This window comes from Anopheles marshallii, chromosome 3, assembly GCF_943734725.1.
Source record: "Anopheles marshallii chromosome 3, idAnoMarsDA_429_01, whole genome shotgun sequence".
Taxonomy (NCBI): Eukaryota; Metazoa; Arthropoda; class Insecta; order Diptera; family Culicidae; genus Anopheles; species Anopheles marshallii.
The window spans coordinates 61,042,418-61,330,775 of NC_071327.1; the positions used below are offsets into that span (position 1 = coordinate 61,042,418).

Genomic DNA, 288,358 nt, shown 5'->3' on the forward strand with positions numbered 1-288,358 from the left:
ATACGTTCAGCAAGTGCTGGTGTAAATAGGCAGTGACAGAACAAAATGGTGATATAAAACAAAAAGCAGGAATAAATCGAACACCAAAAAGGTTGCTAGCGTGCAGCGAAAGAATAGTGATTTGTTATACAATTTAGTGCATCAATCAGACGGTAATCCGTGCTTTCAACGTTTAGCTATTTTAAAGAGTTCGACTAACTTTTGCTATGATTAACCGTCCATATTTTTTTTTTTGCTTCCTTCGTACCCACAGCGGCAAACCTTCGGGGCAAACCGGGCATGGAAAGTAAATGCTCGTGGGTCTGGGTACGATTTATGAAATTAGATTAATTAGTGGCGGCTTCAGTAAGCGCCGGACGGTTGGAGCGCGTGCTTGACAAGTATCCGTCCGCGGAACAGCCAGCGTGAAAGTTTAGCCCACGTACCCGGTGTTGCTGTGTTTTTTTTTTTGTTTTGTAGTACATTGCGGTCTTGCTTTCATTAATTTCCTCCCCATCGCTTCGACGTTTGTGAAAATGAGTGCGTGACCGGTTTGTGATGGTGGTGCGGCACACCGGCACATGGTTGATGAGAAATGAAGTACGGTAGAGCAACAAAAAGAAGAAAACATTCCATCCCCATTCCAACCGACCGTATGATAAACGTGGAACCGACCGTGTGTGCAATGCGATAGAATGTTCCGCTGTGCGTCGATCGTGGTGTAGCGTGAAGGAAAGTTATTTTTAATGCGGAAAGAAGAATATTTAGTACAGTGCAACGGAAACAGTGTAGTGCAGTAGTGGGCGAAATGTTTTCACGCTTGTGCAAAAACACAATCTTCCCCACGGGACTATCACAATCGTCAACGGCACCGGCTGCAGCAGCAAACAACGGCACAGACAGATCGGGTAAGTTGTCCACAGCCCCCTCGGGGCGAAATTGAATGAATTTTAAAGTACATGCGATAAAGTCGAAACCATTTCAGGGTTTTTATTCAAGTTGAACTAGATTGGGTTGAGGTAGATAGGGAATCCGTCCTGTTTTCTGGAACTGGAAAGCTCATTTGAAAAAATGGCCAGCGAAAACGCTCGTAAAAACTTTGACCAGAATCAGTATCAGACTGCAATAGTTCCAGCAGTTTGGAAGGATTCCAGTTCTAAGTAGAAACAGTCTAGTTCAACTTCAAAATAGAATTCAAAAATAGCTCCGACTTTGCAACTTGATCTTGAAAACTTTGTTACTACCACTAAGCTAGAAGAAGCCATAAACTTATGTGGAAAGTAGTTTTACTACTGTTATTAAGTATTTCGTTGCTTTCTCTCTCTCTCTTATTCTGGTTTATGCTATGGGTAGAAGCACCCTTCTAGCTTGACGTAATTTTGATGCTATTTTGTGATGGACACCTATTATCTTGCCGCCCATTTTCGAACAACTCACAGCCATTTATCAGCGATTTTTGAGATGATCGTATCGCCGCTTGGTTTAGAATCAACCAGGCTGGTGTGGTGGGACCCCGTGGAAAGCGTTCTAAGCTATTAACTGCCAGCAGAACCTCTAGAGCCACTCTAGACGGTATTGCATTTTTCGCCGAGCGTCACAAGTTTCCGAGCGTACCTATCATAACATCAGTCATCTGGTGTGCTCGGGCCGTTTCGGTGCAGCCGTACATCAGCGCAGCCTCAGCAGCTGGTTGGCGTCTGCATTTGTCTCCTCTTTTCCCGCGAGATTCTACGTTAGTCGGCAGATAGGCCGATCGGGTGGGTAGATGAGAAATGGCGGGCAGGGCGGCTCTTAACGATGAAATCGTGATTGATTTTTGTCGGAATGAAGTAAAAGCGGCTGCCGTACCCACGTTCTACCACTGGCCGATCAACCGGTGGGATATTAAGCAGGATCGAGAGGGCTATGGTTAAGGATTGCTGTAGGTTTTGTTGGGAACAGAACACTAGCCCTTAGAACGTAACGTGATCGGTCCCGCTGGAGATGGACTACTATTTTGGGCATAAATCTCTTCCCGTGCGCTTCGCTGAAGGAGCGAACATTAACAATCATGACGATGATGATGGCGATGACGGTGGTTTGGCCGTCTCACCGTATCCAGTTCCTCTCACAGCCGGGTGATGATGCTAACAATGATGGCGAGTCGTGAGCTCGCGTGGATTCCGCTGCGAAATACGGTTCCAGGCAAATATCCTCGCCAGCGGTACGCTCGCAATACCCCTTTGCTGCGGTCCGATCGTCGTCGAGAAACCACTTCCTAAACGAGGAAACGAAAGGCACCAGAACAGAACCGTAATCGGAACGGGCCATGAAATGGGGCACGGTTTGTGGTGAAATTATAACATAATCGTACACTCGCGATCATAACGCGAACTGGGGATGAAGAACAAAACAAAAAAAAACACGCGCGCGTTGACTAGGAATTTTACCCGCCGATCACCGGAGGGAGCATAAATTTTTATGCGAATTGCACACACACACACACACACATTCCTCTCCCGGAGCACATTCCCATTCGGTTCGGCATTAGAACCCAACAGGAACGCATGGATGCGACTGGATTTACGAGCCCGGGGTCTCGCGGATACCGGCCGTACGCTGATGGTCGAGGGCTCCGGAAAGGATGGCATAAATCGTGGGAGTGCTACAGAGCGCTGCCAGCAGTTGGCGATGGTCATGGGCCAGGACCGTTGGGCCAACACGCTTGTGGCCGTGTGTGAGCAGACGGGCCCGTCCAGTTTCATTACCTTATTTCCCGCCTGTTATTCAAGTTTTCCGCAAGAAATCGCTAGCGGCAGGGTTGTCGATCATCGTTCGCGGTCGGTTCGCGCTAATAAGCGTTCTCCCTTTTGGTGGTTGAAATGCATCTCACCAGGGCCAATGCCTGGTGCACTAGACGCTTCACCGGTACTACGGAGCCCGTGCGCTTCCGAGTGCAACTAGAACAAGATTAATTGTTTCCTACTCGTCGTCACACCGCATACGGCAGTGCAGTTAGTGGGCAACCTTTGTTAAATTGAGCGCTCCGGAGGACAAATGTATCTGACGCTCCGTAACAAATCGTTCGGGGTCATACGGAATGCGTTTATCGTGCCGCTAGTTAACCCAGATTTGAAATAAATCTACAAAGTATGCGTGACGATTTTTTAAACCTTCGATTTTCTGTGGAAAAAGAAAAGCGTTGCATGTACAAAGTGTGCCATTTCTAGCCAAGGTGTGTGATGAGTGGACAAGAAAGACCCCTTTTGTAGTGTTCTGTGGACAATTTCCTCAAATATTGAATTAGAGGTGTTTTTGTACATCATATTATTAAATACTTTGACTATTAAACAAAAAGAATTTGAATCTGAGAAAGGAAAGGACAAGGAAGACACCTTTGTAGTGTTCTGTGGACAATTTCCTCCAATATTGAATTAGTGGTACTTTTGTACTTCAGATTATTAAATACTTTGACTATTAAACAAAAAGAATTTAAAACAATTAAATGTAATGTAAATGTAATGTAAACATAATGTAAACGCGTATGTACATTGAACAATTTCGTTTTTGCGTGGGGATGGGTCGATGCTTTTTGGGCTGTAATTACATTAATCGCCGATTTATTGGTTCATATTCGATATCAGATATTCTTGCAATCTTACAAATGGTCCAGACCTCAAGAAAGTGCAAAAAAAAAAAATTATTGAAAGAGCTGACCGTATGTTTCCGCTTAAAAGCAACTAGAATTTCAACGAAAGCACTGAAACCGCTTCTTACCTGCCGTAAACGTCAGACCAAGACACCGGTAAATATTTACCATTACCCTTCGGTAGATTGTTGACCTCAATCAATGCGAAGCAACTATCTTCTTAAACGTTGAGTGAAATATTTTCATTAGCGAGCTCGCTCGTGCGCTCGGGCGTGGGGTTAAAAATTTGACATTTAACTAACAACATCATCATAATCTCGTAATTGCTACCGCAATTATTCGTTAACAGTCCGTTCGCATTTCCTTCGCTCGGCTGCGACGATCCACCTTGCCGTTTGCAAACGGACCGCAGCAGGACCGGACCGAACCCATAACGAACCGCAACGGATAATTGCGTTCGGGGTTGAGGGAGGGGGCGGGTGAAATTATGGTTGGTAGCAAACAAACCACGAAAGGAAAACGAATAGAAATTAAACTACCCAACCGACAGATCGATCTATTGCGTGCGTGTTGGACAGCGTGTACCGGGCCAGTGCCCCCCCGATACCACAGGTGCATACCGGTGGGCCGTTGCGCTCGCGATCGCTGGTGCATTTGTTTGTTCTCGCGTGCCTTCGTGTAACAGCCCGTTGTTGTTGTTGTTGTTATGGTTTACTTCTATTTTCTTCTTCACCCACTGATAGCGAGTTTATAGGTGGTACGAGTTGGATGAAGATCTCAGCGTGTACGAAGAAACAAGACCCCCCTGTCTCAGCGGGCAGTGCCTTCCTGTCGTGCAGAAGCTCGCAACTGAGCCTCCGCAGCCAACCCCAATGGCTAGAATTACGTTTTTGCTACGGGTGGTTGAGTAAATTGAAGATTGCGGAGAGTTTAAATTAAGGCGATACTGCATCCGTACCGCACCGAACTCCGAAGCTTTGATGCTTGTTATGAGAATAAAAGCTTGCATTTACGGTAATCCAATCTGATGGCAAATGGCAATTCTTGAAAGGGGAGGTTACGATAAAGAGAACCCATTTGACTCTTGCTTACAAATTTATTTGAGATGTTTTGTTGGAGACAGGATATCGGATAATAAGGATATAAAGGCCAAATTTAGGACAATTCTTAATAGCAACTTAAACATACTTGGCATGCTTTATTAGTATAACCCTTGTGTATCGGTGGCCTCTAATTAATTCCAAAGCATCTTAAATCTCACACTTTTTCTCCATTTTGTCAAGATCGCTGATCCCACACGGGGTCAATGCTGTATGCTGTAAGCTGGAAGCGATGCTACAGAACGACACCAAAATAACGATGCAAAGGGGTGCATTATGGTACGGCACAGTCCAGTACCGATGCGCGGCCATGTGTGTATGCACGCCGGACATGGAATAACATATAATCATAATTCACCATTGCGGCCCATCATCATCATCGTCGTTGTGGGGGCCGGCCATGCAAAGCAAAAAAAAACATTATGGAAACATGTGGAATGTGCACGGGCAGCCCCGAAAGGTGGGGGGAAAGTTAAGAAGGAAGAAGCAAAAAATCTCGCCCCACAAAAAAGCGAGCTTTTTGGCGGTGGATTAAGAGGTGGAATTTTGCCGCCAAACCGCCTTCTTCTCCCTTGGATACATTTAATTTTGCCAATGCATCATCGCGTCCGGATTCGGCCTGGTGGCTAGAATGTGCAATGGTTTTGTGCGGAGAGTGTGCTTCTTTTTGTTGTTGTTGTGGTTGTTATTAATGTGAATCGAGACCCCCTCCTACCATTACAACCCCCCCAAAAGGGTCGAGAGCTGGAAACGCAAGGATACGTTTAGCTTCCCCCGAAAAAGGCGTTCAACATATACGGGAGGGCAATAATAATTACACGATGTTGAAAATTGGTACGGAAAGAATGTGCAATGTGCCGAGCAACTAAAGCAAGAAAAAGGGGGTCAGAACCAATTGAGGCGGGAAAAGGATTGCTGCACTCCGTTGTGCATGTGGATCGGGTATGGCTCATCGTGCCATAATGTACCGCCGCGTCCAGGAAAAATCTTAACAAAAAAAACGCCGCTCTCGGTTCGGCAGTCCCGTCGCTCACTAACATTCTCAATAGCATAAATGTTACTCAACGGGGGAAAAAAATGAGCTGTGTAATGGCAATGCTAGCGGGTGTTTAAGACATTTAGGACCATCGATCTCATTTTTCCCATCCTTCGGCCTGATGATCACCGGCAAATTTGCAGCTCGGCGACCGTATTTCGCTTCGTTCCGTTTCGGGGGGGTTGGTTCTTTTTCTTAGTTCCCCGGTGAAGTTTTTTCAAAGTTCTGGCCACAATTTTTAAGGCGCAAAGGTAAAGATTTGATCGAAGCGCATTATCGTTTCGAAGCGAAACAACGCGAAGACAACCAACCGACTGGGTGTTGTTTCCTTTATTTTTTTGTCGGTACATTCTCCAGCCACCCGGGTGTACTACGCCAAAAAGGCGCGGGTTTTTCATCTCGCGATCCTGTGTGTTGGGCGAAAGCCATAAATAATCTCTTTTCGGGGGTTTTGTTTTTTTTTTGCTGTTGTTCTACTCGGTACGATTACCCCGGACACTTAACAGGCCAGAGCAATGGGGGATGAATAAATGAGGAAAACGGAATTGCAGCTGGCCGGGCCAGTGTGGGAGTTGTGTGGCACACCAACGGGGTAATTGCAAGTATGGCCGTTTAATTTTATTTCGCTTCATTTTAATTTTCACCTTTACCCCATCAACGGTTCGGTTGATAGAGGATCGGAATGGAACAGTGCATCGCATCGGATAAAGGTACAAAAGGGAAACCCCACTGCCACAGTGTAATGCATCAAAGCGGAGGATCAACGCATCGAACGAGCTGTTCACGATCGATCCGATCCGATTTCGATGGGTCAATTTGTGCAGCTAGGCGTCTGTTTTTTTTTGGTGCGAAACATCTTTTTGAAAAATGGGCCACAAGAAAGAAAAAAAAAACAACTACGAAACACATATGTTAGCGGTGACGAAAGACGTTGGCCGAGAGTAGAATCAGCAGAGTGCAGAGGATTGCATCAATCGGGGAAGCGTTGTCGATTTTTTGTTTTCGGCAAATAACCTCAGAATTATTGGAAAGGCATCGTCGGAAAAAGGATCGATCAAGCGCACATCCGCCGATGGTCGCGATCGCGAGGTTCGCGAGCCAGTTCGAAGGTCATGCCCGGTTTTAAATTCCGACCCTTTGCCGTAATGCGTAGGTGATCGCAAATCACCATCTTCGATCGGGCGGGATCGCGAGTCGCAAGATCGATTAGAGTGGGACCGAACAGAAAGGATCGGCAAAACCGGACCGTCGGACGACGGAACGCAACGCGAAGATCGTAATGATCCGGTAATTTACGTGCAAAGCAGACGGTTGGTATGGTTTGTTTCCTATCCCGCAGCACCCTTATCACGGTTGACGGGTGCATTTCCGTGACGTGATGTGATACATCCAGGTCGACGAAAAGCATTACACCCTTCTTTTTTTTTTAAATAAAGACGATGCTCAGCCGTGCAGGAACGCGTACCGAATTTTATTGCACTTTCGAAGAGATACACAAGCGTATCACATAAAGAAAACCACCAAAAATCGCATCGTAACAGAGAAAGGAACCATAAAATGCATCATCCTTGCCGGTTTGGCCACCAGATGGCAGATTGATCGGGCCGGGGGATGAAGCTCGTGTGGCTTTCCAACCCTTCTCGGCGACGAGAAGGGGTGGCAAATATGCATGCAATTCTTCACGTTTACCTTTTTTGCCTTGCTCTTCGTGGCGTTGTTGCTGCAGGTAATGAGATTAAAATAAAACCATAATCCGATCCGGGACCTCCTTTCGTTTGCGTTGACGCTACACGGTTGCGCAGTAGGAAAACAATGCGCACCAGCACCAAACCCCCGCAAACGGCTAACGGTGCGGTGCATGCAGCGCTAGTTGCAACCAGTCGCGTCACTTCTGAATTTAATTTAAATTTATTTTTATTATTCATTTACCACTTTATCGCTTTCTGCTTCCGTCACGGACGAATAGGGGGTATGTTTGTGATGCTGCACTCGTCAGTTGCCGGCTGTCGCTTGTTGTGTGCGGAATATTTCCACAGTCACGCGCGGTATCGCGCGAGAAAGGATTGATGCGCGATAAACCAAAAGGAAAGCACAAAAAAAAAAACCGAGCATTTAAGCAACATTTTGTCGAGAAGTGTTTAAATTTATCTTTCTTGTTGTTTGGGCGGGCATAAAACTTGAAGCTTTGCCAGTTGGGTCCGGTTTTTTGTTTTGTTTTGTTTGGGCGATATGGGTAGACCGGGTACCGATTATCAACCGATATCGGAGACGATTTCTCCCCTTGCAACGATGAATCCGTGCATTCGATTGCTTTTATGTGGCAATTAAAAAGTGATCAAAAATGGTCGAAAAACACAACGAAAAAAAAAACCGAGCGAAAAACATGCCACAACGCACCCCGTAACGTGAGGGTGGTATTGGTAGCTTTGTTGATTCCTCTTGATTCCTTGTGTAGTTTTGCTGCTGCTGTTGTTTGTCCACAACACCGTGCGAGGGTGTGGAGTTTTGTGGTTTTGCGAATGCTGAATGGCGCATCCCCCGTGACAGCCTGGGACGATATCAATTTATTGGTGATTTGGTTTATTGCCATTCATAAACATAAACCTGAATCGGTGTGGCGAGGTGAAAAAATTGAAGCTTTCAGCTGAAAGAAACGTATAAAAGGAAGGTAAAACACATATCGGATTTTGGGACATTTTAGTGCGACACTTACAAATGAGATCCATGTCGGAGAGGATGCATGGAATCGCATAATTTATTGGATGATAGTTATTCAACTGTTGGCGGATACAACAAAATGTTTCAATGTTTCATCAGCAATGTTCAAGTAAATAGATTACTTACCTCTTGCGATGGGCTCTCGGTATTTTGATCATTGAACGATCAGTTCAAAGAGCAGTTACAGGGTGCACTAGAGGCCTCTAGCTACTGTCACTTAGGATTGCAGAAACCCGTAAGGTCATCCGTCATCACCAACGGAATGGTAGCGGAACAGATCTAAAATGGATGTGCAGTACTAGAACATGTAAATTTATCGAAATTTTACTGAGGTATCGACTAGATAATCGATGTCTTGTGAATGAAATTTGAACATCATCTACTCCATATACAAGAGGGCGATAATCAAGAGTGCAGCAAGTACAGGAGAATTACGATGTGGAATACCGCCTACCAGATATTCTCCTTTATGTTACAAGATCATCTTATTCCAATTGTAGAAGAGATAGTTGAAAATTATCCAAATTATCCATTCTGACTCGAAAAATCAACCATTGATCAGATCTTGGAGAAGATAGCGGAACCACAGCTATACTCTTTTGAATTCTTCATTAACTTCATGGCCGCAGACGGAATGAACTCCTTTAGAATCCCGCTCAAATTTACCAGGCTCTCTCTTTCTTCTTGATGTCCTTATTCATTAGTCCTTGCTACGGAGGATTGGACCGGATCGGATTTTGGACCGGTCCTGTCGTGTGAAGACCGGCGTCGCTACCAATACACCACCAGCCGTCCCTGAATTTATCAGACTAGTACGAAAGGCAATGATCAACGTCCAAGACCAAGGAGATGGACTAGTTTGTCTACTCTTCAACCTAGCGCTAGAGATGACCATCCGCTACTCGATGGTAGAAACTTCGGGGACTATTTTTAGTTAGTCACCCCAGATCCTGACATGCACTGACGCTCGCAAAAGGCTCTGAGATCTCTGAGATTCTCCAAGACTGACAATATCCTCTTTACCGCGTTCGAGAGGAAGTTACTCAGAACGATGACGAACTTTTCGACTAGTACGTTGAACTTTCTGTCGTACAGTGAATTAGATTCACCAGATTCCGGTGGGCTGGTAACGTCATGAGAATGGCACCGGACAATAAAGCCTGCAAAGCCCTTTTAGGTCGGCCACATGGACAGAAGAGGCGTGGTAGGGCGAAATTGAGATGGAGTGATGGCGTTGTTGCGTCTCGCATCTGAAAGGCCGATATAAAGGATTGACAGACGACGGTGCTCAACCGTGACCGGTTTAAAGGACTCGTGCAACAGGTCAAGATCGTCAAGATGTTGAGGATAAATTGTACTGGCTTTTTCTATACCATAGCATGAGTTTTTGATGTTAAAGGATGTTAAATCAGGATTAATCCTGAACCTTCAACCAGTACGCACTATCCTAAATCGTGGCAAAGAAAGAAGAATTATACAACATTTCTAATGTTTTTGTACTGCATAACTGAGCAATGAGCTATGATGCTCGTCGCTCTATTCACAACAGCAATGTGCAACAAATTACTCGCTGCCCTTCTTACACATCTGCTACAATGTAAAGTAAAAACCCCTTGGATAGCTTTAGTTTGGCAAGATCATCAAGCTGTAATTTGCCTGCCAACATCGTTTATCCGGCACCGTATTGCTTGCGGTTGCCGCGAATTACCGGGGTTACCTTCGATCGTGGCACATTTCGGGTAGAAGCGTTTGAGAGATGCGGCTAGGAAACAAAAGGAAAATAGGAAAGAAAATCGGTTTGCAAGCGCTCAACAAGGTAACAGATAGCAAAATGCCGCTAGTACGCCACAGCCCGGAACTGGAACTGCAGAGGAACGTGCAACAAAAAAGGTACATTTTTGTTTGGCAACGCCGAACAGTTCGAGCCGCTGTGTTTGGCGTGTTTGGATTGGTGACGTGCTTTGTGCGATCAATCTTTTTGCCGAGTGCATTATTAAGCGGGCAAATGATAACACGTTGTTCGGTTGACGCACCGTTTCCGTGTGGCTACCAGTATTACTGTGCCGAAATCTTTAGGATCTGGCAAAAGAGTTGATTACATGTGTGTCGGGATGGGAGTTCTCCGATTGCCGGTTGTGTGTGTGTTTTTTTTATTGTTTTCTTTTCCCTCCTTTAGCTACCGTTGGTTGCGGTGGAGGTTAGCCGCTTGGTTGGGCGTTGAAATCCATTGCCACCGTGCTGGCGACGGATCGGTTCTCGGAGCATCATTATCATCCCCGGCACGTCTTCCGTGCCGCCCATCGTCGCCGTTTATTCCTCCACCCCTCTCGATCCTCGTCCACGCCCTCCACACCCGTTTCAAACGTAGGTTCCCTTTTTCGGACGGTTCGGAAATTATGCAAAACGGTTGCAAACGAGCGTACCGTTGTTTTTCTCCCTCGGATGCTGCCTGGAAACGTTGGCTGAAACTGTCACGAACGACGGCTGCCGAAGAGGATACAAACGGAACCAAAAACAAAAAAAAAACAGACATGGATAGACTGACGTGTCGGTACGACGAAGACGACGCCTCGCAAAACCACATTCGCCGCCACGGACCACGACCTTTTGCCGTCTTGCTCTGTCTGGTGCGTGCCTACAATGTCTGCAAAAAAGGGAATCACCCCTGTTTGGATTGGGGAGGGGTATCGGCCACAGGGGGATGGAGCGTTTGGAGGTAAAGAACCACGAGCGTGCACGATGTTATGCGGGTGAACCATCGCGCCAACGCTCCGTTGGGCTTTTAGGAAGGTTGAGGACACGATGGAACGCAAGGGCCTGTGATTGCCCTTCCCCGGTTTACCGGTATATCATTGCGGGGGCCCCATTCGTAAGTGCCATTTGCAGATATGTGGTGCGGATTCAGATCATCATTACCGCGCGGACGGCGCGTCAAAACCGGTGGAAAGGGGAAGATGGCGCAGTAGAATACAAAACAAGAACAACAACAACAAAAAAAGCCTCCCCAGAAGGTCGTGCGGTCAATTCGTGTTATCTTCCGGGCGGCGGGAATTGCTTGTCTCAGGAGTGGGCCTAATTTTTTCCCGTGGACCAACGTTGCGAATGCTGCAATCCTTCAGCCGGCCGGTCGGCCGGTGGGAAGCTGGTAGGTTGTTGCAGTTCCAGATTTGTTGCAGCAGCCGTGCTTCCCTTCTAAAGCGCATGTTGTGCGCCATCCTGTACACGACTGTGGCAGATCGTTGACGTTTTGAGCTTTACGGTTGTGCGGGATCCGGTATGGTATTGGTGCCCGGCAGTGTCCTGTCTTGCACCGGCAGTCGGAGCACCGAGCGAGCGGAGAAGCACGGGACGCGGGCAGCGCTGACGAACAGGATGCCTTTCTTTGCGCGCCGTCAGATTACTGTGCTGATGCTGCTGCTGATGATGATGACCGGCTGCCACGGCCAAAGTCACGCATATCACGATCGAGCTATTAAATTCGATAGAGTGTATAATATTTTCCCGGTTCTGTTCTGGCGCGATGGGTTCGCTGTTTCCCGTTCGTAATCTCGCTATCGCTATCGCCTCGGTGCCGGGTGGTGGACATTCTCCGCACCGCACGCACCACCACCGCCTGCGTCAGCTGGGCAGCTCGGCAGATTTCGTGTGCCGCGTTTGCATGCGGGACTCCGGGGGCTGTGAGAGGGGTGTGGCGAGATGGTGCGATCGCTTGACCACCCCACGGGAGTGTGCCCCCCCGTGCTCGATGGATGGGAGCGATGATCACAGTTGGCAAACATGCATCGAAATCATAAAGATCGTTTGGATCGGATGATGCACGGAACTGACAAAACAGGAGAAGCTATTGGGTCCGGGCGGTGTACCGAAAAGTGCATTGACTGCAGCGAGCATGTAAGCACATAAGCGTGCATTTCCAACCAAAAAGCTCTAAACCAGCTTAAAAACAGATTTAATATCTTTTAATCACTTTTCTTCATGAAGATTCCACTCATTCCATCGTGCCAGCGTACAAGAAGCGATTCTAACCGATCGGTTATGAGCGTTTTCGCCCGTTTTAAACAGACAGTTTGGCCGTACTGCCGGTGAACGATCGTAAAGAAAACCGCCGCAAGCCTTAACGCCCTCGGGGATTTATGAAGGCTCATGGGAAACGAACGCGATTCCGGTCGGTTTGCAATGTGGAATACCCGAAATGTTGGAATGTGAAGAACTCGTCGGATGCACGATGCGTTAAAGCCTTTTTTCCGCTGCTGTTGTGAAAATGTTCTGAATTAGTGTAATGAGACACATTTAGAACGAACCGTGGGAACGAAAAGTATTGAGAGAGTGTTTTTTTTTAAAGAAGCTGTACAACTTTGATTTCTTTAAGTAATCCAACTTCCACTGCTGATGCACACGATATCACGTGCAAGGTTCAGGAGGGTATCACGAACGTGTATGACTCACGACAATAATTCTATCTGCGAGCCGCGCTCGTTAATCGTCGGCTATTCGCGAGGCGTAGATAAATAATCATAAAATCAACCGAACGCTCATGTGCGATAAATGGCCGGTAAAGGAATTTAATTTTATTGATTTAATTATAGCGTGGACAGGCGAGACAGTGGTGCGCCACGGCAAGGAAACGGCAAAACATCAGCGAAAATGTTTAATTTGTGTGTGGTTGTTCGGTTGGTTCGCTTCCACGTCACTTTCGCAGCAGCGCATTTATTGTGCGCGGAGTTGTAAAGGTCGTAAACTAATAAAACACAAATATGTTTCCATCGTACGGTAGCAAACTACTCGAGAAACCAACATTACCCAATATACAGAAGCAAAAACAAAAAAAGGTAACAGTCCGGCGAGTCATCGTACCGGATATCATAATCGCTGGATTTCTAGCAACGGCCATTTTTTTGGGGAAGCAAATGAAACGTGTAGATTGGTGTGGCCACTTCCCTGCCCGGCCGGCCGACACGTATCGATGGCACGGTCCTAATGGTTGATTAAATTATTATGATTATTGTGATAATCCGTTTCCCGTACGCAATACTGGAAGCGTTTAGCCAGAAACGATCAAATCTTGCTGATGTTTCATCAAATCTTCGCCTAGTGTGTGTGTGTGTGTGTGTGTATTGGTCTTGTAATTCAAGTTGGGAACAAAGATTTTTTCGTCACATTCCTAGAGCAGCGGGCGGTTTTTACTTTCGAGCGATAGCACTGCACTGAACTCCGCTGGACAAAGGGATGGCCAAGGGTCGGTTGGCATTCCTCCCCGGGCGAGTGAACCGAGGGGGATTTGGGGGGTAGAAAAGAGAAAAAGAATTTGCCCTGTCATGGACGGTCATCAATCGATCGAAACGATCGAAAACGGTTTGTAACCGATCGAGCGAACATTAGTGGCGTCGGGTTTTTTTGGGGATAAGAAAATTAAGAACAAATGGACACGATAGCGCGATAGCGAAACGGGGAAGTTAATTTTCAGGTGATCCACAAGGCGACAAGCCACAAGGATTAGCCCCCCCCCCCCCCCCCCTCACTCTCTTGACACACACACACACACGCGAACGAAATAAAAAGTAACCGCGACACAAAACGCGGTGAAATGATGGCGCGAAACGAAACGATTGGTTTATGACGCAATCGAGTAGCGCAATCGAAACTCGCACGGTTGTGGCATACGACCAAAACGCGAGAACTGGCCGGTGGACGAAGGGGGCAGAAGCAGGGTTGGGCACGGGTAAGGATTACTTTGCGAAGCGGATTAAAGTCAACGGCTGGAGGAACACGGTCCGGATGCCGGTCGATCCAGTGTCAAAGGCCTCGAAGAGGGTTTTATTTACGTGCGGCGTGAAAAGCCGTCTGAAAGTGACAGTGGTAAAGCCTGTTGAGGAAGAGGAAGAGACATTTGTAATGGTGCGTTTTGTGTTTCTGGAATGCGTAAAGTCGCCTGTGGGAGACAGTTAAAAATAGATTCATTAAATACGTAAAGACTTTTAGCAGTAGATCGGTTTCTTAATGAACAAATTCTTTGTCAAAAGTGAGTTTGAGAAATATCTTCACATTCACCCTGCATTGTCCCCGGGGCGGCATTAAGTATGTGTGAATGATTGTTTTGCCAGCTGGAAAGAAAACAATTCCCAGGTGTCAATCATTACAAGCAAGCGATACGATCGGTAGCACCACCGATATCGATCTCTGTGCACTCTGGTTTTTGCTTGCAGGTTTTTTTGTTGTTGTTGCGCCAGCATCGGAATGTCCACCGGGTGATGTAATGCTAGTGTGCGTAATGCGTACGGTGCGCACCATCCAGCCGAAGCGTTGCTTCCAACTTCTGCAACGGTAGTCGCGCGATCTTATGCTACAATTAATTACGTTTAAATTAAGCAACGAATAAATTAATTGACGACGACTCACACCGGCGACGGCAGGCACACGCGTGTGCCGAACGACAGCACGCACCGCGGGTCTTACGCTGGCAAACCAGGGATGGGTACGGGGGAAAGGGAAAATCACCAAGCCGCTGCCAGAAATGGGCAAATGAAGCCTTCTTCGCCGACGCAACGCGCCCTTGGCATCTCGTTTGTTGCCATGTTTCTGTCATGCGCTCCATTTTAACCATTGCGGCCGCGGTGCGGTAGCGTTGAAAGGCGGAAAACATGTGTCAAACGACAATGGTCAATGGTAGCGGTTGCGCGAACCGGCGATCGCGCGTATGAACGGGCGAACCAACAGGCCAACATGATTTAGTTTATCGTCCGCCCGGAATCTCGACACTTGGCTGCAGTTGCATCTTCAGGTGGTTGGAACCATTTTTTTTTTGTTGCTCTCCACCTTAAGATTTGTTTCCTCGCTTCCTGTTTGTCCCATACAAAACACCTTACAGCATAATAAAAAAAAAACATAGGAAAACATCTTCTAAACAGATACATCATTTCACGTACGTCCGCGAACCCCGAAGACGTCAAGGCTGGCCGTCGTTCCAGCAAAGACGCGACCGATTGATATAATTTATGGAGTTTATTTGAACAAGGCAGAAAAATGTCAGAAATGTTGTTGATCTGCACCCATTCATGGTAGCGGACCGATCGATCAAACGGTTGCACATGAATGCAGGCAACGGCGAGCGCTTTACGCTGGCGTGTAAATTATAACGACGTTGTACGCGATATGTGGATACGGGCAATCGAAAGACTTGACCAGCAAGTGACGAACCCGCGCGATCGTGCATCGGCGTAAACGGTACAGATAAATTACAACTCACCGACGGGTTGAATCGACGGGAGCGAGGGGAGCGTTTGGGAGGGATAGTGCTGAGATATTGCTTCTCATTTTCTTTCCCTACCACAAGCGCAAAATAGAATAACACTAATGAGGAACGGGGGACACGCAGAGGAAAAGGGAGAGTATTCTCCAAAGAAGCAATGAAGGGTGCTGAAAGGGTGTAAAACAAATCAACATTCGTCACTTGAAATGCCCTCGAGTCTCATACGCTCGCGATGGTTCTATCTTAATCATCCCGGCATTAAGACCCACTCCAAACAAAACAAATGGGCACGTGTTATCTTCGGTGGTGCCAACCCCATAACGCTGTGGTGTATTGTGCGTACCATATGTACGCGCATGGAAATGGAAGCTAATCGAAATAAATTCACCACTGTAACCAGCGTGTAAGTTGGCGCATTACCCACATATTCATTCGCTTCTATCGTTCAGAGAGCGTTTATTGTCAGGTCAGGAGACGAGACGGTTTCGATCGGAACACGATCGCAGTACGCTGATATGTGAAGGTTCTGGGTTTTTTTTTTTCTCTTGCAGCCAAAGATTTATCAGCCTGCTTTTGGATCGCACCTGTGCGAAGTGGTGAAAACATCTCCACACAACAAGCAAACTGGTTAAAGGAAAACCAAAAAAAAAAACAACTGAAGGCCACGGAGAAATATTCGTGGCTCGCGGAATGAAGCGCGGAACCGAAGGAATAAGAGCCCGAAGAAGCGGCAGTGGAGAACGAAAATCTAATCTCATCAGAATTGGATGAGCAAGCACAAAAAAAATGGGCAACCCAAACGAAGCGAAAGAGCACACTCCCATCGAAAGAAGGGAGTGTGGAGCTTTGGGGAGGCTTAGCGTGGAGATTGTTTTGAGTTTTGTTGTTTCGATTTCGATTTTCTAGTAGCTCGGGCAGGTTTCGAAGACGGGGAGAGAATCTTTTGCTTTGTTTTGTTTTTCTTACTCGGGGGGGAAAGGTTTGTAGCTGACTGCTTTCTTTGCCCACGGAATACACGCTGCAGACGATCGGTGAACGATCGCCGGATTAAGCAAGGGCCAACCAGGGCGCGGAGGGTCGGGGTTAATCTTTTGTTTTACCCATCGGTGCCATCGCTCGCCATCGCGCACTAGCGTTCCGCGTGGTAATGTTGCTGCCTACGAGCTTTTTTTGCTTTTCAATCTTTTTATGCTGTACCGGTGTTGACATGAAATGCGACAGATCGACTGACGTAGATACTGCTCGCATTGCTTTTGTTACGCAGTGCGTCTATGTTCAGTTGGGATTTGTTTTGGGATTTTTTTTTTTGTTGTGTTCTGTGAGATGGTTCATTTTGGGTAACAGGTGGATTCGGGCTGGTAACGGCAAATATACTAACGGGCAATATGTGTGTTTTTTTATGCGAGATAAAGGACAGAATTCGTACCCCTGTTTTGTTTGCCACAGTGCACAGCACGCAGTTTGTGCAAAGCGTACAACCATTAGCTGTCGACTATGTTGTTCCTTCCATTCGCTGGTTTGTTTGAAACGAGTGCGAATCGAGTGTTTTTTCCCCCCTTCGCTCGTGTACCTGTTGCTGCCTGCTGTTATGTTGACAGCATAACGCCGATATGCTCTTGAAAATCTCTCCTGGCGTTCGTACGCTCGACTCGACTAATCAACCGTTTGCTCGGCCGATACTACGGTGCGGTACCAATATGTATACGTCGGTACCTGCTCGTGCAACACCAAACGCGGCAAGAGAATGGAGAGCAAGCGCATCTGGGTTTCTCTCGTGCCGCTACAGCATCAGCCGGGCGAAGATAGTATGCGAAGCATAAAAACCGCTCGCCCGACGAGAGCCCGTTGAGATGCCGGAGAGATGAAAATGGAACGAAATAAAAAACTCCATGTAATCGGATACATCCAAAGGCGGACAGCCCGGAACGCGCGACCTGTGTATGCTGCGCGACGGTCGTCATCGTCAATCGGTGCGATCCGCTGTGCGTCGGGCAGATCAGTGGAAAGAAGCCCAACCCGAAGTCAGTTTGTAGCAAAGCGCTGTTGCGGGTGGATTGGCGTACGGCATCGGCATCCAGCTGTCGCGTTACCAGTGCTCCCGTCGGGGACGAAAAACACACTACAAAAAGTTGCATACGAACGGTAGTGCTTGTGTGATATCGTGTCCGTGCTTAACGCAAATCGATAGTGCGATCGATTACCATTATCGAGTTCGTGTCTTATACAGTCGCGCAAGTCTTTTGAAGAGTTGCTTTAAGAAAAGTTGTTTTATCGGCCTGATGACGTGAAGCAACAAGACTTGTTCTACGAGATCGAAAGTTTGTGCGGCAAAGGAACGGTGAAGCAATTGTTTGAATAATTTCCACTAAAGCAACAGGCACAAAGCAGACAGACACATTTATTTTCAAATACATCCCCGCTGACCGTTTCGTTTAGCACACGAAAGGAAAAAAAAAAACAGGGATATTACAAATTCTTTTCCCTCCCCAAACGCGAGTGTGTGTGTGTGTGTGTGTGTGGCTCTTTTGTGTGCCAAACAAAATACGCGGGCAAACGGAGCATTCTTAGAAGACCTTGACGCTCGAAAGGCTCGAGGCTAGGAAGCCTTACGTCGAAAGCCTTCGGAAAGGAATTTCTGCCCGGTTGCGAGGATCGCAGCCGGCTCGTATCTCGTCGCCAATTGGTTCGTAACCACCACCATCCGTGAAGGCACTGATTTTTGACGGTGGGATGTGCTAGCCCGGACCGTTTCGTCCACCATCCCTCCGCCTCCCTGTTCGGTGTAGTGGCTGCGGTTAGGTTGAAGAGAAAAAAAAAACCCACCACAACATTAGACGGAATAGAATAGGCGGCCACCGGACCCGGGATCCCGAGAACGGTTTTCTTGCCGTCGCGCACAAGTCACCCAGTGCAGTGTGGATGGTAAACCCGAATGGTGGCACTGGGTGCGGTAGAACATTCTTCATCTGTAAACGACGCGGACCAGCGGGTCGGGTCGGTTCGTTCGTCGAATTGGTCAAGCTCGGGGTGTATGTGAGCGCGCGCGCGCGCGCACACTCAAAAATCCAATCGGATCAATCGGATTGATTGAGAGCATAATGGAGGAGTGAAAATTAAAAGTCTCCCGAAAACCCGTCGCCGTAAGTGTGGATATAGCAAATAGCGCAGAAGGAAAGGCGGGAGCGAGAAAAAAAAAACAAAACAATAGGGAAACTAAAGGTTACAATGGCAAGTGGCAAGAGTGGTCCCAAACCCAGCTGGGTGAAAAATAAAACCAATCAAATGCACTGCGCAAAAGAAGCGTAAAATCCGTGAAATTGAAAATTAAACTCAAACGCTGATCCTGATGTGATCGTTATCGAGCGTCGACAGCAAAAAAAAAAAAAAAAAACAGAACATCACAAGCGAAAACAAGCGAGCAAAGCGAAAATCTTTTTTACGAACGTTTCAACTGGAACTGGCAACTGGGGTGTACGAAAACGCATAACACAAACAAAAGGCAAGCCAGAACACCCGGAAAATGACAAAAGTGTCGCGCGCGCGAATGCTCGGAATGAATGAAATCGTAAGAGTGGATGCCTGAGGGCACTCGTGCCGCTAGTGCCGTCATGGTTGAGATTGTTCTTTCGAATTGGGTTTTTGCGCTGACGTTCGGTTCTGCTGCGTACACACTTTGTGGCTGATTGCACTGGACAGGTGAAGAAGATATTGCCCGGGTGCCGTCCGGGTCTGGTGATGTGTGATCAGATGTGTCGTGATCGATAATTGAAGTATGTCGTTAGCGGTCATTTTTGTGGTTGTGTGGTGATGCGGCCGTGAACTGTACGGAGTGAAGCGAGGCAAACAATTTTTCTGGAAGTTTTTTTTTGCTTCACCATCTGTTTTGAAGGACGCCCGGTTTGGGTTGGGTCATTTCCCACAAGGATTCATACACGGGTAAGGAGACAGTGTTGAGGTTTTTGTAGATTTGTGATGAAATTGGGTTTAAGTTTGTCCATGCTCCGATTACGATTGAATGTCTTCGAATGGACTAATGAGTCAATTAAAGTAGAACAAAAACGGAACGCTGTAAAAGCTGCTCCGTTCTGAGATTAGCCAATAAATTATCTTGTCACATTTAATTCGAACCGTTTATCGCAACAAAGCCATTACCTCGAGAAGGTCACAAGGAGACAAAAAAAAAAAAAAAGACACTAGACAGATAAATCAAACCCACGCTTTTGGAGGTTGTTGTGTACGCGCTAACGAGCTACGATGGAAAACAATGCTAATCATTCCATTTCACTCCAAAAAGCTCCTATTGAGCCGCTCCGATTGCAAAGTAGAACTGTAACGGCTTGTCGATTGATACACATTTTGGCGATCATTTCTTGTGACGGATAATGGGAGCAGCAATCGAGTGGCAGAATTTTTTAGCAAAAATCATAAATAAGAACATAATGGCCTCTAATAAGCGACCCCTGCGAACGATTGTCAGAATATGCTACACGCAATATTTGAAGTTGTTGGAAAAATTAATGGAAATGAGAGTCGCTGTCCAACAGGCTGTCTGCAGAACGTTAAACAAGACATTTGGTCTCATCAGGTGGAGATGGCAAAATTAAAAACGGTCAAAATAAACAATAACACTGTTTCGCCGGTTGCACAACTCTCCACCATTCGATGGTGAAATGGAGATTTACGGAATTAAAAGTGAATTGGCTTAACCTTTTTCCCTGCTGGGTTGGTGAAATTGAAACGGCTCTCTGCGTCCAGCAACAGGTCGTTCATATTTCATGAGGAATGGCCGCACTCGTGGGTCGGTGGCAGTGAACCGAAGCCGACCTCACCTCTCCTTTGGACATTCCACTTCTCGTTGGCTTTTCCGGATCGAATGGTGCGTCAACCGTTGCGACTCTCGTACGTCTAAATGGTGTCGGAGAAGGTGGACTCTTCAACGTGAAGAAAGATGCTGCTATTTTCGTACTGTAATAACATAAAAGCTCGATTGCGAGAGCTCACGATGGAAGGGAAGGGTGATTGTGTAATGCCGGCTGATCGGAGTGACCATCAGTCAGGATGGTGCGGGTCGAGTGATAGAACTGGATGGAGAACTAACAGGTGTGGAGAATGGTAAAAATAGGCGTATCGATGCTGAAGGAAGGTAGAAAAGATCGCGATCGATCTTGAGGTAGATCTCAATGTGGACCGCTCAAAGACGAGCAAAAGAAATGAAGATCGCTGATCCTGCTGGAAGACAATTAAAGTACCTTTATGAAAGTGACTTTTTTTTGGCCAAATAATTTAATTGATAACTTTTACTTTTTTATCGCCACGATAGCTGTACGACAAGCACTAAGTATAACCACTCCAAACGGTACAGCAATTAATGAAGAGCAGCGAAAACGCCACATAAAGCTTTTCAGATGAACATCGCGCGTAGTTGCGCGGCAACAGTTTCCCATCAGCTTCATCGTCCGTGCGATAAGCCAATGGTTTGATGGTTTGCTAAGCAGCAAAAAAAAAAACGCTTAAATCAACGCTCGTCGTCCCAAGCAGTGTGACTCTTTCACAAATTAGCTGTGCAGTTAATTAGCTCCAAAACGCGGGAATTTACGACGAATTGTCAACCAGCGAAAAGGGAAACTTGTTTTTTTTTTTGGGGAGGGGTATGGTATGAGGGTTTAAAAGGAATAAAAACTAAACACACACACACACAAACACAATACTTCCACAAAGGCATGCTGGAGTGTTTTCCCAACTGGGGCCAGATGGGACCCAATGTTGCTTTCGCTTTTATTTACAAATCATTCACTCTGCTGGGTCCTTGCATGCGCTCCCTCAAGAGCCCCAAGCCAAGGGTTCGATCGATGCTGGCCGAGATGCGGACGGCAATGGAGGAATGTGTGTGTGTGAGTGGTCCATTAGTGGTCGGCAGAAACAAGGCAGATGAAAATGCGCGCGCTCATCGAAACGAAGCGCAGGGCCAGAATTCGACGCACCGACGCCTTCGACAGATCCAAACGCCCAAAAAAACGCAATCGAAAGAGCGCAGAATTACAGGCACTGGGGGAAGAAAAGATCGTTTCCGACGATATGCGGACGATACGTACGAGCAATGTGGCCCGTTCCGCCTTCCCGCATAGGGAAGAAATATTTAAAAGCGGCACGCGAATTTCACATATTTCTTCGGCCGGCCGAAGAGAAGCGTCTGGACCGTAACGGGCTGGGCGTAACCGGGCACCGGGATGGCCTCCGGGATGGGGGGGGGGGGGGGGGATTCCTGGTTCCAGCGTTTGCGAAACATCACCGTACGGGTGCTTCCCAACCAGAGAAGCACCCTCGCCGAGTGGGTTGGGGTGGTAAATATTTAGATTCGCATAAACACACGAGACGGTCACACGAGGTGGGGGACGGCGCGTGGTGTCGCTAATCCGAGCATCTCTTCTCGCCCGAGGCCATCTTTGCGCGATATGCGCTTGTGAGCGGATGTTTTAGGCGAATTCATTTCGTTTGTCGGGGTTGTGCTGGGTGGTGTCCTCGCGTATTATCTAATTCCTTGTTGCGAATACCCGCCGCCGTGGGGGGAATGTGGGATGTTTTATTTGTGCGACGGCTGTTCGTACGCCACACCGTACACGGGTCACCAGGAGCAACAGTAACGTGTCGTCTCCGGCGTGTACGGTTTTTATAAATTTTGCGAAAGGTTTGCCCGTGTTCGACGATGCATTCAACACGGAACGCGACGCGATCGTTGGATTGTGCCTGGTGAAGGTTGTGATGCAACGTGGTTTTTGGTGTTTGCTTTGTTTGATATTTTTAAGGTTACGTTTTGCGATGAAGTAACATATTGTGTCCCGAGTGTACCGTGATAACAGGGGAGGAACACAATGCAGGTTATGTATTGGTGAAATAAAATTCTTTAGGGAGAGATAGGCAGCCAGTACGTTCGAATTCAATCGAATATATCTTTATTATATATTTTCAAAGCTTGAGGATTTGCTTTGTGGTGGACATTTCAAGCCCACAGTCCAGCGAGTAAATTCACCCGCTTGCGAAGATGTTCCTAGTTTAAACATAAAACGGTGCCCGAAAATTCTTGAAGATTGGTTGGTTCGAAGGGATCATCTAGGGCAGGGGTCGGCACACCTTTTACGGATAGGGCCAGATAGTAAAAACAATTCTGAAACTGCGTGCCATACACTCCAAACGAGAGTTTAGACTAATGACATAGACAACGTCGTAAGTCCTTTGTTAACATTTTCTTATAAATCTTCCATGCGTGTTGGTTCTGCTAAGGTACTCGTAGGGTTTCTTTTAGAACTATGGTTGCAAATTGTCCGCAGTGTATTTTAGCTGCTTGTGGTTTATGCTTTTTTTCAATACCATTTTTGCTTGCCAATATTACTTGGCGGAATATCTGCGGAATGTACAAAACAACGTTGCTGATCAATTGGATTATGGAATCATTGGCCAAACTCTACCATTTCCAAGCGCTGCTACATGGTACGGATAATCGTTTATTTAAGACATTAGGTTTTCCGGTTTGTGTGTGGAACAACTCGTAAACAAAATGGTCTCCACTACCGCGTGCGTTCTGCACTTCACAGCAACGCAGCACTTCACAGCACTTAGCAACTTTAGTAAGCTGTCAGATCAGGTCGAGAATTCATTGGTCGACATACAGCGTGACTGACGACCGAATAAATTTTGTAGAAAAAGGTGGACAAATGACCCATTTGATGACGATGATGTTTATGATGTTCAATATTTTTTTTACTTTTTTTTACAATGTGTGAATAAAGTATCTTAACTTCGTCATTCTTGATCCTATGCAGAGGTGGTGGTGAGTCCATCATGGCGCTGATGTTTCATAGATATGTTTTGTTAATATCGTGGTGGCAAGATCTTATGATGTTTGTCAGGTCTTTCAAATTTTCTCTCTTGACAGAAAACATCTTTAGCCGGGCCGCACTTTGCCGACCCCTGACCGAGGGTTATGTACGCCACTGACTAGTACTTTTGAAGAGCAAGTACTTCGGCTCTACAAGTACTACGTTGAAACATTTTCTTGAATAATTAAATGTCAGAATGCTAGTGCTAATTCGTATTCGGAATTCTTATACGTTGAAATCTTGTGAATTTTAATAATATCTGTAATATAAAGTTTTGAATATGTAAACTTTCACATGGTAATACTGCCTACTTAATAGAAGCGGTTTTTTTTCGTTTAAAAATTTTTCAAAAATGCCTTTTTTGAGCTTGGTGTATATCTGCCTTGTGTATATCTCCCTTTAACAGCTTGAAAAAGCTTATAAGTTCGCCAGGCAAAAAGAAGGATACCTAACCGTTCCTCGAAATGCACAAAAAAACCTAATCGACTACATTCTACGCTTTGCCACTGCCGCAACAAATCCATTTTAAGCGAAATAACAGCAGGCAAATGTACATGGGCATGTCACCATTCCGAAACGATACCGTGGTAATTATGCGTGAAACCCCACGCTCAGCATCACTACGCGAGAGCACCCCATCATTAGAACAAACCCGACCCACCCAACACACACACACTCCACTTCCATGCGTTCCCGTGACCGATGAAACTTAATTTCCTTTTGCGGTTGATCACATCAACGCGGTGCAATTGAGCGCGAAAATATTCCCGTCCTCCTCCTTGCGTCCAGAATGACCACGGCACTGGAACGCACATTACGCTGCAAAACATCGCGCACGGCAGACAGCACGGCAGCGAATGGACATGTGCGTCGTGTAGTGTCTTGCGACAAGCCAGAAGAAGCGCAAACTAAGTACAAAAAGTGGGAGATATTAAAACGCAACGCAACCCCCAGCAACGGGAACCGGTTGCACGGTGCCGATCGTTCGTTGAATGGGTTTGCTGCAGCCAGGACGTGTTCGCTTTTTGTTTCTTCGTTCTGCGATCCTGTGATCCTACGAAAACCGCGTGATAACATTCCACCCTGGCCGAATCGGGACCGTGCGTGCACTATCGGTGTGTTAATGGGCGGAATTAATACGAGCTCGTCTCGCGGCACAACGGGAGCAAAAGCACCCGCGTGGATGAGCGATACTTTGTTGAGGGGGGAAAAAAAGGGATGCCTTTCTGGTTCGATCTCAGGGCGATCGGAGCTTTTTTTCCCTCTCCTCTAGCCGCTCCAGGCTCGCTCTCGTAACGCCCCAAAGACACGAGCGTTGGTCCGCACGCGGAGCTCGGGTTTCATAATGTTCGATTTTCCATAAATTAACATGCACATTAGATACGGCATTTTATGATTGGTCGGTCTCGTTGTCGGTGCGATTTATTGTGCTAGGTGGCCTGCACTGTCGGCAGTGTTACGGTGTTTGCACACGGTCCTCCTCCGTGTGGTTTCTCGCCGGCCACCATACCGGGTTCCTTCTCATCTAGCCGTTCCGAAAACTAGCTGGCGGAATCGAGCCTGAAAGCAGATGGTTTGCTGCTGCCGTTCAGCATTTCCTCTACGGTTGCGCACCTCTGAACTTTGCCGCGAATCTGCCGACAACCTGCCTTACCGGTGGCTTGCTGTGGAATGTGAAGACGGGCTTTTCTCTTCGTACTAGCCCCGATGGCAAAAGGGCATAAATGGTGTGCGGAAAAAAGGCGACCTGGGAAATGAAAGGTTTTCCCAGGAGAAAAACTGTTCCTTTTTCCTGACTCGCCCCGTCGGATGGAGCTGCGAAATGGTATAAAGATGGCTGAAGTCGTGGATGATACGATAAAAATATTAACTGCAAAAACACACTGGACGTATATGATCCGTCCTATCAATGACTGTGAATTATGTTTTATGTTTTAAAAAATTTAAAAAAAATAAAAATTTAACGATGGAAAATTACATTCTCCGCCTGAGATGAAATTGTGGTGGTAAATCAAGTCTTTAGTGTTAATGCTTTTTTATGCTACGCTGAATAGTTAAAACTCTTGCAGATGGCAAATGGTTCAAATGGGATTTGGCACCGTGCCTGTCGTGTTGAAGATCGACGCTGACATCACTAGGCCATTTGACAAGCCCAGCATCATGGCTTACTAGATACGTTTTATCCGTTGGCAGATCAAATCCGTTGACGTTTGATAGTCAGTCAGGACTATCTGCTAGAAGATGGTCCTAATGACAATAACGATATTGGTTATATTGGTTATAATATATCGTATTGTAAGAAATTAAAACCTACAAAAATATCTTTAATTGAATTATGCTGAGGATAATACAGAGGTTAGTGGTTCATCTATTCTACAGTTGTCTAATAGCTCTTTATCGATAGTAAAACAGATAGACGTTTTGATCCATATTTGTATAACGTTGTCTATTGTCAAAAATGATTTTAAAAGTGTTGTTTTTTTAAAGTTTTTTATATTGTTTGAAGTGCTGGTGCTATTTAAGTTATCTAAGTTATTTAAGAAAAATTAACACAAGCATATGTGATATTTTTAAATATCACAATATTTCCAATTTTGTGATATTGGAACAATATCCAAGTTTTTTGAAGGAATTGATAAAGAGAACAGTAATTCGAATTATATATTTTTCCCCAGATACCACAAGGTCTAGTAGATTTTTTCAATTAAGTCTTTCAGAACCAATGGTTTGTGGATTAATATGATTGTTGAATATCTACTCTTAATGACAGTGTAAACTAATGTGTACTGTTTGATGTTTGGAGTCGTATTGTTTAAGTGTTTTAATCCAATTAATATAGCTAAGTTCAAGATTGTGTTGTAATTTATCCAATACTAAACGGTCTTTTCAAATTGTTTCCACCGTAAAAGAAGATGTACTTTTATCAACAGGTTTGCTGCCGAGTACAATATTTACCCTTTTAGCTTAATTGAATTGTCCCTAATGAAAATCATTCCCTAACAAACGGCATCGAGTAATTGCACACACGAAAATGAGTGTGGAATTGTTTCTACACCGGTGTCACAAATTGTTTACAACTGTGCATGTGAAACTGTGCCGATCTTTGTACCATACGTGCCGTATCCAATTGAGCGATAATGAGACGTGGAGCAAGACAATTAATGCAACCCGACCGATTGCGAAAGTTGTTCCACTTGTCCACAAACGAACACCGCACACGGCGAATGTTAATCAAACCCTGCTCAAGCGTTTGCAAGCTCTTTGGGGTCGGGGCCTGCCTAGCGTCTAGACGGCATATCGCCCTAGCAAAAACGGAGTGCATAAGACACTTTTGACGAGCTTAACCAGTCGGTGCACTATCCTCGCGTAGCAGATGTTCTTTCCTGTGCTGGCGATATCATGAGAGAGAAAAAGAGAGGACGCCCGCTATCTGATGGACACATTAATGAGCGTATGTTCCATGGGCTCGAGTGGCGGAAGATTGCCAAGTGAAGATGTCTACGATGTGGTACGACAGGTGAAAATCACGTCCCACTCGGCTGCATCAATTTGCATCCATTGGCCGTAAGTACACGGGTGTACCGGGAGCAAGATCACTGATATCCATCCATACCCCCGTACCCATAAGCCACCGCGCCGATGGTGAGGCGAAAACGTGATTGTCCGATGTCCCGACCCGGTCGGTACAGACACGACGGTCGGTTCGCCGTTGCCAGGATGATGTTAAATTCAAATTTACCAAGTTCATTGGATTTGCCAACACACACCGACACACACACACACAGAGAGTGGCACAGGTATGGCATGTTTTTGGCACCGAAGCTTCTCGGGAAAAAGCTGGTGCATCAGGAGATGGAAATTCTTCCACCACGGCTACCACGTCCGTTCCCCACCCAACCCAAGACCCGTTAATCGTCGGCCTTCCTCTCCTTCGTCTGCTTTACCGATTCGTTCGGGGCTCGATAATGGAATTCAATTAAACACTATTGGTAAATGCTGCATCAAAATACGTTCCGGTGCTAGGCATTTTGCCGTGTGGCAATGCAATGAAGTTGCACACCTGACGCAGGCATGCGAAACAGAGCGGTCCGGCTTGACTGACCGACCGCCCGGATGACCAACTGGAGCTGGAGAAGGTGCACGACCTTTGACACCGATCAGAGAAGTTCCAGCCGAAAGACCGCTCGGACGATGATCCTGCCAATGCTGGGCTCGTCTTAACGCAGACCTTATGCCTTATTTTTATTACCGCCAGTGGAAAAGGTGATGTCGGGCGAACTCTCGCACAAACGCCGGTCTGGTCCTGGGACTGTCCAGCTGCACGTTAGGCAGATGAAATTATCGACCCCTGCGGGCTATCGCAGCCGTATCATGGCGGAAGCATGCTAGCATCGTTGTAGTTTTCAGGTTAATTAGTTATTGTACGATTTATGCATAATTGAACATTGGCACGCACCCGATAGAAGATTATGGCGACGGTAATGACGATGCTAAAAAGGTACGCTCGGTGCAATTTTCCGAAGCATTTGGACGCAACAAAAAAGCGCAAAACCGTAACGCAGCAGGCAATGGAATGAAATTTCCACTAACCGAACCCTTCAATCGGATGCAAGAAGTGGAGGGGGTGGAAAATGAAAACTGCATCCCCCTATCGGTCGGTGGGAAAAGGTCAGCTTTTGTCTCTCGCAGCTTGCGTACGGGCGTTATTGTTATTGTGTGCGTTCGGTATGCCACTTTCGGGCTTGACGGGTGAAAAATGAAAGCTATGCGAACAATTGTTGTCGTTTGCATTGCCTGGTGCTTCCGCATTTCCCGGTGCATCCCTCCCATCTAACAGCTGTCGACTCGGCCCCAAGTAGAACATGGGAAATAGGTGGGTCTGAAGGGTGCCAAAGAAGAGTAAAACCGCAATTACATTGCCAGACGAGACGGTGCTACCAGTCAACACTTTCTGTTTACGAGTGCAATTTTATTAGTTTGAGACAAATCACAAGGCAATTTAAAATATTTGAGTTGATGGCATTCATGGTAATGATGATGGTTGCGGCAGGTGCTTTAACATTTTTTTCCTTTCTGTAACCGAAGCTGAACTGGCTCTGCTGCGTAGCGGCAGATGACCAAAGGATTAAGCAGGCGGTGGAAAATCTCGGGTTGGAGATGCTTCTTTATCGGGCACAACAACCTCAAGAGGGCAAGGTCTGTCATTTCTGTCTTGCTTTGACTTTATTTACCCGTAGTAGGATAGTCAAGTCCTGCGTACGGAGGTTTGGTCCGGATGAGATTTTGGTCCAGGAGGTGGAAAAAATCTCAGGTTGGAGATGCTTCTTTATTGGGCACAACAACCTCAAGAGGGGAAGGTCAGCCATTTCTGGCTTACTAGACTTATTTTATCACGTGTTTATTGGTCCGGATGAGATTTTACTCCCGTCCTGCCGTGTGAAGATCGACGCCGGTACCAATAAACCACCGGCACGCCCGGGGGTTTGGAGATAAACGAGGCAAAAAACAAGTTGATGGTAGCACCAACACAAGTTGACCTGCTAGCATATCCTAACTCACGCAGGGGACGTACGATAGGTGAGCGCACCTTTGAAGTCGTCCAAAATGTCTCCTATCTTGGGTCAAAAGTCAACACCGACAGTAACATTGATGTTGAGATACGTGCAGCCTACCGGTCCTTCTACAGCCTGAGTAATCTTCTCTACTCAAAATACCTGTCGCGACGAACGAAGTTGGGACTCTATAGAACTGATGTAGTTCTAGTGCTCACATACACCTCTGAAACATGGACTTTGGTCCAAAACTGATGTGTGGAATGACAATGGAGGAGTCGCTAAAATGACGTGCTCTTCGAGCTATACGACAAACTTACTATCGTACATTTGACTGTCCAGGCTCCGGTGGGCTGGGCACGTCATGAGAATGACACCGGATGACTCACCCCGTAAAGTGCTTTTAGGTCGTCCACATGGAGATATAGGAGGCGTGGTGGGCCCAATTTGAGATTGAGTGATGGTGTTGATACGTCCGCTAGAAAGACCGGGATAATGTCGACCGTGAGCGGTTTAGACTACTTCTGCTGCAGGCCTAGACCGGTGAAGCGGTTGTAGCGCCTGATAAGCAAGTGAGTAAGTAACTGAAGCTGATCATAATAATGTGACCGTTTTGATGAATTTATGGAGATGTCAATCTACGATCGCTGTTGAACATCACTATCACCATCACAACGAGTTGAAGCAAGGTACTTCAGTACTTCTTCAGTACATTTATGGATGAATAGCCTGCACTTGTGAGCCATTTGCGCCACGCGTCTACAGTGGCGTTCCCTTTCGATGGGGTTATTCGCTCTGATGGACGAGAAATGTAAACCAGCTCTCCGGACATAGATAAACTAACGCCCCTATCATGGTGCGATAATGAGCGATCACAACTTCAACTGCGGTTGAGTGATCATGTTCCACCGGTAATGGACACTGATTGGGTACGGAGGAACAAATGGGATGGATGGCTTCCATATCAAGCCACACGAGCATGCGTATGACAACTTTCTAAATGTAAGGGGAAACTGGGGCCGAATGAAGGGTTATTAAGGTGTATAATCGTGCGCATAATTACTGCCAACTGTGTGGCGATGAGTGGCATCGTGGCATGTGCCTGCACTCGACGATCGCCTCCCCCCTTTAAGATCGGGAGTCGTGGAGTCGCTGGAAGCTGTGAGACATCTTGCCAGCATTTATCCGCACGATCGGCGTGAATCATGCACTTTACTGTCACGCTTTTCCGTACCATCCACCATCAGGCCGTGTGCGATATTTGAGAGGCTGTTGTTTATCATCACACAGGTTTGTGACGACATTGGTAAAGGGTGCTCAGGAAAGACATCTCCGCGTTTGGTGGATTCCTTTCAAGCGAACGAGAACGATCGATCGGCAAAATCGAATGTTTCATCATTTGAGTGGTGTGAATTACGGTATGGCATTTAGCGGTTTTTTTTTCTTGCACACCTTTTGCAAGTAATACACCACCGAACGAAAGTTATCGGAAGAATGAGCTTTCGATCTTCGATTCCAACGGATCGCCGCACTGGCAGCAATAACTTGCGACAAGTTATGGTGCATGTGCACCAGGTACCGGTTCGGATACCCGTTGTACGCCCTGGGTGAGCCGTCGCGATGGCCGGTGCAGCTATTTGTGCAAACTCTGCGATTATTATCTTAGCGTAAAGGGCACCCGGGCGCGGATGTGGAGGATCACCCGCCCGTAGTTGATTATTTTGTTTGGCAAAACGAACGACGGTTGGACTAACTGGTGAATCTTTCTTCGTTTCCCTCTGTTCGGTTCCGTTCAGCAGCTTCAACGCCGACTGGTGCTGGCACATCGCGCACGTCCCAACCGACGGCTGGAACGAGTGAGACCGCACCGAGCGCCTCGATAGCAGCACCGTCCGGTGGTTCGGTGGCGGTTGTCGCGGCGGCCATCGCAGCCGATCGACGTCGACGGCGTCAGCAGCAGCTGGGCGGACGTAATCTACCATCGCTGCCGGTCCTGCCACCGAGATCTCGCGGTCCGATAAGGGCACCGGAACCGCCGCCACCGTACTGGGCGCACTACGCACACCGACCGGTTCCAGCGCAACCGGCGGCGGGCCCAACTGGCGAGAGGATTGGTAGTGCAGCCTCGTCTGCTGCCGGTCGTGGTGCTGGTGCTGCTGCAGGCAGGCACAACACAGCCACGACCACCGACGACAGTGACACCAGCAATGACAGGCCCCGAGCTCATCGCGGCAGATCAACGTCCGGTGATAGCTCATCGACTGGTGCCGGTGGCCAGGCAGCAAGAGGCCCCGAACGAACCGACCCCGCCGTACGGCAACGCTACAACGTACCGAACCAGCAGAGACAGCGCATTAAGGAACATTTGCTAAGTAAGTAGCGGGCAAGTCTCACGGGGCGTGTGTCTCCCCGGAGAAATTCCTACGGCAGTTGGAATTTATTGTCTCCTCAATTTCCTGTCTACCTTCAGGTCAGGATGCATTTTGTCCAGATTTGGTGCGAAACTGTAAGAATATTGCTACCGATTCACCCGAACGTCCGTCATCGTCCGCGCCGGTAGAGTACGCCGAGATTGGGGAACTAGGCCGTAACCTTGCAGCGGTTGCCATCAACGACGGTGCATCTACATCGTCGGGTCCGTCACAGGCAGGACCCGCACCCGAATCCACTACCGCCGCGCTGCCCGGTCAGCCATCTTCCGTTGCTGGCACGGGTGTCAGTGCTGCGTCGGCAGCTACTATGGGTCAAAACTTGAGTATTCGTAGACCAAAGATTTCACTCACCTGGGTACTTCGGGAGCAATCACGCGAAGGAACGTCACTGGCAGGGAATGGGTCGAGCCACCAACAACCACAGCCAGCACCGCAACAGTCGACGGTGGGGCCGGGTGTTGGCAAGAGCTCTGCGATCGGATCTCCGCTGGACAGAACGAGCCAAAGTGTGTCGGGCAACAATGGAACAGGAATGTCGGCGGCACTGCACAATGCATCCGGACAAACCTTAGTTCCAGGTGTGGATACGGGCGCATCTGTAGCGCAAACGAATGGACAAGCTATCAGTGGTGTCACAGCTGTTGGTCACAATCATCACCATCATCATGTGATCGTACGGAAGAAATCTCGAACGCGCAGTAAGGAACGGCTGTTTAGCGAAAAATACGTAAGCGACAACAACCTGTCGGAGTACCACAGTGAGAAGCTGCGCAGCGTAGCGCATGCGAACGAGTACACGATTGCGCCAACGGCCGCCGCATCGGGCGCTGGGTCTAATCTGTACCGGAAAAGCAACCGAAAGAACAGTGATCGGTTGAAGAAGAAGGATCGCCTGTTGCTCTACTCGAACGGGACCACGGTAGATGCTAGCGTGCATCATAATAACAATAATCAACATGCGGTTAATCTCAACAAGGAACCAGCGTACGGTGAGTCCGGTCTGAAGGACAAGATGGCGGTTGCGTTGAAGAATACCTATTCGGAGCCGTCGCTGTACACGACGGTATCGGAACCGTCGGCATCTACCAAACATCGACATCACAGTAGGCATCACCACCGGCGACGACGGGAGCGTTACCGTTCGCAGCGCTTCGGGTACGAAATTCACAACGTCGACGAGTTCCTGTCCAAGTGTTCCCTATCCTCGCCCGGTAACATTCCGGTAGTATTATCGTCCGCTGCGACACTGTACCAGACGCGTCCCGGCAGCTACCAGATTGAGATACCGCTACCGCTAGGAATGGTAGTGAACGCGGTCTTCAAGAACCAGAACTGGCTGTACGTGCAGACGCCCCACGCTGAGGAGGGCTATGTGGCGTACGATACCTGCCTGCCGTTGGGTATATTGCCATCAAACCAAAGGTAAGTGGAAACGGGGGTTTTGGTCTGGCATAACACTCCGCTACGATTATTCTCGTTGTTTTCTGGCCATTTCTTGTGCAGATCTTCATCCAGCTCGAAACCTACGCCCTGCTGGGAGTCGAACAAGGACATCTTCCCGAAGCCGTGCGGAAATTTGACTGACAGCGAGAAGGAGATACAGCAGCTGCGTGGTGGAACCCGCTCGGAAGGTCGTCGTACGCCGCGGTTGAAACGAAGCAGTGCCAACAGCCGCAGTGCGGTCTCGATCACCGCGTGCAACAGCGAACGGGACCTCGATTCGCTCTATCTGCGCACGGTGGCCTCGAACCAGCCGAAGGTGGCGGATGGTCAAACGCAGTACGCCCAGCTAAAGCTAACCACCAAGGTGCTCAACACGGTGGCACCCTCGGTGAAGTCGGAAAAGGCGCTAGCGATCGAGCAGCTGGAAAAGTTGATCTGCTCCGGCAGCGGCGACTATGTGCATCTGCTGAAGCAGCAGCAACAACAGTTGCTAGCGAAACAGCAACAGTACATTGTGCAGCTGCGCCAGCAGCAGCAACGCGGCAAAGCTGAATCCCCCACGATCGGGAAGCAGCTGTCCGGTAGCACCGTACCGGGAACCAAAGTCATCAATGGTAGCAACCACCTGCGCATCTCACTCAGCGGCATAACGACTAATGGGCCATCGTCTGTGGCGGGTAGCGGTCCGGTGAACGTTTGTTCGCCGGGAGCCGCTGTCCGGCAAACATTGCTTGCGATCACGGAGAACTACTGCTCGGAGGCGGTTTCCGTCCACAAGGGTGATGTGGTTACGCTACTCGCCTGCAAGGAGTACCAGGAGAAGGGTTTGAAGAACTACAAGCAGTGGTTCTTCGTACGGACGCGGGATGGCCATGAAGGGTATATACCAGCCGAGGCGGCAGGACATGGGTTTCTTTAAAACGAGACCGCCCTGAGACTGTGTCTTAGATATTCAACTTTCGTAGTACGTTCTTTGTGGTAGTCGTCTGTAAATAGCTTAAGCGTTACTGTTTAACCAAATGATATTTAAAAATCGGTAAATTCAACACAAAAACTGCATCGAACGAATAAATAATTGTCATAAATTGTGGTAAACAATTTTCTATCGGACATTCTTATGTGGAACTTGTAGTTGTTTTACCTACCTAAGGAATGTTCTAGAATGTTGGAGAAAGAAATTACTTCCAGTGGAACCCCCTGGTTCAAACATATTACGCGGGTGTATCTCATAGCAACTCTGCAGCAACAGAAAACACGTTTCCATGGATATGCTTGGTGTACGTGGATATAAAGCAGGATCGAGTATAAACAGTTCAAACAGTTTGTCGAAGCATTCTCGTTAAGAGCTATCTAGAATTGATTCCTGATGACCGAACCAGTACGTAGAGAATTGCGGATTTCACATCCTCCCTTAGAACCCATAGTTCGGGATGGAAAGATGTAAGTAGTTTTTCACATTTGTGTAAGCAAATACGACACCAACAAGCAAACGATTCCTCTACACAGCCGCGAACAAATCGAGCTGGAAAGCAAGGGCCGCCGGGAGTATTTGAAAAAGTGGGGCTACATAACGCAACCCGAAACGACCGAGTACTACGACCTGAAACGCAACAACCAGAAGCTGCGTGAGATACAGCAGGCCCGGCAGCAAAATGTCAACCTGCGCGAATACGACGGCCACGGGGAGTCGTTTTTCGTCTCGAAGCAGATGTTTAAAACGCTGCTCGATACGTGCCGGTGTGGCCGGAAGCGTACCAACACGCACGCACTGAAGTGTTTGCAAAAGCCGAAAAATACCTACGAAAAGACGGACGACGAGGAGGAGGACGAGGAGATGGAAAAGCAGCGCAAGAAACGCGAGGGAAAACGTGGAATGGGCGGCGGTTCGGCGGGTGGCGGTCGGCGGGAACAGGACAGTGTGGTTGATGCGGGAGAGCCAACCGTAAGCAGCTACATACCGAAGGTGCCTACGTTGAGTTCAGGTATTTTGCGGTATTTGCGTACGTTCTTGGGTTTGGGAGACCATTTTCGGGGGGAGGGAAACTGTTGCCTCGGTTGTTTTGCAGTAAGAAGTATGGGTGGAGACCAGAGGCGAAATGGAATTTTTTGGACAGGATTGTGGGGGGAGTGTGGGGTGCTCTAGTATGTGTACATTGTTTTGGCCTTCGGGCAAGTTGAACAAGCAAGCTTGGGATTGATTCCGGAAGTAGCGGAATAGCTGTTTCTATAACAGACCAATTTCAAAATCCTGCTTTTTCCCGTTGAAGACTTTAAGAAAACCTGGAAATTCAGGTACCTTGGAGTACAGGTTCTAAAGACCGAAAGATGTCTGAAAAGCAATGTTACATACGAAGATTAAACATATGTCGAGGTTAGAAACAAAGTAAACAAAAGCTTTAAAATAGTTGTTTTATCCTGTATCAATTAGGTATGTACGGATGGCCCCACAATCGTTTTGTGGCGATGGAAAAGACTACGTACTACGTTTCGCCCCGGTACACTATGCCTGGTCACCCGATCGTCGACAGTCACCCGTACAACAACATTATCCTCGGATAGGTGTTTTCAGAATAATGCTTACATATAGCATTCCACATATACAACTAAAGCTGCACATCCTAATTTCATCGCATTTCACATTCCATAAACTTTTGTGTAAAGAAACCACGATTACGATTTAAATGATAGCATCGTTTTATTACGCAATAAACAAACATCCAATCAATGTGTAGCTAGTGGCAGAGTGTTGTTTTCCCGTAACTTTTCACTTGATGACTTTTCCCTAACCCTGTACCAACTGCGTCATGCCTTCGCTGATAATCTTTAGCGTCTTTATATCCTTGTGTATCGTGTCAATCAAAAACGAGACGGCTTTCTGTTGCATTGTAAGGAACGATTGCATCTCCTGCGTTGCATCCTTGTCCAACGTGTACTCGTTCAGGAAGTTTCCGTGCGCCCATTGGTTGCGCTGCATCCGCATCTGGGAGAGTAGCTCGCTGAGCCTGCCACGGAACTGTGTAGGGGTGGATACGAGCGCATGCATGTTTTCCAGCTTCGTCCGGATCGCTTCCTCTTCGGGCGATAGGGCGAGACCTAGCTTGCGTGTGCTTTCCTGCTTCACGATCACCCGCAGTATGCGGTGGCTCAGCTCGGCAAAGTTACGCCGATGTTCGGCTATCTTGGCGGTCGTGTTCATGTGACGCTGCTTCAGCTCGGCGATCTCTTTCTCCACCTTGGCGAGATACGAGGCGTGGATTTCGGTTTCATTTTCCTGACACTTTATGCGCCACTTAAGCTGTGGAAGAAAGGCCAGGAAGGTACGATTAGACAATATTTGTTGATATGGATCTTACTAACTCCAACTCACATCCTGAAAGCCGATCATCGGCACCGGAATGAATCGCTTCGGGTCGGGATTATCGATCTTTGCCTGTTCCCACATGCGCGGATCGATGCCTTTGGGTGGATTGTCGAGATACTCCTTCAGTTGGTCTTCCTCGGGCAGCACCAATGCAACGACCGATTCAATACCGAGCTGCGTAAGCTGTTGCTTGGGCATCGGTTGATTCAGATAGCTGGCCACTTCCGTTGCCAGTACGCGCTTTATTTCGTTCGAGATGGTCGACTTTTCCTCGATGTAGATTATTACCTGTACCTTCGAGTCGTTGATCGATTTTACGTTTTCCACCACGATTGTAATGTTCGGTTTGTTGCCAAAGATTTGGTTCATGCTGTTGATGAACTGTTGTTGCTGTTCCCTGAAGATAGGAAACAAAAGACACTTTAGAGATCAAGCTTAGCTTAACGATAGAGTTGCTTCATTTACTTTATTTGTGCCACCGTTTTGTTGATGGTTAGGCCCACCAGTCCAGTTTTGTTGTCCTTCCCGGGCAATTTACTGTAGCCCATTGTCTTGAATCGGCACAGAAAGTTCGACGGGGTGATGTCCACCGGTGGTGCATTGTGCGAGTAGAACGATTTGCCCGTGCCGAGCATTGCTTGCAGGTAGTTCCATTTGGAAATAACTGTGTCCCGCTCGTCGCCAAAGATGGACACATTGAAAACGGACTGGACAAAGGCTTCCTCGGGCGAGAGGGTTGGAACGAGCTGTTGTTGCTGTTGCTGCGGCTGACCGAAGACCGATTGTCCAAAGTTCAAACCACCGGTTGCAGCACCCGGTTGACCGAAAGTCGTACCACCGAAGGTACTACCGGTCCCGAAACCACCGAAACCGGTGTTTGCTTGGGGTTGTGTGGCTCCAAGCCCACCGAAGAAAGATGGCGCAGAAGTGGTCGCGATCGATGACCCGAAGGGTTGTGTGGCCGTACCGAAGCCACCGAATGCTGGAGCACTGGTGCTGGTGGCTGTGGTGGCACCAAATCCACCGAAGCCGGTCGCAGCAGTAGAGGTCGCTGTTCCGAACCCACCAAACGCAGGTGTTGCCGCTGTAGCCGTGTTGGTGCCAAATCCGAAGGACGGTGCGGAACTGGTCGGTGCGACACCGAACGCTGTGGTTCCACCGGTGGACGCCCCGAAACCTAGCGTTCCGAACGCACTCGTACCAGTGGTTGCCGGCGTCGCACCGAAAGCGGGAGCTGCCGTTGCACCGAAAGCCGACGTGGCTGTAGCTTGACCAAATGCTGGAGCTGCACCAGTAACAGCAGTAGCTCCGAATGCTGGCGTTGACGTTTGTCCCCCGAATGAGAAATTGCCAAAAGCCGCTGTTTAGAAGACAGGAAAGAACATGCAAACCGTTAATGAGATTATATATGTCTTGGTACCGTTCCGTGGTGCATGGCGTGTACATTCGCCCCATGCAGCACACGTGTATGGCATGCTGGGGGCAGCCGATAGGTCTCGTATGTCCACGCGATTTCAACCATGTGTTTCCGGCATGTGCAACCCTTTTCTCGAGTCGTGCCGCTCGTGATTGTTAAATTGGTTCCATGTCGGACACTGTCCAGATTATTTTGCTCGACTCATGAATTAAAACCATTCAAAATGTCCCCATATCAATGTCCTTCCCGTGCACATTGTAAATCAATAATATTACTCAAACAAACACCCAAGACGGTCAGCCGTGCCTTTCTTGGAACTTTGTAAGTAGAATCGGAACTTCCGATCGCATTAGACCGTACTAAACCGCTCCATTTGCTTCATTACTGTCTTTTTGTACGCACAGAAAGAACATTTTGGTTTCCCCGCACCAGATTGTTGCCACCTATTCAACGGCAGTAAATCGGTCAACCAGCAGTGCTTTACAACAACCTAATTGGATTGCGCTTGGTTGTTTATCGAGCACGACATAAGCATCCCTGGTCAGGTGGCCCACAAGTCAGTAGACATTGCGATCGAACACACAACGGAGTGAAGAATTGTGTCTGGTTGCATTGGATCTAGACGACCATGTCGGATGGTTTGTACCACGACCGCCTATCAGTGGGTTCAGTTGGTGATAGTGTTCGGAAGCGGAAACATTACGGGTTTCATTAGTGCTTTCTAATAAGTGTCACTGGCTCGCTTCATTTCCCGTTAGTATGTGTGTTTCTCTTCCACGAAGAGAGTACTTTACGCCGTAAATTGGACAATATATGAAAAGGAAAAAAGTATTAATTGATAATACAATAAGTGCGTTCAATTGCCGCGTGTAATGAGATGCAACTGGTTGGTAACAGAGTGTCACTAGTGAGCTGCAGAACAAAACGAGTGTGAAACGTTAAACGATTCATTACCATGTACATCAAATCTGGCCACCGATTTCTCAGCGATAAAGGCCAAATAATCTTTCCCGGACCACCGACACGTTCGCCAGCGTTGTACTATCAGACGACCCCATCGACGACAACTACCACCAGCACGACCACGATGGCTTCCCTGCCGGAATCGGGAGTTAGTGATGAAAATGGAAACTATATAGGTGATATATCCCGAATACTTGTTTCACCTAAACAGGCATAAGTGTTGTTATTTGTTTCGCTTCCAGTGCCAGATATGTGGCAGAGTAAATCAAGCTCCGGTTCGGACATGCTGTCCGATAAAATACAGATGTTTTACATCTACATCACCGTCACAATAACGTCCGTCTTCATTATAGTCGTGCTGGGCATTTTTGGATACATGTGCTACAAGAGGTAATAAGGGTAATCATGCATAAAATACAGAGCGTATGAATTCAAACATATCACCTACATCGCAGGAAAGGATTTCAGAATATCGATGGTCCTCAAGCACCTATCGAAACTACGAGGCGAAGAAGCAGCACTCACAGATCCACTCGTAGGTATTCGCGAAACATTTCGAAAGAACGTGAAGCCGCAGCATCTGCAGCAGTCGCTGAAGACAATCCCGGACAAACGTTGCTTCGGTGAACCATGGTTACTGGTACAGGGACATCGGTTTCATTCTAAGGCTATCATCGCTATTTTATGATCCTTACAAACGTATCGCATTTTTAACTTTTGAAGTGGTTTTATACTAAGTACAATTAACAGCGAGGGACAACATATACTATCTATACGATTCAATAAATTAGTGGTATTTTACGCAACGCATTCTTGTTGGAGCCTCATAACCCGAGAAAGAAATTTCGCTCGCTTGTCGCCCATACACTTACGCTTGTTCGGTGTGCTCGTAGAACCGAGCGCTGATGTGTTTCCAAAATTGAACGACATGGTTGAAGGATGCGACCGAACTTCGAACTTAAACAAAGCGAAAGCTTATCGATTTCTGCACAATCACTACCGGCACCCAGCGATTGGCGCGTTTAATTTAATTAGTTTTGTACTGCACCGACTGATTCCGCGCCGCGTTTCGTTGTGGTACGATGTGTTTACAATTTTGACTAACGGCGTTACTGGTTTGACGTGCGTGCGTAACGGTTTGACGTTTGCTGAGTAGAAACTTATCGCGTGTGTTTTTCAATCAAGCAAACATAAATGGAAGGGAAACAAGCAATGCGTGAGTGTAGTTGTACATATTCCGCTGGTCATATATGATAAGACTAAAACCGATCACTTTATTTGCTCATTTGGATTGCACCGAAGCCAGAAATGTTTGTTGAAAAAAGTTTATCATTCCACACCCTGTGTTTGGTGGAATAGTGTGAAAGCGCTGAGTTATGGGCTGTAAACGCTGGGCTGACAGCAGAACTGTCAACATCAATGTGGCGGTTTAGCAAAACAAATCGTGTGTGTGGAAAAGTAAATCATTATCCTATCAAAAACTTGCCTGAAACGCGTGTAATGAGGTGTTTGACGTCGTTGGATGAATAATTATGGTTTTATCGTTCAAAATCGTGTGTTAGCGTTGATTGCTGGGCGATAGAAATCACGATTCTCGGTTCGGTGCTTCACCTTCGACAACCACGTTGAAAAGAAGAAGAAGAAGACAATATTACGTGATAACACACATTTGGCAGCTAGCGAAAAGAAACTTGTACCGTGCAGGCGGCCTCCGGAAACGCTTCTCAGGACATCTAACGCAGCGAGTGCATAGCGGGCTGGAACTTCGGTGACCGTGTTCCAGATCCTCCTGCCTGGGGAACATTGTTAGGCGGATCGGTGAGAACGCAACATTACGACCGCTTTGGCCGCGGTACAATCGGTCCATCCGCAGGTATATTCATCATCCATCATCTAATCTTTCTGATCTTGTTTTCCGTTCCCTCTGCGGTGCGTTCGGTACCTCGAATTGAGGCACGAATCGTAGATTTCGTTTCATTTTAGGCAACAATATCACCGCACGCAGATCGACGGCTCGGTAGCAGATGGGAAAGTAGCAGAGTAAATCATTATTCCATATCCCTTCAGGCGGCTATTAGCTGCAAATGCATGGGAGTAGTCGCAGATTCCACGAAACTGATGAAGTATTTTTTTTCGGAACAGAAACATCCCTTTCGTACACGGTGGTGTTTGCTTCGATTCCGTCCTACCATACATGCTTTGTATGGCATTCCAATTCCTGTGGAACTGTGCAGCCAGGAAAAACTTTCTGACTTGTCGTTTGCGCAAGTGGTGTCATAGCGGGTTGCGGTCAATTGAAGCATAACGTTGTGTCTCCGCCGGATTCCGTACGTGGTTTGCTTGCATGTGTACGTGTTTTTGTTGGTGCGTGCGTGAACGAGCGTGATGCTTACGCGAGCTAAACAGCTAAAACCTGACCCGGTCGGGTTGTGTGTGTGTGTGTCTGTAAGTTTGGCTCGCAAAAGGGGGTAAACGTGAAACCAGCTCCGGCTGTGGCTGCTTCAGTGCGTGCAAGAAAGTGAACGGAAAATCATCAGCCTCTGTGTGTATCGCTTTAACGGCAGCGAGTTTGTGGCACAGACCGAAGTTGAGGCGATTGTCGTAAGAATGTTTCAGCCAAGCGTCTTCGTCGTCGTCGTCACTGTCATCGACAAATCGGTGGTAAAATCTAATGCCACGATGGGAGACGATTATGCAAAAGGCATTCGCAGGGGCTGTTCGCAATGGTCGCGCTGTGTACCGCTCGTCGGTGTCAGGTGCTGGTGGTACACATTTCATGCTCGCTGCACGTAAAACTTTCTCGAAGAAATGAGGCAGCCGTGGCCCAGCTAGTAGTAGCTACAAGTGGTGTGGAAGCGTTTATTTTTAATGATCCCGTACTGTCCGATCGCTTGCAACAGCATGCGAGTGAGCGGTGCGTGTGAGTGTGCAATGTGTGTGGTGCTGGATGATCTTGCCCTTCTGTCGGTGCTTGTTTTCGTCCCAGCTTGCTACGGTTGCGCCGAAGCAAAAGCTGTCAAAAATTGCGCAATGCCCGAGCAAAACATAGAGTAGAATAAAATTGTTGTCGGTGGCAACTTTGCACTCAGCACAGCTGATGATTTTCTGTTATTTTCTGGCAATTTACAGTTTACATTCGTATGCACATGTGTAGGTGCTGTAAGTTGGCATTGGTACAAATACCTTATGGATGGGAGTGGGTTATACGGTATTGGCAGCTATCGTTTGAGTAGTGCGCTAGCCGGCAATGAATATCCAGGCAAGACGCACTAGATATTCGGTAAAAGTATCGATAAACGAATCAGTTAGTTTTTATTGTTCCAACCCTGCTTCGCGAGGAACTGGAAATTAAAGTATCATCTTGCAGCCTTGAACGGTTTGCCCACCGAACGCGACTCAAGCTGCCGAGATAGCGATGGCAATGATTGCGCACAGTTGAGCTCTAGTGCAGAGTACTGTGCAAGCGCCATATCAGCGCCGGCCATACTTGCCCTGGAATGAAAACGAGCGGGCGTTTTATTTGTTCGTGAGGAATAAAAAGTAAATCATCTTGGGATTCACCGCGTTGCGAGTAGAGCTGTGTTTGTACACTGCACTATCTGGGCCGTGCTGCGGTTCTGTCCAAGACAAACGTACATACACGTTGCGAAACAAACAGCTTCAATTGCTGAACGATATCGCATCTCAGTAGGCTGAGTTGTTTGTAACGTGCGCTCGGTTATGGAAGCAACACACAGACACACACAAACGACGTGGACCGTGTAAATAGTGTTTTATCCGTGACAAAATCATTCGTGTACACGGCATCACCTCGAAAGTGATCGTGCAAATTCCATTCTGGCAAGTAAACTCTGACGAGTACAGTTTACATCTTTTCTTTTAGAATGATTCAACGCAAAAGAATCGCCGAACGGTGAAACCGGCTAGCTGACAATATGGCAAACAAATTCCTTCGGATCGTAGAGAACAGTTGGTAGCAAACGGTGTTGGCAACGGGCAACTGGCTAGTAATCAGTAAATTTCGTCCTTCAACTGTTGTTACTGACCCGCGTAAAATCAATAATGGAAGTGGACCTTGCTTTGCAATGGAAGCTACACCAGTCAGTGGGTCTTTTACATTCGTACTACCTTTTCGAATGTTAAACAAAAGGTTAACGTTTAGCTTAACGATTCAACGGTATTTAGTTTGGGATGGTACCAAAAGCCGCTTCGATTGGTTATAAACAGAAAATTCCCTTTCTGCTACCTCCAATATGCTTTGCAAATAGCTAGCGACCCCCGTGTGCGGTGTTCTTGCTTACATGCCATCCAAAAACCCGGCATCGTGGGCAAAAGCGTTCAAACCGGTTCCACGTGAATGCAGCTGCCTGTTCTCGATCGTTGCAAAACCGATGGTCAAGAAAAGAAAGCGAAAAGAACAATTTTATTGCTGATTTGAGAGCGTAATGCCGGTTTTTTTTTATTGCGAACACGAAACCACACTTCTGGGGATGTTTTCTTAAACCCCGGGACCTCGTGTAGGTAGTGGAGCGCAAAATAAAATTAAGAAATAATTAAACAATGACGAATAGATAATGCTACTCTACTTCTAATCTACGTTTCTGGGAGGTCAAATATTTCTTTCTTGATAAAATAGGGAATTTGTTTGTGGAATGAACAATGTTCGTTTTTTCGCGAGATTATTTATTTTACAAACTGGAATTGCACCATCGGGAAAACACAGACTCGTTTGTCAAGAGACCTTTGAAGGTCATTAACCATGTTTGGGAACTAATTAAACTAAACAGTCAATCAACTGGCGATAATCAAATGGACAAACCTGAAAACCAAGCTTGGTTTTGCATGCGATAGCCATCGTTTACCGCAGCTGCATTACTACAACAAAACTAATATTGTTATGAGCTGAAGTGGTTTCCGGTTGGAAGCTATTTATCATTTACTATATTTCAGGAAAGAATTATATTCCCTGACCAGCAAACGCGTTTGTTTGTAAGAAGAGTTACCAGTCTAGAGTTGAGGAAATATCAGCACATCAGAATGTCCACATGTAGCAAATTTTGTTACGATGCGTGGTCATTTGAAAATAAAATGAGAAATCGCTATCGCCAGGTTAACGTTACATGTTCCTGTGGAACGATATGGTACGATTCGTATGAAACTCTTTGTTTTTGTTTTTGAACTTCATTAACCGCACGGGCGTAACTGTATGGCGTGAATAATGAGGGTACAGTTGAAACCAAATTACAAATTCCACAATTTCATGAATCTGCAAAAAAATACAGTTTTCAGAGCACAACACTAGAGCATGCACTTTTATCTAAATAGAAAACGATAACATTTATTTATAACTTTACCTTTTTTTTTGTTTACTTTAATTTCAGTATTTCCACAACCATCTCGCCGTTATCAAGTTGCTGAGCGCAGTACGTTTGCGGGACAATTATCGATCGATGACGTGTATTACATAAACAACTGACGGTTCCTAAAGATCACAATCAGCCAACTGTTTTTGGGATAAGGAGTGTGGTGTACGATCGACGGTGGCGCGGTAGTGGATGCTTCGGTTGCATTCTAGAACTGGCGAAAAGAATAGCGCTGTTGTTTCTGTCGACAAAGAGCGGTTTAAAGACGGTAAGCAATTTTATTCTGTATTTTGGTATTATTTTATCAGATAAACAGATAATCGTTTATATTTTTGCTTTGATAACGGTGAGATGGTTGTGGAATTTTCTTACATTACAAGAAGGAGCTTTATCTGTTTTTAGACATTAAAGTTGCCCCTTTTCAATGCAAATAATATTACATTTGAATACACGCAACTCACAACGAGATACTAAGAAGATTTTGTCCGCCTCTAAGTAAAGTTAACGTTAACGTTAAAGTTAACTGTCACGGCACAGGTTGTCGTTGATGGTTATGAAAGCGTACCGAGAGCAAGATATTCAATTTCTGAATGCTATCCTTACGCTTTGCCTGGTTTTATTGATTTTTGCTGTCTATCAAAATGTAGATGTAGAACACATGCGAATGTGTTCATTGCACCAATACTTGTGTGGGGCATTCGCTGCTGTCGTCGTCGTCGTCCTAACGGTGCGTCGGGACTAGGAGCGTACTACATGAGATGGCTGCGGTATGACAGTCGCGTGGGTCGATGAAAAAGTAATAAACTCTTCATATTTTGTTATGTTTTCACATGCGTCACTCGATTTAATATGCCTGAATACAAATGTGTGAGACAAGTGAAAAGGAAAAACCCGCAGGCTAGACATCGATACGGAGAAGTGAACCCCTAAAATAGACAAATAGATAGAAAAAGTAACTTGATTTAGTGCCGTTAGCTACATAGACCTAGCAGTTTTCTGCGTTGTCTGATCTACGGCCGCCTGTAGTCGGGGCACTAAAAATCACAAACCATTTGTGACGAGACCTAGCACCGGTCTCGCCTAGCTACGGCTTATTCTTACCGAAAAGGAACTTTCTCTTCCGTTCGCAGGTGTGCCCAGCATAATGTAAGAATGTTTCTAGCGCTTTTGGTGAATGAACCTTGGAATCGCTGTTGCGCTGAACTTGTCGAGCACCCTAACCTTGGGTGCTATGGTGAATGGGTTGGGTCCTCTAAACACCGTTTTGGGGTACGAAAAGTTAATCGATAATATACCGCGAAACCTGGTCTTGCAAATGTTTTGATTGTGGTGTAACATTCCAGCTAGTCAGTTCCATTGACGGGGTTTTCCCTCGGGATGCATGCAGATGAAGTGGTACATTTTTCTGTTGCTCCTCTGGCACTGATGCAAATGAGGTCAGATTCGTCAGAAGACCCCGGCATATAAGTAGTGCCAGTGTTCGCCGACTAAGCTGACGCGCGTCGACGATGACGATGCAAATTTCAAGGTCAGCTCGTCGGCGGTACGGTTCCACACTGTGGATGCCGCGCGGGTCCGCGATTCGGTTTTATCGCCACACTACCTACTACGCGCGTGTGAGTAGAGCCAGAAATTCTTCACATTTGCAGGAATTGCAGAATAGGAAGTCAAAACTGTAGAAGTAAATACATTGAGCTTCACACATGGATAGCTAATGTGTTTTCGTTTTATTTGTGAATTGAATAAAATTGTTTAATCAGCTGATGAAGTGCTTTACTAGGAAGCATACGCCGGGGAATTTGATGGAAGAGTTACTGTGCGATGTATGCAACGATCTTGTGCCAGCTTGAACAGTGCTGTTTAATATTCTAATCAGTGCTCTTCTCAAGGTTATTGGGATAGTCCATTGTAGAAAGGAGAATTTGTTGTAACCAATCACCTATATGTTAGGTTGATGGATGTAATGCAATGTATTTAATATGAATTTAATTAATTATATGTTTTTTTTCTTGTTCCATCATCCCCTTTACGATCAGTAGCGCACGTAACTAGCGCGAAACGAATTTTGCACACGCGACAATGTGCACGAAGGTTTTTTTTTTTTTTGCAAATCCCGCGAGACTCGGTGCACGAACCCCTGAAAGATGTCGGTTTCAGACTACGTGGTCCGATGAACGGATGCAAAACTCTGTGCGACGATGCTGCGGACGTGTTTGAGCGAATGTAGCTGCACTCGATCGTGGAACGATCACGTTCCCCTAACCCGTGTACTTAGTTTCCGTTCCGATATTCCTAACGTTGGAGCGTGGAGTGGTTTTTGCTAGTATCTTGGCTATCTTACGCTGTAGGCAGCGGTGAAGGAACTAGAAATATGTCTGAATTAACTGATATGACTTTTGGAACAGGTTAACCCACATAACTTTAGGTCGAAAAACATAGAAGCCGATAAGCGCAAGGGGGAAAACTGTGCTACAATTCATTTTTGCTACGCTGAGTTGATGCATGTGATGAACGCTAAAAATAAGCTCTACGGTGGTCTGGCGATCGTGTGCATCTATTTCTTTGCAGTGCAATTGGTCGTTGAGTGCAATTTAAAATGGTTGCCTTGTTTGCAACGCACTGTCCCGAGAAAGTGTTGGTCAAAATTACGATGTAATGCTCTTTGCCCAAAATGAATCATATTTAAATCTATTTGTTAAACTTGTTTTTAAACGTGCTTTTGGACGGTGTTGGTAGATGGGCAGTGATACTGTATCTGTGTTCTATGTGACAAGATATAGCGCACTAGTGTGGAGCTGTAATCGATTGGAAACAGTTTTTTTAGCACTGAAATTGTCTTACACAGCAGTAACACTGCTATTTGACTTGCAATTGTGCGGTAAAAAATAAAAACGTGATCACCATGACGCATCGTTATACTGGCATGTCAATTGACAGAGTGACACTGTCCCTATGAAACGATGCATCTCCCCGCACATGGCAGCAAATTGCACCGGCGCAAACCGGATGACTGGTGTGTTTGACTCAACTGATAACGAGAACCGTCTAGGAATGGTTTGGTAAACCGGCTCGCCGCTGCCATCGTGGTGTTTCGCAAGTGGTTTGTTTTGGTTTTGTACCCCGGTAATCCACGACCCCGACCTCCCCTCGTATCTGGACTCTCTCTCAAGCACTTTCGTCAACTATCCTGTTTTTTACGACGCAAGGTCGACCGGGAATAATCCTAGGGGTAGTGGCGTCCCGTTGCAATCAATTGCACTTTTTTTTTCCTCTTCACCGCCTTGCAGGCGTTTATCCGGTAGTATGTTATGGAAATAAACGATTATCTGCGGGAGACAAAACACCTGTCGGGTGTATCTTATCAGCTGGTTGCGGCCGGTGGATAATATACCACACACTTTACGCTTTTTTTTGTCATCGATGCGTCTCGGCACATTACGTCATTGTGATTGATGCTTTCAGATGAAATGTTCTCCGCTCCCGAGCGATAAGCCGTTTACCGGCTTCAAGAATCTCGTGCGAGCGTGTTTGTGAGAGAGAATCGGCAAGCACCGGGGCAAGTAAGGCAGCTGGTTCATGCAACCGCGGAACCATCCAAACGCTGCCGCTGAAAGAAGATAACCGGGGACCGCACATAGGTGGGGGTAATTTTTTATTGTAAATAAATGATACCGTACTTGACCAACGTCTCGGCATTTGCTTTGAGGCAGGAGCATCGACAACAGCTTCCGTTTGTGGAAACCACACCCGACCCGCGGCAGGTGTGTGGGGTACGTTGTACGGTCTTCGGTCGATTATACAATCCCTTGTAGCGATAGTGCGGAACGTTAAGGGGTGCGAGCAGCTCGGGTGATAGTCTTTGGTTTTATGCGTTATTTGTGCGTTGACCCATGGTTGAACAGAAGCTAAATATGTCTTTTTTTATCGCAATGATAGCAATCAGTGTGGCGATAATGCTAACATCGGTGTTGATCGTGCATTAATCTTTGCGTCTAACAGCAAACCATCACATATCGCGGTGGGAAGTTATGCCTTTCCATAGTGTGTTTGGTTTAGTAGTAGCACACGCACGTCAGTATCTGCGTGGAAACCGTGAAGATGGTGAACTTACCGCCGTTTCATCGTTTCAACGTGCGCGATAAGGGCTGGTTTGATAAACGCGGTATAGGAGTAGTCCGTATAGGAGCGGTTCGATAAGAGAAGTGCTGATGCTGCTGCTGGGGTTCGTTAATGTGGAGCTATTGTGCATCCAATTTGAGCAATAATTTCGATGTTGCCAATTTCCTCACATGCGTTAGGTGATAGTGATGGTCTGGCCAGCCTTACCGAATGTTCTGAACTGTGTTGAGGTGAAACACCAGCTAGACGCTTTACGCTGACTTGCGCTTCTTTCACCGAATCATGTGATGGGTGCATTTTGTGGGTGCCTAATTATCACCTACGAAACGACCTGTTGCAATCGGTTTTCGAGCTTGCCGGTACAGAGACGGTAACGATAGTCGTTTGTGCATTAAGGTGGTGACCTGAACGCTGTGAACTTTTGGTTGTGCAATTTGGTTCGATTGATGTTGGTCTTTTTTGTTTGATTACGGTGTGAATGGTTAATGAGCACAGCTCTATGTTTGGGAAATGTAAAGGTATATGGGAATGAGTGCTTCTCAGATTGCTCGAGGACAAAACATGAACTAATCTTAATGCTTTTATCTTCCCCTTGCTAACGCTTTGTTTGTTTTCTGTAGTTTCAGATTAAGCCGGAAGGGATCAGCTTTGTGGTATGATGTTGACCATCTAACGATAAGAAAGATACATCTTTACGCCACATGGGCACATCTCGCGAGTGCCACATTTAAATTGGATACAGTACCGTGCAACCGAACCTTGCTTTGAGAGGCGTTCAACGCGGAAGGCGTGAAGCACAGCAACGATCTAGCGCACATACGGACAAACCATCAAGTATATGTCATGAATTCGGACGAATATGAACAGCTGCCGACGTCGAGTGTGCCGGCCATCATGACGGCCGGTGCGATAGCGGGCGTGATGGAGCACTGCGTCATGTACCCGCTGGACTCGGTAAAAACCCGCATGCAATCGCTCACACACATGAAGGCTCACGACACAATCACGTCGACGCTGCGCGACATGATTAAGAACGAGGGCTTGATGCGTCCGTTTCGGGGCGTGATGGCGGTGGTCGCCGGTGCTGGACCGGCCCACGCACTCTACTTCGGTGCGTACGAGTGCTCGAAGGAAATGATCGCAACAATTTCGGATCGGGATCATCTGAACTATATGCTATCGGCAACCGCGGCAACACTTGTGCACGATGCCGTCTCCAACCCGGCGGATGTGGTGAAGCAACGGCTACAAATGTACAACTCACCGTACAGATCGATCCTGCACTGCGCCACCCAGGTATACCGGACGGAGGGTTTGCGGGCGTTCTACCGGTCCTACTCGACGCAGCTCGTCATGAACATACCCTACTCGGCGATCCAGTTCCCGACGTACGAGTTCTTCCAGAAGCTGCTCAATAAAGACAATAAATACAACCCCCCTGTACATATGGTGGCGGGTGGGGCGGCCGGAGCAGCCGCATCCGCCCTTACCACCCCGCTCGATGTTTGCAAGACGCTGCTGAACACGCAGGAGGATGGTGCCGGTAAAACGCGGGGGCTCGTAGAGGCGGCGAAGAAAATTTATCACACGGCCGGCATGATGGGCTTCTTCAAGGGGATGCAAGCGCGCGTACTGTACCAGATGCCGGCCACCGCGATCTGCTGGTCCACGTACGAATTCTTCAAGTACATCCTTTCGCGCGTGAAGAAACCGATTGCCGCTGGATCGACGGGCGGCGGAAGCACACGGGCGTTAGCTGTCGCGGACGACGATAAAACGCCAACGATAACCGATCTGCGGTACATGATACCGGCGAGCGCTTCCGTTAGTGCTGAAGCGTCCTCGACCGGGTGCAGCGGTGTGAACAGTGCCAGCTTGCTGATCCGAAGTCAGGAGCGCGACGGTGCGGGTGGTTCGGTGGGCAGCGATAATAAGGGTGGTGGCAGCCCGGCCGGATTGATCCCGCGCGGTGGCCCCGAACTGCCGGCCATGTCGGGCGCCGGTATCTACGGAGCGATGAGCTACAACACGATGCACTCGAATGATACAAACCACCTAACCGACGTCCGAAGGACGAACTAGAGCCTGAAGAAGGGAGAACAGCAGACAACGGTTCCCTCCCCGAAACAGCAACCGACGACCGGCACTCGAAGTGCGGACACGGTGTGTTGATAAGTTAATAATATTGTTGGTTTAGCGTTTTTAGAAGAAGCATAAAAACAAAAAAGAAGGAGGAAAAAGAAAACAGCAAAGCGACGATCAGCGCAGCGTCTATAGAAAGCGGAGGGTGGAATTGTAAACCCGTGTGCTTACCGTTTTGCGGAAGTGCTAGAACCGATAGCGTTTAGATAGAGCGGTAAAGGTAAGCGTGGTTGAAAGGAGCGCAAGGATGGCGAGTGTGAGGTGTATCGTGTGGACATGCGTGAGCCCGCGCGCATTGAGAGATCGGCTTCGAAGAACCACCTGTCCCTGGGCGCAGTCAGTATGCATTAACGCACCTTACAAAGTACAGCGTTTTGTTAAGTTTACATTATCCCTGGCGGAGATGGGTAGGAGATGGTAGAGCCCAACAAACACGAAAGCAGACAGAACGGGGAACGAGTTGAGGGCAGGCGAATGAGTGAAACAGTGAATGTTACTGTTGTTACCGTTTGTGATTTTCGGGGCATGGAGGCGCACGGTCGCTCGATTGACTCCGCAGCCGTTTACGACAACGTGTGGAACAAAGGCCCGTAGTCGTTTGCTGCTAACCTTCTGCCATAGGGCACTATATAGCACACGGAGCGCATGTCTCGAAGACATCGTTTTAGTGTGCCGTTTTGTGTGCTAAACCAGTGCATTACGTTCCTGCTACATTGTCCTGCAAACACTATAACCATTTGTTGTGTCTATGTGCCGAGTGTCGGGGTCCTTTCAATGTACCGGTACAATATATCCACATTGCATATGTCGTTCCGTGTTTATGAATTTGAACGTGCAGCAGACTGCCACATATTTCATTCAAATTATTAGTGATCGCACAGATATAGGAACGATCTTCATATTGTCAAGCGAAAGAAGAGGGTAAGCAAGCGCAAAGGATAAGATCATCCCCAATTGTACCGGGGAGACGGAAAGGAAAACACAAGTGTATTATGCGCAAACTGTTCTAGCAATCTAGCAAACGCAATCTAGCACCATCTAGCCGGGAAGGTTTCCTTCGGGTGCGATTTTTTGGCGTACTTTTATATTCATTACGATTTTGTATTGTTTTAGACATGCCATGTAATTGCACAAATGTGGAACTACCCTGCTGCGTTGTGCTTTTTGTGGTGACCGCGTTTTGTTTCTCTTGAGATTACTGTATTAAACGTTTTCCTTCGAAGTTTCATATTTTGCTTGTGCTAATACTTGGATTTTTGCCACAAGTGTTATTGGTTTTTATAGTTATCGGACCCAAGAAACGGTCCGGGCCAATGGAGGGAGAAAAACATCTGGGATAAAAACAAAGAAATCAAATTAACATGTTATAAAGTAATAATGTTCGCGCACAGAGGATCACAGTTTACGATCGACCAGACGAGCCTAGTGGAAAATAAATTTCGAAGAGTCAATTAAACGGCGAAACACGTATCAATGCGGCATAGGCAAGGGAGAGATAACAATTGCTTACAAATTTATACCTCAGTTTCTTTCCAAGTGTGTTTCTCACATCCTCACTTTCAGTTTTGTTGATTCAGGAGTTCATTGAGATATCCCATAAGGCAAATGTAAATTTTTGTCGATATTGTTTTCTTATTGGCCAATGAGTATGACCAGTAAACCACAGGTGAACCAGGAAAGACACAGGACACAGGGTCGTGGTACGGTGTTTCTTCGCAACTAGAGATGACACGCTGCACCCCCGGTACAAAGTGCAGAATGCTGTAAGCACGAACACAAAATGGCAACACGGACAACAGTCACAAACACGTACACACTCTCGTCCACAGAGATTCGAAAGAATAAAAAAGTACTATTTCAACAACCTGTATATGCATTGAAACAGTTGAACAGTATGTGGAACATGTGCACTACCGGAAGGATTCATTATGCAATGTGCATCCGAAGATGGAACGAGAAAAGAAGACAATACGAAAGAAAAGAAATAGAAGAAGAAAACGCGTACACATTTGATCCATTTGTAAGAATTTCATAATTGTTGCTATTACTTTAGTTTGAGCTGATAATGTTACACGCGTGAGTGATTTGAATGAACCCGCATCGTTGCCTTAGTGCAGGTTGCAGTTGCGAACTTTAACGCTCTTCCACCAATTATCGGGGTAGTGGTACTTTTGCAGCTCGATACCACCCATCGGTACGGTGTAGTGGAATCGTCCGAGTGGTCGTTTGGGCAGCGTACCCTGCAGCAGATTGACGGGAAAACATTCCAAGGACGGTGTCCAGTCACAATGCGGTGGTAACACCCGTCTCTTCCAACCGATACGTTTGTACATTCCTTGCTGTGTAAAAATTCCGCAAAAATGATCAATTGATTAATGTGTTATTGTTTTATAATTTCAGCGCATCCTGTTCAGACTATTTGAATTAGAAAGATGAATCATCTTACCGTTTCGTCCAGCTGGAATACGACCAACTCCACGTATGGTGCGGCATGCGGTGCAGTGGGCTCCTTGGCGAATATCCTGTAGATGCCCTCCGAGTGCAGATAGTGGATCTGTAGCTCGCTGGCATAGAAATTACGTATGAAGCGTGCCTCTTCGTGGCGCATCAGTTCTTCATTTAGCACACAGAATTCCGCCTTTTCCCGCCAGGGTAACATCTTTGCCATGTGTATCTGGCCCCAAAGCGTACCGTAGCAGAGGAAGTGTGTTAGCCCGTGCTGTACCAGCAGCCGGTGCACTCTGGAAAACAAAATGGATAAAACTGCCTCTAAAACAGTGGTTTGAAGCAGTTTGGAGTTTGCAAAACCTTTCGAACAGCTGTTCCAGCTCGTGCCGATACAGTTCGGTCATATTGCAGGTATGCTGAAAGTGGCGACTGTCGGATTCTCCCCGACCAAACAGGATTTGGCACCAGCGAGTCGCCGTGTAGATAATGGTTGCCACACACAATAGCACCACCAAACGATACAGTGAAAACCGAAGCATTACTTCAATGCGGACCGAACCGAACCTTAATGTTTGCAACTAATTTTGTGGAAGACGCGCGCGAAATATGTAAGTTAGCTATCACAGATTTGCTATACCGCTACAGTATCACAGATAGTTATCGTTATCGTTTCAGAATACGGTGAAAGCGAAGGATGAAACGTCGGTCCGTCGTTAAGTCTACTGACCGGGAGGCAAATTTTCAACAGCTGACACACTACAGCTGCCAAGCAAAATCGTGGCTCATGCGCATTGGCCGTGTTTATCTGTGTATAACATCAGAAACGAAACAAACGGGGGTGCCAATCGTGTGAGTACCGTACACTAAGTGGGTGGAATGTGGACGTTTGTTTAACATAGCTGCATTGTGATAGTATCTTTGAGCAAAGAAACCGTAGACAGCGACAAAAAGAGGTTTTTTTTATTTAAATTTGTTTATTTTCTGTCTTTTTTTCTTCGTTTAAAGTTATGACGAAACGATACATATGTGTCACGCATTCCTCTGTACCACTTGTCTCTTCTATTTTCTCATTTTCTATTCCTTCTCTGTGTGTAAGTGTGTTTAGTGGATTGTGTTTATATTTTTGTTTTGTATCTGTGTAATGTTTGTGCGTTTATTTCTGATTTTCCCTTTCTAATGTGTGCTAATGTTTCGTTACTTTTATCGTGTTTTTTTTTCTTCGCTTCCTTTTCGCTCCCCCCTGTTCATCATCATATTAAAATGTCCTAACATAATACACAAAATGGTTTGAAAAATTATTCTCCTTCGCTTTCGCTATTGCTAAACGAAACAAACGCACTGGAACCATAAATATGTTTGTCTTTGCTATACTTTTGTTTTGTTACAGCGGAAAGCTTTGTTCGCTTTATTTCGTTTTGTTTGCTTCATTAGTACATACTGCTTTCTTCGAAATGCCTTTTACTACTGTATCGTGGTTTTGTGTTCACCTTTTCTTTTTGCTATTTTTATCTTTTGTGGCGCTTGCTGCTTGCTTGTCTTATTTGTTAGTGAGTTTTCTTTTTCTCCGACCCGACGGATGACGCTACAAGTTTACGTTCGTTATTCACGCACATTCGCTCGCATTGGACATTGCTTCTAGGATTTCGATATTCTTCGGTCATTATAGTTAGATCATTCGGTGTTCGGTGCATACAACTCACAGACGTTTTCCAGCTCTAGCTTTCTGTTACCAGGGGAATAGTGTTTGTCCTTTTCCGGTGAGATAGTGACTTACGGAGCTGTTCGCAAAGATTGGTTACTGTGGCGTGTTCCGAAGATCTATCGGTTCGGCTGTCGACTGTGAGTATTTATTATAATATAAATATACTTTAACTAGTGGCATTCTGATGGCTATGGCCCTGGTATGGATAAAAGTTTTTTTTTTTTATAACCATTTGTAACGGTGATGGACCGACGGAAAATACCAGCTTAAGGCTTATGTTTTTTTGTTTTTGTTGTTATTATGTGTTCTTTCTTTTTATTGTGTAGATGCTGTGTGTTTGATTTTGCGTGTTTTTGTTGTTGTTGTTGTATTGTTTCGCTACTTACGTTGAGTGGGGTCGGTGTTTAGTAAGAGTTTGTAATAAAAACTGGAATATGTATGCAATTTGATTTATTTGTTTCTCTACCGCATTTTCCACTATGCTGGTTATAATCTTCGCGTAAAAACTGTCGCGTCCTACTGTCATTGAGCGTTAACGTGATAACAAAGGTAGCTTGCCGCTTTGACCATTAGCTTTATCTCATCTTCCATACTTCCATTTTCCCACTTTTAAGTGTGTGTGTGTGTGTGTGGAAAGCTTTGAGCATATACCTTATGCGTACTCCCTGTGCCCTTAGCAGCATCAGGCACCGCCGCTGATGTGTTCGCATGTTCGCCCTGTATGTGCATTTACTTGCTTCGAAGAGTACCTACTTTACACAGTCGGCAATTATGTGCGTTTTTGGTATAATGGTTTGGTTTGAATGCTCCTGAACTCGACCGTTTTATCATCAACTGGCATCCGATATATACGCGCATTGTAACAGTGTGTGAGTTTCGTGACGCTACAGTACGCTGGGGGTCGTGTGTCTGAGTGGTTTTCTGCTCAAAAACTTAAAATATATACAAACGCTAGTTCCGAACGGTTATCGCTGCTGTGTTTATGTTGTGAAAGTAATTGTTTCTTAACCGTGCGCATATTTACCACTTTTTTGTTCGCTCCCAACTCATGTTTCCACATGTTTTCACAGCACTGCGCAAACAGAAACAATGCTGCTTTTGTTTTTTTTGTGTTTGTTTTCCCGTTTCACCACTGCGTACTGTTTTTGTTTTGTAAGATATTACATTCCTATATAAAAAATTTATATTTATTTAGAATTTTTCTTGTGTTTTTTTTCTTTTCTGTTTCTGCTTTTCATATATATATATGTTTTGTATATATATATAATATTTTCTCGTACATTTTTGCCCTTCCCTCTCATAGTTTCATATGTATATAATTATTTTTTCTCTGAATTTCCTTTGTTGTTGAATGTTTCGTGTTACGACACGGCTACGTCAGAAACATTTCAGTGCTACAGTTCGCTTTTGCTGCTGTGTGTTTAGCATTCTACTATATATATGTGTGTATATATATATATATTCCATTCGCTTATCGGTTTATTTTCCCTTTTCTTTTTGAAGTGTTGTCTGTTTTTTGCTTTTGTTTTCTTTTACTAATATTAGAGTACAGTGAGTATTTAACACATACTTACACATTGTTTTTGCTTTTATCCATGTTCACTACAGTTGTGTTTTTTTGCTGTTTTGTTAGTTTTGGTTTTGCATATTTTTTTTTCTTGTTTGCACTTCTATACAACATTCAACTTATGCTTTCGCTATCTGTTTTTTCTTTTTCGTTTTTTTTCTTAAGTTGCCCTACCAGTTCCGAGATCACTTCTGTCAAGTCTCTGAGATATCTGTTTCCTTTTTTTCATGCATGTTGCGCTGCATTGCGTTCCTACACAGATCAATCACATTGTGGGTTGTTTTTTAGTTTTTGCTTGCTTTTGATTTGTAGTTATTTATTTTGCGCCTTTTTTTGTCTGAGGGGGATGGTTTGGGGGGAGTTTTTAAAGTGTGAAAAGGGTCAAGTGTGTGTTTGCTAGCTAGTAGGTTGCATAGGGGTTGTATTTTAATGAGGGAAGGATCATATAACTGGATCAAAATCACAACGAAACAAAAACTAGTGGAGTAACCAATAAAAAAAAACAAAAAAACAATTTAACATAATATAGTGCTCTAGTGTATTCTGAGTGTAGGATAACATTTATAAGAAAAGAAAAGAAAACAAAACAAAAAGATAAAGAAACTCCTTAGTAAGCGTAAGTTACACATTTTTTCAGTGCAGTTAGCGATTACGTTGTGTTTGCTGTTCGCCCGTTCGCCATTTTCCTCTATTTGTAGATAGGTTAGATTATTAATTTTGGAAGAACCGAAATCTACTCTATGCAAGAACATTGCTGGTTGTATGTTTAAATATTGCCACTGGTAGGAATCATCCGCGCTTGTTTTATATGTCGGTAAAATGGCAAACGGCCATTGCTTAATTGTTTGACTTCCGCTAGCAGCAAGTAGAAGTACCTTCGCTCGGTTTTTTCTTCTCTTGTTGCATTTGGAGTTTTTGGAGATGGTCCAGTAAGCTTTCCGCAGTGCGCGGGCCACGTTGCTTTCTCTATTTTTGGTTTTTAGTTTGTCAAAAAACAGATCGAACCTTTTTTCGTTTTTCTTTGTTTGGACTACTACATGTATTCGATTTTTTTTTTCATAAGTGCGCTCACGTTTTGTGTGATTAGTTATTTTTTAGTGTTTTTTTTTGTTGTTATATTTATTTAGCTTTTTTTGGTTGGGTTTTATGTTTTTGAGTTCCACTTTTTTGTTACTGTTTCGGTACTAGTACAATCAAGTACAGTGCTTATCGTAATATCGTAAGTTTTGGTTTGTTCTTCCCTTTGCTATCGATGATAATAAGGGCGAAGAGTAACTTCCTTAACCGTTCGCCTTGTTATTATATTATTTCTGCTTGTCTCCTTAGTACAGCTTGGTAATCACTTACTTTTTTCGATTTGTGTGCGAAAACACTGATCGCGCCTGTTTGGTAGCATTTACACGTCCGTAACGTAATGTCTGATACAATTGCGATCGTACAAATGACTAGTACAAACCTCGTATTAATGCGCTCGCCGGTAGCAGTGTCGGATCACGTTCTGTTTAAAATGTTTTTACCGCGTTTAGGGTCTACTACGTGAAGGGAGTAATGGTACGCTAAGAAGGTGCAGGGCCGGTTTTTTGTTCAGTGTGTTATGTGATCGTGTTCGTGTTTGTGTGTGGGAGGGGGTTAGATTCTTCCTTTTTGTCTAGCTTATACGGTGTGTGGATACCGCGAGGAAAAGTTTGCTACATATGTTTTGTTACTAACCACAAACCATCCGTAACATAGTTGTGTTTTTTTTGTCATAAATTTTACTACTTGTTTCGCGCCTTTCTTACGTACAGGAATGAAGACATTTATATTCCCCATTTTATGTTTGTAACATAATGCCCGTACCTTATTCTTACCAGACATCGCCACATACGCTAATGTAATTGAGCAGTTCTTTCAGGGTTTCCGGTTTGAAAAGTATTCATCCCATACGAACCCCACCGTGTGAAAAAGACACATAATCTACAGATATTTGACGAGTAAACATCCCGTTCACCTAGTTATGTTTGTTTGTTTTTTGTTGTTGTTTACGGTAATACGTTATTTTCTTCCACTGCTTACACTGCTACTGCACGTCGTTTACCCCGTGACGTGCTTTGTTTTGTTGCTTCAATTAATAAGTCCTATTTGTTTCCATTTATAGTTTGCCCATTTGTTTCGCGCGGCATTGCGCTGAATTGAATGCAGTTTTGGGTTGTGCAACTACAGTAAAGGGCCCCCTACATACAAGCCGGCAGACAAGAGCCCGAATGTTGTTTAGTGTTTAAGTCCTGACCACCTCGACATCTTGGCGGATAAATAAAAAAAAAATACGACAAATAACCGTACGGTAGAAGTGTGTGCAGTGTGCAAACACAAAGTGTTCATTGGGCAAAGGCGTCAGTAGTTAGCGAACGTCTACGCATTTTACAGGTTCAGTAACCGAACGTACCGGCGAATGTTTTACAACACGTTTCAACATTTTTTTCTACGGAGAAATAGTAACTGGGTTTTTTGGTTGTTTTGCTTGCTTAAGTGTTTTATGTTCACTACGCTTTAACTTGGGGGGCGGCTGTGTTTTTGTTTTCCTTCTGTACCTTCCCTCTCATGTTTTGTGATGCCTCAACATTACGCGTTTTGTTATAATATAAATTTAGAATTTTAAATACTCGTTCGAGTGCGTCGTATTATTCGCCCGTATGTCTTTCCTTCTGTGTGTCCGGCTAAACGTAAGGTGTGTCGCGTGTGCGTATCGAAGTGTTTCACTGTTTGGAAGTGTCGATTCTGCTAAGAGAAATTGCATTGAATTCTACCAATGATTTTAGTGCTTTGCAGAACATACCTATGCTTATCTTACCCCTTCTCGAGGAGGAGGCTTTAGTGTAGTTCAATGTTCCTTTCCTCGTTTTATTTTGCTTGTTTTGTTGGAACTTTACGCCTTCATGCCTTCTTTTCGTGGAGTGGAAGTTCTGGAACATAGTTTGTTTTTTTTTTTGTTTTTATCGATAAGATATCATTAAATTTACTCATGCCTACTCACATTCGCACATATCACCCCCCACCCGTACCGTATTTATTCATCTAAACGTCTAGAGTTACGGGTTTCTTATGCCTACTTTAATTTGCACATTGTCTTGTTCATTGCATTGGGTTGGGGTGTCGGGCTTACGCTTACGAAGTGGGAGAAAAGTTGGCGGTGCAATTTTGCTTGGCATTACGTTTGTTCTTTGTGTGCGCCACACCTGTGTGCTTCCGTCGTGTTGTGTTGCGGTGCAAAAATAGTGGCCCAACTAATGTGTGTTTGTGTGCGATGGTGGTGCTGGTGGCTAGGGATGATATTATGGGGGGGAAAAAAGTTTATCACCCTGGGATGCTGTGCAATGTGTATAGGATAGAGCGTTATTAAAGTCGAGTGACGGTGCCGAGCGTCTTGGGGAACCGAGAACGGGTGTAATTGTGTGCGCATTATAATAACAAACCAAAGCAAAAGATACAATAACAGAACATGAAAAACCTCCAACAGGCCCTGGAAATTACTCTCCCTGTACAAGGTGATATATGTATATAAGGTTAAACACCCCATCCCCAAAGTGGTGCTGTGAAAGCAACAAAACGCCAAAGCGCTACCTTCATTTTGGGCGGTATTGTTCTCTCAAACCCTCCGCACACAATGCGCCATTTTGTTTTTTTTTCAGATGATCAGTGAAAACAACGAACAACGGAATGATTTAGCTTTAGTATGAAAAAAACAATCTATTTTCCTTTTCCAATCAATCTGACAGTTTTTTTTTGTTGCAGTTACGTTTTTTTTTGTTTGTTTGTTTGCTTGTTTGTTTGACTTTCTTGTTTTGTTTACTTTGCAATACTTTGGTTACAACGAGTTTTCTTACTAATGTGTGTATAAATGTGTATCATTTTTTTGCGCATTTTGGTTTCCGTCTGTATGTGTGTGTGTGTTTTGTGTTTGTTTGTTTGTTTGTTTATTTTGTTTTGTTTCTTTTGTTATCATCTACGCATTCAAGAGCAAGTAATGTAGTAATGCGTGGCATGCGATTAGTAAATTTCGTGTCCCGCTATCGCTCTCAATCAGGCCAAAACCAAAGCACTAGTAATACATTTCCTCTGTGTGTGTGTTTGTATATGGAAGGAGTGTGTTAGTGTATGTGTTTTTCTTCGCGTGCGTGTACGTGTAAGATTCCATGTTTTCCGGGTTTTCCTTTGCGCGCGCAAAACCTTTCCAAAATATCCTTTCCTCCCATTTTGTTTTGTTGTTGAACGGTTAAGTGAATTGGTATCGGTGCCGAATAGTCAATGTCTACGTATGTATTTAATTAGTTAATTAGAGTTTTTCATTTTCCCTTCGTTTTTTCTTCGCATGTTTGTTTGTTTGTTTTTTTTTGGTTGCTCTTCTTGCTTTTGTGTTTTTTTGTTGTTTTATTTCGCATTCTTGCGTACGTTTTCGCTCTAACAAACCCCTATAGGAGATAGAATAACTATAAAATTTCGGAAACAACAACTTTTGTAATCACGAGTTTTCCTTTTTTTGCTTGCTCTTAACCATGTTTTTGTATGTATGTGTGTGTGTGTGTTTGATTTTGAACTCTACTTGTCGTTTTGTTGTGTTGTATGCATGGAAAGAGAGAGAGAGAGAGATAGGAGGGTCGATGATGTCGATCGGCGTATGTGTGTATGGCTAGGTGTGTGTGTGCCGCAGTAATGAGTGATTCCCGTATGCTTCCGCTAGTGTACTGATGCTCTCGCTTGCGCTATCGAAACAACTTATCCTATATAAACCGACAACCCGACCACTCACTATCGATCATGATGGTCGAGGATCTTCACATGATCTAGCGATGGTGAAAAAAGAAAACGGGTAGCTCTGAACTAAACATGCCGTAGATGTCGTAGCCAGCATAAGGGTGGTTTTTTCCGTGGCTGGAAAGCCAGTCAAGAACGCTGGGGTTGGGGGGAGGGTGGAGGGGTGTTGGTTTAATGGTACACTTAAGAGGCGTTATCGCAAGGTCGATTTAACTGCTAGCTGGTCACATAATTTGGCATAAAGATTCGCATGGTTCACGTGCTGGTTCATCGGTTTCGGTTCCGTTGTGTACTCGTGCGGATATTTTTTAAACCTTCAAATAAATCTCCCCTTTCTTCGTGTGAGATTCTTTTACTCTGGAAGCATTACTCGGTCCCCGTTCGGGGACAGTGGGACACACGATCGTCCGTGTTCCAACAGATGTGGGATTTTGTGTGTGCGTTTTTATGTGTGTCAGAGTATTGTTGTACGGAACAGTAGCAACTCGGACGATCCTTTGAACACCTTCAGGGGGAGAATGTGGGAGGGTGCGGGGTGAGCAAAAATGGCACATTTTAACGAAAAAGGTGCATATACCTTTGACAGTTAATAGCGTCAATATCTACCCGATGTTTGCGATTACTCACCGTGCTCTTGTCATATGTCTATCACCTACGTGCACACATCCAAAAGTCAAACACAAATCAGAGCCTTTCGACCCACCGTGTCTGGCCACCCCAAGGGATGAGGGGGTGGAAAATTAATCGCGAAAACATAACAAAGTCCATCAAACAAAGTTAACGAAGGAGTTGAAAACCTTTGTTTTCCAAAACCCATGTTGAGCACCGATAATAAAATGGTGATTGCAATGACGGGTGATGGGAGTAGTAGTAGTTAGTTTGGTTTTCGTAGCGGTAGTAGTTAGTATTACTAGTAGTAATTAGTAGTAGTAATTAGTAGTGTTAAGTAAGTGCATTTAAAAATGGGGAGGGGCGCACCGTGGCGTGAGCAAATTCACCCGTGTACCCGTGCGTTCGCTGTTCATTTGCTCTGGACAAAATGGTGGGGTAACTAGTGATGGTGCCGTGTGTTTTGCGGGAGGTGCTGTGTCGGGAGTGGGTTGAGGCGGTTGTGCACAAGATAATCCATCTCCAACCAACACGTGAGGTCGAGAAGTGAGGTGATGTGTGTGTGTGTGTGTGTGTGTGGGTGTGCAAGAACCAGACAGATAGAAGGAGTGTGTTGGCAGATATTTGCTTTCCAAGATGGGTTCGATAGGAAAAAAATACCTCCGGGAACTTCGGAATCCGAAAGTGTCGGTGATACTAGGAAACCAAGATGTGTCCAGAGGGAGAGAGTAAGAGACGGGAAGATAAATTGGAATACTTGTTGGACAGGGACAACTGTATCTCCTACGCTTGCTGTTAAGATTGCTGATCTGATCAACTGATCACCCTTTACTAACCATCGCTGTCGCGGAACTTGCATTGGAATAGCCGAGCTTTCGCTCCAGTGAGAGACTACTAAGACACGAAGTCTTCCGGTTTTTCGACTATCCTTCGCCTGGCGCTGTTTTTTGTTGATTTTTCTTTGGGAGAGCTTTTTTGCTTTACCGCGTGCAAGATGTCTTCCATAATTGAGTGTCGATGCTTCGCGCTTGTCTCTCATTTTAGGGGAGGTTGAGTGTGTGTTCGTGTGTGTTCGTGTGTGTGTGTTTGTGTATTTGTTAGATAAGTTTTGCATTTCGCTAGTTTACGGTGTGGTATTCGTTAGCCATTCAATGTGGACTTGGTATCTCTCTAGTTGAACGATAAAATCTAGGGTTTGTGTTTAGCTTTGCTTCTCTTCTGGCCCATTTAATTAATACTTGTGTTGCGCCTCTAACGCGCTGAACCCCCGCATCCGGGGCCGGGGCTTCCTTAGCGCTATTTAATGCATTAAACTTTTGCCCTTCGAGTGTCCGACTCCACGCGATTTTGATACATTTCGAACCTTCTCCACTGTTATAATGTGTTTGTATGTGTGTGTGTGTGTGTGTGTGTGTGGGTGTGTGTTTGTATATTTATCAAATCCTGTCGCCCCGCAGCTGGTGTACGTCCACACGTGTGGCCTGACGTGTGTGTTAGCTGTCAATTCATCGCTGGCACTGCCTGTTTCTTGGTGACTACGGTTTAATTTCACGACGCGTTTTTTTTTTGTTGCTTTGTTTTTTAATTAATGTTTAATTCTTCCGTTTCCATCTCCATTGGTGTATAAGTATAAAAATCGAACCAAAGCAGTAAATAGGTACAAATGGGCAGGCGGATGTGTCTAACGGGGGAATGTGGGAAGTCCTTGACAGGAATTCGTCCGGAATGTGCAGGTGAGGAGCAACCGGGACCAGGGGAGGGGGAAGGGGGTGGGGGGGGGGGGGGATGAGAGTTGGGAATCGAATGAGCTGTGTGTTTTTTCTAATTTACTTTCTCTATATCTCTCTCTTTCTCTCACTGTCTATCTGTGTGACGGGTGTGGTACGTCGGCCCTTTCCTATCCACATCCTGCCTAACCTATGATGCCCTGCCCTATGCATGATCATTGTGGCGATATTACGATCGCCACACGTGGATCGTTTCGTGGTAAAAGGTTAGGAGCGTTTGGATGCGTCGCTGGCGCCGGTACCGAGTGCTGCGTCGTTCCCCTTCCAACAAAACCTGTGGGCTGGGTGTCCTGCGGTCCTGCTGGAAGGCGGCACTGGTGTCGCTGTATCACGGAACGGATTTATTTCTCCTCGCCCAGCAGCACCAGATCGTCGGCCACGACGTCGCTGACATGCAGGTAGATGATCCAGTACATGAGATTGAAGCAGACGAAGCACACCGGGAACACGATGCGCGAGTACTTGTCGATGTCTGACGGCGTGATGCCGAGCAGCTTGTTGATATCCTGTGCGAGAAAGACACAGACATCCGGTATGAATTTGGGAAGTTTTGGTACGGGCGTCGCATGCATCCGCTACACTTACCTTGCCGGGGTGTATCAGATGCTGGGGTGCTGCCGATTCCTCATCCGGTCCGCCACCACCACCGCCCGGTGGCCCACCGGGTGGACCACCGCCACCGCCCCCACCGGGCTGTCCCCCACCGCGGCCACCATTGATCGTGTTCTCGAGCGTGCCACCTTTCGAGTGGGCTTTCGGGTCGTGCACCTTGAACCGTACCTCCTGGAACAGTGGACCGACGATGGAGCAGCCGCGCGAACCCATGTTCGGTGGCACATTCTGCATCGTGCCGCTCCGGCTACCCATCTGCTGCTTTGGCGTGTGCTGATGCGTGTGGCTGTGGCCGTGACCATGGCCATGGCTGTGATCGCTCGCCACCGGTGGCGGTGGCGGTGGATGGTTGGCGTCCGCCGCCTGCTGCTTCTTCTGTTCCGCTATTTTCTGTATTGCCATGAAGCGCTGCTTGCGCATCTGTATCCGCTTAGCCATGTAACCGACCGTGGCGTATTCTGGGGCACGAATGGAACGGTGATGGAGGAACCGCGCCGGACGCGCAGTTTGTTGGGAAGAAAGAGAAGCGATATCAGTACGCAAGACAGTGGAGCAGTGGTGCAGCTCGACTATACAGCTCTAGACATTAACATTGTCACGACGAAAAGTACGAAAAGCATCACAAGTGTTTAGAAGTATTGAGCAACTGAAGGCAAATATTCGACCACAAACAAACAGAAAACAAATCAAAAACAGAAAAAAAAAACACACAAACAAAACACAAAGAGAAACGGAAGAAAGAAAAAAACGATGTACAAACAAACAGTAACGAACGGAAAGGCAGAAATTGTGAACTGAAAGATTCTATACTTGACAACACGAGTAACAGCATTTAAAAAGGCCAGTTAAGTTTTGCTGGAAGAGACGCGGAGATGTACACGTGAGACTGTGTTTTGTTGCACACTGGAAAACCATTTGCTGTGTTGAAAGGCAGAGCACACAAAAAACTCTCTCTACACACACACACACACACAGACACGCGCGTGCACATGGGAAAGTTAGAGATCGCGTAGCACGCGGTGTGATGTATGTACGGCAGCTTTGTCGCAGCGGCGGGAAAATCCTTCAATCCGACGCGCCGTGTCCCCGCCCCCCACAATCGTGTGAGGACGGTAGCTAGTGTTTGTACGTGGGGTGGAGAGCTAGAACTAGCCGGAAATTAACAAACGAAAGAAAAAATAGACACATCAACAACACGAAAAAAAAAACACGGTGATCCAATCACGTCCCTACGTGAGATATGAGTGGTGAGGAAGCGACGAACCTGAACCCGCTATTAGTGAGGTACAGTTCAAGAACGACACGAGACGTGAGGGGTGAGATGGGATGAGATGATCAAGGTGAGGAAACGCTCACTCTCACGGCAATGGTGCATGCTTAGGTTTGGCTTCTCCTACGGGGGTGGTTGGAGATTTCCTATCTCTTTTTATTTAGAGCGAGAAATAAGAGCAACCCTATGCATGCTCTACGCCTTGAAAGCTTTCCCTTTACATATAGTTTTTTTGCTAATGAGTGCGAAAGGTTTTTTTGATTTTAATTTTCTGTTGATTTTCACACTATATAAAGTGTGTGCCTGTGTGTGGTGATGTGCGAATCGTGGAGTTGGGAATAATGAGCCGCGATGCATGAGATGAGAACGGGTGAGAAAATTCGATAAATTCATCAAATTAACTAAAAGTAACGCTATTTGTCACCACCACGTGCCATTATGTTACATTTGAGGTATTTTTTTTTTGCTGTTGTTTCGAAGGCTCTTTACACACTCTTCGCTACGATATTGGTCTTGTGCACAGGATTGGCCGGAGAGAGCGATCTCCGTTTCGAGTCTGCTATCGTGGATTGTGTGGAATTTTGCTGCTAGTTTGATTTGGCTTGCTTCGGGAAAAGCGTAAGTTGTAAGCGCCAGAATGGTATGTTTCGTTCCGTGGCAACGGGTAGATCCGGATTTGCCAAGGGTTGGTGTGTGCGTGTGTGAGTGAAAAACGGACAAAACATGTTTGTTTCCGTGAGGATGACCGCGGATAGCAATTGAGGAATGAGTCAATGGGTGCAAATTAGGGAGCCATTGGTTTGGTGCTGGCACGCCACTTCGATGTCCTTCTGTTTCTGTGTGAGCGTAGTAGCAACACAGGGAGGGACAATATGTGCAGGGCCGTACCGTATATTGCCACCCTCTTGCTGCTGGCAGTAGCTTTGATTGTATTCAATAAATTCATCCGATTACAATAGGTTAATTAATTTCAGTACCCGAACATTGAACCATACTGGTGCAAGTCCACGGGACTCGACTCGCTGTGAAGCATGCGCGCATTTGTTAAGCAAATTGATTGAGGTGAGCGAATGTGAATGGAAATGTTACTTGATAGCAAAAACTTAACTATTTGACGGGTGCTCGCACTTTTGGCATGAACCCCGGCCGACAAACCCGTTCCGTTTAGTTGTCGATCACCATGTCGTTTGACGGGTTCACTTGTTTTAAAGAGATGAATTTATCGAATTTAGTTGTCTGAGGCGCATGGGAAACTCAAAAGCTTTTACAATTGTTTCACCACGGTACACAACACAACACCCATCTCAACGTGTTTTGAGGTGAGATTGGAAGGTGCGGTGTTGCGTGACTGCGATAGCGTTATAACACGTGTGCGACAGAACAAAGGGTGAAGGCAATGCGACAAAAGCTTTTGCACTTGTAGTTTGTAAGTTGGTAAAAAAATTCGTAGAGATAGGCAGAGGGACAGTTGGAAAGAACGTGACGGGGGGTGCTAGCTCACGCAATCGTCATGAGCTGGCTTGAGATCATCATGTAAAACAGTCATCCATTCAGATGACATCAGAGATCCTTTAGAACAGTCATCCTTATTGTCTGCTTACTGCTGTAGACAATCGCTTTTTCAAAATGTTTCTATCTGTATTACACTACCAATGAGTGAAAATCAACAAATGGTGAATTTTCTAAACACTTTTTTTACAAACATTCAAATCGTTTCTGTCTGGCAGTGTACAGCAGACCCAAAAAAACCCGCGCCTTCGACCAGACAAACTGTCAGCAAACGGAAAATGGATGCTCTCTTTACAGAAATACATGTACACAATGCTAAGTGTTTCCCTACAGCTCACGTGTGCTCCGCAGGGTGAGTAGAATTTTTCACTTTTCATCTCCCGTTTCGAGGGGCAGTAGCCGGTTGCTTCCGCTTGCCTTTTGGGCGGTTTGTTCATTCCCTACATAAAAGCTCTCGTACGGCGCTGATACTGGTGGTGGATGTAGACTTTCGATCCGGCGCATTCGCACGATCGGTCAGGGAGGTGACCCATGGGGGTCACCGATCCAACCACTATCAGAGTCGTGTGCAGCTTTGATGAAAAGTGAAAATTTCTCTTCCCACTGGTTTGTTTTGGGGTTGATTGGTATTCAGTGCGACGCGCATTAACGCGCCAGTTAATCGAGAGCAGTCGATGCTGGGTTCGGTATAAGAGTGTGCGTTTACAAACATGGCGCAGTGTGTTGTAGTGTGAGGGTAGTGAAAAAAAGAGAGATAGAATTGGAAGGTAGTGGGACACAATTAAAGAAAATAATGGAAACAAACAATAAATAAAATAAAATAAATAAAGCAATAATTATAACTGAAACCAAACTGAGCAAAGTAAGATAAAAGAACAAACCAAAGAGTGAGAAATGTAAAACAAATACTTATAAATCGGCTACAGTATTTTAAAACTAAAGTTAAAACAATACTATAGAAAAGAAAACAAAGAAAAAAACTTGTTTCAAACAAACACACCAATACATAGTACAAAATGAACATTAAAAAAAAGTGTTCTGTTTAGAACGTTTCCATAAACAGACATTCGATAAAAGCGATAGCGATAAGTTAGTGACAGAAGGGTTCTGTAAAAAGACATGGTAGAGTGGGAAGTAGGTGTCGGTAGAAGATAATAAAGGTACAGAAAAACCAAAGCACAAAAAAAGAAAAACGGTAAACAGAATCCGTAGTAACGCACGTAGTAACGGAACAAACAACGAAACTAACAGTTAAACAAACAGTGACAACGGATTACTTAGAGCATAATATGTATACAAAAAGGTTAAGAAAAAGTAGTTTTATATACCCAGCAGACTGGCAAATACCATGACGAAGCATGTGCCTAAATATACGTCAATCGATTTTACATAAGATATTTTCGGTAAGGCAGCATTCGTTGACGACATCAGTGTTGTCATTGTCAAGACAGTAGTTACACCTAATGCAACACGTGCTGGTGTAGCATTTCTATTTAGCCAAAATGATACCCACGATATGATTACAATTAATCCGGATGGTATATAAATTTGAATGAGATAATAACCCATCGAACGTACAAACTGTATTTCACATGCTAAACGTGAATAATTTCCTATAATTAAAAAAAAAACAGAAAAGAAGAAGGTATTTGGTTACAGACAATGTTTCGATTAGTATTTTTGCTTTGATTCTTTGCTTAAAGAGTAGGTAAGAATTATTTAGTTGTTTTTATTCATATATAGTTGGTGAGAAGGTGCACGAATGGTGGTTTGGGTGAAGATGATGGTTGATGATGGTTTGATAGATGATTATAAACGCACAATGGGTAAATGATGATGGTAGAACATGTAGATGATGATGATGATGATGATAGGATGATGAGGTTTGAGAAATAATAAAGCCAAGTTATTAGTCGACATTCAGAGAGAAAAAGAGAGAATCATTTGTTAAGTATCAAACCACGTAACAAAACACACAAAAAAATAGTAACTGCATTGAAGGGCTGATCAGTAAGTGTATATCATAAGTGTATGAATTAGATAGGAGAAAAATGTAAGAAATGAAAAAAGTATCAAACAAAGTTAGCAAAACAGCAAAGTCTAGAAGCTATCAAATCGTAACGAAGCGTAACAGTAATGTACGAGACAAGGTGAAGTGTAAATAGAGCATACAAAGTGATAGCTAAAGTTGTTATGAAAGATGCTATGCAAGACAGCATTCTATAATCGCAAAACGGGTTAAACGGAGAGAAAAAAAAATCAGTGATTTTACTTAAAAGCCATTCTTTACAAGAGATTTTTATTGGTGTTAAACAAAAAATAATAACTAACAGACAAGCAACGTAGCTTGTAGATGTGGAAAGAAGAACTATGGTAGTGGTAGTAGTAGTAGTAGTAGTAGTAGTAGTAGTAGTAGTGAACGAATCTCGGCAATCGAACGAAAACAGTTAACAGATGTACCAAAACGTCAGTATAGTTATGAGTAACGCAAAACTTGCTGTCTAGAATATGGTGAAGAAAAACGATTGATTTAGACGAACTCGAGTTCGTAATTTTGTTGAAAGCTGCTGAAGAGAGAAGGAAAATAAAAGCCAGCAAAATAATTGTACCATTGGGTCACTAGGAACTACATGATGATGCTACTAGTACCAAACGAGTTGTTTTATACGGAACATTTGGATAGTTTATTGTGCCTAACATTTTCATAATTTAAAAACAAGAAACAAAATAGAACAATTTAAGAGACGACTTAAGAACAAAAACAACACTTCGCAACTGCATTTACAGTGAAAACTAAATCAAGTATATGCTGAAAGTTGACTGTTCAAGTAAAAACCAGCCAACAAATTAAGCTGATTTAATTTATGTATTACAAAAATGAGGCAAATCGTCTCAGTATGATAAAAACGAACAAAAAAAAATTGTTGCAAAGTGGTTTGTTTTACTCAAAACAAAAACAAAAATCGTTTCAATCGGCTTGGAATGTGTACAAACAGAGGACTGCCTACTGCCTTTGCAAAACGTTCCATATTCTGCCAAGTGAAACAAACAATGAAGCTTTAATAAAACCAGCCAAAATGTGTGTTTGTAGTGTGTAGGTACTTAAATAAAACGTTTTCCCGCTAAGGCCTAAATGCGACATGCAGTATTATTTTGCTAGTGTTTTTTGGGTGGTTGGACGATCGTGATCCTATTGCGAACCTAGACAATTTTTAATTGGGAGTTTTTCTTTGCTGATCTTTGACAGTTGGGGAATTTCGTCTCATAAATAAACAATTTATACGCGAACAATATCGGCATTAAAAATAATGGAAAATCTAGTTGTCTGAGTATCAAGTAATTTTTCTCATGATCAAGTAATTGGAAACAAATCCTAAAAGGGCTAAAAGGTAAATAAGTATAACAAATACTGAAAAAGAAAAGCTAAGTGCATTTTGAATGTTTGCTGTCTAATATTCAAATTCTATTTAATCTATTTAAGAGAGTTTTTATAAAACAAAATATATATATCTTAAAACAACGGAATCAACATTTTGGGACGTAAAAATAGCGACATTTCTGTGCCTTATGATTGGGCATTGCTTAACTAAAACGAAACTATTCCTTTTTTACTTTGCACGCTTTTAGTACCGGGGAGAAGAAAAACAAAACAAACGATGGTAACGTACTGATGTGTGTATAACTATAGAAGTATGATTAGCGAATCTGCTGTATCGAAAAACCCATGCAAAGGGAGATGCAGCTTAAAGAGTTAATGGAACAAGATGTAAGAATAAAACACGCATTGGCATAAGGTATTATAGCAAAACGTTACTGAAACCGCATCTACGCTCCTACGCGCGCCAAAGCAAAAGGATAGGCCACTAAGACTAATAATCCGTTAATATGGTTGCGGTTTTGTATTGTTTCTTTGCACGGCTACGTGGAGAGGAAGAGAAAACCCCTACCCCCCCTCCACGGTTGGAAATTTTAACCGTGTGTCGGAGAAATGTGTTGAACGTGATCCGATGGAGGAAATGGGAACCAAGGTTGGCAGGACACGATGGGGTACAAAAAAATGAAGAAACCATCCCTCCCGTTTTTTATGATCCTCTTAGCGTTTTATGTCATTTTATGAGCATGTTTTTTTTCGGTCATAGTCGGACATTTTAATGCCAAAAGGGTGTGACCAAAAGGGAAACTGTAGCGAATCGGAATGATGATGGTTTTTTTGCTTTCGGCTCTCCAATCTATCTCACGTGAGCTATTCCTTTTTCTATGTACACCGAAAAAGCCCGTATCTAGTGAAAGTGTGTGTTTTGTGGGGAGTTGTTTTGATAGATGGTTGGTGGAGTGACCGCACCGTTTGCGTGTGGTTTTTTGGAACGAATTAAAACGATCATTAAAAACAAGCCCTTAACCTTAACGAACTGTTGGGTTGATGGTATGGGATGGCAGATTTTGAAGCGAGTGGATAAAGTAACCCCCCTTACCCCACAAAAAAACAGTTTCCCCCCGGGATTGCGGGAAACCCCAAACTACAATTAAACAGATGCTAATGATGATCCTGACGCGAGTGATGCCTTTTTCACGCAATAATACAGCAAGCGTTATAGCTAAACCACTAGTGTCAGCGCCTGTATAGAAGATGTTGAAAGATATCGGGAAATATGTATGGCCAAACTATAGACTATATGCGGAAAACGAAAACCAAAACAGGATCAGAAAACAGAACCGGCAGCGAGTTTCGATATGCTTAACGGGGATGCAATCAAGCAAATGTGTAGAATGATTCGAACCGTTTCACTATTCTAGTGAGAGGAAAATGAAACGAAACAAACGAATAACGATGGGGGTAATGGGGTTGTTGTTTTTTTTGGTGGTTATATTCTGCACTGATATGCTGGGATGTAATGTGTAGCGTATTTACTATTCATTCTGCAAACTTCCATTTGCAGTAGTTTGCAGTGTTTTACAATAATCAAATCCGAAACATTGTCCTGTAGATGCTTTGGAGATGAGCTTTGCTAAAGCGAACTGAGCGCTATTTAGGGGGAGCGGTTCGGAGTGGATTAAAAAGGGGCGTCAAAGGGGATGGTGGGAGGCTGGGGAGGGGGAGGGGGGGGGGTTTAGGTGTATAGAATACAGTGTCCAGCGGGGGTTTGGTTTTGAATACAACTTCCTCACATGTACTACCGGGGTCGAAAGGGTGGACCCTGTGGACGAGTGACCACTACCAAAACGAGGAAAAAAAAAAAATAACCCAACGCCAGTTCCTATCTATTGCCAATCAAATTGAATTGCCAAACTAGCAGGGCAGGTGGTGAAACACACGGTGAACACATACATATATACGAGTGTCGAGTGAAACACAACTTTTCCTGAACCGAGCGCGGGTGGGTTTGGTTTGATTTGTTTTCCAGTTCGTTCACAGATTCGGTGCCCGGTGGGAGCACACTGAGAGTGAAGATTAAATCCTTGGTGCTGGCGTGCACATCCTGCCCTAATCCATCCGCTCCGCTCGTTATTCCTGGCACCGCTGGGGACCCGGTACAACGGACCGTCTGCCTGGATGGGGCAGGATGTGCACTGGAAGCCAAACCATTGTCTTATCGCACACTGTTCGTCTCGATCCCCTTGGATGACCGGTTTTGATGCAACCCCGGTTTTCGGGTGTCCACTCCAAGGGAACTTTTAATTTAGCTTCCAGCCGGCAGGTTGCGGTCCTTGCCTGTTACGGATCTGCTCGTTTATCAGGACGGGCAGAGGTCAATGAAGAAGTAACTCGAGTCGAACGGGTGTGCTGATTTTTATACTTCCAACCCTTGCCAATCGGAAACATTCGATTCGATAGCCGGGGGAAAAGAAAAACAAACGGGACATGCATTTCGAGGGCGAGTAGCCAAAATTTAATATGAGAATTTAGCACCTTTCGATTAGACACTGTATTGCATAGTTGTTCTAGGGCAAGCTAGAACGCTGGCAGGTAGGGAATAGTTTGTGTGTTCAAAATGGTGTGTGTGTGTGGTTGTTTATTTATTTTTTTTCGTTCCTTTCCTTTGGGTTATTCTCATCGATACGCACCCTGGCATTGAGATCATTGTTCGCGGCTATCCGTCGTCTTTGGCTAGGCTGTGATTACTACGCAGGTGAGAATTGGGTCCTCATGAGCCAATGATTTGCGTTCCCCAAAGCCCCGAGGAATCTCGTGGCATGGTTGGTTGGGGTAAAATCCACAGAAAACAGAACTCCCACTCCCATGGTTGTTGCTTTAATCATTCGCGAAGGAATGAAGCACCACAGGGTGGAAACGCACCCAGAGCAGCACATTACAGTGCATTTTCCTTCCCCGTATAGTGTAATTGTACATTGGATGGAATACTTAACTCCTTTAGAATAAATATTGTATGTCACTTCCCAAAGGTGGACGAAGAATATAGCTTTACGAGCGACGAGCGATCGTCGTGCTGATATTGGTACGATCAATAGAACGTGAGTGAAATAAACCTGGGCCCGTTTGGACGAGACTCGACGGGCCAAGACCGAAATTGGGAAAAAGAATGATTGATGGTTCGCCCGTTTGACGGTGATTATAGATCTGCCAACATGCAAACCTTCTATTGGGCTATTCTTGGTGTCACGGGATCGTGGCTATGCGGAACCATCTGTGTGATCTGCACACTCCATTGCTGACTTGGCTAGAGCTGCGTACACAGAACCACAGTGGAAGAACTCTTTGCCCGTCCAGCTTAAGGTTTCAGGTGGCGTAATATCAGCATACTATACCGCAATCGGTTAGGGATTTCGGTGGTGTTACGGATTTACACGAGCAAAAACAAAAGGAAAAGAGAAGGATAATCAAACCGGGCACTTACCTGGTGGCTGGTGACGGTGCTATACATATGGATGTGATCTTGCAAGCGTCCCTGCAAAACTGAATGTGCACACGTGAAATGGAAACGCGACCCCCCTCCCCCCACTGCTCCCTCCTTCTGGAAAGCTTACTGACATAAAGTGTGAACCGTGTGGCAAACTCAGGGAATAAGAAAGGGACAAGAACGCGACTTTCGAACTGCTAGAAATGGGACACCATGGGGCGGACACCAAGTTCCCTTTTGTGAGTGATAATTAATATTTTCCCTCTCCGTTTCTGTGGACAATGGACATCGGAGATTAATAATTGCCTGTCACGCATCACCTTAAGCTATGTTTTTATTTGTGTATATCGGGGGAGTGGTCCCCACCCGGAACCGGAAGAGCGCGAGCGCAAGGGTGCCAGCTAAATATCCTGGCTGGGGCTTTTAGTATTATTTATTTGAGAAAACTGTGGTAACGACAACGACAAAAAAAAAAAGCTTCTCAATCGCATACGGACATCGCACACGAATGGAATGGTTGCAATAGCTGAAATAGCATTGTAATGATTTCCTCCCGGAACACTGTGTGGAAACGATCGCTGTTTTGAAACACGTGCCACAGAGTATTTGTAATGTTCACGTAATGCTTGCGTGACTACATGGAAGCAGCGCGGAGCCGGGACAGAGAGAGAGAGAGACCCCAAATTAATACCCAGCGACTGGACTGGACCCACCGAACAAAAACCCGCGAGTTCAGAAGGTTAAAAGCATACAATCAAACGAGTCTAAACCGGGGTGGAGCGTTGCAAAACCCGGTTTGCCGCAGGCCAAAGGGTGCAGGGCGAGCTTTATATTTAAATAATTTTGCACCCAAATGGGACCTCAATCAGGAGGACCACTATAGGAGTGGGGGGAAAAAAAACAACTAAACGCTCGAACCACCGTTCGGATTGGTTCGTTAGCGGTGCGTGAGTAGATGGTTTTGCGCTGTCCTTGTTGTTTTATATACCATTCCGATCGACCACACACACAGAGGTCAGAAGTGTAATTATGATGAGAAGATACGGTGAGGAGGCGGTGGAGAATGGAGGAGCAACCAGGGGCGGTGCGAGGAAGGAAAGAAAAGCACACATTTTCCACCCTGGATTTTTTTTCGGGGCGAGCTGTCAAACGGTGCGTCATCTGGCGGTAACGATCGGTGGCGCGGTTTTGCTGTTTCGCAAATAAAAAAAAAGAAAAGGTGTCACCTAGGATGACAGTTCAAGGTGGGCGTAATTTCGTGAACCACCTGCTGTTCCCTGTCCCGTGCCCGATGAATGGTGGAAGAAAATGGCACAACCGAACTCAGGCGCAAAAAAAAAACCCCCCCGACGCTGTTCCAATCCATTATGCGTAATGAAGGTTATCTGCTGGTTTTGTATGTGTTGTCGCTACGCTGTTTGTCGCTTGAAGTATCGTTTCATTTTCCACCGTTATAAGCCACCACCCAGTGCAAACCGCACCACCGGGAGCAATGGGTGCGATAAATTGGATGTAAAGGCCCGGGATACGCGGTCCAACTAATTCCCGGGGTCCGGCATTGTCGGGGCGACCGTTCGGTGGTAATGAGATTTCCAATTATTTGCACACCCCGCTGTGTGTAAAATGGATTACGGCGTTGTACGGGACGCGCCTAAGGGTGCGCTTGGTGTGCGTAGCTGTAACACGCATGGGATAAGCGGAAAAGCTCATCTCAGAATCGGTCGTTTGTGGCGCCACAAACCGAATTTCCCGGGGTCGCTCGGTATAGAGTTTGTCCAGCGATTGGTGGGGTCAGTTTTTAGCTCCCTTTTTATTATATTGTTTATCGACGACAGTCACATAATGTGTCCGTTTCTGTCTTTCCCTCAGATTAATACGCATCCAAGCACCAGAATGTATTGTGCAAGGGGGCAAGATTTAGTGAAAGGGAAATTGCATGTAATACGATATACTGTTATTCGTACATAAAAAATGACCATTTCTAATCAGCTCCCAAAGAGATTGGCACAAATCGGTGGTACAGTTTTATAGCCCTTCAAGCCCTGCAGGTGGGCTAGTTTTGTCTGTTTTTTTTTTGTCCCCGATAAGAATTGGTACCATTTGCGGGGTTTTATGTTTTGGGCTTGAAACGCTTCGTATCACGCATGCCTCGATGCGGATGTTCCAGCGCAGCGGCCCCTCCACTGATCGGCCCGTGCCATCAGCAGTCATCAAATACGCTAATCCCAGATTAGTCATGGCGCAGGAATACAGGCGGGATGGCAAACCAGTTGTGCTTTTATCGCAAAAACCGAACGATCGAAAATCGTGCACTATAAAATACGCCGGCCTTCCGAACGATGTGTTCGATCGGCATTTAATGGGCAATCGCGATAGTTTGCGGTTAGTAAGCGGGGCCAAGCGGTGTGTTTCAAAACCGTTTGGTGGCCGATGGTGCTGATGCTGTTAACAGCAACAGCCCCGTTAATCGTGGAACCCGGTTTTACGACGCGGTCTGTTCGGTAGGGCATTTATATAAATCGCTCCATTTTCGGTAACGGTAGCCCGAGATGAAGATGTGTGGGTGTGTGTGTTTGGGGGGGGATTAGTGGGTCAAACAGAAGGCCACACATGTCACACTGGTACACCGGTAAAGTCTCATTTCAAAGAAGGATAAAAGTGGTACTAATATGAAGATTAATTTAAGTTACACACCAAGTTACACAAGAATGTCACAAAACATTTGCCCTCGATTACCCTGAATCGTGGCTTAAAACTCTTCTTTACCGTGTTCCCGCTCAGCTCGAAGCTCGGCTCACGGTGAATCCACGGTGAAGAAGACCACAACTATCGACCCACACACAGTGGTGCGCCACAAAACCCGTCAAAGTAAAGCTTTTTCCGCATCGAGTGACGCATGATGACGTTCCGCCACCAATGGGGTACGTTTTCCCACCCTCAAACAGGGCGGGGGGGACGATGATGATGATGATGATGATGATGGTTTTCCATTTTCCATCCAAACACCGTTGGCTTACGATAACTTTTCATCAAAGTTAAACATCCGCCGTTCGGGTGCGCTGCTGCTGGGATTTTCTTTTGCTTCTTTTTCATTTTTCAACACCCTCCCCCTCCCCCACCCCCTTCATACCCTCTGCCTGGTCCATCTTTTCCTCTCACGCCCGTATCTTGCCGGTTTGGCCTGCTCGATTTAAGGCTGACCGTGGACCGTGGATTTTTTTAATGAACCTGTCAATCCGATCGAAGCGAGCGAGCTTCCGCCCAGAGCCCTTGTCATGTTTGCTCATATAAGCCAATCTGTACCGATTGGCACGTGAGCTTGTGTGTGGGTGTGCATTGGGGGGAGAGGGGGGTTTCTCTTCACTTCATCACGTGGGCGCACAGGGCAGACGGAGATTTGTATGCATCGAAGTCAGTAATATACAAGGCTAACGTACACGTAAGAAGTCCTGACGTTTGAACTGGGAAAAACGAAAGCCCAACAGTAAAAAAAAAATAGCATGTTCCACGGAAATATACATCACCCACTCGACCCGTGTGTGTAACGGGTGTGTTTATACCCTTTCCTGCTTCATATCGATGTCCTTAAGCGTAGGAAAATTAATCTCACTTTGTCCCGGGCTACGAACTGTGGTACGCCGTGGTAGAGGAAGCCAACGAAACAAAAACACCATCAAAATCTTCGCTAATCGTACCGGCCTGATCCAGGTGGAGTTTGGTGGCTCCAAAATGGCGTATCCAAAATCCAAACTCGCTTGGAACCGTGGTTGTGGTTAGGGAAATATCGTAATCGAAAGGTTTGACGCAGGGATATGATGACGTTTCACATGGAAGGTAAGGGATTAGGATCATTGTTCAACTTCCCCGGTTCCCGGTTATGCTTGGCGTGCCAAAACTTCACCACGTGAAGTTCGCTGTGTTTCAACAGTGTGATGTGGGGTGTTTGTATGTATCTATAAAAGCGGAAGGAACGAGCTTGATGATGTGAACGATCGTAAAGCATTCACGAGCGGATGAGGAATGCTTGCCTTTCGGGTGAATGAATGAATGAACTACCGGATGAACACCGCACAAAAAAAAAGAAACGCCCAAACAGAAACGGTACGTTTTCCAGGGCAGGGCTTTTGCTTTTGCAGCTCGGTAAAAGCTGACACGATAACAAAAAAAAAAAACATTACTTAGAGCGTAGAAACTAAGATAGAAACCGAAGGCACTCAATAACACTGAACAGCTGGATGACAATAGAATCCTGGATCCGCAATAAAAGAAAACCAATGCAACGTGGGATGCAAAACACAAAGGGCACAAATGTATTGGATGGTATTGCGAGTACTGAGTTGTTTAGAAAGAAGATGGCAGAGCAAGACAACAAATTACAAATGGATGTAACAGCGATAAATCAAAACGTTATACGTATATAAATATACAGAAATATCACTCGGAGCGAGTTGAGCAAAAACAAAACAAAAACCAACAGTTCGTTCAACAGATAAAATAGTTAATGGAAAAACAACATATCAACAACTATACGACTTAGTTGAGTTTGGATCTTGAGCAATAGAATCATGTTTGCTGTTCAAAATGGACAAAACAGAGATGGGAGAGAGAAAGAGCGAGAGGGAGAATGTTTTTTTTTTTGGTTCGGTCGGTGATATTTGATTGATACATTTAACTATGATTGTTGCACAGTGTGTACTGTGAAACGTTAATGGGCAAAGAAAGTAGGCATTGAATTTGGTTTCGTTTTGTTTGTTTGATTTCGAGAAGGTTGTTTTTTTGTTGTTTTGTTTTGTTATTTTGCGGGCGGGTGTGAGATGGGGGGGTTTTGATAATAAAAGCGATCAACAGAAGAATAAAACTGGTCATGGTAGTAATGGTAACAAACGGGCAGGTTGAATGAAAACGGGTTAATGAAGTAAGTTATTTAACAAAGAAGATCGGTGACCGTCTACAGGTACCTGTTGTGAGACTGATTTCCATAGCACGTTGACGGTGTCCCAAAACCTTAAACTGAGGCAAAGATACTTCGCTCGAGACTCCGACAGAGTTGGGGCCTTCATTCCATTTGTATCGGATATCTCGCATCGTGTAGCCGACTACCAGCGGGATATTGGGGACGTCGGAAGTGTTTTTTGGTTTGTTATTTGGTCGCGGATTTTTTTTGTGTCCCCCCCCACCCCCGCACATTCAGTCAACGTCAACGAATGTGGGTGTTTTTTTTTTTTTGGTTGTTGTTTGTTGATTTGGGGGGGAAAGTTGAATTGGAGGGACGTTAGCGAATTCGTTACAATTCGTTATTCGTTTAGTGATCGAACGTTGCCGACGCCAACACCAACGAAATCCGTTTCGGGTTGTTGGGGTGGGTTTTGTTTTTTGTACGACGAGGTATTGGATTGCGGGGTTTTGTGAGCGCAATTATTCGAAACGTATTGTTTAATTAGTGCCGCAAAAGAGTTCCCGAGTTGATCCCGGGGTGGCAGGCACATGCAAAAGGATTATTACACGTGTGTGTATGTGTGTTGGGGTGGTCATAGTTGATTATCGGTAATTCAAACAAACGATGAAGTTACGGTAGCAGCAGATTGTTTGTTAATTTAGGTCCAACCCGAGCAAGAATCACACACATACACACACATACAATCAATATCAACACATTAGTGTGGTTTTGGAGTTGGTTTTTTGTATCGATTAGTGAACAAAAATGGCGGGACATTGTCGGTTGGTTGAGATAAAAAAGAAAGAAGAGAGAAAGATTTATGCATTAGAAACGATCGCTTGTACGACATATTTACCATTAGCGTTTAGATTAGGAGATTCATTGTTTGTAGTTAGTTTGTATTAGTTTCTCTACCTCCTTAGACAGAGTGATGATGCTAAACTGTGTACTGTGTTGTATATCGCTAGTGTTTGTGTGAACTTATGCGGCGTTGGGTGGTGAAGAAGGTATTGGCAGTGTCTTACGGACATCTTGCACTATTGGGTATGCGCTCACCTTATCTTATTGCATGAAAGGATGCAGAAAAAAAAAACACACACAAAAATGGCACCTCTAGGACACACAGTGTGATGAGGAAATGTTCGCAATACAACGCCACACATAGGTGTGCGACTTGCTACCTGGTGGCTATTGTACAAATTTTTACAGTGTTTAATAGTTTAGTTCATCAAGGACGCCATTTTGCTTCTATTCCAGCACTGCCGGGCAGGGAAAAGAATTAAAAACTAGTTCATTATCATTATGCTGGCCAAGGTTAAGTAGGTACTGTGCCACTGTGCGTCTGGAACGGTGTTCGCCCGGATGTCGCCGTACAAATACAGCAGGGTGACAACTGGGACGACTAATTGGCATAAGAGAATGTGTCCCCATTTGGTGAAGATTTTTAGGGGGTGAGCGCCGGCTGACACAATTGTACAGTTTTATCATATTCTTATGCTGTTTGGCGTGTATTACCTTTCTCTTCCACCACGCCTGTCGGTTGTTTTACTAAACTGTAACTGTGTGTAGCGTTGCAAGATACTTAGAATGGAGTTAAGTGGTTGGTAGTGAACCGAGTGCCAAGAGAGCGAAAGGAGGGGCGAGAGAGAGAGAGCGAGCGAGAAAGTTCGAGAGAGTTGTGGTACGTCTCCTTTCGGTACGGAAGCAAATGTGTCAAGTGTCACTTGTAGTTGACATTTTGTAGCTGACGCAGGCTGAACTGAAGCACAAATACAGAAGCACACCAACGGACGGACGGATTAACAGAGCATACGGGAAGGGACGATTTCCATCTTGCTGCTTGCGTTTACCCGATGCCGCTCGGTACGTTTGTTGGCACCAGGAAGATGCTGCATTTGTGTTTGGTTTCGTTTAGTTGTTGCTTGTTTTTAGTTTGTAAAATGGTGACAAGTGAAGAACAAAAACAAAAATTAAATTGTTCCAGCAGATATACAGCGGATGGTCGCGTGTGGTGTATAACCGCTTTCGAAGTAGCTTCGTGCATGCCATCTGCTAGATGTGAACGATCCCTACAGAACACATTCACATTGCAATGGGCCGGTATCACGGATAACAACGAATGAAGTGGGACAACAATGGAAATAAAAAAACAGGTTTCAACTAAAGGGTAAAACACACTGGCAATCGCATTCGCTAGGGGCGGAAGAACAGATTTACGAGGTGGTTGCGATTGGGTATCTGTAGTTTTGGTAATCTCGTTAACCATTCGTAATGGAAATCTATGAAACATTTGAAGAAATGGATTAAAAATATGACAACAATAATATAACTACTATCACAACCTTAAGATAACGCACTCATGTTTTGCGCTCTCCTGTTAAACATGTTCCATTGTACAAAACGTCAACCGTCGCTAACAGTTAGTGTAAAAAAAACAATGCCATTTAGAGTAAAAATATTTGAAAGGAAGAAAAAATAAGAGATGAAAAAAAAAAACGAAAGCCAAAACTCAATTTCTAACAAAACATGATGCTGGCTTGTGCTGAACCAGGGTCAGCATAATAATAAACGCAATGTACGTGATGATTGGCGAGGCTAATTGTAAGTTTTGCGTTCCTGCTACATTTGGCCCTTTACTTTGGCGCGTTTCGTCACTGTCCAGATCGAAGCGAAACGCCAATTTGGAAAGTCGGATGGAGCACCATGGACTGCATGACACTAGGCAAAAAAGGGGCAAAGTCCTGTAAAAAGCGGTAGCACTACGATGAAGGATTTCGCCGTGTGCGGACAAAACTAGTTTGCCCCGTACAGGGGCACTAAACGCCGGCAATACTAGGGCGCCGGCCCTTTACAGAGCGGGTTTTGTTCGGAGGAGGTTCAGTATACAAATGAAAAGAACGATCCTGGAATAATATTCGTCGCATAGCTGCGGATGTACGGCGTGGAAATAAAGGAAGTGTGCTGGAAAAGAATGTTCTTACAGCTTTCTTCACCATATTCATCGATCGAAAGGAAAGAAAGGAAAGTAATTAAAGTCTTGCAGAGTTCGTTTGATATTTGGATGGAACTCTCGCACCAGTAAACTTTGGTGGTCGGAACCAAAAAGAAAAAAAAAGGAAGGTATTTTCCGTTCATTTTGCACCATGTTCCTTTTTGCTCGTGGTGGGTAATAAAACATGTACAACTGCTACAGTGAGGGTGAGCAATATAAAACCATAAATAAAACAATATGTAACGTGTACGACAAACACACACCACATTACTGTCGGGTAGGGGCGGCGCAGATACGTACGTGAGTTTCGTTTCACGTTTGGTAACGTTATTTGGTGAAATTTTTATTTTGTTTAATGTAAATTGCAGCATAACCGGTTAAATGGTCGAACGAAAGATTTATTTTGCTTAAGTTGTGCAGTTGTGTTTCGTTCTGCAGCATATGTTAAAGTGTCGCGGCTGTGTTATGTAGGAATGGAAATCAAACGTATCACGTTGCTTGTACTAATGCGATATCAAAATGCGCTATATTATTTGGTGGTTGGTGTGGAGAAAAAAAAAGATATTGCTGTAGGTTTGTATAAATTTTTTTTCGTGTGAAAAAAAAAACACCTCTACACGCTTTTGGGAAATTAAAAGGCGGCCAAAAAACTTGGTATAAATAAACTATTGCCCAAACGACAGTTTGGTGAGCCGTTCGGTGAGTTGCTGCTTGTCGCCTAAAGCATACAACCCGTTCATTTTGTTGGTGTGTTGGTCAACTCGAAAACAAAAAGGGAACAAACAATTGTGCGTGTTGTTTTAACTGTTTAATTGGCCGTTTAATGGTGCACATGCACACATGTGTACCCGTGCCAGGTCGGCCACCTGGGTATAACGAACAAAAGAAGCAAATTGATTCGTTCACTTTGGACAAAGTCGTTTTGGGTTTGGAAGTTTCATAAATAATAATGTGTGTGTTTAAGTGTAAGTTTGTGCTTACGGTGATGGACAGTTTTGTGTGTGTGTTTAGTAATTAATAAGTGTTCTAGACAAGAAAACACAAAAACGAAAAAAAAACAACATAAAACTATACACGGACGAACAACAAAAGTCAGTAAACTGTTGCTTATCTCTTTTCATTTGCTTAACTTTAAACGAAAGTAACACCAGAGAAGGAAATATGAATCGTTATGAATGTATTGGTAATTTGGTTGGCTGATTGGTTTGGGTTGGATGAGAATGAGGGTGATGAGTATGAGAGCCGTTAATGAAAAACGGAAAGACACAGAGAGAAGGGTTTCTGTTTCGTGGAAAGACAGAAGGAATAGAAAGAATAGAGGTGATGCAACACAGATGGGGAAGTGTGCACTATAATAAAAATAAGGATAAAAAAGAAGAAACAAACAGACGGGGCATGATATTAATGAAATAAATCGAACTAATAAACAGAATTTGTCCAAGACAACAACTGCACAAGACGATACTAGCTAAACTGGGGTGGAAATAGAGTTGGTAGGAGATAGAGAAAGCGTACGAGAGAAGAACTGAACAACGGAAACAGAAACACAGATAGGAGTAAACGGACAGATAGACAGACAGATAGGGAGGGAATGAAATGCACAACGACAATATGTGAATGGAAGAAGGTACTGTTTTTTTAAATATAATGCGGATGATGAATTAGGTGTGATTTTACTTCTTTTTTGCTGTTTGTTGTAACTGTTTATGATAGGGTACCTGTGGTTAGGTTAATTTCGGTCGCCCTCTGCCTGTGACCCAGTACTCTAAATTGTGGTAGCTCTACTTCGCTGCTCATTCCGACACTACTTAGGCCGTCTTTCCAGAAGTACCGGATATCTCGCATCGTATAACCGACTCCAGGGTTTTATTATATATTGGTTTGTTGAAAAAAAGTGGGTGTTTAGCACGGGGTTTGTTTTGTTTTTTTTTTTTTGTTTTTGATTTAGCAGAAGGTGTGTTGTGTGTCGGGCCGTATTTCGAACGTTTGGTGTGGGGTTGCGTGTAGTTTTTATTTTATTTTTTTTGGGCCAAAGATTAGTCGACCATTCACAGCGAAATACGATTTCGATAGATATCGCAGTAGCCATCCATATCGAGTCCGGGTGAATTGCCACGAGAGATGACATGTGTGTGTGTGGGTGTGTATTTTAGAATCGTTCGATGTCACGCACATGTGCGAAGTGAGTTGGCATTTGGTTGAGAATTGTTGTTCAGGTTGACATTTCGATTAGTGATTAAACACATTAAACATCATAATTTTCGTACATTGTTCAGGCAAAGGAAAGAAGTAAAAGAAAAAACATAAGCTTATTAATAACATCGTACGGTGATGACGTTCCTGCTGGGAATGGCACGATTCAGTATCGTCCGAGGTGTTCAACTGCGTATGGATGGCGTTTCGACAATGTGTATGTGTTTAAGATTCGGTGTACCATTTCGTATTGGAGTTGTAGCAGTTAACTTAGGAGTGTGAGATACTTTAGCGACACAAGATTAGGCGTAATGTCCAGGATAAAACATAGTTCTAGGTCCAGTAGCAGCGCTTAGCAGCAGAAAGTAGATTGATCGGTGGTACGAGATAGTAGCTCAAGGTGGATATGTATGAGGAATTAAATGACACAACAGTAGATAAAGATACGCGAGCGGTTGAAAAAAAATGTGTTAGCATCATTTACATCGCTAAAAAGCATTCTACTAATACGACTTGTGTAACGGAAAGACATGGGAAGAAGGGCTTTGCTAAATCTACGTTAATCGTTCTGGTTTTGAACATCTCCTCGTATTGTTAAGGAAAATAGTACAATGGTTTTGAAGAAAATTAAACGTGTTGACACACTCCAAGTTCCACTAAAGCAGCAACGATCGAGATGCACTATACAGTTTCAAACGGATAATAGATTGGTAAAGTAAAATTTCAAATGAAAGAAGATTGCGCTAACGGATGGTGGAAGTTTAGCTTCTGGGAAGGGAATGTTATGAGCGGGAATAAAGTGGCAAGTACTATGAGTTTAGCACATGTTGAACAAATTGCTGCAATTTGTAACAGTTGCTAGTACGGTATAAAATTTAAACATTCAAAAAGTATGCTATAATGTATGTTTTTTTTTTTATAAAATAGAACCGCAAATGTTGTGTGTAATACATTAAGTAGTGTTTTGCCTGTCAAACAAAATAGCGAAATAATTAGTGGAAACATATTCGGAAAAAGAAGTTTTATGCTTTGAAAACAATACTTCGACAAATTGCGCTTTTTATCACACTTTGATAATGTTTCGTACAGCGCTATCCAAAACGTGATTTGTGAACTTTGGCAAATTAATCGAAAACGCTAAAGAAAAGAAAACATAGTGTCTTTTAAAAGTCTCACTTGATTTACATTTCCCGTTTTCTAACGAGAAGAACGGAACGAGGAAAAGGAAGTACCAAACAGCAGTTAATTAAATCGCTCAATGAAGTTCATTGATAAATGATTCAAAAGAACGCAATCGCGTGACAAAAACAAAAAGAAAACCCAACGAAGGGTGAAGAAAAAAAATCAAACACGTTAAACTCCGGTAAAAGTCGCCGAAGTTTTGGGTGAATCATTCGATAGATTTGCAAAAATAGTACCAAAGCAAAGGTGGCACAAAAAGTTGTTAAAAGCGAACAGAAAACGAATGTAGAGCAAACAACAAAAAAAAAGACAATCCCCGAAAAGGAAACCGATAGTGACGATGCTAAATGATAAATTAAACATTGGTAGCCGAAACAGCAAAACCGATACAAAACAGGCATAAGAAATGTTCAGAGCAATGCAAACAAAACCAAATAAGAAACAAAAAAACAAAAGCACATAAAAAGGTACCCTGACAAAGTATCGCTTGGGAGATAGCGGAAAAGTTTCATTTTCTTTTGCGTCCGACCCGTGGGTTTAATTTCGAGCGAATGGATGCAAAACTGGGGTGAAAGTGGGGCGAAAAAGTTTCCACCGAAGTAAAAACAAACGAATTAAACGTAACCGAAAAAATGGTCAAAGGATACGCATACGCTTGTGATTGGCAGCAGCTGCTGGAGCAGAGTAGTTGCGCTCCCGTCGCTATCGAACGCAATCATTAAATAATAATAATGTGAACCAATCGTAAACCAAAACTGGTGACATTACTTTCCGTTTTATAGAGAGTAGATTTATGCAGACCCAGAAACAAAGGCGGATTAGATGATACATTTCTTTGGGTTGTACTCTGTTGGGAGAGACAAGCGGAGCGTTTCTCAAGCAAGTGGTTCACTTTTTCGGGGGCAAAAGCTTGGGATTGTATAAGAAAAGCAATAGTTCAAGCTACAAGAATGTACTTTAAATAGGACAGCTGTTTTTTTTTTGCATAACCCATGCACAGTTTCACTCTCCTGGCTGCAGAATAAATATAAATTGAAGTAGTAAAGAAATAAGGAAAACGTAAATTACAAGGCACAAAAACTCTACCGTCTCGCTGTGTTTAGCAAAGTATAATAATGAGGTGAACCAACATAAAAGCTTCAAAATGCTGGTGCTAGTTGTAACGAAGATTCAATTTTTAATTGCGAAGTTGAGCTGATGAGATATAAAAAAAAAGATACAGTAGCAATGGTGGACGAAGGTCGAGAAGGTCTGGTAGTATTGATTATCTCTTTCATACTGTAGTTTGGATTGCAATTACCGGTGTCAGTAATTGCAATTAGGCAGAAAACCCAATACTAACGATTTTGTGTTTTATTTTGTTATGAACAGTACTTGTGGTTTGTGTGCTAACGAGCACCTCAAGCGTCAAGAATTATTTCGAAGCTTCATTTTAATTAAAAAAAAAATCCTTGGTCGCCATCCACCTTTTATCTATCAAACTTTAGACTTTTTTATATCTTTGCAGTCTAGGAGCTCGTAGAAATTGACCAAAAAGCTTTCAGTTCATACATTGCCACGTTGAACGCATGGGAAAGATAAGGTGACATAATCCATTTGGCTAACATTTGCAGAAAGAATGCTTCACGATTTGCTCGTATAAAACCCAACTCTTTGAGCAGAATAGAGGTAAGGTAGAGAGAGTATTGGACAAAGCTTCGGTTGATGGTTGGTATTTTTCTTCAGACGCTTCCGCTCCTCGATGCCTAAGCAGCCCCATCGTCCTTTCTGGACACGTGCGAGGAAGTTCGTTTTCCTCGAATCAATTGTTTGCAGTTGTGTCCCCGACGAAGATGACACCAGCCACTGGTAATATAATACCGATGGAGGTGGAAACTTTCAAAAAACGACAGTCCACTACCGAACCGTGCGGCAATGAGTGAGTGGACCAGCGATTGTGCAGGAGCAGCACTTGCAAGGTTGAGTCATTTGATGCCGTGAATAGTGTTGCGATATAATACATCTTCACACCGAGCATCCACAAGCTTTGGTGGACCGGGGGCTCTCCTCTCGGAGGCAAGGGCCAAGCAAGAACGAGCGGGGGAAGAAACGATATCGTATGACCGTACATCTTGCAAGATGAGTTTGTTTAAGTTCGATCAGAAGCCTGCCCTGAATAGTTGATGTCCATTCGATGCAGACCAGCTTGGAGGAAGGAAGGAAGAGAGAAAGAGAGAGAGATGGTGTGTGAAACTACTCACACACAGCCTGTGGACCTGGTTCCGTAGGAAAACTTGAGCCCCACATTTCCGTCTTGTACACCAAGCGCAAAGCATCGTGCATGCAGGCGGTGAATGTAAAATTGGCTGTCTGCGGGGGTAGGAAATTGCTTCGGTCCGGAGAAGAAACAAAACAAGAAGAACGAAAAAGAGATAACAAATAGAAAAGAAAATGGAACAAACTTTAACTGTAGGTACTACAACCAAACCAGCAAGGTTGGCCAGAACTCCCGTACATCGACAGTGTGGCTTTTCTCTTTTCAAGCCAGCATCATCGTCACCAGCATTGGGACACGGTGGGATGAGCCCAAAGGAAGAAATAGAGAATTGGGCGGCAAGAATAGGTTGGGTGGGGCACCATCTCACCGGGCACTTCCGGTTGGGTGCTGGGTACCATGCTTTTGTACGTAACGATGGGACGCTCGAAAACTCTGCCGCATAATGGAGCAGGCGTCAGAAATGTGTCTTTCGCCGGGGATGAAATTGATCCAATGCGAGCTACCGTTGAAAGGCATGATGATGAGGCCCTTCTGCTGGAGCTGGGGCTGTTACGTGGCAAGATGGAAGCACTGCTCACACCCACACATACTCGAGTTGTCCACAATACGGTGGGGACGGCAATGGTTGAAACGCTGACGACGAAGACGAATGTGGCAGCGAATGTGTATTATGTAGGACATATTTGATCAGTCAATTATCTGCACCCTCGGCCACCCGCCATGCGCCACCAATGCGGTTCAATAGACGGCGCACCGGGGTTTGGCAGGGTGTGGGAAAGAACACCGAGCGCTGGAAGACGAAGTTGGAAAATGCTTCCATTTGTGTTTCCTTCCGTGTCCCAGATAGTGTCTTGCTTTAATGCTTTCAATTTTCTCAAACAATTCATTGCTCATCCTTTTGCTGCATTGAAGGCTTTGGAAGGATGTTGGGCAAGGGTGGCACTACCGATGGTGGCACCTCCGTTCGTCCTGCTTTTCCCGTGTGCTTGTACATGTGTTTTTCTCCGTGTAGGGACGCACACTGTATAAATGGCTATTCTTCTCGCGCCTAGACGGTGTCATGTGTCTACGTAATTCTTTTCGTCAGGCAAAACTTTCACCACACTTTGATGAGTACGACCGTCCGTCACTGTCGGCATGTGACGAGTTGCACCAAAAAAAAAAAAATAATGTCATTCGATCGTTCGAGGTGCTGATGCTGTTACGATAGAAAGTTTTCGGTGGGCTGCGAAATTCCAGCGAGAAGAAAGGGGAAGTTTTCGTACGTGTAAGCATGACATTCTGCTCCTGATGTCGCTACCTTCCATCTTCCCATTTAAGGATGGTTTAAAAATTTGGCTACAGCCTGACACGTTATCATTCGAGACGATCGTCAGTAATGTTTCGATTCTGGCGAAAGAAGGAAAATGGGCAACAACAACAAAAAAAAAAGGAAACTTAAATGGAAAGTTGAAATTTTCACTCCTTTCCAGCCCACCATACGGTTCTGGCGATCGTTCTTTGTGCAGCCAGGGACAACACCCAAAGCACGGGCAACGGCATTCTCGTCTGATGGCTCGAACTAATCCTCCATAAAACACAGACGTGTTTTCTCTGCCAAAAGAAAGAAAGAAGGAACGGAAGAAAAAAAACCCTACCGCAAGTAATGGCTCACGTGCTTTGGATATGTGTTAGATTGGTTTTCTGTTCTTTTTGGCCCGCTGAAAGGGGCACGGTACGCGATAAAAGCCATAATAAACGGCATCGATCTCTCCCGGGGAACGGGGGAGGGTTTTTTAGGTGGTGGCTTCCGCCATTTGCAAAAAAAAAAAAAAAAACCGTAACACAGTGTCCAAAAACGCGCGTCGCTTTTTTGGGGCGAACGCTCCGAGTGCTGATTTATCGTGGTTGGGCAGGACGCGGATTTGGTTTTTCGCTACCGGAAGTGTTCGATTTTTTCACATCCTGGGCGGATGCCGTCGGCCGGGCGTCTTCAAGCAACCACAAAAGCCACAAAGCCCGGACTGCTGGTAAGAAGATTTACTGAAGGGTTCGGTAAAGAACAATTTTGAAGCTTTTTTTTTTGTCTCTGTTGCAAGAGTGGTGTGAGCTGGGTTGGGGTGCAAGTGAAGGCAAACGGAAGCTAACAAAGATGATCGACCGCCACAAACAGAGAGAGAAAAAAGGGTCGCTATCGCACGAAGCTACCGAGCGCGGCACCAGATAAGACAAGGCTGCACAGCAGCTTTTCACCGAGCTGCCGGAAAAGTATGGCCAGCCAAAAAGGATTGCCTGAGTGTGTGCGTGTGTGAGTGTTTTTCACTTTCCAAGCCACTTGTGCTATCAGGTGTAGCAGGTGCAATAAACCGCAAAGTGTTTCCGGTCGTTAAGTAGGATGTTTCGTGGTTGGTTTTCGGTGTTTTTTTGCGTTTGTTACGTGTGCTGTCTCCTCACTGTTAAGCAGTTTTGGATATTGAGTTTTTTTTTTCCTGCCACACCAATCCGGGTGTGGCATCGTGTGGTGTAGATAAAGTTAAACGGTTCAATTGATGGTAGGAGCTGTGGTGGAGCTTGCTCGCTAGTTTGTGGTGGATGACGTTCAAGGATGGAGCTTTCGAGATGAGATTCCAGAAGGATTTACTAGTTTGATCCTGCCAAGAATTTGTAATCGTTAGCTTTTTTCAGCTCAGGCGTGACTTGAGACGTGTGTTAAGTGATGGATGTTAACATTCGAAAGCAATTCGAAATAATAACATCAATTTTAAAGTTATCACCAATAGGTTTAGTGATTTTCGAAACATGTATCCATCTCCGAAAGACCGAAACGGTGTACGGCTTTTTGACGTTCCATGCTTTGACGTATTTCGTAAGCATTCCGATGAGTTGCATATTAAACACGCTTGTGGTAAAAGCTTGAAAAATCATTTCGATGATTCGATCATTCATGTTGCTAACGATAATGCCGCATAATGGTATGCAAGCTGGCACCGTGCAGAATCGTTTACAGCAGCCATGCCGGCCCAGCAGTTGAACGATTTTCCACTTTCATCCATCTTTCGCACCCGGCCCGTAGGCAACTGCGTGCAAACTGCGTGACAATGTGTAATTGCGTGCGTTGATATCTCTGTCCCGTAAGATTTGGTAGGCCGATGAAAGCTGCTGTCATTACTTGGATTTTTACATTAGCAGCCAATACCCATCTGAAGCGGCTTTCTACGGCAGTAAGCTCCAAAAAAGGCATTAAAGCAATCTTATCCCACGTAATGTGTGTTTTTTGGGGGGGTGGTTGAGTGGTTGTGGCTTGTGTTTTTTTTTTGTCAGCCGAAGATTGATGACTTAAATTGATCGCTCCTGGGGAAAATGCAATCTCAATGGTTAGCATGGTTTCGCTTTCTGGGAAGACCCAGAAACCTTTTTGTCGGTTGGGGCTTATGGGGCATCTTGCGATACATTGCGAAAGGAAAAAGTAAGACACTGTTTGAAGATAATCTGAATCGCAAATAAGGTACCCGGCGATGGAATAGGTTAGCTGGAACTGTCGAATAAGCTCAAGATATGTTTCACATATCGACCAAGAAATCGTATTGGGTAAGAGTTGTCCGAAATTGGTAGTAATGTAGAATTAGTACAACACAAAATGAAACCGCTATAATTTACTAGAAACTGTTCGAAACGGAAGACAATAAAATATGTATTATAAATGTAACATAAATGCAACACAGTGAAAGAAAAGTACGGAAAGCTGTTGATTAAAGTTAGCACCATATTGTAAACGTCCAATAGAACAGATTGGTGTTGCTGTGAGAGATAGCCATTAAATGTAGCTGGTAGGAATGTAGAAAGAGGTGTTTTATAGCATTTGAAAATTTGCACGAAAACTGTGTTCTGCTGAGTATAAGACAGCGGGAGCAAAGAGATGGAAAACTAAAGGAAGATAGAGAAGTATAAAGGTACATCAACGAAGTAGTTGAAGGAGAAGGTGAAAAGTACACGTTGTGTGCGATGGTATGCCACACCCCACACGGGGCGACATTGTTTGGTTTGACGGACTAGTTTGTTGGTTTTTTTTTGGTATGTTTGTAGAAATTTTGTCGATGTTTGATTTTTTCTTTTTTTTTGAGAGACTATACAGTCATAGTCAACCTTCTGCGGTTGCTGTAGTAGAGAAGGCGACCGATAATTAACCGTAGTAATTTATTTGACTATTTGTTCAGTATGTGGTGACATGAAACGGTGGGGATGCGCGAGGACACTGAAAGGATACATACGGTCGGGATCGGTAGGGGTACAAATTTGCTGAGCTGATTGGCTCACGAAATGGTCGAGTGAGGTGGCGTTCCGCGGGGATAATCGGAGCGAATTGCGAGCGTGAATTGACCGTGGAACGAGACGATGTAATGTTGAGAAAAGGGAAGGAAATATTAAACAGCTTGGTGGTTGGGTGATGGGTGATGGGAGCATACAGAGTGAGCTTAGGTACATGAGGTGAGCAGATCGAAATGTGAGAAGATTTTCCAGAGTGTTGAAATGCAAAGGAAAATAAAAACAAAGAAACAAAGTGGAGAAGAAAATTGATAGAAAAACTGATAAGTAAAACGTATCAATGGTCGGCAAGAAAAGAAACCGTACCAACAAGAGTAATGAAAGCTTTCTATTTTTTCCGTTGTACATAAAAACCATCAAAGAAAATCAAAAATGAAGTAAATCATGTCGAAAATGTAAAAAAAAAAAAATCACATGTCTAAACAAGGCATAGAAGATGTGGTTCTGAGTGAAATAATCAATATTTTTTTCTAGCACTGGTTGAACATAAGTACAATCTGAATGCTTGTTTCATGGAGCATGTTCCCTGAACGGTGTTGCTGTTCGGCTTTAATATAGAAATGATAATTTCCAAGTCAGCATTAACAAAAGCAAAACAATACCTCAACACAAGTTGTAAAGTGTTAACAATTGAGAACAATTTCAAAACAAATTCACAAAAGAACAGTGTGTTTTTGGTGTGTTATGGAACCCGGTAAAGGTAGATGCAAACAATGCAGCAGCACAATTAGATCTGTCTCTAGTGTGCGCACAAGGGTTAAAATGCTTGTCGCTTTCATGGGTGCAACATAGCGTTGCTGCAGTACGCAAATCATCAATTGCCTAGCCAATGTGTAAATGAAGCGATAAGTTTGGTAAAAAAAATCAAAACATTCATCTCTTAACTTTCGGTTAACTCTTGTACGAGCTGAGCAATCCGTTTCTTAATTAAAGGCTTGTAAACGATAACGTAACACAACGGGACTCAAAAGAAAACCATCAAGATGAACCAATGATACCCGATCCAGTGAGTAAAAATGGTAAATATTTTGGAGAATTGACCGGAGGTTTCGATTTGAGAGTTGATTCGTTCAAACAGTGCGTTCAAAGCAAACAACACTGGCATCTGTCGAAGGAGTCGCAGCTGAAATAGGAATAATTAGGGCAATATAAAACTTTTAATGGAATGATGGAAGGAATGCAAGTTTAAAATGGAATGCGCATTGATAATAAATTCTGACAATGTACGTTGTAAAAACAAAGATCAACAGAAGATCACCTTCAACGCTATGGTTAAATGTGTTATGATTAGCTTTTTGAATAACGAAAACTAAACGAACACACAAATGTCGTAATGGATTTGTGTAGAAAATAGAAGTAAAAGGTAAAACCGATAAAACAGTTTGTTATGCCAACGATCAAACCAGAACTGAAGGATCATTTGAAACAAAAACCGATGAAAGATGCTGTTTTTTAGCGATCGTCAAAAAGAGGCAGAAACTCGATCGAGCTATTTTTGGTTGGTTTGCTTGTTTTGTTTTGTTTTTTTTTCGGCAGAGAAAAAAGAGGGCTTGAAGATGTAAAGCTTTACACGCGCCTTTCGGCACGGTTTACGTTCAGGAATCGAGCAGCTGGGAAAACGTGAAATGAAGAAAAAACCAAACTTTTCTGTTTTTTTTTTTTTAGTTCACAAGTAATCGTACATGTTTCAAGGAAGTGTACGATAGTGCTGTCATATTTAGCCGTTGCTTGTTGTTTTTGGTTTTTAGGTTTTTAGACAAGTGGTGTATCTGCAGCCTTCCGTTTTTGCAGTTGGTAAAGGGGTTTGGCGAATGGTGTCTGAATAATTGGAAAAATACGAAATGTTTTGCACGCAAACTTTCCTGGCAGTTCCTTTCCGTTTGGTTGGACGATGGGTCTTTGCGCAAGAGGGCGGTCTTTGCGGTGCGCCGCAACGCATCGAAAGAACTGGTATGGGCCGGAAGGTATGGGCTTTTTATCATTTGCCCCCAAATCCCACTGTGCTTTGCTGCATCTGGCAAATCGGCAGATGAAAGAGATTTCTTGTCTGTCGCTCATGATCGTGTTTCAGGAACGTTCCGGAACAAACTTCTACGTCTACGGACGTGTAACCGAGTCAATGGTTGCAAGAATCGGAAAATGTTTCTTTTTGTGTTGTTTGCTTCACATTCACTTAGCATATCTCGATTATTGTTGGGTTTTTTTTTGTGTTATGCTCACCTCCGCCTAGGTGGGTAGATGAAATCAATGCCAGCTCGAATGAAACAATGTACTGCTGCGTAGCAGAAGAATAAATGCCATTACAAATGAATTATAAGTCGCATTTTTTGGTTGGGCTATTTTTTATTAAATAAAGAAAAAAAAAGAAACTACCGCGAAAAGCATTTCAGCTCACACTATGTCACATGTTTTGCTGTTCCGAATCGAACTCAGTTGAGTGTAATTTGGAAAAAGCCGCATATGAAGCAAACAGATAATAAATACGAACGGAAACTCAACAAACGTTAAACGCGTAACGAAAGTCAAAGCTTGCAGTTACGTTGAGCGGTGGCCTATATGCTTATTGGTTTTTTTTTCTTTTTTGTTGAGGCTAGTGAAGGAGCATTGGTGAGCAAAATTTGGCTGTATACTAATCGAAGCGTACATGAAATACAAACGATCGAAACCCGATCGCAAAACGATGGGTGAGCGTGAGGCATGATGTAATATCACACGCATAAACACACAATACACATAATGCTTATAGTGTGCTATAAAGCTTCAGCTGCAGGTTTGTCAGATAAAGGGAGGCATCTCAAGCACAGAGGGAGAAAGTTCCCGTGAAACATGTCGCAATTTTTCGTAACTGGTTTTGGTCGACGATTGTTTTTTTTTTTTGGCAGAAAACGAGGAAACGAGGCATTTGGAGTACGGGAGGCAAAAAAGAAGAAAATTAGAAAAAGAAACAGAGAGAGAGAGAGAGAGCGAGAAGAAGAGAGAAATGTACAAACAATGGTGCTTGTGGGAATCAAAGTGTGCCTTTTCGAAAGGGTCAAAGTAGGCAGTTTTGCTTCGTGTGAATGCTGCTGCTTCAAAATTCAGCTATAAAAATAGATACTCAAAAGGTTTGGGAAGAGGGGGCGAGAATAAAGGGGGGGTTTTTGGGGGCGGGGAGATATTGGGTGTTGAAAGAGTCACCAGCCGTTTTTGGTCCCCTTGGCAATAGGGGGCAATAGTTGCGGCGGTTGACATTCACGCCCTCCCTACCCCCTGCATCAACAGGCAGTCACATAAGGCTCCCGGGCTTTTGTCAACGTTTCCGCGCTTCTGCAAGATGGGTGTCGCTGTAGTGAGTCGCTTCTTTTACTGTTCCTGTCTATTCAGCGTGTATCTCTCTGGGTAGCCGTAATGTGTGCGTGTGTGGGTTCGGGTTCAAGTACTCTGTCCTTGGGTTTGTGTGTTGTGTACCAGTGTGTATGTAGTGTTTGTGTGTTAAGGGAGGGTAGTTACGTGATGGTAACTCCTGTGTAGATACTTACAGCTTTCTATCTCTATATGACATAATTGTCTATCCATTGGAAAATATTGTAAATTCATTGGACATGATGCTGTGATTGTTAATCTGCAATAGTAATAAGCATAATGAGACAACGTGTACTTACAATAGAATCCAATGTTTTCATTTTTTTTTATTCGTTTGTTACTGCGTTATGATATTGCTACATTGGGCTGTCGTTGTAAGGTGAGAGACGTGTGTTTGTTTAGTTGTGTAGTGGAGGGGCCCTTAGGCTTAGGCTGGATGAGAAGGAAGATTTATTCTTTTTGTTGTTGTTTTTTTTTTTGGGGAGAATTGAACTGTGTATATTACAGTTGGCAGTACTTTTACATTTTCACGATACACAACGGGGGTTTGGGGGGTAGGTTGCAGTACGGGGTGCAAAACTGGTAGGCTGTTTATCGTTTATCATTCTTATTTGCCGGTGATGTTCCGGCCATTACAGTAACGGCGTGGGGAATGGATTCTTTGCAGGAATCCCTTGAAAAAAAAAAACTGACCCATCAAACTTAACAGTTCGTTGATGGTTGGTAGAACATTGTTTAAGCGTTTTGCTCATTAGATGCATTTAGCATGATTTTCATTTTCTGCCTGCTCTTGAAGTGGTCATGTATCAAACAAATTAATTATCAATTGATTATGAATCTTTGAAATGTTTGTTGTTGTTGTTATTGTTTTTTTTCAGCAATGGTCTTGACATGAGCTTTAAGAGATGTAAACGAGAATGAGCTTTACGGTAACTGGTTGGATTGAATGCTAAACGCCGCATTGTAGCGTTCTGCTGTTTGTTTTAGAATAGATAAGATCACATCAAAGTAGATCGCAGTAAAGCGGGGGCGAACGGTTCGAGCCCCTGTGGCTTAACCACAGTTTAAATCATACAACGTTCGGGCCTGTTGGTTTCTGGCCGAAGTGTATCAAGAAAACTGTAGCCGCTCTGGCATCTGGTGTCGAGGAAAGAAAGATTTTCGGTGGCTAGACGGGTTCGTCGCTTAACGCATCGAAAGCAATTGCTGTCGGTGTGACGGTGACTTAAAACTAAACACTTAGGGAGCATGGGGGGTTCGATTTGCAAACGTGTCGTTGCTCTGCAGGTTCTGTGCGGTGACACTTTCATGCCGATGTGTCGTTGCTCGATTGCAAATGAGGCTACTGCATTACTGTGATAAACCATACAGAGCAACGATCGCATTTTTTTGTTCCAAGATGATTCGTTCCATTCGTCTAAAATGGTACGCCAATTGCAAATGGAACGATACATCCGAATCGGTGGCCCCCCCCATCATCGGGGTAGGGATATAAAAGCGGAAAAGTACAAACTGGGAATCGAACTGGGAACTAGCTACGTTTTGGGTTAAACTGCGGATTCGGGGAAGGGGTACATCGAAACTTAACACGGGTGTTTTGGGGGAGTGTTTGCAAAAAACGCGGGACAACCGAAAACATCACAAACAAGGGAACATGAAAACGACAGTTAATAGTAGTAGGAGAGAATAGAAAAAAACGAACGCTTACCGAATACTTCTAGTTATTGATCCAGAATGATGTATTCTTATAAATTCATTGCTAGTTGTTGCTATGTGAAAGTATGATTGTTTCTCGTTTACAAAAAACGTGTCGGGTACCCAAATATTCTTTATGAACTCAGATCCAACTGATAACGTTTCAACACCCGGCCTTTTTCTGTAAGCTAAACGGGGATCAGTCCAAAATTGTCGGAAGTAAAAATCCAATGTGAAATCCTGCGATGTGAGCGCGGGGCCAGGTTAGCAGAGACGATGAACGGTTTTGGGCGGCAATTTGCGGCACAATGGTACGAAACGGAATGGCACAGAATGGCGCGCGCGAATGTATTTGGTGTTGGAGGTATTGGATGGTTTCACAGGATTCGAAGCGGTGATCGAGGTTTTTTGTTTAGCGGAAATGCATCGCATCGGTTGCATTCGAATGTGGTTACAATTGTTACGCCAAATACGGCCGTATGTGTGTGTTTTGTTTCGGGGGGAAAGATGCGGTTGGATGGTGTTGAATAGGTTATAATTTCGTTGAAGCAATGGTCATCGCAGGGCCGAGTATCGATTGTGATGTCGAGTATGATCCGTTTTGGCAATTGGAAAAGCAAAGGCAGTTTTGTTTGGTGGTGATTGTTTTTTGTTTGTTTTTTTTTTTTTGGGTATCATGATCAGCAATTGTTTTGGTTGGTTCGTTCGATCAAGCACGGATTATGAGTTTCAGATGCGTTCGACGATGGCGTTTGAACGCGGAAATCGAACGCAGTGCAATAACCGTTTCGCATTTCCACGCACAGGGCCGTTTTGTTTGTGTTTTGTTTGTTGCAGGACGTTTAGGAATACAGGTTACAGTAATAGTTTTGTTATTTTTTTTTTTTTTGTTTTTGTTTGCAGCGGATTATTGGAGAGCACAGAAAGAGAAAGAAATGGGAAGAAAAAGAGAAAAAAGAGAACACGTTATACTTTTGTTCGGCGTTCACCATCCCCACGGCAGTGTGGATGCGCGTAGAGTATGTGAGAATTGAAGGAACGTGGGACAAAGGGGGAAGTGTGATCGGGAGGGGGGGAGGAGTGAAGGTTGGCAAAGAGGGGGATAAAATTTTTGGCGCTATCATTTTGCGGTATTCGTTATGGGAGTAATTTCATTGTTGTTTGTTTTCAAACCATTTTTTAGCCATTATATTTTTCCAAAGTTTTTGCTAGTAGTTTGGGTTTATTCGTAGGCAAAATTTTAAAAAGAGACAAACGGAAGCTGTTGTTCTAAATGTTCGCGTAATCGAGAAGCTCTATATAACTATGAAAGGGATAGGTAATTTTGTTCGCCACAGTTTTGTTCAAGTTCAAGCGGGTGTGCCGGTTTGTTTTGTTGTGGAAGTAGTTTATTGTTTTTTTTTTGGCTTGAACCATAACTGCATGATAGCTCGAAACATAATCAAACACCAATACACAGCTAACTAACACAGGCGTATTACATAAAAAAATATAATAAAAAAACGGGTTTAGTATAATGCACACCGTGAGCTTTTGGCGCTCATTGTGGGCAACGCAAAATTGTACACTGATCTTATGAAGGTGGGATGTGAATAGCATATAGACATTTAATTAGTTTTGTTTTGCTTTTTCTGGAAGGTGAAACTAACGCAATCGTGAAGACACACATCAATAGGGTGATTCATATCAACGAAATGATAACGGTAATCTATCGTATTAAAAACTCCAATCACATTTGCAGGGTGGAAATGGGGGGTGTCGGGTTTGGCAAGCGTGTTTACGTGTGTGGAAAGCGCAGGTGAAATGGAGCAGTTCCGAATGTACATTGAATATCGTTGGGTGGGTGAGATTGGATGGATGCATGATAGCGTTGAACCGACCGGTGGGTATTGGTCGGCTGTTTGTTGTGGTACGGTAAACGGCCAGTTTTTTGTTTGGTGATGTGTGTTCAATACATAAATCTAACTTAAACTATTAACCCTTCAGAGAATTGTGGACTGATAAAGGTGATGCGTTATAGACATGTTGACAATACGTTCATCATAAACACGATTAAACTTATGACATATGAGAAGAGAAGAATTAGATAATAAATGCACTATTACGTGAAGCATAAAGATTATACGGCAATGCAAAACAAAAACGGAGAGTAGATTGTTGTTTGGTCTTTTCTTTGGTAACGAAGCAAATGTAAACATAAAGGTTGATGAGAGTTTGTTGATGCAAAACACAAGGCATTCATGATGATCGCGTACAGGGAACGGTATGGTCGAGCCTGTGGGGGGAAAGGGGAAAAAAGGTTGCTCAGTACGGAGAGCGAGTGTCCAGAAATACGTTGGATGTTTGCTGTCTCCCGAACCTCGGGCACCCTCGGGTAGGAACAGAAGGGAATTTGAAATGAAACATCGTCTTTAAAGTTGAATAAAACACAAACTTACACGCACACCGTTAACCGGATACAGTATAAGTATGGTACCGTCGTAAGGTTAGAAACAAACTAAGGCGCACACACTGGGCCCGCTAGGGCTAGGAATGCCTAGTGTGTTGAGTAATAGTAAAAGGAAATGGCAACGAAACGAAACGAACAACGAAATTGAAACAATTGGGTTCTATTTTCACGTGGTATAAACGAAACAACAGGGGGGGAGGGAAAAATACATAAAACATAGCTATTTGCCGCTGGTTTTGAGTAGATACAGAGCGAACATTGACTAAAACCGACTGAATCGATCCGTTACAGACTGTACGAACGGTGTGGTTTGTTCGATGCAGTCGAAGAAACACGGCTACGGGCTTGCTCAAAGTGGAAGTACTGTACTTTTGTGCGAGCAGTGTCATTGCCAGTTGGGTTTTTGCGATTGTTTAATCAATCGATGTTTGGTTTATTGGTTAATTTCTTCGATTGGCAGGGGGGCATGTTGATGCACACATACAAGAAAAAGAAAACACAAAACAAAAACAAAACACGTTACAATATATTTTTTTTATTTTTAAGGGGAATGATAGAGAGAAAGAGAGAGAGAGAGAGAGAGGCTATTCACACACGGCTACTATTTTACGGTTGGCGGTTAAACGAGTTTCGAAGCTCGGATATATAGAAAAGCGATATCATAAATCAAGACAAAACGCACACACACACACACACGCACACGAAAACGCATTCTGCGCCATTCGGGCCGCCAGCGAGCCTCGGTCCTTGTGAGGTGCTTCACGGCGAATGGCGTTGCCCGCGGTACGCGGCACGAGTCCGGTACCCGGAGACTCGTGGGAGTTCTTTTTTTTTTGTTGGTTTTCCGTTTCCGTTTGGTGTCCGTACCGATCGCCGAAAGCCTTTCTTGGGCAGTTTTGCGGCGTAGTTTCGGATAAATGGTACTTTTCGTTTCGCTTATTGTTGTCGGTGAAATACATCCAGAAATCATCACAATTGCCAACCACTTGTTGTAATGGAGAGATGTAGCATAACAACGAATGTACAATGGGAAAACAATAATGAATGAACCTATCATACACAGCAGCAGTCCCTTTTCAGTCGAGCGAGAGTGGAAAAGAAAATCAATGAAAATTACACAAACATTAACATTGGTTATTAGATTATCTCAGCTCTGGTGAAGCTGTATCGTGTTGTTTGAAGTATGAACCACTGTAAAAAAACTGGAGATAATGTCGTTTTTTTTTAATTCCTCGTAATGAGTTGTTATTATTTTATCTAATATAGCTTTATGAAGCTTTTTAATTTTATTTTGTTCTCCGTATGTTACTTTATGTATTTTTAGAAAACGGATGAAGGTTATCTTTATACCATTAAATATTAATTGTGCATATTTGTTAAACGATGCAGTTAATTAAACAAGTTTCATCAGATGAGTAAAATAGTTCATTGTCTTTCAAAAAGATTTTTTTTTTATTTTGGAAACAAAAACAGATAATAATTGCTCGTTAAGGTAATACTCGTTAAGGCAATGAATGAAAACGATGTTTTAAAAAAGTTTATAGATCTAAAAATCATTCTCCAATGCTCTGGCCGTTAGAGCTTTGTCCTTTGTGTTAATATTTTTGCAATTTGTATGACATTAGTAGATGCACAAACTAAACGGACACAAGAATCTTAACTGCGTAAGTAATGGTTAATATCATTGTTGTGTGTTAGAAATTGATTTAGTCCCAGCAACTCCGTCACGTCCTGTGGTGACAGTCTGTTGCAATTGCGGGAAGCTTGTTGTTACATAGAGAATGTGTCGGGTTATTTGTTTTAGCATTTTATTTGGACTTAATTAAGGCTGTTTGTTACGACAGTACAATGTTGCGAATGGCTAAGTTATCTAGACAATACTCGCTTGTTTGACGCTCAAGTACAAGCAGTAGCAACATTTTTTGCTCATTTAACTCGGGAACTTGGTGCGTTAATCTCACCACTAGTTTGAAGTTTGAAGCTAGCGTATTATTCTTTAAACTCTACATAGGTGTAGGTGATGACATTTTTAATGGTATTTAAAAAATTACGCTTCAGTGTGATTGTTTTAAACAATTAATTATTTGTTGTAATTGCAATAAACAGCAGATACCATACATGGCTTTCCAGAAAAAAATGCTAGACAAACCATTCTCTGAATAGTAAAGAACTATTTATTAACATAGAAAAGGGAAAACAATAAATAAGAGCCTCAAAACGAGTGTCGTATCGAGTGAATCGCTTGAAGATAGATTGAGAGTTACAACCGTTAAGGGCAAATCAAAACATTTGAACCACGGGGTAGGGAGGAAAGATACAGAATTGAGCAATAAACATGGGGAATAAACGTGAACAAAAATACCGTCGATAAATTCTGCTCGGTCACGCCAGCAACATCAGCCCTTCCTGGACGGACCGCTAAACAACCAGAAGACAACGAACGAAATCATCACACACGGTCAAACGGCGGCGCTCAGTTTTGTTTTATTGATAGCAAAACGATACGAACCGATGGGAAACAATAGCAAACCATAAGCGTGTACACGGAAACATGAGCATCGTGCGCCAAAGGTTGCGGACGGGCACGGATAGTGATGATGATGGTTGATAGATAGTCAGATGTATGGAAAGGGATAGAAAAGGTTAAAATGGAGCGCAAAAGGATTAAATATGCCTGGCGGTTTGAGGAACGAACAAGGTGGTGATGTGGATGAATGTAAATAAAACCGGAAAACAGAAAACGGTGAAGGTGTAACGGGGTTATCTGGGCAGCGTGGTAAGGCTGGATCGTTATATATGTATAAATATATATATACATATATATGAATATATATATATGGCGTTTACGATTACGAAACATGCATGCACACAACCGGCGTATTCAGGGTTGTGAGACGCAAAACAAGGAAAACCACAAAACCAAAAACGCAACCGAACGGAAGGCGTACAGCCTGAAAGATTGAAGGTTGAACGGGGTAGGATGGCAAGTTTTGAAAGACTGCCGGGTGTCCTTCCGGCCATGGTCGATCAACCAAGGGTGTTTTTTCGTTTTGTTTTGGGTGTTTGGTGGGGGGTATAGAGCGGTATGGCTAGGGGGTACTCAAGACGGAAGCGGAGTGGAGCTACCGAAGCGGTAAACCATCAGCGGTTCGGCAACACTCGGCAGGGAAGAGATACACGCAGCGCGAACTGACGGACAAAACGAGATTGTTCCTGTCAGTTTGACAACCATTTTCGAAACGTTTCCGTTTTTTAATGCTAACTGTACGGTATGCGTGTGTGTGTGTGGTTATTGTATGTTCTGTGTGTGTGTGTATCGCTGTCGTTGTGTTTGCTGTGCGAGTTTGGCAAAATTATCTGCCAGCGATGCTTACACATGTTCCATGCGGTCCTTGAAAATTGATTCGGTATCGGTATTTATATGTGGGAAGGAAACGCTTGATGGTTTGCTGGCTACTTCCGGTGTCAGCAGAAAAAAAAACTGCTCACGAGAGAAAGAGAGCAAAACGGATTGTGAGATAGACAGATCTAGTGAGTGGAAAGATAGACGGTGGGAGAAAGAGATGCTTAGACATTAAAGAGGGTGATAGAGGGTCGGTTGGGTAGTGGAAACGAAAACGGAAACGTAAAAAAGGCCAAAACAAGTCATACAAAACGTAGCTGCACACGCACACAAACACACATACACACATACATAGTGACGAACTATATAATAGTTATATGTATAGAGAGAACGGAACGGTTTATGGCCCGTAGCACATTGCACAACTCTGAGTGTCGTATACAAAGCCGGTGATGTGAAACGAAAGCTTTACCCGCTTTCCATACATACAGCCGAAAAGTCAATCGGTTCGGTAAGCAAAAGCTCGCTCAAGCCGCTTCAACTAGACGAGACTACCGTACAGTTCTTCGCAAGCTTGTTAATGATCGAATGTAATGAAATTGTTTTCATCCATTCCGGAACCATTTCTGTATGGTGCTCGGATATCGTTACATGGAATCCATAGATTTGCATAGCAAAATGTGTCGCTTGACCGCAACTGTTCTAGTGTTTCTAACGAGCGGTATATCAATTCGAGAAACGATAATCTAACAACACGTTCGTAACAGCAACATTAGATAGACATGAAGCGTTGAGAGGTTTGAAACACAAATAGCAAATGATAGGGTAACGAATGGACGTTTTGATTAGCATTAGGGGGGAAGAGTGGAAAGAACGGGCGCAAAATCGCACACCGTTATTGTAAACCAACGAATGCCACCGTGAAGCGCACAGGTTTTTTTTTTTGGCTGCTAACAGCTGCCCAACCCATACCGGCGGGCAGCAAAAGTGGCGTGTACCGGGCAGGTAGTGTTGCGATCCGTTTGAACAGTTTCGTCGTTGAACTTTGTTTGTTCTGCTCGTGATAAGTATATCAAGCAAAATGATAAATAAATACACACTTAGATGCATGTTTTTTTTTTGTTCTTAAACATTATGACTAGGCACACATACAACAGACAGCAAAATAGTAAGAAAGAGTTAAAGACAGCGAGAGAAGAAGAACGGAACGGAACGCGCTAGGTGCACGCTAGTGCACCGGGCTTTGTTTCGAACACATCGAACACTGGGCGCACCCCAGCCACACTGGCAAAGGGCGAGATGCGTTCACTTCCATCGTTTGCCTTGCCAGTGCGCGATGGAGGTTTGCGAAGCAGTCGTTTTGCTTGTTACGGAGGTTCTATGAAATATCAGGCTTCAACATATTTAGATATACGCTATATTTGCTTAACGTTCGCACCGGATAGACTAGACTGATTTGAATGCAAATTCGTTTGTACGTTACAATAGATTAGAATTCGATTAATTTAGGCAACTTTGAAGGGTGTTGGACAGTATTGGGTTTGTTTGTTGTTTTTTTTTTTTTATTTTGGATGGGGGACGCTTAGAATGTAAATAAAATGAAGAGCATTGTTCTATGTACCATTAGCACTTCCGACACTGAACTGATACTCAGCACATACATGGTAACACCAACCTCCACTGGGGGACCTGGAACAGAGTTTGCAATTCGAGATGAATTTGATTGATTGGTTTTTTTTTTTTGGTTGTTGTTGCGTGTTTGGTTTCGATGGGAAATTTCGGTCTGATATGGACACCGGGTGAGAGCCTCGTGCGAGCACAAACTATCAGCGGGGATAACGCGCGAACAATGCGAAAGACCAAAACTGTAGACGAACTCGAGCGAAGGAACCGCGTGCCGGAAGAGCGAGTTTAAACATTTACGCCATTACGACAGCCGACACCCAAAGGCGACGCGTGTAGCAGGAAAACCAGGAGCGCGTATGGGGGTGTGACAGTAAGAGAGACAGAAAATCAGAGGAAGTGATATAAGGAAGCAGGATAATGAGTCAAATATAACAATGAAAGCATTAATGATTCCCAGCTAGTCCGAAAGGCCCAATCACGACGAGTAGCCATGTTTATTTTGGGAACTTATTACACCACTTATACCGTTCCACGTCTTAGACAGATCGGTTTTTGGGGGGGGTGGCATATCGGGTGGAAGGGTGGGGCTATCGTGTTGGACAAACCCAGGCAAAGACTGGATATGAATAATTATGAGCTGCGTCTCTTCGCAGCTACCATCCAGCCAGGGTCCTTCAACTTCAAATCGACGAACATAATTGCTGGATGAATGGGAATGATAGTGTAAGGCCACAGTAATGAATAATCCATTTGCTTAATAACTTAAACTGTAGCGAAGTTGAACGCATCAATGAGGTATGTTAGTAACGTTTTGGATTAGGAAGAAGCAGCAAAGAATTAGACAATAGTATAACCTACAGAACGAAAAAGAAATGTAACATAAGACAATCATCGCAGGGGTTTAAGAATGTTTTCATGGCTGAAATTGAACGTTTTAGTTAGAGGAGGAATCACAATTCAATGCAATTTACATGTCATTTTTAGTACTTTTAATTAACTTATACGTTTTATATTATTTAAACAATTGATGACAAATGAAAATAGGCTGCAGAGAGCTTCCGAAGGTTCCTGAAACTCACGGACTTTAATTGAAATGTTTTAAGAAGTCTATAAAAAAAAACTTCTCTTAGTTTAAAGTAGAACACAGACAGGAAATAGAAAATTTGTATAAACCATTGTTTCTCAAAACTGGACACCTGTAATTCAATGCTGTAATTATTATTGCTTCAACAGAAACACAATCTGGGCTAGATTTTGGATGATGATGTTACACGACATGCCATTGTTTGTTGCAACCTTTTCCATGATGGTTTCTGGTACCACCAACGTGCGGCATTTCGCATTTTCGGTGTTGTCTTTCTTCGCTAAACGATCGCGCCTTTTTCGTGTGCGAGTGAGTGTGCGTGCGTTGCAAAAGTGAATTATTCTGTCACCGAGCGCTACTACTGTTACGCAGGCAATGGCTCGGTAGAAGAAAAAAAAAGATGGAGATCATTTTGGTGAGTTGTTGTCAATATTATCAAATGTGCGATAGTTCCAATCAACTGATCCAGGAATAAATCTGGTCGGCTTTTTGAAATAAATAACGACTTTGAGCTTGCATAGTTGCTCCGCCTGGTAAAGGTAAATTAAAATTGAAACATGTGACGATAAACACTGGGAAAACAAGGATTAATAATTGAAAACAATGATATACGCTTTCAGCTGTGGCTCTCAGCTTGTAGATGAAGGAAGTGCACCTTGAAGTTGCCTCCTTCAGAAATATAATACTTCACTTCGAGACACAACGACATATTAGAGTCCCGTAAATCCGTCTGTTTCTAAAGCGTTTAACGTCGGACGGAACCATCTGTTCGATTTACCAGTCAACTTTACCGATGGTTCACCATCGGATTGAGACTTAAGCCGCCCGGGGTTGAAAAAATATCACTTCTTTCAAAAGCTTCATTCTTTCCAAAGGCCACAAGTTGAGCCATGTGTAATGCTTGGACACACAATGCAGATAGCACACGGTATAAAGCTGTCACTGGGTTAGCTTGTGTCGAAACGATGATGTCTTGCGTTTGGTATCCCCGCTATACGGTCGAATGAATCGAGCAAAAGGGGCCATATCTAATTTGAAATGCATTGCATTTCGGTGCACTTCTCGTGCAACTGCATCCCAGGGTACCACCAACTAGGGTAGGATTTTGTCTGTACCAAAAGGCTTAGCACTTCCGTCAGCACCGTTTTGGAGTTGAGCTTGAGGTTTTCCGACCAGCTACATACTTTGTCGGAAAAGTACGTGTGTATATGTGTGTGTGTGTGTTCCTTGTTTGCGTAGCTGTGTCGATTTTTTGGGTGGTCCGAAGGGGATGTGGACGATGTGGACGATGTGTGTGTGTACAAGTGGAAGGGTAGTGTGAGTGGAAGTTTGAGTTCACTTCCGGCGGTCAAATGGGGCCGGAGCACTGGCGAAATGATCATTCTGTTTGCGTCGGAGTTTCAGTTGAAAGTGTTGAAAGAGAAGCGATTAGCACTGCTTTGTCGGGTGCATCGAAATGAAAACGTACAACTTCCCGGCGTGGGGGATGAGTTGTCCACGAGTGTGAATTAAAAACGTTTAGCTAATTATGGACCTTTGCAAGCGAGTCAAGAGGTGTTGGGAAGTTATGAATTTAGCGAGCATAATTATCTGGGAGCTCAATTGGAAATAGCACCGGTTGTTGGATGCAAACAATAATTGGTTTTAAATCACATTCTAGAACACTCAGTCCGGTCCATTTTTGGAAAAGCAGTGGTAATCACTTCAAATATTATTACTAAAGAATGATCGCTTGGTTGCGTTAGTTGAGGTAGTTTTTATATAAATGGAAATTGTAAATTTAACCTTGTTTTGTTTTTTTTTTGGTGAATGTTAATAGAATGTAGTACGACAGTAAGCTGTAGAATGTAATTAGTGTGCTGTTACATAATCTCGAGAGAACAAGAAAACATAACACAAAACTTGTGTGGGTTTGTGTAAAAAATAGTGCATGTACGGTGAAAGTGAACTTCAAAAATGGTAGCGTCTCCGTACGTTTGGTGTTGTAAGTGGTGTGAATGTAGGGTATGGAAAAAAGAGACATTAACGGTGCGGCTTTGAAACTGTTCGTGTACAAGACTCAGATTTTGTAGAAGATAATGTGTGTGTGAGTGTGTGTGGTAATTATTCTAGCAAGGAATTGACAATAGGCAAACGTGTGCTTTAGCTAACAAACGAGACAGATACATCGAAATTCGCTACGTAAGATCGCTACAACATTGAGCGCAGTTAGGTGCGTTAGCAGTTACTGCCATTTTCCTGATCGCAAGGAACGATCGAGCGGCTGAAAACTGTACCGTAGCAGTTTGTTTAGTTCGTACGCTATTGCATTATCGACGTTCTCTGTTAACGTGGCAATGATTTGAAAACCATTTCGGAGCATCAGAACAAGCGGCAAGGAAGGAACGTAACAAAAGAAGAGGAAACTATTAAGAAGGAAAATAAAAAAAAAAACTATGGCGATCTAAGTTGAGAATGTCCTCACCGTGGATAATCTTTGAAAGTTTGATAGAAACGGAGGTTTACAACGCTACTGGGAGTGTTTGAGGTGAGAAGAATTTGTAACGAAAGTGAACGCTTACCCGCGTCCTGTGACATGTACAATTGTGAGGTGGCTGAAGGTATAGGATCGTTTAAAAAAAAACCGTGAAATGAGGCATTTGAAACACTCAAAATGTTAGTTCTAACAAATACTCAGGTGAAAGACGGAACGAAACGAAAAGCTGGTTAGTTTTTTAGGTATATGGAAACAAAAGAAAACTGATGCAATTATTATTCGTAGCACAAAAAATAAAGTGTAAGGTAACACGCTTAAACAAAGGTGGAGGAATGAGAAAACTAGAAAATAAAATGTAATCACGATCAACTAAACAATGGCAGGGACATGACATCACCTGTAAAATTAGTATAAAAACTACTTATATAGCTCGTTCTGCGTTAGTGGTATGCCTTATTCGAGGGCTTAGATAGGATAGTTTGGTAACATTACGTTTCATATAAGACTAACAACAGTGGCACTAAACGAACGACACGGTATCAATAAATCATTGAAGCCCCGTTTCTTGGCGAGTGGTTGCGGGGAAGTATAGGGAGAGAGGGAAACGTTTTTTTTTTTTGTTGGGTGAAATAGGAAATTATAGCTCTTTTCAGAGGAAGGTACTTAGTCATATGAATTGTACCATTTTCACTTCAGACAGCGAACTGATAGACAGCACATACATGGTGACTCCCACTTCAACCGGCGGTCCTGAAACACGGATAGTTGTGGTAAGAAAAACAATAATGCATCAGATTAAAAAACGATTCAAATGAGCAGAAACACTCGTTAAGGATATGCCTGTAAGTATGGTAAGAAAGCTTGGGGAAAAGGGGAAAGAATGCACGTAGAACCTGCATACGGCCACGATCACGATACAACAACAAAATGGTCAGGCAAAGAATGGTGTACTTTCGTGAGGTTTTGAAGTATTTTTTTGTTTTCGGGAAGGTACAGTACTACGCATAATAAATGTTATTTAGTAGATCCCTATATGCCGAAACGACGCCATTTTCTTAGGTTTGGCATTTTCTGCGTATAGCCATGGTTTCGGTAAATACGAGCAAAAAACACATTTGCAGCACACGAACTGTTTTACGACTAAACGAAGACGAAACACAACAAAGTTTGAACTGCACGAAGAAATCAGGTGGAACAGAATACTAACGCAACGTAAAGCCTGCATCGAACGGATTAGAAGAAAGGGGGTTGCATATATGCTAAGAAAATGAAAACAAAAACAACAAATGCACACAAACAGACGTAGCTGTGGCAGGGATTACATTCGGTCCCGATGAAGTTTGCTTTGTTTTGCTTCGTTACGTATTGAACGTTATCCGCCATTTGCAGTACCAGCGGGTAGGCGTTCTAGCAACATCTGTTGTAGCGTAGAATGGGAAGATTCTGGAAGCATTTACATCATCGCATCGGACGCAAAGATGTAACAAGGAAAAAAAAAAACAAAAGAAAACTAAAACCGAAAACATATTGACAGAAAAAGGTAACACGCTGCTTGTACGAGCAGGTTACATGGGAAAGAGGTGAACGAACTACATTCACGGCTTTGTTTGATATTTGCTTATCGTGACGAAACATTTCCACCAACAGCTATGCCATTGTATCTCGTTCGAGGAGATGAGGTGAGATAATGTTCGCCCCAAGGTATGTAGCAGTATGCCAGAAGAATCATTCCGTACTTGCACAACAGCTCTAAGGAAAACAAAACAAAACATATGGGTAAAAACAAAACTACTGTCACAATAGGCAGACAAAAGAAAACAAACAATAGTAACACACTTTCATTTGGGTATTTATGTTTTGTTTTTGGTTTTTTGTTTTGCAACACATACACAGTTAAGGAACAACGAAAGCTGTCGAACATTGTACAGGAAACGGCCACTGGTCCGTTGATTAGACGCGCTTTGTACCCTTGTGTGCCTGAAAGTGGAGGCGCCTGGTACATTGTTAGAGTTTTGTTTTCGAAGAATTTTTTCGATGGTTCTTGTGCAAGAACCCGTGGGGTGTATTGGGAGGATGGTGACATAACGCGGAGACACACGTACATAATGCTGGGTACAGAGAGAAAAACAACCAACCAAATATCAATCGAGAGCGGCGTGTAAGGCGGAAGCGAATGTGGAAGCCCATATGTGGCCGTGTGTGACACGGCCCATGCGACGGAGCTAACGTTGGAACTTGAGCAAACAAATGAAACGTTTCGTTTCAGCTACGTGTGTGTGTGTGACGAAAGAGAAATTTAGTTCGGTGCTGTGTGCACAGACAAAAAGGGACACACTCACATCTCGTGTGAAAACGCTCGATTCGCTTCGATTGCACATGTTTCGTCAGAATGGTCGGTGCGGGGTGTTGTTTTTTGTTACTGCTGCTCCTGGTTTATATCAACCACAGGACACACCTTCCAGTGTTCGTTACAGGGAAATTTGTTTACCAACCAGGCAGGGCAGATTGTGACCAAAAATTGACTGTTGCTACTGCAGCCAATCCGGCCGTTACCGTGTGCCCATCAATATGTTACTGTTGCAGTGTAGTTGACTGCGTTGTTTTTTTTTCCTGATTCCTAACATACTAAAGCCGCTCATCAACTCGCGTGTTCGAAACATTGGCTGGTGGGGGCTTGGGAAACGAAATTCTTCAGCTTCGCCCGGTTGACAACATCTCGGTTGAGTGAATGTATTGCTGTACGACATTCGCAACGGGTATTTGCCATGCTTTTTCGCAAATGGTTCACACTGCGCCAGCTCTTAAACGAACTGAAATAGTGGTAAGACACGAAAGGACACGCGTTACGCAGTTAACCCTGTGCCTCGCGCATGCAGTACCGACTAGCAGCAAGGGAAACACAGGAAACCAAAGCAAAAGCGCTCAAACACGAAACGGCAGAAAAGGGAAGTGAATCGTCCTGGAAAATCCTGGAACCAAATAATCCCCAAAAGCACCAAGTTCTTGCCAAAAGAAGAGCAACTCCATGAGTGGAGATATGATGGGTTGCGGTGCTCCACTGCCCGATCCGCCCCTCCCCCGTTGGAACTCAATCCGTGGGTGAACACAGAAAAATTAATTAAAACAAACAGGTTAGCGCACACACTAACACGGTGAAACAAGATTGAAACGTGTACAGTACCCGGTTCCCGGAGTTCCAGCCCCGCGGGTATATGGTTTTGTTTGCTAAATAAGTTCACTGTGTGTGTGTGTTTTGTTGTTTAGAATTTTTCTCCCGCACGCGGAGAAACTTTGTGTTGCAAATAGCAGTGTGCGAACGAGGCCGATAAACTGGCCAAGAAGCGGGAACCGTGGAGGCTGTAGACGGTTGTTTCCACCTTGTCACGCCCAGAAAGGTGAGCTCGGGCACCGGGCACCCGTGAAGGGGCCCGTGGTGCAGCTTTGTGCCCGATGCTGCACGGAAAACAAAATTTGAACAGCAAGTTTTTTGTTATGGCTTGTTTCTGGCCTGGGTGCCGGAGGATAGTGAGGTAGCCGTGATGACTTTTTAGCCAGTAGCACACCAATCGTGATCGGTGTGGTGCTTGCAAACCGGGCAAATGGAGTTCCTCCCTGCTGACCACTGTATGGTTTCGTGTTCGCCTTTTTCGAGGCGGCCATATTGGGTGCAGGCGTTGTTTATAATCTCGCAAGGTGTGTGCCGTGTGCTGCCTTTTGTTATCAGTTAGTTTTCGAGAGAGGGGCAAGAAAAAAAGAAGCAGTACAACCGGACATGGGTGCAAATGGGAAACACGATAGCGTATCCGGGAATGGACTGGTTCGGTTGCAAAACCGGTGTACAACATGCGGTGTATGTTGCTCGGTACTGTTTGTCGTTTTTTGGACTAGTTGTATTTGCTATTGTGCCTTTTCAACTTCCCACTGCAAGTTGGCACACGTGGAGGGTGTGGTGACCCAGAGTGAACTCGTTGCATTCGTTTAGCCGTTTTGCTAAGGTGACGTTCAGTTGCAGAGATAACCAAAACTTGCAGGCCTTTATCCAAAGTTTAAGTAACAACGTTGTTGTTCTGTTAGTTGGTAAATTCATAGTTCTCTTTGATGTTTCTAGCGAGAAGATTCGAACTGGAATAGAACTCACGCTCAATTGTGTATAAGCTTCATAGCTTCAAGCTTTGTGTTTCGGTAATACTTAGCGCATCTTTCATTAACGTTTCTCGATTTGAACAATTTTCCCACGCGACAGACAGACGACCCTCTATGAGGAGCAGACAAACATAGGGACACGCATCGGTGGACAGACTGGGGACCTCACACAAACGCAACGATCGACCAATATTGATGAAACTCCGGAAGACATTGGGTTGCGACGATGACGACGGTTCCACACGGTGTTGTCGGGTTTTTATTTTGGGGTGGACGACGAGAAGACCGTTGCACGAGAAGAGACGTTTAGTAACAGATCTTCGAAACATTAATACGTACCTCCGTAGTTCGGTCTTACTCTTTTATCATAACCAACGCTGAACGAATCTAGAATGGCTGATATATTGACATCACCGAGCATGCTACCACCTCCGGTCCTGAAAGGAGATAAGAATAGATGGAATGAGTCATGTTAGTTTATGAGATCCTAAACTTGGCTGGTGTATGAGTCTTGCATCGTTCGTCAGAGGGTAGAGAAAACAATTGTTCATGGTAATATTATAACATTTCTCCCCGGATTCTCATTGTTTCATATGAACGAAACTAAACTCGTCTAGAATTCATTTCGGAGAAGTACAATCCGGAATCATCTCCAAAATAGTCTTCCACTTGCGGCCTTTGTAATTTAGCTGTGATTCGGTAAATTTATGGCGCTTACTGCTACATTAGGTGTAATGATACAGAAACCAAGTAGTGAGTACTGCCGGAGGTCAGTAATTGGTTTGCTAGTAGTGAAATTATTAGAAGGACCAACGGTCCTGCATTTGCTAGAAAGATCCCGTCCACACGAATGGAGCTGGATTGTTTATGGTTGGGGAAAGTAAAAGGATCGTGAGTTTATGATTGTTAGTGCTGGTGTTTCCAGCTTCCCATTGAAGTGAGAAATGCTAGCCAAAGTTCTGCTTTATAGATATGCCGCTTCGCAAAGGGCGGGTGCCTGCGGTACCGGAGCAGTATTTGGACGTGATGATATTGATAATAAATTTTTGAACCACTAAGCCAGCCGTTGGCCAGACCCATGCAGCACTCCCGTGTTTTCGCATTCGGACAGAAGGTGTGAGTGTTTTTGGGTTAGGGCGGAAGATAAATTTATACACAAGAATTAATGAAATTCCACTGCACATAGAGGCATGTGCCGTTGGGAAATGGAGGAAAGCAAAAACTGTGATCATACATCAAAAGTTTTGTGCCTTCCTGCGAGCGGGGTACGAGTGTTCTATTTCTGAACGCTGGATAGACGATATAATTTATAGGGCCTTAGATATGCAGGCAATATTTCGCCTTGAAACTCTAACAATTGCTTTAGCTGTTTAATGTGTTTATTCTTGCTTTTGGTTGGTGGCGGAATATTTTGCATGACGGTGAGCTTGAGCCAGCACTTGAAACAGCAATATTGAAAATACCCTTTGTTTGGCATCGCAATCATTCCTATTAACTTTAAAAATGAACATTCCCAAATGAAATGTTAAGTCATCTGGAAGAACAAAGGGGCAAAGTGTTGTTTCCCCTCCGATGAACGACCCAACCGGAAGGACCGAAATGAGTTTAGTGCGCTTTCGGATCCACGATGACATCTTTTCAATTTCCCTACACGAGGGATATGGTTTCGGTTTCGAGCTACGCAAATCGAGCATAAAATGATTAGAAATGGGACAGCACTCGTTGATCGGTCTTTTTCTGACGAGTCCCTTTCGCATTGCTGTAAGGTGTTTGATGTGTGTGCAATGCGTGCGACTAAAGCAATCGGGGTCAATCCCTATTGGGCGGGCGAGTTACTGTAGGAATTCAGCTTAAAATAGATACATCCAGCAACATACACGCCCATCCGTACAAATACAAACATAGAGCCCACTTATTGCTGTACCACAATTGTTGCTCGTCGGGTCAAACTTCGCACTTCAAAGAGCGGAATAAAAAGGAATCCTTCCATCGATTGTTCCCTTTGCATCAGGGGTGTGATTGCAAAAGGGACGTTCGATCGTGGAACTGCAACATGAGCCGTGAAGGACGATGGCTTTTCTTCTCAGCAAACAACTGGGTGTTGTACGGGTGCTGTTGGTTGAGAGAGAGAGAGAGAGGGAGAGCGACCACATACAGAGTGAGGCGTTTGGAGCACTTTCTCGAGTACTCATTCATTTTCGCTCACCAAATCTCTCGCTGCCATAGTTATTCCCTTTTTTGCATGTGAGTTTGTGTACGTGCAGCGTAACAGCCACCAGGATCACCTACAGCAAAACTGTCTGTGTGTGTGTGTGTGCATGTAGAAGAATTTCCCAGGGGAGCTCGTTACACTGTTAATAGCGGTATCGCTGTGCCGTTTGATGGTGTTTGTTTATTTGCCGATGTGTGTACTGTTATTATGATCTTTATTTTTCTCCTGAGAATGTAGGCATGCAATGGGCAAAATGTTAGTATCGTGAGCTTTAGCAAAAAGCTTTTGTCGGTGCTATATGAGAACACCCTTTGCCAAGGGGAACTTAAATATGTACAGTTTAGCGAGCACGAAACGAGACTCCCGGGATCAATGGAACGGTTCGAGAGATATGGTTGTTTCGGTATGCTGGTCATGTTTACTTTATAGCCATTAGTTGTCGTTTGTTAATTGTTCGGGATGTTTTTCTGTGTTTTGGATTGGTTAAAAACCTTTAATCATATACAATAAGTACACTAACATGAAAAAAAAAATCCAAACTGCACTTAGATAGATAAATGTTTATTTATATAGACGCCCGACTGAGATTCATCGGGAGTACTTTTCTCTGCAGTCGTTTGCCACATGCCAAGACACTGCAACTACCCATGGTAATATGGGAAAAGAAATCAAGAAATCCCCATTGGCACAGTGAGATGCATTGCGGTGCTACTCCATCTTCAAATCACGCTAGACCTACAGGTCGACCGCTAGCTGGGGCACGTTAAGCAGCGAGGTTAGAAGTTCTATTATAGCCTACCAAAGGGTACCGAACTACCCTTTCCTATATGTCCAACGCTTTCGTGCCAGTGGTTGGTTAGTCAGCGTACATAATTTATGTCGGACGCACTATGAAGCGTAACCGAACAGGGGCCTGTGTGGGGTGGTGCGTTGGGTCGGGCATTGTACGATGTCTCCGAAACCGGTTTGCCCATCGGAGGCAAACCTGTGCGTGAAGTTGAAAGCCATTTGCAATTCCAGGGTATGATTTAACAGCATGCCCACCCGGCATGGGGGTGTGTGCGCAAGGGTGAGGGACCAATTTGATTTTCATCCAAGCAGAGTCTCTTGCAATTATCCCTGCTGTGAAATGAGTGAAACAACTATGCCAAACCACAACATAGCAGCTGGACCGAGGAACCAGCGTAACCAGGGAAGCAAAAGCATAGCAACCGTGCGGGAAGCCCCATGGTTCCATTTCCGGCAATAAAAATAACCCTCCCGGCCCGGGAGGGTACGCGCAAGGGTGCCATTTTGGATGGGAGTACGCTCGAAAGACGCACAGTATGCTGCTCGTTCCGTATCGTTGCTTTAAAAGGTTTAATTTACGATCTACGTCCCGGTATTGTCCCTTCCATAAGGTTCGCTGGCCGGGGCAATGAGTGCCTATTCCCGTGCTGCTGATAGTTGGATCGGGACATGCACATGGGTGTGTGAGTGTGCCGCGGTATGCCTTGAGAGTGCCATAAACTCGATTCGGTTGCTTTGGTTTTGGAGCGGGAGAAATTAGCTTACAAATGAGTGCAAAGTGCGGTTGCCTGCTATGGTAACATTCAGATAGCTAAATGATGACCTGCTGGTGGAAAAATGGCATTGAACGGGGGGGTTAAAAGTGGGAACTGCTATAAGTGCGTTGAATAGTGTAGAGCCCAGTGTGTTGTATCATGGGTTATATTTAGCCCATGTTATAATTTAGATATCCCTCTCCCCTCTTATTCGGTATATAAGGTTGTATTGAAGATCCTGATAATGATATTCATACTAGAGGTACTTTATTATAAAAATTCCCTTTGTTCGGTTGCTCTTTGTTTGTATAATTCATCAATGAAAAGCTTAAAAGAGCTGTAAAAGATATGCGTTTAAGAAATGGTCCTATTATAGACAAGATTTAACTTCTCACTGCTGTAACCACATAAATTAATTGGTCCCCAGAGGCGAGTCTGAGTAAAAATGGCGTTGGAGGAAGATGTGATAATCGCCATGTATTTTTTGCAATTTTTACGACTATTTATGATTTTACTTCACCAACCCACCCGAAAGCTTCATCAAACCCAATGCGCCCTAGCAACCGATTCCGTTTGAAATCGGTTTCTTCTTCTCGGGCCATAAAGTAGCTCACAGCATTTCACATCATATGTCCATCAAGCAGTCGATCTTTCCAACCATTCGCACACCACTCGCGCCATCCCGCTCGGCACAGCTCGCTCAGATGAGAAGCCTTTCATTCGCACGTATAACCGACCGAAGCTACATGACATTCCATACCCGGGGTTGTTTCGCAGCCGCATTGCTGCCTGCCAGCGGCGGAATCTCGGGGGCCCCGGTGCTGTGAGATCGTTTGGCTGGGACTGTAATCAAATTTATGTTGCTTTTCTTGCAGGTTGTTTTTTTTATGGATATCTCCAACCCAATTTTACTGGTTCCCTGGGGAGCGATGCTATTCTGCTGGCAGAAAGGATAGAATGGATCCCGTACAGCGGGATCGTTGGTTTCAATGTGGAACCGGCGCGGTGGCAGGAGATTAAAGCAAACGCGTCGTAACGAGTAAAAGGATGGAAAGCTTTTCATTTTAAGCAGCTTCGTGTTTTTTTTTCGCCATTCAAACCTGCAGTCAGTTGACCTGCTTTAGATATAGAGCGAGGGAAATGATGAAGCGAACCAAGGAAAGGATACGCCTCCCCAAAGGCATTTTTGCACGAACAGCTAAGAAGGGCCAGCAGCTGGGCTGAGATCTGGGTAGGTTAGGTTCAGGGCAGAAATAAAAAAAAAAAATATACAGCAAAATACGGGCAGGGTAAGCTGAGCGAGTTCGGAAGCAACTGGAATCGTTTTCAATCCTCTTCCGGTATTCCGCGGGGAACGATTCGCGAAGGATAAATTCATCTCATTTGCGATGCGCACGCAGTGAAGACGATAAATGAGGAAGAGCCATAGAAAGAAAAAAAAAACGACACGAGAAAAGACATCCTCAATACAATGTTCGTTGGCAAAGGAATGATGGAAAGTTCTGGCCGGCCCACCATTACCACCTTCACAAATGAACCCAAACGGTTGCAGGACAAACTGTGCGCCTCCAGCTGGGAGAGAAAAGCAATGAAAACAAACTATTAATTCTGATTATAAATCCCCAATCGCGTTTGCTGGCAAACGCTGACAAATCCGTTTTCATTAATCACAGCGCTGGCAGCCGGAAGAGACAGAATGGGACAGAGGGAAGGAAGAACGACGGAGGGGGAAGGGAAAGGAGGAGATTTAAAGGTGCGGCAGGACCCCGGTGTAAAGGAACCACGACCAAGTAATGGGGTTTACTTTGGCACTGGATACCCTAACGGTTTCAAAACCAATGCCAAGATAGTGGCCGAAAGGAACGGAGCCAAGGGAACAATCTTGCGACAGCATCAAATAACTGACTGAGTGCGTCATAGGATCGTAGGGAGTAGAAGGTTTTTGCGGGGGAAGAATTCGTTCCCAGGCTACACCCAAGCACCTGCTCACCTTTTTTAGGGGTCCGATGGGACGGCCGTGATTACAAGCTTCGAAAGAAATTAAAAAAGCAACTCTTTTATTGCGAGCATATCTTCCGTGGGAGATTAGTTTTTTGCCTCCATCGTTGATATTACGAAGGCGAGCCACGGAGGTGAAACCTAAGGTCCGTATATCACTGATTTATGTGAACGGATTTAATGTAGTAGCTGGTGGGAATAGGGAAATTCATTTTCGAATCATAAAACCAATGCAAACAGCTTGGAGTGATACGGTAGGTTTACTTTTATGCATTGGAAACCGTTGGAGTAGTGGGGAAAAATAAGCCTTATATGTTAGAAATGTAGTTTTATTAAATCTATAGAATCTTATCCTTATTAAAAGATTATATAAAGTGACATGAATCTGTTTAATTTTAATTAAAAGTCGTTAAATTTGGCACTGTTGTTACCTTTGATATGAGTTTGATTTACTTCGACATTATATTCATTACAGAATAGCTCCTAACACATTCCACGAATCGCACGGAACTGTCACTTATGTTTCCAGCTATATTAAGTTACTACAAAGAGCTTACGATGTACACCCACTTGAATATGCAGAGTGAAGTGTGCCCTGAATGGTAATGGTGAATAACAATGCCAAAATACATGATACTCGTTCACATTCAACCGACCGTTTGCCGTTCCACCTGATCGTCCTACCTCGCGCTGGCGGTGGCGTTGAGGCTATGGAATTTCCTACAAAACTTGCTGTATATAGTTTCACGGGAAAACTGGAAAACTTTTCCGTTCCCGAAACACCTCGATTCGGGTGAAATTCCCCGGTCGGGTCGGGAAACTGAGTTGAAATGAATTTTCGATAACTTCATTTGGAGTTTCGGTTTTGGGGCCGCCTGGGAACTGCTAGTTGGATGGAATTTTGAACCGCGGGACCATCGGTCGGCCGGTCGGGTGTTTGGTGAAATCGAGTGGTGCTTCACGTAGTTCTCTTGAGATTTTAATTATCCTCACGGACCTGACTTATTTTCGACATTCACCTTAGGTCGGGGCGGCATCTCATATTTCCTCATCCGGCGTGCCTATGCCGGGCAAACGTTTTGTAGGCGAGGCCCAACCATTGCCAAAAAAACAAAACGGTGCGCCACTGCGTCCGCTGGGAGGAACGAAATTTTATCCCGGCACATTGTTTAGCGCGCAAAACTTTTCATTTGCGCTGATGGGTAGAACATTTTTTATTCGGACGCCCGCGCTGGGGGAATCGGCACGGTGGCCGATGCTGATGGTATATTAACATGTCGGAGCAGAGCTGTCACATAAGCGAGTGTGGTGTACGGTGTGCTAGTTTCCTAGTCCTGTCAGTTTGCCGAGCTGACATCCGGCGGAAATCGCCTCTATCGTCAGCCGGATGCTGGGAGTTAGCTTCTTGCTCGGTATACCCGTGCAGTCGGGGTAAACGTCTCCCTGGTCCCTCGTCCCTGCTTTACCACCCAACATGAAGACCGCGGTTTCGCGTCAGATCGGGCAAACGGTAGGGCAAGTAGGAGCATAACCCAGGGAAAAGCCAAATATGCATAATATAATGAGAATTTTACGCTTCGTTGGCTTAAAAATTATTTCACACTGCTGTGCGCTTACCGGTTGCTGGTTGGTGAAATGGAAAGAATGGTGTGTGTGTTTTTTTTCTACCATCTTTTAATCACCCAGCACATTATATGCACGTGTTAGTGGCGATCTACCGCTGATGCGGGGCGATGTCATTTCTCGCACGGTCATAATAACAAAAGAAAAAAGGTTGTTGCAACGGCAGGGATGAAGATTGAGGTGTTGTTAATCACCCATATTTTTACTCCTTACGGTACCTTATCGAAGAAGCGAGTATTTTTATTGTTTTATTAATAGCTTGAGCCGTGTTACCCCTTTTTCTATTTATTAATCGTTGCGTTCAATCACTTGCACGGACCAGATTGTTGAACGTGATGAGGGAATATGGAAAAGGTGAACAACCAGGCGCCTCCATCGAATGGAATTGTTTGGTAGTAATGCGCATGATGGTGTTACATTTGGTGGAAATATTATTATTCGTGTGAAAATAAATTGGCTTGAAATAAACAAATACCACATTCTATGGCATACAAATCTGTTGCAAAACTTTTGGGAGCATGAATTTGCTTCAAGCATCCTCTGAGTCAATGGCAATTCACATGAAAGTGTGCTACCAATCACAATATTTTCCCTCCCATGATAACATTGTTGTGCCCCGCTTTCGATCACAGTCCTTCCATCGTGTGGCACCGTAGTATCATATTGATTTTCATTATTCATGGCTGATGAACGTGAAAGTATAGGCATAAAACGGAACCCCTATCATGCAACCGCTTGGGCCATCGCGATAAAGCGCAAACAAAATCGCCCCCTAAGTAGCAGTCGAACTTAGTAGCGCTGCCTTTCGGTTCCGTGTAGATCGTTAGCGAAGTGTGGGATACTCATACGAGCGTACTTCAAGAAAATATGCCAAGATTCGCTGATGTTCGAAGCGAGTCCATGTAGACACTACGATGGGACGAATAGCTCTTAAACTATTTGAAGTACCATTATGTTTTTACTATACTGCATTATCATTCTAGTGTTTTTTTTTAGTTGATACTGTACTAGAACATGAAAACCTTTTCTTTACTTTTAATAGCGCCACTGCGTGGTATTGTAGCTGTAAAATTCAATTATCTATAGGGGAACATTGTTAAAGACGGACACTGCGGGAAAGATGAGCACCTTTCAGAATAAAAGGATACAAATTATTTCAAATAAAATTAATGAACATTAAAGAATCAAAACTTAACAAGCCATGAAACTTTTGACAACCACAGTGCTGTCAAATGTGTCAATCTGTCAATTATGTCAACAAAACAAAAATTTTCCTCGTGCGCACTGATGGAGGAATTGAATTACGATACGCATACGCGTACTCGTACGATACGCATTTTATGACGACTGTTGAATAATTGTTTTTTTGAATAATATGTAAAGTTTTTGTCAATAAAATGTGTTTTTGAGATGGAAAAACTTCATTATTCATGCTCTAGCATAAACCCAGCACGAACTGTCATGAGAAAATTTATGAAAATACAAGTTATTCAGTGGGCGCTCATCTTAACCTATAGAGTGTCCATCTTTCCCACATGCGATGTCCATTATGATTCAATGAAAAAAACATAAATTTTGAGCCATTATTCAAAATTATAATACATTTTCTCGTAACATATACGTATAAAAAGTGGTTCCCACAAAATCAATGATCAAAACATTTATATATTTGAAGATTTTTTAAGTTAATCTTGTGGTGCCCGTCTTTTCCTATGTTCCCCTAAATCTTGCTATTGGAAGTATGCGTTATTACCGATCCGTTGGAGCATGAGTATTACACAGGCCAACAGGCAATGCACAGTAGAAAAAATGTTCCATCGTATGTTCCATCAAAATTGTTCCTTTTTTCAATATAAATCTCTCGTTTAAGAAGGTAAAAAAGAAAGTTTCTTTTAAATATATAAGTAGTGTAAGATAATTTGTACAAATCAAAATTGATAGACAGAGCATCGCTAAACTTTAAATTTAGCAATAAAAGAAATTACCTTCGTCATTTTAATGTAACATTATAAATCAAAGCATATTACAAATATTCTCAAACATCTTCTAGAAATATTTTTAAACAGTTATTATACACAATGGTTTAATATAGTCAAAGAGCAAAAATTGGTTTGTAAAACAATAAATATGTATTACTTATTCGTATACATTATTCTTTCTCGAGCTGTAACGCTAAACGGCTTACTATATATGAAGCCGCATTGAAATACACGCCATCGTACCAGCAGCACCTGACAAACGCTTTGAGGTCATTTGGGTCCCCAGCCCTGGGCGGGAACGGTTCCCCAAATGGGACTGCTGCTTAATTGGCTAGGGCTATTCTTCGTGTGGCGCGTGATCGTGGACCCCACTCTGGCACCGGCGGTTTTTGATCGTGTGTTCCCACTGACACACCGAACCCCGGCCATGGTTGACCATGGCTATAAATCTTACCAGTGTGCGCACGGCCCAAACATGCAAACATGCCCGGTTGATTTAGCACGGGCCCCTATTGTTAGGTGTGAGTGGTGCCCTAGTGTCCCAGTGTGCAGCGGTGTCGCCGGTAAGGGTACAGCGTTTTGCTACAGTTAATAACGCAGAACTGGACGGTAGCGTGATTGGCTGCAGTAGTCATATGCATAAGTAGCTGGTCTGCTGGCCTTTCCTCCCCAGTGGGGAACACGCTTCATGCGGTGAATGATGAAGCCTGCAGGGCGCAAGAGTGGACACACGAATGACCCAGCGAAAAATGGCTTAACTATGAATAGGGGCCATGAATGGCAAACGACAATGATCCCTTTTCGGTTGCCCGAAAACCCTCGGACGACAAAATAGATGCCGTTTTTTTCCCGCTTCTATTTTGCATATTGTGTTTCGCTTATGGCGACGAAATGAAAAGAGGTGAAATTTCGTGCCTGATTTAGAGGAACACATTCTGGGAGGTGGATGCCAACCATCGCCATACGGGTTACGGGTGGGGCAAACACGAACGCACGGATGCAGCAATGCAGAGAGTGGTGGTTAGATCGCGTGAAATTCGAACCTAGGTCACCGGAGCGCCAAACGACAACAACACAAGAAAGAAAAAAACTCCCCCGGTTGAATCGGCCCTTTAGTGAGCTTTGGTGAAATGGACCAGAATGCTCAGAAGCAACGGGCTAACCGAGCCATTTTCTTTTGCAGCTAGAACGTGACAAACAAATAGGAATATTTGCTTTTACCCCCATCCGCTCTGCCCGGTCGTTCCCTGACCAAATAGTTTCGTAGCGTTTGGATCGTATTTTCACTGCAATGTGGACAGCGCACGGGCACTTCTGGAGCAGGACCAGGCTCATATGGTATTATATTCATGACTTCGCTTCCCCCATTGCTGGCACAACCAATTATTGATCTCGAAACCCAACGGACTTACTTTTGTCTCGGTTTGCGTGCGGGTCAGATTCATCTTGGTTACCGGTTGGTCCGATTTTCCAACAATCCCCCTGTTTGGCTTTCCCTCATCACATGACTCCTTGCGCCCGTGTGTGAGTATTTCTGTGAGTGAACATGAGTTTGTGTGTGCGTGTGTGCATTGGATTTGTCAGCCAGCACTGAAAATCGGTGACCTATTTATTCACCCACCCCCGATGACTTGCCGTGACGTGCGTCGATACAAGCATGCCCGTTGCTCCTGCCGGACGGACCGGAGGGATCCCTCATGCTAATTTGCTGCCAACACCTTGCGCCTGAAAGTGGCAACAGTTCAGTCGGGCGTGATGGTGGAATGTCAACAACAGGACGACCAGGACGGTGGTTAGGAGCCGATTGAGGAGTAAAGCAGAGCACAGTGAAAGACGAAGAAGAAGAAGAAAAAGAGACAGACTACAAAGTGCCATGAATGACGTCATTACCAATCGAGTGTGGTGCAAACACAATGGGGCGCTTTTTTTTTTAATTCGCAGAATGCTTTCACCTCTACACAGGGAGTAGCCACAGCATCCCGGGAGCGAATGCGAAGGTGAGTGTAATTGAATGGGGACTTGCAATATCCAGCGGTGTGGTTTCGATCGGTACATAACGGATGATGGTTTGTGCCATTGCAACGTGTAGCTTTCGTTGGTTAACAATTTTTTACGCAAATGTTTTAGTTTAAATTAAATGGCGCGACAACTAAAGAGTGTTTGACAGCATGATTTGTTTGATATAATTTCGTAAAAGTCCTTGAAATATGAACTGCCAAATAGCAGAATTCGAATCTATAAGCAATTAGCTAAGGAACCTTGCGAGAAATCTTGAGTAAAGATACTTTATTACGCTATTTTACTTATTAGAACAAACATTACACCAGTTTAGCTTTATCTCGTTGATGGTTCTATGTAAAAGCCGTGGCAAGAAGTAAAGAAAAACCACGCAAACACACATGTCAATCCAACCGTCGCTGTACGCTCAATTGACAGCAGGTGTTGTGGTTTAAGGCATGGCACGGGACGCTTACGTGACTTGAAATATGGCTCAATTTTGCGTCCAATCAACCACTGCTGATCGGCGGCGGTTTGACTGGACGTAGTACAACCTATCAAACACGTCAACGGGGAATCGGAAATGAAATTTCGCTTGTCCTGAAGTGTTCCGCACCGAAGGCGGGTTTGGAAGTTTCCATCGCTTTGGTAAAACTGTGGTGCATGTTTCACAAGCGCGCATTTCAAACTACCGCATTTGAAGGCAATCTCTTGTCCATGGCTTGGCGAGAATTGCACCTTGTTGCGGTCGGTTCGTCGGTGAAGCGGATAGATTATGGAACCAGGTACGCACGGCAGCGTTAGTTTTATTGATCTGACCGACGGCTCCGATGACCTCCGAATGTGTGTATTTCGCTCAAATATGGGTGGCAGAACGATTGGCTGTAATCGATTGGGGCTGCGTGCGTGTGTAGTGAGGGCAGGCTGGCTTTGTTTAGCCAAATAAACCATCTGTAACCTCGTGCTGGGGGTATACGCCCTTCGCAGTGGGTGAAAACGATCCACAACTAAGCAAAGATCAATCGCAATTTTCAAGGACTACATTTTGCTCACCCATCACCCAGTTTCGGGTTACACGCGGGAGAAATAAATAAAAAAAAGAAACCCCGAACTTGCCGCCGTAGCTTAGTGCGTGAGTTTCGCTAGCGTGAGAGAGAGCGGTGTGATTGTGTGAGAAGGACAAACGATCACCTCCCGTTTCGGCAAAAAGGAGCACAAATAACCTTAACCGTGTGGGGGCACTAAGCGTTCGAACCGTTTTCCTTCGAAGATGAACAGAAGAAAATTTACCACCCCTCCCCAGCCTTAAATCCCTTTTGATGGGAAGGGTGTCGCTGGGTGGGTGGGGACGAGTGGGGGTGACATGGAAACAGGTGAGGAAAAATCAGGGTCGTTCACGACTGTTTCTCACCCGCTCACGCAATCACGCTCGCAGTGTATTGCTCATTTTCGCTCGGCTTGCTCGGGCCGCTCGGTTCCGGTCGGGTTTTTGAAAGTTCTCGCTCACGGTCCATTGGTGGTATTGTTAGCAACGCCCAAGAAAATTTCACCTATTCTTGTGCGCACCATGCGGCATGCAGAAACGAAAGGTGTACTGACGTACCGTGCTGCTGGGGGGCGAAAAAAAAAACGGCACTTTGCGTGCTTGCACCATTCAGGGGATGTGCACAGGCAAAGTGAAGTGATTCTAGCGGGTATTGGTGGGCAAAAGGATTCTTAACTTGCCAGCCATAACACGCTGCAATAAAAGCTGCAGCGCTAGCAAACGATTGCCAAAGACGGACTCTGTATACGGGAGTAATTTCCTCCAGAAGGACGAAGACGTTAAGCTGAAGACACACTTACCCCGCTAGCACATATGGTGGCGTCCTATTTATAGTTTGAGGCAGGAACAGAGCCAAGTTGAGCGTCAGGATGAGGACACCCAGCGAGGGGCTCTTCGCATGCGGAACTTCGATAGTTAGCGACATGATGACTGCAGGATGTTGGTCCTTTCGCTCTCGTTCTCTCACCGTCCTAGTTGATGTTGCCACCAGCAGGACCACTGCCGCCCCGTCAGAAGATACAGCGCGGTATCGATACCGATATCTCGAGTGTGCGTGTTGACGTCTGTGTTTTGGTATGTTTTTCTTGCCCTGTGCAGCTGTGTGTCTGTGGGTGTATGTGTTATTTTGCTATTGTTTTGCAACGATTTGCAGTAGCAGTAGATTCGCTTTTTGTTTGCCGCGATGTTCGCAACGCAAGGCTAGGACACGCGGGGATGTGCCAGAGTTCGATCTGGATCCGTTTGGCTGTGGGAAGGCTGCTGCTGCTATGGCTGCTCCGTTGCCTCGGTGCTCTCCGGGAACGAATCTGACCTTATACGCTTGCCTTTCCTTTCTAGCTGTTTGCTTCACTCGCGCGCTCTCTTTCGTGTTCTCCCCGAGTCGTGTTCGGTGATAGAGCTCGCCGTCACACAAAACAAGGATATTAGTTTCACCTAATGGGCTTGGTCTATGTCACACCTGTGCCAACCAGACTATAATTCATTCTCTCGTACACAACCGACACACTGACGATGCACGTAGCAACACGACATAGTTTGCATCAGCTTTCGGAACCCTCACGCACTGTACGTGTGGCTTGTTTTTCTTGTATTTAGCACACAAAACAGGCAACCCTGCAACTCTTTGTCATCAGCTTCCAATCTGTTCACCACTGTTTTGCATTATTCCACCACTAGGTTCGTCGTCTACGCCTGTCGTTTGCAGTTCACCCCTGTTGGTGGCGAACGTTTTTGCACTAGCTTGTACCACACGTTTGCACACCGATCCGAACGCACCTACTGCAGACGGATGCTGCAATGGGATGGGGAAAAGGACGAACCACCAGTGTCCATTTCACCGCACCTTCCAGTGGTAGCTGGTGCCGCCAGGTACCGTCGATGCCTGGGCGAGCTGGCAAACGGAACCGACACACTTCGACGCGGACCGTCGGGCGAGGGGCCAATCGTGTGCTTCCCTTTCACGCTGGAACACGGCACGTAAGCTGGAAGAAGGCATCTTTCGTTGAACCTGGGCGACGTCTCCCTGCCCCCCTCCCCTTCCTCTCCACCACAACACGCACGCACACACGCACACACGTACCACGGTCAGCAGCGAACCGTTGCGGTACGTTCTTGTACACTAGCACATTTTTATTCCGATTTTGCCCGCGTTCCTTTCGGCCCTGTTAGTTGCTGGTTGCTTTTGCAGCTGTTTGACGATCTTTTAGTGGCACTGCTCCTGCTGCTGCTGCTGCTGCTTCACACTCACACAAACCGCACCGCGATGGATCCACGATGGCTCACCAATTTTCATTCGCTCTCTTTATTTCACTTGTTCGCTTCCTTCGCTCTCTCCCGGTTCACTGCACAGTTCGTTCGTTCGTTGGTTGAAACGCTCTCACGTCGCCTCCGTGTAGGTCTATTACACTGACCTACTGGCACCTGAAATCGGGAAAATTCATGCGTTCCCACGTCAAGTACAGCTTATTGTTAAGGGTGTAATGCTATTCTTATAGCCCCGCTAAGGATGTGGATGGGGCTTGACGTTCGAAATGCTGGTGGTGTTCTGTGTAGGAAAAACTCTTCGAGCTTTGATTTCGGAACAACCACACTGCGTTTCTCGATGGAGAGATTTTCGATTCGGATTGCGTGTCAAACGCATTGGGTTCCTCAGGATTGAGGTTTTATGTCTAACTGGGATAAAATGTTGAGGTTATGAGTAGTTGACCAACTGTACATCGCTTTCGAGAAAAAAAATCTAGTGTGCGAGAGTTTTAGCATCGTGCCTACGTTAACGTATAGCATCATAGCAACACAAGACGCAGCTGTCAGTAATCTGTTTTGACAGTTATTTTTGAAATAATTATAGTACTAAAATCCCCTTTTTGAATAACCTTCCTATTGCGATGAAACTATTACACAGCACTATGGACACTGCTGGGTGGCACCGTTTTTGCACCGTACTCAATTCCTTTCCGTGGAGCTCGCCAGCTCCGTCGGTACTGCTTCGATCCCTAACTCAGACTGGCATATTTTGGGTGGGACACATAAAAAATACACACTCAGGAAAAGCCCTTGAAAGGACTACACACTGTACCGCGAACGCGAGCACAATACGAGCAGCGATACGCTCTTTGAAAGCTTCACCAACCTTACGACCGTGTGCGTGCGGTCTGTTGGTTGGCTTTCTCGTCGAAAAGCTCGCGGAGTGGAGAATGGTGAGTAAAACCCGGTAAGCGTGTGTTGGTAAGTTGTTTTCACTCACATTCCCGTATAAGTGTATGATCATTTTCACGGTTGGCATAAGCATTCGTGCCAAAATGTTGGTGTGTTGGTGTGTATAGACTACTACTAGCGCTTGATGGTCTGTGTTCCCATTGCCAGGGTATGGGGATTCTCTCCTTTCGCACACTTAGTAAAATAGTAAAACAAAAAAAAACAAATCGTCCTTAGTAAGAACGAGCGTAAAATGAGCGCAGGGTGAGTTGCTTCTCACTGTTTACCTGCTGCTCACACATGCAGAAATCGTAGTGAGCCAACGCGAAAGCTCTCATGAGTGGCGAGTTTCCCGGTGCTAAAAGCTTCCCGTTTCGCACACGCCACAAGCTTGGTCGGTGAGCGCCTCGTGCGTTGGAAAAACGCACTCCACCACAACTGACGCACTGAGCGTCTCACACAGCCACCGTACGAAGCATATCAACCGATCGTGTGCTCGGAGCTTTCGGTGGGGCCATTTTGGAAATGGGGCTCGGCAGCGGTGGAAGGACGAAGCATGTTACCTTCGTGCTTGCTCGGGCACGGGTAATGTATGTTCACGATTTCGCACCACGTTCACGTCCCCGTAACGCAACGAGTCCCCGTGTTTTTTTTCTTCTCTCCGACCGTGTGTGTCGTGTGGTGGTGCACCTGCGCGGTATGGCGCAAGCTTGGTTGTGCGAAAAATTCGACACAATTTTCGCTACAAAATAATGGCAACAACACCTAAGCAAGAAGAATCCCGTAGCGCACAGCACACACTCTGGGCGGTGTGAGAGTGTTTCGATCATTAGATTCTTTTTCCTCCTGCAACGTCGTCTTCTTCGCCCAGCAGGAACAGGGTTGGGCGATATTTTACGGGCGTTAACTAGCTGGCACAATACACCGTACTCTGCTGAACCGCAATTCAGCGTTGAGTTGACCGTACAAGGAATGGTTCATTGAATTGCTTTTCCTAATTGGACGTTAAAACGAACATGTTCAATCGATTGCAGAGCCTTGGTGCATTCTATTTATCGTAACACTGTTTCGCACTTTGTACCATACGCACAAACACACGCAAACACTTCAGAACGTTTCCTGCACTGAACAATGGATATGTGACACCATTTGCAACTGCCCAACCCTTTGTCCCGAGCGAAAGCTGCAAAGCACTAGTTCCACTAGCACAGGGCAGCTACTCACATTTAACAATGTCCACCGTTCGTCCTAACGTACGATCCATCTGCTTGAGCTTTCCTCGACGAACTGTGAGCTGTGTGCCGTCGATGGTAAAGGCCTAGCCGGGACCTACCTGATACGGGTGGTCCTTATGATGTGTTCCCGTTTTCCATCTTGTTGCTTTCACACTCACTCTCGTACCGTTTCACTCTATCGCTCACTATCTCTCTCTCGCTCTCTCACTCTGTTATTCTCAACACACTCATTTTCCTTTTCGCTTTCGGCAGGCGAGGAGCTCACGCTCGCACAAAATAAAAAGAAAACGTTTCGTCCTTACTCAAGGCGTTTTCGCACACTGCTCGCCGAAGCTACACCAATACACTAGCGCGTGAGGTTATTCATAGCTTCGACCTCTGAACTCCGCTCATACCTACCATTCTTCCCCGATGCAGCAAATCCCGATGATGGCAGATGAGCCACGGTTCTCGGGGCTCGCTGTTTCACCGAAATTGGCTCGCAAAAGATTTCGGGCAGCTCAGACGACCCAGAACAACAGAAGCACCAATGCGCGATGTAGCATGAATGTTGGAAAAATCGGATCTCCGAATTTGGGGTGCTACCGAAGGGGGGATGGTGTGATTGGGGCAGTGGGCAGTTTTTTTGCGTAGTGTTTTGTTTGCGCTACATGGAAGATGGTAACAAAACTCTGGTACGTGTGTAGCTGGGTAGTGATGAAGTTGGATTTCCTATTCTGTACAAATGGATAAAATTGATGTCATTACATATTTCCAAAAATTTCATCTAATTTATATTCTTTTTTCTAAGTATTTTAGCTTATTATATTTTTTTGTATGTATATATTTATTTAAAATATGGTTTTTAAGGTTTACTAAAATTATGCTTATAATTGTAAGAAAAAATACTTTTTTGACTTAGGTAATAAATTTTATTATGGTATTCGTGATAAGAATATTAAATAAACGATCCAACAACAACATGATGACAAGAGAGCGGTGTTCTTAAAGAAATAACAACTCCAAGAACGATCTTTAAGGAAGAGAAGAAAAAAACTATTTTGAAACAAAAAGCAGAATACCTAAAACGAGTTATTGAGGATGCATACATAACACATGTCACGTGTTACGGACAATAAACTTGCTGGTGATCCGTAAAAAATGCAATGATGTAGAAACCGTCCGGTCCTATCTACGGCACTTTAGAGCAGCAGCGAGCGCACAGAAAAAGAAAACGAAAAGATAACAAAAAAAAAAAATACACAAAAACCTCCCGGGATGATAATAATGTAAAACTAGGACAAAGTCAACCGGAAAATGTAGCACTCACGACATTACCCTTCCCGGTTTGACGCAACCGTACACGACACGGACTCGTAAGGCGTTCGCTTTCACTACCGGGTTGCCTTGCCGCTAGGGCCAAACACAACCCAATAAGCTTGGGGGCAGTATGTTCGACACGATTGCAAAACCGTGCAGCATCCGAAATACGTATGTAGGTTAGGACATGAAGTGTATTTTTTTTCTTCTTTGGTTTGTTTTCGGTAGAAGGGGTTTTTAGAATTACATTGAACTCTTGCATAAATCTCACGGCAAAGTTCTCACTCGCAGTGTAGGAATTTGAGCCGGGGCCGCCCGAGTTTGTTGTCCCTCTCCCCAACTACGCCACGTGCTTTGCGACGTAGTGCTTAAGACATTAGGTTAGTAAAGGCGGAAAAAAGGTGAGCCCCGATTCGGATTCATTGGATCAGCTGGGCGGGCAGGAGGTGCAGTTGGTCTCCATTTTTTTTTCGGTAGCGAATGTTGCGCGTGGTTGGACATGGTTCTTCTGGCCGGCTCGTGTGGAAGCGGCTGCCGCACGGAAATATTTATAGTCCCGCTGAAAGGGAATAAAAATAAAGTATTCATTCGTCTAGATTAATTTATGTAACGTAATCATTTCAGCGGCAGATGAAGATATATGCAGTCGGCATTCGGAGTGTGTTGTTTGCAGGCCGTTATGGTTTGCAGCGATTACAGAACCAGAAGTATGTCGATTTCTCGCACCGGATCCGGCATGGGTCAGTGGTACGAAAGTTGAAGTGTTTTTTCTTGTTACTTTTGTGCGTGAAGCAACGTGCCTCGATGCCGCTTCGATCACAGATACACTGCATTGCACGCATTTGTCCGGCGCATGATATGATTTAATGTGCGTCTATGCGTGACAAACGGGTCTGTATCACTTAAGGGTTTGTATCTACTTCGCACAATAGGTTTATGATCGTTTTGCGAGCTAGTTGGCTTGATAGCTGTTTGCACCAAACTGCCCACTATTATCCGAAAGTGGTACACAAGCGAAGATAACGAAGCGAAGTTTTGCACTGCCGAAAAAAAAAAACTAGCAGAAAACGACCAAGTCAGGATTAGATTTTCACATCCCGAAAACCAGGAGCCAACGTCAGAGCTGGTATAGCTTGCGGTGAAAGTTTTTTGTGTATAAAAGAAAGAAAAGAAAAAACACACACACACAACTATACAAAACAACAGAAAAACAAATGCATCCATCTGTCTGCGGCAAGCGAGAGAAAGAATACCGTCCCACCATATACATTGCAGAAAGTTTATTCATTTTCCCGATGTCAATCACGAGATTAGCTGGAAGAAATGGGGCCACAATAAACAAACACTAAACAAAATAACAACAAAAAAAAAAAATGATCCGAAACGAAAGCCAAACTGCCAGCGCAAACTTTTCGTCGCCATGCTGTAGTTGGTGGTTTTGTCCGGTAGCGTTACGCACGTGGAAAGAGATCGTGCCTATTTTTATGCTTTGTTGGACGTGGAAGAATGCAAAAAACGCGTACCAACGGATATTCAATTGTGCTTTGTTTTGCTGTACAGTAAATTTTGTATTAACGTGTACTTACTTACTTCCGTACCGAAAAAAATACACTAAAGCCCAAAAGTGCATCTATCCGTTTTCTTCAACGCAAAAGGCATTCGTGTGCCTTACGCTTAAAGTGATAAATTTATTATTCCGAGCCATAGCACCGGTCCTGTCGATGTCGATGGCGTTCATCGGTGTGTATAGTGCCGTTGTCATTTGCCCACCCCCCTCGACAGCCCTGCTCAAGCAGCTTGTCTGCAGCTTTGTACGCACACGCTCGGAATACGTAAACAGTGCTGATCGAAGATTGAATATGGAAATCTTTAGCACGCAGCACGAGCACGCCGTGCGAGAAGTTCGACGAAAACTTTTCTCGTTGATTAATCGCATTAAAACGACGTGAGAAATTCCTGTTTCCACGTGTGCGTGATGGTGTTTATGCCGCGAGGTTCTGGAAAAGTTTAGGCATGGAAGGAAATACATGCAAAGCTGAAATATTCAGGCTGGCAGATGAAATTAAAGCCATAAAGCGAAGCGTAAGATTTGAGGTAAATATAATTTTTTCCCCCTTTTCGGTGGTTTGAAGCAGCCTCAAATTACTTGACAATTTGCTCATTTTTCCGGTACTGCTTCGAGTTCACCCCATGCAAACGGTGGTAGCAAAACATTCGGCAATTAGGTGTAATTTTTGTCACGTAAATTGCAAATCCGTGGGTGGAAAATTGTGGCTGAAAGTTTCGGGTGCTAAAACTTTCCACCCTGCGCTAGAGCGCCTGAGTCACTTGGCAAAGCTTAATTTATCACGAACGGGGTTGTGCTGCAGAATTTCTTCCTTGCCGGCTGCATTAAGTAGTAAATTCATACAAGATATTTTCTCATTATCCACCCCGGGCGATGGGGTTGGCCACTCTGTCTGGCGGGCGGCAACATTTAACGAACCGCGGGTAGTAGATAATTTACTCACTGGTTGGCGGTTGGCGTCCCGTAAGTCGGTGGATTCTTTTGCCCCAACCCATTACAGCTGGCGGGCGGGTGTGTGTGTGTGTGTGTGTGTGTGGGATAAAATTATTTCTTAATAAACCCAATAGCTATTGAACGCGTTTCGGCCTGGGATGATGGGTTAGGGTTAGGGAGTGTCGGTTCCGTAACCGTGGCCCTCCCTTTCTGCATCGTACAGATGTGGAGCCCCCAGAACCCGAACCGCTCTTAATCTTAATTAGAACCTATTCAAGCCGTCTCTTCGCCAGCGTTCTGCACTTTTATGGAAACCCGTCCCGTACGGTTCCGGGCAGCGTGTAGCGTGCTAGCGTCCTTTCAGCAGCGGCACATTATGTTCGGCATGCTTGGGATCGATTTACTAATTTTGCGCCCGGTTCGAATACTGGATGTGCCCTTGTCTGGTGGTGGTGAATACGTAGGCAAGCAGCAATAAGTGTAGCAAGTGTTTCGGTGTGAATGTGGTGTGAATCTGCTGTGGCGGCTGGTGTGAGAACGAAGCACATTTGTTTCGTGCTTGCCTTTTCTGTGCTCCATTTTGAATGAAAGATCATTCCATCGGGCAGAGTGCGAAGAAGACCTGGAACAAATGGTACGGTTGCCATTTAATTGGGGCGGGGGGTATATAAAGCGTTTGAAGTGAGTCGGGAAGAGATGCGGGGAAATTTACCCACTAGCGCATTGCCACCATGGGGTGATAGAGGGTGGGGGAAGCAAATGGAAGAAGAAAACAAGAACAACAAACAAACAAACAAGGAAACAGGACTTACGCCAATGAAGATCACGCCCGGGCGAAGATGCTGGCGACCGTTCGTGCCTTCCGCATTCTAAGCTGGTAAACCGCACAACTTACTACAACTCATTTCCGCAATTCCAAACGGGTTCGGGAGCACCATTGCGCAACATCCCTGTCGCTCGTTGCTCATTGCTTATCGGTTTCATTTCGCTGCCTTCGGGTTGCTGCTGTACACCTTTCCGTTGGCAGCTAGCGGTTAGCGAGCGAGTGCACACATAAAACACGGAAGGAAAGACAGGCACAACGCGGTTGGTAAAGGTGATGTAAAATATTCATTTCATGCGCTCACAATCTTTCGCCTTACCGGGAGCCGTTGGCGCGTTGGTTCCGTGTTGCTGTCAAAATGCCGTGGTGTTTTATCGGTTCATTCATTCATTGGCTCATTTGCAACACAGCATAGGCGCAGATCGGGTGAGGGTAAAGGTTGGCATCTTTTATAGAACGGTTGGCAGGTTGGCGTAGTGAGCCCGAGTGGTGCGGAACCTGCTTGTGATGGTTCGTAAAGAAAGGGAAGATTTGCAAGAATTCTTAAATAGGTTGAAGGAATTTTAGTTCATTGAATCTCATACAATTTCTTTTTTGTTTTACTTTCGTTATCATCATTAGTTCTTCGTTCAAACGTGGTTCAGTATGTTTTCAAATCGTTCGCACGTATGCATCTTCGCACGAAAGATACTGCGCATATATCCCTTACGTGTGTCTTATCTGGAGGGAGTATCGCCAATAATCTGCAAAGATTTTTCCTTCTCTTTCTTTCGCCGTGCCCAGGGAACAGCGATAAAGTTTTCGTTAACCACCGTATCCACTACGGTCCGCTCGTCCCGAAGCGACATCATAAAATGGAGTGGGTGCCGGCTCCCCTGTCAGAAGAGGTACGGCACTTTTAATAACTTTCAAATTTTACCACCGAGCATAAATCATATTAATAATAATTTATTGCTAATTATTATCGCTGCTAGTCAACGGTGTTGTCGCCGTATCGTTTGGCTGTAGGGTACCAGCGGGTGAAACGGTGTTTTGGTGCACAGGATGCCACAGTGACAGCTTTATCGTGGAGAGTAGGTAGTAGTGGTAGTATCAAACCCAGCTCCACGGAAGGTTCGATTTACTGGCCGTTCTGCTGGGGCTGGGGACGATCTTTGGCAAAGCGCAAAGTTCTCGTGTTGTTTCATCGGTTTACAGGTTGCGGGACGTGGCAGGACAGTCACTGACTCCGCCTAGCGCCAGTCTTTCGTACAAGTTGCTGGCGCAAAAGTGAGGTGAAAGATTGCGTCGGTGCTCCCCAGCTGTGGCTAGTGGGTCTGAGATAGGTCATAACGGCTTCTCCACTGCACCCACACCGTTTACCAGGCGGCTCCATCATTTACAATCCACCAGGCGTCTCCATCATACACCATCCACCAGGCGTCTCCATCACTCTCACACACCATCCACCAGGCGTCTCCATCACTTTCACACACCATCCACCAGGCGTCTCCATCATTCACAATCCAGCGGGAGCGAACGCTACCGTAGTGGAAACGCGTCGATGATGGCAAAATTCCGGTACCGTCATTAAGCGTAGCGATTCATTTGAAAGTTTTGGAATAAATTTGCAAACGGTTTTGGTTTTCATCAATTTTTAAACTTTCGTTCCCTTTGCGGAGAGACACTGTGCAGCCCGGTGTACTGCCAGTTTGTTCCATGGGTCAACACGAAGGTGGGGAAGACTGGGGCGGGTATGAGCAGCAGCAGAAAACACTGAAAAGATAATAAAAAGGTTCCACCAGCTTTGCGTTCGAGTGTGCGAGATCGATCCACGCCCCGGGTGGTGTAGCAGCTTTTCCTGGCTCTTAATTAATCTTTCAAGTTGTCGTACAATTAAATACCGTTTTTCAGCACTACGTGCGTTTAATGCACGCGGCAGCGAATGAATCATTAACACTCATTGCCTGTTGTAAGTGTGTTTCGCAACCGTAACCGAAGCAGCACAGATTTCGGCGTATTTTTGGGGACCAGGTTGGCTGTTTCAGTTGGCACTTGAGCGTTCCGTTCCGGAATGTTGTGTCGTTAAAAAGTACGAAATTGATGTTACGCTCTCCGAAAGCAAACGACCGTGTAGCTCGTAAGCATCATCGATGATGATCCGACATAACGAACATTTATTTAATCTTTGTCGAATCAAGCGGAAGGGTAGGAACGGCGTAGGAAGGGAGAAAAGAAGGCACCGAAAAAAGCAAACGGCAACATCAAGCCCAACTAGCACCAGGAGAAGCATAAAATTCGTTTAAATCCTTTTATTTACATCACACCTCAGCGGAAGCACCGAATCGTGTTGTGGTTGAGGTATTACTTTGCCTCATTTTCCGCAGGTTTTTTTTGTTGGTCACCACTTTTCATCAGCCCGAATGCGATACGTAACCATCTCGCTTACACGCTTAGCCGTGTTTTCGTGTTGTCTTCCTCGTTGCGTTACCGCGGGTTGGTTCTCCGCGGGCAGCGCATTGGGTGCGGGATGCCTTTTTTAATATCCTGCCCTTATTAACCATATTTTTTGGCATCAATAATGAAAATGCTGTAATAAAATGAATGCCGAACCGAGGCCCAAAACCGACCGACCGGCTGACGAATCCGAGAACGGCCGCGGAGGATAGGTTTTTGCGGTATCGGTTGGTGGTGATGGTGTAGATTACGTTATTGCTGCAAAGTCAAACGGAAGATTTTGCTGACGAGGTAACAGTGGCTGGGAAAGGGCGCCGGTCGGTCGAAAGAAGCTTACGGATACGATTTACGAGAACCTGCAGCTCTTGGCAGGATGCAGACAGTGATGCTGTTAGGTTTGCTGCTAGGGTACCTGTATAAAAGGGTGTCTAAGATAGACATTTACGATGTTAGACGATTTCTCATGACTGTAGTGACCTATATTGCGATGTTATTAGGGAGCAACGAATATGTTCACAGATTGAGAAATTTCCCGTCACAAATAGAGCAAAATATTTCTTATCAGATTATTTGATTGAATGCATCCGTCATAAATAAAAAAAATCTACCGCACGCGAACACCAATCCAATAAATTTCAAGTTTTGCTACCTTCAACCAACAAGCCCGTTTTGCTTAAGCCGCTACTCATGTGAAGCGATCGTGACGCTGACGTTATTTATTGCTTCTTCAAATCGACGAGCTTGGGTTGTAAGTGAAAGAAAGAAAAAAAAGGACAACGAAGAAGAAGAAGAAGCGAAGGCCAACTACCGCCGAGTGTTTGGGGTTTCACAGATTTCCCCCGACGCTCGTCACGTACCGAAACTCCGAATCTCACCGTGCGCCGGTAGATATATTTGGTTGCTTCGGTTGGCACTTTAGGCTGGCGATTGAACTCCGAGAGTTGATGCGTTCCCAGAGGACACATCCACATGCGGTGCTTGTTGCCGTGTGCCATGGAAAAGTGGGGGACCGCGCTGGTCGAAAGGGACGGCCCTCGTTCGGTTTAACGGATGAGAGTGAACGCGTGGGTTGACAGGCTAGTAGGAACACATCCCTTGGAAATAACCCGTTCTAGGGCCCTTTTTGCCCCGTTCTAGTCCACCACAGTTGAAGTTGGTTATGTTTCTAGGCTCTCCGCCACTGTTTACTACCAGGCAGAGACTCTGCCGTAAACGAAACAGCTCTCCAGCAGCTAATCAACTCTCCCATCCACACAAACCATCAAACCATCGGAGGCAGATCGCCAAAAATCTGGTCCATCTTGGTCCCCCTGTAGCTGGGACCGTACGCCAAAAAAAAAAAAGCTACTCGCAAGCGGCACGAGCACGGAATGGTTTATGGTTGGCGTAGTTCACTGTGCGTTACGGGGTCGTAAAGTTACTTTACAGCAACTCTTACGGATGAAGTGTGTGCGTTTTATGCTGTGCGCGCCCAGCGTTTGTTGTTCCGTGCGTAGGATGCAGAAAAGCCACCGGGAACGACACGCACACGAACACGCGCGTCGCCCATCGAGATTGAACCCTTAAGAGCATCAACCCTGGAGAGTAAGCAAAACGCACAAATAAGGCAAGCACAAGCACAACAACTCACCTTCTCCCACCCAGCCCCGGCCGGTGGGGTGCCGTCGCCAACCGAAGAGAATAGGTCAAATGATGTTTGCTGTTACGGTTTGCCTTTCGTGCACGTTTTCATCCTTCCGAGCAATCATCTCTTTCATCCCTGGCTTCTCGCTGGCTGATCGTGGCAAACAATAAGTTCCGGAGCTTTTCTTAGGGCCGTACCGCTTTTCCCAAACCCCCGGAGGTGGTCGGCTGTGTGCGTGTTTGTTCGTGCGGGGGTTACCAGCCGGGTGGTGGTGTTGTGATTCTATTTTCTGCTCAATTCCACCTGCCAAAATGGATCGCAGCAACTTTGCGGTGCCCACCGTAACTGGGCATGGAATGGAACGGGGCAGCAAATGTAGACATTGGCTCTTTTTGGCTCGCTACCAACATGATGGCGCGCCTGCGCTACCCTGGGAATCTTTCCCTAGAACGCAACCGTCCATGATGGCTATGCGTGCAACAGAGAAGCAACGGAGCGGAGAAGAGACAGCAAGCAGGGGACTGAGAAAGCGCGAAAAAGAAAGAGAAGAGAGCGAGAGCTTTTTTGCCGAGCTTTTGGATGATGAGTAGCTGTTTGCCTTTCCGTGAGAATGGCCGAGCCGATGGTTGTGTGTGGTCGTGTTTATTAGCTACGCACTGTACACGGGTACGGCAACATTGTGCTCAGCAGTGTTGAAAACTGTGGGCTTGTTCGTTTGCTCCATGCGTGGTATACTCAACACACACTCAGCACCCATCCGGGGAGCTTTCAACGCGGTGATGGTGAGTGGCGTGTTGTTGATGGAAAGCTTTCCAGTTGGCACAGCGCACCGTGATTTGGGTATCCCACACGATGGTGAGAAGTGTGTGCGAGAGAGAGAGAGAGAGAGGGAGAGAGAAATAGGGAAAGAGAGAGCTAGTAATGCGAATAATAAGCGCTGATGGTGAGAAAGCACACGATGTGTCTTTCTTGTGTTTGTTTATGGTATTTGTAGGGTGTGTGCCGTTTCGTGGGTCCCTTGATGGATACCTTTTTCATTGTTTTAAGCTGTTGTTTTTTGCTGTTGTTATTTTTTTGCCGTGCTTTTGTTGATTTTGCTGCCACTGATGCTGTGATCTAGGGAGAAAAGAATGGTGTATGCTTTTTTTTTCTCTCTGTCTCTCTCTCTCTCTTCCGTTCGCTTTTTTTATTCATGCCACACAGCGAGCAGCACACTTTTGCTTGTTATTGCCGTTGTGTACGTGTACCGAGCCCTGATCGGGATCATTTGCCAAAGGCGTTTCGATTCAAAGCGAACCGTTCAAACGACAGCAGGAGCGAGTGCACGAAAAATGGTGCTGCTTACGGGAGGATACCGCTTACTACTGGCAAAACGTTCTGTGTGCGTGTGTCGCAAATTTTTTGTTGAACCCCGCCTTCCCCCCCCTCCCCCTTTTTTTATTACTGGGGCCATTTCATTGAGCAGCTTGTGTTGGGTGCCGGTTTTTGCCCGTGCAGAATCTTCGCCGAATGCGTATCGTTTCGTTACCCATTCATTGAAGAAGAAGCGGCCACTAACAGCGGGAAAAAGGACAGTCCATTTGCTTCATCTTTGTTCGTTTAGAAATTCGGGTTGTACGGCGTGTTCCGCACGGTGTCGGTGTTGTGTGGTTTTTGTGACGCTCATTGCGTATTTGGTGTGTTTTCCCGTTGGAACCTTTCTATGATGTTTGCCGAGATATTGTAAACGCTTCTTCATTCGCGTCTTATCGGCCATGCAGGCGAGAAAAAAAAAAAACGTTTGGGGGAAAAAACCGTGCCGGCCAAAGCATTCGATGGGTGAAGCTTTGGCGAAGGGATTATGCGCCGCGTATCGCGCAGCGCATGATGAATTGGAAATTGAACCGCAGTCACAGCGCCAGCATAAAACCGCGACCGTGTACGGGAGGTTTAGGAATGAATGCTTAAACAGATTGTACGCCGGCTGGTGTGGTTGGTATCGGGCCCGTTTCTTTTTCGCGTTTCTTTTATTTTTTTTGCCGTACAGAGCATGCGAGTGTTGGGCCGTAGGCGCCAATATTTATATATATTCACCGTTTGCTGCCGTTGACAGGGTGGATTCGGGGTTGGAACGCTTTTCGAATACCGAACGAACAGCGTGGTGAGTGTTTGCGCTTCTGTCTTGTTTCACTGTTTTCGTTTCCCTGCCGTTTTTTTGTTGTAGTTTATTTTTCCAGCTCTCCGTCGGCATCAATGGACTGCTCGCGATCGCGCAGCAGCAAGAGGTTTGGTTGTACCGAAAGAGTGATGTTAAATTTGATGCATTAATTATGCTCTGCTTTACATGTGATTTATTGGTTCCATTCAGGTGGGTTTGGATTTACATTTTTGTCGTAAAGTGTCGGCGAAGGAATAATTATTGTAATGCCGCCGTAAATTGCGCACTGATTTTGGTGTGCGATCGGTTGCTGCGATGATGAATATGGCAAGAGCACGTTGCAGCATTTGAAGCTTAGTTTTGATTTTCCAATCATATAAGAAGATGAGTGGTTTTTTTTTATTGTTTTACATAATGTCAAATAGTTCTGTTTTCGGAAAACTGATGCATTATGGATTGAATATAATTGTAACGTCTTTGTAAATTGTTGTAATGCGTCTATTTTTTTCACTTTCTTCAATTGATTGTTAATTTTTAATGCATAACTTAATGAATTTGTAGACAGATTAAGATTTAAGCAAACAATTATAAGACTTCAACAAGAAACGACTCCTGCTGCAAGTGTCTTCATTTGAATTTTATCCTTGCATCTTTTATCGCTGCATCATAACGACCTCATCAGCAACATTAGAATATAAACATTGGTGCTAACCAATCAAAATCAAGACCATTGATAGCATCAATATGGACTATCTCTTAACTTGCTGCAATGGCAGGCACAACAAAGCACCGCAATAGTTATCAGCAAATCATCTTGTGCACAGGTGTGAGTGTGAAGACACCCAATGCGTTCTCGTACGTGTGCGACGTCAACTCCATAACTCACGCCAACCAGGTAAGTAGATATAATCAATTTACCTAATAAAGTTTCCAACTATTTCTAGCGCCCAATTCGCAGCATCTTTAACTTTTGGTATGTGCGTGTGTGTGTGTTTTTTGTTTTCTTCTCAGAAATCATTCTCATTCAGCGTTCGTACCGTACGGTGGTACGCAGCAAAGCATTCGGCATGACGGGCAAGATGGCGTGATGAATGCTATTTGCTGCGAGAATCAAGGAATTTAAGAATCGAATAAGAAGAAGCGGAAGAAAAAAATCGAAACACACATACATCAACACTCGGCTAGAACGCTGTATCGTTAGATCTTTTCCAAATATCGTATCGTAGTAGCCCAATCCCAAATGCTGGCTGCTACTGTACGGTCCGGTATGCTCGGTGACGATGAGAGTAAGGAAAATGGAAATTAAAGTAAATTTTCCCGGAAAACGGAGCGGCATGGTTCGCAACGGTGAACCTTTCGTTCTCGAGATCATGATGCCCGAGAATGATAGGAATGATCAAAAATCGACTAGGCGTTCCGATGTATGTATGTGTGTGTGTATGTGTGTTTGTCCGGGTCCCGGACCATCGGATCCCCGAAGCACGAGTCTACGTACGGTTCGGGTAACAACGGGTACCGGATGTGGATGTTGATGATGACGGTGGGCGATGATGATGATGATGATGATGGTACAGCTGGTACAGCTTGCCTAGAGTGACGTTGCGTAGGCATATGCGAGCGTTAATAATTAATGTTGGTTATTAATAATTACTGTATCTACTGGAGCATCCAGGCCACCGGTAGTGGTGAGGTGTGGAGAGTTTCCGATGCGGGACGTTCGCTGGGCCACCCGGTTCACTGCGCAAGATGGTACAGCGTTGTGTTTCCAAGCTCGTTGTGCATGGACAGAAACAACATAGACCACGATGGCACGGTGTTGACGCCACGGAGAAGGATACACACCGGGTGGGGCGTTACTTTTTGCTGTTGTTGTTATTGCGAATAGGAAACATCGGGATCGAGGATGATGTGAAGGGTCACCGTGCTCGTCATGAATATATTCAGACACTTAGTGTACGTTCACTGCGTAGGATTCGTGTCTGCGCACTTCACGCTTGACACCTGTTTCCACTTATGGTGGACTTGGTGACACGGTTGTAGATACTGCGAACCTTTGCTCGTTGGTGAATTGTATTTATTTTTAATGTTTTGCTTTTTATATAACATTTTCATTTTTAATTTAAGTTGGCTCAACTACCAATAAACCCATACAATATGTCGGGCGACTAAAATAACAAATACATCATCAGAGCACCAGACATAATACAATTATAGCAGATGATAGAACAATTGTGGCACATGATAGCACAAATTAGCCACAAATTATATAAATAAGATAATATTATTATAATTTACTGATATCATCTTACTAACACGATGCCATCATGTGCCACAATTGTGTTATCATCTGCTGCGATCGTGTTATGCCCGATACGCTTGTTAGGTCATGTAAGACCAATAATCTGTCATCTGCTCGTTTTCCCTTTATGTTTTCTTGTTGTTAAAACCTGTTATTGAATTAGTGTAGAGTTGTATATTCAACTGCAACGCCGTGCTGTTCTTTAGTTAAAATGTTACCCCCTGTTTGCAGCACGTGTTCCCACAGTTCACTGTCCTGTTTTCGAAAACCATTCACACGCGGCCGCTGTGAATGCTGCCCGGTGTTGCTGCCCTTACATAAGCATATTCGTGCCGAATGGATGAGATTAAGCAACTGGCCAGCAGAGTCCGGGTTACGGCTGCTTCATTCGGCCAACCGGTGCAGCACACGGTGTAGAATTGATTGAAGGAAACAAAGCAACAAAGGTGGCGATGATGATGGCGATGATAATTTTGTGCAAAATAAGACAAAAATTCCAAACAGTGAGAAATGTAAGGTTGGAAGAGAACTTTCTAACGGTAGTGGCAGAGGAGAAAAAAAAATCTCTACCGTTTGCCAAAAAGAAACTGGATCAAAGCTCCGGAAAGCTCACGCAATCATCTGCGGATGAGTGTTGTGTTGCGCGTGTAGAGGGTGGCTTGACCTGGCAGTGTTGGCCGTGGCACTGGAAGGATGATTTCATCAGTGTAACACACTAGCATAATTCTCAGCACTCAGGTTCCTGCTTTCCGTCAGGTCGGGCGGTTCCCTCGTCCCTCGTAGGTTATTATGCAGGTTTGCCCTTTAAAGAGATTTAATTTCACTCTTCCCTGCCCCTGGTGTTGGTCTGGTCGGAGAGGAGAAGAAGCGAAAAAGAAACGCGCACCCTACATGGGCTGTCTTGTACGGCTGTCCCTTATCCCGTCCGGGTGGGTGGGTTTTCCTTTTCAGGGTTGCATGGTTTTGAATTATGAAGTACAAAAGGTGATGTTATAAATTAATAACATCCGGCTGACTTCCAAGTATGCTTTAAGCAAGTGATCCTATTATCACTAGCACGTGTATGAGTGTGTGAGTGTGCATGTGAATTGGAGTGTGCTAAAGTGTGTGGGTTTGAAAGTTTGCTGCCGCTCTGGCTAGTCTCTTCTTGGCAAGCATATTTCCCCCCCAAAAAAAAAAAAAAACACCCCTTCCATCCAGCACATCGCTCCCTTTCCGTTACACCGGGACCTCAACCGCAGCGAGTATAAAGAGAGCGAACGGGTGGCATATCATATCTGCCACGGCGTCTGCCAGTGACAAGCGAAACGAATTGCGAAAGGTCGGTTGTAAGTCGGTCGGCAAATTGGTAGAAGTATCGGGTGGTTACCGGCATGGGTGGAGTTGTGCATTCGCTTGGCGAGGGAGAGAGGGAGAATTGGCGATGGGTTGGTCTTACGCTGGCACATATGCGAGCGTTACGTTCGGTGGAAACAGTTGATCATTTAATGTGCCAAGGGAGGTGGCACCAGAAGGTACTTTTGTTTGATGAGCAGTCCTTTTCGGATGATAAGGGGTTTTTAAGAAAGCAATGAAATGTGGAGAATGTGAGCAAGAAAAAGAGCGTTTTTTTTGTGTGTTGCTTTGGCAGGATAAAGTTATCTAGCCCCCGCGGACCGCATCCTGTGGGTGATGAAGAGGTGACAATTGGTGAACAATGAGAAGGTGTCGGAATTGGATATTACAGGGTGATGAATTAAATATAAATAAAAATTCCCGTAGTAGGATGTTGTTAAAAGAAAAGGTGACTGTTTCGGTGACGAAAACGACTGTTTGATGATAAATAAAAATGTCAAGTCTTACCTTTAGTTTTTTTTTCATTTAGTACTGAAAGAATGTATTATTCAGCAAGCTTTTAGTCTTAAAACGATTATTATAAATTAAATCGCATTGGTAAATAAGTGTTCGGATGGAAATTTATGATGGTGCCAGTGTTCTTTCCTCGTGCGATCATTATTGATGCTTACCGTTGGGAAAGATTTGCTTACGGACTTACGGCGACATTTGGCTTCCACTAGCAATCATTATACGGTTTGTTCTTACAGTAGCGGTTTGTTTGTTCGGTTATACCAAGCAGTAAAAAACTAACAAACAAACCGAAAAAAGCGCGTGCAGTAAAATTTACCGATAGAGGTAAACAGTTTTATGGCGTTCGAGTGTGGGTCATTCTGTCGATGGCAGCGTTTGCAAAGTGGAACATAAAACAAACGTTGATGGTGTTGTAAAACGTAGCAGCAAAATGTTCGAACCCGGGGGTGAGACATCTCAAGGCACGGTGCAACAAACTGACACTTGGGGTGACCGAAATTGGTGAAGTGCAACAAACTTAACGATCGGTTTCAAGTGCAATGGACACTGGTTAAGTGGAAAGAAAAGGAGAATACGTGAGTGTGCCAGGGCGAACCCTCGCGCTAAGGACAACGCCGAAAACGGTGGTGTGTCAAGAGCGCCCGTTGAAGTGTGGAAATACTTAACGAAAGGTGCCCGTCATCATTGCCGTGCGACGCGATCCATTGATTGGGGTTAATTTTGAAAGCTGTGTCAGTTTTGTGTGTTGGTTTATTTCGTTACAGTGCGCTAGTTTTGTGCTCTCCATTCCTGCGCCCCCCAGCCAGGCGGCGTCTCGAAGGTTATTCATGCCTTGCAGCACCTTACGCGGGCAGAATTTAAAGCGAGCGAGTGTTTCGCTTTGCTGATGCTGCCGAGTGGCAACACTCGAGAACCGTAACGGGCTAGCTGATCGTTGAAGGTTTTCATCCAGCGAGACGAAAAGATGTCCATTTGAGTTCCCTGTGTGTAATTTTTTTTTTACTGAAATCTACAAAATAAAAAAGAAAGCAAACAGGGCACAATGGACAAAACCGGTCGAGATCGAGGGTACTTTGTATCGCACGAGTTGAGCCCGAAATGTTGTGCCTGTGTAAGAGGCTAAGCCGTACCCAGACACATACACATTTTTATCCCGATGGGTTCAAATGCGATGCTTTCCCTTTGCCATCCGCTTTGCTACAATTGGGAAGAAAAGGAAAAATGATGAATAAACCCAAAAAAAAAAAAGGAAAACACTCTCAATTAAACTCGCCCTCGGTGGAAGGATCGTTTGGCGTTTTGGATCACTGCCAGAAGTTAATTGCGAAGATGTTCCGTCTTTTCGATCCGGTACGGGGATTTTTGAACCACTCCATGCATAAGCATTTGTGCGCATTTGTGAAATGTGTCCGCTCCACTTGTCCGCATTATCCCCGTTTTGCGCTTCGTCTCTTTGTACATCAAAAAGCAACGGCCACGTTGCAGTGGTTGGTGAACGCGGGGCCTACGGCACAAAAGCTGCGGTTGGCTGATTGGAGGATGAAGTGGACGAATAATTTTCTTACAAATGCAGCCAAGATACTTCGGATGGTGGTAGCTGTCGTTGGTGCGTAAACAATCCACTTTTTGGGACATGAAGCGGATTGTGGCGAGTGAATCCATCATGGTGCAACCAGCGAGCCGAGTGCCTCGTTCGATGTTTCCTTCATTGGAACTGTTGTCTTCAGTGCTTCTCCGAATGGAAAAAAGGCACCGGGGTAGTAATTGTAATTTTGGCAGCACCCCGGGAAGAACGGTGGCGGTGTCGCGGAAATCGTTAGCATTAAATGAGTTAATTTAATTATTACCAATTACCCAGCACGAAAGGCACGTCTATAGGTTACAGCTCCCTTTCGCTGGGTTGGTCAATGCGAGGCGAACGTTCATGTGAAACGTCAATACCATCAACGGCCCGCGGACGGGGATGGAAGTTGCGGTTGTTAGTCGGTAATTAAGTTGTCCGCTCAATCAAATGAATTTCCAACGAACCCGAAATCGTAAATGAATGGAAATGTCAGGCCAACAATCGGTAACGATGGATGGCTGTTTGCGCTGCAAGCAAGTTACTTTTAACGTGGACGAACACTGGATGCTGAGAAATAATTATTTCTACCCAATTCTGCGATCAAAATGGGCGTATAGTGCGTAACCCTTCTCTCGTGACGTTAATTGCGTGCGGTTTTAACTTTGAGAAATGATATTCATGGTGATAAACTTCATACAGAGTGCTTTTTTATATGAGTAGTTGTTTTTGAGAGGAAACGGAAAATTTAAAATAACAAATAAAAATATAACAAATCATCACGGAGCGAATATTACATCCAATGTTTTCGGTTGCATAGACGTTGACGTACGTTGACATAGAATTGACGTACGAATTGTGCCGGGGTAAATATTTTTCTTTTTAGCTGACATATAAACTATTTAAATCGTAAATAATCAATCCATTTGTATACAAAAACGTTTATATAAAATGAAGAAAATCAACCTTGCAACTATTTTTTAAACATTTGTGAGGTCGACCAAGCCTTAAATCTCAAAGCTTTCAAAATCTTTACTTCAATAAACTAATGTGTAACGTAATTGAATAAATTTGAAATAACGATAAAAAAAACCATTATTATACGATAATCTTCAATCGATCTTGCTCAACGGACTCCTCTAACAATATCACAAAACAAAAGCCATCTTGTTCAGGATCTTCCTCATTGTTTGGCCGAATTCATCTAGTTCTCGGGAGAAAGCAGAGATCACTTTGCATTCTGGATGAAGATCTCTTTAGATACGGCTGCATTTTGTTCTTCTTTATCGGCACAACAACCTCAAGAGGTCTAGCTCGGCCATTTATATATTTCTTTGACTGCCTTTCCCCGTGTAGCCGGATCGTCAGTCCTGTGTACGGAGGATTAGTCTGGAAGGGATATTTCCCAGCCCTGTCTTACACTACCGGATCACCTCATTTTACTACTAGTTTTTGAGGGGCCAACCCACGAGCACATATTACAAATTTTTAAATGATTTAAAAGATGCTAGATCTCGATATCGGGTCGAGACGAAGTGCCACACCATATCAATCTTCCTTGATCTGGTAACATGGTTCAAATGGTAACAATTTGAACTTCGCTTTAAGCTTGTAAAGGAGTTGCCTGACTGTTTTCTTAGTTACTATTACTAAACAAAAGATAACATAATCAAATTTAAACTATGTACTATAGAAGGTCAGGAAAGATGTACCAATTGTGGGTTCTCCCTTCGGTTGCAGAGAACTCGTATGAAAAATGGCTGAACAGTCCACAATTAGGTTTAACTGCAAATGAATGCACCTTTACTGAATAAAAATGGGTTTAAATTGGCTAATTGAAAAAAAATACAAGTTATTTATGAAACATCGCAAAACATTGCTTTGACCATACCATAATACCGTACCATACTGGACTACATTGTGATGAAAGAAAATAAAAACTTATATAAATAAATAAAACCTAACCCATTGGGTTTGGTTCCCTTAAATTGGTGTAAAAAATTTCAAAGTTCAATATAACATTGTTCTTTTAAATAAGACTTTAACTTGGTTTCACAAGAAAGAAAAAAACGATGTGACAATAAAACACAACAGCAAATATGTAAATGACATATCGAAAGAAAATGTCTGTTTAATCAGTACGTTAATACTAACCAGTGAATTACAAACGCGAAAATAACTGAACCGTTTTGTGCCAATCAACGATGGCAAAAGGTATGGTTTTTTTTTGTTATCCCAACTCGACACATGTGTCATCTTGAGACCTTTCCCCCTGCAACGCCCGCCCGCCTTCCGGTACCGGTGCCACGTAATCTTTACGACAAACGTAACTCTGGCATCGACATTATTCATGTCGATTATGTTCATTCTCGATGATTTGTGTGTTTGAAACGGTTTGAACGAAGCGATGTTAATGCCACCTTACTTCGCTAGCGATGATGATGAAGATTGAGAACGATGTGCGGTTCAACCGCCGCACCGTTGAGGAATGTCCTTCAAAACTTCAATGTGTGTACGGGGGGAAAAAAACCCCGGGAATTCCGCTTGTTGGCTGACGGGAAAAGAACCACGGCCCGCAGCACAGCAAAGCAGTAAGTCGTTTGCACTCGGCAAGGCGGCAAGCGTGATCGTGGCAGTACAATTTCTACGAGAAATCCAAATCATCTCCCCTACTAAAACCCAATTTATCACATTCCCGTAGACAATCCATCATGGGCAAAGTGGGGGGAACCGGTTTGAAGGGGGCGAATGTGAAGGTAGATAGGGTGGTCTGTTCAATTTGAGAAATGATTCATTTTTGTTTGTCGTGGCTTTTTTTTTCCTGCTAGCTTCGTTTGGTTCGCTGCTGTGCGCTTTCTTTGACTACCATTTTTTATTATTATTTCTGATCCGAGAACCAAAGTCCGGCGTTGGTTGGGCTGACGATGACGAACCTATTAGGATGTGGGGATGTGGTGTTAGGGGGTGTAGAGAGAGAGGGTGGGAGGGAACTCCATAGTTAACCGTTTGTTTGGAATGCGTAGGCCTTATCAAACACTCTTCGCACTAGGTATGTTTTATAATATTGCTTTTCTGTTTCTGCTGCGCTGTACAGCTGACGGTGGCAGCAGTATCCATTCTGGTTACGTGGAATGGATGGCAGTGCCACGTTTATTATTTCATTTTAACAAAAACTAATAGCACCGGTAGGCACACCGGGTGGGCCGGGCGGTGAAGCTTGTCCTCGGGAACAGATTTGTGTCGCCATTCTTTGCGTTGTCATTTCTTTACCGTTGGATTTGGAGCCCGTTTGTAGCCGTGTGTGTGTGTGTGTATGTGTGTGAGGTTGTTGTTCGGTTTGTGCAGCCTGCTTGGACCAGCTGTCATAATTGCTGCGTCCTTAATATTGCCCCGAAGCATCGAGCGAGCATAAATTGTCCCAAAAAGGTGTGCCTGATCAAGTTTTTGTAACAACGACAACGGCAATGGCGCTTTGGCACCCTACGCTAAATGGGATAGGTTGTGGAACGTGCAGAAGAAGAAGTTTATCTGCGTTGACCATTAAGTGACGAGGTGATGGTACATGCAAAGGGTGGAGGAACAAAGGAGCCAAAGAAGGGAGGGAGGTGGTGGGGGTTCGTAAGAAATGACACAAACAAGTTATGGTAGTCAAATGACACGTTCGAAGAAAATCTCACGAAGTAGCGGGAATACTTTATACAATGTGGGAGGCTCAAGTCTTTCTTCTAGTAAATTTTTACTTCTTGAGAGGCATGTTTTGATTACAGGAATCTTTTTGTGTTCACGTAGTTGTTAAGAAAAACAAATCAATTACTTTTATCCTGCTTACGCACTTATATATGAACACTGAGAATTGATTATTTTTTTAAACTAAGTTTATAATTCAAATAGCGGAATGACTTTTTATAAAACTTTTCTTAATCTTGCCATCTTGCCTGATTTAAAAACCAACATCTACAGATTACAATGGCTATAAACGCTCATTTACATTCTCATTACAACGCTCGCCGCTAGTGTGCAAGTGAGGTTGCTAAATTTAATGTAAATTGCCATAGTTACACATTCCATCGGTGGCAGAGTGTGTCGTTTGAAAGCAAGTGAGAAGATAAAAACACCTGTCATTGGATTTTACAGCTTCAATTCGTCCTGCACACCATGGATGCTACGGTTTCAGCTGGCTAAATGTGTCCCCCACTCGCTAATTCAACCACGTACCGAGAGGTGGCCGGCAGCGGGGTGGATAATTGTAGTACCCGAAGGCTTCCATTGGCGGAGTCACGATCGGACATGATCCGGCAATGACATTGTTTGATACCATCGGCAGTGCCGCCGTTTGTCGCGATGAAGAGGTACGCGAGCATAAACAACGCCCTAGGGTGTCCAGTTTAAGTGCAGTCCCGTTTGCAAGCGGGAAGTAAAACGATTTCGAAACCATGGGTGTGCCATGGTGTAGCGAGCACTTCATTTAACGATACCATGGCTGGGATGTTACAGGGTTGTTGAGTTCATCTAGAAATCGTGTAGTTGTTTCTGGATTCTGTCGGAGTCGGGAATTCAGGATTTCTGAATCAGAAAAGGAAGCTGATGATGGAAATATGGAATTTTTGACGATCTCTGGATCTTCTAGTAGTGGAAGCTTATTCTGAACATAGCTCTCTCGTGTGTGCCTCTGAACAATTTAGAACCCCTGTAAAATGTGAAGTTCAATTTCCGTTTCTACTTTTGTTTATTTTGTTTATGTAGAATACCCGTACCCCTGCCGGGTTCGTTGTAGTCAGATGTGATTAAAAAGGAAAACGTCTTCAAATCAGTCCTACGAGTACAAGCTGCGACCGTCGGACCTTGGGAGCTTGGCTGACTGTGCACATCTACGCCGTGTTTGACACACAGGCACATCTCGTTGTTTCGCGTCTCAATTTGCGCGTGTTTCCAGGTGGGACAACAAGATAGCTTACCACCGGTAACCGGTTGGCCAACCCATCGCATTGTTTTGAAGTCAGTCCCGAGTCCTGAATCACCTCCTCATCTTCGCTCACCTGGTATGTTTTGTGCCGGTATTGTGAAGCGCGACAATTGCGTTTCACATCACGTATTCGTACCATGATAAGATATAATCTTTATGTTTCCTTTTCAGTTATTTATTTTCCAATTTCAAACTATCGTTGCCATCCCCGGCTGGCCAACGGTATGAGGCGGTTAGTTCGTGTGTGTGTGTGTGTGCCGCTTTTTTCGTGGCTCTTTTTGTGAGGGTCTTGTGACCCTAGAGCGGATGCTTTTTGATGATGCTTTTCCCACCGCAATGCCGTTTCGTAATCCAAACGCGTCACTGATGACAAAGGAAAACATGACGAGAATGACGATGGTATACTGGAACACACACACACACATACAGAAAAGAACATAAAAAGGCAAGAAAGAGCCCAAACCAAAGATACGATCCCGGTCGGTGTCTTAGTGCAAAGTGAAGAAAAACACAACACGAGAAGGCGGAAGCATCATTCCTGTTTATAGGTTGCTGCTGTGTACATTCTTCCATCCTTTCAATAGCGCCAGCGAATGAAAGGAAAGGGACAAAAGCATTCCCTTTGATACTAGTTTACGCCGGTCGGTGGGTCGGTTCGGTGAAAGTGAAAGATAAGCTTTGACAAGGGATGAAAACCGTAGGTGGTCCGTGCGAGAGGTCAGGCATATGACCAAAGCACCGTGGTGGTGAATCCCACCCGTTAAAACCCTTTTTCCATTTCATTGGTTCTAAGCCCGCTGCACTTGGGGTGGTGGTCGGTAACGAGCCCGTTTATTGAATGTTTACCGCCCGGTGGGTAGGTTCCGAGGGATTTTTTGTTTTGTTTTATTTCCACGTTGTGTCATATTAGTTCGGCTACGTGGCACGATCAGCGGTTCACCACGACGGCCAGCGGGGGGATGTTGCTCTATAATTGATCAAATGATTTTTATTCATGATGCTACCCATTCCCGGAAGGTAGGTGTTTGTAACAAGGGACTAGAGAGTATAATTTATCCGTTTTATTAATCGCCTTCAAGCGGACGCAAACCTTCATCCAGATTCTGTCTGATGGTTGGTTCTGTTCTGCGATAATAGTAGCTGTTTATCATAATTATTTAGTGCACCATGAATTGGAAGCCGTTTGATAGTCTTTGAAAAACGGTTATTAGGGGTTGGTTTTGTGTTTATTGGTTGGAATATTTTAATTTACTTACATTGCTAAGCAGAGGCGAAGTTATCCATCTCAGGGCTACGAGTGCAAATTTTGCCCCTAACTGTCCCCTATAATATATGATATCTAATTTCAGTGTTATGGTTGAGTTTCTACAAAAAAAAGTATATGGCTTATTAGGTTAAGATAAAATTCCGAAGAAAACTTTAATCGTTTTATATTTATCTACAAAAAATGAGAGATTTTCTTTAAAATTTGCTGGTGGGTTTAGCCTGTTGACGCTTAAAGTAATTCTTTTAATAGCTTATAAAGAATGTGCTTCGGTTGCATAATCGATGCGCATTGTTAAACATATTGTACCTGTGAACATAACACAATTCGCGGGTTTTTTTTACCACGCTAGCTTTTTTTTGAGCAATTTTTTATTTCTTACTTTGTTTAAAAAATCAAAATATAAAGTGTTTTGTTCTAGTGTTCTAGTGTTTCTTTCTTACAACTTAAAATAGATCCATTCGATTCTGAAACACTCTGCTCGTTATGCTCTCTCTAGGAGATAAATATTGTGAATTTAACACTTGTATTGTTTCTATCAGTAATCGATAAATATTCCTTCAAACTTCAAAAGAGGCCAAATACAAAAAGAAAACCTAAAGCTACCGGGAGTATGAAAATTTCCACAAATAGGTTATGGTAATATAACAATGTGCTGGTCGTGTTTGGAGACTTCCATGAAGATGACACGGGAAAACATAAATGAAAAGTGAAAAAGAGATATATGGTAATATAAATAAAATAATCATACCAAAAATAATCCTATAAGCTGTTCAAAATGTGTCTGTTGACCTGGAACCTGCTGGAGCAGGTTTTAATACATCTGTAATAAATTAAAATTGCAAAACTTCCCAGCAGTACTCTCAGGAGCAGCATGTAGCTGCTTCACTCGTTAATCAACTCGTTTCAAAAGGGGTTACGCAAAACTGATTTAAGTTGAATTATATTTCAATAGAATCATGAAAACAACTAAAAATGTTATATGTATAATAAAACGATAACAAAACAAGGATTTAACAAAAAAATAAATAAGTATTTGATTGCAAATTGTGTAATTGTGATTGTGTATGCAATTCTTTCTTTTGATCGACAAGTGTAGGCCAATGCTAATATGAGTTTCATACGAAAGGCACTAGGTTATGAATAATGGAGGCGCCTGGTACTTGACAAGTAGCACACTGTCCTTTGCCATGGTTTGGTTCCTGCTAAGATAAAAGCCATTTTCCGCGTTACGGAGATAATGCTTGTCAGAAAAATTAACGTAAATCAAATTTTCATGAAAGTCAAATTTTCTTTATCACATCGTTTACCCATCGCATGATGGTATCGAATATTAATTTTCATGTTACATAGCACATTCAAAATTAATACTTCTACGATTCATTCGACAACCAAAGGAATAATTTATCCAAAGTAATTTTTAAAACAAAGCACCGTTATGTGTTTTTGAAAATATATTTAATTTCCCACATTTGAAGGTGAAATTCAGGAACTTCACTAACTGCTGATTTTTTCAAATTCACACAATGCTAGTTCACGTAACTCGAGGTTCGTTGATGTAACTAGCGACCGAATTTTGGGAGACGAACGAAGTTAGTTTTGAGAGTAAAACAGAAATTTCAAACCGCACTCTTTTCTTGGTTAGTTTTCCCAACTAAGCTATGAATATCTATGAATATGCTAGTAAGAATGATACATGCTGTTTGCGGCTTAAGGAAAAGGATGAAAACATAAGCTTCAGGATCAGGAGATAACGGTTTGAATAGCAGAAAATGGGAACAGAATGCATAAAATATCTACTGCCAACAACTGCACGTTTGGAGTTGCATGGCTTCGGAACTGTTGAAGTAAGCTATTTGTATTTAAATGAGGGTTCAAGGAAACATTATGCATTAAATTTTATTTCGTATGAAACATGCATTGTGACCAGGGTGGATGATATTTTAATGCAGTTTTTCAAAAAACTTGCACCTTGAAAGTGGTTCTATAATTTTCTCAATTTTAATAAAAATTGAACAGCATTTAAGCCGAGGCTCATTTTAGGCAGAGCGGGCAACCCACTAATGTTTGACCAAATGAGCCCCATTGAGGAATGTTAATAAAACAGTCCTTGAATGGAAGTGAAGCCCGAGTTCAAAGGATGCGACCAGCTCTATGTCATACATTAATGGTCAATTATAGTAAGAGGATTAAAGAAGACGCCCCGCTTTCAACCATTTATGACGTTGCGGTGGCAGGCCGGGCGGCGCTACCGTTTCGTATCGGAAGTGTCCCAAATTTCACCCAAGGTCGCACGGTTTGATGGCCTGTTTGTGCTTTTACGACAAAAAGCTGGTACGGGCTGCTTCTTTGCAGATCTTAAGTTATGTTTTGTCCTTTTTTTATGGTACGCAGGATGGAGGGTCCTAAGCTTTGATGCAGAAGTATAAAATCACAACGGCCCGGGTGAGGGGGTGGAGGAAAAAAAACAACACAACTGCGCTGAATAATTCATTTCATTCGCTTAGCAGTGAAATGGGAACCCATTGAGGGCCAAGTGAAATGGAAGATAAACGCTAGAAGAAAGAGTTCATTATTTTCTTATGGAATTCGATTTTTATTTTCAAACGATCTCAACAAATTTTCGTAATTTTCTTTGCATGATTTGTTTTATCTCCGTTCTGGTTGCTGTTGCACAGTACAGCCAGTTTCAGCGCACTGTCCGTGCGTTTTTGACGTACTGGTTTGGGTTTGTTTTGTAAGTCTGTCATTCTTCTGTTAACTAACACAACAGTCACATAAATTGGTAACGCATCGGGAGAAAACTGTACCGTGTTCGAATCGTGCACATCGCTGTGAATCTTTCCATTGCCGTCGTTTAAATCGAACCTTCGACGCTAATCCCACCAAACGAAAATCAACCAAATGGTATGTTCCTGTATAGATCGAATTGCTGCTTACCGACTAGCATAGTTATTGAACAGCTTCGTTTTGTTTGCTTTTCTTTAAATCCACCCTTGCTGTATTCACTTTGGTGTAGTAGTAATGTTTATGTGTGTATGTGTTAGGTTGTATGTCTACGTCTCCATCCGGTACACTGCGGTATGCTAAACGTTTACACACTGATGTAGGTGCTATCGCTTCGCCTACTTTTACTCACAAACATAGAACATGCTTTGGCCTAGCCGGTCCTGTTGTCGTGTATGCATGTATGGACTGCTGTTTTGGCTGCGTGTGTGTCGGTTTTGTGGTTTTTGTTTTGTTTTTAGGATAAGTTACTAGTTACATGGCTTGACGTGATTTATTTATTTCTTTAGTTTATCTCTTCTCTTTTAATAGCTTAGGTTTAGTCAATATTCTTAGCCTTCTTATTCTATACAGATTTTGGATCACTCGCTGTGTGTGTTTTTCTTTTCTTTTTTGGCTTACTTCGTGTCATAATTCCACAGAAGGTGGACTGAATGTTGGCATAGGTGTGTGTGTTTCGGACACACTGTCCAATTCCAGCCATATTGGATGCTTTACTCGCTACGGCATTTGTTTAAATTCCATTTGTTTCTGTCCTGTTTCGAGCCACTGTTGCTGATTAAGTTCTGAAGTTTATGTTTTATCTCACTCACCTTCAATTAACAGCCAGTGGCCGGTGCGCGAACCATTCTCATCACACTCGCTTGCTGCCCAGTTCGGATTAGATAAGCTACCGGTTGTTGTGATTGATTTAAAAATCAAAATGAAAACAGTCCTATTTGTGTAACGCTTTGCATGTTGTGTTGCCTTCTATAACATTCCGATTGCGTTGTTTCGTGTGTGTTCTGCTGGTTTCTTTTCCAGGGTTTTTTTTGTGTTTGATCGTTCTATGTTCACCGTTTGCAGTCACGTTAGTCTTCTGTTTATTTAGAATAGAGTAGTACAGAGAGTTATTAAGAGAACTGTAAGTTGCTTACACATGTCTGTAACGCTATTAGCCGCGAGGGAAAACTTCATTTTCCGTCCCTCGGTTTGGCCTGTCTGGGTTTGATTGGTTTTGTTTTGATTTTTATTTCAGTTTTCTCGCATTAGTAGATGATTTGATTTGGTATGCTTTGTTTGATTTGAAAGTTTTTGTGTTCTGCTTTACCAAGATATTTCGAACGAACCTAGATTGTTTTCATAAGTTTCTGCTTAGTGGTTGACTTTATGGACTAGTGGGTTGTGCGCAATGATTCGGTACTATGTATTTGCACTGGTTTTCAGTCGCCTTCACTGTGTGTTTCACCTCAGTTCTAGGTACCCTTTCATGCGCCTTTTACTTGCCATCGCTTGTAGCAATGCCTAATACTTACGTACACGCTTTCATACAATCCATTTCGATATCGCCTATCGATATAATGATTTAACTACAGGGCAAACGAGCGCCCGCCGCCCTTTCCGTTTCCAATTCCTTTTGTAACTTGTTGTTGGAAACTGTTCGCTCACGGTTGCACATTTCAACATAAACTCCTCCGGAGCGGTATTGTTTTTCCCGTAGTAGCTATGTTTAATCCCGTGCCGCGATACCACATGCTTACTGCTAGTAATTTGATTATCTCGATAACGGAAAAACTTAACGTCATTCACTTTCGGGACGAAAACAAAACGGAGCGGAACTCTAACAAAGGGTTAAGATATTGATAATTCCTAATCTATGTACACATCACCGTCATCCACTCGACGGACTGAGAAGAACTCAGTTGTTTGGTTTTTGTTTGCGTCATTCTTTTGACATCTCGGTCTATAAACCGCATAAGCTCCTCCATTGATATTTGAGCTTGTGAGGTTCCCCATTTCCAAGGGGACCCAAGAATTGTAAGATTGTTTCCCCGCAGGCCGCATTGACTATGGTTCTCCAGTGGTGGATGACCTCCGTGCTAATAGCCCAAAGTCAAAACGGCCCCGCAGGGACAGGAAGGAAAGTTTGGCATTATTTACCAGGGATGCTATGCTTATAGACAGGAATTATCATGCACTACCGGAGGCACTCCGCCGGGGACGTTTTCGCGCTTCAGCAACGTGGACGCATCGTGACGGCTGTTGGCCACGATCTGTCGGATGGTGGGCGCGTACGGTGGACGTCATAGGCGCAGCTCCGGCGGCTCCTTACATCAAACCTGCGTGTGCGAGTTGGCGTGGATCGGATCCGGATCGGTGTGTGTCGCCGGGGTGTAGTACTAGAACGGATACTGCAATTAGTACGGTTCGGTTGCTGTCCGCCAGTGGGGGTGGATGTAGCCACCACTTACCCCGATGCGCCCATTGTCATACTCCCGGGCCGCCGGTGGCATGGTGAGCCGGTTTTTGGAGTTTGAGTTCGAGGTCATCGTGTCGGAGAGCGGAATGCGGTTGCTGGACCGGTTGGAGCTTTTCATGCAAAACTCTACCAGCGCTACGGCTAGCGCCACCAGCAAGCCGCCGATGAGGATGTAGAAGATGCCCGCTACGTTGCTGAGGGACAGCTCGTTCCGTGACGCGTCCTGTTTGTCGTAGTGTTTGCATTCCGTCCTATCGAACCACCATTTGTTTAACAGTTTGGTGAGTTCTCCGTTCTCCTTCAACGACAGCACTGCAAGATTGATTGGATCTCTGCAAAAGAGAAAGGCAAAATCTTATCAATAAAGTTTACAGGAAACACACGGGGAACAATTTGTCTGAAAGTTCGGCAGAATAAACTACATAAAGAGAGACCTAACAGAGTGACTCAGAATCTTTTAACTATCAATACTTGGTTTTTAAAATAAAAATAGGCCTAACAAGAGCGTACGCTATGAGTTGCCCAAGAATGGTATTTGGATCTTCAAGCTGTGCTTTACTCAGTACAAGACGGGCGTATGAATATTTGCACATTAGCAGAACATTCGGCATGAAATGCTTATTCCTCAAACAAATTAATTCTGTCGCGAGGCGTTTCTGCTGGATAAATACACACTTTATGCCATTCGAACCCGTCCCACGGCGAAGGGAGGTAAAGGAAAAAAACGCGCACACGTGGTGACGAGCATTATAATAGGCTACCTGGAGGGCACAGGACACTTTTAGTCATGTTTGTTTTGTTCAGCTGTCTGGTGGTGTATGTATATCCATGAGTGTGCCCTGTACGTGGTGACAGAATTGGTGTGGATCACGTTTCTGTAGTGGCCCTCGTGTTGGTGCTTCCTCTGCCTCTGCTGCACTTTACAACGCCAACGTGTCTGTTTTCGTGCCATGTGTTGGCTTCCACACTCCACAGCTCGTTCAGACGAGCCCGGAGGGAGCGAAGTGAAAAAGCTTTTTTTTCCCCCCGAGAGCACTGTGGAACTGCTTTTGCAATTGGATCACGACCGTCCATTCAGCCGGCACTGGGTATGTAACCGTCATGCAGCTCTGCCTGCAGCTTCAACAGAGGCGGCACGATGCTGCCAAGAGAGGCTTAAGGATACTTCAGACAGGTACACAATCGAAGGAGCAAGATTTCGAGCGACAAGTCAGTTGATCTTGGGTGAAGATGCTCCGAAGTGTACTTCCGTACCGATGCATACACAACACCGGGCGGCCTTTGCTGAAGTGCAGCAAGAAGGCAGGGTCGAGCTAGATTTGCCAACTTCACCCCGATCCGATGCCGGTGGCAGAAATACCCGACCGGCAAACGTTAGAGCGTGATTGCTAATTGTTTCGAAACACATTTCGTGCCGTTGCGCAAACCAAACCACCACCCGGGCATCATCCAACTGCTCCGTAATGCTGGCAAATGAATGACTTCTCTTGCACTCCTGCCGCTACTTCATTATGCAGTAGTGAAAATAATGTCACACAGTCTCAATCTTCGTCTGCCGTGACTGGGTCGCTGAGGTGACCTAGTAGCGAGCGGGATATAGCCTTGCCCGGACGGCAACTGCCCGCCACGGGGTCTGTCTCGAGAGAGTGCGCCTGCCAGGGGGTTTTTTTTTTGTTTGTTTCAAACCCGTTTCGTTTGCTATTCATCCTTACTATTCGTTCTGCCAGGGATAGCGTCGCATTTCGCTGACGAAGCAAAAAAAACAGGACACCCGGCCGTGGAGTAATGATGCGGAGGGAACTGCTTTTCGTGCGGCACTAATGGGACACGGTCGGTTGATTTGTTTGAGTTCGGTGCACGCTGCGCTAGACTGCACACATACACACCCACACACACATATACACACACAAGCCCTCTCCGTGCAGTCCTTGGTAGGGGCAAGTTTTTGTTTGGGATTCCTTTATGGGGCATCGTTCCGTTCTCACTTTGGCGTGGCCCGTGTGGCACGGTGTGTTCGAATTTTTATTATTTTGCATTTCCATTTTCCGGATTTGTGCTGGTTTTTTTGTTTGTGCAGTTGCATATTCATTTAGCACAGGGCAGTACGAGGATTTTCGTTTTTGTTTCATGCACCCGGGCAATCCACTTGGGCAATTTTGCTGAAGAAAAGTGCACAAAAAAAGCTGCATTTTTTTGTGTTTCCGTTTTGTCTTGATTTAAACAAAAAAGGATTTTCTCAAAATGGATGGAAGAGCGTACGCGAGGGACCATCGTACGATTCGTGTAAGAGAAAAAGCAGCAAGCAAACGAAGAATTATGCTGACGTTCGTGCACTGATGGCGGTTGACGGTGGTCGCTTACAATTTGTCGACCTTCGGTCGCTTGTGGCTGTCCCCGAGTGGGGTACACAATAGTCACGAGCTGCATACAGCATGCAGCCGATATGAGTGCATGCGACCAGTAAATATTTTCGGCATGTCAAAACGGGAGTTTTGCTTTCTCTCCGCCACCGGTGAACCGGGGGCGATTTGGTTCGCGTGCTTGGAGCTGGCCAAATGGGGAAGCATTTCGTTTAGTAAGGTTTCGTTGCGACAATTCGTCAATTCGTGACATTTTTCGCGGAACAAATTATAACCACGGGAACAGATTGTGTTTTTGTTCTGGTTTTTTGTTCGTGAAAATGGTCAATTTGTTGGAGGGAAATATTTACCGCATTTGAAACAAAGTCATGCAGGAGTTTACAAAGTTGTTGTTGTTGGGTTGTTGGGATACAATTTAATGACGGTTGATAACGTAAATGGGCTGAAAGCATGAAACAAGCTTAATGAAAATGCAGATTAAAAATTCGTCTTCGAAATATACTGACCGTTGATATTTTGGATCAAATTGAAATGAGTACGAGTGGAATCAATGTTTGCAAATGCAGTGTTTGTATTTAAAATATTGAATAATTTTGTACAGCCCAACATCAAGTTTAGAAAAAAAAAACCAAACGGTTCTGAAAATTCAGAATATGCAGAATTCAAAATGGATAAGTCTCAGTGGACTTATTGCTCAGTGGAATATCAAATTTCTTCTCTTCTAAAAGGTTTTTCTATTTTTATTATATTTTTAATCGGTTTTTGAATACAGCACCTTTAACATGATGTTATTGTTAAAGATAACATTTTTAAAAACATTACTGTCACAGCAATTGGGTTTATGCCGCAAGGCTATTGGGGAAAGCGATATGAAAGCTCAAAAAAGGGGCTCATCGCTTTTCATGGCTTTTTCACGGATGAACTTTAAAAAAGCTCTTTGAATGTCCTGATTGTGAAGCTTTTGTTAGCTAAAGCTTTTGAGAACAATGTCAACTTTTCTGACGAAACGAAAGCTTTCTACATTGCAAAGAAACCCAGCTTCATAACATTCTGTCAAGAGGGCGCATGTGTTGTGCAAACCGTCGCGAGGATGGCGTAACATGTTCTTGACCTCTGCTACTTTGCCCTAGCATTTCCCGCGTTCTCGTGCCCTATCGCACGCCCGGGAAGGGTGCACGTGTTTACGCAAAGTTACTGCTATTTTTGCCCACCGCAATGCTGCGGTGCGCACGAAAGCTCTTATCAAAATTCGTTCGTACGGCTTACCTTAGCGGTGAGCCCAAGGGCGTGGCAATGCCGAATCCTTTCGCATCCAGATTCCGCCCGACCTTCATCGTGTCGCACGGCTCCCGTTCGTTGGTGTAGTCGTTCTTCGGTGACTCGATGAGCAGCGCGTACTTGCCCTTCGACGTACGTACCCGCCGGATGCCCTCGTCGTACGTCTTGACGAATAGGTGCTTGCGGGAGTTCATGTACTCCCACATGCGGCTGTACAGGGAGATTTGTGATTTCTGTTTCCAGGTTTTGGGGCAGGCGGGCGGTCGGTAAAACCGAGTTGGTGGGAAGAGTATTGAAATTAATGAGCGCCTGTGCGGGAAGCCAGGACAACCGCGCGATACATACCCGGAAGAAGTCCCAGGTCGAGCCATGAATCAACGTGCCGTACTGGACTTCTGTTTGCGAGGCCAGATCCTCCGGGGAGTTGATTGGCGTGACCATGCGCTCGACCGTCAGGAAGGCGGCCAGGTTGGCCGTGTAGGACGAGATTAGGATGAGCGTGAAGAACCACCAGACCGAGCCGACGATCCGGCCCGAGATCGAGCGTGGTGAGATGTCGCAGCCCTGCTGCATGAAGGCGCCCAGAGCGAACCAGAATGAGTTCAGAATGCTAAACTCATTTACCGTCGCCTGTGGCACTGCGTCCGGTTGTTCGCCTGACATATCCGGTCGTGGTAAGAGCAGCAGCGTCAGTAGTAACGCACGGTAGCCGAATTAGCCATAAAGTGTGTCACAAAGCAGCACGAACAGCAGCAGTCACCATGAGGGGCCGTGCCAGTGATGGTCCGGGAAGGGCCCAACGTTTTGGGGCGCAGACACGGTGTCACGGCGTGGGACGGTTGGGGAAGGAGCAGAAAGGGAAACATATGAGATAAGTTACGTCTTTTGTGCGCTCATGCGAGAGATGCAGTGTTTTCCACCGGAAGTGTTCACAACTCATCCGAATGCGAGCGGCTTGGTACGTGCCGTGCGCCATCGGACGCCCCCGACTCTGGATGTAGATGCCTGTAAGGGCGGAAATACACTGCATCCCCTAGGGCGGCACACTTCCGAAAAGGTGAAATGGTGTCCGTTCCTTTGGACAGCGAAATTAATTACCGTTATAATTAACTAGTCGCCATTCGAAGGGCGAAAAGCGTGACACTATGTACAGGACGATGCTGACACCGACGTAGCTGAACAGCACGCACACCTAGGTATCGGAAGGACGTGGATCGCAAACAGAGCATTAGTATTAGCTGTCGCATTTGTTGAGGGGAAATGCATTATTGACCACCTCAAACACGACGGATTGTATGACAGTTCGCCGTGCGGTAGACGCAGGACGACATAACACCACCGAAAACTCGTGTTCCTGTTACCTCGGGTCACGGTTTTCGGTGGCACTCATTAGTTCGTCCTTAACTCCAGCACGCACACTGCGTCCACTACTTACCCAGATCTCTTTGGAAAGCGGATTGAGGAAGCTAAATACGCTCGGCTTCTGCTTGACCGGCCGTTTGATCATGATGGAAATGCCGAGCGACATGAACGGTTTGCTAAAATCGATGACGCGCTCGCGCTCGGACGTGATGGTCATAGGGGCGATAGCGAAATCGGCCTCCTTTCGGACGAGTTCGCCCACCATTCCGTCCCAGCCACCCTTGACGTCGGGGTTTTCCGAACCGTACTGACCATCCTTCACTATCCGCAGCTCATCTGGTCGTTGGCAGCGATTTGAATGGAGGAAAGAAAAGATTCAATTTGAAGTTTTAGGTTGTGTTTTTTTTGTCTTTCGCGCTACTGGTGGACATTCTATTTGGCCGAGAGTTGGCGAGCGTAAAAACAGTTTCCTGTGTAGGTAGCTCATGATAGAAAAAACTCTAATGAAAAGGGATCTTAAGGACACCGTCGACTGGTGAAAGAATGTCTACACTGCTAGACATCAAACAAAGATCTTGTCCGCATCTTGGGGGCTAATAGGAAAGTTTTCAAATATAAACTTTGGAGGAGGGATACTGCAAGTGGGATTTTCTTGTGCTTTTCGCTTAACGTAAGGGTTGACCTTGATGAGGGTACGGAAAAGAGTTTCATGCAGTGGTGTGTATAATTGTGGTTGACTATTAGACATTGGAGGAACACTAAGCGTTTCCAGGATATGATTTTTCAATGAAATATTAAGTATGAATCAAATGGGAGATAATTCTATTATAATAATGCACTGTTTGAATATTGTTTCGTTTTTCTATGTTTCTAATAACTTTGTTACACAATAATTAAGGCATTTTGTGTATTTCCATTCGGCTAAAATACAATTATTTGAAAATATTTAGTTTGAGCGAATTAAACCTAGTAGCTTTGCTTTAAAGATTGTTAAGAAACTCACGTTAGTAAATAAACCGAAAAGATAGAACTTGCAAAACACTAGAAGTAATTTACAAGTTTGCTTCAATCCGAACACAAGTGGGTCACGCGCAATCATCATTTTCTGATCATACCATTCGGAATTGAATGATGAATGATTGCTTGTACTTTCACATATTGCCCGGCCATCAGTATGAATAATATACATTAATCCTCAACTACTGTTTCCATCGAGGGAATTGGCGACATTAATAGGAAAGTACTTTCAATAGCGATGAAAAGATGGAGCATTAGCTGGCTCCATGGTGGTGCATTGCTAATGCTACCTGTCTTGAAAAGACCTATTGACACAGGAAAATTTATAATGCATTTATCTCCTTTTGCCAGTAGGCAGCGATTAAAGATCTTTAATACAGGGTGTACCTTGTATGGTAACGAGCTAAAGAATTATGTTGAAAGTATCTTAATTTTATAGATTTATTAAGTGTGTGGAAAATAAATGCTTCAACTTGATGGGAAGTACCATCCCAATGCTCTTAATTGTAACTTCTACAATTTGTAGTATCTTACTTTTAACTTAAATGTGAATGACAAACCAACTACTGCCGTAGACGGTTGAAGGCAACAATGATAGAGGAGGGTTTTAAAACTAAACACAAACAAGGTCAAGTCAATAGAAAAACATGATCCCAAAGTTCCTAGTGTAGCCCCAAGGCAGTGCAAGTCAAAAATTATGTCCATTTGATATCTTTTCACTAGAGAAAGTACAAAGGATACAGGTAAATATGATAAAGAAAAAGGGAGACTGGGAAGATAACTGAGCAAACGATCTCGATGCGTATACGTACAGTTGATGCCGAGTTTTTTCGCCAGCAGCTCGGCCAAATCCTTGCAGTAGCCCTCGAAGCGCTCGTTCGTCTCCAGCGTCTCGCCCGGTTCCGGCTGTCGCAGCATGATGTACGGCTCCTCGATGATGGTCGTCACGATGTACGTCTTGTTCCGCTCGTAATGCATGTCCGTCTTGAGTCGGGTGTACTTTGCGACGACCGGCGCCAGTCCACCTTCGTCCGACCACTCGGCCACCTTTACCATCGCGCTGTTCACTGTCATCTCGACCACGTGCAGCGTGTAGTTCTGGCGTTTGCCGTCTTCGTTGAATCTGATATCACCGGTAAGGCCCGATATTTCCACCTGGTCTTGGTAAACCCGTGATCGTAAAACCCCGGCCGGTGGGGTTGCATGTACCCAACCGTAAAGCAGTCACATATAGCGTCGTGGAGCGTTGTAGTAGTGGGTTTTTTTCGTTGATGGCCCAATGCCAACCGTGCAATTGTGGCGATTGTAGTAGCAGTGATGATGCCAATAGACGGGAAGGTGTAAAAGTTGTGCCATTTGCAAGAACGATAAACAGAACAGAGAGAACCCGTGAGTTAGATGGCAGAGGGAGAAATAACGAACCGATATTAGCCGTCCGTAGGGTTGCATTTTATGAGAAAGGAAAGCAAGCATTGCTACGCAACGGACGCAGCGCAAGTGATGGTATAAATAAAGACCGGTAGCCATAATAATGTATCACGGGCTCATAAATCTTGGCTCGATTTGGCGAAGGCAACCATCTAGGCAGAATTGAGCCATTCTACACTAAAAAAAGAGTCTCTAAGCAGTCCAATACACGTGCCATTGAGGGGCGACGTTGAAAGTATCGTAATATTCGGTTGCAAGGATTATTTTACAATCAGCTTCGAAACATTGGTGTCACATACCATGTTCGTAGTTTAAATAGAATTTTCTGTAGTCAGAACTTTGAAAAGTAATTGAGGAAAACAACTCAATTGTCGCGTGAATTTCTACTGCAAGTTGTCCACTGTGCAGTCACTCAGATTGGTGCCAAACCGGTCAGGTGAAAGGAAACATCTACATTGCTTACCTTGCGCAGGTAGCGTGAAATTTTATCACCGTGCTCCCACGGGGTGACCCAACCTTTGGAGGTGTTACAGTCCAGCGTTCGCGTTCCGTTGGTGGGAAGGTTGAACGGCTGGCCCCGATTACGCATCGTGTACGCCCGGAACTGGTCCGGCTTTTTGCGCATAATCTTGGAGAATGCCTCGACCAGCACGAACACGGCATCGTACATGAGGGCAGCCTGGGCCGAGATCAGTTCTTTTCCGGCGCCCTGCGATGTGGTCGGATCTAATCGCTTCCATCCATCAAGAAACTCCTTGACGTACTTTTTGCTCGTATCGACGATACGAAAGCCAGTGATATTGATTGCTCCGTACTCGATAACTTCACTCTCCCAACGATCATCCATCACCTGTGAAGGAGCAAGAGAAAAAGAGAGAATATGTGTGAGGAAAGGGCGGATACTATGTAGAACACCAGAATATACCAAGGGATGAGTACATAGTTAATGTTTGGAAAACACGCAACAGGAATTTTGAGACACGTTAGTGAGCAAGAAAGCTTTACTGCACCACGATTTGAAGGGGTTGAGAACGATTTTATGCTCACTGAAAACATTTGGATTAAACAACTTTCTCAATTATAACATTTAAAATTAGTATTCAAGAGCTGTTCATAATCTGTGGAAGAGGTGTTTCAAAGGTAGTTGATGATGACCCTGTCACCGTCAGTATGCTGTTGAAATTTTATGACTTGATGCTTTTCTCGAATTCTTACAAAATCGGAACAAATAGCTTGTTCTTCGCCTAACCACTTCAGTCTAATGGCCGACTAGAAATGAATTAAAATCCCACAGTTGAGTGGATCTGCCTTATGGCTTACATCATCCTGTGAGTTGAAAATTGGTGTTTTCTCTGCCGTTTTATTGGAAAAGAAGCAATGAGTACAGCTGAAAGAGTTGTCTTTCCATCAGGAGTAATACTTTAAAACATTGCTTAGGGAGCAATAGCTTTTCTTTTTCCATGTGGTGAAATGGTACAAAACACAACATGGAACCGAATTGAAATATCGAACAAGAATTTGTCCAAGAGACAATCTTCACAAGATGTTATATGATTGGAATATCGGCACTGATACTGGCTATAACAAGAGCATGAACATCGGACTTATGCATGCAGACTTCAACATTGTAAGGTGTATGAGTGTAAAGATAATAGATAAAGCAAAGCTCGGATGTGTCTGCCAAATCCCGGCAGCTGAAGCTCCCACCAGAGCCGTCAAGCGTCACTAGCAGAAATAACAACGTCATGAGTCAGGGGGCCGATAAAGAACGGAAGTAGAAGAGCAGTCTATTTATGTTAAATCATATAAATTGACTGGTGGCGAGTTTGTACTGAGTTTCACTTCTCGATTCTATTGAATTGATGTAAGCCCAGCGGGGAAGCTTGGATGGAAGCGCATGTTTTGCCTACACGCATTTTGATGTCGGTTCCGGTTTTGCCTGCAATAATACGAACCAGATGGTAGGGAAAGGCGAGCGTGTGTACCATCGGACGAGTTATGTTCCCTTTGCTGATGGCCACCGGGTGAAATACGGAATGCCGATCGAATAAATTTAGTCAATTGAAAAGAGAGAGAGATATCGAAAGCGAAGGAACGATAGAGAAAGCACGCAACTAGAAGTGAACGAATGAGATAGAGTTAGGTCCGATCGATCTCAAATTCTAAGCCAAACACCAATATGAGCACTCACAGAGCCCACCGAAATATCGTACGTTAGGAGGAGAGCCTTCGGACTGGAAATCCTGACCGAGGTTGTGATAAAAAGCGAGGCACCGTAAAAGTTAGATAAGATGGTAACTGATAGATGGAATAAGGATACATGATAAACGGTACATGATCAACGAGATGGGTGGGCCGTAGGTCGTTAGTAATAGTCGTTTTGGTAATGCTATCGAACCCAAGGCATATCGCGTTACAAGAAAAGCAGTGAATAAATCGATACGTGTGGCATGGGAAAATGTTTGTTAAATATAAATACTGTTCAATGCTTTAGTGCGTTCGGGGTGTTTGATATTGCACACAATTTTAGTGGATATTTCATTTAATAACATTTCTTTTCTCTAAGGTTTACATTCTTTTAAAATCACTGCCAAGATTTCTGAAGAGTCTCATACCAAATCATGAACCACTGGGCGTCTCCACCGAAGAATGAGCGTCACATAAAATGGGCTCGTATTTATGATGTTCTTGAATTTCCATTGAATTCCTATCGAATCAAACACGATCTCTTTCATTTTCTCTTTTATGTGGTTTACACAGCATTATCGATACAACCTTAGCAAAATGTCTCGGTAGGCTAAGGTGTCGAACAATTTAAGCTCGATACTGAAATCTCTTGTTTGTGGTTTTGAGTCACACCGAAGTCATCGAATAAGCGAGAATGTTCTGTTCTTTGCTTTGCTTTGCTTTGGAAAATCGTCTGAAAATTCCCCACACATGATTGTATTCTCGCATTTGTATGTGTTTGTGGTTCAGTGAATGGTCAATGGAGAAAGCCTGATTCACTGTGACGTTAACTAACTCGACCATTGCAAGGCTCAAACAATCCAACCGTTAATGTTATTTCATGCGACAAAGAGAATTTCATTCGCCTCAGCGATCGTCCAGCCCGTCGCTTTGTCCTGTGGAAACTTGTCGAGTGAAAGAGCTCGGTATTACAAACGTTGAACAAACAAGGTACCAACGAGTTTGTTCTATGTTGTTACACCGTAGGTCTAGATTGTTTGTGGTTTCGCAGTGAAGTAGACATGAAATAATTAGCCATATTAGAATAATGATGGGAAAGTCGATCCGAGTTTCCAGTTACCTGTAGTTTGCATTTTACTCATTTTCCATTTTCTTGTTTGATTGACGATTTGTGGTTGTTGTTGGGTGCAAGATACATAAATTAAGAACTACTTCGATGTAACATTCTCACTGGATCTTACTCTACAACTCCGAAGCGAATAATCAAAGAGGGCAATCCTACCAATTGCTTGCAACACGTGGATTGAATAAAGGAACCACAGTTACTGCTACATTGATCGCTTTTAGAGCACCAACACCACCACTTTTGCCTCGCCATGTGTCAATGTCACCTTAAAGAGGAAAGTGTAGGCTCAGGAACACAGTCCACTTTGTTGGGGCATGTTGTTCCGGTTAACCAGTTTTGGCCGTGTTTCTGGCGTCGTAACGCAACGGTACGCCAATCAATTCCGAAAGCCCTTCGAGTGTAAGGTAAACGAACGTAATTTATCGTTACTGATGACGATGATGAACACGATGACGATGATGACCCATCCTTTGGCATGTTGCGATTGCAAACCATCAAACTAACAATGGATGACCATTGCTACTATTAATGAACTGATTGAAACAAACATTGTCATTCCTGTGTGCGTGTGTGGAAATGTGTTGATAGCCGTTATGCAGTTGCTTCAAACCGACACTGTAACATGCCAGAATGAGCCTGATGGACAGCATCTGGGATTAATCAGATATTCTCTGCATTGAACTAAATTCCTTGACCAGTTTGTTATAGGCATTATAAACTCGGATCCTTTTGGTCAAGAGCCACAGAATAAACTTCCGGGAAATGGAATGCAATTTGAACAAAATAAAATTCAACTTGTTTCGTTTGACACCGGGCGGTTCACCTGGCATTTCTGCACAGGTTCGGTTTTTCCATTGATATGAAACGATGCCGATGATAGGCCTACTACGATCGGTCAATTTTTCTAGAGGAATATTATGCAAGCTCGTCGGCATGGTGCAGAGCGTTTGTGCGTATTTGTTTTCTTGTATTAATTCTTTGCGAATCGAAATGCATACAATAAACTTTAGTTTCCAAGTGCGCAGATTCCAGTAGCAGATGAGAGAATATTTTACTTGGAATTTAGATAACGATTGTATGCCACAAGTTCTGGAAGTTGGTGAAATAAGAAACGATTCAAATTGGTAGAAAGTCTTAACTCGAATTGCATGGAGATTACATGAGCAAGTTAACTTAAAATGCACTCGTATGGCCATAGATAATCACTTTCATGCATGAAGGCTTTGGATTATTTGGAATCAATAGGGCCTTTATAGTAAAAGGCATTGTGGTTTACCTCGGATAAATTTCGACCATCCTCAATGAGTATTGAATTTCATATGGCGGCTTACTGTCTATTTTCCTGTAAACTTAACATAGAACAGTGTAGAGAGCTATTTAGGGCGTATTTTCCCCAAGGGTGGTTAATGAGAGAAGCATCGGTTTCAATGTTGGTGTTTGATACATGCAAGCAAAAACCGGCGTTCGTTTTGCTTGAGTATATCATATTTCCATCCACAAATTGGCATTACAAAGTGGTTTTTTCGACATGTTCGCCATATTCTGATCCAAGAGTCTTTTTCAACAGGTCATGGTTGCTCCTACAGATTATTACCGAAAGATGTCGAGATGTTGACACACGCTGGACAATCACAAAATTTGCTCTTAAAAGCTCAGTGATTCCTTAAACCTACATGTATGAGTAAATGCTCAGAAGTCGAGATGAAATGAATCCTACTCTTATGATCTTCGATGGTTTGCAGCGAATGATATTAATTCTTAAAAATAAATCTTTCCTGGAACGGATGATTCCACTCATTGTAGGAAGCTCCATAGCATAAATATCCAGAAATGATAATTAACTTTACCTCATGCTCATTATCAGGCGAGTTGTATGTAAACTATCCTTTAACAAAAATATGATGCGCTCTAATTGAAACATTAAAAGTGAAGAAAGCTTCTCTTGCAATGTGCATATATGAGCACCGAACAAGACTCTCGTGTTACATACCCGAACAAACTGGTACACACACTGGTGCTCTCACTGAGCTGGAGAGCAAACAGGATTATTCCAAGCCAAACATATTACGTTAACTTTAATGAGCAGAAGTAGGGCAATGTGGTTCCTATCCCTCAGTTCTACCGGATGTTGTTATGCCTGCTGACTTCACCCAACGTTTCCAGATGATCGAACCATTTAACGAACGGTATAATGTGAACCGTCTTACCCTAGGTCCATCCGGGGTCGAAGCTAAGTCCAGCACCAGAGGATGAACGCACAGTATTTGTGGTTGTGTAATATCAAGTCTCTTAATTGAACACCACCTTTAAACAAATCACCGCGGGCAATATGACCCTCAGAGCCCTTTCTCGGCTGTGGTCCTGGTGGGTTTGCTAACGTTTAGCTGCTACACCTGCCGTGTCGATGTATGCACAACGTATTTAAAGTTTATGTTTATTTTATATCCCGGTACAACAGTTTCCATGAGATTCTTTCGCAGTGAGGGTTGTTCTGATTTGAACTCTAGTAAAAAGGACGAAATGAATCAACAGGAAAGTGGATGTCATTGCGGTTGGTTTCTTGTGAAAATGGGCTCCTAGACTCAAAGAATAAATCAACTTCATTATGTGGGCAATTAGGGTGCGACCAACATTACCAAATGTCGTGGTATTAATACTTGCCCAATGCCAACGCATGGTGGGTTGAACGATCTCGCACACAAATATATTGTTACCATAATCCTAGTGACACCTTGTCAACGTCTTTCAAAAAATAATGTAAACGTTAGATAGTTTGGGTTGATATTTGCCTTTCCTTCGATGAGACAAACGAAGAGCTATTGTCAAAATACACAGCCAAACTTTACGTCCTCATGATTCTCTTCATAGTTTCCAAAGTTGCTCGCTTGACAGTGTTGTGGTCGACTCTCTCATTACCAAAACCTTCTTCGCGACAACTTTGGTGGCGCCTTGATTGAGCCAATCACCAAACACCATTGGAGTCGTCATCGTTTGTTCATGCGAATGCAAAGCCGGTTCTTTGCTTTACTGGATGTCACCGAAGCGCCGGTGCACCTTTCCATTTTACTTGTACTCCTTGAAACGGCCGGCAATTATTTCTGACTGCCAGTAAGCACTACAAGCTTTTGTAAGACTGGAATGACAATAACTATTTCTAGCCGCCAGAACGCAGAGTGGCGGTGCGCTGTCGGCCCGGTTTATGTGCTTTCCATCGAAATAGAAGGTAATTTCATGCAATGTTAAACAGGACGTTGGATCAGACAACCCCTTCTACGTTGTCTCGTACAATCTGAACACAAGCCCCCATGTAGTTTGATAGTGCTACTAAAGGGAATATCTTACTCGCTTTCCTCCTGATGGGTTTACAACATCTGCGAGCTGGGAGCTGGCAATGAAACTAACCAGAAGCGTATTAAAGGAGAAACTGCTGAAAAGCTCTCATCAATGACGTCATCGGGCGTGAAAAGGGCATTAAATTTGATTTTGATGGCTTTCAGGGGATGCATTCGTAAGAGAATGCGACGTATCAAAGTGCTATCGAGAGCAGCGTGTGAATGTATTTGTGGGGCCTGTGGTGTCCTTGAGTAATGCGAGTTGTGGATTAAGCCATACAGTTGAGGAAGGTTGCTTAAGTGGAAGAGCATAAAATCAGTAATACTAGTTTTACTGCCCAGTGTGAGCCCCAGGCCATGCTCACTGCTAGAAAAAGGTTCATTGCAAGCTTCCGAGCCATGGTTGCTCGCCAGAGGAACAGCGACGTACGAGAAAAGAGGGTTTGCTGAGGATTTCTGTAAATGTAGAGTCACACCAGAGCAACAGAGCAATCACGGGTGCCTCCTTGGATGTTGCATTTGTACATTTAGAACCCGTGGGAAGTCGTTTTCCTATTGGCCTACTTCCAGCGAACAACAACCCTTTCGAGGTGAGATTAATTTCACGCTCAACAGTACGCAGAGAATAATGGAGAGGCAGGAAAAGGAAAACTAATCACAACTTTATGTTATTATCACTCTACGAAATCACTCACTGATGCGAATTGGAAACGGGAGACAATTCGAGCTACGCAACCGAAGGCAAGCTCAAAGTTCGATTTGTATGTAAATGTTTCTTACTGGCTGGATGCGTCACTTTGCTTGTGGAGAGAAAAGAACAACTGCAATGGTACCAAGAACGAAACACTTACCAACCCACTCAGCAGATAGTGGTAGGTGCGCTTGCCGAGCGTGATGTCCCGGACGTGACTGACCACGATGTCCTTGGCCAGCTCGGTACTACAGTCGAGGACGATGTGCTTCCGGGACCACCGGTTCAGCTCCTCGATGGTGCGCAGGAACTCTATCGCATCGCTTACGTTCGCTATCCGCTTGACCGTCTCGACGTGGAAGGTTTCGTTGCCTGGCCGTAGTCCCTGGTAGATCTGTTGCAGCCGCAATAGGCCTGTGCGAAAGTGAGGAATAACAAAAACAGAGAGATAGAGAACAGAAAGATAAAATACATGCATAATAGTTCGACCCTTCACACAACAAGCAGGAAAGTATCTGCAAAATCTGGGAGATGCCTCACTCCTCAAGAATTCTCAAACACCTGCAACTGGGTCCACACAATAGTCCCAAGCTGGGCAGCTTTGGTGGAATAGGGGACGGAATAAGGTGATGTTAATTGACAAGTGTAAAGGTAAAAGTGTCCTCTCCACAGTGGCTTCATGAGGCCCATTAGGATGCGTGTCCTCCCAATCATGGTGCTGTTACGTTCTGTCCCGAATGTGGGACAAATGGGCTTTGCTCCGACACACAGGGCTTATGGCTCCAGGGTGACAAATGAAAATTGGCATACGTACAGAGAATAAATTGTATTGAATTAAGGCCTTAGGCAATGTTTTTTTTTTGCTTCCTGTGTCCTTCGGCAAGTCTACCGAAGGACGGTGGAAGAATAAACCGGTTAAAGCAAATAGGTGGATAGAGCCCGAAAGGATCTGATAGACCGAGATGCAGAAAAAATGGGCAGCATTGAGTCTAGCTGCATCTCGGTTATTTCCTCTTTCGGGGTTTCGACCCACTGTAAGCTTCTTTTTCGAGCATTCGTCGGAGGAATGGAGCTTCTGACGGGTGACTCTTGGGAACAAAAGGAATCCCGGAAGGGCTTAGTAAAGTTGTGCTTGAATTGTGTAAGGCGGCCACTTCTACCAGGAGTGAATGAACCAGAGTTCCAGTTCTGTATTTCCTTGCAGAACTACTATCACCTTTTCTCGATGAAGGTTCTCTTTCGCTTTCGCCATTATCACCTATTAAGTTGAACGGCTGAAGTACGGGAACTAGAATATGTGATGGGAAACATTGTGCGGGAAACTATACTAGAATTTGAAGTAAGAGTCTAATTTTCATACACTGCGTATGTGAATGTGGGTAAAGTACATAAGAGGAAATGGTACAAAAACCCTCGCTTGAAATTATAGTTATTTACACTTCTGATAACTAAAACGGAAGTAAAAGTTAAGAAGAAAAAATATTGAGCATTAGTCCTCTCTTTGTGTAGTGGCGTTTGGAAACTCCATTTCTTCACAGAATACTTGTGCAAGAGGCACCAGAAACACCCACAAAGCTAATGCGCTTGTAAAGAAGTCATCGCGTAAAGGACAGTCGCTGGGAGTTGAAGGTATAGGTGAGGCGAAGGAATGATAAAGAATTTTCTCTGCATGAGAGCTTCAGGAGCGGTAGAATTTTACTTTCGCGTGGAAGATTTGAAAAGACGCTATCTAGCGCAATGGCGGTTGGTTCCGGATGTGAGCGCGTTCCAGTGGAAGTAACACCAACATTCATACGTAATATTAGCGCATGACAAAATGAAATAAATTAAATTAAATTGAATTAAAAGTTGCTCAGCACGACGGCACAAAAGGGTGCGCGTGACCTTTCCATCGGAGCTCTTCAGCAACACACCAACAATGCAAGGGACGGAAAATGGAAAAACAGAATAAGGAGAATAGAAAAGTTCGAGCTCGAGGATCGGCTGGATCAAAACAACGTGCTTTTAAAGGCATACATTGGGAAGAACAAAAAATGAATTTGTGGTCCCGTTTGTGGTGTTTGGGTTGTGGGCATTGTGGGTTTTAATGTGACACTAGAACTGGAGGCTTAGTTCTAAGTTAAAGTGTATTTTTATGTGATAGAGTTAAAGTGGTATGTTTTGAATGGTAGTTTTTGGTTATGTTTGTACAATTTATAGACTTTGAGGGAATAAGTTTTTTTTATCAGAAAATAATTTCTCCACTGCCAGTATGATGTAGTATTTATAATTAATTAAAAATTGGTGTAACTCCAGAGTCAAAATGAGTGTGAAAATGGGTTCTCTGTTTCCAGCAGGTGCAATATTTTACCTGATGTAGGTTTTTCGCGATTAATTAGGCGACGGTTCGTGACAAAAAAAAGGAACACTGCTGCTCCTATTCCTGTAAAATATCAATCACAGGCATACCTTTCGAATTCCTTTGGTGCTGGCAACGAATATCCCCCGGCCCGTTTGAACCCTTTCTTCCGTTGTAATTAAGATGAAATTGATTGAATCGGGAAGCATCAAAAGGACGTTTTAGACGTGCAAAGTTCCGGGAAGGAATGAAAAAATGTAGCGGGAATATTTTGCACAGGATGGCATTTTTGTGTTTGTTCGGTCTTCTTCGAGCAGTAATATTAACTGGTCCATCCGGGAAGTTTTGCTTCAACTTCCTCGATGTTTTGGTTATCTATCCCTCTCGCTTCGTGTCGTTTCAGTTTTCCGCTTTGTTCCCGTAGGCAATGTAGCTTGAAGGTCGTAATGATTGATGAGTTCTAGTAGCGAGTCCATTTTGACGATATTTAATTTTATAAAATTCTTTTCTAACAAGCATGCCGAACTGAGATAACGACCTTGAGAAAATTGCGTTAAAGCCTCCTTTGTCTTGTTTGTATCCCGAAGGTTGTGAACGGAGTGAAATAAGCAATTAATAATAAAGCCTCGTCAATTTCGCGAATGTCACTGCAAGACAGTTTCATTCGTATCAGGAGTATGCTTAATATTTAACAGATCGAAAATGTGTTAGGAATAGAACAGGGATTGAACGAGCAGTTACGAGCCAAACGAATGACAATTATTAGCTATTGTAGTTAGAGCAACACAAATAATCAAACGTCGTTAGCAAATGAGTTAATCGTTCACTAAAGAATTCAGAATATTACGTTAAAGCATATAACAATTGTAATATTGAACTCATCGAACTTCTTCACTTTTGTTTTTCGAGGATTAAATGCAAACACAATGATGTCGCGTTCATAACTGTCACCTCGTAATCAAGCTCTAAGAGCAACCTCGAATCGAAGATCATCCCAAATTGAAACTTGTCCACTTGTCTCAGTTTTTGGAACCCTTCAACCAAATTCCTTGAAATATGTTGGAATAGCAAATCTCCATTCACAGCATGGTTTGATCCCTCGGTACATCGCCGACTAGATGGGGGAAGTGAGAACATTGCCTCAAACGTATTACTCTGGAATTCGGAAAACTCTCCCTCCATTGAGCGTCGGTAGTAGTGGTTTGTGCGTTCCCCTAATCCAGCTTTTTCAGCTTTGGCACTTCGTTTAACACCTCGACACTAGCCGTTGGAGAAAACACAGGGTTCTCACACTCGAACGTAGTGTATGAGGTGTCAATGGTACAGCGTAGATGGCACGATGTAAGCACGATGAAAGAGCTTCGTAGAGCTGGTGGAAAGAAAAACCAGGCACGATCAAACGATAGGCTAAAGTTTTTGCTCGCAAATTTCCTACCATGACACAGTAACGAGGGCTTAGTATTTGGAACAGTGTGGCGTTGATAAAGTACGCAGCAAAGGGATGGGGGGCTTGGAAGGTTGAAGAGTTGTGGGATTATGGCCGGGAAAATAACGGATGAATGCGGAAAAGAGCTTATTTATTCGGTTGGACGACATTCTCATACTAATTACATCAGGCGAGAAAACACCGCAAGAACAGAACGACCCGGGTCGACTACAATCAGATCACTAAGCAGAGAGGCGTCAAGGTGTAAGTGTGTCCGTCAGTGTTCTAGGGCATGTGTGTATGGATGTGTAAGAGCATCGGTTCCATTGTATGTCGGTCTGCAAATGGTGTTTCCGGTGTGAAAAGTTGTTCCACTCCCAGTGTCCAGAGCTACGGACGGGTGTTCACACCGTATCCTTAGACGACAAAGTATTGTGTGTTGCAATGCACATGGAAGCATTTGCACACCCGTGCATAATGCACCCATGTCCCAGTGAGGGTTTGGGACCATTGGTTTATCTCGATGTGCTGTCGTGCATAAAACAAGGAAATGATGTACGTTCCAAACTGGGTGCATGTATGTCGATGCGTAGATAGACAAAAGTCCCCATGGTGGGTGGGTCTTGGTAGATTCCGGCCAGTAAGGCGGAAGGCCCCAACTGCCACAGACCGGAGATTATGTTCTGCGCCTGTGGTTTGTGGCACTGTGACTCCTGGTCAAACCACAGCTTCAGCCAGATGGGTGGGTGATCCACACGTTCTTTTACTGCTGCACTATTTTCCCTAGCACAAGTGAATGTGTGTTATTTTTTTTAGCTCCCAGCTGATTAAACGTCTAACTAACGAACGTGTTATACCTACGACAGGTAGTGAGTACCTGGAACTGTGAAAGTTGAGATAGTGGCTAGATCCTCCTTCACAATTGCAGACCCGTCCTCGTGAATGTCCGAGAGCATATTGTCTAGGTTTAGATAGCATTAGCTATTTATGTTAAACCCTAAGACTATTACATTACGAAGACGGGGCCGTGCAAGTGGGTAGCAGAGGTACAATTTTCTCTCATAAATCAAAAAAAGGTGTATCATTATCGTCTAAATCCTTGCAATACAGGTTAGATTGTTCAGTGCTCAGGAGCAAACGTGTGCGCTTCCTTCTAATGAAATCTAGAATAAAGATTAAACACGTCTCGTGGCGGTTCTGGGTGAAGGTTTAAGCACATAAGCTCTCTCCCTTGAACAAATTTGCATACTGATCCTTTGCGAGCATATGCTCTGGAGCTTGTTATTGTTTCATTTGAACCGCAATTAAAATGCGGTGCGAGATCTGTAAGCACTGGCGGACTGGAATAGATTAGAGCGCAGAAAAAAAACACGTGGAAAGTTTGTCCGACGAATTTCATCAAGGTGGTCCATTTTAGGAAAGCTTTAATAATTGAACGATTGACAAGCGACAAGCGAAGTAAGATAAAACTTATTCCAATAATTTATAAAATATATTGATTCTCTGCTACTGGAATTGAGCAAACAGTCGAAATTTGATTTGTGTTGATAGGATTTTTATGAGGATACACGAGTTCTCTGCCCTTTTACCGAGCGCCCCATTAAGTGGTCTCGTAGTCTCGTATGTGCGAACGAAATCTTCTTCTGTCGCGTACCCTTTTCGTGACTTTTTTAATAACATTGTGGAGCACGGTGGAAGATAGTTGGAAGATAGCGGAAACCATTTCCCATCACTTTTCCATGGATTCGCTTTTTAACGATTTGTTGGTAGAGCGCGTATAGCATCTTGTGTGTGTGTGTGTGTGTGTGTGTTTTTGATGTTGTCTGCTGGATGTTTTTCCTTCTCGAAAACCACTCATCTTACATTTTATGAAGCTGGTGGCCTGTTTTCACTCTGTTGACCAATCGCGCATAATGGTCGGGAAAAAAGGGTCAGCTTTTGCTGCATCGGAAAAGTGGGAAAAAGCAAATGTCAACATAAAATCAACACCGCATTCAACCCGCTTAGTGGCCCTCGGGTCCGCCTTTCTCGGGTTTCGTTGCAATGGCGGCATGGGGGATGCTTCGTCATATACATTTCGCACGGTCCTTTAACTGTCCCGGTGATGTGTGCCATGGTTGACATGTGCAAACAAACTTATGCTAGGGGAAATCGAATCCGCACTGTGGTCTAAACAACGCCCTGAGGTTATACAACATACACTCCACGAAACACAACTTTTCTGACATCGAAATCGGAACCCGTACAGCGTGCTACCGAACCACGCATTTGGCCCAACCCGAACATGCCGGGTATGGTCAGGTGTGGGGTACATTCTGCGGCGTACCGCAAGAAGTGAGCGTTTTCTCTTGCAGACACACACTCGCAGGAATTCACTCAAGAGTCACCCTTGCGCGCGGCTGCTCACGGAGACATGTCCTTTCCCGGAGGCATCAGATATTCAAGTTTTGCCGTAAAGCACCCGGTATGGGAATTCACAGTTTTGTGCAAATAGAGACAAAATTTAAACAAGTTCTTATTTCAACGGGTAGCATTTTCTGACAGCAGGCATCAAATAGGGACCTTCGCTATCGTTTGGAGGAAGGAGAAATGCTTTTCACTGCACTATTTGCCATTGCTAGTGCTCCCACTTGGAAGCGCATTGTGCCCCGAACAAACAACAGACCGCGTTAGGTTCTGCAGTAATCCAAATGGTGGAAAACCCGACTCTGACAGCTCCAGAAGGATATCACGAGTCGCAGAAACAAATGTAAGTCTCTGCTGAGCTATCTTTTGTGCTGTAAAGTTAAACAAATGGCTTGCAAAAACCGGTCGTGTCCACTCGTCCGATGGTTGCGCAAAGTTAGCTGGTGCACAATTCTGGACGATGAACGATGAACTAGAGTCTATCGCGCGAACAGGATGTTGTTTGATCTGGTGCTGGGTGGGTACGGGGAAGCATCCGCTAGCAGCAGCAGCGTTTAATTAAGTTATCAGTTGTGCCGTGCACAGACACTAGCGTTAATGCACTGCCCGGTGGGAAAAGCACGGCACGGCCAAATTAGATCCTTTCAAGGCAAGAATATTCCAGCCTCTTGTTAAATGTTCGTCTCCAATTGGGTCACCGACTGCTCATTCGAGAGCTCGCTTTTTGTTAAACGGAACCCCGAAGGAGCAGCTCGTCTTGGCCGATACTATCGATAGTGCTGGGAAGACATCGGCGCACCGTAACCATGCTGCCGGATGCTTGAGCGCTGTACGAAGCATAGACGAAAAAAGACGGTCAATGAGCGGAAATTGAACCTGAAAGGTTTCGCTGCAAGTAATGAAATTCCTTTCCGTAGAATTCCGCTTGCTGTTGAGCTTTTCCCCTTTTAACCATTTCTTGTGTTGCGAAAAAAAAACAGAACGAACGACAAAACACGCACCGAAAGAAAACATATCGATCGATAGTGGTGTAGTGCTTCCAGCAATGTTTTGCTGTAGCTTCGGGTCAAATGATACATATAGAAAAAACACAAACGTTTGTTGTTCATTGTGTGGTGAATGTTTGACCTTCGGTAGACATTTTTATATTTCTTTTTAACTTTGTGCACCACACAGCACGGAGTTTGGAGCACGGGTTTTTGTGAAAAATGTCCCGGATTTACGTTCTGTGAGGTTTTGATTTTTGTTCGGTGAAGAATAGCCAGGCCGTTTATCTTAATTTCCCGGAAAGAAATATCCCTGAAAAACAATATATGTATTATATCTGATTGATTCTTCGAATTTAGGCGCTGGATACAGATTTCTAGCAATTTCTCAGTAATCGTTGTTGAACGATGAAATAAGCTTTTCTTAATGCAAAATTTGCTTAAACAGTGCGGCAAGATTTATTGTATCGTTGGAGCATTGACTTATTTAAATGGAATCTTTATTTATTGTTCGTTATGTAAAAATGTTTTCCTAAAGTTGCGCTTTAACTTCGAAAGATCTTAGTCTGCCTAGTCCGGATTGTTTTGGCTCTACACACCTGTAGCTAGATTAAGAGAGAGTCCTTAATACCGGATCGCATACGTTTTGGCGCAGACCCTGTGATGGGATGAAGGCAGTTGCCACTAACAACTTCATGGTGTATTGGGAAAATTTAACAAGATTGCAAGGTGAAAGATAACCTCCCTTGTACTTGTAACATTTCAAGGATGGACAAAAAAGGCAATGGAGTGGTGAGTTAAGATACTGTACACAAGTTTTATTCAAAATAGCCATTCCGATAACAACTTCAATCATGCCTCGTAACCTGGAATAAGCTGTTGGTTTTGTTTCCCATAGAAGAGCTGCAAAAATTGACTTAATTATTGGAACTAAGCGAGATTTGGTGTTGATGAAATCTCTATTTGTATTCTTTTCAACTGATTCTTTATTTTTATCCGATGGATTGGTTCTTTATCCGATGGACTATTTTATACGAGGCGCAGTTGAAAAGGATTTGGAACTTTATAATTATATTAAATAAAATCCTTTCAACTGCACCACGTATAAAATAGCCCATCAGATAAAGATCCATGGAGTTTGGTGGTCAAAACATTTTCAATGTTGTAGGTATAACAATGCTCAGATAACCATTTTTGTGTCTTTCCTGAGGCAAGGAGTCGCATCTTGCTGTTTTACTACGATGTTTAGCAACTTCGCGTAGCCATCCGAAGACAATCGCCTTCCGAGATACACATCCGAAAACCATCACCCTTTGGGGAAAACAGGTCTGTTGGCACTTTTATTCTTCCTTGTTGGAGAAGGGGAGCTGAAGGAAAGAGAGAAGAAGGACGAGGGGTCGAGGTCCACTCGTCCGTCCGCTCCGATATCTTGAATTCCATGTATTTTAACTAAAAACTTATCGAAAACATCGAAGAGAGCACGTTGATACCACTAACTATTAAAAGTGAACAAAAGAAGTAAAAATTCTAAATTTAAACCAAACACACTGCACATCCTCGGGTCATCCAAACTTACAAACTCAGCAAAAGACATCAGTTCAAAATGTAAATCAGACAGGGTTACAACTTTCTTGAAGGTAATGGTTGCAATTTGTTTGATGATTGTAGCAGTCAAACAAACACCAAAAGACAGAAGCCACGGCCCAAACAGATTGCCACTTTGATGGACAGGTTTGCTTTTTCGGGTGCATTTCCGACACCGTGCCACACATCTCTTAGCGTGGGCGACTGCATTCCGCAAATCGTAGCTGCCGTCAATTGGCTGCAAACGGTATGTATCATCTGCAAATAGGGGTTGCTGCTCCTTGGGCCACCGTTCAGGCCTTTTGATTGTTTTGCAACAGTGGCCCGAGATTTGGACGGCAGAATGTGACTACCAGAAAGCACATGAATAAAAAAAAGAGTACAGGCTGAAGGATGCGATGCCAAAAATGGGTTGTGCTACAGGACATCCTCGGCTGCCTTGTTGTCACATTTTAACTCGCTCTGCGATGGGTTGGTTGATTTGGTTGGTTTAACGGGATTGAGTTATCGGCGGTTCCTTTGGGACATCGTATCCGTTTGCGATACGGATAGAAGCATTCTACCATGGTATCATATGGAAGTGCGAGCATTTTGCTTTTGTAGCTTTAGGATAGACGTCGATAGGGACGATAGATAGAAAGATACAGGATAGACGTCTTAAAAGTTTAGGACCTTCAAACGTTTCTGGTCCCTGAATTTTATTTGTATTGTTGGATTTTTATATTTGTGCTATAAGTTGAAATGGTTTTGAAATTTTCTTTGTACGTTTGGATCAATTTTAAAGTATAAAAAATCTTACACCTTTTTACTAACACTATCAAACCATTCAATTTTACTCTCTTGCTTTGTTAGACTTTTTAAAGGTTTTATTAGTTTGTGGTATTTTCAATTAAAACTTCCCAACAACTTTAGATTCATCCATCTAACCCATGTCTTTCCACAGCAAGTCGTGGAATTGTACCCTATTACGGACCATAATTTGTACAGCGATTTTATAACATCATTCCACAGGTCTGTGACGAGCAAAGGTGTTCGTTGTTGGTGCGGCTCCCTTCAGATTTCAGCACACACACACACGCACATACACACGACCGTGGAATTCATGCTGCTGGAATGTGGTCGAAATTTTGTGTAATCCTTCGCTTTGTGGCAACCGACATCAAAAGCTGTTTCACGTGCCAGGCAGTAAACGGTATGAGGTACCAGTGACCAAGCACGAAGACATCGTTCGCATTCATCGACACGTAATCTGGTCCTTTTCTGTGCTGCCTTTTTGTTTTTGCCTTTAACCGCTTGTACGACAGGAATGCCCACCATCTTGCGAGACTGTTGCATGTCGCCGGACAGGACCGGACCGGAACGACACAAACACTTGCACAGGTTCTTGTTCTACAAGGGGAACACAGTGATTTATCTAGGACGGTTGCGGTTGCGCTCCTTGTGGCGCGGGGTACCCCCCGGGTACGGTGGTTAGGATGGTTTTGATCTTCGCCCGCCGGAATGCCAAATGGGACCGGTAATGGGGAAAGTTTGTGCGCCCACCTTGCGGCTGGTCTTGTGCATATCCAGCGAACTGGCAAGATTGGGAAGAAAATATTACCTTTCGCCGGATGCGGTTTTGAGGCTGCCTGAGGCAAAAGCGAAACGTATCGTCCTGGCGCTCGTGTCTAATCATCCCTTCGCACGCTCCGATACCGAAACCCCAGTCCGTCGCTGCGGCTTCCGTAGCAGCTGTGATAAGTTTTACAGTAGCCCATCCCAAATCACCACATCAGATACCAACAGGCCACCTTCATGGTCATGGCAGAACGGCAGTGCCCTGTGCTTCCCCAAACACGGTTAGCAGCAAATTTCACTCAAGTATGTGGTGGATGTTTCACCGAGTACCACCCAAGTGTATGAAGCAACATCAAAGATGTAAAGTTTTCATATTATTATATTTCTGATTACCTTATTCACAATGCCACCCGCGTACCGAGTGCCCTGCATCACCGTGCTCCATTACGTGCCGTTAGTTGCTGAAAGTATTTGTCAATGGGCTCTTTACGCCTTCTTTCAGGAGATATTAAATACTTAACCATACGCTTGCCGCTCATGCACGCTGTAGCTTTATGTGTAATGAATATTGAAAACCGCAGGCGAACAGGCGAAGTATAGAGGGAAATGTTTCCAGCAAAGTCACTGTTACATTTTCTTTCATTCCCTTTTGTACTGTTGCCATGTTAAACCTTCGCGTGCTTTGTTCGCGATACAAGCGCATAACGTAAGATGTAGAGCGAGGAATGTGCTGGGTTTTGTTGTTTAAGATAGTGATATGAATTGTAATTCTTTTCTTGGGAAAGTTCCCGAGTTGATAACGTTGGACGGAAATTTGGTTTTGCATAGACTGGAACATCAAACAGGGAAATCGTTTATAAACTTTAAACATATAGGCGTGGCCTCAATTTCGGGACTGTTTTCGCACACCGCAGTAACGCTTTCTCGCTTCTCGTGTGTGAAGATGAATCAATTTAACGATGATTTATTCAGCTTCTAATGTCACGGATAAAGCGGCATCGAACCGCACTGTTTATGCAAAGCTTTCATCTTATCTTACTAGTTTCCTTTTTTTCCTGGCTCCCCTTGTGGTGGTTTGTGTGCAGATTCCCGCCTGGAAACATGAGTTATGAACGGGACGAGATTAGACTGGTACTAAATTTACATAATTCTTCCCCTGTCTCTTGAGATTCTTGAACCCCGCTCCCCACCATTATCGTAATTCCTAGTCGGCGTGACATGCACCATGAGTGATGTGTGGTACGGTGACTCATCTTATCGCAACCCGAAGCAATAAAAGTTATGGCATTAAGCTCTTGCTACCGTACATGTGTGGTAGAGGTGAACCTGGTGCTAGGCCATCACAATTTGTAGAAATTTGACTTTATCAGCCACTGATGATCTGTCACAAAGTATGGAAACGTGTTTTCATTATCTACGATTTTCGGTTTTCTCTTCCAGTACCAGGCCCGCAGTTTTTCATTTCCACTGAAATCCTCGTATGTGTTTCAGTACGCAAAACTGCCTCGCGACAACGAGACTTGGGTAGCAAACGGTGAAGGGGGAAAAAAAGTACAACCAGCAACAAACAAATAGCACATCACGTTGGAATATGTAGGCACACGATGTGATGGCTCACGGCAGGATTTGGCGAGAGAATGTACAGAATGTGAACGGAGTACATAAATCATGGCACTGATACGTTTAACATAAAACTACAATAAATATTGGAAAATGATGGCCATTTCCTGGAGTGGGTTGCTATCAGTGTTACCCCTCAGCGTGCTTGGATGGACCGTGGGAATGGGCGCTGAATGAGGATTTATGCGGCTGAATGGTGCACGCAGTACGTAAAGCTTTTGAGGCAACTGGTGTTATCTACGGTGCGGTGCTTTTGCGTCTTAACGTTCCAATCCCGGCACTTTGCTTCCAGCAATATCCCTTCCTGCGATTGGCGTTATTCATAAGCCTTATTGATCCCATATGTTAATTTGCATTTAACGAGAATGAAACATACCGGAGGAACAATTCATTTTTAAGGTGAATCGGATATTTGTAGCACATAAAGCTGCATAATGGCTGCTGCACATTAAGATTGGTTCAAAGCTGTGGTGGTACGGTGTGAATACGCATTTGCTTACCGTGTTTTGAACAGTGTGCCGTTAAGACTTTCATGGGATTCAAGCCGTACAATGTAAACTTTGGTGTCCCGTAATGCTAGAATTTAAATTATGAGAGACACCCTGTGCACAGCCCAACTCGTTCCAGCGAAGGATCAACCCATCTGCGGATGTAAATTAATGCAGTGTGAATGCTGTTCGGCGGGTTCGGTTGTCGTCGTACGCTTAGCGCCACGGCATTTACGGTGCATAGTGTGTTGCTAGTGCTAAAGTTTATATTGTTTCTGCTAAGTGTTAATCACGAGTCTTTCCACCAGCGTTGCATGCATTTAGCAGCGAACCAAAAGGCATCTACCGACCGTTCCTTTACGCCCGTTATTTCCTCACAAATGTCACCGTAAAACGTTTGTTCAATGCTGACTGTCACTTCAAAAGTCATCACTCTTTCTGTGGGGCATGACACAAGAAGGTGGCCCTAGAGTACGACGGTTGTGGGTGAGGGCACCGAAAGCACCATTCAGCGAATACTATTCATCTACTGCAGGGTGTCATACATTCACATTCGAGCGTTTGATGAAGATGAATGCGCCCCGGACCGATCTCGGAACGCAACTTGCTAATGTCATTTGAAGTTGGGGTGTCTTGTGTGTTGAGCCTGGTACAAGTCCAGCTCTTGGCGGTGTATGATGCTAGACAAAGGACACCGGAACTTCTGAGAAAAGCTGTCGGGATCGTGCCGGGCAACGTAAAGCACATTCGGGTTCGTACCTGGCTGGTCATATTTTTTGCTCCATCTTTTCTTCCACCAAAGCACAACACAACTGCCAACTTGCTACGGGCCTAAGCAAGAGCGACCGGTACCCGATGCCTAATGTTTGCATTTGTTCGTGGTTCGTGTTTTCTTTTCATCTCGCGCCACTAACAATCCTGCTGGAAAGTGCGCACAAGTCCTTGAGAGACGCGGATACTGACAGCAAATGGTTGCAAAACGGATGAAAGCACCCGGTCGGATCTCTGCATTTTAAACATTGCAGCCTTCACGGGTACTGCGAGTGTAACAGGACCATGAGTGCGAACGTAACACAAATGAGAAATATTTTGCACTTGGAGCGTTTATGCTTTAGACCCTTTCTGCTGGAAGGTTCCTCTAGATGACTTTTGGTTTTATAGCGCTGCTAGCGCAGCGCGTGACGCAAGGGTTGCGGCAGCAATAAATTTCATTCGTTTTTTCTGTAAACTTGGGTTCTGTCTGCTGTAGTGTGTATCACCCTTCAACAGTAACACCAATTTCGGAAAATTACCGTACAGATGTATACCAGGTTTTCGTTTCAACACTGGTGGTACACTGAACTTTCACAAAATTTCTACAATTATTTCGATTGAAAGTAGATTCAAGAGAGCAAAATAGAAGCAGAGATGAGAAAGACCTGATTGTTATTCCTCCCATTGCAACCATTCTCATTTGTTTTCTCTAGAAATATATAGTATGTCGACACTCGTCGTTAAGATAAAAAAAGGTCTTTTAACTCCATGCTAAAATGGCTTTTTTTCCCTGTACCGGCAACGGCCAAAAGTTTATCTGCAAAAAAAGGGGAAAAAACAATCTACTTAAACAGTACGCACCATGGCACATCGCTGTGATTTATCAGGAGGCAACACAGCAACACAAGACAGAAGAATCAGAACTACGGAAAAAGCGTTCTGCCTCTTCCGGGAGCAGTTTCCCGGGATGGTGGCTTCGCCTCCCCCAAAGGGTTCTCCTTCAGTGTGCTTTCCATTTCGACTAGGGAAATGAAATTTGTCGACTGACGGAAGACTTGCAAACTTTGGTGCACTTCCATGTTTCAGCACAGCCCCACCAAACCACTGGCAAGGCGAAGGGCGCAGCATTGCACTACGGCTGGCAGTAAGCCGTGATGAGTGCCAGGCCGTCGGAATCATGGAATATTAAATCCCATCGCACAGGCAAAAAAGGGGTGCTAGAATGTGGGGCAGTGTTGCCAACGGGGATAGCGGGTGGTGGTAGGATGTCCTGCCCGGTTGTTGCACCAGTTCCGGTGCTTAACTAGGTCGGGAACAGGAAAAGGAATGGCAGCAACGTTGCAGGAAATTATGCATTCGCTTCGGAACCTGCCGTCACCAGAACACCGCTCGGTGTTCTTTTCATACGCAGAACTTCTGTTTTGGATGGACGCTTGAGAGGTTTTCAGGCACAGTCACTGCGTTTAAAGCACTTTGGAAGTATTGCGTAGCAACTTTATTTTTGTGTGTACAGTACAAAGAATTACCATCGTGACAAGATGTGCCGGGTAGATGTGCTTCTTAGAATGCATCCAATCGAGATGAAATTTTCAGCAAATCGTTTTTGCATCAGTAGATAGAAAGTTTAACGTTTCTTTTCGGTTGATGTGCATCGCAAGTAAATCAACAAACATAGCCTACAAATTGGGTTGTAAAACGAAAGCTGCTCGAATGTGGCAGCGCATCGGGAAAAAATGAGTGCCCCAACGGCATGCTCCAGTATCTTGCCTGTTTGCAATAAAACTTCCGAGCCAGAGCGGAGGCTTCATTTACGATCAGTTTTACGGGCATTCGATTGGATGGGTTGGGACGGATTGGCGCAATGAAATGATGAAACAATTATTCACCTCTCTCAGTGGATTTCATTTTCCCCAGCGTTCTACTCAGTGGTTTAGCTCGAAGCGAGTAAGAATAAACTTTCATCCCCAATGGCACACTGTCGGAGATGCAGCAAGAGCCCAAGGGTTTGTTGGTTGTCGGGAAAAAAGTTATTGAGTGTAGCTTCCATAGCTACAATCGGTAGTTTGATCGGTTTGTGCCGGTATTGGAGAATATTTATTGAGAGCATGTATTTTTAAGGCCTCAATACCGGTATCGTGGTTTCAGGGCAGGAAAACTTCACTCTGCAGAAATTTATGGCTGATGAAAGTTGTGCTTGCGAATTGTTTCACACCGTTGCACTGGTGCAGGTTGCAGTTGAGATGAAAAGCAAGGAAAGCTGGATGAGCTTCAATGCCGGCCAAAGCTTATATATTTTACTTGCCCAGCCTGAGAGCTAAGTACATGTCTTCGTCTTTCTATTGGAGTTTTGACCAAGTCTGCACATGATAGGAATGAAATTAGATGTCTATGCGCTAGTGAAAATATCGCTTCTACAGAAGCATCGTTGTACTGCACACACTCATTGCTGAGTTTGGTTGATATTGAAGGACCGTATTATTCGCATATACTGTGGCGCAATCACCTTGTCTAATCTTATTGCAACGTATGATACCTAGTTGTATGCAGCATTAGATATCAGTTTTTCTACTTCATCGTAGTGAATTCACCTTATGCAGGAATTTGGCATTTGAGTAATGATACCTAATTATTTCTTCGGGGAGAAACTTATTAGAAGAAACCGAAGTACTTTGATGCAAAAAGTAATCGTAAACTATGAGGGCTCTATAATTAAGTATTCTATTTACATGTGATTCTAACCTCAAACTCAACACATAAGGATATTTCATTAAAGTATTATTCCATGCATTTATTTATTTTTTCTGTTTATCAAATGTTTTTTCTTCTTTGCTCACACCTACAAATTGATGTAGTTTTATTCAAATCTTATCTTAAACAAGACATTAAACGTGTCTTGTTAAGTTTCATAACAATACAGATACATCAAAAGAATTTTACGCAATCACGGAAAAAGTGTATTTTTTCCACAACTGCTGGCATATTTAGCGCACTAGCAAAAACACAATCATTAGCTAGATGGAGTTGCTATTCCACTCAGAGAACAGTTAAACAGTTAACAGTAACATTATATGGAATAAATGACAGAAGCTAAAGATGACAAACGAGTTTCATTTACAGAGTATTTAAATGACAATTTTTTTTCTATACGTATCTTGTACATATTTGTTTATCAAACTGAACCTTCTCTTTGCGTTATTGCATACCTCTAGAGCATATTATGGTATGCGTGAAATTGTTAATCTAATAAATTCCCTTCCGCAGTATTTCATAAGCCACAGGGCACGCTGTTTTATGAGGTTGGTGTAGAAATAGCATGACGCATATACCAACCTCCGTTTGACACGTCGTCTTGACACCATGACGCGACGAGTTATAGTATGCAGTCGGTGATACCCAAGGCTAGCAAAACCAACTCTAACTTACCGTCGTGCGAGTCGTACATGTAGATGATCCTATCCCAACCATAGTAGCGCACCGTATCGATGATAGCCTGATAGTAGTCGGGCCGCATGCTGATAGCGAAGTCGAGAAAGCCGGACGACGGGGTGAGCACCTTCTCCGGGAACCAGGGCGTCACGAACGGCATCTGGAAGGTGTTGCTGTACGAGTGCAGCGTGTCGAAAGAATCCGGCGAGACGGCTCCAAGCATTGCGAACACGCCGCGCGAAAATTGATTGCAAACTGTGAACGGAAACGGGCAGAAGGAGCATGAGACGAGATGGCACAATGTCGGTGGATGGTTGATAAATTTACTTCACATCACGTGAGGCAGTTAAGGATGATCAAAAGTTGGCAGACGATACATTCGGCGGAGTAAATGAAACAACGTGGAAAACATAAAACGAAACGCAATGGGTTCTCGCAACAGAGCTGAATTTCTCGTAAGTAAATAAACTTTCATCAACTGCGACACAGGTGCTTCAGCGCAGGCTGAGTAATATTGTAAGACAAATTGAATTATTATCCAAACATAGGCCCAAATGGGGTGTTTCTCCCGCACCGGATCATTACGATTCCCGTGCCCATCCGATCATCGAAACTGAAGGGCATTCGAGGCATTCTGTTTTTCTTCCAGGCTTAGAATATTGATGCACGCTACATGAGCTGAAGCTGTAGGAAAGTAATCCCATTACCGTGTTCGCGCTCACCATTTATGCCCGGGAATTACCGTGTTACGGATGTGTTTTGGATGCTGTTGGAAATGTCAGCAGCCACGTCAAAGCCTCGCTTCGCAGCGCACATAATGCGCTGATGAAACAATATTATATGCCTCCGGAGGTTTCATCATAGGTCGATTGGATCGATTTTATTGAATTGTCGCGAAGCGTAATTTGGCAGTTTGATTAGCAGGATCAGCGTGCCGTAGGATGGGGTATTGGAAGGAGGTAAAGTTATGGGAGGAACTTAATCGAACTGAAGTTTGGAACCCACATAAGCTATTGGAACGTCACCAAGATGAGGAAATTTGGATCAGAATGTGTAAGAAAATTGTTCAAGCCTTATGACACCATGGAAAGTAATGCGTGTTGTTTTTAACAAGAGGCATGCTTTCAAATCAACTTGGAGATATTTTTATGGTTTTCGTAGAGCAATTTCACATTCGAGAAATGTATAACTTCCAGTAGACTGATAATTAAGCAAGTCCTGTTATCTTCTTACTGTGGCATCATTAAAGTGGAACAAAGTGAACCGCATAAATTATACACCCTTAATTGCTTTTGCTCAGCAGGCCGGAAACTCTTTTGTTCATGTGCTCGTTATTCAATTAATGCAAAACAAGTCGCCTAAATTTAATTTCATTTGCTTTGATCATGTAGCTGTGCCGGAAAGAAACCCGTAAGGTATCCAATATTTTCATTGCCATGCAATGTCGCTGGGCTCGTGAGTGCGCTACGCCTTTCTTTCTTATTTTAAACGCCGACGAGATGAGGTTCCGCCCAAAGACACAGACAGAACTGAAAAAATTCAATTTATTTCCTCGCTTGTTTGGCAAAACATTTGCACAACGCGTATGCCCACATGGGAAGGGTGGCTGAAGATAAGTGTTCTAACGGATTCTTTTCTGTTGTTGTTGTTTGATTTGCTTTTTTTTTTGGGAGTGTATCGTACATTTTCATTATATATTATTGTTTTGTTTGTCAACCAACTTGAAACATTGGCACCCGTAAGCGCCTTACCTTCGATTCATCACCACTCTTTTCTTTACCTTTGATACATCTGTTGTGTAGCGTGGAATTGAATGTTGTTTTTGATAGGACTGTTCCTCCGTTAGCAAACGGTTCAGTTACACAGAAGAAATCGTCCGTAAAATGAACGGAATTGGTGCTAGTTGCTTTGACGACGACGTTGCGATCAAGGCGGGAGTATCTGTTTCTTGGTACGCGAGAAATCGCATATCAGTATTTATGAGGTCTATTCTAAACATGGAATGTTGAAGCAGTATTCATGAAGAGAGCATTGATGTGAAATCCGGTACCATACTACGGGAAGAATGCTGAAGTGAGACTGTACGAGATTGCGCGAAATGCCTCCAGTTTGGCTGCGCAACTGAAACAATGAACGTTTCGAATCGTGTTTAGATTGCGGTTCGGAGTATCACTCCAAACAAAATTAGTGTTGTTGATTTTCCGCCATACACCTTCAGCAGAATAATATGAAAAGCTCTTGCGTGCATGCGGTAACAGACAAACGAAATGCGAAGTCGTTATCTCGGAAGTCGGAAGTCGGAAAAATGACGAGTGTTGAGAGCTGACATTTGTTTCACGTAACTTAGTTAACTCTTGGTGACTGGCAGCAAGCACAATGTTTTGTCAATTTGCGTCTGAAATTGCGATCCAAATCAAACATTACACTCATTTGTGGTTTTTATTTATTCGCTCCAAATATTCCGCGTTTGGCGTTCCATTTACACTCCCTGAGAAGTAACGTTGTATTTTCCAGCGGCAAATGGAAGTAAATTGCGTTTTCCAAGAAAACAGCATACCAGCGTTGATGTGCTGTTAAGTAGAAATAAATTGGAGTGTGTCAAAAGGAACAGTTCAAATTACGAGCGTCCTTGGCGATGTGCGCGTAGGATGAATTGGGAGCAGAAAATTGAATAAGTGTCATTGTCTACAAAACATCTACACGGCGGAGTGTTTAGAGCCAGGGTTTTTGTTTACGAAAAGTTCAACAAATAGCTTGAAAATCCTGTTTTGCCAAATTGTATCAATCCAATCATAGCCCCCACGCGTATACTTACTCAGTTTGGAGAGCTTGAATGCATCTGCCGTGTTGATGACGTCAACGTACGCCTGTAGTTCGAACCGCCGCGCAGTAACGTTGAGATTATGATTAAGCATCGCAAACTTGAATGCAGACTGGATCTCATCTGTACCCTGCTCAAAAATTGCACCTGAAATGGAAGAAAACAAAGCGATCATTAGACATTGGTAACCACGCGTGATGGTAGCTAGGGGGAGGTAACAGGAAACAATTGCTGCGATGAAAAGCAGATCACGAGCTATTTGCTGTTAAATTAGGAAGGAAATTGCTTCCATTTGGTGTGACTGGTGTGCAGTACCAATGCTTTGATGCGGGGGATTATGTCAGCTGTAACAAAACAACGCTCGTTCCGTTTGCCTGTTAATGCTGTAATTGGAATGACAGTTAATTTGATGGTGCCCCAACCATCCCTGCGAGACTGAAATGCGAGCAATGTGTAGCTTCCGTTAGCGATTTGCGGGAAATTGTGGTAGGTAGATGATTTCATTCATCAGCGACCTCATTTCCATGAGCGGTATCTGTTGCTTGCGCTTGGGTACTTGGGTTTTCTCGGTGGAAAATGGCTTTCTAACCTTTGTGATTTCCTGCTGCCATTTCCTGCCGTTCCTGGGCGAACAGGAAACAATGCCACGGCAGGGTAAACAGGCTTAGCATTGGGGTGGAAAATCTTCACCAAACAATTACAACAAAAGCGCCACGAAACAAAAAAAATTGCACACTTGCTACTGTAAAGCTTACCGCAGGGCAACCCTGGAAGTGATTCTGCAACCAAACAGAAAACAATTTCCGGCCCCCGAACCCTGGGCGCAGGAGATATTCAGGAAATAACCTTCACCGAAACGGGTGAAATCAACCAGGACATCCTATTTGGTGAACCCAATGATGGGTCCAATCTTTCGTCTTACAGGCGGCCTTTGTTGCGTGTCTTACGTGAATTTGCGTGAAGAACATTTATGTTTGTGTACGAGCGCAAAGCCGGTCCAAGTGCTCTTTACATCAATACGGGAAGTCTAACACATGACCACTAGTTGAATTTAACAATAAGTGAAAAGTAAAGCAATTAAAATATACAAAAATATAGATCACTTTCCGGTAGTTCAATTAGTACAATAAAAACATTGCAATATTTATGTTATAGGACCGATTTGGTTACTTGTATAAATATTGATCCAAAACACGTGATTAATTTAGTAATTAATTCAAAAATGTACCATTTAAAACTTCGTTATTCCAATTAGGTTTAGTTAAGCTTGTCTTTTGCAACGAATAATCAAAACGGACTATTTTTCGCCATAATGTTAATTATTAAGTTCCCTGTGACCCCTGTGATCTGACTGTGATCCCTGTAACAGGTTAACAACGGCAAATGGCTTGACTCCCGCACGCTTATTACGTCGTATCACCCGAAGATGCAATGGACCTCATCGGTTGTTTTGATGGATGAGTAAGAACCACGCGGCGTAAGCAAACAGTCATCACGATTCGGATCAGGCCTAGCTATTTAGATAATTGATTAGCTTCAAAATATGCGAAGCACATTTGTGTAATCTTCTCCAACGCTCCCTGCTATAGTAAAGCTCATAAGTTTCACCATATCCTTTCGATACTTAGGTTTTAAAGGGGTTTGAGTTGGTAGCATTGACGCTACTCAATTTAAATTCATCACTCATCTAGACGATCATGCTGCTGGATGCGTGCCTCAGTTAAAGTTCATCAATTGTTCTGTGGAATAATTCAGAGGCAATAATTCAAATAAAAATTCTTGGTTGCATGCCCAAGAGATATCAGTATTCCCTGTATTGGTGATACTGTCCCTGCAAATGGCAAAAAGAAAAAAAACCTTAATGAAAAAGAATTCCTTCTTGCACGTTTCGTGCTTTAAAGGACGTGGTGCAGGAAAAACGGACAAAAATTAATTAAAATTTTATCCGCCTCCGATCCGTGAAGAAGAATTTAGCTTCGGTGATAGCATCACTCGCAGAAGGCACAACGAAACATTCACCGAGCTGGTTGAATGTGGCGGTGAATGATGAATTTTGCAACAACCGCCGTGTTCGGCAATCGGCAGCAGGTCGCTTGCCACGGTAGTTGGGAAAAGTCGAACCATGACGTGACCGGGAGTGGCTAGATAAATGCGAAAAAGGAAACCAGCTAGACGGGACAGCAAATGGAGCCATGATATCGTTGGCGCTTCCCGGGAGCGCCCGACTATCCCGGGAGTGGTTCGAAAAACCCGAAAACCAAGTTGGTTATGAAAATTTAAACAGGTTCACTAAGTGTGCCGGTGTCGAATAATAATTTTGCAATTAAGCCACCATTAAGCGCTAATGCTACTGAATTGCCTCGCTTCGTGATAAGAATTTAATTAATGTATGCCAGCAGCAGGAAGGGCTATGACAAGATCAGTAGTTCGATCGAACGGCAGAGATAATGGAAGAATGTGCTGCAAATTTGAAGCGCATAACAATGAAGCTTGACTCTTTAATGTGAAAAGTTGTAGTCCGAAAACAAAAGTCATGATAGTCAGGAACAAACGGAATCTTTCGAATTAATGCTTGTATAAATTTATACACTTTATGTGTAACGCCAAACATTATTTTAAATTTAAAAGAACTCGTCTATTTCGTTCCGGCTACACGGTCCATTACATAGTCGTCTGGCATTTTCTTATGCTCTTTGGCCTGAGCCAATAATTGCTGTTGTTTCGAAATGTTTAAAGAGGCACTTTGACTTAAGAATCCGCCCAAAGGCAATAAATGAGCGGAAGTAGGGTCAGGGAATGGCTAAATGCTTAAACCATTACCATTATCATTTCGATGCCAGCGACCAGTTGCTGGAGATCTGTTCATCGCATTCGGAACAGCACAATGGACGAAGGCCGCTCATTTGCGAGTCTGTATTTGCTTTGGGATTAGAGTGATAAACCTTTTATTAAGGGTGAATGTAAACAAACGAAGAGCTTAAGCTGCAATTTGAATAACTATTAATTTTACAATTTCTTCAAGCGGCAAGAAACGTGTGCGGCCAGAGTGGATAAGGAATACAGAAGCAAGCGAGTGCTGTCGCTACTGTTGCCTTTGTCAACTTTCGCTTTTATTGTACTTCTTTAGAGCGTTCAGTCATTCGTTAAATTCATCTTTGACCTATTTGACTTTGGGTATGTTTCATCACAAGGAAAGGGCAGATGGGAGGTTGGAGGAGTAGTAGAAATGCTGCTTCCAGAAAGCTGTACACATAATTTAGTGGATTGGGGTGATTTTCAGTGGAACAATAACACTCGAATTGAGCTGTTAAGTTTACGATCTGTAGCAAATTAATTGTTGTTTGTTGTGTGGTACAGGAAAACGGAAAAAAAGCTTCTGGAGCAGCTTTAGGCGTTGGTGAAATAATGCTGCCACAAGTAGGTTCTCACTCTCTCTCTCTCTTCTTGGCGTAACGACCTTTTAGGACATGCCTGCCATTTCTGGCTTACTAGACTTATTTTATCACGTAGCCGGGTAGTAAGTCCTTGCTACGGGGGTTTGATCCGGATGGGATTTTGAACCGGTCCAGTCGTGTGAAGACCGGCTCCGCTACCAATACACCACCGGTCGCTCATAACTATGTTATGGACGTAAATTTTCTGCTAGAACAAAATGGTTTAAGTAAAATGTTTCTTAGTACATTACTCGTATAGCTGGTACGTTCAAATTAAATCAATTTTTTCATTAAAAATATTCATTTTCGTGACAATGCCTTACCATTTTAGTTGGACTCATTCAGCTCGACCGGAGCTGCGTTTCATTAAATTAATAATGTTTCCCATTTTAGGAAACTTCACCGCCATGTCTACCCGTGGAAATCCAATTTGTGTGACATCAACCCAAATGGGTTTCCACCTGGATCGATGAACATCCGCACAGAAAGTGTGGGTGGAATGGCAGGCATGCCCGGAAGCTGAAGAGCCAATGAGTCACAACTGACCAAATTTCCTTCCTGTTGTACCGTACCGGCCGGGGCCATGGCGACCGGTCGAGAATCTCACGAACCACATTATTCGATTATATCCAACGGATGCGCATTTCACATTAGCTATGCTGTGTGCCTGCTGGCGCTAGTGTGGTTGAGTGGCCGCATACTGAGGGCGTTTTGTAGTGGAGCACTCGACAACACCGTACGATGACCGGGAGCGTCATCTAATTGAAGGTGATTTGTTGAGATAGCGTCCGAGTTTTCCGAGCAGGGAAACCAGCGAAACTGGTTCATAAAATATTTCTTCTGTATTAGGGCAACGTCGGCGAATTTCGCGAGCACTATGTATCCGGGTCAGACAGAAAAGGTATTTGCTATGAGACTCGGGTAGCAGAGTAATGCTCTGTTGGCTGTGTATTCGACGAGCGATAGAATAAAAAAAAACACACACACACATGAGAGGGGAGTAAAAGTCCACGTTTCATCCACACGTGTTTACATTAAATATTCCTAGAAGCATGATATAAAAAAATCCCATTGTTGTCATCAGAGCAAGCAAAGGTGTCTGAATGTTTCATTGTTATCTGCTTACACATCCGGGTTTCGTAACATTGCAGTGAAAAATAAGCTCACATGGTTTCCTAATTTAGATAGATGATACTTAATTACTCTGCACGCGTTTACCGCTGCTCAAGCATTCACCCAGTGGTCTATCGCACGGACACGGGAAAAGCACATGCGTATAGGAGCACCCAGTTGGAAGTCGACCAGTTGTTTTGATCGATCTAAATGTGTGGGTAGACGATGATTTTGTCGAGCTTATCTGATGATTAATGCTAAATAATTTGCCAGCATGTTCTTTTGTTTCGTCAGATTTGTTGACCCTGTTGACGGTTGACCCTGCACCAAATATCAGGCATCACAAAAAGGAAGCCTTTTAGTGATACAACAAATGCTGGTGCTTGCTAAATACGACGTCACATGCTGTATACGATTGTTCCACAGCAAAAGACTCAATAACATGTCCGGTTCAATTCGGTTTGGGAATGGGGTGCTGAAGGAATGAAAGCTTCAAGACACAGAAATCCAGTTATTAAAATAAGTCCTGAGAGATATTATAAAGTTGCTGTAAAGGTAATCGCTCAGCATTAACTAAATAAGCCTTGTAATGTAAAACTTCTTAAGAAGTCATAAATTCGAACTACTACTCAAAGGCAAGCAATAGGATGTGTGCTTTGTCTCACTTTGATATCTTGCATTGAATGTAGGAAAAATGGTAAAATCGTAAAATAAAAATAGCATTTTCCGATAGTACCCATTGAGAGTTGACATTTTCTAACAGTGATTTATTTCCCTCAACTAGCAAAAGCGCTGAAGGTACATTCAGCACTGGAGGAAAAACCAAGTTTCAAATAGAATGCTCCGCCCGAACGGTGAGCTCGGCAAAGCTTTCAGGTGGTGATGAATGTCTTTTGATTGTGAAAGCTTTAAACTTCGAACCGATAAGATTAATGGGAATTGGCCAAAGCGCTATAAAAAGGTTTACTTTTTCAAGGATAATGAAAAATGTGCTGGTTGTCGAGCGAGCTGCTCAGGAGGAAGTGGACCACAATGCTCGAGAGTGTTGCTGTAGCGCACGTACCCTAGCAATAAGCACTCAACTGTCAATGAAAACATGTTTAGTTACTATTGTGCAGTGAAAAAAAAAACATTCTTCACTCCGCCCATACATTTCGGAGGAAAAACTTTTTAACAATAAGCAATAACGCCACTCCGAATGGGGAAGGAACAATAAAAAAAATGTGAGCTTTTTAAATCTGCATTGAACAGTAATTGCGAAAACAAAAGTGATTAAAAGTTCTGCAATTAGTATTTTGTTGAGACTGTTTATCATCTACCATAAACGCCATTTTCTCGTTCCTGCCCGTAACACGTGTTGAGCTTAGAGTTGGAAAGTTTAGGGCAGCATCGTGTCAAACATCTTGTCTGATCGCAGACGCAAAAAAGAATGAAAATAAAAGAAATTCAATTTTATGGTACAAAACCTTCCCCTTGGTTTTGTTTCGAAAAAGTTTGCGTACCCCTGGGAGATTTAAATGGCCAGTTCTGCTAACGGAAGTCTTTCCCAGTCACGTTGAAAATGTACCGAAAAAATCATACTGCCCTGCAGAGCAGAGCACAGCACAAGAATTGAAATAATTTTTTTTTGAATTTTGAAAACAGCGGAATGAATCGCGCAAGAAGGAATATGAATTAAGCAAAATATAAACACTCGTAAAACACAAATCGAATTGCGCTGTGGTTGTGCGCAATTGTACGGTGCTCACGGTTGACGCGGAAATGTACGATGGATGGTGAAAAACTTTGTGATGGCATTTTGACTTATTTCTATCCTAGCCTGCACTCTAACTGGGTAGAAGTTCGTTTCGCAAGCGTTTGCCTTCCGTCCCGTCTTATTCACCGGCGTCGTGCTTGCGCTAAACGGGCGCCATCATCGAAGGCTTTTATGAAGAGGAGGTAGAAAGAAAAAAAGGAAACGATAACCGTTCGTGCAATATTTGCTGCCGGGTTGCTTTATTAAGCTGCGTTGCAAGTGATTGGATAGCAGGCGCGGTTAGTGAATATTGAATAGATTGCATTATTTCGATGCTTGGTCGATGAAGTACTCGCCGTCTCGTCGGTACTTCGAGATGCAAATTTTAATTGAATCAATTCGGCTGATCGATCGGCAATTTGTACTAACCACATGGGTGACTTGCGTTTGCCTGCGGCGTAGTTTTGAATAATGCACTCTTTCATACGACGAACGTGCAAAACGGTTAACAAATCCATCGAGTGTGCAGTTTTTGCTTGGTTATGATGTTCACTTCTCAGGGTGGGTAAATGAAAATTCTCCCAATTAGTTTAAATTGCATTTTGTTCGTTTTATAGTGTTTGCAAAGCATGTTACCAGTAAATATAGTACAGTAAAGATGCTTGTAGTATTTACATTAAAATTGTTTTTAAATATTTCTATTAAACCCTTCTCTTATGTCTTTCAGACATAATTCAAATGGATTTTTGTGTGGCAGTTAGCGTGGTGCTCCATGGTCAACATCCAGCCAGCCTCGCTGAGTCGCAACAATGAAATAAATACAACGAAGAGAATACCAACGTAGCAACAAAATCAAAGCATTGAAAAAGAAATCACACGCCGACACATGAATACAATTTCTATTCGACTTCGGTTTATTCCATCGTTAACAGGCCGTAACCATTCTGGACCGGAACTATATCAGGAAATGTACTGCCGAGAGAGGAAAAGCTTCCAAATAGGGCAGTTCATTTTCTCAAACATTGCAAACTACCCTAATGTTCTTTGCATAGATTTGAAAGGTTTGTTATGTTCCATCGCACCGCGTTCAGAAAACAGAAAATTGATATATTCAACGACGGCATCCATTAAATAAAAGAAATATTTATCACGAAACATGTAATCTAACGTGAAATAGAAATGGAAAATCACAGAAATAAACATAAAAAAATCGATAAAGTGTAAAAACTGTGGACGGGTAACGTGTGACCTCATCGTTACCGGGTGTTAACTTTATCAAAATTGATTGATGTTTGTCACGGAGGCGTGAAAAAAGTCACTTAAATGGAAATTGCTGCGCCAACCATGCGAAAGTGCCTCATCGTGCTTACTAGCGCGGTGCTATTTTGAGCCTTACGGAGGAAGGCTTAATATGGATTGTGTGTAGTACAACGTGTCCGAGAATTGTGGCATAATTTGTGTTTGATGTTTTTTCCACACTGGTGGTATTACAACAGTAACAGTATTACGCCATAAAAGCAACGTTTGGAAATCTCTTCTTGCTGATTTAAGGCGTTACCTTTTATCGTTTAATAATGTCATTAAAATTCATTTAATATTAAGTGATGATTAAATAAGCTAGATTTATGAAAAATGGTTTCTAATAGTTGACTTTGAGAAGTTCTTGGTTTTTATTGGTAACATTTCATTTTTAAAAGAACGCCTTTGATCTTTAAATATATTGGGTTTCTACCTTGTTTATGAGAAATTTTCCTAACATTAATTTCTCAAGCAACAATAATTTGTATGATTTATCACGATTTTTGCTACTATTGCGGTAAACTTATGTTGTTTCACATTGAATGCACTCTACGTTAGTTTTCATACTATGGTAATATACTCATCATCGCTTCGTTTTACGGTTTCTGTGTGAATCGGTTTCAAACTCAACCTTAACCGAACTTTCCAATGCACTTTTTATGGATGACTGTAGAGTCTGTGCCTCAGTAGCGGAAGGAATACTTGTAGTCGAATACTCGAAAACAAGTGCCTACTGTTTGAAACTATTTCAACTTGCACAAATGCGGAAAAGCACACTCCACGCCATGCTCGTTGCTATTCTGCTGCTGCTAGATAGGTTTGAAAGTATGAATAAAAACAACAACAACAAAAAACTCCAGAATAGCCAGACAGTTCCATCCTTTCCTTCGTTTTTACAATTCCCGTACTGTAAACATTAAACGGAAAAGTACGGCGTGTTTGATGTATATCGTGTTTCGTTCTGTATGGGGAGAGGAATGTTTTTGTTATGTTGGATCGGTTAGCACGGGAGTCCGTTGAAAATGGTAAAAAATCCGAATCGTTTTCATTTTATAGCGGTCCGTTTCGATGGTAGACACGTGAGCAGATGGGAAAAGCGAAACGATTATCGTGCATTGCCTAGCAAAAACTGTAAAAATGAGTTAATCCGATTACTGCAGTATAAATCACGTTCATTCCAGATAAAGGTACTCCACAAAGGACTTCATGAAGGGCTTTTATTCTGGAATTTTACTCTTAAAGACTGTATGTGTTAATACTTGAACATGTTAGTTTCTTTGTAAAGGTGTTTTCAAATGGGAATTGTATAAGTGGAAGATGTTTGGATTTTTGAATGTTTTAAAAGCGGGCCTGTCGTATGAATTGCATTTATATTTGTTTTTTTTTAACGATCATTGATTGCGCCATTAGGTATTCATTCTCTCATTCTCTCTTTGTCATTCCATCTCCGTAATTGGGGAATGACGCTTCCTTCATTCCGTTTTTAAGATAAACTATGCTAAACAATCTTATCCGCAGCACAGAAAAAAGATATAGTTTAAAGCTTAATTAGTTTACCCGCAAGGAAGTGGGACCATGCATTATTTCTATATCAGCCTCATCCGCTTGAACTATTCTTGTGCCTAACAGGAAAGCATGCAGGTATCCTTATCCTCGGCTCATCTTAGCCACCCTTAAAAAGCTTCAAACACTTGGCAGAACTTTCTTATCAAACTAGCCTCCCTAAACGAGGGCTGCTGACGTCAGCCCTATTTGTTATATTAATTAGTGCGATATTTATCTTGTCTACACAATTTCAAGCTTCAGTTTTTTTTCTCTCCTCTGTTGTCCATAGTTGTGTATGGGGGTTCCGTTGGAATATTTCCTTGTTTCTTTGTAGACCACTCCACTTGATCGCATGAAGGGCCGATGAATTGAAGAGTATTTCAGTGACACTCTTGAATGCATTCCTCGTGCGATGGGGGGAAAAAACGGATCGCCTTTTTGCCATTTGCCCTTTTTGTGGTCTGTTTTCTGTTTCTTGCCGACGAACGGAAACGAGAAATTTCAGGAGACAGTACTGTGCTATCTAGCATTCCACTCTCTCGCTGCGGATGATTATCTCGACACGTTGCAGGGCTAAGCGAGTGGCTGTTCCTATCGCAGGAAGGGTCCACTTATTTGCGTCACTCGTTCCTGGTAGCATTGTAAAAAAAACAAGGGGGCCCGCGTTGTTATGCTACAGCTTTTTTTTTTTGCGAACCCGGTGTACCATCCCCGGCCATATCGCTTCGGTTGCGAACGGTTAGAAAGTTAAAAGTATCACAAATCTGCCGAAGCAGGGCAGTGGTTGGCTTGTGGTGGTTGGATGTAAATAAGCACTTTTTATCGCTAGCTGAAAACTTTCAGCATCGGGTTTCGGCATTCGGATGGCATGAGAATTACGAACGCTTCGGGAGAAAGCTTATGGAACGCTTTGCCGCGCTGCCAGGAATGTATTTGGCATGGTTTTCGCGAAGGCACAATTTCCCTTGCTACTGTTAGTTAAAATTCTTATTACTCTAAACGAATGGACGAAGCTGCTCGGAACGAGACCAGCACACTAGCGTGTTTATTCTGAACAGTTTTATATAAAAAGAATGGAATATGCAAAGTACGATTGTCTTTTTGAGTTGAAGGCCGAGAAAGCGAGCGTTTTGTAAATGTACAACATTTGTGAATAAATTTCACAGCAGTTTATTTCAATTCCGCTTTGTCTGAAGATTGCTCTCGTCGTAAATGATATTTTGCGAATTGTTTGTGCTGTTGTGAACATGATATTTTGATACGTTTAAAACCGACGATAGCAAGGATACACAAGCTTTTGCTGTGCTTGTTGGACTCTTGCTGAGAAAGGGCATCGGTGTTTGTGCGAAGTTTGATTTAATTAAAAGATTACACAACGAGTCCACATACGGTGCATGGAATGTGTTTGATTGAGCTAAGATAAAAGAATTTCAATTAAAAATGGTTCATGATCGATGTTGTAAAAGTATTTCTATTAGTTGCTAGGGGTTAGTAAAGCACGTAGCTTATGTCACAATGATTATCTCAATTAAATTATTTATTGTAATAATACCAAGAACAAGAGGGCAATATTCAACCACAAACATTGTTATATTGGCCACATGTTCTTTTGTTCATTCCATTTCCCACACAAAACCTATTCCGGCCGGGATCTATGTGTAATGTGCGGGTTCTATGGCGCACGACTGTAGTTTGGAATAAATTGATCATAATCAAACCGGTAGCGTTTGGTTACGTTTTCGCAGAACGACATGTCAGCTACGAGATGCGGTAACAGTTTAAGTGTGTAACTTATTTGATCAGCAGCTGTCGCCGATAGTGCCAAAAGCAGAAGGAAACGCTACCTCGGAAATTAATTATAAACAATTAATTCCACATTCTCGAATATCTTTTCCCGCCCCGGAAAGGGATAAAGAAACTGGAGCCATCCAAACGAACACATTGCTGTGGTGGGTGTTACACTCGAGCGCTGTGCCGCATCTTGTTTCGCTTTTCAAAGATTACTTCTGCTGCTGGTGAAATGAGGAAGTTTTTAATCACATCAAGATGTTGAATTTAACCGAATATCCGCCTTTCGTCTGTTTTTGGCTGGATGGATAGGCTAGCATGATTGAAGCGATGCGAGTGGATGGCTGAGCCCAGAGGTAACCTTTCGTAATTTCCTGGCAAATCAGCCAACAACCAACATTGGCAAACGGTTTCCTCCGTGGGTTCTTGGTGCTTGAAAAAGAGGGTTTTTTTCTTTCTTTTTTGGAAAAAAACGTTTCCATTGAACGTAGATGCCACGCTTCATTTAAGGTGCTTTATAATATTGAACCTTATCGGCGCAGATTTTTGTGGCAACTGTTCAACTTTGTTTCACTTGGATTGTTCCTAAAAAACACACACAAAACGCTACCTAGCAAGTCTTTCTTTCTGTTCTTCAAGTTCTTTTCGACGAAGCCTACAAAAAGAAGTTTCATTCAATTCGATCTTTACTCTGTGCTAAACGAACACCATTAATCCGGCTTTAAAAAATCGAACAAAGTTCACAATGCAAAGCAGATTATTTTTGCTCACTCTCTGCTAGTCAGGCTTCACCGTTTTGCAACTTTTGGGAAAGTTTGAAATTTTCCCATTTTTTAATCGTTTTTATTCTTGAAACCGTTACGTGCATCAAACTAAATATCGATTCGAAGTTTTTTTTTTAATCAAAACGGGGCTCGGTTTGGGCTCAAAGTTTTTTTTTACAAACCTCTTGTCTGCTTTGGACCTTGCCCTTGGACCTGATCACGTTACGCTTCAGGAGAAGGGAAGAATATATTATTTTGGATCCATGAAAATAGAGTTTTTGTTAGAAAATATTTTTTCTCTCGAATATTTTTCTAGTTTTTTTTTTACCCACAGAAAACAAACGAACGGTTTGTGTCAAGATGAAGAGATGTCTTGGAGGATTTTAAGGATCTTACAATTTTCTTTTTTGTTTTACTTCCATTCGCATAAAGCAAAATGAAAAAGTGTCATGAAATCAGATGCCATAGAACCGTGGCAAAATTAACCCTGCATAATTAAGCGGAGTTGTCTTTTTCAAGAACTGGTAAAGAATTTGACGGTTTTTTTTTGGTGAATCGTTTCACGTCGAAAAGAGTGCACAACACAAGAAACCGGAATCTAAGGCGGACCTTTTTCAATTGTGTCCAAGCTTTGAATGAATTATATGTATTATGGCATTCATAATCCTTTGATTTTTAAACATCTTCCTCTAACCATTTTGGTTATCTTTCCAAGTGGGTGATATCTCTGCCACGAGGAGGATTTACTTTTGAATAGTAATTTGATGTGGTTTTGAAGAACTTTAAACTATAAAAAAGGCTTTTTAAACACTTTAATATTCAAAGTAAGATTATTTCAATTTTTCTTCTTTCTTTGTTCCATTATGTCTTATCTACCTTTTCAAGTGAATTGAAAACATCAACCGTACACTGACGATGGTGCTTAATGCTATGAAAAGCGAAGCATTCAGTTGAAAGTTCGATTGCGTGATCAATTTTCCACTCAACTTGAGCAATTGTGCACATCACCCGTGAGACCGAGCAAAGGTGAAGAAAATCGGTTGTCACCTTAAGCAGACTCCCAAATGCATCCAGCACCACGTCTAAAAGAGTGAAGCAATCGGAAAATGTGTTTCAACGACAAAGTCAAAATGCATCACTGTTCAATCTCAAGCAAGCAAAAAAGTATGCCGAAACACGTTCTCTCGCACGTACTCGGGGACACTGATGCACTTAAAAAAAAAGAGTAGTGAATGGACAGATACCGGAATATCTATGCACAGCATTTCAGATCGGTGGTGCTGACGTGCTGTGAAACAGGGGAATGACATCTGAGGCGTGTCGTCACATCACACGTCCGTTTGAACATCATAAAGATGGATGCATGTACGTGTAAAAAAGAATGGAAAAAAAGGATCGATTCCTTCCCGAATAAAAGACAGCTCAACTAACATGCTACATGACAAGCGAACGATGAGGTCGGTTCGATTGACATTGATGAATTCCATGATGCCAAAAATAGGATCTCAAATGAGAAGTACTTGGAGCTGCGGTAATTTTTGGTAGAGCTTGAAAATATTTGGCTTGTTGGCTCAGCTTTCAAAAGTTTTGTTTAAAGTGCTATAAATATTGAAACGTTTTCGAAAGTAGAGTCATGATCGACATACTTTCAACAGTTGAGGCCAAATTCATCATGAAAAAAAAAAACCCAACCGCAGAGTCATGATTAAAAGTGCTTAAAAAAGGCCATGATGAAAGAACGCCCGACAGGAATACTAATGCGTTTGATGCGATTGATGTTGCATGGTTCCAAAAAATGTATAGCACGGACCAGCCATTGACTGGCAGAGTTCGCAAGACGCACAGTGTCACTGGAACGAACCAACGGAACTTTGCGAGCGCAAGAAGGTTTGCCTTTCGCCTTTTGACTGCAATCAGTATCGCTGTTCTGGTCGTGGTTCAGCTTGATACGGTGGTGATGCTGATAGGAAATCAATCGCAAGAAAAAGTAGCTGTCCACACTTGCGGGTATTTATCGCGTACCACGAAACTCATCATGCGGACAGCGAAGTACACCGGATGGAGTGTTGTTTTTTGGGTACCAAGCACGGTACGGTACCCGAGCACATATGAACTTCTGCCACGAGTTTGCCAGCGTTTTTGGACACTTGTGTGAGCGAATGGGTGTGATTGGCAAAAAAAAAAAAACACTACTATGCCTGATTTCATTTCATTTCACGTGAATGCGTTTCTAAGGGTGCAACCAAGTGTGACAGCTTCATCTAGGAGATACCGGTCACATGAGTTTAATAAACGACCAGCACATTCGGGTGTTTTTTTTTTGCATGATTATACTCGAAAGATTTTTAAGACAGCCTTCAGAGTAGTTTTATGAACTGTTTTTGTGAAATTTAGTGGAATATGGGTCGTCCTCAAGATTATACGCGAATTAAAAGACACGCGTGTTTTAGAAATTAATAGTTAAGTTAGTTTATAGCACAAATTGTAGTCATAAAAGCAAACGAAAAAGCTTAAATGTCTTCTTATTTGTAGCAATACATTTGTTTTAACTTTTGATCAAGGTTCCTTGATAAAAAGTCACTTGAATTGAGGAAATATTCGCACACGAATTTCTAGAAACTTTGATCTCACACGGATTACAGCAGTCCGATATAAAAGTTATTAATAATTATAATTAATTAAATAATTAATAATTAAAAATATAAAAGTCCGATATATATATAAATATATATATTTATCTCGGGAGCAGCTTGAGCATGATAGTATTTAAAAAAAAAACATTGATTGTATTGGAAATATATTTCACAGTATATTTTTTATAGATACTCTAAGGACCAATGAAGTACTTGACGTACGTTAGTACGTGAATCAAAGCACAAAACAGCTTATCGGCAGAGGTCTTGTAGATCACTACACCAACACGAATATTCACTTCAAAAGGGAGGATTTGTATAGCAGAACGTGGCATTAATAGCAAATGTTATTTCACATCCTACTCTGGCCTCGATACGATAACGAGAGAAGCGATCGAAAATAATCCAAATTCTACTCTGGCCTCGATATGGGCATTGTGCTGTTTACAAGTGACAAAGCTAGCCATCTACCATACATTCGTCATTCGTGCCATTCAGTCACCAGATAAGTAATGTCTTCATTTTAACTCGGAATGGATTATGTTTTTGTGCTGGATGGCATCTTACTGGCGCTTCGTAGGACACATTTTGTGAATAGAAATGGAACGTAACACCAAAGTGGGGCACACTTTACCTACCTAATGGGATCTTCTCGGTTGGTGGTTGTGCGTTAGCCGACACTGGCCTCTGCATGTGGCTGAACGCCAGCATCACCAGCAGCGCAACGGTTGCTAATGGGTGCATAATGGTTGGTTTCGATCTTCGCACTACTACTGACGATGGGACATTATTAGACCGCCAACCACTGGATGTGCTGTTGGCGCTTATGCTAGTGATTAATTCCATAATTATCGCCCGTTATGCTTTCGACTTTCCCGGCTGATTGCGGTTGCACCGGTACATATATATACACTCTTGTACACAACAGAACACCAACACACAAACACACGCACACACTTGGCGATTGCTAGGATTGCTTGTTTTATTTTACAGCTTCACTTCGCTCGTGGAAAGTAAACAGATCAACAGGACACTATTTTTCCGCTCGCACTACTGGTAACGCTTTTGTGGAAAGTAAATTGCAGCAATCACAACACAATGGGAGGGAACACCCTCCTTAACATAAAACGGGCAGATACACGTGGGTGGCACGGCACACGGAATGGAGCAGCGCATTTAAATATGGTGATTTCACGTTGTTTGCTTTTGCTTCCGCCTGCAGCAGAACTTGGAAAGGCAGCACAATACGGCTTAAAACATGGACACTAACATGGGGCGTTTAGCGATTAGCAGCTTCTAATTCCGGCTTTATCTGTTTTGAATGGCTGCTGTGAATGGGAGCCTTTTTGTAGGCAACATTGTGCTGATTGGCTAGAAAAAGGATGAAAAAATGCGATTCTTTTAGCCTGTCAAAGTTAGACTTAGAAGGAAGGTAAAGAAATTGATTGTTTCTAAATTGTATTGTTCTCTTTCTGCAATGAATCTATGAATTTATGATTTGTTTTCAACAGTTCTGTGACATCCTTCATTAACTCTCCTAAAGCCAGTATTTGTTTGTTTGATCGCGCTCCTAAAGCAAATTTTAAAACAACTTCACTAAACTTGCCAAATGACGCTGTGACATTGGTTGCCGTACTGTTTTGAAGTAAAAATTGAAATCGTAAAATGCTATTATTTTATCACTCCCCCTGTTTAGGGGGCGCCGCTTCTCACCCGCACGCACCCATAAATTACATCGCCTGCCGTAATAAATCGTTACCGCCATGACATATTGATTTGAATAAACCAGCACTGGGAAAAACGGCACCGGGTGCGGGCCGGCCAGGCTGACGGCTGGCTTAGCAGCGTTGACTTTCGAGTGCTCACGCCCACGCACCACGATCCCGAGCGCGCCGAACCACTGCCGAAAAGCGGAAAAGCCTTTTTTGTCGCTCAACCGTAAAGCTGCTTTACGATTCCGATGCTCACTTCCGAACTCGTCACGCGGGTTGTGTTTTTGTTGCTGACGTTTCGGGGCGAGTGCGTGTTACCATTCCTTGTGTTTGTCTTCAGGGCACTTTGGATGTTGGGCGAGAAAATCGATCGAATTTTCACTTTCGAAACACTTCTGTCAACGGTTTACAGAGACTTTTTCACCTTATCACCACACACTTGCAATCGATTGGGGATTGATTTATGTTGTGTTGCTGTGCTTTTTTTCTGCTGCATGTTTCTTAGCACATCTAGCGTCCGATGTACACGATGACAATGATAAATGCTTTTTGTGAATTGTTAAATCACAACTTCCGTCTGTGGGACGTTATGAAATTATTTCACCTCGTTAAACCTGCGCTAGATATGTTGTATACTCTCGTAGTGTTTGTTGAATAAATTCAATTAACCTGCGCAAATCTCTTGGGAAATCCCGCGGATGGTTTTTTTTCCGCAAATCAAAACCATATCCCAAGGTCGCAAAACATCACCTAGCAGCAGCAACAGCAACACCTATTAACACGAGCAGGTGGAAAAGTTTACCCCAAACCACTAGCCCAATTTAGTTGCTCAACTTTGGGGCGAAAACTTTTGCGCCATGTTTTCCCCCCCTGGTTTTCGGGCCAGAGATGCTTCACTACCTTTTCAGTATTATCCACCGGGGACATTGATAAATGCTGGACGAATATATGAGAAAACCACAGGAAAAACACAATCACACGCACACAAGTATATCCTTGGAGGCCGAGCTGTGTTGACACCACAGCCAGCAGGCAGGCGCAGGTTGCTTTTCCAGCTGGCCGCAAGCAGAAGCAGTAGTGATTTATTGCCTTTTCACGTACAATTTTCAAATGCTTTCAGCTTGATTTAGACGTATTTGCTTGTGGGACAAGCAGGCAGCTGAAGTTTGACGTGCAGCCACGCCGCTTCCTGTTGACACTTGCGGTTTGCATGAAAAATGAACGGCAAACTTTTAACCCGACATTACACCGGAGGTTGATCCCTGCTTCGTCACGACGCCAAAGCTTTCTTCTAAGCATTGGAGCGGGTTTCGCACTTACATTTGTTTACTTCACTGTACGCAGGCTGATTCTGCGAACACAAATACACACACCGGGCACACCGCTGGGCACACATTTGTACGCACTGACATTACAGAAAGCGGTCGGTCGACGGGGGGTGGGGGTTTGGCCGATGTTTTCGTACAAAAATGCTCCTTCCAGCATCGATGTCACGCCACCAATGATCACTTACACTCTCTTTATCTCGCTCTCTGTAGCGGCTCTTTCACACCATCCTGCTGACGGCAATCGTTGAGCAGTGCAAACAACAAATAAAAATGATGAAAGTAAGCAATCCAATTCCGATGCAATTACTGACAGGCCGGAAAACAGGCACCGAAACGCCCTCACGGAAACTCGTACACGTCCACGTCTTTTGGGGATGGAGTGTTGCTTACGGCGGGTGTGAGAAAACCGCCCGGAAAGGGTAGAGATTTGGGCTCTCAACAATTTTGACACCACTTTTCGTACGGCAGCGAACCGTGCCTACGCGCCCATCATGACTGACGTCCACTTTAGTACTAAGGCAGGCTGCATCCAAGGCAGACCCGTTGGCCGCCCCGAACGGCTGGCTCGGTGTGCGAAGGCACGGTTTTGTCGTGTCGTGTACTAAAACCGGTCCACTTCGAGTACTGCTGCACAGCATCCATGCGCTGTGAGATGCCTGGTGAGGGAGGCTTTTCACTATGGGTGAGATGGAATCACATGCAATGAGATTGGTACAGTGAGAAGAGAATGTTTAGGCGGTGGTGAGAGCATCGTATCCGGATTTGATCTCGTGGTTTTTTCTCACGGTCTCGTAAGGGGCAGGAACGTGCTATGGGACTTGTGGATGGCAAGGACCTGTAGGTCAAGATTTATATGTGTCACACTGATAACAACTACAATGAAACGGTGTGTTGGTGTGTGTACCTCCGCCAGATGGCCCTAGTGGTACGGTTTTGAGATTTCTTAGCGAAGGAGAAAATGTTTTTCATGAAGGACAATTTACAAACAGAGCAAAATGTCCCAGTGTCTGAATGGCGGGTGATGTGGAAATAATCCGCGTGAACAACTGTCTGGAGTTTATAATTTGAAGGATTTTTTGTAATGCAACAATGCTGCTCGTCTTTCAACACAATACATGAACGATCAGCCGTGTTCGCGCTCATAATCGAATTCTTACATCTCGAATAAATTTTCTGATCGATTCTTCTGGTACCGACAGCTGCCAGTAAATTAGGATGAGTTCGATTTTGCATGTCTCGAACTCGATTTTTTCACAGCTTATTCATGGGTTTGACGTATCTGGAAGTAAAATTTTACCTTGCTATCGATGAATAAATATCATGCACCGCCTGTCATAGATATATTAATCCTAGGTACACATCATCACCGGTGATTTCGTGTGCAAATCTCGCTGTATAAATAAGAATCTTAATCGAGCCATGTATGATTGCTTCAACGAGCGATATGTGATTGGTTGTACGGCAAGCGAAGTATGGAAGCGAGGAAAATCACTCAAACTTTTCCATTGCACTTGTGGCTTAATCACGACTGACATACGAAGGATTTTTTTATTTCTTCTGCACCAAACCATAAGTTGAAACACAAGAACGACTGCTTCTTGAGATTGTTTGCTGCTCAATGTCTACCACTGAAGGGAAAGCGAATAATTCACTACCGTCAAAAGATGGAAAGGTACGATAGGCGCAACGCTAAAAAAAAAGCATACGATAAGAAACGACAATCGGTACGATTCGTACTACGCTTCCGTTTGGTTACACATTCCGTAGCGAATGTACCGAAATAGTACCGGAAGCCAAGAAAAACTTCATCATACGCGAAAATTTTCCCAGGACCACGACTCTGTGCGGTCTGGTGTCATAAGAATGGAACCCACCACTTACACATAGGTGGAATTGGAAATATAAATTACGTGCACGCCCTGATAGCATCGCCATCGAGTCGGCACCGGTACGGTTGGCTCGTTTGGAGGCATTTGCATTTTTATCTGCTACCACACTTTTTATCTTCCTATCTTGTCGATATTTCATTTTCATATTCATATTATGCGGATAAGTTTGTGTCCGCTTTGCGGTGTAGTTTCCGTTTGGTGTAACTGTGTGCAGAACTGGGTTGCGTTGATGGCTTGTTGTAGTGATAACAATATTGATGCAATTGATATTTCTACCTAAGCAATGTATTGAACAAAGCTATTCAGGTTTTTCTTACATGACATCAAACATCAATCCTATGCGATGCTGTGAAATTTAATTCTTCCCAATACCATTCCATTAATTCCAGGTGACCATTTATGCTCCACTCGTGAAATGATCGAAGTTCTCTTATTTTTGTTCCTCGCATTTTATAGCAATGTTCTATGGCCGCTCACACTACCAATTGAAAGCCTGTAATTGAACCATGCCACGGTAACTTGAGAATTCTTAAGGAGTGGCCAAAAGAATGTAATAAAAAGCAATAACGCTGATCGGTGGCTGGTGTAATTGTTGTTTTGGGAGAACGATAGCTATAAAAGTGGAACAAATAAACCAATTTGACGTAAACGCATGAGTAAATCTGCGAATGATTGGCACGAAAACGAAGGTCGTTAGGTAGCATTTTGGGTTTTCTGCTATGGGAACGATTTCCTCCAAGGCTGTTTTGAAGTACAGGTCTTGGGTTTCTGACGAACAAAACGCGTTGAATGATATTATTAAAAGACGCCTTAAAGACGGTGGAATGTTTAATGTAGAACAGCGAATATAGCTCCCATGGGTACCATGACGGGCAGGTTTAGAACAGGAAACTTTAACGTTTATTGAAACTTAAAAAAAAGGCCTAAACCCGAAAAAAACTGTAAGAATGTTTCTTATTAAAAATGATTTATGTGTCAAGATGCTGTTAGTTTAGTAATTGCTACTTGAAAACCAATGTGCCAGTTTAATTATTTTGATGTTGCATTTTGAATTTCAATTAGCAACTCGCATTGGTTTTGAGTAGGAATATAAGCAAAAAGAACTTTCGGGCACCATTCCAACATGCCAAATAGACTCAAACATTTGTGTGCAACTTAAACAATGATCTATTAGCTAGATCATTGCTCGTGAGAGTCCTGGCAGGATATTGAAGAATGAGGAACGAACGATGTGCGCAAGTTTTGGGAAAGAAAAACAAGCAATTGATTGATCAATTTCCATCAGAAAGTCAGGTTTGTAAATACAATTAAGGAAATGTAAAGTTGCGCTATGATCTGGGTCTTTCCTACTTCAACAAGTGAAGCGTTTTAGGTTGTTTTTTCTTGCAGCGATATCAATATTATGTGGTGAAACTTTTCTCCATAGCTGCTAAATGTGTTTATTTTTACTCCGTGTGTATATTATCTTCGTTATGTCCTTCGAAACTTTGGTCAAGATAACATGCCATTAAATATTTGCTCACGTGTTCACTTTGTTTACACTAGCCAAAACATGTAGAGCTCTTGTCAGATTTTTATTGCTGTTGTGATATTTTGCGTGATGTTTTACATAAATTTAACACGAATAAGATGATATGAATAGATAAAGGCCAGAATACAATTTACAGCACCGACAACTTTTTATCTCCAGTTGGGAAAAATCATTATCCATCGCTATTGCTTCTGATTGGAAATCTACTTCGGCGTCATTAATGTAGACAAAAGGTAGCTAAATAGAAACCTCCAGCAGCCAAGCGTAGCAACATTTAAACGATGGAAGCTTACACCGATGTTGGCAAACGGGTGGGGGAAAAACAAACAAATGATAGCTTGCGATGGAGATTTTTACGGGTTTTTCTTAAAACTGACTTCCCACCGATTTGCATAACACAGCAAAAGGCTTTCTATTATGCCGTTTTTTCTTCTTCGCGTAGCTAAACACTTTTCTTCCCCGAGCGCAGCGATAATCGTTGAAGTTCCGTGTTCCGGTATCGTATCCGCTTCCTGGCAGCCGTGATCCGTTGCCGAACGCAAAGGGTTGATTCGAGCGCTGTGGAATGTGTAATCTTGAAGACAGCGGTAATGGAAAATCCGATGACATGCAGCGCCTTCGGAAACTACCCCAATCCAACCGATTATGGAATCAGCACTCGGTTGTTCGGTGGGGGACTTTGGGACTGGGCGGCGTGAAACATTCCAGCTTGGTTCGATATTGGATCTGAGATCAGCGCAATTTGTTCGCCGTTCTTTACGAATTCGCGCAAAGTTTTTTCATTTGCTCGCCGAATTGTTCGTTTGCAAACTTAGCAGAAGGTGATGGAGATGATGATGATGACTTTCAGCTGAATTCGTCCATATTCTAGGAGTAATCGATGTGAAACGCTCTCCCTGTTCCTTTGTTTCTTATTTCGGAAATGGTACTTTTGGAAAATTTCATAATGCAATGGGAAATCATCACCAGGTGACAATAGAAAACAAATCCAAAAAGCCTTTTGAACATTATGTAAGTAGTTTCAGGTATGAAAGCCATTTAAAACTCGTTTCATTGTTGCTTTTACTTCGAAGTCAATCTTAAGTACTTGCCATTCTTGCCAATTGTTGTTGATTACAATTTTATCACGAAAATAGAATATTTTAAGATGTTTGAAGCCTTTAAAAATGTAGTGTATTTCCTCCAAATAACTCACCTCTTTAAATCTATTGGTTGTTCCTGTGCTCCGAATGACGAAAGCTTTAAAATCATTTATCTTTTATTTTGTAATGCTGTGGGAAACATGATACAAAGACTGTCATATCGATTGAAAATTAACATTTACGGTCGACAAAGGTCTGCGTAAATTGTTGTCAAAATAAAGACTCGTCTGTATTGGAGATTCTTTTCTCACATCTCACTACGGCGATCTCTTGTATAGTGTTGCTTATACTTGAAATTATAGTTCTGGCTTAGAGTAATAATATTCTTTGTATTCTAATAATTGTTTGTTTCTTTGTAGTAATATTCTTATAAAAGTTTAGTCAGTAAAAGATCAAAAATTGGTTTTAAAAGCAAATTGGATTATTGTAAACCAAATTTTTTTTGTGTCCATCGACAGTTGAAGGTGGTCTGTTTCTGGAATTGTGTTTTAAATCACTGTTTTTAGCAGTTACTTTTCAGCTATTTGTTCTCTAGTTAATTATAGTAATGTTCCTTTTTGTAGTGTATGTTTTTTTTTACTTATAGCTTCTCCATTAAAATAAAATAAAATGATTCGAGTGTTCAAACGAAATGCTTTTTACGCAATTGGCCACACATCATTCCGCTGCAAATCCCACCAAAGTGGATTGCATCGCTAACCCTGTGTAACCACTTTGCGCTGCACATCATTGCCATTTGTTGATTAAATTTCCTGTATGCAGCTGTAATATATTTATGGAAAAGGTTGGTTTTTGTATTGTAAAACGGAGGAACAAAATCAACCAGCAAGGCTCATTCCATGGCCAGCACAGCACACGGTATCCCCTTTGCAAACGCACACGACTCCCTACTGGCCGCCTGGAAGATCATTTTGAACGTTCTACATCGTTTATAAAGTCTGTTTTTTTGTCAATGAACAGTTTTTTATCCGCAGTTAAACAGTTCATTTAAATTGTTCCATCGGAGTGAGCCGGCTCGTTTACACTCTCGGTTGATGTGAAGCCCCATTGTGCAGAACGCTGTCATGCAAAACGGATTTGCCCAGTTTCTTTTTTCTCCTATGCCCTTTTCAATACCCCGGTTCAAATCAAAGCGAACGGAAATACGCGCTTTCAAAGAAACGAGGGCTGAAATGAATGCTATTCAGATGGAAACATTTAATGACTGGCATATGTACATTTTTTTATGTTATTCCTCCTGCTTTATGCCTGGTGCAAATGAAAATAATGAAACGGTTCCAGCGATTGGAATATGTTGTGTACGTTTGAAGTGCATCGTTGGTAATAAAAACGTGATAATACTTTTGTTAAAATAACAACATTTTTACAGATAAGCATGCGTTTCAATAACTAACTTGTCATATACCTTGGGTGTAGGAAAGAATGTTTTAAACTCATTGTTTTAAAACGATAAACTGTGTACAGTTCTTTCAATCTTTCAAGCGGTGAAAGCAGTGAGGCTTGTGTAACACCATTTCCATAGTCACGACAGTTGTCCCATATCTCATCCATAATTTATTTTGCCTCCTTTACACCGTGTGCTGCGTACGAGCGAGTCTACGTATGTACCGTTCCCATGGCCACCTAACAGCTTTCGTTTCCTTACTTGAGCAGGGAAAAAGTCAACTTGAGATCGCACGGTTTTGCACCTCGTTCGATCAGACAATGCATGCAAAATGGTTTCATAATCGGTTTAAATTTTGCGCTCCTGGATGGTGTTAGCAATGGACCCGTTCAAAGTTTTTGGAAATTCAAAGGTAATGTCATTGAAAACGGTGTTGAGTGTGGAATAGGTTAGTGGGAGCAAAAAAAAAAAGCCAAAAGAAAAAGAAACAAATAGTACATCGTTACAAAACCTGTTCCTCCCATGGCCCGGAATGTAAATAATCTGGCAGTGCAAAGCAATAGAAGCACGTGTTGAGCATATAAATCACATGTAAATTATATTTTCATAAATCATCACGGTCACTGTTTGATCAGCTAAGAGCTGTCGGTATAGAAATAGCATTGAGGCGTAGGGTGATACATTCTACACTAGTTTAAAAGTCCAGCAATTAGAACTACTTTATGGGACTCGAAAAATAATATCTTTGACCAATAAATGAGGAAGTGATAAATTCTCATTACTAAATGACTTTTTGATTTTTAAAAAGGCTTTCTTCACTTGTTCAAGCTTGGTTCATTAATTTTTCTTAGCACGATTTGAAATACAAGGCTTTTCATCACTTTTTTTCATCATTTTCAAATAAACACAAGTATCCTTATGATTTATTGGGTAAATAAGGTGAATAAACAAAGATTTAAAGTGCAATGTTTAAATAGAAGGTAGAATGCTTTCAAGAGAAGTGTGCAGTGCTTAGTACTGGTAGTAATTTTGCTTCCCTTGAGCAATGATAAAAATTCTCTTTAAAGACAAGGATTTAAAAGATAAATGCAAACAACTCCTACCGTATGTTTTAAAGTCCAATTACAATGCATTTCCTTATTTGGTTAGCAAAAAGTATAACGGTGCTCGAATTGCAAATTCAACATTGCAGTTCAGTGTAAGCACATAGAATTACGGCCAAACTTCATTTATTCTTCTAAACCAACCGCCGCTTCCATCCTTCCAGCCATCGCACCCACTATCCTGACCGGAAGTACAGATGTGTCGTCGGTGGTGGTGGTTTTAGTTAGCGGTCCACCATTTTATCTGATCTTTTTGCCATCCCTTAACGGGAGAGCAGTTTTTATGTTCCGCTCTGATTACCCCATACACAAACATACCAACTCGTACGGACGGTTTCCTATGCTGGCAGTACTTCTGAAGCAACAATAACAGCGCATTGACATAGCCACCGTCACACAATGTTGGGCTTACACCAGAAACTTGCGGTATCCCGGAGTCCCGCAAGGATTGCCACACTCGGATGGTGGATTGGAAATTGGATTATTTTTGTTTTTCTTCTTTATTACATTCGCTTAAAGCAACACTCATCAACCCGTGGGACTGTGCGCTCGTGGGAAAGTACGAGGGCAGTGAAAATTTTCCATTTTCCACCATTAACCCGAGCGCTGCATTCGAATGGGCGCCCAGCTCGGACGATGCGGCAAGTGCATTCATCTTGTCTATTCAGTTTTACGAGTTCCGCCACTATTACTGGAGCCGGGCCGTTGAGTATAAAATAGTATTATTGTACCAACATAAACATAATCATATTTTTCCGGCCTGGCGCACCGCATTTGTTATCATGGCACGTAGCCCGTAAGTCGACGCTGTCAATTACAGGTTTAATGTGAACAAAATGACGATAGCAAGCTAAGAAATACGCGCAGTAGTAAAACAGTAGGTGCAACGAAAACCATTAAACATTGGTTATTTATAAAAGTAAGAGCACATCGCAAATCAACTTATGGTACAAGAGATTGTACAGCGTGGCAAGTCCGTGCAACGGTCGCACTAACAATCGAACTGTCACTTTGAAGATCTTGACTGACAGAAGTACAGTGTCGTTGTTGAAGGCTTTCTCCTGTTTCCGTTGGTTCAGTACCTCCTTCGGTGATGTGTTGTGTGCATTACAGCATGAAATGGAACTTTCCTATCCAACCAAAACGGATCCCACACGAGCTTCCATAGTGTTCGATGGGTTTATTCTTTGTTGCAAAGAAATACAGACATGTGACCTTTCCTTTATGGGTGTTTACACATGCTGTGCCTACAGCAGATCCTTGGTAAGTGATTTAAGGAAGCAAAGCTTGATTGAAAGGCGTGTGATCGATCTTCTATCAAGAGGAACGGAATGAAATTCATTAGAAGGAAAAAAAAGCTTAAGCAGTTGAGTATAGTTCTTTAGATGATAAGCAAACGGTACTACAAACTGAAAGAATTTATTGCAATTTGCATTATAACATTCAATTTGATGAAGAGTATATTGAATGTGATGCAATTTGGTTTTCCATATGTTTACTGTATAAATTACAAATAAATACTTTAAACATCTACGGGTAAATAGAATTGAGAAATTTATTTGAATATTAGATCAGAACTATCTAAAATGATCACATATCAGAAAAAAGATGCGCTTTTTTGTCAAATTGATAACACAATTTTACCCATTAATTACGAAAGAAACGAAAGGAATGCACTTTCATTGAGAAACTCAAGGAACGCAACCAATCAAAATTTAAACGTATCAGCATAAGTTATAAGGTTAGCATAACAAAATCAGCATAACAAAATAATGTCAAGGAATCAACAAAAGTTAAAGCGCGGAATCGAAGTTGTAAAGATAGTATTGCGTTTCAATGAACAAGTAATGAAGCAACAGAGAAAATCCTTCAATTTTAACTTCACATAGACGAAGACTCAATTTTTTGGAATAAAAGCAAACACCGTCTGCAACGCGATTCATAAAATTGCCAAAATAATTATTTTGCCCTTTTTCGTATCCTATCATCACCTTTCTCATGTACGGATTATGTGACGCCGGATAAAGCTGGTAATAAATTATGAAAAGTATGGCTGTGTATGCATCGCACAGTACACATACACAAAGAACAGGATAATGGCTTTATTTAAAAGGAAATTGTATCATTACCGCATGGTGATTGCTTTTGCTTGCGGTAAAAAACAAGGATATAATGTCACATTTCTCGTCAAACAAAACAATTGTGCTTCAACACATTTCCATTATTTATACATAGTTTTAAATCAGATTGACTTGCATGTTTTATAATCCACTAGCGATTTTGTTGTTAATTTAAATATAGTGCAAATTATTTCCTCATTTTGTTTGGTATAGTGAACTATGTTGAAACTGAATCGATCGTGGATCAAAGATTTTGAACTATTATATTTATTATAAAGTCCAGCATCGTTTCACTTGGCCGCATGGAACGCTCTCCAGAAAACATACTATAAAGCGAGTGGCGATCGGTGTCCAATACGCTGTATGGTCTAAGTATGTGATCCAATCCATTATGCACGCGTCTGGCACGGGCTGCTCTTGGCGTTGGAAATTGCATCTTTTCATGCGAGCGATGTTTCTTGTTGCACGAGCACTGGAGCCTGCACCTTTCATGCACTTCATCATTACCAACCGCCAGCTTCTCCCTTTGTTCGTGTTCGTTATCATCGTCACCCATCGAAAAGACTGTAAGCCGAGTGAACAAATTTGGTGTCAGCTGTGCATGTGCCAGCACCACCTACAAGGTAAGATGCTGATCCACTGATAGCGCATTTGTCCCACGAGAAACGCCACGTAGCGTCACGTTAGCAGATCTGATGTACCTGTCGCATGGAAAATTTATCCTCGACGCATCATCTTTCATGGCGATTTACGGAAAATTCAAAACCTCTCGTATGCGGAACTAACAGTTAAGCTAGCAATCCCGGTTACTTTACACACCAAGCCAAGGGCTTAGCTTTCCGGGTTTTTCACATCGTCCCACCAGGGATTTTTCCTCGAGCTTAAGCTGTGCATGTGGAAAACATTTTGTATGTTGTAGATCCTGCACAAAACATACTACCCAAGTGTAGAAGACGAAAACATCAGGACCCAGAGTGTGATTTTTTTATTTAAACTTATCTTATCACCATTTAAGACTGATAATGATAAGGTAATGACGTACAAGTATGTAAGGAATGCGTCGATGGAGACGCCTGGTGTGCGTCCTGTGAACGGCTCATTGAAAGTAGTTATTGCACGTTTAATAAATTAGTTCTTGGTAAACGGAACATTGTGAGCCGTTAAATCAAATATCAAGAGCATCAGATATTGGAGGGAATTGTGTCGTTCCAAATTGCATCACCAAATGACACGATGACGAAACGATTATCAGCAATCTCTGGTTTCTGTAGTTGACTGCTTGTATTGGTTTGATTGGAAGAGTTGGTGTTAGATTACCCAGCAATTAAAATTTGATTGTTTCTAACAGCTCGAAAATCAGAACATTAGTTGTAAAAGCCAACATATTTCGTAGAATAATATCGAACTACTGGCAATTTTACTATAAGCGCTTCAAGTAATGAGACTAAAGCCAAATAAATTGTTTCAAATAAAATGTTAGTCATAGTGAACCTCCTAAACAAATAAAAATAGCATTGAAACAAGACGCTTATAAGGGTAAGCAAACTAGGTGTCAAAACAAGCTTTGCAAATTCAAGCGTAACTTTCACCAGGTGACAATGACAACATCTTCAAGCTGCATATCTAATCATAGCGTCCAAGCGTCTTGACTTAATTTTAAAAATGTTTTTATGATTCATGGAAAGGGTCGAAAGTCCTTTTTCACACCTTTCTTCGAAATGATACACCAAAAATGCAAAAAAATGCCCAGTTTGTTTGCTTCTTTATCATAATGGTTGCTCCTTCAAAGAGGGTGATTATGATGGGTGTGGTGAAAAAAAATCAGTTTACCCGTTTAAGAAAGGACGTTTAGAATAATTTCGAAGATTAAAAAACTGTGACTGCGCTTTATTTTATTTTATGTTTGTCCAAAGCTTGCATTGTGATCATCCTGTAAGCTAAACAGTGCAACCATATCTTTTTGCATTAAGCTTTCGTCCAAAAATACACGTGATATAACGGAGTCAATACAATGCATCTTCAATCTATTAGAGCTTATATTCTACTCATCGATTCATCATTGATGCCGTTTAACGACAGTACCAAATCCATGTGCGACATCTAAATTGCATTTGTTTTGTTCAACACTCAAGGGAGGAAATTTGTTTGTAGCTTTAAAACCTTGCAGCTCCAACGTTTTAGTCGGATGATGATGGAAACGTGACGAAGTTTTCTCATTTCCTCTATTCAAGCATTCAAATCATTTTTCATTTGGGCTTTTGCGAAACAAGGAACGATCGGAGTTTTGTACCTTTCCATCTTCATCACTTGCGCCATGTCTGCCACCATCGTCTCAAGTCATCATCGTTCATAAAGAAATAATTTTTCACAAGACCATCACTTTTGGCCATTGATGCTTCCTTCATTGGTTATAAATGAAAAGTTAGTCACAACGCCTCAGTAAATGTTTCACAGATTATTAATACAGTTTATAGAATTCTCTCAAATTTTACATCGTACTCCATAGTTCAAATAAAATGTAAACATCTGCATGCTGGAAAATTGTAGGCCAACAAATATAATCTAATGATCATAAAAGACTGTTGCTATCTTTTCAAAAGAATATCTTGCCAATTGTAGTAAAGAAATTAGTTAGTAGATTGAATGTAAAAAGCACTAAGTTATTCTAATTGTAAAAAAATGTTTACGGAGCAACTCTCTTCAATGGTTTTACATCATAAAGTGAATTTATTTTTGCTTACAAAAGAGTAAATATTCAGAATGAATACTGCATAGCGACAGAGTCGTTTAAACATTCATTTATGCAATGCGACAACTCTGCACACTTTTCAACTTTGTACCTGAGACGGTTGGGTGGTGCATTCGTTCTTCATTCTTTCGAAGTTGTGCAAGCTACCGTAATGTTTTACGATGGCTGAAATGAACCAATATCTGCACAAATGAAGGTGAAACGATTTAGCAAACAAAACCACTTTGAAGTATACTTGGTTTCGAAATATGGATTTGTTAAAAGTTCCAAAACCGCGTGTTGTGTAGTGCTTTATGACGCAGTAAAATCGTTAAAACCAGTGTTTAGTTTTACGAAACGAAAGGCCCAGGGCGAGGCAATCTAAAGGATCAATATTTCGATTTGAAAAACCGTGATTGGCAACGATGATGTGAATGGGGAACGTATGATCGGGTATGTCTCTCTAAAGCACGTACTGTCGAAATTGCACATTGCAATGAAACTGAAGTTATCAAGACTGGATATTTACTGTCCATCAGACCAATAAAACGTAGTCTGACTATCAATCACGATTCACCCTTATAATTAACGGCCAGAAAAGGATAAGTCAATCTAAGGCTTTGATAATAATCATCAGAAATAAGCCAACAGCAAACGCTAAATTTAAAGAACACACTACAGCAATAAATAAAACTGAATTTTATTTAAGAAACCCAATTTAACCAAATTCGAAACAAAACGTTATTGGTTGGAGAGTCATTGATGGAAATGCAACAAGAATAGCATTTTTTCATTCTTTATTCAGTACTGTAAAGTAAAACAACTTATTAATACAAAAAATCCTTCGATATATAATAATGAATATGAAAAGCAAGCACTAAGATAACGTGTAGGGTGGATTTGAGTGGTAGTCTGTTGTTGACACGTTGGATTAACGTCCTGTTTTCCTTCACAATTCTTGATCATAGATCATTGGGATGGGTCTTGTGTTTGTTCAGCTTGTCGATGAAAGCTGTTGAAAACACCAGTTCAATTATTGTAGTTATAATTGCTACACGTTGCAGGTGTTCTTCAAAATTAGCTCTTCTTTATTAAAAATTATTAAAAAATTAGTTCTTCAAATTGTTTTCGCATGTAGGTATGCCAGTTATGAGAAGTATTTTGTATGTATGTTGTTGAACACATTGTGTAAATTTACAACTTGCTGGTTGGTGAACGGAACATTACAACATTGTATATAATTTAAACCAACTCTGCATGTGGAAGTCAATAGATCAATAGGAAGATGCATCAGATTTTGATTATTCAAATTGAAAAACAGACTATTACAATCCGATTATACTTGTCGATAAACGTACTTCGCCCTCTCTTTATTGCCAAAAAGAACCCATCGTAGCTTTCTTTTATTATTCCGGCAATCACATTGATTTTCATATGCTGGCATCAGCCGTTGAGCTTTAATCTCGCAAATGAATGAATTCCCGTCCATCCACGCCGTGTCAATCGATGGAAAAATATTCATGAAGTTGATTGTAAATCCCGATGATTAGATGCAGCTGCCATTGTTCCCAGTCCGGAACCATTTAATGAGACATTATTTGCTATCATACTCAGATCGATATTTACGCTTCAATTTTCTCGTTTTCCCCGTTGTTGATCTGTTGGATGCATATAAATTGAGGAATGGAGCTTAAACAAATTGGAGGATGGTCGAAACAGCTGAAATTGTTTCATTTTTAAAACAGTTTCCGAAAACGGCAGTAAATGCATTTGAAACTATTGATTACTGAAACTATTTGAAATATCACATAAACACACCCAACTGTTACATTCGAACCTTCACTTTGCTTTCCACTGACCATAGTAACTGGGTTAGGGACAAGTCAACTCAGGAAATGATCAGTACGTAGGTGATATCATATCGGAAAAATGCAATCTATATGGTAATTATGCTAGTACACGCCATCAAATGCCACTGCTATGATGTCTCTGTGACATCATCGTTGAATGACATCACAAGTCATATAATCATGAAATGAGAAAATAGCTGTGATACCAGAACGTTTGGTTATTCTTAACATTCATACTATTTGTGGAACTCCAACAAAAAGTAAATATGCCGCAATAGACAAGATAATAGTAAGTTTTGCTTCAGTAACTGAAATTTTATAGTATTGATATATCTAATTGACTCTTTTTAGCGGTTCAATAACCTTAAGAGGTCTTGCTATCCATTTCCGGCTTTCTTGACTTTCGTTCGTGGGATTGGTTCGGAGGGGATGAATTATGACCAGACCTGTCCTGTAGAAAAGGAGAAGGCAATGGATCAGTTACTAAAGTAAGCGATAGAATACAAAAAAGAATTTACCTCATTTTTTCTCTAAGTATTTGCGGATTAAATAGAATCCTTTTCAGTAAATGTAATAGTTAAAGTTTCCTATTTGGTTAGAGCGCTCGACAGAAGGCATACTGAACATTGTCACGTTTACGCCATTTCTACACGTACTGAAATGCTGTTGCACTACAGCCAGGATGCAGGACAAAATCACGCCCCGAATACCGGAACTAAACACGTGCCATTTCGTAAACCATAGTGCAAGGTGATCTGCAGATAGCGATAGGGATGTGTACACATGCTGTTAATAGCTGTACGAAAGCCAACAAATAGCGAATATGGATTGTGCAACGTAATTTTAAATCATAGTCGCATGGAAACCGCAGAAAGAGAGTTTTGAAATTCAACCATTCTGTTTAGATTTATTAAACATAAAATACGTGCTACTTGGGCATCATATTAAAATTAATCCAGAATACATTTGCTTGTGCTGGTAAGCTGATTGCAGTGTGAAATTAATCAATTTTGCAGAGATATTGCAGTAGTTCAATGAAAAGAAATAGAACCATGTCCTGTTTTGTGTTTATTGTATGTTCTGCCTCAGTCAATCTTCGTTCTGTTGAAAAGTTTCGTGTAGATTGTCTAATAGTGATCTTTTTCATCCCGTCTGGTCAGCCGTGTTGTTCCATTGAAAGAATTCGTACTTTTTGTGTCCATTTGGGTCATGCACAAATGATACACTACACATGTAGTGACGGAAGCCATTCAGACAAAGAGATACTCTTTGAAAAGAGTTGGAAGAACTCCAGCTTTATTTTTAATTTCCCAATGAAAAGTCCATTGCTCATTTTTCCGCTCTACGTAAGCTGGGATCCATTGAGTGCACGTATGTGAATGTTTCCATACAACTGAGGATCGTTGTTTGAATTCACAAAACGAAGTTTTTGTGAAATGTATCCAAATGTGTAAGGCTGCGAGTTAAATGCATTCCTTGTTTTACCATCGGTAAATCGAATGCTCTATAAAATAATGTGTTGGCAAGCAATAAAATACGACTTCAGGCAATTTTCATTTAGCACCACTGCAGATAGATAGGAAGGACTTAAAGAAAACCTTTTCAAATATATAAGCTAAGCTGTCAGTCGACTGGTGATGCTGATTCGTTAAATTTTCACCACAAACCTACATTAATTTTCGGTTACACAGTAATAAATAATCCAATAAATTAATGTATTTGAAGACTCTTCAGTAATCCATGAATATTTAAATAACCTTGTTTTGCTGAAAACGATATTTAGTAAACCAGGTACACTTACTGAAGTTCATTTGATTCAATATTATTATTATCATTTGGACAACACTAAACAGCCACGATTTGAGATCAAGTAATTACCAAACCAGTTTTGAGGGAACGTATCATTTCGATCGATTCGTTGTTTTGAAGTAAAAGGCGCATATTAAAGTAAAAAGTGTTAATGAAGCCGCAATAAATCAATGACCTTCTGCTAAACGGATCACGAAGCAATAAACATATTTGAAAACTGTTGGAAGCATCATCAACGCTGAAAAAGGATTACTATAGGCAGCAGTGTTGCCGATACAACAGTATCGGCTGATCCATTCATTACACAATGCAGCATTTACTGCAAAAGGATTAATTATTGGATTTTGTGAAACACTTATCATAGATTACAGTTAAGGCTAATGCGCATTTGATAATCATAAATTCTTCTTAAAGTTATGCATCGTGTTTGTGGTGAAATGTACTCGCGATGCGTTACAATATTGTTACTGAAATACTAAAATTCACATGTAAAATAATTTAAAAATCGAGTCAAAGAGGAACTGGGTGGAGGAATTATCCCACAACAAACATTTAATTAACAAATTCCAGTTGGTAATTAAGCAAACGAATGAAATTCAAACGCATTAGATCTCACGTGGTTACGTATGGTTCCCAGTGAAAATAGTTCGCTTGGGATGGACTCCTTAATTACTGCATGTGTGCTCTAATTTCTGAGCAGACTACTGGACAAAGAGTACACAGTTTCGACTTGAACTGGAAAGAAAATATCAACCGCTGGTCGTCCAGTTGCAAAAATCCGCATTGCATACTCAATAAATTCGCAAACCTACAGGCAATAATCCAGCACGGGCAAGAGCTGTGAGTATCTTGCGAGGCAGATAATTGTAACCGAGCTCAGAGCATCCTCCAGGAGAACGAATTCGTTTGTTTAATGCAAAGAGAACAATGATAACCTTCAAGATAGATTCGCTGGAATGTTTCCATAGACCCGCGTCAGGAAATGACTATAGTAAAAATTTCTTCGGTCTTGCTTGTGAGCTTTCTAACAAACTCATCTATCACTTTGTTGATTAATGAGAACTGAAAATGTATTAAACGATGATATTACTACAATATAACCGAATGAAACACTTGAGCTAGAACATCTTTCCACCAAGTCCTTCTACAAAACCAAGATAAAAAAGTTGTCAAACTCTGCTGTAAGCACCTTGCGAAGGTGTTACACTAGAAACGTAAACGGAAATTGCTTCGGTATCGGAAACTCAGGCTTGATTGCGGTTCAATTTAAGATCGTTCGTCAGCATGTCGCTTCTTTTTATGGTGATTTGTTACCTGGTGTTTTGTCGTCATACCACCCGAAACTCCCGAAGCGAATGCCTTGGCACGAGGAATCGGCATTGACAATCCGACCTTCCACCGAATGGCATCCGAAAACGACTTTCAAATCATCACGTTGTCGTATTAACCGCTTTTCCGCAATTTGTTCATCTTGTCTACGGTGGTGGCATTCGGCCTTTCGCTCCAAAGTCTTCTTACGCCAAATTATCTGTATCCGTCCTTTTGGTTTTTAAGTTTCCTTTTTGACGTATCGCTTTTATCCATTTCCTATTTCGCCCGCATTTCTACTCAGCGTTTTTCTCGGCTAGGTCGATTCGGGGATCGTAGATTACGGCGAACTTGTGTTCTGCAAACATGACCGAGTCCCCCCGTTTAAGGTCAGCGCAAGAAAAAGAAACGCGTGGGGGAAAATGTTTCAAAGCTTCTGTACATTTTGCGAAAGACGATTCAGGAAAAGTTTCCCTCACGTTCGCTGTGAAAGGAAATTCAACCGGAATTCTGTCCGAATACCAATATCAATTCCATCCGTCTGTCCCTTCCAACGACTCGTAATGGCGCTAGAGCATTCTGCGACCATCTCCTTTCCGATACAACTGCCAGCATACCGTTTCTTTTGGAGCAGTGAGTTTGGCTGCTCTCACTTCCTTCTCAGCGCTGACCGCCAAGCAATTTTTGATGATGATGATGTTCAACTACGACTATTAGCCGGAACGCATTCGGGAAAGCTAATGGAGTATGGAGCAATTCACAATAATGTTTCAGGAGTGGTTTGCTAACTTTGACAACCAAGTGTGGAGGAGAGGAACTCGTTCGGATCATCTGCTCAAACATAATGTCTCACAATTTACATTTACCAATACCAAATGGAACCAGAAAGAAGCAGTTGCGTACGCATTCAGTAGTTGTGCATTAAATTAAAGTTTCACAATTGTTTGCCATCGACGCACTTGCACGGTGATAAAACATGGCAAGTAAGCTTCCATAGGTACACTTATGGCACAATACCAAGCACAACACTTGAAACAGAAAATCTGTCCATTATATCATGCAAGGTGCAAACTATGTGTGACCTGTTTGGACATTAAAATCAAATCTGTTGAGATCTGCCCAGTAAAACCTCCAGTGCTGCAAAAGGTGAGCATAACTGGACGCTGGAATCAACCAAAAGAGAACCGAGAATGGCCACTTCAAAAGCATATTTTTCGTTCGGATTCTTCGCTTTGCAGAAAACTGTCACATACAACGAATTGTACTCTCGAAGGACATGGAAAGAACGCGCAAATGTGTCGGCAGGAAGCATAAGAGGAAGACTTTCATGTTGTCTTTTTGTCATTTTTGTGGTCAAATGCCCGCCGGTGGTGGACAACCGTTTGGACGGGATTTCGCGACCATGACAAAAGCCGCACCGACAACAAATCAAATACACTGAAGTTAGTTTCAAAGCGAAACAAACCACTCGAGTGACTTTTGTTTCCCCTCTCAGCGTTCTTTGTGCTGTGCAATTGCTGTGTTCTATAGTAAGTTGGTTCGGAAAAAGCTTGAAATGTAATCCGAATAACTATTTCCTGGTTCCACTTATTCGAATGTGTCTGTTTCTCCATAGCCACGGTGTGAAATGTAAGCAGCATTGTGAGTGGTCGTTTACGTGGAAGGAAGCAGCAGTTTGAATTGTTTTCACTAATATCCGACGATAGAATAAGATTCATTCTAAATACAATAGTTTCCTCTTCTATCTTACTTACGGAAACCATATTCAGAAATATATATAAAGCAAGATGAAAAATAGTTGTTCGGTATTTCAATCAGCATATAATTTGTAAGGCCATAAGGTATTTGTTAACAGTTACTAACTGAAAGCGAAATATTCTGATATCCAATGATGATGATATCCAACAAGACTTTATCACTTGGGAAAAATTCCTCATTGACTAACGGAACATCCATCATGAAAAGAATTAATTTCACGAAATGAAACAATGAAATGTGTATCAAAAGAACTCAATCATTTGATTGCCAATATGTGCATGTTCCTCTAGCAGAGCTCAACGAGAAACCTCTGAATGTGAATGGAGGCCAATAAAGCGACACTAGGTAGACAGATCAATGTCCTATGGCTGTTGCATAAAGGACTGTGTCCATGTCAGCAATAACCTACCGTTTGTTTCGTATACTTAATTGAAATTGGTGCCAGCTACCGGACGGACTGCACTGAAATGGAGCATCACACACTATGATGTCTTACGCATGATATTGCACAATAAGGTGACACCAAACCATGGAACGCATATTTGAGTCGTTTTGGAAACGTTGCTAGCCAAGGTGTGTCTTGTCGCATTTACACTATGCAACGATGGACATTTGGCTTTAAGTAAATCATCACTAGACTTTGAATACTTATCCATCGATACGATAGTCAAATACTGAAGAAAAACGATTTTTGCAATGAACTTGCAGCTCTTCGAAGCCTACACTACATTGAATTTGTTTGTGTTAAGCTTACAATGGCAACAAAATACATCCAAGCGGTTTTCCGCTTTGACAAGCATACAAATTGCTCATAATTTGCTTCCATAACTTGTGTAACATTGAATACCGGATAGAACCCATTTCGTTGGTCCAATGAATATGAATGGAGCTCATTCACTTATACATATTATTAAAATTATCTTTTCTACGATTTCAATCCGAAAGAAATACCTGACGATCTCAGTTCGTGTCGATGCGAGACCTATTGGAGTGCGGTGTGTCTGTCCGATAGCACGATGAAAGGACCAGTTATTGCCTTAAATGACTCAATGCGAAGCGTTCGATCGGAACATTTCATCATGTGCATCTGGTATTGATTCTCGATTCCAGAAATTATTCCTACAGGCTGTTGATACTCGATGATGTTTGTGATTGCTGATGCTATTGGTGTAACGTTTGCAAGGGTTTGCTTACTGGTCCACTTCACTAGGGCGTAATCCATGTGGGATGCAATTTATATGATAATTTGAGGATACAAGACACAACACCCTAGAGGCTGGCAGTAAAAATGTGCTGGTTGGGAGAGTCGTTTTTATTCTCGAACTCGACAACGCAAGTAGTTTTACAACGCGCTCGTAGCTCAATGATTGTATCGCACGTTCACAAAAATGGAACTACTTATTGGGATCTGATAATTATCCGCAGACAAAACGAAAGCTATAAATCTTCTTATCCCCATTGTCCGTTCGGGTATAATTTATGTTTACTACTTCAAGCTTGTTCCACTCGAGTAGTATCGTATCAGTACTTTATTTCGTATCAGTACTTTCTTTCAATACATAACCTAAATCATCTCCAATATTGTACACCTTAAATAGGAAAGAATGGCAACAGTGGCGTTGCGTGACATGGCGCAAAAATAATGAACTTCGCTTTCTCTTCGGATGATGAAAGGAAGTGTGTGAGCAGCGATAGTTTGTTTAGATTTATGACAATGGAGTTCAGAGTATTGATTAATAGGAATCACATACTTTGGAGTGCTTAGTTCAAGGCAAAATAGTGCTTACAATTTTGCTCACGCGATGTTTTGACACCCTGAGCGAAAAATAATCAGATATTGGTGGAATCCGAGAGTGTATTGAAGGAAACGAATGTACAATTATTTGATAGTTGTATAGTAAAAGCAATTGAGAGTTTCACGATGAGTAAACGAGCAATTTTACATTTTACATTTTATAACGTTTTTATCTATTCGAGTTAAAAATGCAGAATGATTGTAAAGAATCCATTTCGCTTCACATTTACAAAAAGGGTTTTTTCGTCAATAAATCGATGGTTATAAGGTAGCTTTTCTGCATGTTTAAGCATTTCATCACAATTCAATTCAAATACTCATCATCACGTTTCACGATTGCTGAGCTTTTGATAGCTTTTGCGAATTATTGGCTTACTGATTGTTTATACGCAATGGCCCGAAAACAAGTTGGCAGCAACGTCAAGGCCTTGTAGCTCATTACGTATGCTGCTCACAGTACCGAAAGCTGTAATAAGGTGCAGAGTTACGTCCAATGATGATCACGTGCAGATTAACCTGTTTTCGTCTCATGCTCAATCGTGTTGATTTATAAATACGTCCGAGTATTAATTTTGATCAATACTGGCATTTTCGAATAAAAGAAAAGATATAAATTATCCATTTGCTTCAAGACACATTCTTGCTTTGAAATTCATAAGGGTGTGGTACTGCATACCAATTTATACAGATTATTGCAGAGTGTTGCAAAATATCTTCATGTTCAAAACAATTTGCAAAACATTCGGACAAAGCTACAAGCACTGGAAAGAAGTAAAGTAATAATTTAGAAAGTTGTATTTGTATGTCGAATTTCAGTAACAAAAAGGCACTTTTTATGTTCGGCAAAGCAATGCAGTTCGATTTTCCGTAGCTTTGTAGCCTTCCAGTGTCCCCAAATACAGCGGACGAGAATATTTTTCTGCTCAGCCGAAGGGCATCGCATCTCACATTGTACAATCCATGTGATCCAAAACAGGATTAGTGATGTAAAACTTGACGCTAGAAATATGTTTCAAGTCGCCTGTACGGCCCCAGTCAATGTTTGTCAGTAGAATGAACCTGTTTTAATTTACATAATCGCATTAAACCTGATGGACAAACAAACAGCATTTCCCTTGCCAGACGTTTTTGGAAATCTCGCATGAAAGTGGTACTCGTTTGGTTTAAGTGAACTATTTCACGGACTGAAACTGATCTACGTCTAAGCTCATATGAATGGCTTGTTTTAGATTTTTCGGCTTTTGCTGGTGCACTTCGAGATATGATGAACTTGCTGTATCACTCTCTACATGCATGAATCATTATTTTCATACACATATAGAGGAAAATGTTACCTTTCGTGGAGTAGATTTTGGTATGTTTGGGGTGCCTTTTTTTGGTTATGTTTTGCTCAACCCGATTCAAGCTGGGAACCAAAAGGGGCTTATCTGTGTACGGTGCTGTGTATGGATTACTGTTCTCTTGTTTGTGGAACGGTGATCGACGTAACAAATCGTATACCTTCTTCAATCCTAAAACTGTTGTTATCTGCATAAGAGTATTGCTATCGTCCGATGAATGTTAGCATGACCTGTGCTAACTCGACCACTGTCTGTCTGCATGTGAGCACATTTTCTGATTCTGTTTAGTGTGCCACTGTTAGGGTTAACTTTGATTTAGTATAGAGGTTGCTTTATCATTATTACATTTCTCTTTTGTAGGTTTACTGTATTTTAGTGACATATACCATTTTTAAAGTGAAAAACCATTTACAGTTCATAGCATTGGATTAAGCCTGTACGTGAGTCATAAGAACAGGAATGTTAACATAAAGCAGCAGTGAAATGGAATAGTACCGTTCCTTTCCTTCCCCGAGCGATGATCGATAATTCGAAACAACTGGTGTGCATTAAAACGTGTTCAGTTTTTACCCTCGAACTCTTTCGTTTCCATATAGCATCACGTACCTCTAATCATATAACGTTTTGTGTCAACTGATAAAAAAGACACCAACCTACGGGAAGGTGATTATTCTCGAAGGATTCGTTTCTGCTAGTTTCATGAGGTTAGTTTCGATTTAGTGTGTTTGGTTCCAAAATCGCAATAATCTTTTTCTCGATTGGTATGCGCTGTAGAGTCCTTGCACAAAGAAGCAGGATGAAAAACGAGTAGAAGCTGCATTTGAAAAAGTTTTCATGAAAGCATTACTGAGAGGGTTTAGCCACTGTTGGCAGGGATAAATGGTCCTGAACTTGCATTTATTCAATTCGTCCGAACTCTTCTGGCCACAGTAATGTAGATGAAGTTTAAATTCTGTAACTGAAAATTCCAAATCTTAGTGACTTGCTGACGATGGTTGCAGGGAAAATAGGTGATTTGATGACAACAATGTTAAAGAGTTTTCATGGTGACAATCTTCTCCATGATGGGACTTGTGGAAGCTTTTGAAGGAAACATTGCTCACTTTTTACCGAATGTCCATAAAGTCAAGTCCATCGGTCAGAATACCTATGGAATGCTGGAAAAGGTGTTTATTTTCATTTGATATATTTACAGACGAAGAGTGAAAGATTGCAGAGATATATTAATCCTTTTCCATTCCATATACGACAATTTATTCTAAGTCTCAGTCTCTGCGTGCAACACAATTAAGCTGATTTATACACATTGATTCATGTAGATTTTGTTCATGCAGCCTTAAGAAACATAACTGGTGATAACTGATAACATAATGGTTTTTTGCGTCAATTTCCTGATGATTCTTGACTTGAGTGTCTTCAAGTCCTATACCAACTAAATCAACTAGTAAGATAGACAGCAACATGTCGTTGTTGACTCATCCATTATGCTTCTTTCAGGTTTTTTTTTTCATTTTCCACTCAAGTAAATGTGTCAGAACAATTTGACCATTCGTTTCAGCCAAAAACACTTAACGTAGGTAGAGATTATCGTGGGAGTTACTTTTTTATCATATCTGTTTAACGAACTGTTTTGTTTTCGTATACCTTTATCATTTTTTTAAGACTGGTAATGCTTTTGTGATGATGCTACAATCTGTCATCTCACAACGAGGATCTCTAAGCAAAGATAAAGAAACATTTTAGGATCATTATTTCTTATTTGACGTTATAATTTCGGAGTAAACACTGCAAGAAAAGATTTGTTTTTGTGTGAAATTTTGATATGAGTAATCAACAAACATTAAATTTTATTTGATGCCAACTTACAAGACTTTCGTTTTGAAGATACAACAATTGGTTGGAGCAATTAAGATAAGAAAGAAGAAACGTGCTAGGTTAAGGAGCAAAATAATCTTGTATGTAATGGAATCACTGTACAAGCAACAACTGACTACTAAATTGTACAAAATGTTTTCCACTGGAATAGTAAAGTTATGATTGTCGATATTAAAATGCAAAGAGTCAAATTACCTTGTCGTGAATCCCAATACAACTCCTATTTCCATTCCCACTCACCGATACAACGTAAAGTTTGATGGAAGTCGTCTAAAATTAATTCAATTTTTCTTAACTTTTCTCATTCTCATTCAGAATCTCGATAATCTTGAAATGGTGGACCACAAAAGAACGACACAAACGAATCACCAATGCAGAGCAGTTGACATGGCCGGCAGTTAGGGCAGAGTTGGTGCGCCAGTTTTTCTTCCGCAATCTGCACGATCTGGAATCGGCACAATTAAGAATCTGATTGCTGGTGGCTTCTGTCCTCTGAAATTGGCGTGAGAAATTCAATTTCGTAAACTTTGCTTATGCAAAGGCTATGCTTTGTTTGTAGCGCAAAGCGTTGGTAGACGGCTAGGGCCATGAAGAATTGTGCATGATTTGTTTCGCAGAGTTGCGCTTGTGAAAAAAACCGAACACCACCGCTACATTCAACTTTCGATTTTAGACCATATCGTTCCACTTTCCTTACGTTGGATAAAACATATTCAGGAAAAATATCTGTCTAGATTGTTTCATGCAAACAAATGCGATACCAGTTGATAAAGTAACTTAACTTACTTTACCATCATGCAAAGTTTATCTGCGGTCTTCTACCTTGAATTGCCTAACAACTCTTCAATTGCAAAATGTATCGTCGTCATGCAGTGTCAAATATTTGCTGTGCAACGAAAGCATCGACCACAACACTCAAATCCATCGGCAGGGCAATAATCCATCATCCGCATCGTGTGTCACTGTCACTTCGCATCTGCGGCCGTCGGCGGTTCCGTGGCACAGGTCTGACTTGTGACAGTCAGTCATTTGCTTATGACTTGTTTGATAGATGAGGTTATATGAACGCGCTCTGATGTTAGTATCGACGTAAAATTGGCTTTATAACCTCGGTAAACAAAAGTCTGATTTTTTTTCTAACGAATTAGGTGTTATTCATCCGTGTTACGCATAGTATAAGATTTATGCAGTTAATTAATTTCCATAGTATCGTTTAATGTATCGGAAATCGATCGAAGGTCACAACTAATGTCCGGTATATTCCAACGTGAATCTTCTGTAGGAATGATTGAATGAAAACTAGTGCTGAAAAAAATTACATTTATGTCAATTCAGAAGCATATTTCAATTAAGATAATGTAGCCGACTAGTTACATAAATCAAACCAATTGTCTTCAATTATTCATAAAACTCCAAAAAAACTCTCTAACATGGATTGCACAAAATTTTTGAATGTGTGTAGATGATACGAAAGCTTCTGAAAGGCGGAATACACGAGCATTTGTATAAAACGTTGTCCTGGTGAGAGTATCTGTCAAGGAACGGAGTGCGTTCTTAGGAACACATCTTTGTTAATCAGAGCGATTGCCGGAAGATGCAAAAAACTTGTAAAAAATATGTTCGTTTTTATATTTTTTAGAGTGTTTATTGTTTTTTTATTAAAAAAATTAGCTGTTGTTGTTTTCGAAGATATTAAACAAAGTAACTGTTTGCCAAGTTCTGGGAGTAAAGCTAACACCCATTATTTGAAAAATAATTTACAAACGATATCAATTGACAAAAACATCTTTCATACAAGGATTACCAAATCATTTAACAACTCAAATGAGACATAGAAAAAAAGGGATTCTGAAAGATAGGTCACTCAAGACATAAATCATTCACCAAAAGTGTTCAAAAGGAAACATGAATAATTTATGCATGAAAAAATATAACCTCATCCTCGCTACCCAAATAGCTTCCATCTCCAAATTATGCCAAGCTAACTTTACTCTGTCTTGCTAAGATGGTTTGACCTGACCTAAACCCATTATGGAAGGTCAGTGTAGTCCTTTTGACATTGAACCGTAGCATGCAATGAACGGAAGTTTTCTTCGTTTTACGTGATGAATTATTGCTGACGCATCGAGAACAACTATCATATCTGTACTCCTTGTGGTTAGTATCCGTCTTTATCCTTGGACACCCCAAGAAGAGTCGAATCAGGTTTATTTCAGATGATTTTACGTTCATATATCCTCCAGATGCTTTGTTTGACATGTCTCTCGCTGGCTGTATCAAATAAGAGCTTTAAAGAGAGAGTTCATCTGCAAAGCTTTACAGGAAACGGTTCTAGAGCTTTCGTTTGTGCAAATTTTGTATGATATAAAACAAGCAGCAACGATTTAAATTATAATAAACGACTTCAAAATGTATAAATATCGATTATAAAGTTGAACAATATATTAAGTATATCGTACAGTGACAAACAGGTTCGTTAAAGTAATACCGTTCTCACACCAACGCACGGAAGATAAATCCTATGTGAACTGATTATTATTTTAATAAAAGAGCTTACAATTTAAGTATGCGTAAACAAGGATAGGGCATAGAACAACAACAAGGAATTTTGAAAGCAAAAAAGGTCCTCTTTACGAGCAGCCGCGTATTGTTTGTGCAATATTATATAAAACTCAGAATGATACAAAATATATCTTTCAATTTGATGCCATGTGTTTACAGTATGAGCGTTGCAACGATTCACTACCGACCAAGCGAAAATTACTTGTATGTGTTCTCGGCTTAAATTTCTACAACTACCTCTTACCATCACATGACATATCTAGAATGTTAAATAACTGTGATCATGGTTGCTTTCACCGAATCCTAAATTTCACACATTTGTCTCATCCATTCTCATTGGATGCTGAGCTGCTTATTCCGCACGACAGCCTGGCTGCTCGCATGTCACGTAAAAGTTTATTTATTCTCTCCGACGCACATGACGTGCTAATGTATGGCACATTCCTTCGAAGCAATTGACGAAACTTTGTGTTACATCAATTATCGCCGTAATTACGTTAAGTTTAATGGGATACATGGACGAAATAGCATTTGTTGTTCAACCGTGAAACCGGTGGCATTACACAACGAATTCCCTTGCAGACACGCTTCTCAGGATGAGGGTAGCTTAGGTGTGAAGATCCAGAACCGTATATTGCATTGCTTATCTTTTTTGTTGTTCTCTGGATTAAAATATGGCACCTCCGCTGAGGGCGTTTCTCAAATACAAAGCTGTCTGAAATGGAGTAAATGTTTAAGAAGCAGTCTGCAAACACAAGAACTGGTTTTGTTGGGATCATTTGGGAGAATTAGTCTTTTGTGTAACATATAAAAGATAAAAGTGAAGAACAATTGTTGATTCTTTATTATGCCATAAATTCAAAGATAATATTGTCGTTTAAGGGTCGCGTTGTAACAGACGAGATTGGTGAATTCTGTTTACCCAATTTTAGCGTAACGCAGCTTTACAGTTCGTTTGATGTAAGGATATAGTTAAATAGGCTAAATTAACTACCAGTGAACCCATTTTAAATTGCCCTTACGGAAAGTTCATGAAAGTAACTGAAAAATCAACTAATACCAATATTGCCATATATCAGGTAACTTGAAACTAAACCATAATTATTGTACAGAAGGAAAAATCCATCGTAGCTGCATTGACTGTTGATAGAGGCTTACCTCCTTCATTCCACTGAAAAGATGGCTCTCGGATATATTACCTTTCCCGGAACGTCCCGAAACAGAATATGGCCTGTACATCTCATGTTGTACATCTGGTCGTTGATTGTGAGCACCTATCCTGCGGTATTTGTTGTGACAGTCAGGCCTGACAGACTAACTGACTGACTGAACATGATATTGAACGAGTTTCAGTTTTGGTGTTGCTGATGCTCCTGGTACAATTGATTCAATTTCCGGTACTCTGACTAAGAGCAACCTTTTCCCTGTAAAGAGTCAGAAGGTCAGTTAATTGCTGCGCGCCAATTTCCATGCAAACATCCCATCCGATTGCGTATTCCAAGAACGGTCACTATGTTCATAACGTAGCTTGAAAGGTTGCTCTTCAAACAATTCCCAGCCAATTGTTGGCGTTGGTCGTAGCTAGTAGCAATGTAGCATATTTTGTAATAAGTTCGTTGTGTTTGGGGAAGTTAGTTCAACAATGTTTCAAACTCAAAGATGGCATATCCCACAGCACACTTTTGCAAGACGTGAGTATGTTTAGTAGTTTCTCTAGTGTTTCTTTGTTTGTATGTTAAGTATGCATTAAAGCCATGCTAGTCAGAATATGTACATTTCCATATTGTACAAATTTCCAGGTTTGCAGGTGTCGTTACAGAATCATATTTTCATACAGTACACGCCGGTTGAAAGATAACCCGCTGAGCAGTAGTGTCATTACAACTACCAACGAGCATACACTCGTGGTACATTGCACCAACCACATTGTTTACCGGATTTGTGTAACTTCAGCGATACATCGGAACAAGAACGCCGTGGATTGGAGTGTGAAGTGAACGCGATAGGAGACTTTAAATGAAACCACCAACAGCGTCCTTCAGCCATGGCACGGTATTATGCCGGAAGGCACAGCATGGCGTATCAATTTACAAAAGAGCCAAACACTCGCCGGGTTCTGTGTTGTAAGTATCGGAAAATTACCTTCGACTTACGCGAACAAAAGGAGAATGTTCAGCGCAATTCTGGAATGTTCAAAATGTCACGCAAATATGCATCATTACTCGGGTAATGTACGTTTGTATTAAACTTCTGGCTGTTGGACTCATCTTGGAAAAAAGTTTTAACCACCAGTATTACAAACGTTTGAATGCTAGAATGCTAAAGATGTATTTTTCCTCGTTACAAAATACGATATTTCAAGTGATTCATGTAAGATGCACAAAGTGTTTGAAATCTCCTTAAAATATATGTTGCGAACCACTCAATTATTGCAGGCCGGTAGTTGTTTCTAAATGCAATTTCCAATCTTAATGAGGATGTAGCAGGTTTCATAATACTTTAACTCTATTCATTTCTTACAAAACAACAAGCAAAAAGCTTCAATAGCATCATCGAAATGATTGCAGTATTACCAATAAGGTTCGAAGGTTGCAGACATGTGGCCACACTCGTTTCACTCATGTGGATTGTTCCTTTGCTCGCTAAGCTGCGTAGTAGTTTTGATACATTGAATTGGCTAGACACTTCAAGCGAGGTATAATTAAAATTGTATCTCAGCTTTCATAACAGCAGCTGCTTCAAATCGTATCAAGAAAATTCATAAGCTCAATTGACATGTTCATTATCTTCTAAGCTTCAACCTTGTTGCTGCTTTCCGGATCTACTCTTAACGTAAAGTACAATTATTAACAATCTTTCACCCAATGACAATTGATATACATCAGCAGCACTACCTCATTACACAATGTGCACTATTTTCACCCAAGTAATCCCTCAAATAATCACCCCTTCCATATTTCTTGAGAGGCATCTAACTCATAGGAGTGTAACAACAATACGCGTTAGGAGATTTAACCCACAGGCTAAACATCATTTGGAACAGACCTCTATGAAGTTCTTCATCTCCCTCAACGAAATGGTGAAACAGCGTGCATCAAGACCAACATCACCATGATAATTATCCCATAAATAAACACTTTTCGTTGAACGGGCTAGTAAGTACTAAACAAACTATTTTCATTGAAAACTCTGAGACCTTCCAAACCTGAACCCTTTGGTCCCTACTCTCATTCACTAGTTCATCCCACTGCTCCATAAACGCACCCACATCTTTTCTTCGGGCTCAGTTTTCTTCTGGCGGTGAAAGCACTTAGGGCACCCGAAAACTCTGCGGATGGAGACCACGGACCACGAACATGTGGCTCTTTATTCCCCGTTTGCCCGTATCCCACACTCATTGGCTTTTGTTTTGAATTTTACTGTGGGCCATTCCCGAATCAGCTTCCCATATATGCCCCGCAGGAATCTCGCATAGGTGACCAGTGTTCACAATCTCCGCTTCCGTTCATCCAATTCATCGCCCGGCACATACAAGTTGTACATAATGGATAAAGTTTTATCGTCTTTCGTTCTTCTCCACCATTCTGCTCATCTCCGCACAGACACGACTGGCGACTACAGAAGGCATTTGGTTACAATCGCTCAGGAGTGTACGCTCTTTTAACCGAATCTGGTGTGCTGAGTACAATTGCCGAGGAAGACACTACCAGCTTCAAGGCAAAACGGGCATCCACAATATAGCCGACGAAAGACGCATAGTGGAAGTCCTCGGACATCCAGCGGACGAGTTGTACAGTATCCAGCACCATGTACCAATGCTACATAATACCGAAGCCTCATTGCCTCTGAGCGCTTTGACCCCTTATGTACCAACAATCGACGTGTGTCGGAAGTGTTTGCTTTGCCGGGAATGAATATAAATATGATACGTATGCTATAAGTTTGTGCGATGCAGTAAAAGTCAACATAACTCATTTATCACGAGCAATAGTTGCAACAGCAGTATTAACGCTGCAATGTTATACTTTGTATTAGGCCTCTTTGTAATGTGTCTTTGTTGTTAAAAAGCAGAGTGCTCCGGTGCAGCATACAAGTTATATAATATACAATTATGAAGCTTTTATTCACTCAGCCAGGTCTCTGTCATAAGCTTCTATGCGTTGAAGCCCATCACATACGAATTTACAGAGAATTTATGTTGTTGATCTTCATAAATACCTGCATTTATAACTATGATGACACATGATTTAATTATTTACATTTTATTGCAAAACCGATTCTCTCAAGTGATTAAATTTGCTGTTTTTCGGATTCTAACTAACTAACGATAAGATGTCTGGGATTTTATAGATGTTAAGCCTCTGTTCATCTTGTTCATTGTCTTCAATATTGTTTTGCCGAAATTGCTTTAACAAATACATTTTATGTCGTACTTCTTCGTACTTCTCAATCCGACATATTTGTACATGAAATAACGCTCAAAGGCTAATCTAGCTCTAATTAAATTAAAGTTATGCAATAAATTGTACGATCATGTAGTTCCGTCCCATTAATTTCTATTTAAGCAACTTCTTGCCCGTGGTCTTACCATCGTCTATCAAAAAGGATGCACCAACCGCCTAGTCGCACATCCCTGCTCTACCCCAAACTCCTGTTCCGCTTTTGACGGTACTCGAATGCGATGGTTTTCATTTGCTGAAAGCCTCCGTATCCCCAAAGTTGGTGTTGTACATCTTCTGTTTGCTATATGGGCGCAGTTCCGTACTGCAGCCACACAACACAACACACACGAAAGTACAAATGAAAATTAATAACAGCTATGCTCATACGTTGTGTTGGTGCTTGTGAGACGCCAGATAACATGGCGGCTTTGCAACGTTACACACACCTCAAGTAGCAATGCATGCGTGTTCTTTGGCAAGGAACAAGTCGCAGACCACTCGTGTTCATGTTTAAATGAATTCATGTTCAATGTATCTGTTCCAGGCAAGAACTAGTATCACCGAGATCCTTTTGTGTTCTTTAATTTTATCAATCTAAAACTGAAGTTATTAGAAAAAAACCTTATTGCAAAGCGAAATTTAGTGAAGAGTCAATGTTCAAAGCCGTCATACATAATCAAACAAAATCTAAATCCCAATCGTCCTCATTGATTTGAAAAGCCGGTTCTGCTTTATCAACCTGTAATCGATTTTCCATATGCTTATAAAGAACAATCAGAAAGTTCCCCACAACATTACGTGGTGGCTTGTTTGCAGTTTCCTCCCATTAACCAACATCATTCTTGATGGGAGAACTTTGCTATTTCATCGATTCCTTTTCAATTGACTGTGCTTGATCCTCGTTCAAACTCACATAAAAACACACAACTCATCATTACACCCAATTATTCGTTCCGTATTTCGTTGTCTGGTCATGTTTTTTTCCAAACAACTCCCATCTTCAGTTTCTTCGTCAATATGCTCACAAAGCTGCTTTGCAAGCCGATGTGCACAATAACATCACAGAGATGTTCCGAAAAACGATACAAATCGTATCGCCGGATTTCTTCAGAACTGCTCCGGTGACGATCAGAAACAGGATGGTTTGCAAATGCGGCAGAAAATAATTCATCGAAACTCATCCACCAACCACACAACCTGCTTTCGGAAGTTTCGGAACACCTCGGCTTGGGACCGGACAACTTTGGTCGTAAATCTAAGCGATACAGAACAACGATATTCTTTCGCACGTAAAAATAAATCTAGATTACCGAAGGTAAGAAGGAAATCGAATAGCCGAACGATAGCCGAATTCCGCTCCGATATCCCCTCACCGTAGCAAATACCGTGGGAAGCTTTGATTGCGTTAACAGGTCACTAATTTAATCAATAAATCAGGGTCCAACTTTGACCATTGACATGGCGTAGAAAAGTTTGTGGTGAATAAGCCTACATCCACATGCACAAACATTGAGTAACCGAATTTGTTTTCCTTTGGGTTTGATTAAAAGCAAGTGAAAAATGTGAGAATATTAAACAATAGAATCGAGACTATTCGTACCACACATTTGTTGCAAATAAAAGGCAGAAGATTGTTCTGTACTTTTTTTATTCCATACACAGCAAACACCACACGGGGCTTTTTATCTAGTGCGTTGACATGTCATGTCACAAACACAATTACGCGCTTCGAATCTTAAATCTTCAAACCAGAATTTCAAGGGTCTGCAGCCTAGCCTCGCAACGAACGGCTTCAAGAAATGAATTGAGGAATCACTCCACATGACATTTTAATATCTTCCATCGCCTAATGACATGTAGGTTATCTGATGCGTTGATATTGCTAAGAAGTACCACAAAATGTGATTGATCTACGTTGTGCTTACACAACGGTCTCTTCATGCTGGTTCTTTGGCTCGACTACATCAAGGCTGTTACGAGAATTCTGAAGCATTTCCAAATTACCTCGGTTACGAAACAAATCGTTCAGAAGTGTCAGTCATTTTGTCTTGATATCGACCTATTTCCAATCTTTTCGGTAGTTGCTGAATTAATCGTTACGTACATCATCAATCATCATTCATGTCCCTGTCAGAAATAGAAGTTCGTGTTGATTCAGCTTCAACCGAAAGCTGGAAAATATATGATTCTGTTCTGAATTGTTTTGTAAAAATACAGCAGCAAGTTTAGTTGAATGACATGCAGTCAGTTCATTGTCTATTGCCTTGATATTCGTTGACGAAACTACAGATTTTGTATAGGTAGCAAGGTATACGTCGATTCTTTGAGATGTAGAAAACTATAATGTATCTTTTATTCATGACCTTAAGCTCACCTCTAAGGCAACATAACTGATCGCATCGATCGTCCATTAACAACCATAATGTTTCCCGTGCTTTTTCTGATGTTTACTAATCATTATCATTTTTTTCTCCCAATGAACATATTTTATACCCACTGTTAAGGGTGAATTATAGACAAAGTTTGGCTTTACGCTGCGTGTTGTAATAGCTGAATAAATACAGCGTTCATTTGTACACTAAATGCACCATATTTACAATCGGTAAACTGTTGTGCAATGTTGCTACATGGTGCAGTTTCACATTCACTTTCTGCCTCCTTTTGTACTGCTTGTTGGTGTGTTGCGAATCAATGGACAATTTTTATTCAACCCCTTTGTGTGCTCCATTATTGCTTGAATTTATCGCACAAACAACGCCATTGATGCAGATGCACCCCTAACAAAACAGGACTGCGGCACTGTCGGCTGATCGCAAGAGACCCATCAAGAATATTTATGCAACAAAATGGGAAAAAGTTTGGAGTCCCCACAGACACCATTGCCGCCGCCAGAGCCGGTCAAAAACTAGCCGCTAAACTAACTTGTTTGGATAGTCCGAAGCCTCAAATGGATGGCCAGCAGCCGAGTGTAGTGTTGAATATGCTTAGTTTCACCCCGAAAGCGGATGCGCTTCAGAGCATGGGGCGCACGGGTGGTGGTGTTAAATTTATTCGAATGGTGAAATATGAATTTATGATGATACGATTCTGCAGTAATTATTTATCTAAGTGCAGAGCAGCATGTACATGGCAAGGGATATGATGAAAAGCTATGCTGTGAAGCGAGGAACACGCGTGTCGGGGACTTTGAAGGACAGAGGGTGATAGCAACAGACAACACTCTTTTACTGGCGGTCCTGTGCAAAAGGAACCAGTACGAATAAATCTTCCTACAACATCGAATAGAAATATGTTATCTGTTGTTTTAGTGTGCATGCATGAATACGGCAGGGGTGTATGTTTATCGTCAAAAGTGTATGTGTGTGTGTGGAATGAGGATGTTATTTCTATCTGAATTCAATCGATCGATGCCATTTGAGTTGGAAAGCCCTTAAACTGAAGCACCGGACCGTTTATCAATCGGCTGAGCAGCGTTGAAGTGATCAATTGGGGCGTGCAGTCATTGGGCGTTAAATAGAAATAAATGTGTTGATCGTTTGCGTTCAAAACATTCACAACGATTATGAACATGTTTTCAATCCATTGAATATAAATGGAAATATAAAATCAATTCTGGTTTTATTTCAATGTCACACAAACAAGGACATGATACTCCAATTAGAAGCTCCATCGTTAAAGGTAGCTATGGATTACGTGACTAAGGCAAATTATTCTTGGAATTGTAGAATCGCAATACAACTAAAACTATTTAATCATACGTCTCTTCAAAGCTATTCACTACAAAAAATACGATTTAAAGCGCACAGTAGTAGTACCACAGAGTGGTTAGAAAAAGATTGAAAGGATTTAATTATTATTCTTCAAAATGCTATCGAAAGCAATTTCTTCTAACAAAAATACTGCTGCTGCGAACAGCCCATTTGTGTAGCTACAATATTGATAAATTTGCTGCCCAGTTTGGTTTTCGTTTTGTATCGAACTCACATTTATAAAAATGTACTCCCGATTAATTCTCAATTGCAAAACATCCAATAGTCCGTAGCTCATTGCACCCAGCAGCGAATCGCAGCGCCCACGTTGGCTGCTGTTTCTCGAATGCGGAGACAACGTTAAGTCAAAGTAGAGTTTAATTGCATTCTTCTGTCTGCCGTGCACTGGAGCTAGACAAATGCGTCTGGTTTCGAACAAGCGAATGTGTTCGGTCGACTAGAACGTCCGGTAAGCTCACCGGAACTGCATCATTTGGTCATTTTATTACATTCGCTCGATCGGATGTTCTTGGGTGCTCTTTCGTTCGTACTGTGTTGTCGATGCATTTGATCGCTACTCTATCTGGACATCTTCTGGAATGACCGTTGTGGAGTTTTGCACTAACTTTCTTTTTTTTTATGGAAAACTGTACGCCTGATGGTACCGTAATTCACTTCGATGCCAACCGTTCGAACAATATTGAGTGTTTTAAATGCAATTTCATTCTAGTTGGAAAACATGTTGCAGAATAAAATATTAGATAAACAAAAGAGAAAATGGTGGGGAGGGGTGTCGATAGTAGACGATTAGTTGTGTTCAACTTGTAATTGGTTTTAAATAGCGATACTTGACTTCCAAATGACCACATAAACATCTCCTGGTCTCCTCTTCAGGTTAAAAGATTACAAATATCTAGGCGACATTTTTTGTATTGTGTTATTTGATTTTTTGGGTGGTTCAAAGTTTCATTGTCCATTCCATATTTGATCGAAAAAATCCAAACAGCTGCATATGAAATTGAATCCTTCGATGAAATGTATTGTGTGCTACATTGTCTCGCGCAGTAACGAAATATGTGACATTATTACTCTAACCACATGTGCATTCAACAACAGAATCGAAGCTGGCTTAAGAAGCTAACTGAAATCATCTGCTCGAAGGTTCAGTTGTGACGAACACCATTATGTAGACAATTTTGTTATTTACGCTTCCGTTACTTAGCGTAAAAGTTTGACCTTTGTTTCCATCCGCCGTTCCATCCGTGCGCTTCGTCACAGCTTATGAGTTTGTTGGCTGGAGCTTTCTACCCGTGTCGAAGACTCAAAGTTTTGTGATCCGCGGGTTGCAGTAGACGATGCAGTGTAATCAACGGATACACCGATGACACCTTTGAAACGACCCACGCAAAGATGGAAAATTTAGGTTGCACATTTTGCAAGAAACAAGCAAAAAATATTGAACTGAACGTCCAAAGCTCTCGCAAAGGATTGGCGAAGCCAAAGTTGACAAAGAAACTATGCAGAGACTTGGTCAGTGCTACTGTTGGCAGTACGAAAGTTTCCTTGGGTGGTTTCGGTTCTGTAACTCGGAATAACAGAAATTTCATAAAGAAAGTTGCACCAGAAAGTTTTCCGCAAAAACAAAGTACATCCTATCTGTTCCTCACCTCATCCAAACAGATCCGAGCGATCGGGCGGATTGCTGGCCAGATGCACTTCATACTTAGAATGCATCTGCTATTCTTTCCCCTCGATCTTAATAAATACTGAGTATTTATTAACTTGCGGCAACGCTTTTAACACTTCTGGGTCTGATATGGACAAAAGACAAGGGTTAAGTGATGTTGGAGCAAATGTGCGCTCTACCAAGCTTTTCATAAAATTCATTATTATAATCACTACAATCATCACTTGAGCGTAATCGAAAAAAGAATCTCTTAATTTCCAATGTGACAAAAAGCAAACCCAAAAATGTTTCAACCCAACATAATAACGCGCGCCTGGAAGAAGGGGAGGCTTTAACAACTGGTCTTTTCCTGTTCGGACTAAAACTTCCATTAGCCGAGGCAAAACCCCTGGCCCACGTGGAGGGTTGTGAGTGTCTGATGTTGCAGCAGCTACTGCACGCGAATTTTCATGAGAGACATGAGGGGGCGATGTTCCTGCGTCATCAACTGTCAAAGCAGAAGGTGCCGGAATTTGTTTTCATTTCCGCACGACATGGGACAACAAGCTGCACCGGTACAATCGGTCCACCGGTTGTCCTTGTGCCTGCTCCGGGTATTTGAGCCAGTGAACCAGCCATACCAACAGAACGACAACACTGTTGGTGCATGGAAGCGCCGGATAGCTATCTCTTCACACGGTTGTCGTGGGCCACATGTTACTGCGCTACTTTGGTACCGTGGATTAGTGTCCACCCCGAAAGCCATGGTGCATTTTCGACAGGCTCGTACCAACAACCCACCGACAGTCACCCAACCGGCGAATACTGCATTTGTTCAATTCATGAAAATGGGTTCGATGACCACAAAGTTTTACGCAACCTCCCATGGGAACCACTGATGCACCCGAACGCCTAGCATGGGCCATGTTCGCGGCCAGATTGCGTGAATACTGAGGTATTGTAGATCAAATTACCAAATCTCGGACAAACGATACATCATGATGCGCAACCCAACCAACACTGGCCATCCCTTTCTGATGCGCTGCAGCCACAAATGGAGTCCGTCAGGGGAGTTGTTTCAATGCACTGCTGAATGAAGCTTCTAGTGCCGGGTGGACACTGTGAGCAACGTCCCGCAATCGAATAAAACGATAGTTTGTGCAAGTGCGGTGTGCCCGTGCTGCAAATGATAACGACGTCCCGAGCAAAACGAGATACGCTGGAGCTGGCCGAATAATTAGCAGCACAGCAAATGACTCCACACGGTAGGAACTTGTGATTCCTTGGAGATTTTCCTCGGGTGTGCGATTTCCTCGAACGTTTCTCGCTGACTTGACGATCTGTTGGAGATTATAGCACCGTGATGATGATGATGATGATGATTCAAACGCCCTGCTCGAACTAGAACCCGTGTCTCACGTGTGCCATATCTTCTTTTCTCATTGGCCAAATATGCGGGAAACGGAAAAAGAGCATCCCGATAAAGGCTTCTAACCTATCGTTTGACAAAACCTGAGCGAAAACATTAGCTTCGGACAAGGATAATGGTTCTGGTGCATTTTTGATTGGTTCCCGTAAATTATGAGCTCCCAGATGGCCACATCAAGATCGGATTTCGCTGACGTGCAACGTATATGGGAGCAGTGTTGAAGAAAGAGTGACGACTCTATACACGTTAGTTGCAAGAAATTTCATGACACGTAAACTGTTCATATAAATAAATTAATTAATTTAAAATTAAATTTAAATTAATTTGCGTGGAATAAAGCAATGAATCGCGGCGTTAAACAAAACATGAAAATGTACACTGCTTCTTATCATGTGTAGTGTAATGTGCGAATAACAACAAATATTTTAACTTGATCCTGACTTTGAAACACGGCTTCCGAAAAGTCTAGTCAAATGGAATGCGATTCAGCATAAGCCACTTTATGAATTTAAACACTGGTTTTACCTGCTCGCTCTTCACAGTCGGAAAAGTTGTGATTGTAACTACAACTTTCCTTTTACGAAGTGCTTCGAGCTTTGCCGAAGAAGGCCTTGGACGAATCAAAAAGGAGCAATGATACCTGAACGATGGACATATTTCCAAATATAAATCCCTCCTCGACTCCAACTCTATATTCCTGCGATACGATTGTACTCCTCTCCTCTTTGGTTCTTTTTACCGCCAACTTCAGCTCCACATTGTGACCAACTGGTCTCTAAACTCGTGAAAGTAAAAAGTTTGGTCATCGCTTTTGTCTGTAGCGACATTGGGAGTGGATCCGGAAAATGACGGCGACACAACACCTAAAGACTGACACCGTTGTGGACACCCCAGCAGCTGCTGTCATCCTGTGAGCACCTTGTGCGTCCGTTATTTCTAGCTTCGCGCTCACCTACATTCAACTCCCGACGAAAGCGAAGACAACATTTTCCCAATAGCGAACTTGGTATCATTGGACAATGGTGAGTTTCTGCTTGAAGTTTTAAGCCACTACTGCTTGAAAGACTCTCCAGTCTTCCTTCCTCCACTCACCTGTGTGTCATTATCATTTAGTGCAAAATTAGAAAATAATTGCTTTTTCTTGTTATTTATCTCAGGAACACATTCAAGTATTCATCATTAAAAAGCGCCCCTGCGCTTCATTAAAGCCATCCCACCCCAGGCAAGATAAATATCAAGGCGGTGTGGTTGGAAGCCTGTTAGCGTGCAGTGCTGAGTGTTTGGCAGTCGAGTGATGGAAAATAATGAAACTCTAGCGTAACATCTTCGTTTGCTGCGTGTTCGATCATGATGTCTGATTACCCTGAGACCTGATGTGCTTTTTTGGCTGTTGGGAAAGCGAGGCCTGAGAGCTGACCGAAACACAAATGGAAAAACTTAACTGGAAAGGAAGGAAACAAGAGAAAAAGTTTGTCTGCGGTTCTATTGATGTTAATTCTACTAGAAATACATTAATGAAGTCGTATCGATTCTCTGAAGACACCATAATAGGCGTAGTTGCATTTGTACAGCGTTTCTTAAGAGGAGCGAGATGCTACTTACAATGACATCAAAGGCAATATATTGACAAATTCAACACAAAAACACAGATGGAATGAGTATTATACAAACAAAATCTAGTGTACAGTGGCAGTAACCACAATGGTAATGTCGTAAGCCACACCTTTTATTTGTTCTACATGTTACATGTTTTACACTTCTGATCGTTGGGGTACTGATAATTTACTTCGTACACTTGTAACGAGCAAATTTACAACCCGAAAACGAACACGCACCCTGCTACACGTGAGGAATATTCACATTTGTACGTTTGGCACGAGTTCACAAAAGGAAAATCCATCAACGAAAAGATAGAAACAAGTTTCAGTAAATGTCAGTGGTTCTAGTACTCTCCACAAATCTGCAGCATAACTCCGCTGGCATTCGTCCAGATCTCTCTCTTTCTCTGTTAAACAATTTAATCCGACAGTCCCTGCGACCAAACACATGCAATTCCGAATGAAGATTGACACATAAATTTCCTTCCAAAACTAAACTGTCACACGACACTGCAAAAAGCTGCTGGGTGACTCGAGCACACTGCCGATAGTTTTCTATCTTCGTCCCGCGTGGCATCCTTTCCGTGCGCCGACAGTAGAACTTGTGATGTGGTTTGAACAGTTCGAAAGTTTTCAGCCGTTTGTCAAGGCGGGTGACATTTAACATATTCATTCGAAGGAAATTGACACACGAATGCAACACGGGCAACATGTTACGCGTATGTCTGTAGTGTGAGAAAATCAGCTATAAACAACCTTATAACTTCCGACTCATTTTCCAGTTCTCCCCAGCCATAGTTGAAGAAAAGAATCGAAAGACTTTGGTCACCTGGAAAAGCTTTGCCTTTTTAAGAAATTTACAGAAAAATAAACGTTTAATAACATACATTTTCCATTTTAACTCCTGTGCGAAGTGTAACAACGCTGGCTTCTGTCTAATTTAACTGCAATGTAACATTATGGTATGTGTTCAATACAAAATTCTACTCATATTTTCGATTGGTGATGAGCATGTCTTGTAATTGTCTCCAGGATTCTACCCCTGCAATCGTTTTGAGTGCTTGCCCAGTAACAAACGAGCCCATGTTTTTGCGGACTGGCGTCTGGATGTTTCGTATCACAGTGATATTAAAATAAAATCGACGTATCAAACCTTCATCTTTGAGCATTAAAACTTCCTTTTGTACACATCACAGTCGATGCCCCTCAAACTATGTCACAAGATACTCTTTCACACCACTAACACTTTAAACTAGCTTCGCTTAAATATTCGACCGTGTTTCTACATCGTCCACATTGCAAACCACAAACGTATCATATTCTACCAAACAGACTGAAACGAGACCAATTGAAACATTGAGACGAATAAATATCGGAAAGATTCGCGGATGCTTTTGAAATGATATAAGGACTCTCGGGAGGTAACAGCGACTGGGTTGAATCAGCTCCTTCCAAGAGGGGCAAGCGGTTTCCAACGAATGATTGATCAGCAGTGATGAAAGATGAAAGAATGTTTTATTTCAATAAACCAATAAGCCAATATTGATTCGTAATTTCAGCGCGCCTTAAGCATCTGCGTCAGTAACACCGTTTGGTAGTTCTTCCTGCTTTTTGAAGGGAGGGCAAATTACGCATTCAACCATGATTGCTTTCATCTTCCTTCTGATTCCAAGAGACTGTTTAAGTCGTTCAATAGAAAGCTTACCGGTGCTTGAATGTAGAAACCTGCAAGGCACCAAAAAAGGAAAATGTTCCTCGTGGAATGCTAATAAAAGTTGCAGTACGCACTTCGGTGATGACCACAGAATGTCATTTTCGCGAATGCTTTGAAACTTTTACTCTTCGTTAACTACCTGGCGAGCCTTGATACATCATGCACGCTTAAAACACGGTCAAATGGCATCAGATGCTAAGAGCTTTTAGAACCGGGCGACAAAAATGGGGTTGCAATTGACTGTAAAACCACGTTCTTACTCGTGTTCGCTGTTTTACACGTGGCAAATAACGCGTATGGTCGGTATCCATCCATTCGTGTAGGCTACAGTTCGGCTTCAGAATCACCCTCAGGGAAAGCTTTGTTACACACAGGTGCGGCATATCCTGCCGGAATTATGTTACGAGCGATATCTAAATACACGATAGCCGCCCTGTCGATGTTGCCGTTCTGCCGTGGAAGCTGTAAAAAACGCATAAATCAGACCAACTTCGGAGGGGTTCTCAGCTGTTTCTCATACATCGGATCACTTACTGGTGAGAAGAAATGTTACACTCGTTGGTAGGCTGACTCGCCGTAGACTGGAACAACAAAATGCGAACCGCAACAAAACTAATAAACGGATTGATTTTATGCCAACACTTTACGTGGCACGATTTTGCAATAAGATTTCCATTAGCTGAAATTATTAGTTTTGCTTTAATACCCTTGGTTGAATAAACTTGAGATCGTATAACATATTTAGGCAAGGATTCATAAAATGTTTCAGCACAGTCAACTTAGTGATTTATTCTTCTTATCTGTTGCATTCCATGTTTTGGCAAGTTGAGGTTTTTTTAGAGTTGTGTTTTAAATGAAAACTTGTTTATTTAATGAATATACACGTCAATTCAATTACATGTTTTTATTTTTAATCTCAAAGCTGCATTCTTCCTATTGGAGACAGATGTAAAAAGGCTGCGTATTTATCTCCACATAGTCTTTAGGGCTAGAATAAGTTTCAAGAACCATTTATCATCAAACCCGCATTAGGATTAAAATTAGCAACCATTTTTCAAAGTGAAGCACACAACAATACCACGAATTGTTGCCTGTTGGTCATTCGCTAGGAACCGAAATCGATCATCGTTATAACAACTATGGTTGGATGGGCGTATTTCATTCTAGAATAGTTCCGTAGACAACGCAAATAACTTTAAAACTGTCATCACAACTAAACATCTCTGCAACCAAAGGAGTTAGTCTTGGTTGGTCTTTAATAGTGCTCGGTTCGGAAATGGGTGGCTTTGTGGCAAGTCGTGTGGAATTGTATTTACAAAGTTTTAAACACAGGAGTATTAAGTTAAACGAAAACAAGGAAAACGCATTGAAGCTTGAGATTTTTATTTTGTATAGTTGTATTAATGTGCGGTGTTCGGAAGTATATACATCGAGTAGATATTCCGATTACCAGAACACAATTGTTTTCATCGTGTGACTATCTGGCTTTGTGACCATCCTAGCGGTGATGCGAACGGTGAATCTACAGTTCGTTATTAGATTTTAGATACTCGCTCCGTTGGCAAACTATTGGATGAATTGATCACGTCTTCGAAGTCAGTGGCCCAGCTAACGTTGTCGTTCAGTTTGACCTGGCGGAAGAAAATTGAACTTTGTGCCTTTTCATTCACAGACGGTACAGTTTAAATTATTTAAAGGTAGTTTTGTATAATTCAGCCCGTTTTTCACGTTTATATTTCTCTATCATCCATGAAATGCGAAGAATTTTCTTAGCTGTAAGACTATTTTTTTATTTCACAGTTGTGAGTTTAAGAAAAAAATAAGCATTTACTAAGGACCAATAGATTTGCATTGCAGATCTATAATGTTGTGCGTACAAAATATTGACATGAACTCCAAGTACAAGTAGTTTTGTTGTTGCAGTTAGCTTTCCATCTCTTGCTATGGATAGTAGGTTTTTGTGAACTGGCACTGTTTAACGTTTACACAACTTGTTTCAAAAGTGCGAAATACATTACCTGTGCCTGAGTTTGTGTTCGCTTAGAATCTTATCACATTCTTTCACAGATATCCACAAACAAATTAACACAGATATCTACTTCATAATGCTTATGACAAACATCTTCTTCCGTCTACAAATGATTTTGGATCGATGCGAACAAACGAAAACAGTTAAAACAATGGCTGTATATGCTTCGCAAAAATGGCTAGCCCGAAAATGATTTATTAGCAGTCACATGAATGTCGTCCAAGAAATAACAAACGAGCAAACAAACAAGAGCTCACCTAGTCGGAAAAGTATGCAAAAAAAATCAAACCACTATCAACCGCACATGGCGGATGAATGTCTCTTTTTGAATGTTGGCGAAAAATGGCAATGCAGGTCTCGCCAGGATTGTTTTCCCCCGAGAAACCACTGTCTCATCGGCGGTTTCGGTAACCAACAAATGAAGTAGGCAAAGAACGAATATGCAAATAAATCATGGTTCTCCCTCACAGATATACTTGATGTTTTTTTTTGCATGTGTCAGGAGGAATGACCGATCTTTTTCCGTTACGTTGCAAAGTGGTTGTAATGCTTGGTTTGGTTATTCAACATTACAAAAATCAAATTCTCATACAAAGCAAATCTACCTTCCTCTATTCTAGCATTCCTGTCCTATTAAGAGCGTGCGAGTATAATTAAAAATAGACCACTATAGGCCTTGTGTTGATAAGTTGGTTAATTAAACTAATTCATTACTGAATGCTCCTCCGGTACGCTGTGGGAATAAACATCAATAAAAGACAGTTAAATCTAATTTTGATAATTCATTTAAAGTAGAAAAATGGGATTTGAATCATAGTTTGGAGAATTTTCGCGTGGAGCTTTGGTGGAAACATGTTTTTATACACATGGTTTGTAATAATGGATCGCTTTTGCAAAATATTCTACAATCTGTTTGTAATTGCAACAGTGCAGCTGTAATAACATCGCCACGTGAAATCCCGCCCTTCACGAACGCTTTCCAATCGAAATTGTTTCAACAACGACACAGACCTCTTTTCACACCTCACCGGCTCGTGGCCGACAGGTTACCGTAACAAGCATGCGAAAAATAATAAATATCCCTTGCCAAACCACACTACGATTAACGAACCGACAGGTGAGAGAACCAACCAGTAACAGAATACAAGAGTAAAAAAAAAATAGCATGGAAACCGACGCAGAAACCCCGTCCGATATTGTTAACGGAAAATATAATCAACGAAACGGTAAACCCAAACTGTTTACAGATTGATTACCGTGTCCGGGTGTTTAATGGTTTTCTTCGTTTGGGTTTCCGCGTGTTTCGGTTGTTTTGGTCATGCTAAAGCGCACGAACGTAAGTTTTCCAGTAAGAATGAAAATTGATATTTTTCTTTCACTCTTGTACAACAGGTGTTTTTAAGAGTTTGATCATTTGTTATAAATTGGTATCATTTTTCGCGTATTTTTCCTGCATTCTTCACGACCATTCTTCAGTTTGAACTTGACAAAATGGGTTTATATCGAAAATATTCGGCATATGGCTGCTAAGCTACCCTTGAAAGCAAAAATGCGATTTAATATCTTCACTCATCATTTATTACACAACCACCACCACATTCGATTGGCTGTGCAATTCATTTAATTGTTAACTTAGGCTGTGAGCATAGGTTGTGTTCAAAAATACCACCAAATGGAGCAATTAGATGAGCAAAATCCAACAATTTTAGAACATCAATAGCAGTAAAAAAAGTAATTTAAACTCATTTCGAAACAACACATAAATCTTTACACCGCAATACTCAGTGGCTAGTATTTCATATCTTTTTGCAAGGGTGTTGCCCACTAATGACAATGTCTTAACACAAACACCTGCTGTACTACATCAATAAAAATGAGATTTTTTTTTCTTCCCATTCAGCTATCTGTCTTCTCTTATGTTCACACATAAAGTGTCATATTTGTCTAAATCCATGTTCAACAACAGAACGAAATACGGAGGCAACAACTTAAAACCCAGACGAAGAAAACCTTGCATGGTTTCGTCTTGCATGGAAACCTGGACACGGTAATCAATTTGTAAACTGTTTGGGTTTACCGTTTCGTTGATTATATTTTCCGTTAACAATATCTGATGGATTTTTGCGTGGTATATGCGCTGTTATCCTTTCCTGCTTTTTATTTGCGGTTGGATCTTTCACCTGTGTTTCATTTTTTGAGCGTAGAGTGGTTTGGTAAGGGATATTTATTATTTTTCGTGTGCTTGTTACGATGAACTCCTGGTCTCGAACCGGTGAGGTAAAAAAAGAACTCTGTGTCGTTGTTGGAACAGTTTCCCTTCCTTTGCACGGATTTTCCTTTTCTTGAAGCACGGCAAGGAATATTGTTGCAGCTGTTAATTACAAACAGATTGTAGAATATTGTACAAGAGCGGTCCTTTATTTCGAATCGTGTGTTTGTGACGGGGAGAAAACATGTACCCATCAAACACATAAAAGAATTGAATCCGAATTCGTTGTAAATTCCGTGGGAAAATGCACTAAACTATGTAATCAATTCAACTCTTTTGCTGATTTGGAAGATAAACGTGTTTGTTCGGCATTTTCACACTGAGCGATCGGATGGAATAAACATGTAAATTATTCAAATAATTAATAGCTTGTGTTATATCCAAACTAATATTCTAAGTAACATCATTTAACTAAAAGTTTCTTGACGTAAGTATCAGTGTGCTTACAACATAATATCATTACTTGGTATTAAACCATGCCACATGCTTGGTATTAAAATGCCACTGCCAATATTTGATCCATTTTCATACGTTGATGAACGTATTCTATTCTGAAATATTTTATAGCCAAAACTCTAACATTGCAACCATAGTGAGCTATTTTGAATTCTCCCCCAAGACCTTTATTGGAGAAAGATGGCAGAGATGGTAAGAAGGTAGATTTGCTCTGCTTGATACTCGCCCTAAGCTAAATAAAGATTAAAAGCATCAGAATCTCAGTATAAGTGATTGCCAATTGTCCCTGAGATGTATAACCATGTTGCGTTTGTAAAGGAAGCCCGCGCTCAACGGAAGTAAACACCATTTATCGTCATCTCACGCGTTGTTTGAGGCTCCATGACATTCCTAGCCGATTATTGGAAGTAAACATCTCTCCTACGGCAACTGATAGATACTATGTCATGGTCCTGTTACATAAATGATCACATTTTCTACTTACGGAACCCAATCGTGCACAATCGGACGTTAAAAATATGATAATTACTGCACGACTGCAATTTTGCTATTTTGCTACTTTGAATGGCATTTAAAACCAAATGAATTTTCGTTATCAAAATAGAAGCAATAAAAGATCACGACATCCTCAATAAAGAACAATACATCATGTGGTCTCCAGAGAATTTCAATTATTCAACTAACGACTTTTCCATCCAACCCTATAGGGTAAACCAATTACCAAAAAAAGACGAAGGTTTAGAGAAAGGAAATATTGCGTCTGATTTGACACATGACATGACATTATTTTACACCGAATAAGTAAAAGTAAATCCGACTGCATTTGGCAATATTACGGAAACTTTTACAGTGCTGAGAAATTAAGGACCACCCGATCACAACATTTAACTCTCTAACATTCGTTCGCATTTATCGCAAATTTATCAAAATAATGCATATAAGCTTTAACTGCATGGATTTTTTAACTCGTAACCATTTCTTATCTTCTTCACATAACAATTTTCTATGTGCTGTTGACCATTTTCTAACGGAGTCTGCTTATTATAGTTGAAGCATAATTCTGTCCTACAGTTAACATTTCAGTTAAAAAAATATATTCTCCTTAACCAATAAAACACATGTTCCCACTAATGGAAATCTTATTGCAAAATCGTGCCACGTAAAGTGTTGGCATAAAATCAATCCGTTTATTAGTTTTGTTGCGGTTCGCATTTTGTTGTTCCAGTCTACGGCGAGTCAGCCTACCAACGAGTGTAACATTTCTTCTCACCAGTAAGTGATCCGATGTATGAGAAACAGCTGAGAACCCCTCCGAAGTTGGTCTGATTTATGCGTTTTTTACAGCTTCCACGGCAGAACGGCAACATCGACAGGGCGGCTATCGTGTATTTAGATATCGCTCGTAACATAATTCCGGCAGGATATGCCGCACCTGTGTGTAACAAAGCTTTCCCTGAGGGTGATTCTGAAGCCGAACTGTAGCCTACACGAATGGATGGATACCGACCATACGCGTTATTTGCCACGTGTAAAACAGCGAACACGAGTAAGAACGTGGTTTTACAGTCAATTGCAACCCCATTTTTGTCGCCCGGTTCTAAAAGCTCTTAGCATCTGATGCCATTTGACCGTGTTTTAAGCGTGCATGATGTATCAAGGCTCGCCAGGTAGTTAACGAAGAGTAAAAGTTTCAAAGCATTCGCGAAAATGACATTCTGTGGTCATCACCGAAGTGCGTACTGCAACTTTTATTAGCATTCCACGAGGAACATTTTCCTTTTTTGGTGCCTTGCAGGTTTCTACATTCAAGCACCGGTAAGCTTTCTATTGAACGACTTAAACAGTCTCTTGGAATCAGAAGGAAGATGAAAGCAATCATGGTTGAATGCGTAATTTGCCCTCCCTTCAAAAAGCAGGAAGAACTACCAAACGGTGTTACTGACGCAGATGCTTAAGGCGCGCTGAAATTACGAATCAATATTGGCTTATTGGTTTATTGAAATAAAACATTCTTTCATCTTTCATCACTGCTGATCAATCATTCGTTGGAAACCGCTTGCTCCTCTTGGAAGGAGCTGAATCAACCCAGTCGCTGTTACCTCCCGAGAGTCCTTATATCATTTCAAAAGCATCCGCGAATCTTTCCGATATTTATTCGTCTCAATGTTTCAAATGGTCTCGTTTCAGTCTGTTTGGTAGAATATGATACGTTTGTGGTTTGCAATGTGGACGATGTAGAAACACGGTCGAATATTTAAGCGAAGCTAGTTTAAAGTGTTAGTGGTGTGAAAGAATATCTCGTGACATAGTTTGAGGGGCATCGACTGTGATGTGTACAAAAGGAAGTTTTAATGCTCAAAGATGAAGGTTTGATACGTCGGTTATATTTTAATATCACTGTGATACGAAACATCCAGACGCCAGTCCGCAAAGACATGGGCTCATGCGTTGCTGGGCAAGCACTTAAAATGATAGCAGGGGAAGGAATCCTGGAGACAATTACAAGACATGCTCTTTGCCAATCGAAAATATGTGTAGAATTTTGTTTTGAACACATACCATAATGTTACATTGCAGTTAAATTAGACAGAAGCCAGCGTTGTTCACCTAGCTTACACTTCGCACAGGAGTTAAAATCTAAAATGTTTGTTATTAAACGTTTATTTTTCTGTAAATTTCTTAAAAAAGCAAAGCTTTTCAAGGTGACCAAAGTCTTTCGATTCTTTTCTTCAACTATGGATGGGGAAAAACTGGAAAATGAGTCGGAAGTTATAAGGTTGTTTATAGCTGATTTTCTCACACTACAGACATACGCGTAACATGTTGCCCGTGTTGCATTCGTGTGTCAATTTCCTTCGAATGAATATGTTAAATGTCACCCGCCTTGACAAACGGCTGAAACTTTCGAACTGTTCAAACCACATCACAAGTTCTACTGTCGGCGCACGGAAAGGATGCCACGCGGGACGAAGATAGAAAACTATCGGCAGTGTGCTCGAGTCAACCAGCAGCTTTGTGCACTATCGTGTGACAGTTTAGTTTTGGAAGGAAATTTATGTGTCAATCTTCATTCGGAATTGCATGTGTTTGGTCGCAGGGACTGTCGGATTAAATTGTTTAACAGAGAAAGAGAGAGATCTGGACGAATGCCAGCGGAGTTATGCTGCAGATTTGTGGAGAGTACTAGAACCACTGACATTTACTGAAACTTGTTTCTATCTTTTCGTTGATGGATTTGCCTTTTGTGAACTCGTGCCAAACGTACAAATGTGAATATTCCTCACGTGTAGCAGGGTGCGTGTTCGTTTTTGGGTTGTAACTTTGCTCGTTACAAGTGTACGAAGTAAATGATCAGTACCCCAACGATCAGAAGTGTAAAACATGTAACATGTAGAACAAATAAAAGGTGTGGTTTACGACATTACCATTGTGGTTCCTGCCACTGTACACTAGGTTTTTTTTTGTTCAACACTCATTCCATCTGTGTTTTTGTGTTGAGTTTGTCAACACATTGCCTTTGATGAGATTGTAAGTAGCATCTCGCTCCTCTTAAGAAACGCTGTACAAATGCAACTTCGCCTATTATGGTGTCTTCAGAGAATCGATACGACTTCATTAATGTATTTCTAGTAGAATTAACATCAATGGAACCGCAGACAAACTTTTTCTCGTGTTTCCTTCCTTTCCAGTTAAGTTTTTCCATTTGTGTTTCGGTCAGCTCTCAGGCCTCGCTTTCCCAACAGCCAAAAAAGCACATCAGGTCTCAGGGTAATCAGACATCATGATCGAACACGCAGCAAACGAAGATGTTACGCTAGAGTTTCATTATTTTCCATCACTCGACTGCCAAACACTCAGCACTGCACGCTAACAGGCTTCCAACCACACCGCCTTGATATTTATCTTGCCTGGGGTGGGATGGCTTTAATGAAGCGCAGGGGCGCTTTTTAATGATGAATACTTGAATGTGTTCCTGAGATAAATAACAAGAAAAAGCAATTATTTTCTAATTTTGCACTAAATGATAATGACACACAGGTGAGTGGAGGAAGGAAGACTGGAGAGTCTTTCAAGCAGTAGTGGCTTAAAACTTCAAGCAGAAACTCACCATTGTCCAAGTTCGCTATTGAGAAAATGTTGTCTTCGCTTTCGTCGGGAGTTGAATGTAGGTGAGCGCGAAGCCAGAAATAACGGACGCACAAGGTGCTCACAGGATGACAGCAGCTGCTGGGGTGTCCACAACGGTGTCAGTCTTTAGGTGTTGTGTCGCCGTCATTTTCCGGATCCACTCCCAATGTCGCTACAGACAAAAGCGATGTTTATCTACCAAACTTTTTATTTCCACGAGTTTTGAGACCAGTTGGTCACAATGTGCAGCAGTTAAAAGCACCAAAGAGGAGAGGAGTACAATCGTATTGATCGTGGCAAGGCAGGAAATATAGAGTTGGAGTCGAGGAGGGATTTATATTTGGAAATATGTCCATCGTTCAGGTATCATAGCTCCTTTTTGATTCGTCCAAGGCCTTCTTCGGCAAAGCTCAAAGCACTTCGTAAAAGGAAAGTTGTACTTACAATCACAACTTTTCCGACTGTGAAGAGCGAGCAGGTAAAACCTTCGTGTTTTAATTCATGAAGTGGCTTATGTTGAATCGCATTCCGATCGACTAGACTTTTCGGAAGCCGTGTTTCAAAGTCAGGATCAAGTTAAAATATTTGTTGTTATTCGCACATTACACTACACATGATAAGAAGCAGTGTACATTTTCATGTTTTGTTTAACGCCGCGATTCTATGCTTTATTCCACGCAAATTAATTTAAATTTAGTTTTAAATTGATTAATTTATGTATATGATCAGTTTATATCTATTCGAAAAATCTTGCAACTAACGTGTATTAAGTTCTCACTCTTATTTCAACACTGCTCCCATATACGTTGCACGTTAGTGTCAGCGAAATCCGATCTTGATGTGGCCATCTGGGAGCTCATAATTTACGGGAACCAATCAAAAATGCACCAGAACCATTATCCTTGTCCGAAGCTAATGTTTTCGCTCAGGTTTTGTCAAACGATAGGTTAGAAGCCTTTATCGGGATGCTCTTTTTCCGTTTCCCGCATATTTGGCCAATGAGAAAAGAAGATATGGCACACGTGAGACACGGGTTCTAGTTCGAGCAGGGCGTTTGAATCATCATCATCATCATCATCACGGTGCTATAATCTCCAACAGATCGTCAAGTCAGCGAGAAACGTTCGAGGAAATCGCACACCCGATGAAAATCTCCAAGGAATCACAAGTTCCTACCGTGTGGAGTCATTTGCTGTGCTGCTAATTATTCGGCCAGCTCCAGCGTATCTCGTTTTGCTCGGGATGTCGTTATCATCTGCAGCACGGGCACACCGCACTTGCACAAACTATCGTTTTATTCGATTGCGGGACGTTGCTCACAGTGTCCACCCGGCACTAGAAGCTTCATTCAGCAGTGCATTGAAACAACTCCCCTGACGGACTCCATTTGTGGCTGCAGCGCATCAGAAAGGGATGGCCAGTGTTGGTTGGGTAGCGCATCATGATGTATCGTTTGTCCGAGATTTGGTAATTTGATCTACAATACCTCAGTATTCACGCAATCTGGCCGCGAACATGGCCCATGCTAGGCGTTCGGGTGCATCAGTGGTTCCCATGGGAGGTTGCGTAAAACTTTGTGGTCATCGAACCCATTTTCATGAATCGAACAAATGCAGTATTCGCCGGTTGGGTGACTGCCGGTGGGTTGTTGGTACGAGCCTGTCGAAAATGCACCATGGCTTTCGGGGTGGACACTAATCCACGGTACCAAAGTAGCGCAGTAACATGTGGCCCACGACAACCGTGTGAAGAGATAGCTATCCGGCGCTTCCATGCACCAACAGTGTTGTCGTTCTGTTGGTATGGCTGGTTCACTGGCTCAAATACCCGGAGCAGGCACAAGGATAACCGGTGGACCGATTGTACCGGTGCAGCTTGTTGTCCCATGTCGTGCGGAAATGAAAACAAATTCCGGCACCTTCTGCTTTGACAGTTGATGACGCAGGAACATCGCACCCTCATGTCTCTCATGAAAATTCGCGTGCAGTAGCTGCTGCAACATCAGACACTCACAACCCTCCACGTGGGCTAGGGGTTTTGCCTCGGCCAATGGAAGTTTTAGTCCGAACAGGAAAAGACCAGTTGTTAGAACTGCGCTACTCCCAGGCGCGCGATATTAAGTTGGGTTGAAACATTTTTGGGTTTCTTCTTGTCACATTGGAAATTAAGAGATTCTTTTTTCGATTACGCTCAAGTGATGATTGTAGTGATCATAATAATGAATTTTATGAAAAGCTTGGTAGAACGCACATTTGCTCCAACATCACTTAACCCTTGTCTTTTGTCCATATCAGACCCAGAAGTGTTAAAAGCGTTGCCGCAAGTTAATAAATACTCAGTATTTATTAAGATCGAGGGGAAAGAATAGCAGATGCATTCTAAGTATGAAGTGCATCTGGCCAGCAATCCGCCCGATCGCTCGGATCTGTAGGATGAGGTGAGGAACAGATAGGATGTACTTTGTTTTTGCGGGAAACTTTCTGGTGCAACTTTCTTTATGAAATTTCTGTTATTCCGAGTTACAGAACCGAAACCACCCAAGGAAACTTTCGTACTGCCAACAGTAGCACTGACCAAGTCTCTGCATAGTTTCTTTGTCAACTTTGGCTTCGCCAATCCTTTGCGAGAGCTTTGGACGTTCAGTTCAATATTTTTTGCTTGTTTCTTGCAAAATGTGCAACCTAAATTTTCCATCTTTGCGTGGGTCGTTTCAAAGGTGTCATCGGTGTATCCGTTGATTACACTGCATCGTCTACTGCAACCCGCGGATCACAAAACTTTGAGTCTTCGACCCGGGTAGAAAGCTCCAGCCAACAAACTCATAAGCTGTGACGAAGCGCACGGATGGAACGGCGGATGAAAACAATGGCCAAACTTTTACGCTAAGTAACGGAAGCGTAAATAACAAAATTGTCTACATAATGGTGTTCGTCACAACTGGACTTTCGAGCAGATGATTTCAGTTAGCTTCTTAACCCAGCTTCGATTCTGTTGTTGAGTGCACATGTGGTTAGAGTAATAATGTCACATATTTCGTTACTGCGTGAGACAATGTAGCACACAATACATTTCATTGGAGGATTCAATTTCATATGCAGCTGTTTGGATTTTTTCGATCAAATATGGAATGGAAATTGGAACTTTGAAACAGCCCAAAAATCAAATAATAATAAATAGCACAATAGGTCTCGTCTTGATATTTTTATTATTTTAACTTAATTGAGACGTTTCAGTTAATTCGGGGTTATTATTCAAGACATGTTTATGTGGTCATTTGGAAGTCAAGTATCACTATTTAAAACAAATTACAAGTTGAACACAACTAATCGTCTTCTATCGACACTCTCTTTGACAATTTCTCTTTTGTGTATCTAATATTTTATTCTGCAACATGGTTTTCAGCTGGAATGAAATTGCATTTAAAAAACTCAATATTGTTCAAACGTTTCGAATCGAAGTGAATTACGGTACCATCAGGCGTACAGTTTTCCATTAAAAAAAGAAAGGTAGGGCAAAACTCCAGTCATTCCAGAAGATGTCCAGATAGAGTAGCGATCAAATGCATCGACAACACAGTACGAACGAAAGGGCACCCAAGAACGTCCGATCGAGTGAATGTAATAAAATGACCAAATGATGCAGTTCCGGTGAGCTTACCGGACGTTCTAGTCGACCGAACACATTCGCTTGTTCGAAACCAGGCGCATTTGTCTAGCTCCAGTGCACGGCAGACAGAAGAATGCAATTAAACTTTACTTTAACTTAACGTTGTCTCCGCATTCGAGAAACAGCAGCCAACGTGGGCGCTGCGATTCGCTGCTGGGTGCAATGAGCTACGGACTATTGGATGTTTTGCAATTGAGAATTAATCGGGAGTACATTTTTATAAATGTGAGTCCGATACAAAACGAAAACCAAACTGAGCAGCATATTTATCAATATTGTATCTACACAAATGGGCTGTTCGCAGCAGCAGTAATTTTGTTAGAAGAAATTGCTTTCGATAGCAATTTGTAGAATAACAATTAAATCCTTTCATTCTTTTTCAAACTACTCTATGGTACTACTACTGTGCGGTTTAAATCGTATTTTTGGTAGTGGATAGCTTTGAAGAGACATTTGATAAATTTTGTTTAAATGACTTACCATTCTACAATTCCAAGAATAATTAGACTTCGTCACTTAATCCATAGCTGCCTTTAACGATGGAGCTGCTAATTGGAATATCATGTCCTTGTTTGTGTGACATTGAAATAAAACCAGAATAGATTTTATATTTCCATTTCTGTTCAATGGATTGAAAACATGTTCATAACCGTTGTGAATGTTTTGAACGCAAACGATCAACACATTTATTTCTATTTAACGCCCAATGACTGCACGCCCCAATTGATCACTTCAACGCTGCTCAGCCGATTGATAAACGGTCCGGTGCTTCAGTTTAAGGGCTTTCCAACTCAAATGGCATCGATCGATTCAATTCAGATAGAAATAACATCCTCATTCCACACGCACACATACACATTTGACGATAAACATACACCCCTGCCGTATTCATGCATGCACACTAAAACAACAGATAACATATTTCTATTCGATGTTGTAGGAAGATTTATTCGTACTGGTTCCTTTTGCACAGGACCGCCAGTAAAAGAGTGCCGTCCGTTGCTATCACCCTCTGTCCTTCAAAGTCCCCGACACGCGTGTTCCTCGCTTCACAGCATAGCTTTTCATCATATCCCTTGCCATGTACATGCTGCTCTGCACTTAGATAAATAATTACTGCAGAATCGTATCATCATAAATTCATATTTCACCATTCGAATAAATTTAACACCACCCGTGCGCCCCACGCTCTGAAGCGCATCCGCTTTCGGGGTGAAACTAAGCATATTCAACACTACACTCGGCTGCTGGCCATCCATTTGAGGCTTCGGACTATCCAAACAAGTTAGTTTAGCGGCTAGTTTTTGACCGGTTCTGGCGGCGGCAATGGTGTCTGTGGGGACTCCAAACTTTTTCCCATTTTGTTGCATAAATATTCTTGATGGGTCTCTTGCGATCAGCCGACAGTGCCGCAGTTCTGTTTTGTTAGGGGTGCATCTGCATCAATGGCGTTGTTTGTGCGATAAATTCAAGCAATAATGGAGCACACAAAGGGGTTGAATAAAAATTGTCCATTGATTCGCAACACACCGACAAGTAGTACAAAAGGAGGCAGAAAGTGAATGTGAAACTGCATCATGTAGCAACATTGCACAACAGTTTACCGATCGTAAATATGGTGCATTTAGTGTACAAATGAACGCTGTATTTATTCAGCTATTACAACGCGCAGCGTAAAGCCAAACTTTTTCTATAATTCACCTACAACAGTGGGTATAAAATATGTTCATTGGGAGAAAAAATGATAATGATTAGTTAACAACAGAAAAAGCACGGGAAACAATACGGTTGTTAATGGACGATCGATGCGATCAGTTATGGTGCCTTAAGTAGAGGTTAACGTCATATACTATAGTTTTCTACATCTCAAAGAATCGACATATGCTTTGCTATCTGTACAAAATCTGTAGTTACGTCAACGAATTTCAAGGCAATAGACAATGAACTGACTGCATGTCATTCAACTAAACTTGCTGCTGTGTTTGAACAAAACATTTAGAACAGAATCATATATTTTCCAGCTTTCGGTTGAAGCTGAATCAACACGAACTTCTATTTCTGACATTGACATGAATGATGATTGATGATGTACGTAACGATTAATACAGCAACTACGAAAAAGATTGGAAATAGGTCAATATCAAGACAAAATGACTGACACTTCTGAACGATTTGTTTCGTAATCGAGGTAATTTGGAAATGCTTCAGAATTCTCGTAACAGCCTTGATGTAGTCGAGCCAAAGAACCAGCACGAAGAGACCGTTGTGTAAGGACAACGTAGATCAATCACATCTTGTGGTACTTCTTAGCAATACCAACGCATCAGATAACCTACATGTCATTAGGCGATGGAAGATATTAAAATGTCATGTGGAGTGATTCCTCAATTCATTTCTTGAAGCCGTTCGTTGCGAGGCTAGGCTGCAGACCCTTGAAATTCTGGTTTGAAGATTTAAGATTCGAAGCGCGTAACTGTGTTTGTGACATGACATGTCAACGCACTAGATGAAAAGCCCCGTGTGATGTTTGCTGTGTAGGGAATAAAAAATAGGACAGACGAATCCTGTCCTTCTGCCTATTATCTGCAACAAATGTGTGGTACGAAAAGTCTCGATTCTTTTGTTTAATATTCTCACATTTTTCACTTGCTTTTAATCAAACCCAAAGGAAAACAAATTCGGTTACTCAATGTTTGTGCATGTGGATGTAGGCCTGTTCACCACAAACTTTTCTACGCCATGTCAATGGTCAAAGTTGGACCCTGATTTATTGATTAAATTAGTGACCTGTTAACGCAATCAAAGCTTCCCACGGTGTTTGCTACGGCGAGGGGATATCGGAGCGAAATTCGGCTATCGTTCGGCTATTCGATTTCCTTCTTACCTTCGGTAATCTAGATTTATTTTTACGTGCGAAAGAATATCGTTGTTCTGTGTCGCTTAGATTTACGACCAAAGTAGGCCGGTCCCAAGCCGAGGTGTTCCGAAACTTCCGAAAGCAGGTTGTGTGGTTGGTGGATGAGTTTCGATGAATTATTTTCTGCCGCATTTGCAAACCATCCTGTTTCTGATCGTCACCGGAGCAGTTCTGAAGAAATCCGGCGATACGATTTGTATCGTTTTTCGGAACATCTCTGTGATGTTATTGTGCACATCGGCTTGCAAAGCAGCTTTGTGAGCATATTGACGAAGAAACTGAAGATGGGAGTTGTTTGGAAAAAACATGACCAGACAATGAAATACGGAACGAATAATTGGGTGTAATGATGAGTTGTGTGTTTTTATGTGAATTTGAGTCAGTCAATTGAAAAAGAATCGATGGAATAGCAAAGTTCTCCCATCAAGAGTAATGTTGGTTAATGGGAGGGAACTGCAAACAAGCCACCACGTAATGTTGTGGGGAACTTTCTGATTGTTCTTTATAAGCATATGGAAAATCGATTACAGGTTGATAAAGCAGAGCAGGCTTTTCAAATCAATGAGGGCGATTGGGATTTAGATTTTGTTTGATTGCGCATGGTGGTTTTGACTAAATAAATATGACACTTCACTAAATTTCGCTTTGCAATAAGGTTTTTTCTAATAGCTATAGTTTTAGATTGATAAAATTAAAGAACACAAAAAGATCTCGGTGATACAAGTTCTTGCCTGGAACAGATACATTGAACATGAATTCAGTTAAACATGAACACGAGTGGTCTGCGACTTGTTCCTTGCCAAAGAACACGCATGCATTGCTACTTGAGGTGTGTGTAACGTTGCAAAGCCGCCATGTTATCTGACGTCTCACAAGCACCAACACAACGTATGAGCATAGCTGTTATTAATTTTCATTTGTACTTTCGTGTGTGTTGTGTTGTGAGGATGCAGTACGGAACTGCGCCCATATAGCAAACAGAAGATGTACAACACCAACTTTGTGGATACGGAGGCTTTCAGCAAATGAAAACCATCGCATTCGAGTACCGTCAAAAGCGGAACAGGAGTTTGGGGTAGAGCAGGGATGTGCGACTAGGCGGTTGGTGCATCCTTTTTGATAGACGATGGTAAGAGAACGGGCGAGAAGTTGCTTAAATAGAAATTAATGGGACGGAACTACATGATCGTACAATTTATTGCATAACTTTAATTTAATTAGAGCTAGATTAGCCTTTGAGCGTTATTTCATGTACAAATATGTCGGATTGAGAAGTACGAAGAAGTACGACATAAAATGTATTTGTTAAAGCAATTTCGGCAAAACAATATTGAAGACAATGAACAAGATGAACAGAGGCTTAACATCTATAAAATCCCAGACATCTTACCGTTAGTTAGTTAGAATCCGAAAAACAGCAAATTTAATCACTTGAGAGAATCGGTTTTGCAATAAAATGTTAATAATGAAATCATGTGTCATCATAGTTATTAATGCAGGTATTCATGAAGATCAGCAATATAAATTCTCCGTGAAACCGTATGTGATCGGCTTCAACGCATAGAAGCTTATGACAGAGAACTGGATGAATGAGTAGAAGCTTCATAATTGTATATTTTATAACGTTTATGCGGTACTGGAGCACTCTGCTTCTGAACAACAAAGACACATTACAAAGAGGCCTCAGACAAAGTATAACATTGCATCGTTAATACTGCTGTTGCAACTATTGCTCGTGATAAATGAGTTATGTTGACTTTTACTGCATCGCACAAACTTATAGCATACGTATCATATTTATATTCATTCCCGGTAAAGCAAACACTTCCGACACACGTCGATTGTTGGTACATAAGGGGTCAAAGCGCTCAGAGGCAATGAGGCTTCGGTATTATGTAGCATTGGTACATGGTGCTGGATACTGTACAACTCGTCCGCTGGATGTCCGAGGACTTCCACTATGCGTCTTTCGTCGGCTATATTGTGGATGCTCGGTTTGCCTTGAAGCTGGTAGCATCTTCCTTTCTCGGCAATTTACTCAGCACACCAGATTCGGCTAAAAGAGCGTACACTCCTGAGCGTTTGTAACCAAATGCCCTCTGTAGTCGCCAGCCGTGTCTGTGAGGAGATGAGCAGAATGGTGGAGAAGAACGAAAGATGATAAAACTTTATCCATTATGTACAACTTGTATGTGTCGAACGATGAACGGATGAACGGAAGCGGAGAATGTGAACACTGGTCACCTATAGGAGATTCCTGCGGGGCATATATGGGAAGCTGATTCGGGAATGGCCCACAGTAAAATTCAAAACAAAAGCCAATGCGCGTGGGATACGGGCAAACGGGGAATAAAGAGCCACATGTTCGTGGTCCGTGGTCTCCATCCGCAGAGTTTTCGGGTGCCCTAAGTGCTTTCACCGCCAGAAGAAAACTGAGCCCGAAGAAAAGATGTGGGTGCGTTCGTGAAGCTGTGGGATGAACTAGTGAATGGCAGAAAGGACCAAAGGGTTCAGGTTTGGAAGGTCTCAGAGTTTTCAATGAAAATAGTTTGTTTAGTACTTGCTAGCCCGTTCAACGAAAAGTGTTTATTTATGAGATAATTATCATGGTGATGTTGGTCTTGATGCACGCTGTATCACCATTTCGTTGAGGGAGATGAAGAACTTCATAGAGGTCTGTTCCAAATGATGTTTAGCCTGTGGGTTAAATCACCTAGCGTGTATTTTTGTTACACTGTTATGAGTTAGATGCCTCTCAAGAGATATAGAAAGGGTGATTATTTGAGGGATTACTTGGGTGAAAATTGTGCACTTTGTGTAAAGAGGTAGTGCTGCTGATGTACACTATCTGTTATTGGGTGAAAGATTGGTAATAATTGTACTTTACATTAAGAGTAGATCCGGAAAGCAGCAACAAGGTTGAAGCTTAGAAGATAATGAACATGTCAATTGAGCTTATGAATTTTCTTGATACGATTTGAAACAGCTGCTGTTATGAAAGCTGAGATACAATTTTAATTATTCTTCGCTTGAAGTATCTAACCAATTCAATGTATCGAATCCATCACGCAGCTTAGCGTGCAAAGGAACAATCCACATGAGTGAAACGAGTGTGGCCACATGTCTGCAACCTTCGAACCTTATTGGTAACACTGCAATCATTTCGATGATGATTTAAGCTTTTTGCTTGTTGTTTTGTGAGAAATGAAAAGAGTTGAAGTATTATGAAACCTGCTACATCCTCATTAAGATTGGAAGTTGCATTTAGAAATAACTACCGGCCTGCAATTATTGAGTGATAGTAAGTATTCATTTTTGGGACATTTTAAACACTGTATGCGTCTTACATGAATCGCTTGGAATATTGAAATTTTTGACGAATATAAACACATCTCTAGCTTTTTAAGCTTAATGTTTGTAATACTGGTGGTTAAAACTTTTTTCCAAGATGAGTCCAACAGCCAGAAGTTTAATACAAACGTACATTACCCGAGTAATGATGCATATTTGCGTGACATTTTGAACATTCCAGAATTGCGCTGAACATTCTCCTTTTGTTCGCGTAAGTCGAAGGTAATTTGCTGATACTTACAACACAGAACCCGGCGAGTGTTGGGCATTTTTGTAAATTGATACGCCATGCTGTGCCTTCCGGCATAATACCGTGCCATGGCTGAAGGACGCTGTTGGTGGTATCATTTAAAGTCTCCTATCGCGTTCACTTTACACTCCAATCCACGGCGTTCTTGTTCCGATGTATCGCTGAAGTTACACAAATCCGGTAAACAATGTGGTTGGTGCAATGTACCACGCGTGTATGCTCGTTGGTAGTTGTAATGACACTACTGCTCAGCGGGTTATCTTTCAACCGGCGTGTACTGTATGAAAATATGATTCTGTAACGACACCTGCAAACCTGGAAATTTGAACAATATGGAAATGTACATATTCTGACTAGCATGGCTTTAATGCATACTTAACATACAAACAAAGAAACACTAGAGAAACTACTAAACATACTCACGTCTTGCAAAAGTGTGTGTTCTGGGATATGCCATCTTTGAGTTTGAAACATTGTTGAACTAACTTCCTGAAACACAACCAAGTTATTACAAAATATGCTACATTGCTACTAGCTACGACCAACGCCAACAATTGGCTGGAATTTGTTCGAAGAGCAACCTTTCATGCTACGTCAGGTACATAGTGACCGTTCTTCGAATACGCAATCAGATTTGATGTTTGCATGGAAATTGGCGCGCAGTAATTAACTGGCCTTCTGACTCTTTACAGGGAAAAGGTTGCTCTTAGTCAGAGTACCGGAAATTGAATCAATTGTACCAGGAGCATCAACAGCACCAAAACTGAAACTCGTTCAATATCATGTTCAGTCAGTCAGTTAGTCTGTCAGGCCTGACTGTCACAACAAATACCGCAGGATAGGTGCACACAATCAACGACCAGATATACAACATGAGATACATAGGTCATATTCTGTTTCGGGATGTTCCGGGAAAGGTAATATATCCGAGAGCCATCTTTTCAGTGGAATGAAGGAAGTAGGCCTCTATCAACAGTCAATGCTGCTACGATGGATTTTTCCTTCTGTACAATAATTATGGTTTTGTTTGAAGTTACCTGGTAGGCAATGTTGGTATTAGTTGATTTTTCAGTTACTTTCATGAACTTTCCGTAAGGGCAATTTAAAATGGGTTCACTGGCAGTTAATTTAGCCTATTTAACTATATCCTTACTTCAAACGAGCTGTAAAGCTGCATTATGCTAAAATTGGGTAAATAGAATTCATCAATCTCGTCTGTTACAACGCGACCCTTACAACGACAATATTATCTATGAATTTATGGCATAATAAAGAATCAACAATTGTTCTTCACTTTTATCTTTTATATTTAACACAAAAGACTAATTCTCCAGCTTGCAGACTGCTTCTTAAACATTTACTCCATTTCAGACAGCTTTGTATTTGAGAAACGCCCTCAGCGGAGGTGCCATATTTTAATCCAGAGAACAACAAAAAAGATAAGCAATGCAATATACGGTTCTGGATCTTCACACCTGAGCTACCCTCATCCTGAGAAGCGTGTCTGCAAGGGAATTCGTTGTGTAATGCCACCGGTTTCACGGTTGAACAACCAATGCTATTTCGTCCATGTATCCCATTAAACTTAACGTAATTACGGCGATAATTGATGTAACACAAAGTTTCGTCAATTGCTTCGAAGGAATGTGCCATACATTAGCACGTCATGTGTGTCGGAGAGAATAAATAAACTTTTACGTGACATGCGAGCAGCCAGGCTGTCGTGCGGAATAAGCAGCTCAGCATCCAATGAGAATGGATGAGACAAATGTGTGAAATTTAGGATTCGGGGAAAGCAACCATGATCACGGTTATTTAACGTTCTAGAGATGTCATGTGATGGGAAGTGGTAGTTGTAGAAATTTAAGCCGAGAACACATACAAGTAATTTTCGCTTGGTCGGTAGTGAATCGTTGCAACGCTCATACTGTAAACACATGGCATCAAATTGAAAGATATATTTTATATCATTCTGAGTTTTATATAATATTGCACAAAAAGTACGAGGTTGCTCGAAAATTGGACCTTTTTTGCTTTAAAAATTCCTTCTTGTTATTCTACGCGCCATCCTTGTTTACGCATACTTAAATTGTAAGCTCTTTTATTAAAATAATAATCAGTTCACATAGGATTTATCTTCCGTGCGTTGGTGTGAGAACGGTATTACTTTAACGAACCTGTTTGTCACTGTACGATATACTTAATATATTGTTCAACTTTATAATCGATATTTATACATTTTGAAGTCGTTTATTATAATTTAAATCGTTGCTGCTTGTTTTATATCATACAAAATTTGCACAAAAGAAAGCTCTAGAACCGTTTCCTGTAAAGCTTTGCAGATGAACTCTCTCTTTAAAGCTCTTATTTGATACAGCCAGCGAGAGACATGTCAAACAAAGCATCTGGAGGATATATGAACGTAAAATCATCTGAAATAAACCTGATTCGACTCTTCTTGGGGTGTCCAAGGATAAAGACGGATACTAACCACAAGGAGTACAGATTTGATAGTTGTTCTCGATGCGTCAGCAATAATTCATCACGTAAAACGAAGAAAACTTCCGTTCATTGCATGCTACGGTTCAATGTCAAAAGGACTACACTGACCTTCCATAATGGGTTTAGGTCAGGTCAAACCATTTTGATAGAATATGGTTAGCCTGGTACAAGGCGGGAGCTGTTTGAGTAGCAAGGAGATTTACTTTCTATTGTTTAAATTATTCATGATCCCTTTTATAAACGGGGTGAAGAGCTTACTTTTTCTACATGGTTTTTTTCCTTGGTGACCTGTCTGACGAACCTCGTTTTTTTGTTTTCGCGTCACTTGAGTTATAGCGGTTGTTTTATGAGTTTAATATTCCGCTTTATTTTTGCGACATTCTAGAAATTAAACACAAGCAGATATCTTTCACTTATCGCGAGAAAGAAGTAGTATTCTGGAAAATTACACGAATAATTAAAACCTATATTAACCGACCTATTGCGGATTTGTGAATTCAGCGTTCATTATCGTAAGAATATAGTTGATGTTGCATTCTAGGAACAGTTACGATACTTTCGGTCAGCACCAACACCACAGTGCGGTTATCGCGAAAAACCTCATCTATCAAACAAGTCATGGCAAAGGTTAAGCAAATGACTGACTGTCACAAGTCAGACCAGTGCCACGGAACCGCCGACGGCCGCAGATGCGAAGTGACAGTGACACACGATGCGGATGATGGATTATTGCCCTGCCGATGGATTTGAGTGTTGTGGTCGATGCTTTCGTTGCACAGCAAATATTTGACACTGCATGACGACGATACATTTTGCAATTGAAGAGTTGTTAGGCAATTCAAGGTAGAAGACCGCAGATAAACTTTGCATGATGGTAAAGTAAGTTAAGTTACTTTATCAACTGGTATCGCATTTGTTTGCATGAAACAATCTAGACAGATATTTTTCCTGAATATGTTTTATCCAACGTAAGGAAAGTGGAACGATATGGTCTAAAATCGAAAGTTGAATGTAGCGGTGGTATTCCTTTTTTTCACAAGCGCAACTCTGCGAAACAAATCATGCACAATTCTTCATGGCCCTAGCCGTCTACCAACGCTTTGCGCTACAAACAAAGCATAGCCTTTGCATAAGCAAAGTTTACGAAATTGAATTTCTCACGCCAATTCCAGAGGACAGAAGCCACCAGCAATCAGATTCTTAATTGTGCCGATTCCAGATCGTGCAGATTGCGGAAGAAAAACTGGCGGACCAACTCTGCCCTAACTGCCGGCCATGTCAACTGCTCTGCATTGGTGATTCGTTTGTGTCGTTCTTTTGTGGTCCACCATTTCAAGATTATCGAGATTCTGAATGAGAATGAGAAAAGTTGGGAAAAATTGAATTAATTTTAGACGACTTCCATCAAACTTTACGTTGTATCGGCGGGTGGGAAATGAAATGAGACGCGTAAAACACAAAACTACCAAACCAGCAGAAACGCAAGGTGACGCATTGTTTGTATTGAATTTTTCTGCAAGTATCTGGGGTAGCATGAAAAAAAAACATTGCCTTTAAAGTGTGTCTTCAATGTGTGTCAAGTATAATGTGTCACAAATCTTTGGTAATGTTTAATGGAAGTTTAAGGTGTAGCGATATTAGCAGTAAATGCTTTTTTCGATATTTGGAGTTAGTATGATTTTACTGTGATTAAATAACTATTTCATAATTGTTGTGGTATCGGTTGCTTTATAATTAATACGATACGATGTATACATTTATGTAGCGAGTTACTAGTGTAATATTTTATCATATTTCACATGGTAATATGGTGGAATTTTTTTATAGAACAACTCGTCAATTGAGATATTGTTTTTGATCAATAATATTCTTAGACATCTATTAGTTTTAGATTTATTACTAAAATAAATCTTTGTAGGTGCAAAACAACTTCAGTATCATTTACTTCACTTTTGGATGTTTTTTTGTACGGTATATGACAATTTGTTAATGCTTTTACAACCAGCGTGTTGCCTCTTAAACGAAAATAGCATGGTGTTCTTTGATTGAAGAACCAACGGGTATGTGAGTCTTTTTGCTCAATACTCTGAACTCCATTGTCATAAATCTAAACCAACTATCGCTGCTCACACACTTCCTTTCATCAACCGAAGAGAAAGCGAAGTTCATTATTTTTGCGCCATGTCACGCAACGCCACTGTTGCCATTCTTTCGTATTTAAGGTGTACAATATTGGAGATGATTTAGGTTATGTATTGAAATAAAGTACTGATACGAACATTATTCAACACGAGTGGAACAAGCTTGAAGTAGTAAACATAAATTATACCCGTACAGACAATGGGGATAAGAAGATTTATAGATTTCGTTTTGTCTGCCGATAATTATCAGATCCCAATAAGTAGTTCCATTTTTGTGTACGTGCGATACAATCATTGAGCTACGAGCGCGTTGTAAAACTACTTGGCGTCGTCGAGATCGAGAATAAAAACGACTCTTCCAACCAACACATTTTTACCGCCAGCCTCTAGGGTGTTGTGTCTTGTATCCTCAAATTATCATATAAATTGCATCCCACATGGATTACGCCCTAGTGAAGTGGACCAGTAAGCAAACCCTTGCAAACGTTACACCAATATCATCAGCAATCGCAAACATCATCGAGTATCAACAGCCTGTAGGAATAATTTCTGGAATCGAGAATCAATACCAGATGCACATGATGAAATATTCCGATCGAACGCTTCGCATTGAGTCATTTAAGGCAATAACTGGTTCTTTCATCGTGCTATCGGACAGACACACCGCACTCCAATAGGTCTCGCATCGACACGCCAGGACGAACTGAGATCGACAGGAATTTCTTTCGGATCGAAATCGTAGAAAAGATAATTTTAATAATATGTATAAGTGAATGAGCTCCATTCATATTCATTGGACCAACGACATGGGTTCTGTCCGGTATTCAATGTTACACAAGTTATGGAAGCAAATTATGAGCAATTTGTATAGTTGTCAAAGCGGAAAACCGCTTGGATGTATTTTGTTGCCATTATAAGCTTAACACAGACAAATTCAATGTAGTGTAGGCTTCGAAGAGCTGCAAATTCATTGCAAAAATTGTTTTTCTTCAGTATTTGACTATCGTATCGATGGATAAGTATTCAAAGTCTAGTGATGATTTACTTAAAGCCAAATGTCCATCGTTGCACAGTGTAAATGCGACAAGACACACCTTGGCTAGCAACGTTTCCTAAACGACTCAAATATGCGTTCCATGGTTTGGTGTCACCTTATTGTGGAATATCATGCGTAAGACATCACAGTGAGTGATGCTTCATTTCAGTACAGTCCGTCCGGTAGCTGGCACCAATTTCAATTAAGTATACGAAACAAACGGTAGGTTATTGCATAGTCCTTTATGCAACAGCCATAGGACATTGATCTGTCTACCTAGTGTCGCTTTATTGGCCTCCATTCACATTCAGAGGTTTCTCGTTGAGCTCTGCTAGAGGAACAGGCACATATTGGCAATCAAATGATTGAGTTCTTTTGATACACATTTCATTGTTTCATTTCGTGAAATTAATTCTTTTCATGATAGATGTTCCGTTAGTCAATGAGGAATTTTTCCCAACTGATAAAGTCTTGTTTGATATCATCACTTTCGACGAGAGTAGCCAAGCAAAAGAATATTTCGCTTTCAGTTAGTAACTGTTAACACATACCTTATGGCCTTACAAATTATATGCTGATTGAAGCACCAAACAACTTTTTTTCAACTTCCTTTATATATATTTCTGAATATGGTTTCCGTAAGTAAGATAGAAGAGGGAACTATTGTATTTAGAATGAATCTTATTCAACCGTCGGATATTAGTGAAAACAATTCAAACTGCTGCTTCCTTCCACGTAAACGACCACACACAATGCTGCTCACATTTCACACCGTGGCTATGGAGAGACAGACACATTGGAATAAGTGGAACCAGGAAATAGTTATTCGGATTACATTTTAAGCTTTTTCCGAACCAACTTACTATAGAACACAGCAATTGCACAGCACAAAGAACGCTGAGAAGGGAAACAAAAGTCACTCGAGTGGTTTGTTTCGCTTTGAAACTAACTTCAGTGCATTTGATTTGTTGTCGGTGCGGCTTTTGTCATGGTCGCGAAATCCCGTCCAAACGGTTGTCCACCACCGGCGGGCATTTGACCACAAAAATAACAAAAAGGCAACATGAAAGTCTTCCTCTTATGCTTCCTGCCGACACATTTGCGCGTTCTTTCCATGTCCTTCGAGAGTACAATTCGTTGTATGTGACAGTTTTGTGCAAAGCGAAGAATCCGAACGAAAAATATGCTTTTGAAGTGGCCATTCTCGGTTCTCTTTTGGTTGTTTCCAGCGTCCAGTTATGCTTACCTTTTGCAGCACTGGAGGTTTTACTGGGCAGATCTCAACAGATTTGATTTTAATGTCCAAACAAGTCACACATAGTTTGCACCTTGCATGATATAATGGACAGATTTTCTGTTTCAAGTGTTGTGCTTGGTATTGTGCCATAAGTGTCCCTATGGAAGCTTAGTTGCCATGTTTTATCACCGTGTAAGTGCGTCGATGGCAAACAATTGTGAAACTTAAAAATTGAATGCACAACTACTGAATGCGCACGCAACTGCTTCTTTCTGGTTCCATTTGGTATTGGTAAATGTAAATTGTGAGACATTAGGTATGAGCAGATGATCCGAACGAGTTCCTCTCCACACTTGGTTGTCAAAGTAAGCAAACCACTCCTGAAACATTATTGTGAATTGCTCCATACTCCATTAGCTTTCTCGAATGCGTTCCGGCTAATAGTCGTAGTTGAACATCATCATCATCAAAAATTGCTTGGCGGTCAGCGCTGAGAAGGAAGTGAGAGCAGCAAAACTCACAGCTCCAAAAGAAACGGTATGCTGGCAGTTGTATCGGAAAGGAGATGGTCGCAGAATGCCATTACGAGTCGTTGGAAGGGACAGACGGGTGGAATTGATATTGGTATTCGGACAGAATTCCGGTTGAATTTCCTTTCACAGCGAACGTGAGGGAAACTTTTCCTGAATCGTCTTTCGCAAAATGTACAGAAGCTTTGAAACATTTTCCCCCACGCGTTTCTTTTTCTTGCGCTGACCTTAAACGGGGGGACTCGGTCATGTTTGCAGAACACAAGTTCGCCGTAATCTACGATCCCCGAATCGACCTAGCCGAGAAAAACGCTGAGTAGAAATGCGGGCGAAATAGGAAATGGATAAAAGCGATACGCCAAAAAGGAAACTTAAAAACCAAAAGGACGGATACAGATAATTTGGCGTAAGAAGACTTTGGAGCGAAAGGCCGAATGCCACCACCGTAGACAAGATGAACAAATTGCGGAAAAGCGGTTAATACGACAACGTGATGATTTGAAAGTCGTTTTCGGATGCCATTCGGTGGAAGGTCGGATTGTCAATGCCGATTCCTCGTGCCAAGGCATTCGCTTGTGTAGTTTCGGGTGGTATGACGACAAAACACCAGGTAACAAATCACCATAAAAAGAAGCGACATGCTGACGAACGATCTTAAATTGAACCGCAATCAAGCCTGAGTTTCCGATACCGAAGCAATTTCCGTTTACGTTTCTAGTGTAACACCTTCGCAAGGTGCTTACAGCAGAGTTTGACAACTTTTTATCTGGGTTTTGTAGAAGGACTTGGTGGAAAGATGTTCTAGCTCAAATGTTTCATTCAGTTATGTTGTAGTAATATCATCGCTAAATACATTTCCAGTTCTCATAAATCATTAAAGTGATAGATGAGTTTGTTAGAAAGCTCACAAGCAAGACCGAAGAAATTTTTGTTATTGTATTGTTTGTTTCCTTACGCGGTTCTATGGAAACATTCTAGCGAATCTATCGTTAAGGTTATCATTGTTCCCTTTGCATTGAACAAACGAGTTCGTTCTCCTGGAGGATGCTCTGAGCTTGGTTACAATTATCTGCCTCGCAAGATACTCACAGCTCTTGCCCGTGCTGGATTATTGCTTGTAGGTTTACGAATTTATTGAGTATGCAATGCGGATTTTTGCAATTGGACGACCAGCGGTTGATATTTTCTTTCCAGTTCAAGTCAAAGCTGTGTACTCTTTGTCCAGTAGTCTGCTCAGAAATTAGAGCACACCTGCAGTAATTAAGGAGTCCATCCCAAGCGAACTATTTTCACTGGGAACCATACGTAACCACGTGAGATCTAATGCGTTTGAATTTCATTCGTTTGCTTAATTACCAACTGGAATTTGTTAATTAAATGTTTGTTGTGGGATAATTCCTCCACCCAGTTCCACTTTGAATCGATTTTTAAATCATTTTACGTGTCACAAAATTAGTATTTCTGTAACAATATTGTAACGCATCGCGAGTACATTTCACCACAAAAACGATGCATAACTTTAAGAAGAATTTATGATTATCAAATGCGCATTAGGGTTAACTGTAATATATGATGAGGATGGTAATTTCACAAAATCCAATAATTAATCCTTTTGCAGTAAATGCTGCATTGTGTAATGAATGGATCAGCTGATACTATTGTTCACTGCAACACTGTTACCTATAGTAATCCATTTTCAGCGTTGATGATGCTTCCAACAGGTTTCATGTATGTTTATTGCTTTGTGATCCGTTTAGCAGAAGGTTATTGATTTATTGGGGCTTCAACATCTTTTTTTTTATTTTAATATGCGCCTTTTACTTCTAAACAACGAATCGATCGAAATGATACGTTCCCTCAGAACTGGTTTGGTAATTACTTGATCTCAAATCGTGGCTGTTTAGTGTTGTCCAAATGATAATAATAATATTGAATCAAATGAACTTCAGTAAGTGTACCTGGTTTAATAAAAATCGTTATCATCAAAACAAATTCTTTCAAACATGTCAGTGTCATGTAATACATTAATTTCTTGTATTAATTATAACTGTGTAACCGAAAATAAATGTAGGTTTGTGGTGCAAAACTTACGAATCTACATCACCAATCATCTGACAACTTAGCTTATATATTTGAAAAGGTTTTCTTTAAGTCCTTCCTATCTATCTGGAGTGGTGCTAAATGAAAATTGCCTGAAGTCGTATTTTATTGCTTGCCAACACATTATTTTATAGAGCAGTAGATTTACCGATGGTAAAACAAGGAATGCATTCAACTCGCAGCCTTACAGATTTGGATACATTTCACAAAAACTTCGTTTTGTGAATTCAAACAACGATCCTCAGTTGTATGGAAACATTCACATACGTGCACTCAATGGATCCCAGTTTACGTAGAGCGGAAAAATGAGCAATGGACTTTTCATTGGGAAATTAAAAATAAAGCTGGAGTTCTTCCAACTCTTTTCAAAGAGGATCTCTTTGTCTGAATGGTCTCCGTCACTACATGTGTAGTGTATCATTTGAGCATGACCCAAATGGACACAAAAAGTACAAATTCTTTTAATGGAACAACACGGCTGACCAAACGGGATGAAAAAGAGCACTATTAGACAATCTATACGAAACTTTTCAACAGAACGAAGATTGACTGAGGCAGAACATACAATAAACACAAAACAGGACATGGTTCTACTCTCTTTTCATTGAACTACTGCAATATCTCTGCAAAATTGATTAATTTTACACCGTAATCAGCACAAGCAAATGTGTTCTGGATTCATTTTAATATGATGCCCAAGTAGCACGTATTTTATGTTTAATAAATCTAAACAGAATGGTTGAATTTCAAAACTCTCTTTCTGCGGTTGCCATGCGACTATGATTTAAAATTACGTTGCACAATCCATATTCGCTATTTGTTGGCTTTCGTACAGCTATTAACAGCATGTGTACACAGCCCTATCGCTATCTGCAGATCACCTTGCACTATGGTTTACGAAATGGCACGTGTTTAGTTCCGGTATTCGGGGCGTGATTTTGTCCTGCATCCTGCTGTAGTGCAACAGCATTTCAGTACGTGTAGAAATGGCGTAAACGTGACAATGGTCAGCATGCCTGCCGACGAGCGCTCTAACCAAATAGGAAACTTTAACTATTACATTTACTGAAAAGGATTCTGTTTAATCCGCAAATACTTAGAGAAAAAATGAGGTAAATTCTTTTTTGGATTCTATCGCCTACTTTAGTAGCTGATCCATTGCCTTTTCCTTTTCTAGTGATACATCACTAGATCAATGTCTCCACAGGACAGGACTGGTCCAAATTCATCCCCTCCGAACCAATCCCACGAACGAAAGTCAAGAAATCCGTAAATGGATAGCAAGACCTCTTAGGTTATTGAACCGCTAAAAAGAATCAATTACATATATCTATACTAAAAACATTCAGTTTCTGGAGCGAAACATACTATTATATTATCTATTCCAGCATATTTACTTTTTGTTGGAGTTCCACAAATAGTATGAATGTTAAGAATGACCAAACGTTCTGATACCACAGCTATTTTCTCATTTCATGATGATATGACTTGTGATGTCATTCATCGATGATGTCACAAACGCATCATAGCAGTGGCATTTGATGGCGTGTACTAGCATAATTACCATATAGATTGCATTTTTCCGATATGATATCACCGATGTAATGATCATTTTCTGAGTTGACTTGTCCCTAACCCAGTTACTATGGTCAGTGGAAAGCAAAGTGAAGGATCGAATGTAACAGTTGGGTGTGTTTATGTGATATTGCAAATAGTTTCAGTTATCAATAGTTTCACATGCACGTACTACTGTTTTCGGAAACTGTTTTAAAAATGAAACACTTTAAGCTGTTTCTACCATCCGCCAATTTGTTTGAGCTCCAATCCTCAATTTATCTGCATCCAACAGATCAACAACGGGGAAAACGAGAAAATTGAAGCGTAAATATCGATCAGAGTATGATAGCAAATAATGTCTCATTAAATGGTTCCGGCCTGGGAACAATGGCAGCTGCATTTAATCATCGGGATTTACAATCAACTTCATGAATATTTTTCCACCGATTGACACGGCGTGCATGGACGGGAATTCATTCATTTGCGAAATTAAAGCTCAACGGCTGATGCCAGCATATGAAAATCAATGTGATTGCCGGAATAATAAAAGAAAGCTACGGAGTTCTTTTTGGAAATAAAGAGAGGGCGAAGTACGTTTATCGACAAGTATAATCGGATTGTAATAGTCTGTTTTTCAATTTGAGTAAACAAAATCTGATGCATCTTCCTATTGATCTATTGACTTCCACATGCTGAGTTGGTTTAAATTATATGCAATGTTGTGATGTTCCGTTCACCAACCATCAAGTTGTTAATTAACGTCGTTTATTCAACAACATACATACAAAATACTTCACATAACTGCCATGCTTGCATGCTACAACATGTTGCTAATTTTAAAGAACACCTGCTACGTGTTGCAATTACATCTATAACAATTGAGCTGATATTTTCAACAGCTTTCATCGACAAGCTGAACAAACACAAGAACCAACCCAATGATCTATGATCAAGATTTGTGAAGGAAAACAGGTCGTTAATCCAACGTGTCAACAACAGACTACAACTCAAATCCACCCTACACTCACACGTTATCTTAATGCTTGCTTTTCATATTCAGTATTATATATCGAAGGATTTTCTGTATTGATAAGTTGTTTTACTTTACCGTGCTGAAAGTAGAATGAAAAATTGCTATTCTTGTTGCATTTCCATCAATGACTCTCCAAACAATAACATTTAGTTTCGAATTTGGGTAAATTGGGTTTCTTAAATAAAATTCAGTTTTATTTATTGCTCTAGTGTGTTCTTTAAATTTAGCGTTTGCTGTTTGCTTATTTCTGATGATTATTATCAAAGCCTTAGATTGACTTATCCATTTCTGGCCGTTAATTATAAGGGTGAATCGTGATTGATAGCCAGACTACGTTTTATTCGTTTCACACTCTTTCGAGATAGTGAAGTCGACGGATTTGGTCTGATGGACAGTAAATATCCAGTCTTGATAACATCAGTTTCATTGCAATGTGCAATTTCGACAGTACGTGCTTTAGATAGACATAACCGATCATGCATTCCCCATTCACATCATCGTTGGCAATCACGGGTTTCAAATCGAAATATTGAGCCTTCAGTTTTCCTCGCTCTGGGCCTTTCGTTTAAATGTCCTTCATTGCGCGGTCAGTTCAAAATAACTACCATCAGTAAAAGCTCATGCTTTATTTCAACTTCAGTTTCTTTCTGACCTTCGGACAGTGAACTCCATGCATCACGAATATATACAGGCGATATTTGTGCAACTATAATAACATGTGAATTTACCGACCAAATGGAAATGTCAGTATAAGCAAAGATACGATTGTGATTTTGATGTGTGATACAATGTTATATTTGCTTGAATTTTATTTTATTTTAATTTAACTCAGCTATTTGTAGACTTAAAGTGTGATTCATAGACTTGTTTTAATCCAATCCTATGTACCATCATTATGAAAACTAAATTAACTTACCCACTTGAAGTCTGATAAGTTTGTTCTAAATTCGGTTAAACTTCGAGACATTTAAAAAACCTATTTGATTTGGAAACAAAAACTCACAAATACAATTGAGCTCAAAATTAAGGAGAGAATGCAATGAGTGTTGTCTTTAAACAATCAACCATTTGCATAAAAATTCCTCAGGTCGTTCCAGAAGTGGCCTGGAGCTTCTGTAAAAAACCCAACGCATTGATCGTTTTACGTATGGAATCAGCGAACTAATATGCTTCTGGCATATGGTTCCGGCTTTTGTTGGATACGCAACTTTAATAGAAAAGTTGCTATTTTTACCACAAGCATCCTACCTTACTCACCCATGTTAGATTATGTTGGGTTATATGTTACGTTATATAATGCCGGAGCTCCCTTTGGAATTGATCGTCAAAAATTTAACCTCCTGCTGAGAACTGTGTTTGGTGTTTTGTTAGTTGCAGTTCAGGGTTTTTCGACGTTTTGTAACTAAAAAAAAACAGTTCACAAAAGCTTCAATGTATAGCAAGCACAAACACTGTCGTCCATCCTATTCCGTATCGAAGTATAAATGAGATTGATTAAAAATTAAACTCTGGTTTTAACGATTTTACTGCGTCATAAAGCTACAACACGCGGTTTTGGAACTTTTAACAAATCCATATTTCGAAACCAAGTATACTTTAAAGCGATTTTGTTTGCTAAATCGTTTCATTTTCATTTCATTTCGTATTGATTCATTTCAGCCATCGTAAAACATTACGGTAGCTTGCACAACTTCGAAAGAATGAAAAACGAATTCGTTGCCACCGTCTCAGGTACAAAGTTGAAAAGTGTGCAGAAATGTCGCATTGCATAAATGAATGTTTAAACGGCTCTGTCGCTATGCAACATTTATTCTGAATATTTACTCTTTTATAAGCAGAAATAAATTCACTTCATGATGTAAAACTATTGAAGAGTGTTGCTCCGTAAACATTTTCTACATTTATAATAATTTAATGCAATGTTCAGGCGATCCAAACTACTAATTTCTATACTACAATCGGTAAGTCATTCTTTTGAAAAGATAGCAACAGTCTTTTTTAAATTATAAGATTATGCAGATGCAGATGTAAAATTTGAGAGAATTCTATAAACTGTATTAAACATCATACACCTGTGGAACATTTACTGAGGCGTTGTGACTAACATTTAATACACAAGTCATGAAGGAAGCATCAATGGGCAAAACTGACGACACCACATCGTTCACATTTAGTCTCGTGAAAAATTATTTCTTCTACAACGATGATGACTTGAGACGATGGTGGCAGACATGGCGCAAGTGATGAAGATGGATACAAATGATACAAAACACCGATCGTTCCTTGTTTCGCAAAAGCCCAAATGAAAAATGATTTGAATGCTTGAATAGAGGAAATGAGAAAACTTCAACACGTTTCCATCGTCATCCGACTAAAACGTTGGAGCTGCAAGGTTTTAAAACTACAAATAAATTTCTTCCCTTGAGTGTTAAACAAAACAAGTGCAATGTAGACAATGGAAATGGATTTGGCATTGTCGTTAAACAGCATCACGGATGAATCGATGAGTACAATGTATGCTCTAATAAATTGAAGATGCATTGTATTGACTCCGTTATATCACTTTTTGAGTGTATTTTTGAACGCAAGCTTAAAAGCAAAAGGATGCGGTTGTATATACTGTTTAGCTTATAGGATGATCACAATGCAAACTGTGGACAAACATCAAATAAAAATAGTCTCAGTCACAGTGTTTTTAATCTTCGAAATTATTCTAAACGTCCTTCCTTAAACGGATAAACTGATTTTTTTTCACCACACCCATCATAAACACCCTCTTTGAAGGAGCAACCATTATGATTAAGAAGCAAACAAACTGGGCATTTTTTTTGCATTTTCGGTGTATCATTTCGAAGAAAGGAGTGAAAAAGGACTTTCGACCCTTTCATGAATCATAAAAACATTTTCAAAAAGAAATCAAGACGCTTGGACGCTATGATTAGATATGCAGCTTGAAGATGTTGTCATTGTCACCTGATGGAAATTACGCTTTAATTTGCAAAGCTTGTTTTGACACCTAGTTTGCTTACCCTTATAAGCAGTGTCTTGTTTCAATGCTATTTTCATTTGTTCAGTGAACAGTGAACCTAATTACTGTGACGACCATTTTTTCTGATACAATTTACTTGGTTTATTCTAATTGCTTGAAGCACTTTTAGTAAAACTGCCAGTTGTTCGATATTATTCTACGAAATATGTTGGCTTTTACAACTAATTTCCTAATTGCCACGCTGTTTGAAACAATCAAATTTTAATTGCTGGGTAATCTAACACCAACTCTTCCAATCAAACCAATACAACCAGTCAACTACAGAAACCAGAGATTGCTGATAATCGTTTTGTCATCGTGTCATTTGGTGATGCAATTTGGAACGACACAATTCTCTTCAATATCTGATTCTCTTGATATTTGATTTAACGGCTCACAATGTTCCGTGTGCCAGGAAATAATTTATTAAACGTCCAATAACTACTTTCAATGAGCCGTTCACAGGTCACACACCAGGCGTCTCCATCGACGCATTCCTTACATGCTTGTACTTCATTACCTTATCATTATCAGTCATAAATGGTGATACGATTAGGTTTAAATAAAAAAAATCACACTCTGGGTCCTGATGTTTTCGTCTTCTACACCTGGGTAGTATGTTTTGTGCAGGATCTACAACATACAAAATGTTTTCCACATGCACAGCTTAAGCTCGATGAAAAATCCCTAGTGGGACGATGTGAAAAACCCGGAAAGCTAAGCCCTTGGCTTGGTGTGTAAAGTAACCGGCATTGCTAGCTTAACTGTTAGTTCCGCATACGAGAGGTTTTGAATTTTCCGTAAATCGCCATGAAAGATGATGCGTCGAGGATAAATTTTCCATGCGACAGGTACATCAGATCTGCTAACGTGACGCTACGTGGCGTTTCTCGTGGGACAAATGCGCTATCAGTGGATCAGCATCTTACCTTGTAGGTGGTGCTGGCACATGCACAGCTGACACCAAATTTGTTCACTCGGCTTACAGTCTTTTCGATGGGTGACGATGAAAACGAACACGAACAAAGGGAGAAGCTGGTGGTTGGTAATGATGCAAAATGAAAGGTGCAGGCTCCAGTGCTCGTGCAACAAGAAACATCGCTCGCATGAAAAGATGCAATTTCCAACGCCAAGAGCAGCCCGTGCCAGACGCGTGCATAATGGATTGGATCACATGCTTAGACCATACAGCGTATTGGACACCGATCGCCACTCGCTTTATAGTTTGTTTTCTGGAGAGCGTTCCTTGCGGCCAAGTGAAACGATGCTGGACTTTATAATAAATATAATAGTTCAAAATCTTTGTTCCACGATCGATTAAGTTTCAACGTAGTTCACTTTACCAAACAAAATGAGAAAATAATTTGCACTATGTTTAAATTAACAACAAAATCGCTAGTGGATTATGAAGCTTGAATGTCAATCTGATTTAAAACTATGTATAAATAATGGAAATGTGTTGAAGCACAATATTGTTTGACGAGAAATGTGACATTATATCCTTGTTTTTTACCGCAAGCAAAAGCAATCACCATGCGGTAATGATACAATTTCCTTTTAAATAAAGTCATTATCCTGTTCTTTGTGTATGTGTACTGTGCGATGCATACACAGTCATACTTTTCATAATTTATTACCAGCTTTATCCGGCGTCACATAATCCATACATGAAAAGGGTAATGAAAGTTGCTTATATGGGAAGAAGGGAAGAATTATGATTATGATAAATTTTTTCTGGGTTGTGCGTTGTTACGTTGTTTGCAATTATTTAAGATGAGTATGATTTTATATCATAAATAAGGTTTTGTTTTCGTTACCAGTTTATGATTTCTGAAAAGAGTATAATGATTTCCGGTTTTAAACATTTTTTTAAATAATCGATTGCTTATTCAACACAAAACTAAGCCAAGCACAAGAGGAAAGCAAAGCGAAAGGCTTTACGGGTTCCTCGTTCGCTCTGTTATGCAAATCGGAAAGTCATGTTCAATATGCAAGGGCGAAAAACTCTTTCACACTTCTTTTGTTGATTTTCATCCCTAATCCAAAGTCAAAAGCTGTGTAAAATCCCATCGTACAAGCGCGCTCGCTGAAACATTCGCTTAAGACGCCTTTTGTCTACATTAATTGAACTTCAGCGGATTTCCGTTCGAAATCAATTGCAAATCACTTTGGATGCAAACGATTATGCTAATAAGGGTGGCGGATAGCGGGCTTTGAAGTGAAAAACGGGCCCGATATTTGCTGTTCAATCTTTTAATCCCATCTTGTTATAGCTTACCGAAAGTTATGGTTAGTTTATTATTTCAACACGAATTTTATGACAAATTGTTCCGAAAACAATACTACACTCAAAGCTTTTTTTACAAGAGAAGAGAAAATGAAACCATACTCAAATATTCAAAACTAATATTAAGTACACCTAATTGCATCCAACTTATCGTAGTAGATAACTTAAAAATACACAACTTCTTACAAACTAAACGTGTTTTTCATTTCAAATGTAATTGATACAACACAACTTTGCACAAACGGCATGTGTTCTCTTTCTCATCTCTAGCAACCATTCTCTGCCTGGATGCTAGTTGTTCTCACCATTATTCTCTCAGCGCATGGATGATGTGGTTGTTCCTCGCTTCATCATCATTGAGGCTTTTTAGTACAACGCGATGCATATTCGCCGATTGTACGGTTTGTGTCGTGTGAAGCTGACCTACTACCCGGAATAGACGTTTGGTTTCACCGTTATGGGCAATGCCGAACGCGAAATAGTGCCAATATTATGAAAACAAATACTGTGTATTATCGGTGATGTGATAAAATAGTACCAAAACAGTGCTCATCAATAAGAAAAAAGGTTTCTTTTATGGTTCAATTAAGACCAAAATGAATTATAGGTAGCTGAATTGAAAAATTGTTGTGTTTTTGAATTGTTATTCGAAAGTTTTTTAGTTATAGTTCAATAGAATTTAAAATTTCTGCTATAACAATTCGTCAATAATGGTGTGTGCTGTTTACAAGCAGGTTGATAAATGCACAGCAGATTATTTAGTAACAAAAGTTGTTTAGTAGGGAAATGAAGCGAAGTGATAATTTCCGCTTTATATGCGCAGTACACCTATTAATACTATCTCTTACAAAGTGATTCTCCACCTGTGTTAGACTAAGGACAAGCTGCTCACAGAAGTGTATTAATCAATGTGCAGAGAAAATTGGTTACCAGACTTTCCAATTATTGGTATTCTCCCAACGTTAAAGAAGAATCAAAAGAGGTACCGTCGTCGAGTATGGCTGAGCTAGAATGGCTTATCGTCGATGGACAAAGCTCATTCACCCGAGGAAACACGAGAAAAGTGGCCAACCATTACAGAATTAATCACCATCGATTGAAGGAGCAACGTGAGTCGTACACAATTTGCTTGCAATTCAATCTCAAAGAAATAGAGACGGTAATTATGTAGCAATTAGCTACCAATGTACTTCGCATAATGTTGCCGATCTTTTACTCGCCTGAAAATCATTAAGATGAGACAGAGCATAATTACCGATTTCAAACACCCATCATGGTGAGTAGGTATATTTTTATTTACTCTTTTTTATTTTGCATTGTGCTCGTTCTGTCTTTGTAACTGAGCGTCTTTACTAATCCACAGCAGCAATTTATTCGTAAAGAAATGTTTGTTCTATCTGATGGTGGATTAGTGAAATCCATGTGTTCATAAGATTTTTTTTGGGAATGGAATCAATAGCAGATGGCATTTCTCACATCATAAGAATTATTTCAAAAGCTGTCCCTGCTGAATGTGGTGCAGCGAAGGATTTCCTGTTAAGATGCGGAACATTGTCCCTTTCCACAGAAGTTCCAAACGATTTATGTATTACAATTATATGAATACTTTAGATGACTGCAAAACATTGTGATAGAAAATTAGCTTATCTGTTGCATTTTATTATACACATTGTTGTATTTTAGGTTATCTTTACTTTTTGCGCTTAAGATTCGGTACATTCAAGAAAGGCTATCTATTATGCAAAAAATATCAAACCAACATTTTTGTTCACTAACTTCGTAAGCAAAAAAATAATACTTTTTATTAATATTATGTTTCATCAAATCCTTTTAATGTGTTGCCTCTTGATAAAACGTGATTTATACTCTGGTAATCGGCTTAAACCCTTGGCCTGTATAATCATTCCACAATACTGGGCTCTCGATTCGGAGCGAATATTGCTCTTTTTCATTTGTACATTACGCTTAATCCTTCCATTTAAGTTTTTGAGTGTTAAAAACAAGCAGTTGAACACGCATAGTGCCGTTTCACGTTTATTCAGGCTACTGCACAACCAACCTGTTTGATATTTTGTTCCACTCACAAAACGGAATACGATATTAACCAAACACGGAGTATTCTCTTTTATTCTTTCTGCAGCAAGAGGAAACATTTTCCAAGTATGCCAATGCAATGCTATTTTCACTCTCGGCTCTCTGCTTTACATTCGCTTGCCTCAGAAAGTATGATTTGTATGCACATCCCCGATTTTATGGGAAGGATGATACTTGGATGAGGGAGTTTTATTTGCATTTTCCTATTTTTTGTTACATTTCATGCAAAAATCATGCCCTAGGGTGTTGGTTTAAGAGAGTTTCAGCGGTTTTGTTAACCACTGCTTTTCGTCGTCCGAATGCGATTTTACGCATTGAAACGTGTTTCAAAGATGAAACAAATGTTTGCATGTAAACGACTTGTCCATCGCGACATGGTGGATGAGTATAAGCTATTGATTTATGATGAAAGATATCGAAAAACATTTATATTTGTTACGGGTGAGCATGCAAAAACATGCAAAAATGCATCTTGCTGAATATTGCATCATGGAAAATGAAATTTGATCGTTGAGAAGATCCATTTAGAATATTTTTCATCAGCTCTGGGGAAGTGCATTTATTTGATTGCAAGGCAGTTAGTAGGTCAATTGGTATTTGCAGAGAATTAACTTTTCTTACATCCGAGCTACATCCTAGAAATTCTCGGGTTTCCATACCAGTTTTGGCACATTACAGTTCTCTTTCAACAGAAATATCTATTCCATAACACATAATAAGCTAGCCAATGATACAGAAAAGAGTGGTGATGAATCGAAGGTAAGGCGCTTACGGGTGCCAATGTTTCAAGTTGGTTGACAAACAAAACAATAATATATAATGAAAATGTACGATACGTTTCCAGCGAGAAGCAAATCAAACAACAACCACAGAATAGAATCCGTTAGAACACTTTATACCGATCACGTGTCTTCAGCCACCCTTCCCATGTGGGCATACGCGTTGTGCAAATGTTTTGCCAAAAGAGCGAGGAAATAAATTGAATTTTTTCAGTTCCGTCTGTGTCTTTGGGCGGAACCTCATCTCGTCGGCGTTTAAAATAAGA

The 288,358-nt window shown here is 42.6% G+C and overlaps 8 protein-coding genes across 9 annotated transcripts; 4 read left to right on the forward strand and 4 right to left on the reverse strand.

Moving 5' to 3' along the window:
• The first annotated feature begins 787 nt into the window (after positions 1 to 787).
• LOC128713547 (uncharacterized) lies at positions 788 to 33,927 on the forward strand. Its single transcript, XM_053808408.1, has 4 exons — positions 788 to 887; positions 30,930 to 31,505; positions 31,604 to 32,987; positions 33,069 to 33,927. Exons 1-4 carry the CDS (start codon positions 788 to 790, stop codon positions 33,925 to 33,927), a joined length of 2,919 nt encoding a protein of 972 aa, XP_053664383.1.
• Positions 33,928 to 34,374: 447 nt separating this feature from the next.
• Positions 34,375 to 35,567, forward strand: LOC128714769 (uncharacterized). The gene is made up of 3 exons (XM_053809650.1): positions 34,375 to 34,448; positions 34,515 to 34,990; positions 35,437 to 35,567. Exons 1-3 carry the CDS (start codon positions 34,375 to 34,377, stop codon positions 35,565 to 35,567), a joined length of 681 nt encoding a protein of 226 aa, XP_053665625.1.
• Positions 35,568 to 35,790: 223 nt separating this feature from the next.
• Positions 35,791 to 39,679, reverse strand: LOC128711758 (probable nucleoporin Nup54). The gene is made up of 4 exons (XM_053806643.1): positions 39,622 to 39,679; positions 36,835 to 37,729; positions 36,376 to 36,766; positions 35,791 to 36,303 (listed from the first exon to the last, which is right to left on the reverse strand). The coding sequence occupies exons 1-4, from the start codon at positions 39,677 to 39,679 to the stop codon at positions 35,791 to 35,793; spliced, it is 1,857 nt and encodes a 618-aa protein (XP_053662618.1).
• On the forward strand, positions 38,742 to 39,376 carry LOC128711759 (uncharacterized). The gene is made up of 3 exons (XM_053806645.1): positions 38,742 to 38,925; positions 38,992 to 39,139; positions 39,205 to 39,376. The coding sequence occupies exons 1-3, from the start codon at positions 38,742 to 38,744 to the stop codon at positions 39,374 to 39,376; spliced, it is 504 nt and encodes a 167-aa protein (XP_053662620.1).
• A 9,395-nt stretch (positions 39,680 to 49,074) lies between the features above and the next one.
• Positions 49,075 to 50,313, forward strand: LOC128711753 (mitoferrin). Its single transcript, XM_053806639.1, has one exon. The coding sequence runs from the start codon at positions 49,075 to 49,077 to the stop codon at positions 50,311 to 50,313; it is 1,239 nt and encodes a 412-aa protein (XP_053662614.1).
• A 2,168-nt stretch (positions 50,314 to 52,481) lies between these two features.
• Positions 52,482 to 53,360, reverse strand: LOC128715003 (uncharacterized). Its single transcript, XM_053809884.1, has 3 exons — positions 53,182 to 53,360; positions 52,820 to 53,114; positions 52,482 to 52,712 (listed from the first exon to the last, which is right to left on the reverse strand). Exons 1-3 carry the CDS (start codon positions 53,358 to 53,360, stop codon positions 52,482 to 52,484), a joined length of 705 nt encoding a protein of 234 aa, XP_053665859.1.
• A 10,243-nt stretch (positions 53,361 to 63,603) lies between these two features.
• Positions 63,604 to 124,869, reverse strand: LOC128715611 (gamma-aminobutyric acid receptor subunit beta). Of its 2 annotated transcripts, XM_053810519.1 has the most exons (9): positions 124,745 to 124,869; positions 111,885 to 111,982; positions 108,085 to 108,152; positions 96,438 to 96,664; positions 94,906 to 94,988; positions 78,484 to 78,621; positions 67,997 to 68,281; positions 63,854 to 64,347; positions 63,604 to 63,783 (listed from the first exon to the last, which is right to left on the reverse strand). In XM_053810519.1, exons 1-9 carry the CDS (start codon positions 124,867 to 124,869, stop codon positions 63,619 to 63,621), a joined length of 1,683 nt encoding a protein of 560 aa, XP_053666494.1. In that variant the 3' UTR covers positions 63,604 to 63,618. The 2 variants fall into 2 exon arrangements, with proteins under 2 accessions (XP_053666494.1, XP_053666496.1); XM_053810521.1 differs by lacking the exons at positions 108,085 to 108,152; positions 124,745 to 124,869 and adding an exon at positions 103,838 to 103,905 and having other exon boundaries at positions 111,885 to 111,975.
• Positions 124,870 to 156,250: 31,381 nt separating this feature from the next.
• Positions 156,251 to 190,668, reverse strand: LOC128711868 (glutamate receptor 1-like). The gene is made up of 10 exons (XM_053806754.1): positions 190,554 to 190,668; positions 187,736 to 187,993; positions 171,315 to 171,568; positions 164,282 to 164,668; positions 163,203 to 163,545; positions 161,447 to 161,709; positions 161,119 to 161,203; positions 160,357 to 160,685; positions 160,000 to 160,244; positions 156,251 to 156,705 (listed from the first exon to the last, which is right to left on the reverse strand). The coding sequence occupies exons 1-10, from the start codon at positions 190,651 to 190,653 to the stop codon at positions 156,312 to 156,314; spliced, it is 2,658 nt and encodes an 885-aa protein (XP_053662729.1). The 5' UTR covers positions 190,654 to 190,668; the 3' UTR covers positions 156,251 to 156,311.
• Between the last annotated feature and the right edge of the window lie 97,690 nt (positions 190,669 to 288,358).

Bases quoted from the DNA above. Each gene is read 5' to 3' on its own strand.
- LOC128713547 (XM_053808408.1), top strand. From the start codon at position 788: ATGTTTTCACGCTTGTGCAAAAACACAATCTTCCCCACGGGACTATCA. The intron at 31,506-31,603 runs GTAAGTAGCGGG...GTCTACCTTCAG, and splicing joins CATTAAGGAACATTTGCTAA to GTCAGGATGCATTTTGTCCA. The intron at 32,988-33,068 runs GTAAGTGGAAAC...TTTCTTGTGCAG, and splicing joins ATATTGCCATCAAACCAAAG to ATCTTCATCCAGCTCGAAAC.
- LOC128714769 (XM_053809650.1), top strand. From the start codon at position 34,375: ATGACCGAACCAGTACGTAGAGAATTGCGGATTTCACATCCTCCCTTA. The intron at 34,449-34,514 runs GTAAGTAGTTTT...TCCTCTACACAG, and splicing joins ATAGTTCGGGATGGAAAGAT to CCGCGAACAAATCGAGCTGG. The intron at 34,991-35,436 runs GTATTTTGCGGT...TGTATCAATTAG, and splicing joins GGTGCCTACGTTGAGTTCAG to GTATGTACGGATGGCCCCAC.
- LOC128711759 (XM_053806645.1), top strand. From the start codon at position 38,742: ATGTACATCAAATCTGGCCACCGATTTCTCAGCGATAAAGGCCAAATA. The intron at 38,926-38,991 runs GTGATATATCCC...TTTCGCTTCCAG, and splicing joins TGAAAATGGAAACTATATAG to TGCCAGATATGTGGCAGAGT. The intron at 39,140-39,204 runs GTAATAAGGGTA...CCTACATCGCAG, and splicing joins GGATACATGTGCTACAAGAG to GAAAGGATTTCAGAATATCG.
- LOC128711758 (XM_053806643.1), bottom strand. From the start codon at position 39,679: ATGTCGTTCAATTTTGGAAACACATCAGCGCTCGGTTCTACGAGCACA. The intron at 37,730-39,621 runs GTAAGTGTATGG...TCTTCTAAACAG, and splicing joins TACGAGCACACCGAACAAGC to CGGCTTTTGGCAATTTCTCA. The intron at 36,767-36,834 runs GTAAATGAAGCA...TCCTATCTTCAG, and splicing joins AAAACGGTGGCACAAATAAA to GGAACAGCAACAACAGTTCA.
- LOC128711753 (XM_053806639.1), top strand. From the start codon at position 49,075: ATGAATTCGGACGAATATGAACAGCTGCCGACGTCGAGTGTGCCGGCC.
- LOC128715003 (XM_053809884.1), bottom strand. From the start codon at position 53,360: ATGCTTCGGTTTTCACTGTATCGTTTGGTGGTGCTATTGTGTGTGGCA. The intron at 53,115-53,181 runs GTTTTGCAAACT...TTTGTTTTCCAG, and splicing joins CTGGAACAGCTGTTCGAAAG to AGTGCACCGGCTGCTGGTAC. The intron at 52,713-52,819 runs GTAAGATGATTC...ATTTTTACACAG, and splicing joins TATTCCAGCTGGACGAAACG to CAAGGAATGTACAAACGTAT.
- LOC128715611 (XM_053810519.1), bottom strand. From the start codon at position 124,869: ATGTCGCTAACTATCGAAGTTCCGCATGCGAAGAGCCCCTCGCTGGGT. The intron at 96,665-108,084 runs GTACAATTCATA...CTCACATCGCAG, and splicing joins CGCTGTCTGAAGTGAAAATG to GATTTCACATTGGATTTTTA. The intron at 63,784-63,853 runs GCGGATGCATGC...TTTCTCGCACAG, and splicing joins ACCCCGGCAAGGTAAGTGTA to GATATCAACAAGCTGCTCGG.
- LOC128711868 (XM_053806754.1), bottom strand. From the start codon at position 190,653: ATGCTTAATCATAATCTCAACGTTACTGCGCGGCGGTTCGAACTACAG. The intron at 163,546-164,281 runs GTAAGCAATGTA...TACCAAGACCAG, and splicing joins TTTCACGCTACCTGCGCAAG to GTGGAAATATCGGGCCTTAC. The intron at 160,245-160,356 runs GTATGTATCGCG...ACCTGGAAACAG, and splicing joins CGACCTGGGACTTCTTCCGG to AAATCACAAATCTCCCTGTA.